Source organism: Panthera onca, chromosome F1 (genome assembly GCF_046562875.1).
Source record: "Panthera onca isolate mPanOnc1 chromosome F1, mPanOnc1 haplotype 2, whole genome shotgun sequence".
Taxonomy (NCBI): Eukaryota; Metazoa; Chordata; class Mammalia; order Carnivora; family Felidae; genus Panthera; species Panthera onca.
Genome location: NC_138355.1, coordinates 7,867,406 through 8,114,858, shown reverse-complemented (window position 1 = coordinate 8,114,858; position 247,453 = coordinate 7,867,406). Strand labels below are relative to the sequence as shown.

At 44.3% G+C, this 247,453-nt stretch overlaps 1 protein-coding gene, 4 long non-coding RNA genes and 1 other non-coding gene across 8 annotated transcripts; 3 read left to right on the top strand and 3 right to left on the bottom strand.

The window, feature by feature from the left end:
- The first annotated feature begins 12,753 nt into the window (after positions 1 to 12,753).
- LOC132685937 (uncharacterized) lies at positions 12,754 to 25,283 on the top strand. Of its 2 annotated transcripts, XR_009613356.3 has the most exons (3): positions 12,754 to 13,238; positions 16,632 to 16,731; positions 25,105 to 25,283. It is a non-coding gene; the product is annotated as an uncharacterized LOC132685937 (long non-coding RNA). The 2 variants fall into 2 exon arrangements; XR_014136410.1 differs by lacking the exon at positions 25,105 to 25,283 and having other exon boundaries at positions 16,632 to 16,811.
- Positions 25,284 to 44,335: 19,052 nt separating this feature from the next.
- LOC132685938 (uncharacterized) lies at positions 44,336 to 46,375 on the top strand. The gene is made up of 2 exons (XR_014136411.1): positions 44,336 to 44,582; positions 46,040 to 46,375. It is a non-coding gene; the product is annotated as an uncharacterized LOC132685938 (long non-coding RNA).
- Positions 46,376 to 65,516: 19,141 nt separating this feature from the next.
- On the bottom strand, positions 65,517 to 71,944 carry LOC132685934 (uncharacterized). Of its 2 annotated transcripts, XR_014136409.1 has the most exons (3): positions 71,834 to 71,944; positions 68,523 to 68,612; positions 65,517 to 67,342 (listed from the first exon to the last, which is right to left on the bottom strand). It is a non-coding gene; the product is annotated as an uncharacterized LOC132685934 (long non-coding RNA). The 2 variants fall into 2 exon arrangements; XR_009613352.3 differs by having other exon boundaries at positions 65,517 to 68,612.
- Positions 70,645 to 200,985, top strand: DRC8 (dynein regulatory complex subunit 8). The gene is made up of 7 exons (XM_078441057.2): positions 70,645 to 71,056; positions 132,450 to 132,534; positions 174,365 to 174,437; positions 194,578 to 194,657; positions 195,819 to 195,861; positions 195,960 to 196,026; positions 200,621 to 200,985. The coding sequence occupies exons 1-7, from the start codon at positions 71,026 to 71,028 to the stop codon at positions 200,734 to 200,736; spliced, it is 495 nt and encodes a 164-aa protein (XP_078297183.1). The 5' UTR covers positions 70,645 to 71,025; the 3' UTR covers positions 200,737 to 200,985.
- On the bottom strand, positions 167,757 to 186,832 carry LOC132685936 (uncharacterized). Its single transcript, XR_013553183.2, has 5 exons — positions 186,757 to 186,832; positions 176,348 to 176,399; positions 172,382 to 172,578; positions 171,555 to 171,681; positions 167,757 to 167,947 (listed from the first exon to the last, which is right to left on the bottom strand). It is a non-coding gene; the product is annotated as an uncharacterized LOC132685936 (long non-coding RNA).
- Positions 194,870 to 194,954, bottom strand: TRNAR-UCG (transfer RNA arginine (anticodon UCG)). Its single transcript is given in 2 exon segments — positions 194,870 to 194,906; positions 194,918 to 194,954. It is a non-coding gene; the product is annotated as a tRNA-Arg (tRNA).
- Positions 200,986 to 247,453: the final 46,468 nt, after the last annotated feature.

Sequence of the window (247,453 nt, the reverse complement as noted above, 5' to 3'; positions counted from 1 at the left end):
ATTCATAGAGTGCTTACTATGGGTAACATACAAAGGTGCTCTCTTGGACTTACGGAATAGTCTAAAAAATACACTCAACTTTCACACCCAGTTACCCTTCGTATGTAAATGTTTTATCTAGGTCTTCTTCATCTTTATATCCCAAGCCAACAGCACATAATATGTGTCCAACCTTCGTTTGCTAAATCAAAAATAGGACATTGGCAATAACCTAGTGTTTAAGTAGGACTTTCCCCATCACAAAATGCTTCCCAAACAATATCTCCCATCTTGTTCTTTCTCTTCCTTTCTCTTTCCTTCATGTTAACAGTCATCCCTTCCAGACTTTCCGTTGTCAGGCCCAACACAATTTCCTTAATTTTCTTATCCTTGCTTGACCAGCTAGTCATTCCCACGTGTCTAAGCAAATTTTCGAGGCCTTCGACAAAGTCCAAGTCCTGGAAAAGGGTTGCACTTGACTCTGATAAGGCCAGCTTAGCAGATAGGTTGAGCTATCCTCCCTACGACCCCAAGACCTCCCCCACCCCCACCCTCACCACCTGTCACAAAACCTTCTGGGCACCCTTGGGAGCCGGGAGGACACATCGCACCTCAAAAAGGAACCACACACCATTTGTCCACTGTCTATGGTCTGAACGATGGTCGGGTTTCCCAGTAGCTTTTCTTTATTTTCCACGGAATAAAGTTCAGTCTTTTTAGAATGTGAGGAGCTCGATAAGAAGAGATGGTATAATAAAACATTAGGCAGCATTGTAGAGAAGGAAATATCAAAGTATGAGGCTAATCAGGGTGATAACGAACATTCCGTTTTCAAGGCCCGTGTCAAACGGCGTTTGTCACCAGCGGGAGCAGTCTTCCGAGGAGCTTGGCTTTCCAAGGTAGACACCGTGGAAAGAAGTAGAGAGGTGACGACCTTTAGATCATGGTTTTGAGATCTCACTTGACTTCCATACATCTGATGTCTTGGACACAGGGGGTGAGTTCCCATCTAAACACCATCTTCCCAATGGGTGCCACACAGAAGAGCTTTTACGAACCCCGACCCGAGCCAGGCTGTGAGCAGTAGAGTCCATCCCCTGTACTTACTACCTTTGTGAACTGAGGCAAGTCTCCTGACCTTTCTGTGCCTCGGTTTCCCTCATCTGTAAAATGAGAATACCGAGGTACTTAGTCATCAAGTTGTTATGAGCGTTTGACCCACGAATACTCGCAAAGCACTTCAAACAATGCGAGGCTTGTACTAAGTATTATATCAACATTTGACAAGTGAATAAAATCCCAAGTATAGTTAATGCACATCTTACTACCCCCTGGTTTCCACAACAATTTCATGTGTGTCACCTCACCAAATCTTCCCAACTCTGGGGTAGGTAGGATTGCCTCCATTTCACGGATGGAGAAATAAGGTTTCCTAAGCGTTTTGCTAAGTTACTGGCTTTGAGGAAAGTTGATCAAAAAAACAAAAACACAAGCATTTAATATCTTTTATTTCTTATCCTTTCTCCAAGGGAAAGGATCAGCTCTCTTTTTTCCTATTTCCATAGCAAAGAGAATGGTGGGTAATCATTTAATTTTTATTTGATTGCATGGTAATAAGTAAACTAGTTACCGATGAAATAACATATAGTTTGGGGTACCTGGGTGGCTCCGTCGGTAGAGTGTCCGACTCTTGATTTCAGCTCAGGTCATGATCTCACGGTTCACAGGTTCGAGCCCCAGGTCGGGATGCTTAGGATTCTCTCTCTTCCTCTCTCTCTGTTCCTCACTCGCCCACATGCGCGCGCTCTCTCTCGCTGTCTCGAAATAAATAAATAAATAAACATTAAAAAAATAAATATAGTTTGTGTCTGTGTATTTACGATGTCTGACACATTGCATGTGTCTATTCTAAGACTATTTATTGATCTTTATTAGTAGTAGTGGTCTATTTATCCTCATTGTTCAAGAACCAATATTAATGTTAATTTCAAACATATTAGTCTCAGTAGTGTATGTTATACTTACACTCCAAAGCCTAGCTTGAAATTTAGGCTTTCAGCCTGTCGAGGGAAGCTCAGTGTAGACTTTGAATTGAGAGAAACTTCTCTTTCTTCTCCCACCACACACTCATACCTAAGGCTACATGAGAAGTTTTATTTTCTGCTCTGCAGTTATTGGCCTTTCCTTTTATTTACTTTTTTAAAAGTTTATTTACTTATTTTGAGACAGACAGCATGCAAATGGGGGAGGGCCAGGGGGAGGAGGACAGAAGATCGGAAGCAGGTTCTGTGCTGACAGGAGCGAGCCCGATGCCGGGCTCGAGCTCACGAACCATGAGATCATGACCTGAGCCAAAGTCGGCCGCTTAACAGACTGAGCCACCCAGGCGTCATGGCCTTTCCTATTTTAAATAGGATAGTATGCATGGGGCAAAGGTTCTCAGAGTAGCAGAAGGAACCAGAGAAGCAAGACTGCCTTCCTCCTCAGGCCCTATGTGCTTCTGGGCCCTGCAGAGTGGTATTAAGTATACAGTTTTGGGAGCTGGGAGCCAGTAGTAATAATGGTTTATGCTATATATAATATATACTATATTAGCATGTCTGGCATTAAATCCCAGCTCTCCCACGTTCTACCTGTGTGACTTCAGCCAAGACACTCGATTTCTGTCCATTTCCTCATTCACAACATGGCGGTAATGGTACTGGGCAGTTGGAAAGATTATGTGAGTTCATGAGTGTTAAGCTTTTAAAACGGGCACATTCCGCAAATGTTAGCTGTTAGCGCTATGTTCTGTTTTGCTCGACACTGTCATCAGCCTCTTCTCTAAGTCAATGGCTTTCAAACACTTTTGCCCATGACCTTCAGTGAGAAATACATCTTACAGCACCATCGAGTATGCTCACATATAAAAAAACTAAATCGAAATTTTGCAAATTCACTTCTCTGAGCACCTGCATTATCCTCTATTAGTTTCTGTTCCCCTTGAAAGGAAAATACCGGTACTTCCCTATTAAGTAGATTTCACAATCCCCTAATGGATTTGAAAAACTCTGTTCTTTGATACCTGTGATAAGCAGAATAACGTCTAACACATCCACGCCCTAATTCCTAGAGCCCGCCAACATGTTGCTTTAATTGGCAAAAGGAACTTTGCAGATGTGACTAAGGTTACAGACTCTGAGATGAGAATGTTAAACCGATGGTCCAGGTGGGCTCACTCTAATCACATGAGCCCTTAAAAAGCAGAAATCTTTTCCCGGCTGTGGTCAGAGAGAGATGTGACAACGGAAGGGTAGGAGATGGGAAGGGAGAAAGACTCTGCCGTTGCTAGATGTGGACATGGGGCAAGGTGGCCATGAGTCAAGGGAACTTGGCATCCTCCAGAAGCTGGACAAGGCAAGGAAATAGATTCTTCCTCAGAGCCTCCGGAAAGAAAAGCGGGCCCGCAACACCTTGATTTCGGTCCAGTGGGACCCGGGACAGGCTTCTGACCTCCAGGACTGTAAACGAATACATGTGTGCTGTTTGAGATACCTGATTTGTGATCTTTGTTACAGCAGCAATAGGAAACTAATACACCACGTAAGCTGGAAAACTTGACTTCGTCTTAGCTCTCTCTTCCTAGCCTCACACATTTCAGTGACTCCTCTATTCCTTCTGCCTAACCTTTGAGTACCTCTGGAATAATCCATATGCTTCCCAATTCGTTGCCCTCATTCTTGGGCCCATTGATCTCTCTCTTGAATGATAGAAACTCCTAACTGCCTTCTCTACTCCTGGTCCCCAATCTGCGCCCCCCCCCCTCCCCGATTTCTGGCTTTCAGAGTTAACTTTCTCAACCACCAATGCAATTACCTTTTGGTGCTTTTGAGGCCTCGTCATGCCTGTCCAATAAAATCTGAGGTCTTTGGAGAGATATTCCAAGTGCTTTGGATGACCTTTTCAAATCCCTAAGGACATGTTTCCCTACTGAAATTTTCACTGTTCTGGCTCCTTGGGATATTGTATTTATAGTCATTTTACCATCTCGCTTTATTATATACTTGGTAGTTTAATTTTTTTTTTCTTGTTGTTTTCAGACTTTAAAAAACTGCTTCCTGGGAATGAAAGAAGGCACATGGGGCACTTGGGTGGCTCAGTCGGTTAAGCGTCCAACTTCGGCTCAGGTCATGATCTCACATTTTGTGAGTTCAAGCCCCGCGTTGGACTTTGTACGGACAGCTCGGACCTGGAGCCTGCTTCGGATCCTGTGTCTCCCTCTCTCTCTGCCCCTCCCCAGCTTGCACTCTGTCTCTGTCTCTCTGTCTCTGTCTCTCTCTCAAAAATAAATAAATGTTTAAAAAAAAAACTTAGGAAGAGAGAAAGAAAGAAAAAAAGAAAGAAAGAAGGCACAAAGGCCAGTCAACCCACAAATTCTGTATCCCAACCAAGACCTCTGAGTGTGTAGTTTATATTATGGCTCTCCAAGCACGGTGGGTTTTGTTTTTTAATTAGCGCTTTAGTGGCATGGAGAACTCTCTTTACATGCTTGGGAAAAGTAAACAAATTTGCCAGGCAGTATATTATTTTCATCCTTTATTTTAACAAGCCTCGTTAAACATGTGGACCAACCTATGCATTTGAAAGCTCCCCAGGGGACCCAACCTCAAAATGCGGATGAGAAAGAAACGTGTGATGGTGCCCTCTCACACCTCTGCGGGCAGGAGTCCGAGGTACTTCCTCACGGTCCACATGTGAGAAGGAAGGTCACCCAGAACAACCAAAGTCCTCAGTCTCAACCTGCCCCCCAAGGTTTCCCCAGCATTGTGGTTTTTTCCTACATATCCCCTGTGGTTCAGCCAACCAACTCAGATAAACGCACAATTAAATTTCACCACAGCCAGAGGCAACTTCAGATCCCAAAATGCAAACGTTTATAAAACTTTGTATTAGTTCGCACCAGCTGCCGTAACAAAAGAGCACAGACTGCAGTGGCCTAAACAACTGAAATGTATTTTCTCACACTTCTGGAGGCTGGAAGTCCAAATTCAAGGTGCCTGTAGGATTGGTTTCTTCTGAGGCCTCTCTCCTTGGCTGGCAGACAGCCACCTTCTCGTTGTGTCCTCACATGGCTTTTATCTGTACACGCATCTTTTCGGTGTCTGTCCGTGTGGCCAAACTTTCTCTTCTTATAAGGACACCGTTTGGATTGGATAAGGCACACCCTAATGGACTTATTTTAATGGAATCACCTCCTTAAAGTCCCTATATCCAAATACAGTCAAATTTTGAGTTACTGGGGCTTTGGATTTCAACATGAATTTGGGGGTTGGGGTGGGACACAATTCAGCCCATAGAAAACAGTAAGGACGTTACCCCCTGATGCTCAGCCTTGCACACACTCGGACTTCTTCTTCTTTTTTTACAGTTTTTTAACGTTTTATTTTATTTTTTGAGAGACAGAGAGAGACGGAGAATGAGCAGGGAAGGGGCAGAGAGAGAGGGAGACACAGAATCTGAAGCAGGTCCCAGGCTCTGAGCTGTCAGCACAGAGCCCAACACGGGGCTCAAACCCACAAACCATGAGATCATGAAGTGAGCCGAAGTCAGACGCTCAACCAACTGAGCCACCCAGGTGCCCCACACACTTGGGCTTCTAACAAACTCCCCCTTATGTGCTGGTCAAAGCCCCCATTAAGGTCCTTCTGTCTGAGGATTATATTTCTATTTTCCAGCCTCCAGGCTGGTCTCTACCCCACAGCCCTAATGTGGTCTCTAGAGGAGGAATCATGACTTTTTGTCGGAGCCTCACACACCTACCCCACGTTCTTTGGTTATCATTTTCGCCTGTCACGGCGACCTCATCACTGACTCAGCTTGCCTACGCTGCCATAAGAACCCTGCTTTCTTTCCCTTCTTCCTGATGCTTTTGGCTGAGACTCTTTTGCAGCCTATCCTCAGCCCTTATATTTGTGGTGGAATTTCTGAGATACTGTGTTTCTCTCTGGCTTGCTTCCCCCTCCCCTGTGCCCTGTTTTCTTTAAAAGCAGTTTTGGGTATTACTCTACTCTTTGCTATATGTAGTCACTTAAATCCCACTCACCCCACACAGCTTGAATCCCAGATGCATTATCTTTCCAATCAGAAACTCATAAAGATCATTTTCAGTGATGCTTCTAACATTTCCACTATGTAATTTTGGGGGCCCTCCCACTCCTCCCAGCTTCCGTTCACAGCTCTCTCTCTCTCTCTCTTTTTTTTTAATGACATTCTTGCTTCATGGACCAGGCTCAGACCTGACCAGCAAACTCGGCCACCCGGGAGTGATGCCCCGGTCCTTGGCTGTGGTCTGGGAGCAGCGCTGCTCCTCAGGAGTGAGTCAGGAGCAGAGTGCGATGCCCAGCAGTGGCAGTGGATTTGGGGATGGACAGCTCATGCCCGGAGCAGTCACAGGTCCAAGGTCAATGTCCTCTCCTGGGAAATTTGGTGGTATGTGCAGGTAGATACTTGGAGAATGGACAAGGATAGCATGACTAATCTAGGCAGAGGCTTATTGAAAAGACTTTGGGGGGTGCCTGGGGGCTCGGTGGGTTAAGCATCCAACTTCGGCTCAGGGCGTGATCTCATGGTTCAGGGGTTCGAGCCCCACATCGGGCCCGCCGCTGTCAGCATGGAGCCTGCTTCGGATCCTCTGTCTGCCTCTTTTTCGGCCCCTCCCCCCACCTCAAAAAACCAAACAGACGTTAAAAAAATTAAATAAAAGGCTTTTGTTTTTTGTTTTCGTCTGGCAATTGTGTGTGTGAGGGTTACGTGGGTACTGAAGATTCCCAGCCTAACGCAGAGTCACCCTGGGGGACCCTAAGAGGAACTTCAGTTCCGGGGTCTACTATCTGGAAAACCAAATTTAATTCTCAGGCGCCTGAAGCATCATGTGAGTGTCAATGTCTTTGCTTTGATCTCGCTTAGCTGAGATCTGATTATCTGCGTTCAAAGTTTGCATTAATATTCAGGCTAACTAACAGGCAAGGCTGAAAACGCTGAGGTTGCTGGCCAGCCCACTTGTTAACTACTATAATTGAACTAGACTGTGGTCATTAATATAAATGACAGTGACTCTCCTTGGTCATCTGGTCAGCAGTAAAGAGCACCGAGCTAAGAGCAAAGGATCTGTTTCCAATCCTAAGCCCTCTCTCAAGCATTATTTGCACCTCTCTGAGACATTTCCCTCACCTGCTTAAAGAAGGAGATGAATATCCTGAATGCGTAACTTGCATTTGTGAAAATAACACGCACACATTGTTCAATGGTCAAATAATGCTACAAGGCTCATCGCAAAAAAAGAGCAGATTGTTTTTTATACAGATGGTCACAACAGTATCTCCCATCCTGCAGTGTTCTTCTGAGACCTTGACACCTTGGGAATGGGTGGGAGGGATTGGGGAGGGTCTATGTTTCCTCCCCCCTAATCAGAGTGACAGAGGAGTATGTATTGATCAGGGTTCTCCAGAGAGATAGATCAGTAGGATAGAGACAGAAAGACAGACAGGCACACAGACAGACAGAGACATTGATTTATTATAAGGTATTGGCTCCCCCAGTGATGGAGGCTGAGAAGTCCCACATCTGTCCTCTGCAAACTGGAGACCGAAGAAGGCCCGTGGGATGTAGTTGCAGTTCAAAGACCTGAGAGCCAGGAGCTCCAAGGGCGGAAGATGGATGTCTCAGCTCATGTGGTCAGACAGAGAGCAAGTCCGCCCTTCCTCAGTCTTTTCGTTCTATTCAGACATCCAAAGGACTGGGTGATACCCACCTGCGTAGGGAAGGCTGCTCTACTTTGCTCAGTCTACTGAATCAAATGCTGATCTCTTCCAGAAACCCCCTAACAGACGTGCACACAGACGACATTTAACCACGTATCCCCGGACATTCCGCGAGCCAACGAAACTGACATGGAAAATTAGCTCTCACAGATGCCACGTGACATCTTGTTCCCGTGGGATACTCACCTCTGGAACCCTGAGCTGCCATATGGAAAGAGCTCCCATTAGGCTACCTGGAGGGATCCCCTAGAGAAGCCCTGAGACTGCATGGGGAGAGAGAGAGAGAGAGAAAGAGGGAGAGGAAGAGAAAGAGAGAGGGAGACAGGGAGAGAGGCCAGGCTGGGCCCCTGTTGCTCCTGCCCCACTCCACATCCTTGAATCTGAGCACCAGCCGGAGAGCCCTGCGTCCCAAACTGCCCAGCAGAGCCCCTCCTGAAATCCTGAGCCTGGAGCCAGGGAGAGCCAATGCACACAGGGGCGGTTACTGTTGGAAGCCGCCAAGTTCCGGGCAATTTGTTACCCGACAGTGGGAACCAGAGCACTTCCCAACCCACCTCCTCATTCAGCATCTCTCTGCCGAGAGCTGCCTGCCTCCTTTCTTTTAGCAACGTCTCCTCCCTGCTCGTAACTCCAGGAGGATTACTTGGCTGATACGGCTATCCGTCTCAGACGTGTCACAATCTGACTCGCTCTTTTTGGAAGATGGGAGGTATCGTATTCTTCTCTCAGCCCTCCTTCCCATTTCTACCTTGTCCATCAGCCAAACATTGTCATATCGAAATCTTGGTTAAGCCAACACTGACTTTTTTCGCCTTATCGTTACTACCCACCGAGTACTGTCCACTGTTGAGCAATTGACCCGCGACCATTACGTCCCCTTTCTAATCTCTCCCTTGCCCACTCCTTTGGCGTCTCATGTCAGGACCGCTTCTTACTGCCACACTCCCCAACGGGATTGCGAAGGCCCCCAAAAAGATCTTCCTGCATGGTTAAACCCATCACACAGGGCCAGGGCGACAAGGCCACCTCTTCTGGTCAGCATTTCAGTGTTTTAGCCCAACGGTTTCTCCCAAGAGAGTCATCCTTCTGCCTGAGGATGGGCTGAGGCCAGGCCCAGCCTGGCCCAGGCAGCAGGTGCCGATTTATCCCAGCTGCGAGGCTTCCCTGGGTCTGCAGAGCCCGTCAGACCCTCCTCTGATCTGGTGCTTTTCCCTTTAAAAATTTTTTTAAAAAAATCATTTTATTTGTTTTTAATTCTCATCACGGTTAAGTATACTCTTTAATCCCCATCCCCTCATCCCCCATCCCACGACCTACCTCCCCTCTGGTAACCAGCAGTTTGTTCTCTGCCGTTAAGAGTCTGATTTTGGTTTTTCTCTCTCTCTCTCTCTCTCTTTTTCCTTTGCTTTTTATTTTGTTTCTTAAATTTAACATATGAGTGAGATCATAGGGTATTTGTCTTTGACTTATTTCGCTTAGCACAACACTCTCCAGCTCCATCCATGCCCTTGCAAATGGCAAGATTTCATTTTTTACGGCCAAATGATACTCCCTTGTCGATCTGTACCACATCTTTATCCATTCATCACTTGCTGGACACTTGGGCTGCTACCATAGTTTGGCTATTGTAAACAAACCTGCTCTAAATTTCAGGGTGCATGTATCCTTTTGATTTCGTGTTTGCGATTTTGGGGGGGGGGTAAATACCAGAGGTGGGATTATTGGATTATACAGTATCTCTACATTAATTTTGGGGGGAAACTCCATACTGTTTTCCAGAGTGGGGGCACCAGTTTGCATTCCCGCTGGCAGTGCAAGAAGGCTCCCCTTTCTCCACATCCTCGCCAACACTTGTTGTCGCTGTGTTTTTGATTTTAGCCATTCTGACAGGTGCGAGGTGGTATCTCATTGTGGTTTTGATTTACATTTCCCTGATGATGAGTGATGTTGAGCATCTTTTCATGTGTCGGTTGGCCATCTGGATGTCTTCTTGGGAGAGATGTCTGTTCGTGTCTTCTGCCCATTTTTTTTTTTTAAAGATTTTACTGTTTTTAAGGTTTTTTTTAAATTTATTTTGCGAGAGAGAGACAGAGACAGAGACAGAGACGGGGTAAGCATGAGTGGGGGAGGGGTAGAAAGAAGGAGAGAGAGAATCCCAAGCAGGCCTCAAGATGTCAGCCCAGAGCCTTATGTGCGGCTCGGTTTCACAAACGGTGAGATTGCAAGCTGAGTCAAAAAAGAAGAGTTGGACACTTAACCGACTGAGCCACTTAAGGGCCCCTAAAGATTTTATTTTTAAGTAACCTCTACACCCAATATGGGGCTTGAACCCACAACCCCGAGATCAAGAATCATACGCTCTAGCAGCTAAGCCCAGCCAGGTGCCCCATCTTCTGTCCATTTAAAAAACAATTTTTAAAAAAATCTTTATTTATTTTTGAGAGAGAGACAGAGCATGAGCAGGGGAGGGGCAGAGAGAGACACACACAGAATCCGAAGCAGGCTCCAGGCTCTGATCTGTCAACGCAGAGCCTGCCGCGGGGCTTGAACTCATGAACCGTGAGATCATGACCTGAGCTGAAGTCCGATGCTAAGCAGAATGAACCACCCAGGCGCCCCTCTTCTGTCCATTTTTAATTGAATTATTTGTACTGGGGATATTGAGTTGTATCAGTTCTTTATATATTTTGGATACTAACCCTTTATCTGATAGGGCATTTGCAAATATCTTCTCCCATTTAGTAGATTGCCTTTTAGTTTTGTTGATTATTTTCTTCAGTGCGTATAAACTTTTTATTTTGATATAGTCCCACTAGTTTATTTTGCTTTTATTTCCCTTGCCTCAGGATACCTATCTAGAGAAACGTTATTACAGCCGATGTCAGAGACCTTACTGTCTGTGCTCTCTTGAGCGATTTTTATAGTTCAGGGTCCTACATTTAGGTCTTTAATCCATTTTGCGTTTATTTTTGCGTATGGGTAAGAAAGTGGTCCAGTTTCCTTCTTTTGCAGGTGGCTGTCCAGTTTTCCTGACACCATTTGTTGAAGAGATTGTCTTTTTCCCATTGGATATTCATCCTCCTTTGTCGAAGATTAATTGACCATATAATTGTGGGTTTATTTCTGGGTTTTCTATTGCTTCTCCCTTTTTATGTGAGTCACCATGCTTCATCTGATTTCCCTATTCACAAAATGTATGATTACCTCTCATCCACCGTTACGTTCTCTTTTCTTCTCCCCGGCCCCACAGGTTTATTTTTACGTCATTTAGGAGAGTGTCGGCAGGCAACAGGGATGAGTACTTGTGTTGTCTGTGCCGTGTTTGAACAGCAATCTCCCCACCTACACTTTGAAAGATCACTCTCAGAACCAAACAGAACAATATATGCAAAAGTGCCTTGCAGACTCTCAGGTGCCAATCAAATGTGATTTACCATCATTTGGTCCCTTGGTGGATTTTCCTGTCTCACTACTTCTGCCAAAATGGACACTTCAGCAAAGGCAGTCATCCTTCTAACCATAATCCTTAAAAATCATCATTCATCTATGGGGCGCCTGAGCAGCTCAGTAGGTTGAGCGTCCAACTTCGGCTCAGGTCCTGATCTCACAGCTCGTGAGTTCAAGCCCCGCATCAGGCTCTGTGTTGACAGCTCGGAGCCTGGAGACTGCTTTGGATTCTGTGTCTCCCTCTCTCTCTGCCCCTGATCCCCTCGCATTCTGTCTCTGTCTCTCTCAAAAATAAACATTAAAAAAAAAAATCTTCCTTCATCTGTGTTTTATCTAAGAAGATTTGCTACCTTTATTGGCACATTGTTTTGAGATCAGATACCCCCAAATATAATTTTAAAATAGTTAAAAGCCCTTCAGGGGTGCCTGGCTGGCTCAGTTGGAAAAGCATGTGACTCGATTTCGAGATGGTGAGTTTAAGCCCCACGCTGGGTGCAGAGTTTACTTAAAAATAATAAAATCTTTAAAAAGCATTCCTCAAAGTGGTGAAACCATCATAGCTATAAAGTTGCAAAAATTAAATTCTTAGTAAGTTTAAGTGCATGAACTTAGAGTGTAATCAAATAACCAACCAGCCTTTTATTTTTTAAGTTTGTTTATGTATTTGGATGGTGAGCAGGGGTGGGGGCAGAGAGAGAGGGAGAGAGAGAGAATCCCAAGCAAGCTCGGTAGTCAGCCCAGAGTCAGACATGGGGCCTGAACTCATGAACTGGGAGATCATGACCAGAGCCAAAATCAAGAGTTGGATGATTTAACCACCCAGGTGCCCCCCACAACCAGCCTTTTAGATGCCAATTTAAAAGCTTAAAAAACGAAGGGACCCCAGAGTGGCTCAGTTGCCTGAGTGTCCAACTTGGGCTCAGGTTATGATCTCACAGTTGGTGAGTTCAAGCCGCACATCAGTCTCACTGCTGTCAGCACAAAGCCGCTTTGGATCTTCTTCCTCCCCCCCCTCCCCCCCCCCCCCCGGCCCCTCCCTTGCTCCTGCTCTCTCTCTCTCTCTGAAAATAAACAAACATGAAAAAAAAAAATAAAAGCTCAAAAAATAAGTTTAAAGTATCCAACGTGACCTTCATAAATTGGTTAACGTCTCAAGATGATTATGTGTGCTGTTCAAAGCAAGTTGCAGGGGCGCCTGGGGGGCTCAGTTGGTTAAGCGTCAGACTTCAGCTCAGGTCATGGTCCCCCAGTTTGTGGGTTCGAGCCCCGCGTCGGGCTCTGAGCTGACCGGGGGCCGGGGGGGGGGGGGGGGGGGGGGACTCTCCTCCTCTCCTCCCTGGAGCTCCGGGCCCCTCCTCACTCCCCTGAAGTTGCTTTTCCCCTTGATTTCAGCCTGGGGTGCCAACTGCCTCATTCATCCTCCAGCCGAAGCACCCAGCACGGGGCCGGGCCCGCGCGGTGCCCACGTGTCTGCTGAAGCGAAAACACTGCCGGCGGCCGCGTGCAACTACCACTGCGCCTTTTGGGGGGATACAGCCAAGGGAGTTGGGTGGAGACTCCGCTTGAGATTTTAAGGAGACAAAGATGAGGACGCCTTCCTCCCCCGTGGAGACAAAGTTGTGGAGCTGGCAGATTGCTTCGTCTTTTCACGCGACGGGGAACGAGGGGCAGAGAAGCAAAACCTCGGTTCTGGCAGCCGCCGAGCCCAACGCGGGAGGCGGCGTGGATCCTGGCAGCTCGCGTGTTCCATGAGAGACACCTGCTTTGCTGGCAGCCGGGAGAGAAAGGCTCGGAATAGCACAGGCGAACCCACTCACAAAAGCACAGAAGCTCCCCTGGACTGTAGGCAAGGGGTCGGGTCGGGGGAAGGCCAGGAGGAGGCCTGGGGGGGCTGACTTGGAGCATGTCCCAGCGCCGTCAGAGGGACTTGAATTTCCCCCGTGATGGGCCGGGAATGGAATCCAACGCCCGTCTGGTTCAGAGGCGGCGAGAGCCTGGCTCAGGGCTGGCAAGGTAGGTATGGCAGGCTGTGGCCGGGGGGGGGGGGGCAGGAGGCCATGGGGGGAGGGTCTCTGGGCCCCACTGCTGACAACCGGGCTGTCCCTCTGTTGGGGACGCGGTGAGCTCCCCGGCACTCTGAGTTCCGGGGGAGTGGGGATGGTAGTCCTGGAGACAGTGAGAACCGCAGCCCAAACAAGAAAGCAGGCGGTAGGGGACGCGAATCAGGGGCCGGGGGCCAGAGGCAAAGCCCCAGCCTGGGAGACCACGCTGTTAACCAGCCTGAGTGCCTCTCTCGGGCCTTCTGCATTGGTGTCCAAAATAGTCCCTTCAGAAGCTCCTTAAGGAAAGGGTCCTGGTGGGGGGGGGGGGGGGGGGGGAACCCCTGGGTGGCTCAGTCGGTTAAGTGCCTGGCTTCCGCTCAGGTCATGATCTCACAGTTGGTGGGTTCGAGCCCCGCGTCAGGCTCTGTGCTGACAGCTTGGAGCCTGGAGCCTGCCTCGGATTCTGTCTCCTTCTCTCTCTGTGTCTCCCCTGCTGGTGCTCTCTCTCTCTCTCTCTCTCTCTCAAGAATAAACATAAAAAAAAAAAAAAAAAAAAAAAAAAAGGAAAAGGTCCTGGGGTCACAGAAGTTTGGGAAACACAGCTACAGTAAACCCTCTTAGGGATTCACAACGAACAGTAGCCCCAAGGGGCTCTTCATGAAAGGAAAAATAGCAAAAACCAAACCCAAAAACGCTTTACTTTCTTTAACCCAGGCTTTCCTCAAACGCTTTTCTTCGCGTTAAGGCCTGTCAGCGTCCTGCAGAAAGAGTTCCATCAGCCGTAACACGGGGACTGCTGTTCCCCGGAGGCCTTGACCCTGGAATATTGCCTTTCTAACGATCTATAGTGAAAGATAGATTTAATTATAAATCTTGGCTGTGAGTTTTAATGTCTTCTTGTCTCAAATAACATGTCAGAGTTATGGAAAATTCACATGTCTTTTTTTGTTTTTCCAATTAGCTTTTCCAAAAAATATTTTATTTATTTTTCACAAGCGGGGGAGGGGCAGAGAGAGGGGGACAGAGGATCCGAAGCGGGTTCTGCACTGACAGCAGTGAGCCCCACTGGGGCTCGAACCCACGAACCCCGAGATCATGACCTGAGCCAGAGGTGGACGCTCAACGAACTGAGCCACCCAGGTGCCCCATTTCCAATTAGTTTTTTAAAGATGAACTTTATTTTTTTTAATTAAAATCAAAAAAAATTATTTTATTTTATTTTGAGAGAGAGAGAGAAGTATGCACAAGTAGGGTGGGGGGAGGCAGAGAGAGGGAGAGAGAGAATCTCAAGCAGGCTCCACACTCAGTGCGGAGCCCAATGCGGGACCCTGGGAGCATGACCTGAGCCGAAATCAAGAGTCCGACGCTTACCGACCGAGCCTCCCAGGTGCCCTCAACTTTAGTTTTTAGAGCAGTTTGGGGTTCACAAAAACTTCAGCCGCAGGTAGAGAGTTCCTGTATGTTCCCTGCCTCCACACAGGCACAGCGTCACTCACTATCAACGTCCCCCACAGGATGGGGCATTTGTTACCACTGATGAACCTACAGGGACACATCAATATCACATCAGTATCACCTAAAGTCCCTAGCGAACATTAGGGTTCACGCTTGGTGTTGTACAGTGAGTTTGAACAAATGCATAACGACACGTCTCCACTGTCATAGTGTCATACAGAGTGTTTTCAGTGCCCTCAACGCCGAAAGCGTCCTCTGTGCCCTGCGTATTCGCTCCTCCCTCCCCCCTACCCATGGCCACCACTGATTTTATTACAGTTACTGTCACCACACAAAGTTATTCCAATATTATTGGCTATCTTCCCTGTGCTGTCCTTCGTATCCCTTGACCTGTTTGTTTTATAACTGAAAGTTTGCACCTCTTAACCCACTTCACCTATTTCACCCAGCCCCCCCCCCCTTTCTGGAAACCACTAGTTTCTCTCTGTATTTATGAGTCTGTTTCTGATTTGTTTTGTTTTTAGATTCCACAAACACATGAGACCGTATGATATATGGCCTCCTCTGTCTAACTTGTTTCACTTACCATAATGCCCTCTAGGTCCACGAAGAGGATATTTTTAAGAGGGGAGGGAGAGATGGGGTGCCTGGGTGGCCCAGTCGGTTAAGCGTCTGACTTCGGCTCAGGTCATGATCTCGCGGTTCGTGGGTTGGAGCCCCGCATCGGGCTCTGTGCTGACAGCTCAGAGCCTGGAGCCTGCTTCCGTTCTGTGTCTCCCTCTCTCTCTCTGCCTTCCCTGCTGGCACTCTGTCTCTCTCTCTCTCTCCCTCTCAAAAATAAATAAACATTAAAAAATTAAAAAAGAAAAGAAAAGAAAACCACTGGCCTATGGGGAAACCCAGACTCCATCAGAAAATCTCAAAAAGCTTTTTTTATTCAGCCATTTACCACTGGTAAGCATTTGGTGACCTAAAAGGTTAGTAAGAAGACAGATATGAAGACCCAGGAGATACTAAAGAAATGGGCCAAGGACATGGCTTTTAATCTCACAAGACAAACCGCATCAGGCTTTGGCTGGGACAGGACATGCGTCGGTCAGGTCGCGAGGCCAAAGGAGAGAGAAGAGGTCGTTTGCTCCCGAAGCCTGTGAAAGGAGACCGTTGGAACCTTCGTTTGCAGGGTTATCTGCAAGTCTTTTCTTGATCTGAAAAGCCGTTTGGTTCTGTGCAACTGCCCTTTTGAATGTTCCTCGAGGGGAAATACTTGCTCTTTTTCGGAATCAAAAGCTAGGAGGGGCGCCTGGATGGTTCGGTCGGTTGAGCATCGACTCTTGATTTTGGCTCAGGTCATGATCTCCAGGTTCATGGGTTTGAGCCCCATGTTGGGATCTGCACTGACAGCACGGAGGCTGCTTGGGATTCTCTCTCTCGCTCTCTCTCTGCCCCCTCCCCGCTTGCGTGCTCTCTCTCTCTCTCTCTCAAAATAAATAAATAAACTTGAAAAAAAAGAGAGAACTAATAGCTAATACTTGTTGTAACCATCTTATTTTTTTTTATTCCTTTAAATGTTTGTTTATTTTTGAAGGAGAGAGAGACAGAGCGTGAGCAGGGGAGGGGCAGAGAGAGAGGAAGACACAGAATTTGAAGCAGGCTCCAGGCTCCCAGCTGGCAGCGCAGAGCCCGATGCGGGGCTCAAACCCACGAGCTGTGAGATCAGGACCTGAGCCGGGGTTGGACGCTGAACCGACTGAGCCACCCAGGCGCCTCTCTAGATTTCAGTTTAAATGTTGCTTCCCTGTCCCCAATGTCTGGGCAAGTCTGTTATATCCCTGGTCGCAGTACTTTGTGTACTGGTAATTAACCAGTCACTAGCAATAACTTCGTTTTTGTCTCCCTCGCTCGACTTTAGCACCTGTGTCTTTGCACACGTACGGTTGTGTGTTCCCAGCACCTACTGGCCCCTGATACATGGTGGGTGCTCCGGAGGCATCTGTCGAATGATGAGTGAGGTCACGCCCGTTTGGACTTCCAGTTTCAATGTTGGCTAAAAATGTCAAAAAAGTAGATTATTTTTGGGGTGCCTGGGCGACTCGGTCAGTTAAGCATCCGACTCTTGATTTTGGCTCAGGTCATGATCTTACAGTTTGTGAGTTGGAGCCCCGCATCAGGCTCTGTGCTGACGGTGGGAAGCCTGGTTTGGATTCTCTCTCTCTCTCCCTCCCTCTCTGCCCCTCCCCCGCTCTCTCTCTCTCAAAAGAAATAAATAAACTTAAAAAAAAAGATTATTTCCTATTAACTTGTGTCTGTTTAGCTTCTGACCTGAGAATCATAATTTGTCTTAATTTCCTTTCAACTTTTCCTAAGAACATTCCTTCAGATCAAGGGCTGTGACCCTGACCCAGTCTTTTAAAATATTTTTCTTTTTAATTTTTTTTTTTTTTACATTTATTTATTCTTTGGGAGACAGAGCACAATTTGGGGAGGGGCAGAAAGAAAAGGAGACACAGAATCCGAAGCAGGCTTCAGGCTCCAAGCTGTCAGCACGGAGCCTGACAGAGGGCTCGAACTCACAAACTGTGAGATCATAACCTGAGCCGAAGTCAGACGCTTGACTGAGCCACCCAGGCACCACTTAAAATACGTTTTCTATCAGTGCTTCTGAACAATTCATATCCTCGCTTTTGTATTCTCATTGGCAATGGTAGCATAGCATTTTACCATGTGGAGGGTTTATGTAACCATTTCCTATCGAGGGGGCATTTATGGTGTTTTTAGCTATATATTTTTTTAAGTTTATTTAATTATTTTGAGAGAAAGAGAGAAAGCACGAGTGGGGGAGGGGCAGAGAGAGGGGGAGAGAATCCCAAGTAGGCTCCACATTGTCAGCGTGGAGCCCAATGTGGGGCTCAAACTCACAAACCGTGAGATCATGACGTGAGCTGAAGTCAGATGCTTAACCGACTGAGCCACCCAAATGCCCCTCTCGTTTCTTTTTAATGTGTATTTATTTATTTTGAGAGAGTGAGAGAGAATGGGACAGGGGCAGAGAGAGGGAGAGAGAGAATCCCAAGCAGGCTCTGCACTGTCAGCACCGAGCCCGATGGAAGACTTGATCTCAAGACTGGTGAGATTGTGACACGAGCTGAAATCAAGAGTTGGATCTCAACCAACCGAGTCACCCAGGTGCCCCATTCAACTTTCTGATAATCGTAAAAAAAGGAAAAAAAAAAAAAGCCACATTAGGGGGGAGTGGCTGGCTCAGTTGGTAGAGCACATGACTCTTGATCTCAGGGTTGTAAGTTCGAGCCCCACATTAGGTGTAGAGATTACTTTTTTTTTTTAATTTAATTTTTTATCTTTTTAAATTTACATCCAAATTAGTTAGCATATAGTGCAGCAATGATTTCAGGAGTAGATTCCTTAGTGCCCCTGACCCATTTAGCCCATCCCCCCTCCCACAACCCCTCCAGCAACCCTCTGTTTGTTCTCCATATTTATGAGTCGCTTCTGTTTTGTCCCCCTCCCTGTTTTTATATTCTTTTTATTTCCCTTCCCTTATGTTCATCTGTTTTGTCTCTTAAAGTCCTCATATGAGTGAAGTCATAGGATTTTTGTCTTTCTCTGACTAATTTCACTTAGCATAATACCCTCCATTTCCATCCACGTAGTTGCAAATGGCAAGATTTCATTCTTTTTGATTGCCGAGTAATACTCCATTATATATATATACCACATCTTCTTTATCCATTCATCCATCGATGGACATTTGGGCTCTTTCCATACTTTGGCTCTTGTGGATAGTGCTGCTATAAACATGGGGGTGCCTGTGTCCCTTCGAAACAGCACCCCTGTGGATAGATGCCGAGTAGTGCAATTGCTGGGTTGTAGGGTAGTTCTGTTTTTAGTTTTTTGAGGAACCTCCATACTGTTTTCCAGAGTGGCTGCACCAGCTTGCATTCCCATAGGTGTAGAGACTACTTAAAAATAAAATCTTTTTTGGGGTGTTTGTGTGGCTCAGTCAATTAAGCGTCCAACTTCATTTCAGGTCAGGATCTCACAATTTGTGGGTTTGAGCCCCACATGTGGTTCTGTGCTGACAGCAAGGAGCCTGCTTTGGATCCTCTGTCTCCCTCTCTCTCTGCCCCTTTCCTGCTCGTGCTATCTCTCTCTCTCTCTCTCTCTCTCTCTCTCTCTCTCTCCAAAATAGATAAACATTTAAAAAATAAAAAGAGAATCTTTTTAAAAAATGCCATAATAAAGACCCTCATACATAAATGTTGCTACATACCCAATTATTTTCTCAGGATAAATTTCTAAAAATAGAACTAGTAAGTTAAAGGGTCTGAGCATTTTCTAAGACTAAAGACATATTTTGCCTGGTTTTGTTCCACTAGGGTTGAGCTTGCGTCTCAGACTTAACTCAGGATTCATGTGAGTTGCCTGCTGACTCTATACCCACCCCTTGCTTTTTCTGTGTCAGCGCCTACACCCGCTCTATCTCCTGTATTTCGTCCTGCTTCCCGACTGGCAACCACATTGCTTGATTTCCGTGTCTCATTACTCTCCCGACTGATTTGTTCGTTGAGTTAAATATTTACGGAGCTCCTACCGTGTGCCAGCAATGGTGCTCGGCAAAGCGAAGTAAACAGCTGTCCAAATGATAACCGAAGGTGGTAAGTGTTCTGAAGGGCGCCGACGGAATGCTAGAATGTAGTAAGAGAATAAATCTTCTCTCCTTCGAGGTACCACTTTGAAGCCGCTAAGATGGTTGTAATGAAAATAAACATGGGAACAGGTGGATGACAGGGAGAAATCAGAAACTTCAAACACTCCTTGTGGGAATGCAGAATGGTACAGCTGCTGCGGAAATGTTCCGGCATTTCCTCAAATGTCTGAACCTAGAGTCGCCACGTGACCCAGTAATTCAACTCGTAGGTATGTTATTAAAGAGAACTGAAGATGTGTGTTCACACAGAGCCCGCTCATGAATGTTCGTAGCAGCATTATTCCTAACAGCCAGAGATTCGAAACAACTCAAGCGTCCATGAAGAGGTGAATGGGGAAACCAAATGTGGTATATCCATTCAGAGGAATGTTATTCAGCCATAAAAAAGAATGGAGCACCTTGCTCTTCTACAATCCGCTCCCCAAAGGCAAATCATGTTATTATGACTCTTCCGGCGCTTTCTCGTCACACTTAGAATGAAATCCAAACTCCTCATCCGAGTTTACCAAGCACTGGATGATCTGGCTCCTACCCGCCTCTCAGACCTATTCTCCGATATGCATTCATTCCCCTGCCCACTTCTTTTTTTTCTGTACTTAAAACATTCCAAGTTCATCTATACTGTAGTGTTTCTTCTGCTTGAAATACTTTCTCTTCTGGTCTTTGACTGGCTCCATTTTGTCACGTGGATCTCATCTTAAATGCTCTCTCCTCAGAGCTGGCTTTCTCGGCCGCTCAGTGTAACAAGTCGTGTAGTCCCTTCTCTCCGGACATTCAGTGTCAGCTCTCTGCATGGCCTCAGTGCCATCTGATGTTGTTTCTTCTTTGTTTCTTGTCTGTCTTTCCCACAAAATCTAAGCTCAATGAAATGTAGGGACCTCATCACTTAGAACAGTGCTTGAACGGAGGGCACGTAGGTGGCTCAGTCGGTTAAGCGACTGACTCTCGGTTTCGGCACAAATCACCATCACACGGTTCGTGGGTTCAAGCCCCGTGTCAGGCACTTGGGTCTGCACAGGGCCTGCTTGGATTCTGTCTCTCCTTCTCTCTCTGCTCCTTTCCTCTCTCCCCCCAACAAAAAAATGGGTAAACTTAAAACGATTTTTTTTTACTTTTTTAGTGTTTATTTGTTTTAGAGAGAGAGTGTGAGCAGGGGAGGGGCAGAGAGGGAGAGAGAGAGGGAGACGCAGAATCCGAAGCAGGCTCCAGGCTCTGAGCTGTCAGCACAGAGCCCGACGCGGGGCTCAAACCCACAGACCGCCAGATCGTGACCCAAGCTGAAGTTGGACACTCAACCAACTGAGCCCCCCAGCCGCCCCCCAAAATCTTTAAAAATAAAGAACAGTGCTTGAATGAATGAATAAAAGCCTTTCCATGAAAAAGAAAAAAAGGAAGTGCTGACACAGGCCACAACATGGATGAAGCTTGCAAACATGATGCAAAGTGAAAAAAGCCAGATAGAAAAGGCTGTGGCCTGTTGTGATGCCATTTATATGAAATGTTCAGAAGAGGCAAATCCATAGATGAAGCATAGATTGGTGGTTGCCACGGGCTATGGGTGGGAGGATGGGGAATAACCACTTTTTTAAAGTTTATTTACTTATTTTGAGGCGGAGGAGGGGCAGAGGGAGGGAGACAGGGAATCCCTAGCAGGCTCCACACCGCCAGCAAGGAGCCCAGCGCGGGGCTTGGACTCACGAACTGTGAGACGATGACCTGAGCCAAAGTCCTACGCTCAACTACAGAGCCACCCAGGCACCCAGGGAATAATGACTTTTAACGGGTATGAGGGTTTGAGGGGAGGTGAGGAGGTTGTTCTGAAGTTAGATTGTGGTGATGATTGCACAACATTGTGAATACGCTTTAAAAAACACCAAATTGCAGGGTGCCGGGGGGGGGCTCAGTCGGTTGAGTGTCCGACTCTTGGTTTGGGCTCAGGTCACAATCTCAGGGTTTGTGATTTCGAGCCCTGCGTTGGGCTTTGTGCTGACGGCACAGAGCCTGCTTGGGATTCTCTCTCTCTCCCTCTCTCTTTGCCCCTCCCCGGCTTGCTCTCTCTCTTAAAAAAGAAATAAATAACTATGAAAAAATTATTTAAATGAAAAAACACTGCATTACACACTTTAAGACGATTAAAACAGGGGATTTTACGTTAATGGAATTACTTGCTTTTGAGGTGAAATTCACCTAACATAAAATCCACTATTTTAAAGTGTACAATTCAGTGGCATTTAACACATTCCCAAGGAAAGTGAAGGAAACAACACCCACGTGTCATGTCAGGAAAGGATGACTGTCTTCCCATTGCCATTTTACGATGCGCTTGTATTTTTTTTAGTTTATTTGTTTATTTTAAGAGAGAGGGGGCGTGCACACACAAGAGCGGCAGAGAGAGAGACAGAATCCCAAGCAGGCATCGTGCTGTCAGCGCAGAGCCCGATGTGGAGCTCGAACTCAGGAACCCTGAGATCATGACCTGAGCTGAAATCAAGAGTCGGACACTCACCTGACTGAGCCACCCAGGCGCCCCTACGACGCACTTTTTAAACAAAGTCTTCCAAGGAAAGATACTATGAAAGATTACCGTGAGGGGCTTCATTTTGCTGACACGTGGTACAAGTTGTAAAGTTATAATATGAGTCCCTTAGGAATTACTTTATGCTGCTATGAATGAAATAAACTTTGGGACACCAAAAGTGCAGGGAGCAATCAGAAACAATCAGTCGGGAATAGCACAGCAAATCCAGAAGGACAAGAGCTTTATTACCACGGCTGAGCTGAGCAGGGGTGAAGCAGGAGAGAGAGGCAAATGGAAGGAACAGGGTCAACCAAAGACCAGAAGGAGAGAGACAGAGACAGAGACAGAGCGTGAGCAGAGGAGGAGCAGAGAGAGAGAGGGAGACACAAAGCTGTCAGCACAGAGCCCGACCCGGGGCCCGAACCCACAAACCGAGAGATCGTAACCTGAGCCTAGGGAAGACACCCAACCGACCGAACCACCCAGGCGCTGTCCTTACTCTTTCTTAATATGATCGGCATTTCCGAGGCCACGCTTCCCGTTGCCGTCACCAAGTTACGTCAGCTCCTTTGCACTCAGAGACCACCCCTCTTGTATATTCTGATGACCGACCTTTTGCCCAGATCAGGAAAGCTCCATGAAGAATGAGGTTTGTCCGTTCATCCTTCCGTCCATGCAGGAAGGTATTATTGAGCAACAATCATATACAAGGCACATGTCACTTAATACACGGAAAACGGAAAAATGGCTAGGTTGATTGCTAGGGCAGAGGGTCACGGCAGCCTTTTCTGTGTGCATTTCCATCGATGGCTAGGCAGAAAGACTTCAAAAAGCAACCAGTTGCATGCAGGGGGCTCAGAGGCCTCCCCTATGAATTATTTGCAATGATCATTCTCTAGGACGGAAAAAGAAGCCTGGCAAGTTTTTATATTTGTCCTTTAATACCTCTAAGGTGGGGTGCCTGGGTGGTTGAGCATCCGACTTCGGCTTGGGACTGATGGGGTTGCTGAGAACAGGAGTTAATGCAGGTAAAAAGCTTCCACAGCAAGGGCTGGGACACAGTGAGTCCTTAAACATTATTTTGTAATTAAAAAAAAAATTTATTTATTTACTTTGAGAGAGAGCACAAGCAGGGGAGGGGCAGAGAGAAAGGGAGAGAAAGAGAATCCCAAGTGGGGATGCAGGGCTCGAACCCACAAACTGTGAGATCATGACCTGAGCCGAAACCAAGAGTTGGTTGCTCAACGTGCTGAGCCACCCAGGTGCCCCTTATTTTGTAATTCTTTAATGTTTATTTATTTTGAGAGAGAGAGAGAGAGAGAGAGCACGATCATGAGTGGGGGGAGGGGCAGAGAGAGAGGGTGAGAGAGAATCCCAAGCAGGCTCCGCACTGTCAGCACAGAGCCCCATGCAGGGCTCGAACCCACGGACCGTGAGATCATGACCCGAGTCGAAATCAAGAGTCGGACCCTTAACTGATTGTGCCACCCAGGCACCCTTATTATTGTTATTATTATTAAAATATATACAAATTGACACAGTTTAAATCCACCAGGAATATTTAGTGCTTTCGGCAATGCAGCGTTATTTAAAACTTTATTGTGTGAAGCTACACCACTTTTCTTGGCGATTACCAAGTTCTCTGGGGATAAAGAGAAACTTGTATATTTCACTGAGCTAGGTTTTCACGGTGACTGAAACAGGGGGGGAGTTCCAGTGACCACATACGAGTGAAGCGCACAGAATTCTCACGCGAATCATTGCTAATGGGAAAGTTGACTTTTCCTCTGGATTAAGGACAACACGACAGGTTCTAAGAACAGTGGTGGGTTTGCAGAGGATTGTAAGAGCAGGCTGCAGGGGTGCCTGGTGGCCCAGTCGGTTAAGCGTCCAACTCTTGATTTGGGCACAGGTTATGATCTCATGGTTTGTGGGTTCAAGCCCTGCATCGGGCTCTGCACTGAGAGCACAGAGCCTACTTGGGATTCTCTCTCTCTCTCCCTCTCTCTCTCTGCCCCTCCTATGCGTGCGAGCTCGCTCTCTCTCAAAATAAATATATAGACTTAAAAAATAAGAGAAGGCTGCAACCCGAGGGACCCAGAAACAACAGAGACTGGGACCTAAGTAACCACCACCAAAGAAACGGGGATCAAAGCTGTGCGTCATCAGAAGGAAATGGGTAATGGTGCTTGGGTGGGGCTTTATTCTTTCCAGGGGAGATTCAGGCTCAGAATCAGTAATTTGGTGAAATGAAAAGAAAACGTGAAGGGGACTGGATGGAGAGTTCTAGCACTAGAGACAGCACGGGTCACGTTGATGCAAGCATGGCACTCACAGGAGGAGGGCTCGGGGGAGATGGCCTTTTACCCGTTGGCCTTTCTGGGTCTCAGTTTCCCAGCCACGGAATGAAAATTCAATGGAGACCGTCTTCCTCCACAAAGTTAGAAAAGGAGTAAAGGTCAAAGTTCCTTAAAAGAGACATTCACTAGGGGCGTCTGGGTGGCTCAGTCGGTTAAGCGTTCGACTTCGGCTCAGGTCGTGATCTCGCGGTTCGTGAGTTCAAGCCCCGCGTCGGGCTCTGTGCTGACAGCTCAGAGCCTGGAGCCTGTTTCGGATTCTGTGTCTCCCTGTCTCTCTGACCCTCCCCCATTCATGCTCTGTCTCTCTCTGTCTCAAAAATAAATAAACGTTAAAAAAAAAAAGAGACATTCGCTAAATGTAATTATTGCGTGCGGATATTGTCATGTATTTACTCTTCCACATTAATTTTGGAATCACTTGGCTGATTTCTCGTGAAGTTCTTTTGGATTTTTTTTGTTGAAACTGAGTTAATGTGTACATCAATTTGGGAAGAATTGACAGAGTTTTAATATTACATATCTTCTTCTGGGGACAGGACATGCCTCTGCATTTATTCCAGTCTCCCTTTGTGTGCTCCAGGAAAGACTCTCAGGTTTTTGTGTAAAGGTTCCTTACATTTCTAATTTTGTTTATGACTAGACCCTTTACACTCTTTGGTTGCTATTTGAAATTGGATGTTTTCTCATTATATTTTGTATCTGGGTTATAGAAAAGCTATTTTTTAATATTGATTTTAGAACCAGTCACTTAATGAATTTCTCTTATTCTTTCCAACAGCATTTCGGTTGATTGCCATAGAGTTTCTGACTACACAGATAGAGGACCTAAAAAAGAGAGAGAGAAAAGGATAATTTCATCTCTTGGTTTCCAATAATTAAACTCATTTTTTCATTGTCTCTTTGGTTAAAAACTACCAGAACAACATTGAATAATACGGTGAGAGGGTACACATTTTACACGGTTGTTTCAGATGTTTAAAATTTTTTGATTTTATTTTTTCAAGTTTATGTATTTTGAGAGAGAGTGTGCATGCGTGCGCTCGTGAGAGAGACAGAGAGAGAGAGAGAGAGAGAGAGGGAGGGGGAGGGGCAGAGAGAGGGGAACAGAGCGAGAATCCCAAGCAAGCTCCACATTGTCTGCTCAGAGCCAGACGCGAGACTTGAACCCATGAGATCATGACCTGACCCCAAATCAAGAGTCAGATGCTTAACCGACTGAGCCACCCAGACTCTCCTATTTTTTTTTTTTTTTTTTTTAATTTTAGAGAGAGAAAGGAAGCAAGTGGGGGAGAGAGGCAGAGAGAGAGAGAGAATCTTAAGCAGTCTCCACCCTCAGTGAGGAGCCAGCCCAGGGCTCGATCCCGTGATCCTGGGATCCTGACCTGAGCCCAAACCAAGCGTGGGACACTCAACCGACTGAGCCACACAGGTGCCCCTGTTTCAGATTTTTGAATGAATGTCTGTAGAGGTAATGGGTATGATGTTTACTGTTGGTTTCAGAGAGAAAACTTCTAATACATGAAGGAAGGTTCCTTCTATTTTTTCTTTACTAGTGGGAAAAAGAAAACACGTGTTAGTTACTAGAGTTCCTGCTTGCAAAGAGTATTTCCCACAAGGCCCCGCATATCTCGTTTTGGTCAAAAGCCCTTACATCCACCCCAATTTAGCACACATCGTCGGATTTGTGAATCAGTGATAGTTTGCGTGATCATTAGGACCTGAATACACAAAGCGCCTTTTAAATAAACACGGCGAAAATTAAAGTAAATTCGGGAGAACAGGGATCCCGCGCAAGTGCCACATGTAAGGCATTTTGTCAGACGCTCCCAAGCAGTGTTTCTCAAAGAGGGGTCCACGGTTCACCTGAAGTGCTTACTGGAAGGTGTAGATTGACGACTGCATCCCAGAGCCACCGAAGGGGACGCTGGGGACGGAAGCTGGCGAGCCACCCTCGCAGCGCGCTCCCCCAGTGATGCTCGTGCACCTTGCGGTTTAAAACCCTGCCGCAAAGATCAGCAGAACTTGAACAAAAGGGAAGCTGAGTGTACTTAAACTTGTCATCACAGAGTGGCGTTAGCTTACCTGTCACGCCGCAGTGAGTCAACCAGTAGACGAAACAGCCTGCCTACAACTCACCCCGTCACCGCGGTCTGGGTGGAATCCTGACCATTTCTAGAAAGTTCTTTAAATGGCCGATTTTTCCAACAGTGCCACAGAGGCTCCAGTATGCCTCCAGAGGAGGCGGAGTTGCGGGAACTCTCTTTTTACAACGTCAAGCCTGGCGGGTCCAGTTCTATCTGTTTTAGCGCCCCGGGGAATATTCTAAGAATAAACGTTTGAAAATGACTGATCTACACCCATTAGCGACATCTTGATTTTACTGAAGATTTTGATCTTTTTATGTCGGTGCACGTGATTACAACAGTCTTGATTCGAACAAGGTGGACATAGTCCCTTTTGTGTGTTTCTTCCTTTAGATATTGGTCTCAAAAAGTGAAATCTCTTCTATGTCAGGAACCACGACTGCGCATGTCATGTCTAAAATGCTTCTATGAATCCCAGGACATTCTATAGCTGTTCATTATTGTTATTATTCAGAAATTCCCTAAAATTTTTATTTTAAAGGTTTTGAAAAGGGAGGGGGGGAACCCCAGTGAGATAAATATGGGATAATTAGGGGCACCTGGCTGGCTGGGTCGGTAGAGCATGTGACTCTTGATCTCGCGGTTGTAAGTTCAAGCCCCATGCTGGGTGTACAGATCACTCAAAAAAAAAAAAAAGAAAAAAGAAAGAAAAGAAAAAAGAAAAAGGTAATGAATGTAGGCTCTGGGCCCAGGACTAGGACAGGAGCCGGATCTCTGGCTAGAGCCTTCTGATCACCTTCTGTTTTTTTGGTGAATATCCTTATTCCCTTCTGGGTCTCAATTCCCTCTCTGTTAAATTGAAGATGCTGGAGCGTGAGATTTACAAGATTCCTTCCGGCTCTAAAAGTTGATGACTTATTTGCATGTCAAAGAATTCAACATAGCCTGCATATCGCAGTATGTCAGGCTCTAGTCACAAATAAGAATAATTTTCTGGTTAATCATCAGGTACAGAATAATGTCCTGTACCGCTAGAGATGAAGACTTATTACAAAATTAACTCAGCACAATTAGTGTTTACTTATGTGTAATTAAAAGCAAATTATTACTTTTTTAATGTTTATTTACTTTTGAGAGAGAGAGAGAAAGAGAGCACGAGCGGGAGAGGGGCAGAGCGAGGGAGACACAGACTCCGAAGCAGGCTCCAGGCTCTGAGCTGTCAGCACAGAGCCCGACGCGGGGCTCAAACTCACCAACCGTGAGATCATGACCTGAGCCGAAGTCGGACGGAAAAGCAAATTATTTTAAGGGACTCTAAGCTCATCATCATCATTATATTTTTTAAATTAACGCATGATACATTAACTTCCTGTGTTCCATTAAGATCACCAGCTCATTGTGGACAAGGATGCCACATTCAATCAGGCGCGGGATCTCATTTCTCCACTTCAGGTTTGGGCTCCCTTTCTATTTATTTTTCAGGGCAAGTTTTATTTTTTTCAGGTAGGTCCTTCCTCTCCTCCCACGACCTTAGCAGAGCTGACATTTTCGATGTGTTCTTTTGTACTCCATAATTTCTCACCGGTGCCCACCGCTTATAACAAAAAATGAGTTGAGTTATGAACCTTTCACCTCTTTAGCAAACACCGTCAGAGCACACCCTGAAGCCCTAGCAGGTGCTCTAGAGCATTGGAAGCAAAGAAGGAGAGGGGATGGCCGCGGTCCTGAGCAGTCACCAGCCTTCCTGATGTACCGGAGGAAGGGGAAACCATATCCAGCATCCCGATGTTGCGACAAGGCTGATCCTTGACCAATGCCCATTTTTCCCTTTGAAACAAAATTCCTTAGCAACAGTCTCTTGTGAAATATACATTTGACATTTTAACAATATGGTGTTCGTTGGACGCAGAGCCCTGGGAATATCTCCTTGCGGTTGTCAAAACAAATTCAATGACAAGATAAGGAGTGGGTTGAAGTAATTAATACTATTTTGGTGTAAGCATCACTAACAAAGTGGTAAAAGACAAGGGATGAAAACGACAGCCGCTTTATCTAATGATCATATTTCCCCTTCCCCTGCCCCAAATGCTATTCTACTGTTTTATAAAAGAGAGATAAGGGGTAAGGCATCTTAGCAGAAGAAAAAAGTAGGCAGATACAACCTACAGAAGGATTTATCTTCCCTTTGCTTCCATCCCAGTTTCTTCTTTGCCTAGAGATCGTAGCGTAGATGGTATTCCCAGGAGGTTGGGTTCCCCAGGGTTGGGTAAAGTAACATATCTTAAACAACTCTTCACAGCTGACTTCTCCTTTGCATTTGGATGTACCTCGCACTGCGTAAGCCCCTTATATATGGTTCTCTTTGCTTTGCTGGGTTTTTCCCCCCCCTTGTGTTAAAGAGACACTCGATAGCGTCCCACAGGGCTGTGTTTATTTTCACCTCACAGCTCCCCCACTTTTGCGAATGCAAATTAGACACTGCTGTAAGGTTTTTTTGTTTCCTGCTTTGTTGGAAAAGCTTTCACAGTGGCAATATCTGTGATCGCTGGTGTATTAAATGTCAGGCCTCGAATAATTACTCTGCCCTGAGCTGATGGTAAAACAGGGAACTAATTCTTTACTTCTCATCCCGGGCAAGAGAACTGCCCTTAGGATTCAACCCATACTGGTCAAACATGCTCAGACTCAGCCCCGTTGTGTATCTCATGCTACCTCCAAGAAAAAGAAAAGAAAAAAGGAGGAGAAGGAGGAAGAGGAGGAAGAGAGGAAGAAGAAGAAAGAAGGAAGAAAGATGAATTCACAGAACCTAGACTGACTACTACCATTAAGAGGAAATTACATTCACCATATTTCCATGAAATGGCAAAGAGAACCAAGATAAATGCCAGGATGCATCTTGGATCTTACCGATTTATTAGCTTGTGGCAGAATTTAGGAGAGCAGGAAAAGACGTGACTTGTACCCTTTGGGATCAAGTAAATTTTTTCCAAAATTATTTGTAAAATATTATTTGGCGATTTATTGTGTGCATTTGAAAATGAAAGTAAATTAAAGAATCAGTGGACGTTACATCTTTCTATACTTAAACAAATATTTTTAAGTTTATTTTGAGAGAGAGAGAGAGAGAGAGAGACAGCGCGCGTGCGCATGCACATGCACGAGTGGGAAAGCCGCAGCCAGAAAGGAGACTATCAAGCAGGCTCTGGGCCGTCAGTGCAGAGCTCGTTTCGGGGCTTGAACTCACCAACCTGAGCCGAGATCACTTTCAAGAGTCGGATGCCTAACCCACTGCGCCAATCAGCGCCCCCACCCCAACCTGTCTATACTTTTTTATAGTGTCTCTAGTGTAGGAACGTCGGGATCATTTGTGCATTATAATTTAATTCCTTCTAATTCAAGTGTTTTCGTGTGATCTTTGAAATAAATAACAAAGAGAAGTATCAGTGTTCTTAAGTGGGAAATGGAGTACCAAATACCTCCAATTAAATGTGCAATATGTCAGGAACTGCCAGCCGGCTGCTAACATTTGAGAATTGCGGTTTTCCAAATATATGTAGTTAAGTCGTCTGTTAAAAGGATACACGAACCTGCACGCTCTTAGGAATACAGATGTCGATACTGGACCATGGGAGGGAGGAAGCCTCTGGCGCCCGGACTTCTGGATCTAGGCTTATAAATATGGATGAACAAGGTCAAGGAAACGCAACAGCAGCACGCGGGGGGAGGGGCACCAGCCCACCACCTACCGCTCCGCGGGCAGCTCCCGCTGCACACCTGTGCCCACACCTGCACACACCACGGACACCCGCGTCCACGCCCATGTCCACACCTGCTTCCCCCCGCGTCTCACCCACCCACACCCACACCTGCTCCCACCCGCGCCCCACCCACCCACACGCACATCCACATCTGCACCCACCCCACACACCCACGTCCACGCCCGCATCCGACACCGGCCCACACCGCCTGCAACCGCGGAAACCCGCCCCAGGTGCGTGCGGGGCCTGGACTCCCCTTCTCTCCCCGCCGCAGGGATTCTTGCCGGGCGATCCTGCTGTCAGGCGCCCGGCCGCCTGCCTAACACCATTTTCTTGAACACAGTAAGAGTATATTGTGAAGGCGTAGCCTGTGTGAATGAATGGAAGTTCATGTCAGAGATTCGAGCAAAAGAAGACAGTCCGTGCGCGTCCAGAAGGCTAGAGCCCCGTCGGCTCAGCAATTTTCACTGGTCATGCGCAGGGCGGTTCTAAGCTTGGGAATGTAATGGTTTTACAATTGTGGGGCCTGCATTTACCCTGCATTCACTTACGGTTTACCGCACCCACCTTCAGGAAGTTTGACACACGCCTGATGATTTTTTGTTACTCATTTTAGAGAAAAAAGACGCAATGTTAATTTGGAAAAAAAAAAAAAAAAGACTACGAAAAGGACAAACTACCTTCAAACTCGCGATTACATACAAAGGCTTGATCAGATTCAGTTTCGATTTTTTGACGTAAATACGTCACAGGCTGATCATTTCGTACTGTGTCGCATCAAGGACACATGATACCCGGTGGCTTCTCTTTTGGTGATGACAGTATCTGTTGACAGATACTATCGACTTGATGCTTCATTGTAAAGTCCCCACCACACCCCACCCCCACCCCAGCTGTTCACCTATGGTTTCAGCAGGCCTGTGATGATCGTTTTCTAAATGCTCTATTCATTTGTGGTTGCAATTCATTTACGGTTGACGACATTTTCATTGTATCATCCCTTCTTCATTTATTAGCAGGATCTCTTCTCTTTGATTATTTGATGACCCTGAGATGCAATCCTTGCAAGAAAGGCAGAATAAATGCTTGCTTCTTTATTTTTACTCATTTATTTTCAGAACAAATGATTGTTTCCTTAACATCCTTGGAAGGCGACCAGCGAGTCCGTTTTTGGAGCATTACTAGGAACCTGTGGATATTATCACACTTGATGCATGTCACTCTGTTGCAGTATTTATTTACTTATTTCTTGGATTCTCAAAATATCCCACCTTTGGCCAGTGCCCCCGTGTCCTTCTGACGCAACCCCAGAAATCTTTGACAGCTCCCTTGCTTCTGCCACAACAAGATGTTCCAGAGGTCAAAGGAACATATTAAATGCCACTGGGGGAAAGCGATCAGCAAAATGTAGAATATGAGACACCGTGCAGGACAAATTATTCTGTTTCTGCAATAATAAATTGATTTGAGGGGGAACGAAGGAAGCGAGAGACCTCTAGATTGGAAAGTCATCAGTTAAATGCAATATCTGCACCTTGTTGGATCTTGACTTAAAAAGAAAAAAAAAAAGCTGTACAAAAGTAACACGTGAGATAACCAAAGACGTTCTTAGGCGGGCTGGCTTTTGGATGATACTAAGGACTCATCGCTAAAAATCTGAGGTATGGTACTATGACTGAAGTTATGTTAAGAGACTAAAAGACTAAAAAGAATTCTGTATTTTAGAGATCCGTTACTAAAGTGTTTCTGGATGAAAGTATACGATACCTGAAATTTGTGTCAAAATAATCTCGTTGAGGCGGAGAAAGTCGGTGAGATACAGACGGGGTGAGACGGGCCTTGCGTTGATGATGATTGAGGTTGGGTGATGGGTACGTGGGGGTTGCCTGTGTTATTCTCTCTGGTTTTATATCTGTTTGAAAATTGCATAATAAGGGGTTTGCGATTTATGTTAAAATAGAAATCACCCTAGAAGGAAGCCGAGGAGGAACCGATCGTGGCAGAACTACACCAGCTCCAGAAATAAAGTCTTGCCTAATCCAGAAATGTGCTAGCCACCTGCCAGCCGCAGTGGCAGGGCCAGAGGAAAGATCCGGTGACTAAGCCAGGAGAACGGTACTGCCTTCCTATTAGCACTGTGTTGCATGTTTCCTGAGGTGGGCCGCGGGCTTCTGCTGGGTGCTTTGCATGCATTTACCTCATGCAATCCTCACGCTAACTGGGTCAGAGGGGTACTGTGATACCCATTTTGCGAATGGGAAGGCTGAGGTCCAGAGGGCCCACTCACTTGCTGAGCAGCACCGACACGCCTCAGACGGCTCTGTCTGGCTGTGGAGCCCATGCTATGAATACAGCAGCCTGAACAGCTCTCGATAGACGCCAGTCCCGTTCGAAGCGCTTCACGTCTATTAATTCATTTAATATTTACGGCAATAACCCTTGGAGGGTGATGCTGCCGAGATTTCGCGGAGAGGAAGTTGCAAAGCAAGTGCGCCAGACCACACGCCTAGCAAGGGGCAGGGGCCAGACCTGTCTGCCCTTCTCGCACCGGTGGCCCCTCCGCTGCACCGACGGCTGTCCGCCCCGGGTCCTTCCTTCCTGGTTTGGCAAACATCTACTGAGCATGCGCAACAGGCAGTCCGTCTCCCGGGCGCCGGGCCGTGGTGATGAAGGAGTCGTTTTCCCGCCGTCCGGTGGCTAACAGGCCCCAGGTGCCTGCCTTCCCGGGAGCTACCGAGGAGATCATGAGGCGAAGACTCAGAAGCTCACGCTACCTTGTTGGCACTTCTTTGGTTGACGCCGAATTGGAAGGAGAACGGAAGCAGCAGCCCCGAGAAGGGTTCTCCTGGACCCTAGAGGGGAGCCTCTGGAGGAAGGGACCCGTGGATCCTCTTGTGTCGCACGATGATCGTCCACGGGGCCAGCTGGTTCCTGTCCCCCAGGACACCATGCCCATTCCTGCACCAGAATGTTCTCTCTCTCCGGCTGGGTTCTGTTCGTCCTTCACCTCCTTTCTGCCTTGGCTCTCAGGGGGCTCCCCTTCTCTGAAATCGTTTATTGGTCACGCTGATCCATTTACGACTTAATTCTGTACGAACCTCAATTGCTACTTACCGTTTCACTGTGTAGTATCTTGCCTATACGTTGAAATTGTAAACATTTTCAAGACAGAGACGAGGTCTTATACTTTCATGGATATTCCGCCAGCAAGCCCCAGACCATGGAGGGGGTGCTCACTAAATATTGTTTAAATGAAAAGAGTCTGTGCACGGCAGTGTTTGTTAGATGGCAATGCATAAAATGATTAAGATCACAAGCTTGCTTCCGAGTGATGTGCCTCAAACCAAATGATTTACATTCTGAATGTCTTCGTTTTTTTCTCTAGAATGGAGATGATGATTCCTTCTTTGTGCATGTAGATGCTCAGCACAGTGCCTGGCACAAAACAAAGATTCGATATTTGTCAGACCTAATATTTTTATTATTATTTTAAAAAATTTTAATGTTTATTTCTGGGGGGGGAGACACAGAATCCGAGCTGTCAGCACAGAGCCCGATGCGGGGCTTGAACCCACGAACCGTGAGATCGTGACTTGAGCCAAAGTCTGTCGCTTAACCATCTGAGCCACCCAGGTGCCCCTTTTATTATTATTATAATTGCCTAGCAAAGTAAGGTTTTATTAACTAACTATAGCATTTTTTTCCTACATGTGAAGTCAAATCAGAAAGTTGCTTGGTATGCATAGTTTAGTTGGCTGGGGAGGTTGGGGGGTATAGTGGAACAAGAACGGGCACCAAAGGGGTGCTGGGCCAGGGGCTCAGTCGGTTGAGCATCCGACTCTTGATTCCAGCTCAGGTCATGATCTCGGAGTTCATGAGTTCAAGCCCCACATCCGGCCCTGTGCTGACATCAAGGAACCTGCTTGGGATTCTCTCTCTCTCCCTCTCTGTCTGCCCTTCCCCACTGGCTCACTCGCTCTCTCTCTTTCTCTCTCTCTCTCTCAAATTAAATAAATAAACTTAAAAAAATATGTTTAAAAGGAATGGGCACGAAAGCTGGGCCAGAATTCACATCTCACCTTTAACACTGGCTGCGAGACCTTAATATTTATAAGCTTCCATTCGTTCCTTTGAAAGTTGGAAATAATAAAAGGAATCCCATCAGGTTGTTGTATGGTTTAGAAAACAAATACAAAGCACCTAGTCCAGAGTTTAACACAAGATAGATCTTAGGTAAACCATTGTGTTAATATCATCAAGCCTGTAGCGTCCCCTCTCTATGGAGACTATGTCTGTTAAGTAGAAGAGACATTTGTGGTTGTACATTGACCCCGCTTTTCTAGAAAGTTTTAGCCCTCTAGACTAATGGTAATACCTCCGTCCCTCTGAATTCTTGGTATTTAACAATACCACTTACTGTTACATACTCCCAGGACACTTGGTACATGATAGGCGCTTAATGACTTTACATTGAATGACTCGGTAATTTACTTTTTATAGACCCACAAAGATCATCCCCCTTGTGTTGACACATTTATCCTCAGCTCATCAACCCTTAATCTACCAATGACTGAACTCATCCATTACATTTTTGTGCTTCTTAATGTTGTTCTCAGGGGATAACCTTCATACCTGTACTCCTTTGTTCCATCCATTGGTAAGATTTTAGATCAGATAGGAGAGAGAGCATCCCAGGCTGGGTGAATGATGTTTTCGAGGGGGTCAGGGCGTCGAGGAAGACCAAGTGAATAGTGCTTGACTGGAATCAAGAGTGCCAGATGGAAAGAAATTTAGAGATAAGGTAAGATAAGGGAGGGTGGAGACAGATTGTGGAGAGACCTTATGGTCAGGCTGAAGAAGGCGACTTGACATTTTAGGCGATTGGAAAAGCCAGGGGATTGTCTCCATAAGTTACAATGATTTTTAAATTTGATTTTCTACATTACTTTAAAGAGTCAAAAGTGCTATTAGGCTTACCATGGAAATAGTAATCTCATGCCCTACCTCTTGCAACCCCCCGTTCCTCCCCCCAGAGGTAACCATGTTTGAGTCCTATACCTGTTTCTTTTGGTTATTTGAATTTATTTGGTTTTTTTTTGTATGAGAGACGATTCCCAGCCCTTGCTCCATCCCCTTCCCTCAGTCTTCCCAATATATTCACGTCATAATTTATGCTAAATCAATTTTTCCCTTTACATCATTCTGACTGTATACAGTTTGCAGCCAATTAAATTTTCTTTCCTGTACAGTTTTTTGTTTTTCCTAGTGTTAACGATTGCCTCACTGTTTCATTTCCTTAGTTTTCTGCGTACTTACCACTAAGTCAACCCCAAGTGCCCCAATCAAGATACGAATTGCTGAAATACATTCAATAATCTATTAAACTTTTTCTCAACCTGCCATGTGGAACTAAGATCACGGAAGTTCATGTTTTGTCATTTTTCTCCTACTATTCTGCCAAGGTTATCTTCTTCCAGTACTGAAAAAAACCAACCAATGAAACAAACAGGGGCAATGATTTAATGAACCAGTCACGAAGGGATATTGATTAGGGCAAATACTTTGCCCCTGAATAAAGAAGGTAGGATGGTGAATGTAGGAGCATACAGAAAGACATCAGGATGTTGTTGGCTGCTGAGGCTAACATTAATTTATGTTCCCCAAATAGGGTGGATTCATTTCTACAATATACCTGTTCTTATTCATCTCTTGCGTCCCAGCACATAGGCCATTGTTTGATTCTTAATTGACCATGGATAAACAGCCCTTGGCAATGTCCCTGACACAAAGCAACTCGTCAATATCACTTCTGTATTTGTGTAACACACATCATCTACTCAGAAACTTTGTTTTCATTTTAGCTTCTAGTGACCTTTGTTATGGAAAGCCTTTGTATGCAATTGCTAACTTTTCCAAATATTTTCACGTTCATGATTTTCATTCGATCCTCAGAGCGTCCAAAGAATTTGACTGATTTTGAAGCTTGCTGCGGTGCTTTCTAAGTGGTGTGTAAGTTACCTACTTTCTCATTTTTCTCAAAGAAACTGGGGATCACCTCATGGGACAGTTGTAAGAGTTAAATGAGATAATCTCATTTAGGCCTGGAAATGGCCTCAAAGATCATTTATTTAAGTGAACTGATCTTTCCGGTAGGGGAATCGAGGCCCAGGCACTTTTAAGTGAGCCATGGGCATGTTTTGTAGTTTTGTTTGGTTTCTTTGGGTCTGGACAATGCTTTTAAGCAAAAAAGGAGTAGTTGCCAAAACAGGTTTGGCCATGTATGAACAGAAAACCCAAATTAGTGGTTTAAATAGAATAAAGGTTTCTCTTCCATGAAAAAGAAAAACTGTGGCCCCTAGGTGGCTCAGTCGGTTAAGCATCTGACCCTTGATTTCGGCTCAGGTCATGATCTCATGAGTTCGAGCCCTGCGTTGGGCTCTGCTCTGAGGGTGCAGAGCCTGCTTGGGATTCTCTCTCTCCCTCATTCTGTCTCTGCCCTTCCCCAGCTCTCCCTCTGTCTCAAAATAAATAAATAAACTTAAAAAAAAAAAAGGGAAAAGAAAAACTAAAGATAGCAAATTCAAAGTGGTAACTCCAGAGGAAGCAGGAAGCTAGGTACCTATCGTTCTGCTCTACTCTTCCTAACACAGGGCTTCCATCCTCATTACTGTGTTAGGACACAAAGTGGCTGCTGGGGCTCCAGCCATTTGCATTCTGTCAGGAAGGAGGAAGCAGGGAGGGAAGAGGGGCACTTCCCAGCTCAGCTGTCCCAGGGGATCACCTGGACATCCCCATACGAATTCCCCTTTTATCTCATTATCCACCCGACGTGCAAAGGAGATTGGAAAATGTGTTCTTTTATCTGGGAAGCTTGCCGCCTGGGTTAAAGCAGGGTTCTGTTATAAAGAAAAAGGGGGGATGCATTGGGTAGGCAGTTTCTGTCCCAGTTGTCAACATTTTACAGATCAGAATATGTTATGCAGATTTTGGATTTCTCTTATAAAAATTGGAAGATAGAGCTGCGTTTGGGGCCAGGGAGAAGAAAAGTCTCAGCTGGATTGGAAGGGAGAGCCAGAGAGAGTGGGGGAGACCCGGGAAGGCTGGCTGAGGAGAAAGGAGGGAGTGGACGTCCTGAGACACGAGGAGTGATGTGGCATTCTGTTCTGATAACATTTGTGTTTTACAATCTAGTGACAGTGTGGAGGATGCGTTAAACAGAAGGAAAGCAGAAAGAACAGGAAGGAAGCTACTGTAGAGATCCAGGCATGAGGTGATGGGGTTCTAGACCAGCAACGGCAATAGAAATGTACTGTAAGCTCTACACGTGATGTTTAATTTCTTAGTAGCTGCATTTAAAAAGGGAAAGAGAATCAGGTGAAATTCACTTTCATAGTAAATTTCACTTTTCCTTCATTTGTTTTTAATTAAAAAAAAATTTAATTTTTAAAGTAAGCTCTACCCCCAATGTGGGGTTCAAACTTACAACCCCGAGATCAAGAGTCACATTCTCGGGGTGCGTGGGTGGCTCAGTCGGTTGAGCGTCTGGCTCTTGATTTCAGTTCAGGTCAGGATCCCATGGTTCTTGGGATTGAGACCCGGGTTGGCTTCCAAGCTAAGTGTGGATCCTGCTTGGGATTCTCCTCTCTCTCTCTCTCTCTCTCTCTCTCTCTCTCTCTCTCAATCTCTCTCTCCCTTTACCCCTCTCCTCTGCCCACTTGCTCTCTCTTTTTCTAAAAAACTAAAAATTAAAAAACCAATTCACATTGGGGCGCATGGGTGGCTCAGTCGGTTAAGCGTCCGACTTCGGCTCAGGTCATGATCTCACGATTTGTGGGTTTGAGCCCCGCGTCGGGCTCTGTACTGACAGCTCAGAGCCTGGGGCCTGTTTCAGATTCTGTGTCTCCCTCTCTCTCTGCCCCTCCCCCACTCGCACTCTGCCTCCGTCTCAAAAATAAATAAACATTTAAGACATTTGAAAAAACAAAACAAAACAAAAAAACCAAGTCACATTCTCCACCCACTGAGCCAGCCAGGTGCCCCTGGATTTCACTTCTCTGACATGTTTAAAATATTATTATCTGAATATGTAATTCATATCAAAATTATCCATAAGATAGTTCACATTCTTTTTGTACTAAGTCTTTGAAATCCAGTGTATATTTTGCCCTTCCAGCACATCTCAATTCAAACGCCAAATTTTCATCAGAAATACTTGGTGCAGGGGCACCTGGGTGGCTCAGTCAAGGTTAGGCGTCCAACTCCGCTCAGGTCATGATCTCACGGTTCGTGGGTTCGAGCCTCGCGTCGGGCTCTGTGCTGACAGCTCAGCCTGGAGCCTGCTTCGGATTCTGTGTCTCCCTCTCTCCCTGCCCCTCCCCTGCTCACATGCACCCTTTCTCCCTCAAAAATAAAAAAATAAACATTAAAAAAGTTATTATTTTTCCAACAACTGAATTGAGTGTTTTTAAATTTATGTTACCTAACATGAAATAAAGTTAAAAATTCACTTCTTGATCACACTTACCTCATTCCAAGTCCCAATAGCCACACGCAGCCAGGGGCTCCCTGCCCTGTTGGGACAGAAGGAAAGGACCCAGTTTGAGACGCATGGCTCATAAAAGGTGGTCATCAAGAGGAACGCTGCAGACCCCCATCGTCATCACCTCACAAAGCATTAGGCCAAGCATCGCCGTTTGGCACATTCCCTAGACTTGCCAGCTTCTTTGACCTCTCCTGCCCCTTCACCTACATTGCCCTCCCTTTCTTTTTTCACCCAGAAAATGTCTCCGTATCTTTTAAGCCTCCATTCAGAGGTCATCCTTGTGAAATCTACCCCAGGCCCCTCAGGCTTGGTAAGTTGCTCTATCCTATTTTCACACTTTTGTAGATCTGTATTGTTTCTGCGGCAGGGAACCGTGTCTTAATGGTCTTTGAGTCCCTACCACATGGCAGGTGCCTTATAGATTCTCAAGAAAGGTTACTGAGTGAAGAAAACCTTCCGTTTAACCTGCACCTTGTTTCCCTATGGGCACTTGCGTCTGACACATTTTTTAAAATTATTATTAAAAAATTATTAAATTATTAAATTTTAAATTACTTAATTATTTTAATTATTTTAAATAATTATATATTATTTTTATATTAAATAATTATTTAATTATTTAAGTTATTAATTATTAAGTATTAAATTATTAAAGAATTATCTCTCATTATTTTTGAGAGGGAAAGAGAGAGAGTGTATGTGAGCGGGGGAAGGGCAGAGAGAGAGGGAGACACAGAATCCGAAGCAGGCTCCAGGCTCTGAACTGTCCAAACAGAGCCCGCCGCGGGGCTCGAACTCACCAACCGTGAGATCATGACCAGAGCTGAAGTCGGACCCTTAACCGACTGAGCCAACTACTTAAAATTTTAAGTGCATATTCCCTTTGATCCTCCCAATTCTACTTTTAGGAATTTATTGTATAAGAATATTTGCATAAATACATAATCATGTGCGGAACGAGGGTGACCTTTGTATTGTTCATGGTTATTTTGAAAATTTGGAACAGCCCCCACATCCACTGGTATCAGATGATTAAATGAAATGTAATATGTCCATACTGTGGAGTACTATGCAGTTGTTGCAAAGAATAAAATTTCTCTCTGTAAATATAAATATATAGATATATCTTTCTATATATTTAAAAAAATTTTTTAATGTAAACTCCAAACTACACATGGGACTTGAACTCACAACCTCAAGATCAAGAGTTGTATGCTCTATGACTGAGCCAGCCAGGTACCCCCCACTCTGTTTTTTTTTTTTTTTAATTTTTTCTTTAACATTTATTCACTTTTGAGAGACAGAGCACAAGAGGGGGAGGGGCAGAGAGAGAGGGAGACACAGAATCCGAAGCAGGCTCCGAGTTCTGAGCTGTCAGCAGAGAGCCCGACGCGGGGCTCGAACTCACGGACCGCGAGATCATGACCTGAGCTGAGGTCGGATGCTTAATCAACTGAGCCACCCAGGTGCCCCTGTTTTTTGTTTTTTTGTTTTGTTTTTTTTTTAATGTGGAGAAATATCCATGCTTTATTGCTGAATAAAGAAAGCAAGTTAGAGATAATACTATATTAAAATAAATATGCAAGAATATTACAATGACACTTTTAACTGTGATTATATTTGGGGTATTAGAACTGGGGGCCGCATAGGTTTTCACTTACACCAACACGCGTTTCGTTATCGCTTGAGGTTCGTTCAGTGCTCACATATCATACTTATAATATTAAAAGATATTTTTAAATATATAAGGATACCGGGAAAGTAGAGAAACAAGAAAATGTGTCAACAGCAGAAAATCCAGGCTTCGTAGGAAGCAGTAACCCCAAGCCAGGCCTGCCAGAAAACAGTGACAGCTCTGATGGCCTGGTCGCCTCATTCTCTCCTCAGGAACAAAGGCCTTTTGCACCCTGCTTTGGCGACATGTCCATAACTACCAAACCATTTTCTTAGATTCTTTTTTTTTTTCTTTTAGAGAGGGAGCTTGCATGAGGGGAGGAGAGGGGCAGAGGGAGATGCTCTTAAGCAGGCTGCACACTCAGCTCGTAGCCCGTGACCCTGGGATCGTGACCTGAGCCAAAATCAAGAGTCAGACGCTCAACCAACTGAGTCACCCAGGTGCCCCCCTTGGACTCACTTTCTAATGCCTTCTCTCCAGTTTACATAACAAATTCCCCAAGAGAAAGGATCTGATTAGGTTGGCTGATCACGTTCACCTGGGTGACTCCTGTTGGGTGAGATTCTTTTGCCAGGCCACCTCCTGGTCCTGTATTCTCCCTTTATAGCTCACTGGCTTTGGCGAGAGCTGCCGCACAATCAGTCATGGCCAAGCTTGCAGAGCTATATGACACAAAGCAAGGCAACGTGCGTAAAGATCGCCCACATTTTAGAAGAAGAGTACGGGTAAGACAGAAGCAGCATCACACGGACCACCCACTGTCCTCTCCCTTTGGTCTGATGCAACCGAAGACAGAGAGGTTAAACAGAATCAATAGTCATCCGACAGCGTGTCACGTCGAGAAAACCAGCCAACAACCTGTTTTGAAGACGTCCTCGTCAGTGAGGAGGAAGCTCGTCTTCGTCGGATATTCCTGGTGGGTCAGTTTGTGTTCCCGGGACCATGAGTTTGCACTGCACGTGCTTACGATCAACAGATTCCAGAAGCAACCTTTCTGCACTACTTGAAGTTTTCTTTTTTTTTTTTTAATTTTTTAATGGTTATTCGTTTTTGAGAGAGAGAGCGTGCGCGCGAGTGGGGGAAGGGCAGAGAGAGAGAGAGGCCCAGAATCCGAAGCAGGCTTCAGGCTCTGAGCTGTCGGCACAGAGCCTAGCACGGGGCTTGAACTCACGGACCATGAGATCATGACCTGAGCCGAAGTCGGACGCTCAACCGACTGAGCCACCCAGGCGCCCCTGAAGTTTCCTTTTCATTCAAAGATTAATTGGTTGATGAAAGGTAAGCAAAGAAAGAAAAGGAAAGGAAAAGAAAAAAGAAAAGGAAACCCAAAAATCAGTGTTACTGCTTCTGAAGGAATGACAAAAGTCATGCTGTTTGCAGGGATGAAAATGCAGAATTTTATAGAATCTGGGATTCCTGTAATGCTGTATTCTTGAAATATTTCAAAGCCCAGTCTGAGCATCTATATTTAAACCTTAAAAGGCAGGTCATTCAAACCCTCCAGGATAAGGGAAAGAAGGCAAAAGAATAGATGTGTCCCAAAAGGCTGTAGGGACGAACACTTTCTTCATTATATTTCATCTAAAAGTAGACATCTTCAGGCTACTAGTATATTGTTAGTCTTTTCTTGCCGGCAAAAGGGCCATCTGTCTTTGAAAACCGATATAAAGTCTATTTGTATGTATGGTACTCGTGAGCGGGGTAAAAGCCATACGAAAGGCGACCTGCGACATCAGGTTTCTATGCCTCGAAGCAGGAAGACCAATTCACCAAGGTGTTTTCTGGTCCGACTGTTGGGTCAGTGAAGTTTTATTATTATACAATGTCTGTCGCATATTTTTCATCCCTCGTGTAGCCCTCACGGTGTCTAATGACGATTTCAATTTGTATTAAACAACCGAGTATGGAATGTCTGTCTTGTGCCAAACACAGTGGAAGGTGCTGGGATGCCAGAGTATGAAAGATCCGTTTGCTGGCCTGACGTTACTCCTATCTAGCAGGGAAAGCGCATAGCCAACTATAATGCAATAGAACGCGTGCTCGATGCAGAGGTCAACTGGTGGTGTCTTAAGTTTTTGTTTATTTATTTTGAGAGAGAGAGCACGCAGGGGAGGGGCAGAGAGGAAGGGAAAGAGAGAACCCCAAGCAGGCTCTCCACTGCCAGCGCGGAGCCTGATGCAGGGGTTGAACTCATGGACCTCGAGATCATGACCTGAGTCGAAATCAAGAGTCAGACCACCCAGGTGCCCCTACGTTGGTTGTGTGTTAGGGTCACATAGAAATGAGAGAGACGCTTAAGCTGGGTCTCTGAAGAATGAGTAGGGTTTTGTGCTAGGTGGAAAAGCAATGCAAGACAGTGGAAAAGCAACGCGTGACGGCAAAATCCACTGACTATAACCTTTTGAGTCAGGAGACCTGAGTCCTAACTTCAGAGACCCTGGGCCATTTCATAAGTAACAGCTGACCCTCATTTAGCAAGCGCTGTGTGTCTGGCAATGTTCCAAGGATTTTAAATAAGTGGGCTTCTTTAGTTCCCAAAACAAGCCTGGCAGATAAGACGCTATGATTATCTCCTTTTAAAAAATGAGGAACCTGTAGAAGTTAAATAAATTGCTCATAATTACACAGCAAAATAAGCGGCGAATTAAAACCCAGGAGACTGGCTACAGCTGTCCATCACTGACACAAAGGTCTCAAATGAGTTTTTGCCGGAATGTTGCACAAAGGTTCCTTATTATCTAATGCGAGGAAGAGGGCTTTTCAGGTGAAGGGGACACTAGGGGCAGAAGCCACAAGATTTTAAAGCGTTTAGGAATTCCTTTTGGCTGCAGATCTGGGTGGGGGGGGGGGGGAGAGGGCGGAGGCAGGCAGGCTGGGGGCTGCAATATCACCAGACGGGAAGCTAGAAGGTTATACTGATGTCAGAGTACAAAGTGCTTCATTGAGCTCTCGTCTCTTGGACTTCATCTCTAGACCACACAGCACTGGTAAATACTTTGGAGCAGGGGGGTGACTCAATCATGGCTGTGACTTAGGAAGATGACAGCCAGGAGTGGGAAGGCGCATTCGGGTGGAGCATGACGAAGGGCAGGGGCCCATCGGGAGGCTGACCGCTTGGTACAGGGACACAGCAGAGGCCTGTGGGCGGTAGTCATGGGAGGGCCCAGCACGGGTGGCCAGAAACGCATTTCGGAAGGAGATCCGAGCCCCGTCCCACAAAGGCAAGGGTAGCTCTCCTCAGACAGTCACGGAGGGCGGGTCAACCAGCCACCCCGGGGCTGCAGGACAGGGGTTTGGAATCCATGTACTTCCGGGTAAACCTGGCTTGTTTACCAGGATGTTTTGGGTTTTTTTTAACTTAAAATTTTTTTTTTGCTTTAATGTTTATTTGTTTATTTATCTATTTATTAAAATTTTTTCTTGGGGCGCCTGGGTGGCTCAGTCGGTTGAGCGTCCAACTTCAGCTCAGGTCAGGATCTCGCAGTTGGTGAGTTCAGGCCCCGCGTCGGGCTCTGTGCTGACAGCTCGGAGCCTGGAGCCTGCTTCGGAGTCTGCGTCTCCCTCTCTCTCTGCCCCTTCCCCGCTCACGCTCTGTCTCTCAAACATGAATAAACATTAAAAAAATTTTAAAAGAAAAATTGTTTTTCTTTAATATTTACTCATGTTTGAGAGACAAAGCGAGAGCAGGGGAAGGCAGAGAAAGAGAGGGAGACACAGAGTCCGAAGCAGGCTCCAGGCTCCGAGCTGTCAGCACAGAGCCCGACACGGGGCTCGAACTCACGGACAGTGAGATCCTGACCTGAGCCGAAGTCGGACGCCCAACTGACTGAGCCACCCAGGCGCCCCTCTACAGAGACTGTTGAAAGTTGGTTTTGGTTTCGTTTGGTTCTTAATCCAACACAGAACGTTGCTTTATTCGTGACCGTATGTTGCCTTGCGCCTTTCACAAGCCGGTGACAGTGCTTACGGTGAGCTCGTGGCTAGAGGCGGCCTGGAAGTGAGGAGAGGATTGGCCTGAGTCACGCACAGAGACCTCAATTTCCAGAGGAGTCTGGTGGGAAGAGAGTCCACTGATGGTCAAGGGTAATCGCGTGTCCGCTGTGCCCAGAATGCTAGAGAAGGGACCTACGCACTGAGGAACAAGGTCAGCTTCTTCGTCGGCCGACGGGTCGGAAAGGGACCACCGGGAAAAGTAGTGTAAGTAGCATATCAACCAATGGGATGAAAAAACGAGCACTGCAGTGCAGACTGGATGTAGGGAAGCAGCCGCGTCTGCCGCGTGTGGCCCCCGTACGTGCGCACTGGCCTATGCCGCACAGAGCTTGAGCGGCCTTGACGGAAGCGCCGGATATCCCAGGTGTGTTTGGCCTAGTTCTCATATTCCGAAAACACGGTGGCCGAAGAGAAAGAAAAAGTGTCACCCAGAAGCTCGGAATTTGGAGGGCACCTGGGTGGCTCAGTCAAGTGTCCAACTTCGGCTCAGGTTATGATCTCATGGATCGCGGGTTCGAGCCCCGCGTCGGGCTCTGTGCCGACGGCTCGGAGCCTGGAGCCGGCTTCGGATTCTGCGTCTCCCTCTCTCTCTGCCCCTGCCCTGCTCGTGCTCCGTCTCTCTCTCTGTCTCTCAAAAATAAATAAACACTGAAAAAAAATGTATTAACAAAAAAAAAAGAAGCTCTGAATTTGTGAAGGTCTCTCTACAGCCCTGTGATTCCATTCTGCCTCTCCAGGCGCCATGGCTGTTCCCTCACAGAGAGCTCTTCCTCCACCGTATGACCCCATGGGCAATGGGATAGTGTCATTCTGAGTGCGCTCATCCCTGGGATTGCCCCCATAAACCTAACGGAAGTTCTAGAGATGCCCCATCAGTGATGCGGCATTTGCCACCAGGGGAAGGGTGCCGGCCAGGCCAGGCAAGACCAGGACTCCAGGTAGCACTGGGCAGACTCCCAGGAAGGGAACTGACCCATCAACGCCCCAGGAAGCTGGGGCAGGCGGGTTCCCTCCCTCCACCCCACACCGTAATATTCCAAGTAGTTCTAAGGGCTTCCAGAAGCTGCCGGAGCAGAGTGGAGGGAGGGCCTGGCGTTTTCTGGGGAGGTTGGTTCGCTTTGAGTCAGAGCCATCCAATGGGAATATAGCACAAACCACGCAGGTGATTAACCAAAATTTAGCAGCCCCGTTATAAAAAGTGAAAAGAAACAGGTGAAAATATTACGTGGAATATTACATCTCGGCATGTAATCAATGTAAACGTGTATTAACGAGGTATTTTACACGGTTCCTTTGTATCTGTATTCAGATTCTGTATCTGTATCCTTTGTATCTGTATTCAGATTCCAGGGTGTATTTTCTGCTCACACCTCAGTTTGGAATGGCTGCATTTGAAATGTTCAATAGCCACGTGTGGACATGCACAGGTCTAGACACCTACACTTGGGGCAGCCAGCGTAAAGCACCAGAAGCGTTTTGTCTGGTTTCCCAGGGCCAGGGGCCGGACTCTTCTCTTCCCCATGTCTCACTCAGCTTAGGGGGTTTCTGTCCTGAGGACGGGACTGCCTCCCTGTCCGGTGGTTCCCTTCCACTCAGCATTTACCAAAGTCTGAAAACTTCCTTGAGAGACTGAGTGTGATTTTTTTTTTTTCCTTTTCCAGATTTAGGACATCCAGGCCCTTCGGCACGGAGGGCAAAGTAGGGGCCCTCTTGCTCTGGTCTGAGGCTGGTACTGGAGTGCGGTAACATTATTTCAACTCCTGGACCAAGCAAAGCCAAAACCCAGCTCTACCTATAGACATTTGAGTTATGTGTGTCCTCTCTTCTGCTTGAGGCTGTTTATGAAGGGTTTTCTGTCAAGCACAACTGAAAGAGTCCTAGCTGATATAAGGTTAACACTTCCTTTCAAATATCTGGAGCTGAATAATCCTCAAGGGACCCGTCAATGCCTCTCTGTTCTTGGGGCTGTGCAAACAAGTTACTCTCCAAAATGTCAACTGTCTTACGGGTTTCTCTAATTGCAGGTAAAGAGACAAGTTGGGCCACATCAGACAGGTGCTCCCAAGCTTGCTCAGCCTTTCAGGCAAACACATATGTTACTGACATTCTGATTTTCACAACATCCTTCGCTTATTTCAGAAGCATGGGAAGCCCATAAAATAATTCCTCAGAAGCATCGGCAAAAAAACCAAAATCTTAGCAATATGAGAATTCCTGAACAGAAGGGCATATTACTATTTTTTTAAAGTTTATTTATTTTGAGAGAGAGAAAGAAAAGAGAGCAAGTGTCGGGGGGGGGGGGGCAGAGAGAGAGAGAGAGAGAGAGAGAGAGAGAGAATCCCAAGCAGGCTCCATGCTGTCAGCACACAGCACACGGAACCCAACTTGGGGCTTGGTCCCATGAACTGTGAGATCATGACCTGAGCCACTATCAAGAGTTGGACCCTTCACCAACTTACACACTCAGGTGCCCCAGTATATTCGTATTATTTTTTTAATGGGATGTTTCTATACACTAACAATGAACAATCAAAAAAGGAAATGAAAAACAATCTATTTACAGTAGCCTCAAAAAGATTAAAATATTTAGGAGTATCACAGTGTTAAGATGTCAGTATTACCCAAAGAAATCTAGAGATTCAATGCAAATCCCACTCAAAATCTCAATGACTTTTTTTCCCAGAAATAGAGAAAATCCTAAAATTTGTATGGAATCCCAAGGGACTCTGAATAGTCCAAATAATTTTGAAAGAGAAGAACAAAATTTTGGAGGACTCAACTTCCTCATTTCAAAACATATTACAAAGCTACATAGTACACTTCAAAACAGTGCGGTACTGGCCTAAGGACAAACATAGAGGCCAACGGAATAGAACATAGAGCCCAGAAATAAATGCTTACATATATGGTCAAATGGGGAAAGGACATTCTCTTCAACAACTGGTGTTGGGAAACTTTGGGTGTCCATCGAGGAATGAATGAACTTGGAATCTTATCTCATTCTCCATACAGTAATTAAATAAAAATGGAATAAAGACCCCCAAACTAAACTCGACGAAGGCATTTGGGAAAACTTGAAGACACTAGGTTTGGCAATGATTTCTTGGATGACACAAGCAGAGGCCAACAATAGCACAAATTAACAAATTAGATGACATCAGACTTAAAAATTTCTGTGCATCAGAGGACAGAATCAATGGGGTGAAAAAGGCAGCCTACCGAATGGGAGAAAATACTTGCAAGTCATATATCAGATAAGGGGCTAATATTCAGAATATATGAAGGACTCCTACAACTCAACCACAAAAAAAATCGAGTAATTCGATTTAAAAATGGGCAATGGCAGGGTGCCTGGGTGGCTCAGCCAGTTAAGCGTCCCACTCTTGATTTTGTCTCATTCAGGTCACGATCTCACAGTTTGTGAGATTGAGCCCCTTGTCGGGCTCTGCGCTGCCAGCGAGTAACCTACTTGCGATTCTCTCTCTCCCTCTCTCTGCCCCCTTCCCTGCTTGCGTGCTCGCGCTCTCTGTCAAAATAAATAAAAAATGGGCAATAGGCTTGAATAGACATTTCTGCAAAGGTGATATACAACTAGCCAACAAGTACATGAGAAGGTGGTCAACACCACTAATCGTCAGAGAGTTGTAAGTCAAAACCACAATGAGATATCAACTCTACTCACTGTAATGGCTACCATCAAAAAATTAGAAAATTGTAAGCGTTGGGGGATATGGAAAATTGGATCCCTGTGCAGTGTTGGTGGGGTTGTGAACTGGTGCAACCAGCATGAAAGACAATACAACGGTTCTTTGAAAAATTACAAATAAAATGACCATATCCAGGAATCCCACTTCTAAGTATATATCCACAAGCCTCAAAAGCAGGGTCTCAAAGAAGTATTTCCACCCCACGTTCATAGCAGCATTATTCGCAACGGCCAAGAGGCGGAAGCAACCCAAATGTCCACTAATGGATGAACACACGAAATTAGCATATTATTTAGCCTGTAATGTAGGGGATTTAGCCTCAACATAGGGGATATTACTTAGCCTTAAAAAGGAGGGAAATCCCGTCACATGCTATAACATGGATAAACCTTGAGACATCATGCTAAGTGAAATAAGCCAGTCACACAATGACAAGTACTCTATGACTCCACTCGTATGAGGTGTCAAAAGTAGTCACACCCATGGGAACAGAAAGTGGAATGGTGGTTTCCAGGGGCTGGAGGGGGAGATGGTGGGGGGCGGGGGTCGGGGGGGGTGGAGAAGAGCAGTTGTTTCATGATTATAGAGTTTCATTTCTACAAGGTGCAGAAGTTCGGGAGATCTGTTGCACAATAATGCGAACATAACACTACTGAACTGCACACTTAAAGGTTAAGATGGTAAATTTTTTAAAAAAGAGATGTAGTCTGGCTCTCTTCCTATCTTAATGCACCTATGGTTGGTTCATTAATACACATATTCTTTTTTTTCAATTTTTTTAGTTTATTTATTTATTTTGAGAGAGAGAGAGAGAGAGTGAGCATGAGTGGGGGAGGGGCAGATAGAGAGGGAGAGAGAGAGAGCGAGAGAGAGAGAGAGAAAGAGAGAGAATCCCAAGCAGGCTCCGCGCTGTCAGCTCAGAGCCCGAAGCGGGCCTCAAACTCACCAACCATGAGATCATGACCTGACTGGAAACTTTTTAATATTTTTATCGTAAGTGTACTTAGAGGTACTTATAAGAAGACTTCTTATGTCCCAATTGGTTTGCTTGAACCAAACTCCAAGCAAGATGCACACATTACATCTGGGGGTTATAGCTCTTCAGTTTCTTTCGGTTAAGAGTGATCTCCTTCCTTCCTCCGTGACTCTTTTTTCAATGCCATTGACAGATGGAAGATGCTGGTCTAGTCCGTCTGGTACAACGTCCCACATTTGGGATTTGCCTGTTGGCTTCCTTCTCCTGGCATTTAACTCCTTGTCCCATTGCCTCTCCTGCTCTCTCCCTCCTCCCCCCCCCCCTTTCCTGTCAATGAAAGCTAGCTCTAGAAGCTTCATTAGATTCAGGTTCAGTTTCTTTGGCGAGATTTCATATTAGGGTGGTATAGCCATTGGTAATTTAATAAAAGTTCCTACAAAATCAAGCAATGTTGGCATCTCTCCTAAAGACACCCTGTCATGGGGCATAAAAACTCCAAAGTCCAGCCACTAGCTTCAACCATTTTTTCTGCTCTTGCTTGTGTTGGCCAGCATTGATTGCCTATTTTTGTCATTGTCTAAAGCAGAGAAAACAACCCAAGGGCCTCCCTGACTATGGAACGTGTTGGGAATGAGTAGGTACATACCCTTCGGGTTCTTGGTTGCAAGCCACAGAAATGAACTCTGCCCACCTTATGAAAAAAAGTATTGCGTTAGGGGCACCTGGGTGGCTCAGTTGGTTAAGCATCCAACTTCGGCTCAGGTCATGATCTCGCGGTTCGTGGGTTTAAGCCCCGTGTCGGGCTCTGTGCTGACAGCTCGGATCCTGGAGCCTCCTTCGGATTCTGGGTCTCCCTCTCTCTCTCTCTGCCCTTCTCCTGCTCACGCCGTCTCTCTCTCTCAAAAATAAATAAACATTAAAAATTTTTTTAAAAAGTACTGCATTAAAAGGATATAGGATGGATTATAGAATCTCTAGGTAAGCCAGAGAACCAGGCTCAGAAAAAGGATAGAAGTATCAGGAAGCTAGGCAGAAGCACCCATAACCAAAGTCACCCCATACGATCCTGTTGGATGGGAGGCCTACCACCAGCATCAGACGTTCCTGCCACCTTCTGTCCCTAGACCTTGCTCAATGGATGGTTCTCCACCATCTCTCTACCTTCGCGTCACTTGCTCAAGATTCAGAGTTCTGGGCGGGGGCAACTAATTTGCCATCTTGGTTCACACATCCACTTCCTGCTCTCAGAGTTTTGGAAGAGGGGGTATCTGGATGCTTCGGCATCTGTAGTGGAATCCCTGGTCTTCCCTTACCACTTACAAAATGGGAGATCAATCCTAATTGGAAACCGTGTAGCCAAAAACCCTAACAAATATCCATTGCCCAGAATGAATTGGATTACTGATGAGATCTGTTCAAAGGACAGGTGAATAGGAATCACACAGAGGAGAAGGAAGGTTTTCAAACATAACTGCAGTCAAGGGTTTCGGCCAAACAGCCACATCTGATGACCTGTGATGGTTGTCACCTTGTGGCATGTGGTCAGAATCACCTGGAGGGCTTGTTGAACCACGGAACGTGGGGCCCCACCTCCACAGTTTCTGATTCTGTAGATCTGGGAAGGGGTCCAAAAGCTTTCTATTTCTGGCAGGATTGTGGACAATGCTGGTGCTGCTGGGCTTGAGTCTATACCCTGAAAACCACTAGGTTAGGTTCCAGATCAATAACTCTATGTTACGTTCTCACTCAGATAATGTGTGTAAGTGATAATCTGTGATTCAAGCTTCAGAAGGATTCTTCACATTGTGACTCTGTGGTCCAGCATTAGCCTGTAAATCTGATTTCTTTCCCATACACTGTTCAGGTTCTCGAACTTGACTTCCCCGCATTATTTGTCTCTGGCCTAAAATCCCTGGTTCCATCACTATTCTTCATGTGTCACGGGCTTAATTCTTCTCAGCACCCTGGTCACCTTCCTATGGATTCTTTTCAGATCCCTACTGTTCCTGTTAACTTGAGGGACCCAGAGTTTGAAACCTATTCCAGATGGAGTTTGACTACTGTAGGGCAAACACAAGAAATACCCTCCCTTACATTGTTCCCTAATTGTCTATTAATTTCCTTCACAAGCTGAATCATATGATTAGCCTCATTTTGATAGTTTTAGCCATGAAAGTACAAGCCAAACTTCCTTCCTTCCTTCCTTTTCCTTCCTTCCTTCCTTCCTTCCTTCCTTCCTTCCTTCCTTCCTCCCTTCTCTTCTCCCCTCTCCTCCTCTCCTCTCTTCTCCTTTCCCCTCCCCTCCCCTCCTCTCCTCTCTTCTCCTCTTCTCTTCCTTCCTTCCTTCCACACTTCTTAATGCCCATATCCTCTCATTGTAAAATTGATCATGGAAGTCTGAGTCTAGGATTTAACATTCTTCCATATCAAATTTTATTGTTTGAGCCTTGACCTATCATATTTCCCTGTTATGATACTTTAATCTTAAATTACCAGGGCGTCTGGGTGGTTTAGTCGGTGAAGCGTCCGATTTCAGCTCAGGTCATGATCTTGAAGTTCATGGGTTCGAGCCCCATGGCAGTCTCTGTGCTGAGAGCTCGGAGCCTGGAGCCCGCTTCTGATTCTGTGTCTCCCTCTCTCTGCCCCTCCCCCGCTCATCTCTATCTCTTTCAAAAATAAACATTAAAAAAATTTAATCTGAAATTACCTGTTTGATATAATTATTGTGACTTGAAACTTTGTGACAGCTAAAGATATGATCAGCATAGTACAAATATTCATTCATTCATTTATTCAGTAGGTGTTTACACGTTCTATTATATTACCGTTGCCGCTCTCGTCCCAAGCATTAATAAGATGTTGATCGGAACAGGGCCAAGGATAGAGCTCTATTGCACATACTCCCAGGAATACATTGGCCGCTAATCCACCCTTTGAAGGTTACCGTGATTGTATCCATTATCACTTTACCTAAATCTATTTCCACCTAGTTTCCCCGACGATAATTTGTTTACGAATGTGTCTTCAGGTTTCTGGCACATACCTTGATGAAATGAGATCCATGCTGTCAAGCAAGGAGACTCGGAGACCAGGAGATTCTGTGTTTCGAACGATGTTGTGGTCCATGACTTGGGTCGTTAGAGCGAGGTGTGCGCCCCAGGTTTGCGCTTACTACGATGAATCGTTGGCAGGGTGCGCCGGTTCTCAGAGCCTCGGTTGCCTCATCTCAAAAAAGGGAAACAAAGCCAAACTTGCAAGGTTGTTATGAGGATGAGATATAATATATTGAAAGCATCTAGTACGCACTACTCTTTTGAATGTGGTGTGTGAAAAAAATCATAGGAAGAGAAGGATTTCCAGGGAGGGGAAATCCGATTTTTTTCAAATCCTATCTAAATTCAGGAAAAGGGGGCGCGTGGGTGGCTCAGTTGGTTAAGCATCCTACTTCGGCTCAGGTCATGATCTCATGGTTTGTGAGTTCGAGCCCTGCGTCGGGCTCTGTGATGACAGCTCAGAGTCTGAAGCCTGCTTTGGAATCTGTGTCTCCCTTTCTCTCCGCCCCTCCCCTGCTCGTGCTCCATCTGTCTGTCTGTCTCTCTCTCATACAAATAAATAAATATTAAAAAAATTTTTTTATCAGGAAAGCTTTGATTCAGGGATTTGTAAATCAGAGAATTAAGCAGCATAGACAAAAATGATTATCAAATAATTTTTAAAATTTTACTATGATCTTTAACTTCAGTGAACTGGTTTCCTACTTAGTTAAAATATACAATACGGTCATGTGGTTATTTCTCTCATAATCTGTGGCAAGGTTTGAACCACTATTATTTCTGTATTACTCTGCAGTAGAAGACCTTCCCAAGGCTCAGAGAGAAGAAGCAAATTTTATTTTCTCTGGGTTTCGCATGTAAAATAAGGACTTTGTATAGGATTTTGGAAGGATTATATGCCATGACATTTCCCTGGTTATTCTAAAAGGAAGGTAACAAGACATTAATTAAATAATACAAATATTTGCATGAGGCTTTGAAAAAGAACACAAACAAAAAAACCTGGTAACTATATCTAGAGAGGGATTTTAGGCTGGTGGAAGGCAGGGAGGAGGGAGACTTTCTTTTCATTATACAGTCTTTGTGTACCTTTTGAATTTTGTACTGCAGGCATATATTACTGATTCAAAAAAATAGTTAATCCTTTGTAAGTAGTGGAAAAAGAATTTTAAATAACCTTATCCTTTTCACTGAAAGCTTCTTTTTGTAAAATCTCAAAGCTTGATAACAAAGAAACCAAACTAAATTCCCTGAAAAGTCCCATTAAAGTCTGATAATGTATATGAGTTAAACCAGTTAAATGAACCACATTAAAATAGATTTACTTTATAACTTCTAAACACTGCCTCCCAGCCATTCCAATTAACAATAAATTGTCTCTAAAAAGATGCCTGACCCATTTGCAAAAACTTTACTGAAAACATCGAATTTTTAAATGCGGACAGCTTAAAAATTTTTTTTAATGTTTATTTTTGAGAGAGAAAGACAGACAGACAGAGTGTGAGCGAGGGAGGAGCAGAGAGGGAGACACAGAATCCAAAGCAGTTTCCGGGCTCTAAGCTGTCAGCACAGAGCCTGACACGGGGCTTGAACTCACGGACCTCAAGATCGATCATGACCTGGGCTGATGTCTGAAGCTCAACCGACTGAGCCACCCAGGTGCCCCTAAACACGGACACTTTTAAAGTATAAGGAACAGGATAGTATGCTCAATTTTGAGGTTGAAGTATCAAGATCTGTGTTTTCAAAATATTTTGGACAACTGTATAACTTTTATATAGAAGACATTTTTATGGTTATATATTTGATTTTTGCTAACAAGATTGTATTCTCTGAACAGTCAACAATTTGCATAAATCCTGACTGCCTGTTTGAGGCAAATAAAATAAGAGTTTTACAAAGAAAATTGTGCACAACAGAGAGAGATTAAAACCATCCCCGGGAGTCTGGCTAGCTCAGTCGGTGGGGCATACAATTCTTGGCCTTGTGGTTGTGAGTTTAAGCCCCACATTGGGTGTAGAGGTTACTTAAAAATAATATCTTGGGGTGCCTGGATGGCTCAGTCCGCTAAGCATCAGGCTTCGGCTCAGGTCATGATCTTGCGGTTTGTGGGTTCGAGCCCTGCGTCGGGCTCTGTGCTGACAGCTCGGAGCCTGGAGCCTGCTTCAGATTCTGTGTCTCCTCTCTCTCTGCCCCCCGCCTGCTCATGCTCTGTCTCTCAAAAATGAATAAATGTTAAAAATTAAAAAAAAAATTAAATCCGAAAAAAATCAACTATCTCCAAGGATGACTTAGATCATAGAGCTTTATAACACAAAATGAGAGCCCTTCGGTTTGTGAAATTTCATGCAAAAATACTTGTTTAGAAAATGTTTCCGTCTTTAGGTATGAGCCAGCAGCATGGAAATATTCTTTGCCTCAGCTACTGCTGTGATACAGACGCTCTGACAGAGCCCCGTATTAGCTGATTTGGCAAATGCCAGGAAAATGAAAACCCAAATCCTTGCGCTTAAGGAGTGAATAAATACCCAAGGATATAATAACTGCTTGAGAAACTCCGTAAAGACCTGCAAAGCACTAGGACCAAACAATCAAAATACATCCAGCAAGTATTCTTATAAGTACAGTGGATATTTAGTGTGAGAGGACTCATCATTTTTTCGGTTTGTTCAGATGACCAGAAGGAAATGCTTTGTTTCTTGAAATCATCATATAAGAGAGTCTACTTTTATTTTTATTTTATTTTTTAAAGATTTTATTATTCTATTAAACATTTTTAACATTTGTTTATTTTTGAGAGAGAGAGAGAGAAAGAGACAGAGCATGAGCGGGGGATGGGCAGAGAGAGAGGGAGACACGGAATCCGAAGCTGGCCCCGGGCTCCGAGCTGTCGGCCCAGAGCCCGACGCGGGGCTCGAACCCGCCAACCTTGAAATCACGCTCTGAGCCGGAGTCACATGCTTAACCAACCAGGCCACCTGGCGCCCCAAAGATTTTATTTTTAAGTAATCCCTACACCCAACTGGGTCTCAAACTCACAACCTGGAGCTCAAGAGTCCCATGTTCCACCGACTCAGCCAGCCAGGCGCCCCCAAAGAGTTTGCTTTTAAACTAATAGAGATTTAATGCTGAGCAAACAGAGCAGAAGGAAAATCTTCTTCCTCGTTTACCTGGTGTAATGGTATTATCTCCCTTGTGAAGTTCCTGGCACCGTGGTAGGTTCTTGGTACATGTAAGACCTCTTCCCTCCCTCCTGGTTAACCTCAGCAGCCGGGGTCTCCTAATTCCTCCCTCAAACTAGAGTGACTACGTCAGTGTCTCCTAACAGGCCAGTCCACTAGCAGACCGCACAGGAGGCCACTCGTAGGGAGTCCCTTGAACAGCAGTAGGCAGGCAGACCAAGGCTGTTATCTCTGCTGTCGTCGAGGGGGAACTCAGGGTCGCAGGGTGTGACCTCAGACCGCCCAGAAAAGCTCCACGGGCGCTCGATCCAGAGAGCACCCCGTCTCCCAGAGGACATGACAGGGATTCTGAAATCTTTGCCAAGAGGTTTTAACCCAGCTCCAGCGGGGTGTAGACGCAGGAGGCCAGGATTACCCCTGTAGGTGTAGGTATATGTCGCTGCTTCCTTATAAGCTGTACTGAGACCACGCAGGCTGGGACACACCCGCTCAAAGCTAATACTCTGTTAAACAGTTACCAGGACTCCTGAGGTTCCCAGCAGACGTCTGAGGACTCCCAGGGGCCAAAGGCCCCAACTGAAAGGTCTGGGGGTTGTTAAAATGCCAAGTGGGGTTGCTGTAGCACCTCCCAGCCACTCAGATTGCAACTGAGCCGCCCAGAGATCACTTAACTGATGTGTCTACCAAGCCCTTTGACCTTTTCCCTTCTGGGACAAGAAGAAACTCAGAATAATAAAGAAGAACGATAACCACCTTTTACTGTGCTGCCGTTTTGTGCCAGAAGCTATGGAAGTGCCCGAGCCACCACCACCGACCCGGTTTTTCTTCACAACAGCCTGCAGGGAAGTGGTGTTTTCTCATGTTGCAAATGAAAAAGCTGAGACTCAGGCTAGAGAATTTGCCCCGGTTCCCACAGCTAACAAGTGGCAAAGATAGGACCGGAACTCAGGACTGATCGGCATTAATACCCGTGCTTACCCTACTCGGTACGCAGCTTTATAGTGACACGTAGTGTTAACCATGTGCTTGGTAAGGCGAGAAGTCTCTAGCAACACAAGGATTTGTTTTTTGTTTTTTGTTTTTGAGTATTTGAAAGCGCACAACCTGTTGCCCGTCATGCGGCAGGAACTCAGTTAATTTTTTTTCTTTTAATCGTTGTCTGGCATCCTGGAACACGTGCAGTGCGGTGGGTAGGCACACAATGGTCTTCTGCAGGGCTTGATGGGTTCTAGGGACAACTATTATATATTTAAAAATAGCAGCACTCACATGCTTCCATAGTAAATCAGTTGGCCGCGTTAAAAATAGATTCTAAACATAGCAGGAGCAGAAATCCAATCTAATGCCACCAAGTCACCGAAAAGAGTGACGGCGGTTCAACAGGAAAGGAGACCTTGCATCAGTTGATTATGCGTTTGTCTGAAATCGTCCACCTCCGTTTCAGATTCGGTCTATCCCTCCTCTACAGCAGAAAATACACACACGTGCACAGGTGCACGTACATACACCTATGCAAGGAAACGAAGATGACACGTTCCCATTTATTTCTCTATAGTTGTGTCATTTACAAACCTGTTCATGTTGAGGCTTTGGTACTTAACAACACATACGAGATGAGCTACAACAGTATGCATTTCTATAAGATCTTTTTTTTAAGTTTATTTAATTTGAGAGAGAGAGAGAGTGGGGAGGGGAAGAGAGAGAGAGAGGGAGACAGAGAGAGGGAGAGAGGGAGGGAGACAGAGAGAGGGAGAGAGGGTAGGGGCACACGTGGCCAGACTGGTCAATATCTAGAAAGGATGGGACACAGAAGCCACGGTCAAAACGATTCCCTCTGTGTCCAGCAAATTTACAGTGGCAGACATAGAAAGTTGGGTTAATACTCTGTCACTGTCATTTGAAACCCCGGGAGGTGGCATGCCAGATAAAAATTCCAATTGCTGTGCCAAGGACTCCTTCCCCAGAACCACAAATGGCTTTCAGGAAAAGGCTGGAGTTTTGGTTCTCCTTTACTATTATTATTATTTCCTTTTATTTTAAAATTTATTTAAAAAAATATTTATTGTTGAGACAGAGCGAGGACATGAGCAGGGGAGGGGAGAGAGAGGGAGACCGAGGATCTGAAGCAGACTCCGGGCTCTGAGCTATCATCACAGAGCCCGATGCCGGGCTGGAATTCACGCATCGCGAGATCAAGACCTGAGCCAAGTCAGAGGCTCAACCAACTGAGCCACCCAGGCGTCCTGCTTCAATTCTCCTTTAGTCCCTACTTGAGAAGTGTTTAGAGCACACAATTCATTTTCTTTTAGTTGCTAGAGTGTCCCAGCTGTGTGCCTGATTATTTAGGGAAGAAGCCACAAACCATGTGTCCCTAAGTCACATAATCTTATTTCATGAACGGCAAAAAGAGAATGCCAGCTGGGTGTGTATTATAACTTGAAATAGAACGTCACATTGAGCAACCTGTACCATAAAAAATCAAACGTAAAGATACATTTGAGAGATGTCTTTTTGGGGGGGTACCATATAAAGAATGTAAAAAAATTTACAGAAGGACATATCATAATATTGATTTGTGAATTAAGGAACAATAACCGTTTTCCTTAAAAGAAGTCTGAAAGAAGTTTATTTGTAAAACATGATGCAAAAAAGGAGAACTGGGGACAAAAACATAGGAGAGTGGCTAATACTATAGGTTTCGGAGTCAGACTACCTGAGTTCGTAACTCACTTTGGTCAACTTTAGGTCTTTGGGTAAGGACTCTCACTTCTCCAGGTCACGGTTCCTTAGAGTGTCAAGAGGGAATAATCACAGTGTATACCTCATAGGGTCATTGTGAGGGTTAATGTCCTATATGTAATTTCAGGCTGAGCGCAGAGGACTTGCAATATTAGTTATTATTTTACAAAAAGTAACAGAGCAGATAGATATTACTAAGTACCGAAGATAAGCCGATTACTACAATCAAGGACGGATTTTTTTTTCCCCAAGAGCTAAAGGAAAAAAAAAAAGAAGATTTCACTTTTTGGCCTAAGAAGCGATAAACACTCATCAATAAAGACTATCCAAACTTGAATAGCACACAATTGAATGAAACTGGGAATACAGGACATTGCCTGAAATAGCAGATATCTTCAGTGGCAAGATTTTCACACCACAGAAACAGTTATTCAAATGAGATGCCTCCTGCCAGCTCTCTGAAGGGGCTACAGGCTACAGCACTGTCATGTAACTCCTGGTGGAGAAAAAAATTCTCTGCATTCTGATATATATGCGTAGGACATGGAAAATCTAAAAAAAAAAAAAAAAAAAAAAAAAAAAGAAACATGAAAACATTTGAAATGATTGTTATCTTCTTTAATTTTTTTAAATGTTTATTTATATTTGAGAGAGAGAGAGAGAGAGAGAGAGCGTGAGCAGGGAAGGGGCAGAGAGACAGAGACAGAATCTGAAGCGGGTTCCAGGCTCCGAGCTGTCAGCACAGAGCCCGACGTGGGGCTCCAACGCGTGAACTGTGAGATCGTGACCTGAGCCGAGGTTGGATGCTCAACCGACTGAGCTGCCCAGGCACCCTGAAATGATGCTATCTTCTTTAAAAAATGTTTATTGGGGCTCCTGGGTGGCTCAGTCTGTTAAGCATCGGACTTCGATTCAGGTCACCATCTCACAGTTCATGAGTTCGAGCCCCGTGTCGGCCTCTGTGCTGACAGCTCAGAGCCTGAAGCCTGCTTCAGATTCTGTCTCTCCCTCTCCCATTGCCCCTTCCCTTCTTGTGCTCTCTCTCAAAAATAAATAAACTTGTTTATTTCTGAGACAGAGTGTACGTGGGTGCACGAGCTGGGGAGGGGCAGAGAGAGAGAGGAGAAGAGAGGATCCCAAGCAGGCTCGAGCTTAGCATGGAGCCCGACATGGGGCTCGATCTCAAGACCATGAGATCATGACCTGAGCCAAAATCAAGAGTCAGACGCTTAACTGACTGAGCCACCCAGGGGCCCTGAAATGATTGGTGTCTTCAGTGTGCCCTTAGCAGAAGCAGATCTTGGTTTATTCATAACTTACCTAGATTCGTAACTAACCAGCAAGTATTTGTTTCAGACATTGGGCAAAGGTATGCGGGTTACAAAGATTAATAACATGCATTAGTCTTTTTGGACTTCTATGTTCCCCGTGTAGATTGAAGAAAGAGCCACATGATTTGGATGCTTGATGTGAGGAAAGAAAACTCCATGAAAAAATGACAGTCAAATGTCCCCTCTCCTTCCAAAGGGAAGACCAGTTCAGTCGGTGCCATGGGAGACGGCGCTGTTTGCCATTAGACCATGACAGCATTTTCCTTGAGAAAGCTATGCCTTAACTCAAACACCAGGATGGCTTTGTAGGTAATACACCAAATTACTTGCCGTATAATACGAGGAAATGGTTATGGCCTGAAAAACTTGAAGATAGGTTTAATCAGTCCTTCTCTCTATTCACAAACTCGCCCTGTAGACTTTGTCTAATTTCCAGAAATGTTGGAGGTGTTTTGGAATTACATTTAATTGCTCTGTTCAGTGCTCCCTCACCCCGGGGCATTTCTCTAATATAGTACCTTTCTTATTGCACTGTTTTCCCCCTGTTAGTTCTGAGCTACCTGTTCATTAATTGAGCCAAATTATCTAGAGGATACAAATTAAAAAGAAGAGTTCAGGGACAAGGCTGTGTTTGACACAGTTTTTTGAATGGATTAGTTCATTGATTAATCCAGCGTTCCCAAACTTTATTCAGTTACCTTTCACGTCTGGTTTTTGTCATATCCTTGTTACTTGTACAAGTAGATCATATTTTCTTTAACTTGACATACATTGAATAATTTTCAAAATGTAGTTTCATCTTAAGCAATATTTCTGAAATCATGGGTTTGAGGTACTAGATTTTATTTTGTTACTTTTATTTTTTAAATGTTTATTTATTTTTGAGACAGAGAGAGACAGAGCATGAATGGGGGAGGAGCAGAGAGAGAGAGGGAGACACAGAATCCGAACCAGGCTCCAGGCTCCGAGCTGTCAGCACAGGGCCCGACGCGGGGCTCGAACTCACGGACCATGAGATCGTGACCCGAGCCGAAGTCAGACACCCAACTGACTGAGCCACCCAGGGGCCCCTTACTTTTATTTTTTAATGTTTATATATATGTATATATTTTAAAATGTTTATTTATTTTTGAGAGAAAGAGAGAGACAGAGAATGAGGGGGGGTGGGCAGAGAGAGAGGGAGACACAGAATTGGAAGCAGGCTCCAGGTTCCAAGCTGTCAGCACAGAGCCCTACGCGGGGCTTGAACTCACAGACCGCGAGATCATGACCTGAGCCGAAGTCGGATGCTCAACTGACTGAGCCACCCAGGCGCCCCAATGTTTATATATTTATTTTTGAGAAAGAAGGAGTGTAAACATGGCGGGGTGGGTGGAGGGAGAGACAGAATCTAAAGTCAGGCTCTGCATTGTCAGCACAGAGCCCAATGAAGGGCTCGATCTCACGACATGGGGATCATGACCTGAGCTGAAATCAAGAGTCGGAGGCTTAATCAACAGAGCCACCCAGGTGCCCCGAGGCACTAGATTTTAAGTACACGTTTTAAAAACCCATCTATGTAAATTAAAAAAAAATTTTGAGCCACCTGAAATAGTCTACCACTCATTTGGGGAACAGGGGGTTAATAAATTAATGAAAAATTGAATTTGAAAGGCCTCTTTTGGCTTCTCTAATCCAACACAGTTCCACAGAGGTTAAGAGATTTGGCCAAGCCCACTGGCCCAGGGGAGGGTTAAGAATAGAACCTTGCTCTATACCTTAATGCTACAAGTTTAGTGCTTTCCTCATCATGTTTGTTTGCAAAGTATACCCCAACTAGCTGATTAGCTATTTAAATATGGGAATTTCTACCAAATAAAAGGATTTTCTTCTGGGTGTAAATGGTATGAAAGTACTTCCTCTGTCGGTAGCTAACAAGCAGTTAATAAGCCAATTGCTTTAGATCACAAGAATCCTTACGTTCTTATTTGCCAAAGCAATCATCGTCTCTAATTTTTAAAATATAATAAAATAAAAAGAATAGGATTACACGAATAGAAAATGTTAATAGTGAGGGAAATGGGGGCACCTGGCTGGCTCAGCTGGTTAAGTGACTGAGTCTTGATCTTGGCTAAGGTTATGATCTCATGGTTCGTGAGCTTGAACCTCCAATCGGACTCCATGATGAGTGTGGAGCCTGCTTGGGATTCTCTCTCCCCACTGCCCCTCCCCTGCTTGCCCTTGTGCTCTCGTGCACTCTCTCTCTGTCAAAATAAATACATATTAACAAAAATAATAATGGGGGAAATGGCGGAGGAGCCGAAAAGAGGTACAGTACATGGGAACTCTACTTTTTGCTTATTTTTTTTTTGCTCTAAAAAATAAAGTCTATTAATGAAAACAAATGAAGAATGCTACTGAGGTTTACTTAGTCCTATTTAAAACTGGGATTATATGTGGCTGATACTATTTTTGTCCACTATATTTTAGTAGTAGGGTTTTGCTATGGACGTTGAAGAAGCTTTCATTGCTAGGATAGCCAAAGGCTGGACGGACAAGAGTACAAACAGACTTCTATGGCATATAGATGTGTAGACCCTGGACTGGATATGAAATTTGCCTTTAACATTATCAGCGTCTGATCCTAAATTCTATCTGTGTTGTTACTAGGTAAGTGATTGTTTTTAATAAAAAATTGTTTAGTGTTTATTTTGAGAGAGAAAGGGAAAGAGAAAGAGATCGTGAACCAGTGAGAGTGGGGCAGGGGCAGGGAGAGAGGGAGACAGAATTCCAAGCAGGCTCTACACTGTCAGCTCAGAGCCCGACGACGCTGACCATGAGATCGGACCGTGAGATCGGAACTTGCCAACCATGAGATCATGACCTGAGCTGAAACCAAGAGTCGGATGCTTAACCGACTGAGCCACCCAGCTGTCCCTAGATAAGTGATTCTTAAAGGAAAAGATCATGGTTATCAGCCTAAGATTTCAAAGCATAAGTACAATCAAGTGGTAAAGACGTTATACCCATGTTAAAGATGTGGAGGCACAGAGGTCTAATAAATATTCCACAGCAACGCCAGCGGTAGAGATTTCTTTTTTTTTTCTTTTTTGTTTTTTTTAATGTTTATTTATTTTTGGGACAGAGAGAGACAGAGCATGAACGGGGGAGGGGCAGAGAGAGAGGGAGACACAGAATCGGAAGCAGGCTCCAGGCTCTGAGCCATCAGCCCAGAGCCCCACGCGGGGCTCGAACTCACGGACCGCGAGATCGCGACCCGAAGTCGGACGCTCAACCGACTGAGCCACCCAGGCGCCCCGAAGAGATTTCTAAATAACATCAGAGAAAAGGAGAAAGAAGATTCAGGATGATAGACCTTTGGTTCTCTCACTGTGCTGCTCATTGTTCAAGTGATCATTTAAAAAAAATAATTAACATAACGAAAGACAGGGTCCCAGCCTTTGGGCGCTCACATTTAAAAGAGAAGGGCATTAAAAAGAGATACACATAAGCCTTCATTCTGTACAGAGTTGCTTAGGATTCAGGGAGGGTTCTATGTTTGTGGACACTAATTTTAAAAGTATTTATTACATTCTTGGTTTTGCCTTTTTTTTTTTGCATTGTTTTATGATTAGATAGAACAAATATAACACAAAGCTCTCTCCCCTGTGAGAGAGCTATTTATGATTAGTATTAAGTTTCTAGTTAATATTCGGTTAAAGGTCAATGGATTCAAAGGCCTTAAAGACCCATTCAAGGCACTGAAATAAAACAATCTAGTAAACAGATTTAGTCAAGTTAAATTCACAATCTCTTGATCTTCACGTGGAGATATAACCTACCTCTTACCTCCTAGAGAAGGACACCGTTGGTCTAACCCAATGACATCTTTTTTTTCCTCTCTCTCCCCAATGACATACTTCTATGGTATTCTGGTTAACTGAGAACTGGTCACACGTTACAAATAAAAAACCACTACAGACATGGTAAGGTTATAGGGTGCACTATACATCATTTGAAGGGGAAAGCTGTTTTGTGGGTCACTAACGTAGGAAACGTGGGACCAAAACAAAAACAAAAACAGAAGACAAACAAAAAAACGCAAACCAAAAAAAAAAAAAAAAAGACCAGCTCAAAAGCTATCTCAGCAAAGAGAGAGCAGCTATCAGCTGTCATGTTTGTGAAATCCCTATGGTACCTAACAGACTGTCCTGCACACCTATATTTTCTATAGTGAGTGAATCTTCCTCCTGTAAGAACGGAGGGGGCGGGTAACATGCACAAGACAGTGCCTTCCTGCCACCCCATCTCCCCTCCAGGCATTGGGGTTGACTTCCTCTTCTGACTTGGTGAGGAAGGATTATGAGAATGTGAGAAGAAATGGGAGGTTCTAGGGAACTGGTCGACCCTTTCCAGGCGAGCAAGCCGTGCCCTGGCTGCACTGCCCCTGCCTCCACTCGCCCAGTTTTCGTTCCCACCCAAGCCTTCCTAAAAATAACTTCCTTCCTAACCTCTCTCCAGCTGCCACCACTCACTCTCAGTCTCACACCTTCCCTTACTTTCTTTTTTATTTTTTTAACGTTTACTTATTTTTTGAGCGACAGAGACAGAGCATTAGCAGGGGAGGGGCAGAGAGAGAGGAGTCATAGATTCCAAAGTGGGCTCCAGGCTCCGAGCTGTCAGCACAGAGCCCGATGCGGGGCTCGAACTCATGAACCGCGAGATCATGACCTGAGCTGAAGTCGGACGCTTAACCGACTGAGCCACCCAGGTGCCCCTTCCCTTACTTCCTTGAAAATAGAAAGGAGGAAAAAAGGAGAGTATAAAGAAAACCCCAGCAAAGCTGGAGATTCTTAGGTTTGTACCATTTTGCTTAGTGATATTCTCTGGTGGGGATGGGGTTGCAAATCCCTGTTCTGGGGGAGTTACTAGGTAATGTAGGATTGTATCAAGGAGTTAGCTTCCAATTCACAAGAATATTGAGTCTCAACTGATTGTTATTTGCAGGCATTTTACTAAGTGGCCATCATCACAGGCCAGGCCTATAGAGTCAACCAGGAGGCACAGCATGGAGCCACGTTTTCCAATTCTAAGGCTACAAATGGTATTGTAATTGTCTTTAATACAAGATAATAATACTGATGGGGTTTTGGGGTGTTGGTGGGGGTTCAGAGCCCACAGCCAAGAAAGAATTCTTCAAGACGTCTTTGGTGCAAAAAAAAGCGTGGGCAGGAGGAGCTGCCCTGGGGTTGTGCACAGTGACTGCTTATATACTGTGGAGGTGGGGGAGGTAAAGTCAAGAGGAAGTTTCTTAAAGGGATTTCCACATGCTAAAGAGGATTTACAGATTACTGGAGGCCTAGCTATTGTCAAGCTAAGGTTGTTTTTCCCTCTGGCAAAGCAGTAACAGTAAGACAGTAAGCAGTTCCTGGAGATTAGGCTATCGATGAGATATTTGTAAACTGATGGAGACTCTGTTTAACTATTTGTTTTCTGTCCTTTCCTTTGTTCTTGGGCAGCCAGGAGTGCCTGAGGAATCTCACAGATATCCCACGTGGGGTGGGGGTGGGGGGGGGGGGCGCGTGCGTTAGCTTGTCCTTGGCCTTCAGCTTCCCTTATGGTCCCTCATCAGTACTATACACAGCAATTAAAAAAATCCACATATACATAGATCTAGAACTATGCATTTATCCCTTAGGCTAGTTTTCTTTTGTCCTGTAAGAGCCATGTGGACTGTCATTAATCTGTGCAAACTCTGGGAAGGACATTTCATTAGGGTCGTGGTGGTATTGAAATGGTACAGTGAGGGGCGCCTGGGTGGCTCAGTCGGTTAAGCGTCCGACTTCAGCTCAGGTCACGATCTCGCGGTCTGTGAGTTCGAGCCCCGCGTCGGGCTCTGTGCTGACAGCTCAGAGCCTGGAGCCTGCTTCCGATTCTGTGTCTCCCTCTCTCTCTGCCCCTCCCCCTTTCATGCTCTGTCTCTCTCTGTCTCAAAAATAAATAAACATTAAAAAAAAAATTAAAAAAAAAAAAAAAAAAAAAAAAAAAGAAATGGTACAGTGAAGGAAGCGCTACATGGGCCAGGAACCACCCTCTTACCGTCTCAGAGAGAGTCAAGAACTTTACGAACCAGGAATCATGCCTCTAAAAAATTTCTAGGATTCCAGGATGTGTATAATAACCCCATTTGTTAATTTTATTATCCTATCTCTTTCCTCATACGTCAGCAGTGAAATTCTTGAAACTAAAAACAAACCCAGTTTACATGATTGTATTGAAGGGTAACAAGGAAGGTGGCATCAGAGAGATGGGGATGCTCCAGCCGCCTTCACAACACCTCTCCTCACCCCATGGGGGGACGGTGCCTCCTTCAAGAGGGAGGAGAGCAGGCCAGTCCTTGGGACACAGCAGAGGGAAGAAATGAAAAATCCAGAGTGAGATTCTGAGGCAGAACCTCAGGACAGCCTTTAGGGCTCAACTGTAGAAAAGCTACTTTTCCTCTTAGAAAAACCATTTGGGGATCTTCACTCTTGGTGGGTGTCGTCATCTTTAATATAGTAGCCATCTTTCAGGGATATTGTGATGCGAAGCAAGATAGTCCACGTGAACTGCTTGGCATAGGTCCTAGAACACAGTAAGTGAACCAAATAATCTCACAACTGGTCCTGGAGCCATTGAGGAGTCACATGGCCACAGCCTAAAGACATTAAATCAGGCCAGAAGTAAGGGAGCGGTATATGTGGCTTCATGTCCCAACTGGTCAACCCATCTCCTTATGTCCATCTAACCTCCACGTAACCTCAGGTGGGGGAAACTGAGGTTCCAGAGAAGAAATAACATGGCCAAAGTCATGTAGCTAAAGGGCAGTGGGTCCGTTTATCTCCTATTTGCTTGAATCTTCTATTCAGCATTATCTCCTTATGCGAATGCTAACACAAACGAAACTTAATTTTCAAAGATTTATTTTTGAAGCTGGAACTAAAAAAATCATTCCGAAGTCGATCACCAGCACAATTCTACACTTTTTCTCTATTTTCACACTTTGTGGGGGTGGGGGTTGGGGAGAGGTTATATGAGCGATCATAAAACATTTATCGAATCTCTGGGTCAGCTTCCCCCTTCACCTCTCAGGTCTGATTTTCGACGAAGAAAGACCAGAGACTCACCAAAAGTTACTTCATGCTGAGAGTCCCTGGAAAGTGCTACTTAGGGCAGGAAATGAATTAAACAGTGACTTGCTGTGTCAATGTGTGTTTTCAAGTGAAACAGAAAGAAACATGTGCTTTTGAGAAAAATACGGCCAGGAGTGTGATTTTTCTAGATGCTTCAAGAATTGCAGTTTCACGTAACATTTACTTTCAAGCTGCCCACAAGTGCAATAGTCCCGGCTTCCTGCCCTGGGTCTCCCTGAAAAGCCCGAAGGGGCTCTGGCACTGAAAACGGTCTTGTCCGGGGCCAAGAATTTAATGCAATCCTCCATTTTCCAGGGGCCTGAATCTCAATCTGCAGGAAGGTGGGGAGAAAAGAGGAGTCATGGGTGGGGAAGAGCGAATTTTCCCTCATCTCCTGCCCTCTGAAAGCTAAACTAAGACTTTTAAGTCTGTCCAGGCAAGCATGCCATTATCTGGTTCCCTTAGAGTCCCCAAGAGTCTCTGTCAGTTGCTTTGGTTGATGTTTTGAAGCGGTATTAAAAAAAAAAAAGTGGGGGAGGAAGGTGACTAATTCTGCCCAGAATATTTGCCCTTAACATTCTTCTCCAAATGCTCAGGTTACTAAACAGGATGTAACAGTAATACGTATTTAATTAAGAAGCAGAATAGCACAGGGGCTCTGGGATCACAACTAGATTCCTCTTACCGACTGAGACCCGAAGCAGGCCATTAATGTGAAGATGTGGCTTTCTCATCTGTACAACGGGGATGCCAGTATCAGCCTCATAAGGATTAAAAGAGATAATGTATACACAGTATTCAGAAGGGTTATTTTTATTGCCGTAACTGTAATGAAACCAAACCGTTATTCTGTTGTATTCTGATAAGGTTTTCATTTGGAGATACCAGGGGTAGGTAGGGAAGGTATCTTGAAGGGGCTGAGCTTTCTTCTGTCCTTTCTTTCTTTCCTTCCTCCCTGCCTCTTTTCCTTCCTTCCCTCCCTTCCTTCCTTCCTTCCTTCCTTTCTTCCTTCCACTAATCTCTACACCCCAACGTGGGGCTCGAACTCATGATCCCAAGATCAAGAGTCACACACTCTACCAACTGAGCCAGCCAGGTGGCCCAGGGAGAACATTCTTGATGTTAACCATCCACGGAAGGGTAATAACTTTAGGAAATGGGAATTAGACAACCCAGAGAAGTAACTGCCTCCCGGTCATTTCCTGGGTCTAGCGTTCAAGGCATCTGGATATGCTTAAAGCCACTTCTGCTTGGGAAGGTTTAAAAACGGCAGGGTGGAAATCAGGAAGGGGCCACAAACGGAAGATGCTAAGCTCTATCATGTAGACTGCAGACGGCATGCGGGGAGCAGTCACTATATACTCTAGTGAAGAGTGTGAGGCCTGCATCAGACCCCCTCCTGTTGAGTAGCTCCCACTGGAAAAGCAAACTCTCCCAGTGGAAGCTGAATCTCAGGAAAGAAGTTGGGAGTTTGACCTCAAAGCGTTCCTTCCCCCACGGAAGTGGGGGTTTATCTCGAAGAAAGTGGATTTCCTCGCAAGTTCTTAAGCTTTGGAAAGCTTTTGGTTACATCTGTTGGGTCTCATGAAAACTCCAAGATAGCGAGTTTGGACGTTGCCATTTCTACTTTTCTGAGTTAACGGAGTTTTAAAGAGATAAAAGAGGGGCGCCTGGGTAGCTCCATCGGTTGAGCATCCGACATCAGCTCAGATCATGATCTCATGGTTTGTGAGTGTGAGCCACGCATCAAGCTCTCTGCAGTCAGCATACAGCTCGCTTTAAATCCTCTGTTCCCCTCTTTCTCTGAAATAATAAAAAAAATACTTAGATGAAATAAATGACTTGCCTAGGATCGCGTCAGTCCACGGCAGTGCCCAAGGAAAATCCAGTTTTTGCTTTCTTAATGATTCCTAGTCCAAGAAGATTTCAATTATCCCCAGAATAGGAAAGGAGACATAGTGTGAAGATGTTATGACTATGATTTTGCATCACTCACACCACTTACGCTTTCCATTTCAGACACAACTCAGGTAACTGAGTCAATTGTGTTCAGAAGAAACATCTTCTTTGTCGCTCACTGGCATGGAATCAACGCCTGTGTAAACAGATTTAACTCACTATAAATTCAAACATGCAAAGGGACATAACCTGTACATACCCATCTGGCCCCACTGAATAATTAATCAACTGTCATTGTCTAGAACTGTGCCGTTGCTTTTTAACAGTCTGATAGTCTGATTTAGCCCTAAGATTGTATAATATCTGAGTGGGGCCAGAAATAGTTTTCCAATTAGGAATTTCAGAAAAACTCATGAAAAATCACGATGAGAATCTTAAGTGAAAGAATGCTCTAGCGACATACAGTATTATCACAAAGTTACTCAAAGTCATAGTTCAAAAACAAAATATATTCCGGGGGCGGGGGGGGGGGGGGGGGGGAAACCAGTTGTAGTTTGCCATTGTCCAAAGCAAGTTAATAACATTTTAAAAGAATTTAAAGTGTAATAAAATCAGAAGTCAGTTTTCCACAACCAAAGAAAAGTGGACAGTCAAGTAGCATCGTGAAGATAATTACTCACTGGCATTGTAGACCTCTATTTTGTCATTTGGATTACCATTTTTTTTTTTTTTTTCACTTTGTGGAGTTTTCCAAAATAATGATACTTTTACGTGTAATCAGCTAGTCAATTGAAAAGTATGTTTTGATCTCCTAGTATGTGTCCCAAATTAGGTGAGGTAGAGAAACTATGGGTATATAAAAGATGTATATGGTCAGGCTCTGTCTTCAAACCTAATTAATTGGAAGAGAGATATTAATTAATATGTTACTTCTTTATTCATCCAAATTTAGAGAAACCGTATTGCCTTAAATATGCTGTAGGAATTCAGGGAAGTAGAGATTAATGTGATTTGGACTATTCTAAATAATCAAAAGCTTTGGTTCTTAGTGAGTCACTGAAAGGACTAATTCCAGTCTTAATTTTGAATATATATGTTATTTCAGTCACAAAAATCGGCAAATTGTTCTAGGCACTGGGGACCAACATGTGGACCAATAAAGTGTTTCCTGTCCTCGAGAGCTCGCAGTACAAGTAAATATACAAAGTCATTGCAGATCAATGGACGAGGCTCTATGAGTCCTGGACCACAGAGGAAACTGCAAGGAGTTTGTGACCTTCAACGTCTGGACAACTGGGGGGGGGGGGGGGGGGGCGGGGAGGGGGGTAAATGTGCATTTGCAGGAGGGTGAATTTTGAGAGAAAGGCATTCCAGAAAAAAGAAACTGCAAACGGCCTGTGAAAAGGCATAGTGAAAAGGAAACCGGAGATCAAAGCTGAGGTTTTCTTTCCTACGTTTATTTCAAAGCCCTTCACTATCTGTATAGAGAGAGGGAGTCTTTAAAAACAAACTACTAGACTCTAACGACCATGAAATTTACATATATGTGAATGCTAATGGTTACTTCCCCATGTTTTGGGGTGTTCAGAATTTACTGTAAACAACTGTATCCATTTTATGTAAGTCCCTATCTTCTAATAGAAGCCATTTTGTGATGATTCGATAGTTTCTAATCAATTTCAAAGAGAATGCCGGTCGTGGCACCAAATGAATGTCTTCTATAACAAATACTTATCTTAATTAAGCCTAGTTTGCTTTAGGGTTCACTGAGAGAGTATAGGACCAGAATAAAAGGGGCATAAAAACTACGTTAAGAAAATCATTAGATACTAGCACCTTGTATTTTGAAAGCCTCAACATTTACTGTGAACAGTTCATACAGGTTTACATAACGTCACTCCAATTAGCACGCACTTAAAAATCATCCAAGATTAGCTTAAAAATCTCCTATTTGAACCAGATAATGCAAAAATCATTTTAAAAAGAAAACGTCCTCGTATAATGAGCTTATCCTTAAAAGGAGACAGAAATGTAACATCAGGCTACGGCATCAAAGTTTCAGAGCAGCGGCACTGAAAACTTTCCCGTGGCGATCTTAACTGGAGGTCACGTCACATTTCGCCAGCGAGGGCATTTTCACGTGCACGTCGAGGAGGAAGGCGGACACCACTCAGGGGGCCGGGACACCCTCCCGTTTGGGGTCGGAAGCTGCAGCCCCGACGGCGCCGAGTTTGCGCCCGCTGCCCCCCGCGCCCCGGCCTCTCCGCAGCCGGGAGGCCACGGCTCGGCCCCCGGCTCTCCGGCTGCCCGTTAACATCCGCAGGGAAAAGGCCGAGCGGCGCCACGTCGCGCAAACACTGGAGGGAGGGAGCCGCGTCTGCGAGGTCCCCACACGGGTCAGCAGGGAGCGAAGGGCTCGGGGCTCCCTCCCTCCCTCCCTCGTCCCCAGGGGGCGGGGAGAGGGGCGCGCGGGGGAGGGGGAGGGGCGCGCGCTCGGAGCCCCCCCCCCCCCCCCCCAGGGTCTGGACTCGCGCGGGGGCTGGTGGGGGCAAGGACGCCTCGACCTAGGGTGACGCCAGGCATCTCCCGGGCGACGGCTCCGCAACAAGATGGCGGACGATAAAGAAAGGGAAGGCCCAGGTAAGAGCCGCCCGCCGCGATCCCGGCCCGCACTGGGACGCTCCCGGCGGGGTGGGCCGCCCTCCACCGGAGCCTCCTCCGCCGGGAGAGAGCCGACAGGGGAGGGGGCCGCCGGCCCGCCCGCGGGGGAGGCCGCCTCCCGCGACACCCGCAGCCTCCCCGCCGGCGCCTCGGCCCCGCCCAGTCCCCTCCCCCGCTCCCCTCCCTTCTCCTCCCGCTCCCCTCCCCCTCCCGTCTCCCTTCTCCCCCCGCCGAGCTCCCGGCCGCGGCTCCGCCAGGCCGGGGCGATAATGGCGTCCTTGTTCGCGGCCGCCGGCATCCCGCCTCCACAGCCTCGTCCCGGCCTCGCTGCCGCGGACGCCACGCCGGCAGCTGCCGGGCTGCGGCCGTCTGGGGCGGCCCGGGCGACGACGGGCTCCGGCCGCCCGGATCCGGCGGCCTTTTCGGGCCGCGCCGAAGCCCCGCCCGGCGGGAACGCGCCCGCCGCCTCCATTTTGCAGCCTCAGTGGGGACGCGGGGGGGGGACGCGGGGGGACCGGCCTCGGGCTCACGGGCGGCCCCCCTCCGCGCCTCCAGTCCCCGGAACGCCCGCCCCGCCCGTCGGGGCCAGTCCGGGCACACGCGCCCCGCGGCCCTGGGAGGGAGAGCCTCGAGGAGAGAAGGCGGACGAGCCCGACTGCGCGGCGCGGGGTGGGGGTGGGGGGGGGGAACCCTCCCGGGTCTTTGAGGGGCGGGCGCCCCGGCGGAGCCCCGACCGTCCGCGCTGAGCTGCAAGACCTTGACGTTGTCTCAGCGCCGCCCCGATCCTCGGGCACCCTCCGCGGTTGCTCAGAAATAACAGCCTGTGTGCGCGCCAGCGGGCGCACTCGGGGCCACAGCCGCGGCCAAGAGCCGGGAGACCGGAGAGGCGAACCTCTTAAGAGATGAAAAGTATTCCAGCCCTGTTCCCCCTCTGGAGTGCTTGACACACCCCGTCACGTGTCCCCTGGCTCCGCCGGCGACCGAGTGCGTTTACAAGTGAAGAAACCAGTCTCGTTTGGGTGATCACAGAAAATCAGCGGAGAGACACGGGAAACCGTGCCAAAGGTCTACCTAGTGATAATAGGAATAGGATTTGATTTATTTATAGCACCGCTAGCCTGAAGAGTCGGAATGATGGTATTACAGATGTTACCGTTCCTAAGATGGCCTTCTAATATTACTGTGCCCCTTTAAAAGTGAAAGATCCAGGGGCGCCTGGGTGGCTCAGTCGGTTAAGCGTCCGACTTCGGCTCAGGTCATGATCTGGTGGTTCGTGAGTTCAAGCCCGGCTTCAGGCTCTGTGCTGATGGCTCAGAGTCTGGAGCCTCTTTCAGATTCTGTGTCTCCCTCTCTCTCTGACCCTCCCCCGTTCATGCTCTGTCTTTCTCTGTCTCAAAAATAAATAAACGTTAAAAAAAAAAATTAAAAAAAAAAATAAAAGTGAAAGATCCATCCGAAGGCAATGATTACTTTAAGACTCATGTTAAGGTGTTTTATTTTTTTAAGTTTGTTTATTTATTTATTTTAGTAATCTCTACACCCGATGTGGGGCTGGGAACTCACAACCTCAAGATCAAGAGTCCCATGCTCCTTGTACTGAGCCAACCAGGGGCCCCTTTAATTTTAAGACTTCCCCAGGAAACCAAATGAATTAGTTGTTTTGTTTAGTAAATTATTTACAAAAAAATGGAAAAATCATTAGGGGATAAATGAGCAAGTTAGCTATGGATATGTGTGTGTATATATATATACATATATATATATATATATATATTTTTTTTTAAGATTAATGAGCATGAGAAAATGCAGTGGATCGTGTTGCGAATACAATTCTTGACTTTTTAAAAAAATAGATTTTTCTGATATTTTAGTTTTCAGAAATACTTTTCTATGTAGAATAAATTCAGAGGAAGAAACAATTCTGTTCATCGCTACAGAAGTAATGACAAAAGCTGGATGTCATTCATTGAGCTGGCATGTATTTAATGCCTCTAGAAGGTGTTCTGATTCGGCTCAGATTTTGGAAGGTGCAAATATGAGGAAAAGCATCTTTTCCCCCAAGAGAAGTGAGATGAGAAAGGAGATAAGACATCCACAAAGGGGAGAGAACAGTTAGGTGGGCTCAGTGGCCTGTATGCCAGGTGTGTTTCTCGTCTCTGCCCTTGACCTGCTCAATCAGTCTGTATTTTAACAGATCTGTAGGTGACCCATAGGCATAGTAAACTTTGAGAAGCAGTGTTACATAGTATTTTTTATTCTTAACAATTTTATGAGTTAACTATAATAGCAGTTTAGAGGACCTGATGAAATAAAGGTCCATTGCCTGAAGGTAACCTAGCAACTCATTTGGCAGTATCTTTTTTTTTTTTTTTTTTTTTTTTTTTTAGTTTTTTAACGTTTATTTGTTATTGGGAGACAGAGACAGAGCATGAGCATGGGAGGGGCAGAGAGGGGGGAGACGCAGAATCCCAAGCAGGCTCCAGGCTCCAGGCTCCACGCTGTTAGCACAGAGCCCAACGCGGGCTCAAACTCACAAACCGTGAGATCATGACCTGAGCTCAAGTTGGCCACTTAACTGACTGAGCCACCCAGGTGCCCCGTATATACGTATCTTCTTTGTAGGGACATGATTCCTGTCCCGTATTTGATTCTGAGCTCTGAAGGTTGAGAAATTACATCTCCCCAATTAGTTGGAATTGATCAGCCTTTGGGGATTCACTCACGCCAACAACTAATGAATTATTTAAAATAAAATTTTTTTAAGTTTATTTAAGTAATCTCTGCAACCCAATGTGGGGCTCGAACTCATGACCCCAAGATCAAGGGTCTCCTGCTCTTCCAACTGAGCCAACCAGATGCCCCTGACAAATTAATTTTTCTTCTCCTCCCCCCACCTCCAGCTCCATGAATTATTAATTCATTAGGGGTAGGTTGATACTTTAACCAGAAAGCTGATCTCTTAAACTTTCGGGGAGGGTGAATTTATATTTCAGAAGTTCCTTGATGAACATGGAATCACACAGAAGAAAGGATAGTTTTGGAGGATATATCCATTACTCTGTAAGCTTCGAGAGGTAGGGGACTGTTTTCTGCTCTGTTAAACTCAGTGTCATGCAGAGTGCTCAGCATATGGTAGGAACTCAGTGCTTATTGAATTCAGATTATTTGAATTAAAGATATTTATGTTTCAGCTAAAACACTACTTGCTATTTCCTAAAAATCTATTGAGGTTTTTTTTTTTTTTTTTAATTATATTAAAGGAAGATTAATTTTCTAGATTTATGTTGTATCCAGCTCTTCAACATGTAGGGATTAATCTTGATAAACGTACCGACAACACTGGTAACAAAAATTGCCTATGATGGGTAATTATGTTTTATTTATAGCATTTTCTGTAAGACTATAGACATTGAAGTTCTATTCAGTTGTAGCATTTTTGTGGTTTAACATAATATATTTCGTCCTAGATCAAAATATGTATATAGTTATATTAGCTAAAAAAGAAAGGAATTTAAATTTTAGAATCAAGTTAATTCTAGAAATTACTTAATTTTGTTTTACTGAAAGAATGTTTGAAATGGGATAGCAAAATTTTACTATTTGTTAATTAATTAATTAATTAATTAATTTTTTTGCAGAGACAGTGAGTGAGGGAGAGGGGCAGTCGGAAGGGTGGGGGAGAGGAGAGAGAGAGACCGAGGGAGGGAGGGAGAGAGGATGAGTCTTAAGCAAGCTCAGCACAGAGCCCAACGTGGGGCTTGATCCCAGGACCCTGGGATCATGACCTGAGCAGAAATCAAAAGTTGAATGCTCAACTGACTGAGCCACCTAGGTGCCCTCAAAAACGGTTTTTGAAGTTCTGCTATTTCACTCAAGTTTTCTCAGCTAGAATATTTTTTTCCTTTTCTTTCTATTTTGTTTGTTTAAGTAGAGAACCAATGCAATTGTTGATTCTTTGAATCTTTAAATCCTTACTGTTTCTGTCTCCTAGAGAATTTTATATAGGACTGCAAGGAACTTCTGTTTGTAATTAGAATTGTATCTAGGAAACAAAGTGCTTAGGAGTAAAATTCTCTAACTTTTGGCAGGCTAGGGAGCTTTGGAAGGTATGTCAGTTTTTTTTAGTAAGCCTCAGATACTCAAAAGCTTGCTTTAGGATATACTATTTTTGTGGGGCTCACGGGTGGCTCAGTCAGTTAAGCGTACGACTTCGGCTCAGGTCATGATCTCACAGCTGGTGAGTTCAAGCCCCACGTCGGGCTCTGTGCTCACAGCTCAGAGCCTGGAGCCTGCTTCGGATTCTGTGTCTCCCTCTCTCTCTGCCCCTCCCCTGCTCGTGCTCTGTCTCTTTCTGTCTCAAAAATAAGTAAATGTTTTTTGGGTTTTTTTAATTTAGGATATACTATTTTTTTTACTAAAATCTTGCTCATTACTTTGCATTGCTCGGTAAAGTTCACTTCAACTATCAACTCCTAAATGGAAGAGGTTTTACAGGTTTTTGTTTGTTTCTTTCCTTGTATTGTGCTGTTCCTTTCAAAACCCAACATTTGGAAATCTAACGTAAAAAACAAACTACAATTGGACTTACTTTTTAAGAAAGGAACTGTTGAGGGGCGCCTGAGTGGCTCTGCCGGTTAAGTGTCCAACTTCGGCTCAGGTCATGATCTCTCGGTTTGTGAGTTCGAGCCCGGCATTGGGCTCTGGCTGACAGCTCAGAGCCTGGAACCTGCTTCCGATTCTGTGTCTCCCTCTGTCTGCCCCTCCGCTGCTTGCACTTTGTCTGTCGCATTGTCTCAAAAATAAACAAACATTAAGAAAAAAAAAAAAGGAACTGTTGATAGTACAGGGTATACTATGGAGTAGTAGAAAAAGTGAGCTTTGGAGTAAGACCTGAATTTTGAATTCCAGCTTCCCCAAGCTCTGTCTGATCTTAGCCAAGAGGCTAGACCTAAGGAGCCTCTGGTTCCTCAAATGTAAAGTGGGAATAATTATACCAATTTCATAACGTTATTAGGTTGGGGACAGTGTCTTCTTACTCATCTTCATATCCCCAGCACCCACCATGATGCCTGACAGTAGAGAAATGCTGAATAAATAGGAAGGAAAGTACTGGACACCCTCTAGGAAATATGTAGCTCTTAGTATATGTGCGGCATGGAATCCAGGAGGAAGGAAAACTTAAATCTAAGTCTTTCCAGTTGTCAATCACACATGATGCATTCATGCATATTTTGGGGGACCATTTAATAAGTTTTCTCCCCGTTTTAGGCAGATAACAATCTAGGTAGAGATGAATGGAAGGAGAAAATGAACTTACTGAAACTTGATATACTTCCTCTAGTTCATAATAAAATTTGGAGGAAAAACTGGGCTGAAATTGATGTTTGTGGTGACCGGTAAAAACTTGTCAAGAAAACGCATGCTGTAAAAAGCAAGTGGGCAATGAGACACCACTTCACACCCATTCGGACGCCTATGATAAACAATAGCTGTTGGTGACGGGGGGGGGGGGGGGGGGGGGGGGGGGGGGGTGGGAATTGCACCCCTTATGGGCTATGGATGGGCATGTAAAATGGTACCATTGCTGTGGGAAATAGTCTGGCAGTTCCTCAAAAATTCAGATATGAATTATTATATGATCCAACAACTCTGCCTCTGGGTTTACATTTTTTTTTAATGTTTATTTCTGAGAGAGAGAGCGCGCGCGCGCATGCGTGCACGTGGGAGGGGCAGAGAGCGAGGGAGAGAGAATCCTAGGCAGGTTCTGTGCCATTATCGCAGAGCCCGACGTGGGGCTTGAACTCACGAACCACGAGATCATGACCCCAGTCGAAGTCAGACACTCTACCGACTGAGCCACCCGGGCACCCCTCTGCATCTGGGTTTATACCCAAGATAATTGAAAGCAGGACCTCGAACAGGTATTTGTATGCCCGTGTTCATAGCGGCATTATTCACAATAGCCGAAAGGTGGAAGCGACTCAAACGTCCATCAGTGGGTGAATGGATACACAGAATGCTGTATATGCATATGATGAAATATTGTTCATCCTTAAAACAGGAGAGACATTGTGACTTCATGGTACCACAGGGATGAACCTTGAAGATATTCTGCTAAGTGGATTTAGCCAGTCACAAAAAGAGAAGTACTGTAGTATTCTCCTTATATGAGGTACCTAGAGTAGTCCGATTCATAGGAACAGCAAGTTGAACAGTGGTTGCCAGAGGTTAGAGAAAAGAGAAGTCGTTATTCCATGGGAAGAGAGGTTCAGGTTTTGCTAGATGAAGTGTGTTCTAGAGATTGGTTGCACAACCACATGAATGTACCTGGCACTATGAACTGTACACTTACGAGGGGTTAAGACGATTCATTTTTTATGTTTGTTTTACCACAATTTAAAATAGATCAAATGGAAATGTTGAGCACATCCAAAATGAAAAAAAAAAATGGTACTTTTTTGGGGGGAAGGCAATTTGGAAGTTCGTGTTAAAGAAAAAAATGATGTCCACAGGCTTTGATTCTTTAATATACTCCTGGGTATTTGTCCTTAGAAATATATTCTGGAAAAAAGTGAGAAGTAAACAAATAATGATTTTAAAGTTACTTATAAATTTGAAAATACACATAAGATCTACTTGTCCAACAAATGGGGGGTGTAAAGTAAGTTGTTATGTATTGACTTATTGAGCTTTAGCCATTTAAAACAACATATAAAAATTATATGCATAAATGGGTAAAGATTACAGGGGAACATAGGATGAGATCAGGTTGGATAGATTTTTAGGGGCATTCATTTTTAAAAGTCTCATTATTTTATTTTTTAAATGTTTATCCATTTTTGAAAGAGAGAGTGTGCGTGTGCGAGTGGGGAAAGGGCAGAGAGAGAGAGAGGGAGAGAGAGAATCCCAAGCAGGCCCCACACTGTCAGCACAGAGACTGATGCGGGGCTCAAACTCACAAACCACAAAATCATGACCTGAACTGAAGTCAGACACTTGACCAACTGAACGACCCAGGCTCCCCCAAAGTCTCATTTTATTTTATTTTTTAATTTTAATTTATTTTTTTTTTAATGTTTATTTATTTTTGAGAGAGAGGGAGAGACAGAGCATGAGCAGGTGAGGGGCAGAGAGAGGGAGACACAGAATCCGAAGCAGGCTCCAGGCTCCAAGCTGTCAGCACAGAGCCCGATGTGGGGCTCGAACTCACAAACTGCAAGATTGTGACCTGAGACAAAGTGGGACGCTCAGCCAACTGAGCCACCCAGGCGTCCTAAAAGTCTCATTATTTTTTATTTTTATTTATTTTTTAATTTTTAATGTTTATTTTTGAGAGACTGAGAGAGAGCATGAGCATCGGAGGGGCAGAGAGAAAAGGAGGCACAGAATCCAAAGCAGGCTCCAGGCTCCAAGCTGTCAGCACAGAGCCTGATGCGGGGCTTGAACTCACAAACCGTGAAATCATGACCTGAGCCGAAGTCGGACACTTAACCGACTGAGCCACCCAGGAGCCCCAAAAGTGTCATTATTTTAATGTCATTTATACAGAAGCTTTAAAATGCACTGAACTGTTTTTATACTTTAAAATCTGTATGCCAATTGTAAATTATTCTTATCCATTTGTGAAAATGTGTTTACCACACCCTGTACTTGACAATGCTTTTGTAAACCTCTAGTATGGATCTTATAGATATGAAGAGTGTAATAAAGTAATTTATTCTTTAAATGCAGCAATAAATTTGGAGTCTAAAGACCTGGCTTGAGTTTGGATACTGCTTTTTTTTTTTTCCTTTTTTTCCTTTTTTTTTTTACTTGGGCGTGTCACTTAATTTCTCTGAACTTCAGTTCAAAGAGTTCCCAGTCTAATGAGCACTTACTCTGAAGTGGGCCCTGGGCTAAATATTTTTACATCAGGTCGGTCATTTAATCCTTCCAACAAACCTATGTGATAGATGCCTCTGTTAACATCCTTTCTACAAATGAGGAAACAGAGGCTTAGGTCGGTAAAACACACTTCCAGTTTCAGCTCCGACAGATGAGAGCTTGGAAGTGATCAGTCCTGTCACTATAAATGGGAAGAAGCACTTGGTAATTTTGGCAAATTGCTGGAAGCTGCGTGAACCACCATAAGTGTGGGAAACTCCCTGAGATCCTGTGGTCCTAGGCAATCCCTCTCCCTTGGGTTTTGCTTCCAGGAACCCTACTGGGTCATCTGGTAAAGAGCCCAGAAAGACCCCATGTTGCTCCAGCAGGGGAGGGGGGAGAGTAAACATTTTGAAATCTCAGTGCATTCCTCATAACAAAGACCTGCTCTCCAGGGGAAAGAGACTTTACCAGTGGATCTGAGGGGGCCAGGAAAAGCCAAAAAACAGTCATGAAGGTCACAGCCATAGACGGGTCCACTAAAAGAATGAAGTCTAGTTATGAGATAGATGCTTCTCTTCACTTCCACCTTCCCACCACATCACACAGTTGTAGCACAATAATAGTGGATCACAGATGAAAGATGTGTGTGGTGAACACTGTTGAAGGAGGAGTCCTTAGAGGAATCTGGCACCCGGAGCAGCAGCAAATAGTAAACACAGCCCGATTCCTAGGTAGATGGACATAAAGCCTCTTGTTTGTCTGTCTTAGTTCCTATTACTTGATGGATCACGTCTGGCTTTCAACAAAAAATTACAAGGCATGCTAAAAGCAAAAACACAGTCTGAAGATAAAGCAAGAGTCAGAACTAAACTCAGATCTGTGATGCATATTTTGGAATGATCAGATGGAGAATTTAAAAAAGGGCTGTGATTAATGTGTTGAGGGCTCGAATGGAAAAAGTAGCAACATGCAAGAACAACGCGGGCAGTGTAAGCAGAGACATGGAAATGCTAAGAAAAAATCAAAAGGAAATGTTAGAAATCCAATGCAAGAGAACAGAAGAATATCTTTTATGGGTTCATCAGTAGACTCGACATGACTGAGGAAAGAACGATAGAACTTGAAGATGAGGTCAATAGAAACTTCGCAAACTGAACTGTAAAGAGAAAAAAGAATGAAAAAACAAACAACCCAGCATCCAAGCACTGTGGGACAATTTTAAAAGGTGTGAAACACACATAATTGGAATACCAGAAGGAAAAGAAAGAAAAGATAGAGCAGAAGAAATATTTGAAGTAGTAATGAAGCTTTTCCCCAAATGAATGACAGATGCCAAAACAGATCCAGGAAGTTAAGAGAACACCAAGCGTACCCTGTTTAAAACTGCAGAAAACCAAAGATGACAAGAGAATCTTGAAAGAAGCTAGAGGAAAACAAACCCCTTCCCTGGACTTTGTTGGAAACCATGTAAGCCAGGGGAGAGTGGAGTGAAATATCTGAAGTGGTGAAAAGTCGGAAAAGCAATGTAACCAAGGTCACTAGTGATGTAAACGAGGTGAAGCAAGGACTCCATTCAAGTCTGACTCCAAGGCCAATGTCTTCTGCCTCTATGCCTCACATAGAGAAGTCAAGTGGACATTTAAATAAGGAAGAAAATAAAAGTCACCCACCATCTCATTATCTAGAGTAGTGCTCAAACTTCAGTGAACATCAGAATCACCTGGAAGCCTTGTAAAAACATGGATCGCTGAGCCCCCAGCCCAGGATTTCTGAACCAGTGGGTCACACCAGGGGTGTGAGAATGTGCATTTCTATTAAGTTATGATGGGATGAGGATGCTGTTAAACAGCACTGATCTAGAATCAAGTTTGTCATTCTGATGTGTTTCTTTCCAGGTTTTTTTTTTCTTGGCAGATTTGTATTTTGTTGGTTTCATATAGTTGATATTGTAGATAGTTTTATCCCCAGCTTTTTCACTTACTCTTTTTTGTTTGTTTGTTTTTTGATTTATTTTTGAGAGACAGAGACAGAGCATGAGCGGGGGAGGGGCAAAGAGAGAGAGAGAGAGAGAGAGAGAGAGAGAGGGAAACAGAATCGGAAGCAGGCTCCAGGCTCCGAGCTGTCAGCACAGAGCCTGACGCGGGGCTTGAACTCATGAACAGTGAGATCATGACCTGAGCTGAAGTCAGATGCTTAACTGACTGAGCCACCCAGGCGCTCCTTCACTTACTCTTAATAAGCACTTTCCCATGTCCTAAGTGTTTCTCAAACACATCATTTAAAATAGCTGTATTCATCGTTATTTATGGCACATATTTATTTAAACCTTCCCTGACTGTTGGATATTTAGATTGTTTCCAAATTTTCTGTGCTATAAATAATGCTGCAATCAGTGTTCTTCCAAAAGGACCTTTTGACCCAGCTTTGATCCCCACCCTCTACCCCCTTTGAATCTCACCTCTGTTGGATCTTACTAGTTAATAACAGAGGGTAATCTAATTTCTAAATTCTAGGAGTACCTTGTGATCCTTTTATACTAATTACATTAATTCTTTTTTCAACTTCTAATAAAAAAAAAAAAAAACCTTTTTATTAACCACGTAGTGACCAGAGTTTATGATCAGTGTAAGATGCATATTTGCTTTTTGTTTGTCTGTTGTATTATAGCAGAAACTCCATGAAGTCAAGCGACTTGTTTCATTTACTGCTGAATCCCTGGAATTTAGGACAGGGTGGAGGAAGTAGCAGTCACTGTAAATATTTGTTTAATGAATGGATGAACCGGGAGTAACACATTGAGTAAAGAAATTTAATGTCACCCTTCATGATCTCATTATGGGTAAATGAATTTTTCTGCTAACCTTTAAAAATAAATGCTGAAAATAGCCCAGAGCTACCCCCATTACATTTGCAGAAGCACTGGGACTGGAAACACATATTTAATCTAACTTCACAGCAAGCTAGAATGCTACGTCCACTTCACCATGGTGATTGAGCACACATGTTTATTTTTACCATTCTTGAAACCCCACTAGCACGACAGGAAGGGAATTACAAAAAAGGCATAGACCTACAAGGGTAAAGAGAGTGGGAGAGGAGATAATAGCGGTTTCTAAAAAGACGTTAGGAGAAAAGAATAAAAAGATACTAGGAGAGGATGTAAGAAATTATTAAATGGATGGATGAGTGGCAACTAGCCTAGCAGAACCAAAGGAAAGAAACCCAAGTCTGTAGAGGAAGGAGCCCCAAAGAAACAAACCAAGGGGAGCCGTACTGCCCTGGGGACGCTCGGGATTGACAGCAGCAGCCATTGCTGAAGGCGTGTGTGTGCAGTGAGGCTAAATATGGGAGGTGTGGATTGAAGTCACGGCACGTGGTTGGATCTCCCGTCCCCTGGAATGACCAGGTGATCACTTCCCTTCCGTCCACGCGGGAGACTGGAGTTGTACTCTCTGATGACTTTAAATCAGAGAGACGGGATTTAGGGATACCAGCACAGTTGATGGTAGGAGATGTGCCACCATTTATTATTGTTACCATCTTTGACATAGTAGCTGAAATATTATTGCAATTTGTATGAAATTTAATTATTGTCACGTAGATTAAATATTCTGAGGACTCAAGATAATAAACCTGTAAAGAGGTAGTGTGTCTAACAGGATGTCAAAGAGATGGGGATTTGAAATTCTTTTCATTAGAAATGAGGAAGAGGCGCTGTGTGCCTCTCTAACCGATTACTGGATTCACACTGGTATATAAAGTAGTACACATACTAAAAACTTCAAAAGAAAAGTGAAAGGGCATCCAGAGATTCAAAGACTTGAGGTGAAATCCGTAAATACAATGAAATTTCATGTATTTATGCAATATATCATGTATCAACCGCAATATAAAAATGAGAGGGAAGCTGTCTCAAATATGGCCTCAATTTCGATGACCTTGATCTCAGCTACACTTCCATGGCCAAACAGGAGACTGCCATACTCTAGAATTGGGGCACCTCTGATAATCTCACATTGAGATATTTCATTCTTGGGCAATATTTTCTTCAATATTTTATGGGAAAAATAACTTTGTAAAACAATTTCTTGAAATAATTCACACTTTGTGGAATAATTTCAAATTCACAGGAAAAACTACAAGAATGGTACAGAGATTTCCCACATTCCCTTTGCCCCAATTCACTAATGTCGACATTTTGTCATATTTTCTAGGAACAAAGGTAGTCGTCTCTTATGTAAAATCTCTATGAAGTTTGAGTTCATCTAATTCTACAGTCCACATCTCGATTTTGTCAGTCGTCCCAGCTGTCAAAAATGCCTGCTCTCGCATTGCCCCACTAGGGCAGGTTCTGGTCCAGATCACGGACCGCGTTGAGTCTCTGGCCACTCGTCTGTCCTCTGGAGCAGCACCTCCATCTTTCTTTGTCCATCATGGCCGTGACTGCTTCAGAAAGGGCTTGGGTCATCTGCACGACTGCATCATCTCATCTCTCTACTCCCCTCCCCTCCTATTCACTCTGTATTCCTTTCCTTTCCTTTCCTTCCCTTTCCTCTCCTCACCTTTCCTGTTTATTTATTTATTTTGAGAGAGAGAGAGTATCCCAAGCAGGCTCCGAGCTGTCAGTGCAGAGCCCGACGCGGGGCTCAAACTCACCAACGGAGATCATGACCTGAGCAGAAGTTGGACGCTTAATGGATTGAGTCACCCAGGCGCTCCAACTCTTTCACTTCTTACGTGGCAGGGCATATACAAGCCATAAGATAGAAATTCTCCCAGTTTCTTGACACATACACATTTATCTGTATCTACCTACCGGATTATTGCAGAAGCCCCTTATGTGGTTTATTCGTTTTCATTTACCGTGTTGAGAATCTGGTTATCTGGTTATGAATTCTCTACCTAAAGCCCTTTAGCGTTTTCCCCTTGCATCAGTACAGGCTAAACTCTGTAACAGGACAGACTAGGATGTTTTGTTTTGCCAGGTCTTTTTCTGATCATGGGTCTGGCACCACCTCCGTGCCCTGGACATTTCATCCCGACGAACGGTGTATCCGTTGTTCCCGCGATGACAGCGGTAGGCCCGTGCACACATCGTTACCGCATGATGGGCTTCATTTAAGAAATTGTGTTGCTTGCTGGTAAAAACGGGAAGTCTATAGTAAATCCTTATGGATTCGTATTTCAGCTTTGCCACTTCAGAGCCGGGTGGCTTCGTAGGCACCACACCGTTCTACTTTCTTCACGTGTCAAACGGGTGTAGCAGAGCCAACCTCATATAGTAGCAAAACATGTAGTAGAGAGCTTCACACGTAGTAGGAACTCTGTACGTGTTCTCAGTCATCACCCTGTGCTCGACACTGTGGGAACGCTTAAAATTTCTTTTAACGTATATTTATTTACTTAGAGAGAGAGAGTGCAGGGGAGGGGCAGAGAGAGAGAGAGAGAGAGAGAGAGAGAGAGAATCTCAAGCAGGCTCCACACTTTCAGCTCAGACACTGACGCAGGGCTTGATCACATGAACCACGAGATCATGACCTGAGCTGAAATCAAGAGTCTGATTTGCTCAACTCACTGAGCCTCCCCCCGCCACCCCCCCCGCCACCCCCCCCGCCCAGGCACCCCTGGGGGAGCAGTTAGATGTGGGCCTTGCTCTCTTAGAGATGATACTACTGCAGAGGAGAGAACCATAGTTACAGAATTATTTAGCTACATTTGGGATAAGTAGTTCAAAGATCGGGGTTTCAGAAGAGGGACACTTAACTTTTTCTTCCTTCGGGGGCTTTGAGCGTGGCATTCCCTCTCGCTAGTTTTCAGCAGAAGGAAGTGTAAGTTTGAAAGGCCGAGGCAATAAAGAAGAGCGAGTGGCTTATTAGAGCATTGAATGAGTGCCCGTGTAGCAAGTGTTAAAGAGCGGTAGGAGCTGAGGTTTGTGGAGTAGACAGAGGCCGGGCCTATTTGATGACCAGGCTGGAGGGGGGGTGGATGCTGACCTCTTTTCAAGAGGAAAAGGAAGCCATCTTAGCTTTTTAATCAGGGAGAGAACACCGTTTATGTTTTCATTTCATTTCATTTCATTTCATTTCATTTCATTTCATTTCATTTCATTTTTTAAGTTTATTTATTTTGAGAGAGAGAGAGAGAGTGAGCAAGGGAGGGGCAGGAGGGAGAGAGAGAATCCCAAGCAGGCTCCCAGCTGTCGGCACAGAGCCCGACACAGGCTTGAACTCACGAACTGTGAGATCATGACTGGAGCCCAAGCCAAGAGTCGGACACTTAACCGACCCAGCCACCCAGGCACCCCTTAGTTTATGTTCTTAAAAGGTCACTTGCTGGGGTGCCTCGGTGGCTCAGTGGGTTAAGTGTCTGCCTTCAACTCGGATCATGATCTTGTGGTTCATGAGTTGGAGCCCCACGTTGGGCTCTGGGCTAACAGCTCAGAACCTGGAGCTTGCTTCAGATTGTGTCTCCCTCTCTCTCTGCCTCACCGCCTGCTCGCATTCTGTCTCTCTCTCTCGCTCTCAAAAATAAACATTAAAAAAATTATTAAGAAATAAAAGGTCACTTGGCTGTACTGTGGCAGATTGGAGCAGGGTGGGAGCAGAGGATGTTGGTGGTGTCTCAGACTACATGGCAACAGAACGAATGACCGAGAAGGTCTCAGAGTCTAGAGATTTAAAAAGAAAAAAATTATTTTTAATGTTTATCTCAGAGAGAGAAAGAGAGCATGAGCAGGGAAGGGGCAGAGGGAGAGGGAGACAGACTCCGAAGTAGGCTCCAGGCTCCGAGCTGTCAGCACAGAGCCCCACGCGGGGCTCGAACCCACAAACCGCGAGATCATGACCTGAACTGAAGTCGGATGCTCAACCGATGGTGGTTCCAGAGTCTAGAGATTTTTAATTCCTTTGTACTGGATGTTGGGACTTGGAGGACAGGGTTACTTACAGATGGATTAACACCATTTCGACTTCTGACTCCTCCTGGTCTCTGCCTAAATCCCTGCCTTAGACTGGATGCCACCCTTGTGGTCCCACAGTCCTGTCTATACGCTTCTGCTGAGTTTGAGCACATCCGCTGTTACAGTTTGCTGTGGCTGGTTTGTTTTTCCTTTAAACTGGAATGTATTTGTAGGTCAATAAGCACCTGACGCAGGAAAGCACAGATGAAAGCTAGATGATGAGTGAATACAGGATTTCATTTTTAAGCCAGGCATTTTAGTGCTACAGCACCTTTGGATCAAGTTGATTGTAAAATAAGAATTCATGGAGAACTAACCCTCCCCACCTCAAAAACAAAAAAACAAAAAAGACGAATTGGGTTCTTGGTTTGTTTTTGTTTTTGTTTTTTTAAAAAGCTTATCTCTGAAATAGGTACTGGCAGTCTTGAGACGAAGAGAATGATAATGTTATTTGTACCTTCTCGTTAATTAACCTTAAGGGCATTTCTTTACCTTCTTTGCTGTGTGTTTTAAACAGTTCTCATGGTAAAGATTCCTCTTGGGACTCATTATTTCATTTTAATTTCTGTAGGTGGGGTTTGGAGCAGCTAGTTAGATATTTAAATATGTATAAGACATCTTAGGTCTGGAGCACCTGGGTGGCTCAGTCGGTTAAGTGTCTGACTTCGGATCAGGTCACGATCTCATGGTTCGTGGGTTCAAGCCCTGCGTCAGGCTCTGTGCTGACAGATCAGAGCCTGGAGCCTGCTTCCGATTCTGTGTCTCCCTCTCTCTCTGACCCTCCCCCGTTCGTGCTCTGTCTCTATCTCAAAAATAAATAAGCGTTTAAAAAATATTAGAAAAAAAAGAGTCTCTTTCTTGGTTTGTGTCTCTCTTTTGTTTTTTCCTTTGCTCATTTGTTTCTTACATTCCACATACGAGTGAGATCAGAGGGTATTTGTTTTTCTCTGACTTATTCTGCTTAGCATTATAGTCTCTAGCTCCAGCTGTGTTGCAAATGGCAAGATTTCATTCTTTATTTGTGGCTGAATAATATTCCATTGTATATATATACACCACTTCCTCATCCATTCATCAGTCGATGGACACTTGGGCTGCTTCCATAGTTTGGCTATTGGAAATAGTGCTGCGTGCGGTAAGCATAAGGGTGCGTGTATCCCTCTGAATTAGTGTTTCTGTATTTTTTGGGTAAATACCCGGTAGTGGGATTACCGGGTCGTAGGGCGTTTCTATTTTTACCTTTTTGAAGACACGCCATAGTGTTTTGCAGAGCGGCTGAAGCAGTTCGCATTCCCACCCACAGTGCAAGAGGCTTCCTTTTTCTTCGCATCCTCACCAACACCTGTTGTTTCTTGTGTTGTTGATTTTAGCTATTCTGACAGCTGTGATATCTCATTGTAGTTTTGACTTGCATTTCCCTAATGATGAGTGATGTTGAGCATCTTTTCTTGTGTCTGTTAGCCATCTGCCTGTCTTTAGAGAGATGTGTTTGTTCATGTCTTCTGCCCATAGTCAATTGGATTATTTGGTTTTTGGGTGGTGAGTGGTATCAGTTCTATATATAGTTTGGATGCTAACCCTTTCTCACGTATATCATTTGCAAATATCTTCTTCCGTTCAGTAGGTTGTGTTTTGGTTTTGTTGATTGTTTCCTTCGCCCTGCAGAAGCTGTTTTATTTTAACGTAGTCCTAATAGTTTATTTTTGCTTTTATTTTCCTTACCTCAGGAGACCTATCGAGAAAAATGTTGCCACAGCTAATGTCAGAGAGATCACTGCCTATGCTTTCTTCTAGGATTTTTATGGTTTCAGGTCTCACGTTAGGTCCTTAATGTATTTTGAATTGATTATTGTGTATGGTATAAGAAGGTGGTCCAATTTCATTCTTTTGCATGTAGCTGTCCAGTTTTCCCAACACCATTTGTTGAAGAGACTGTCTTTCCCCATTGTGTATTCTCTCCTGCCTCATCAAAGATTAATTGACCATAAAATTGTGGGCTTATTTTTGAGCTCTCTATTTTATTCCTTCCATCTATGTGTCTGTTTTTGTGCCAGTACCGTACTGTTTTGGTTGCTACAGCTTTGTAGTATAACTTCTGGGATCACTGGGATTGTGAGATCTCCAGTTTTGTTTGTCTTTTTCAAGATTGCTTCGGCTATTTCGGGTCTTTTGTGGTTCCATACACATTTTAGGATTGTTTGTTCTAATTCTGTGAAAAATGCTGTTGGTATTTTGATAGGGATTGCATTCAATGTGTAGATTGCTTTGGGTAGTGTACTCATTTTAACAGTCTTTGTTTTAATCCATGAGCATGGAATGTCTCTCCATTTCTTTGTGTCCTCTTAAGTTTCTTCCATCAGTGTTTTATAGTTTTCAGAGAACGAGTCTTGGTTTATTCCTAGGTATCTTATAGGTTTTGGTACAATTGTAAATGGGATTGTTTTCTTATTTTCTTTTTCTGCTTCTTCATTATTAGTATAAAATGCAATGGATTTCTGCATATTGATTTCATATCCTGTGACTTTACTGAATTCATTTATTAGTTCTAGTAGTTTTTTGGTGGAGTCTTTAGGGTTTCCTATATATAGTATCATGTCATCTGTAATAGTGAAACTTTTATTTCTTTGTTACTAATTTGGTTGACTTTTATTTCTTTTTGTTAGTAGTGCCTAGTATGGAATTAAAGAGAAAAAGGAATTATTATATAATGATATAACTGGAATTTCACCTCTAACTTGAATTTCACCAACTAATATGCATTTTATATTATATTGATATATCAACTTAATTATATTTCTTTTATTTTTTGTTTTAAATTTAAACATTTTTTTAAGTTTTTTATTTAAAATTTTTTTTAATGTTTATTTATTTTTGAGAGAGAGACCACGAGCAGGGGAAGGACAGAGAGAGAGGGAGACACAGGGTCTGAAGCAGCTCCAGGCTCTGACAAGTTGAACTTTTGACATCCTTTGCCTGCCTCTATTGTGTTGACTTTCCAGAATGTCATAGTATTGGAATCCTACAGTATGTAGCCTTTTCAGACTGGCTGTTAGCAACATGCAGTGTTTCTACACATCTTTTCATGACTTGAAGGCTCTTCCTTTTTTTTTTTTTTTTTTTAAATCACTGAATAATAGAATGTATGGATGGGTCACAGTTTATCCATTTACCCACTGAAGGACCTCTTGATTCCTTCCAATTTTTGGTAATTATAAGTAAAACTTCTATAAACATTCAGGTGCAGGTTTTTGTGAGGATATAGGTTTTCAACTCATCTGGGTAAGCATCAAGGAGTGTGACTGATGGGTCACGTCTGGTAAGACTCTGTTGACCTTTGTAAGAAACTGCCGAACTATTTCCCAAAGTGGCTGTTCTACCGTTTTGCACTGTCACTAGCAATGATGGCATTTCCTGTCACTCTACTTCTTTGCCAACATTTGGTTTTGCCAGTTTTGTGGAGTATAGCTGTTGTAATGGGTGAGCGATGGCATCCCATTGTTGTTTTAATTTTCAGTTCCTTATGACATACGACGTTGAACATCTTTTCATATGTTTATCTGCCATCTTCTTTGGTGAGATATCTGTTCACAAGTTTTGCCCACTCCCCCTCACCCCTGCCCACCTTTATTGAGGTATAATTGACAAATAAAATGATACGATGATTTGCGTGTATGTGTATGTGTGTGTGTGTGTGTGTGTGTGTGTGTGTGTGTGTGTGTGTATATATTTAGACACAGAAAAATACATATTTTTCTCTAGTCAGTGAACACAGTCATCCCCTTATGTGTGTGTGTCTGTGTGTGTCTGTGTGTACATGTGGTGAGAATGCTTATTTTTTTTTAAGTTTACTTATTTTGAGAGACAGAGAGAGGGTGAGAGAGCATGAGCAGGGGAGGAGCAGAGAGAGAGAGAGAGGGAGAGAATCCCAAGGAAGCTCCATGCTGTCAGCACAGAGCCCGACATGGGGCTTGATCCCACGAACCATGAGATCGTGTCCTGAGCTAAAATCAAGAGTTGGAAGCTCAACCGGGTCGCCCAGGTACCCCAAGAATGCCTATTTGTAATTTTTTAAAAAACATTTATTTATTTTCGAGAGACACAGAGCACGAGTGGGGGAGGGGCAGGGAGAGAGAGGGAGACACAGAATCCAAAGAAAGCTCCAGGCTCTGAGCTGTCAGCACAGAGCCACCCAGGTGCCCCTATGGTAATCCTTTTATGTCCTTTTATCTTCATAACAACTCTAGGAGGTATTATTCTCACTTAACAGATAAAGAAATAGGCTAGTAGGAGGTAGGTCCTGTTTGATCAGCATTTAAACTTTTAATGTTCCACATTTCTGGAAAATTATGTAAACGTTTTATTTAAAATCAATAAATATTCATAAGGAAGCTATGTTTCTTCTTCACATTCAGTACCTTTCAAGTCATTTTCATGTGGTTTGTAGAAAAAAAAGGGAGATTTTTTTTTTCTGGTTTTCATGGTACAGAAAGTGAAGAAAGTTATTAAAATTGACTTTCTGGACTGATTAATTCAAGAAGAAAATCAGTTGGTTTTCATAGAAGGCCTCTTACATTTTGTGACTGTGTGTTTCAAACCACACCAAAAACAGAGATAAGAAAAGCTGATGGGAAGCTGAAAACCCTAAGAAGCTTTCTTCTAAGCCATAACATGTAGTTGACAGACATCTTTTTATAGACATGTCTGTGATTGCACAGTTTTTTTAGGCTTGACAATTTTTTCAGGGAGGAAAACCTTTCTGTAAAGTTTATAAAGGCTGTTTACAGTAAAATAGCAAACCATAACAAGTCAGAAACCTACCCAGCTCCCTTTGAAGCACTGTTGGACCGTGTTTCCATAAAAGTATAGACAACAATCGCAGTGGAACACAATTAAGTCTTTGTTTAATGAGGAGAAGTTGTTTTATACCACTTCCAAAATAATTTTTCAAGCCTTGAATTCTTTGTAAAATTGAGAAAGTGACAAATCCAGACGAGAGAGGAAGAAAAAGGAAAACGAATTTGATTTAGCAAAATTTGTTAGACAGCTAGGATTACAGAAAAAAAGGAATGAGTTTGACACAGTCCTTGTATGAGTTAACTGTTACTGTGCAACCGATTTCCCCCAAACCTAGAAGCTTAAATGACCGAACACTTATCATTTGATACAATTTCCAGATGTAGGTTTAGTGGGCGATTCTGGCTCAGATTTTCTTACAAGTCTGGAGCTCACTGACATGACTGTTGGCAGGAGGCCTCGGCTCCTTAATGGTTGTTGGCCAGAGGCCTCAATTTCTTGATACATGGAACTTTCCATAGGCCATCTGAGTGTCCTTACAATCTGGCATCTAGCATCTGCCAGACAGAATCATCCAAGAGACAGAGACAGAGATCAAGACAGAAGGTGCAATATCTTGTATAACCTAATCTCAGAAGTGACACCATTATTTGTGCCGTATTTTATTGGTGACCTAAACTAACACAAAACATTAAAGGTGACTACGCAACAGTGTGAATACCAAGAGGTTGGAGCCATTGGGAGCCATCTTGGAGACTAGCTAGCACAGTCTTCCATTTGGCTCCCAATGATCCAGATCCTTCCCACATGTACATTCACTCTCTTCCAAGGCCCACCGAAGTCTCATCCCATTTCAGCATCAGATTAAAGTCCAGAGTGCCATATCTAAATCAAGCCTAGGTGTGGATGAGGTTCCTTGGCTATGGCTACTTAAGTATAGCCTCTTGAGTAGTTTCTCTCCATCTGTAGACTGTGAACTAAAGAGACAAGCTGTTTTCCACTTAACCACCCAACATGTAATGGTGGAATAGGTAAAGGATAGCCTCCTTGGACTAGAAGGGAAAATAGGAGGCACACAGGAGTCGCTGGTGCATAAAATCCAGCTGGGCAAATGTTGGAAGGTCCTTGATTAGGACTCGGTTCTCTTTTATGAGAAATAGTACATGTTTTCAGCTAAGTGTTTTTCTAAGCCTGCTTCCGGCCAACAGAATTTCGGGGAGTCCAAAGACTTTTTCATTTTGTACTGTATTGTACTGTACTGATTGCATTGCAAACATAACAATCTTAGAATCTTCATGGGTCTCCTGTGAATCTTGTCCTTTAGACAAAAGCCATACCCAACTTTACTTGAGACAAGCCGTTGTCTACCTTGAGCTTCCTGAGCTGAGAGACATTAAGCTGCATTTGAAGCCCCACTGGTTGATCGCAATGATCTGTGGGACACACCCTCGAACGCTTGAAATGCTTTTTTGCTAGTTTGAATGGTGCCCTGAGACACTGTGTTTGATCTTTCGGAGGTCCTAACAAAGGATTTTATAGCCACATATTCTGTTTCATGTTTAGACTGTGTTTTCCTGGCAGTGCCCCAAATTTGATCTTTGCCCAGAAGCCATTTCTTATCTTAGCATCTATTGCCATCTGGAGAGGCAGGGAATTTTCACAACTAGCAATTCCTGGCTGCTTTTTACTTAACAGGCTTTCCTTTGGGTTATCTTTTTCCTCTTGCATTTTACTACGTGCAGCCAGAAAGAACCAGGGAGCACCGTCAATGCTTTTCCTAGAGGTACTTCTATCTAGACCACCAGGTTCATTCGGCATGTGTTCCACGTTAATATGAATTTTTCTGTGGTTCATAAAAGGGGGCCCCTTTGTGGTTTCCAGTGTGATTTCTGCACTTTCTTTTAAGCTCTAACAGCCTACTCAAAGGCCAGCACTACCTGACTCCAAAGCCCCTCCCGAATATTTAGGGGTTTTTTTTAGTAGCATCTCACTTTCAGGTACCAAAATTCTGTGTTATCTGTTACCATTATCTATTAATTATTCGAGTTGGAGATCGAGAAGAACAGAGAGAGACAGACAGTAAGACAAAAGCCTACCATTAAAAGTGACATGCCATTACTTCTGCCTTATTCTGTTGGTCACATGATTGGTCCCAGTAGAACGGGAAAGGTTTGCCACATCCCTGCCTGTAGGAATTCCATAGTTGAGTGGCTATTTATTAGTGCCTGAGCATTGTGTTAGACTCACATGTTGTTCATTTATATCCAACCCTGAAAGGAGTTGTTACCTCCAGCTGAAGCTTAAAGAGATAACTTGTTCAAGAGCTCACCAGAGAACATAGATTTGAACCTATGTTCAGGAAAGAAGACTTGGGAGCCCAGGCCTGAGGTAAAAGAGTGGATAGATATTCCATGGGATTGTTGCCTTTGTTTTTAGACCTGAATTTTCTTCAGCTTCTGTTACATATGTGGAAAGCTTTGGTCAATGATCTTTTCTTATAGTCCTTTCTCCGTATAGCTCTGACCTTTATCTGTCTTTTCCCATCCTTCTACGGATTTTCCTCTGGTCACTTTCCATGGAGTGCTTTGGGACTTCAGACTTATTCTAATGTAAATAAACTTCTATCCAAATACTCTTTCTAGAACATTTTCTCATCTGGTTTTCTTAATTAACCCTGGCTTTCCTTTTCGAACATCACGTCTCTTGGTGCCATCTTGATGGCTAACCATCTTGATGGTTATTCATTCTCCCATGTCTTTTATCTTGTAATAAGTTACATCAGCCCACTTCTACTTCCAAATGACTGCTCTTTCATTCTTATAGAAAAGTTCTTTTTCCTTTGAAATTTATCCCATCTTACTCACCCTCTGTTCGTCACTGTCATTTGAAGTACAGATTTCATAGCGGCTCGTAAGATTTAGCCAGGAGAACATGATGTTGAAAATGAGTGGAAGGAAGTTAAGGTCATTGAGGTTGCAAAGAACAAGGAATTATGAAACTTGTGTGTTGGGTGAGTGGTCTGCCTGGTCCCTGAACTCACCCAGGATGATGGTGGAATTTGAGATGAACAGAAAACTGACCAGGGAGACCGCTCATCTCTCTCTCTCTCTCTCTCTCTCTTTTTTTTTCCCATTGACTGACCACAATCTCCTAGATTTCAGTGGTACTCTGCTTTCTTACTTATAAAACACTTGCTGGTAGATCTTACCAAGACCTCTAGACTCCTTGATCCTTCTCGCCTCTTCCCCACTCCCAGTTTATCAAACAAAACTGATTCTAGCTAATGTAAGTAGAAAATGAATTTATTAGATGATAGCAGGGAGCTCTCCAAATAGTCAAGAACCAGGAGGGTCAGCATCCTATCACAGCTATGATGATATAAGGACAGTCTGGTTAATATGCCCCTGCTAGGACCACTGCCCCTGGACCACTGCTACCAAATTCTTGCTGTTACTGCTTCCACCAGCCCCATAGATCATTTAAAAATTGTCTCTCATTTTTGTATTACCTCCTTAAGATTAAAAATCCTGTACAAGAACATTTGATTGGCTAAGCCTAGTTCATTTGTCTGTTACATCAGAAGACTGGGAGGGGAAAGATCTATCCTTTTTGGCTTACTTAGTGAGAGAGCAGACATTGTATTCTGCCAACATACCCAATGGGGGTTCTATCCAAATGGGAAGAGTATTTGGATCCTAAGTGCCAAAAAAATGAAGAAGGAAAAGGAGAGGAAGGAGAAGAGGAAGAGGGGGAAAAAAAAGTGAAAGAAAGTGAAGAGGAGGAAGAAGAGGAAGGAGAGGCATCCAAGAAAGTCTCCTTTAACCCCCTGCTGGCTTGGGGATGGGGGGCTGTCTGCCATAAAGCTGTCTGGTCCAACATCAGCCTCCGTACGCTCAGTAGATGATCCTGCTTTGTATTTCAAAAATGGTAGCCATCAGGCTTGAACCCCCTCAACTTACTGCTTCTACCTTTAAACATATCTTCATCAACACTCTCCTTTCCTACTTTCCTTTAGTTATTTTAGTAAAAGAGCTGTTCCTTCTCTTGTTTGAGGCTAAGTTTCTCATTTGCATTCATAATCTCATCCACTCTGTCTTCTCCAGGACTTTTCTTCATTAACTAAGACTTCCTTCTCTTTGTTTTTGTTTTTATCTTATTTTACTTAGTTTTTAAAAGGAATCTCCATGCCAAACATGGGGCTTGAACCTATGACCCCATGATCAAGAGTCACATGATCCACTGACTGAGCCAGCCAGGCGCCCCCCCCTTCTCCTTGTTAAGAGTATTTAATAATATCTCTTTTATGCCAGACATTGTTGAATGCCAGAGGTGTACAGATGAATTTGATATAGTTTTGAAGGATTTAGTATTTGGCGGGGAAAAACAGACACCAATAGTTGGTTGTAGTGTAATTACTTACAATCAGGATTATTTATCACTATCTTATCCATTAGAATGTCAGCATATCTTTTTGTTCTCTGCTGTGTCTTCAGTGTCTGGTACACAGTTGGTGCTCAATAAATACTCTTGCATGAATGCTGAGAAGTAAGCACAGGGGGCTAGGAATCATGCAAGACAGTGGTTGGCCCAGCCTAGAGAATGGAAAAAGGAAGATGGAGGTGGGGGAGCTACAGAGGCTTGGTGGAGGAAATATCAAGAACAGCATTTTCAAGGTTTAAAGTCAGCAGGGAAAAAATGAGGCGAGAGTCCCAGGCAGAGAGGGGAGCATGAACGAAGGTGGGGAATGATGAAGACGCAGGTGGCTTGAGCAGGTAGGTGTTAAAGAGTTAATAACAGTTAACATTTATGAGTGTTTATGTACATAGTCTAAGTCTTATATATGTATTTTCTCACTTAATACTTACGGTGTTCTGTGAGTAAGGTGTTATTCCCGTTATAGAAAAGAAAAATATCTTCGATCCTTAGGGAAGCTAACTAACTTGCACAAGTCCACTTGGCCTCTAAATCTTAGAGAGCAGGGATTTATTTTGGCTTTTTTATGGCTGCAAAGCCTGGTGTTCCTTAAAGCGATCTTGTTATACTAACGAAGTGGTTCCCAAACTTGGCTGCGCATCAAATCCCCCATGGAACTTTGTAAAAATACAGATTCCTGGCTTGATCCAGGATCCTGAATCTAAACTTCCAGGGGCAGAATTTATGGGTGCATATTTCTTTTTTTTTTTTTTTTTTTTAATTTTTTTAATGTTTATTTTTGAGAGAGACAGAGCATGAGCGGGGGAGGGGCAGAGAGAGAGGGAGACACAGAATCCGAAGCAGGCTCCAGGCTCCAAGCTGTCAGCATAGAGCCTGACGCGGGACTCTAATTCACGAGCTGTGAGATCATGACCTGAGCCAAAGTCGGACGCTCTACCGACTGAGCCATCCAGGCGCCCCTGGATGCATATTTCTTAACAAGCTCTTGGCCGCTTCTCCTGCAACTGACCCCGTGTGGTTCTCTCATCCTTGAGAATCACCACAGCCAGTGTCAAGAACAAGGCAGGAGTCACTGATTAGACCCTAGAGATCTAGTATTCCTAAGGATCTGTGACTTTATCCTGTAGGTAATGGGGGGATTCCTGGAGGATTTTAGCTGGAAAGTGATGTCATCAGACATGCATTTTTGCCCACCACTTTGGCAACAATGGGAAGGATGAAGTTGGAGGTACAAACAATAAGAACGTTTATCTTTAGATTTCTGTCTTGACGGATTCCTTCCTTTTTGCCCACAAGCATTCTCAAATCTCCATACATTTTTTCTCATAATCTTGCTTGTCTTTTAGTTGTGTGAGTTTCCTCTCTCTCCTTGCTAAAATTCTTAAACAGTTATACTCAATGCCAGGTTTCAGTCAGGTCAGGAAATGCTGCTTCTCATTTTCCTCATGACTGCCTCACCCTTAAGAATCCAGCTTCCACCCCGTTATCCTATGTCTTCTCCAGCGTCATCTTTCGTTCAGTAGATTCTTACTGAATATTATTTGCAAGCATGGTCCTTTCTCAGATTTTGAGTTGACATGATAAAGACCTGGGATCGAAGAAAGGGATCTAAAGGAATAGAGATAATGGGCCAGTGGCAGAGTAATCAGTCAACAAACTCTTAACGTACCAGCCTGCTTCGGAACCAGGGGTGGGAGCAGGTGGCCTACAGGCAATTAGAAGTCAGAGGAACCTCCATCTGAAGATGGATGAAGGGTCTGATGGAAAATGACTTTGGTTTTGGATAGGCTTGAGTTTGAGGAAGTGAGATTTGTAGTAGAAATATAGGCCCATCACTTGGGTGAGAAAAGGCTTAAAGCTAGACAAATAGATTTGGTAGTTCACAGGTTGAAGTGGTAAGACGTGGACAGTGCATAATGCATTACATTCATGAATTTTTTAAAATATTTATTTATTAGAGAGAGAGAGAGCGTAGGGGAGGAGCATAGAGGGAGGGAGAGAGAAAGAGAACCCCAAGCAGGCTCTGCACTGTCAGCACAGAGCCCGATGTAGAGCTCGATCTCATGAACCACAAGATCACGACCTGAAGAGTTCTACGCTTAACTGAGCCACCCAGGCGCCCCAATCCGTGAAATGTTTTTATAATAATTTGTATCTTTGCATTTCTTGAAACAAATTCTTTTGCTTAAGGAATGGCAAATATATAATTTATCTTGATATACTAGAATTTAAAATGACACAAGGATTCAATTTGACTTTTGGATTTGGATCATAATCATTTGAGAACCTCCCAAAAGGCTGCATTTTCCTAAGAGAAAAGAGTGCTGTCTCTTTGATATATTTTATGTAGTCCTTCCCCTCATTTTCTATATGCTTTCTACTCAAGCTGTATGTCCTTCATTTTATTTTTTCTGTTCACGCTATTTTTCTTTTTATTGTTTTGTTCCCCACTAAGTTGTGTCTGTGAAGAATGAAAACCAACTTATTCTGTTTGTTAAAGTTTTGGATCAAACTTTTATTGCATTTTGTCTATTTGCATCTTTTATTTGCGTTATAAAATGTTTCTGGAAGCTGGGTGAGCGGAAATGTAGTAAGATTCATTTGCAAACCTTCATGTCTGGGTAGAACTCTTAAGTATCATTGCATGACCTATAATTTTTAAGACCCGGTGATGGGAACATATTGAAAATAGGCTATAAAACTGGCCATAGTTGGAGCAGTTATCTTCAGTAGGAAACAAAAACTTAGGATGCCCCAGTCCTGTTTTATTATGTGCCATATTTTTAACGTAAATTAAACAATTCTTTGTGCCTTTTTTACAACTATATGCAAGTATTATGAAACTTATATATATAAACATTTCAAAGATTCAAAGCTTTTTATAAATTATATATATATCAATCTTAAATGTTAAGTCTAGTATATGATAATATTTATAATCTAAGCAATTTCTTTTTTTTTTAATGTGTATTTATTTTGGAAGGAGAGAGAGAAAGAGACAGAGCATGAGCAGGAGGGGCAGAAGAGAGGAAGACACAGAATCTGAAGCTGTCAGCACAGAGCCCCATGTGGGGCTCAAACTCATGAGCCATGAGATAATGACCTGAGTTGAAGTCAGTTGCTTAACCAACTGAGCCACCCAGGTGCCCCTATAATCTAGGCAATTTCTTAAAAGCAATGAAAAGCAGTGTGATGTAGTGAAAAGAATAGAATCTTTGAAGCCATCCAGACTTGTGCTTGAATCTTCAATATCCTACTTCCTAGGTATTTGTCAAGTCACTTATTTAGTTTTCTAAGCCTCAACAACGTCATCTATTAGGTGAGGATATTCACAGCCAATCCTGCTGATTTTTTCCGAGAAATAGTAATAGTAACTCATGTCTAATGAACCTGTGTATGTGCCTGGGTCACTGCATACATCGTGTCTTTTAATCCTCACAGCAGCCTTGTAAGGTAGCTGCTATTATTATTGTTGTTGTTGTTCATATTATCCCAGCATTACAGATGAGACTACTGAGACTTAAGGAGATTTGGTAATTTGCCAAAGTTAGGAAGACTTTGGGGATGCCATCAGTTTTGTCTGACTTTAGACCGTTAGCTTTTTCTTTTTTTTTTTTGATTTAAATTTATTTTTTATTTTTAAAAATGTACATTCAAATTAGTATATAGTGAAGCAATGATTTCAGTAGATTCCTTAGTGCCCCTTACCCATTTAGCCCCTCCCCCTCCCACAACCCCTCCAGCAACCCTCAGTTTGTTCTTCATATTTGTGAGTCTCTTTTGTTTTGTCCCCCTCCCTGTTTTTATATTACTTTTGTTTCCCTTCCCTTATGTTTATCTGTTTTGTCTCTTAAAGTCCTCATATGAGTGAAGACATATGATTTTTGTCTTTCTATGACTAATTTCACTTAGCATAATACCCTCCAGTTCCAGCCACGTAGTTGCAAATGGCAAGATTTCATTCTTTTTGATTGCCGAGCAATACTCCATTGTACATATATACCACATTTTCTTTATCCATTCATCCATCGATGGACATTTGGGCTCTTTCCATACCTTGGCTATTGTTGATAGTGCTGCTATAAACATGGGGGTGCATGTGTCCCTTCGAAACAGCACACCTGTATCCCTTGGATAAATGCCTAGTAGTGCAATTGCTGGGTCGTAGGGTAGTTCTATTTTTAGTTTTTTGAGGAACCTCCATACTGTTTTCCAGAGTGGCTGCGCCAGCTTGCATTCCCACCAACAATGCAAAAGAGATCCTCTTTCTCCGCATCCTCGCCAATATCTGTTGTTGCCTGAGTTGTTCATGTTAGCCATTCTGACAGGTTCGTGAGGTGGTATCTCATTGTATTTCCCTGATGATGAGTGATGTTGAGCATTTTTTCATGAGTCGGTTGGCCATCTGGATGTCTTTGGATAAGTGTCTATTCATGTCTTTTGCCCATTTCATCACTGGATTATTTGTTTTTTGGGTGTTGAGTTTGATAAGTTCTTTGTAGATTTTGGATACTAATCACCCTTTATCTGATAATGTCATTTGCAAATATCTTCTCCCATTCTGTCGGTTGCCTTTTAGTTTTGCTGATTGTTTTCTTCGCTGTGCAGAAGGTTTTTATTTTGATGAGGTCCCAGTAGTTCATTTTTGCCCTTGCCTCCAGAGATGTGTTGAGTAAGAAATTGCTGCAGGCAAGATCAAAGAAGTTTTTGCCTGCTTTCTCCTCAAGGATTTTGATGGCTTCCTGTCTTACATTGAGGTCTTTCATCCACTTTGAGTTTATTTTTGTGTATGGTGTAAGAAAGTGGTGCAGGTTCATTCTTCTGCATGTCGCTGTCCAGTTTTCCCAGCACCACTTGCTGAAGAGACTTGTCTTTATTCCATTGGATATTCTTTCCTGCTTTGTCGAAGGTTAGTTGCCCATAAGTTTGTGGGTCCATTTCTGCGTTCTCTATTCTGTTCCCTTGATCTGAGTGTCTGTTTTTTGTGCCAGTACCATACTATCTTGATGGTTACAGCTTTGTAGTATAGCTTGAAGTCTGGGATTGTGATGCCTGCTGCTATGGTTTTCTTTTTCAAGATTGCTTTGGCTATTCGCGGTCTTTTCTGGTTCCATACAAATTTTAGGATTATTTGTTCTAGCTCTGTGAAGAATGCTGGTATTACTTTGATAGGGATCACATTGAATATGTAGATTGCTTTGGGTAGTATCGACATTTTAGCAGTATTTGTTCTTCCTATCCAGGAGCATGGAATCTTTTTCCATTTCTTTGTGTCTTCAGTTTCTTTCATTAGCTTTCTATAGTTTTCAGTGTATAGATTTTTCACCTCTTTGATTAGATTTATTTCTAGGTATTTTATGGTTTTTGGTGCAACTGTAAATGGGATCAATTCCTTGATTTCTCTTTATGTTGCTTCATTTTTGGTGTATAGGAATGCAACCAATTTCTGCGCATTGATTTTATATCCTGCAACTTTGCTGAATTCATGAATCAGTTATACCAGTTTTTTGGTGGAATCTTTTGGGTTTTCCATATAGAGTATCATGTCATCTGCGAAGAGTGAAAGTTTGACCTCCTCCTGGCCAATTTGGCCGTTTTATTTGTGTTGTCTGATTGCTGAGGCTAAGACTTCCAATATTATGTTGAATAACAGTGGCAAGAGTGGACATCCCTGTCTTGTTCCTGACCTTAGGGGGGAAAGCTCTCAGTTTTTCCCCATTGAGGATGATATTAGTGTTGGGTCTTTCATAATATGGCTTTTATGATCTCGAGGTATGATCCTTCTATCCCTACTTTCTTGAGGGTTTTTATCAAGAAAGGATGCTGTATTTTGTCAAATGCTTTCTCTGCATCTATTGAGAGGATCATGTGGTTCTTGTCCTTTCTTTTACTAATTTGATGTATCTCATTGATTATTTTGTGGATATTGAACTAGCCCTGCATCCCAGGTATAAATCCCACTTGGTCGTGGTGAATAATGTTTTTTGATGTATCGTTGGATCCAGTTGGCCAGTATTTTGTTGAGGATTTTTGCATCCATGTTCATCAGGGAAGTTGTTCTATAGTTTTCCTTTTTAGTAGGGTCTTTGGTTTTGGAATCAAGGTAGTGCTGGCTTTATAGAAAGAGTTTGGAAGTTTTCCTTCTGTTTCTATTTTTTTTGGAACAGCTTCATGAGAACAGGTGTTAACTCTTTCTTAAATGTTTGGTAGAATTCCCCCTGGAAAGCCATCTGACCCTGGGCTTGTTTTTTGGGAGATTTTTTATTACTGATCAATTTTCTTTACTGGTTATGGTTCTGTTCAAATTTTCTATTTCTTCCTGTTTCAGTTTTGGTATTGCAGATGTTTCTAGGAATTTGTCCATTTCTTCCAGATTGCCCATTTTGTTGGCATATAATTGCTCATAATATTCTCTTCTTATTGTTTTTATTTCTGTTGTGTTGGTTGTGATTTCTCCTCATTTTTGATTTTACTTATTTGGGTCCTTTTTCTTCTTGATCAAACTGGCTAGTGGTTTATCAATTTTGTTAATTCTTTCAAAGAACCAGCTTCTGGTTTCATTGATTTGTTCTAGTGTTTTTTTGGTTTCAATAGCATTAATTTCTGCTCTAATCTTTATTATTTCCTGTCTTCTGCTGGTTTTGGGTTTTATTTGCTGTTCTTTTTCCAGCTCCTTAAGGCGTAAGGTTAGGTTGTGTATCTGAGATCTTTCTTCCTTCTTTAGGAAGGCCTGGATTGCTATATACTTTCCTCTTATGACCGCCTTTGCTGCGTCCCAGAGGTTTTGGGTTGTGGTGTTATCATTTTCATTGACTTCCATATACTTTTTAATTTCTTCTTTAACTGCTTGGTTAGCCCATTCATTCTTTAGTAGGATGTTCTTCAGTCTCCCAAGTATTTGTTACCTTTCCAAATTTTCTTCTTGTGGTTGATTTCGAGTTTCATAGCATTGTGGTCTGAAAATATGCATGGTATGATCCCGATCTTTTTGTACTTACTTAGGGCTGATTTGTGTCCCAGTATATGGTCTATTCTGGAGAACATTCCGTGTGCACTGGAGAAGAATGTATATCCTGCTGCTTTAGGATGAGATGTTCTGAATATATCTGTTAAGTCCATCTGGTCCAATGTGTCATTCAAAGCCATTGTTTCCTTGTTGATTTTTTGATTAGATGATCTGTCCATTGCTGTGAGTGGGTGTTGAAGTCTCCTACTATTATGGTATTACTATCGATGAGTTTCTTGATGTTTGTGGTTAATCAATTTATATATTTGGGTGCTGCCACATTTGGCGCATAAATGTTTACAATTGTTAGGTCTTCTTGGTCTATAGACCCCTTGATAATGATATAATGCCCTTCTGCATCTCTTGATACAGTCTTTATTTTAAAGTCTAGATTGTCTGATATAAGTATGGCTACTCCGGCTTTCTTTTGTTGACCATTAGCATGATAGATGGTTCTCCATCCTCTTATTTTCAATCTGTAGGTGTCTTTAGGTCTAAAGTGGGTCTCTTGTAAACAGCATATAGATGGGTCTTGTTTTCTTATCCATTCTGTTACCCTGTGTCTTTTGATTGGAGCATTGAGTCCATTGACATTTAGAGTGAGGACTGAAAGATATGATTCTGATGTTGTTCCTTTTTAATGAGTCACTGATTTCTCTAATTCTTAAATCGTGCTCTTTTGCCTTAATCTCCCTCTTTTTCTCTGCTTCATTAGTCTCTATGAGTTTGTCCTCTATGTCGCTGATTCTCTGTTCTGTCTTGTCCATCCTTGCCGCCGCTGCATCCATCCATGATTGCAGCTCAGTTATAGCATTTTTAATTTCATTCTGGCTGTTTTTTACTTCTTTTATCTCTGCAGAAAGGGATTCTAATCTATTTTTGACTCCAGCTAGTATTCTTATTATCATGATTCTAAATTCTGGTTCAGACATCTTGCGTGTGTCTGTGTTGGCTAAATCCCTGGCTGTCGTTTCTTTGTGCTCTTTCTTTTGGGGTGAATTCCTTTGTTTTGTCATTTTGAGGGGAGAAATGGAATTAATGAAGTAGAAAAATTGAAATTAAAAAAATTTTTAAAAATATATTAAAATGAAAAACACACCCACACAAAAATCAAATAGATGATACTAGATCCTAGGTGTGTTTTGATCAGGGTGTAGAAAGTAGTTTGACAGATTAGAGAAACAAACAAACAAAAAAGGTGGGAGAGAGAAAAAAAAAAGGAAATCGTTTGAGAATTTGAAAAAATGAATACACTAAAGTAGACTAAAATACACAAAAGTAGAGAATATAGTAGGAAAAAATTATAGAAAAATATTTTTAATAAAAATTAAAAAGAAATATGAATTTTTTCATTTTATGAAAAAAGAAATGAAAAAGAGAAAAAAGATAAAAAAAGAAAGGAAAAGACAAAAAAAAAGAAATCGTTTGAAAATTTGAAAAAGTGAATGCACTGTAGTAGACTGAAATAAAATGATAGGAGTAAGATAGAATTTGAAAAAATTTACATAAAAGCAAAATATATAGCAATAAAAATTAAATAAAAATTTTTTAAAAGAAATTGAAAGTAAAAATGAAGTTTTTCTCTTTCTGCATTCAAAAAAAAGAAAAGAAATGAAAAAGAGAAAAAAGAAAAAAAAGGAAATTGTTTGAAAATTTGAAAAGGTGAGTACACTGAAGTAGACTAAAATAAAATGATGGAAGTAAAGTAGAATTTGAAAACATTACACAAAATAAAAAATATAGTAATAAAAATTAAAGAGATATTTTTAATAAAAATTGAAAATAAAAATGAGTTTTTCCTCTTTCTGTATTCAAGAAAAAGAAAAGAATTGTAAAAGTGAAAAAGGAAAAAGAGAAAAAAAATTGAATAGATGAACCTGCTAACAGATTGAAGTAGGACTTAAATTGCTTTGTTTTCCCCTAGAGGTCAGTCCATGTAGCTCTTTATAGTCCATAGCTTAAGCCGGTGGTGAGGTTTGTGTTCTTGAAGAGCAAAGTTGGCCCAGTTGGGTAGGGCTCAGTGTAACAGCTCTGCTCTCCCCTAGATGGCGCTGCTAGCCTACTGGGGTGGATTGTTGTGGTGCTCACAGGTGCGCGTGAGCCTGCACATGCGCAGGAGTGGTGAAAAATGGCGCCGCCCAGCCACCCAGTCTGTTCTCCCAGATCAGCAGTTGCCCACCGGTCCTTGGTCTTCAGCTCTCCTCCACTCCCCGCTTTTTCACTCTCCGTGACCAGGCCCCAGGCAGTACCTCTCTTCCAAGTTTTGTCTCAGATGCGGCTGTTTTCCCCGGCCCCTTACTTCCAAAGGACTGTGGCTTTGACCTGCTCCGCCCCTCTGCAGGAGGGTCTCACTGAGCAGTGGCCGAATGAGCAATGGCCGAGTGTTGGCTGCACCCAGGAACACCCACTGGACCCTGCTGTTGCTGGTGCCCCGAGACTGCAGCTGGGTGCCAGCCCGCCCCTCAAAAAATTTGCGAGACTGTACCCTCAGCATTTCAGGGACCATGGAAAATCGCAACACACATCTGACACCAGGCTTCACCCTCAACAACCTTGCCCCAGCACCAGCGAATGTGGCTGCCTTCCGGGGTCTGCTGAGACCAAGTGGCTTCAACAGTCTCTACCAAATGTCCTTCCAGCAGTGGAATTGCTTTTCCCTGTGTGGCCCGAGAACCTCCCGGACCCCACTCTGTTCTTGGGGATTCACCTTTCCCACCAGAGCACCGCCAGGTATCGAGCTGCGGAGCTGCAGCCTTTGCGCTCCCCTTGTTTACAGTCTTAATGGAATTGAAACCCTCTCCTTTCTCCTTTCTCCCCTTTTAGTTTAGTCCCTGAGGCTGTTTCCAATTTTCCACTTTCTCTCCAGCTGCTTTTGGGGAGGGGTGCTTTTCCCGTATTCTCCCCCGCTCCCCAGTCTCCATCCTGTCTCCGCCCGCAAAATGGGTTCCCTACCTTTCAGGGCTTCTTGCTCCCCAAGTTCAGCTCTTCATGTCATGTACCTGCTGAATTCTGTGGTTCAGGTTGTGCAGATTGTTGTGTTAATCTTCCAATCGGTTGTCAGGCGTGTAGGATGGTTTAGTGTTGGTCTGGCTGTATTTCATGGACGTGAGACACACAAAAAGCTTCCATGCTGTTCCGCCATCTTGGCTCCTCCCCCAGACCATTAGGTTTTAAATGAAATCATCCCAGATGTCACACTTAACCTTGTGTCTGGCACACAGTACAAGTATTGCATTCGTTTGTTCAGACCTGTTCCGCACGCCCATCCTGGAGATGAAGCGGATATGCCCATCTTTCATATTTTAGGATACAAAGTAAAGGCAATCTCCAAGTTACAAGTTCCCAATGTGACATAATGAAAATAGCTTATGTTTTTAAGTTATTGCCAAACGCTATGTGCCAAGCACTTTACATATAATATTCAGTGTGCACAGTGGCCCTATGGGATACAGGTAAACTGTCATTAGCTTCATTTGACAGATTGGAGACTCAGGCACAGAGAAATTAAGTCACTTACACAAGAGATTAAGTCACACCGCCTGGCAAAGCTTGGATCTGAGCAGTGAGTCCAGAGGATGTGGGCCACATTATTTACGTATGTCTCGCAGAGCACAGTGCCCAGCATATAGTAGCCGCTCCACAAAGATTTGCTCACTGGGTAAATGAATGAATGAACCGATGAGTGAAACAAACGACTTCTCCTTCCCCCTTCTCACTCCAGGCCTTCGGTTAGTAACCAACTTGCTCTGACATGATCTGAACTACTGTTCCTTCCCCATGACCGTCTTCCTTCTTTCCCCCCAAGAATTGTGTAATTGCTGTGTGTAAGTTCTCAAATCTGGCTAAATACAGTGGTGTGTGTCTGCTGTTCCGGGCTGTGGGAGAATGAGGCTGGAAACCCGCCCCGAGCCATTGTGGGCCATGCTTCGTGGGTGTTCACACTGCCGAGTGTTGTGTGGTTTATTCGTTTATTTTCCTATCATTTGATCATTCATAGAACAGATTTTATTGGGCACCAAGTATGCACTGTGTGTCTGCTCTGATGCTAAAGGCTTGGGAATACAAGAGTGTTGAGAACTGAGTCTCCTTACCATCTCTGCCTCCAGCTGAGTTACCCTCAGGGCCGCAAGAGTGATCCTCCTTGATTATAAATCTAGCTAGATGCTCTCTGCTTTATAAATCTTTAGTTGATATCTCTTGCCCTTAGGATAAAATCCAAATTCCTTTAATGTGTCCTTTAATGTGTAAAAGACTGTGTCCCTACCTTGCATTCTGTCTCATAGCTACTTCTCAATAGAAGGATGTTTAGGATCTAGAACTTTTCCTCATGTTTTTTGGTTTCTTTTTTGAGAGAGCATTGTAGTACAATTTTGCTGTTCATTATTTTAATTATTTTTTAAAGGAAGACAGAGTCTGGGATTGTGATGCCTCAATCCCAGACTTTGGTCTTCTTCAAAATTACTTTGGCTATTCGGGGTCTTTTGTGGTTCCATACAAATTTTAGGATTGCTTGTTCTAGTTTCGAGAAGAATGCTGGTGCAATTTTGATTGGGATTGCATTGAATGTGTAGATAGCTTTGGGTAGTATTGACATTTTAACAATATTTATTCTTCCAATCCATGAGCACAGAATGTTTTTCCATTTCTGTATGTCTTCTTCAATTTTCTTCATAAGCTTTCTATAGTTTTCAGCATACAGATCTTTTACATCTTTGGTTAGGTTTATTCCTAGGTATTTTATGCTTCTTGGTGCAGTTGTGAATGGGATCAGTTTCTTTATTTGTCTTTCTGTTGCTTCATTATGAGTGTATAAGAATGCAACTGATTTCTGTACATTGATTTTGTATCCTGCAACTTTGCTAAATTCATGTATCAGTTCTAGCAGACTTTTGGTGGAGTGGAGTGCTAATGCATAGGGGCAACTTGTACCCCAATGTTTATAGCAGCGCTTTCAACAATAGCCAAATTATGGAAAGAGCCTAAATGTCCATTAACTGATGAATGGATAAAGAAATTGTGGTTTATATACACATGGAATACTACGTGGCAATGAGAAAGAATGAAATATGGCCTTTTGTAGCAACGTGGATGGAACTGGAGAGTGTTATGCTAAGTGAAATAAGTCATACAGAGAAAGGCAGATACCATATGTTTTCACTCTTATGTGGATCCTGAGAAACTTAACTGAAGACCATGGGGGAGGGGAAGGGAAGATAAAAAAAGTTGGAGAGGGAGGGAGCCAAAACATAAGAGACTCTTCAAAACTGAGAACAAACTGAGGGTTGATGGGGGATGGGAGGAAGGGGAGAGTGGGTGATGGGCATTGAGGAGGGAACCTGTTGGGATGAGCACTGGGTGTTATATGGAAACCAATTTTACAATAAATTTCATATTTAAAAAAAAGGAAGACAAAAAAACCGGATATAAGGATATATCCGATATAAGGATATAATTTTTAAAAGAACACCTAAGAATTTGTATCTTGTAAGTACCTCCCCCCAAGAATGCTCAGGAAATGGGGGGCACACAGTAATCAAAAAGTGTTCCTGTTTTTTAACACTCTCAAAAAATAGTCTTAAGAAATTCTGATTTTATTAAAATAAGCTTTCAGTCAGTGTACAGTATGTTTTAAAACTTATAAGATCGTCTGAAATGAGGCATATATTGCATAGCTCTTTTATAAACATGTGCTTGTTAACTGGTATTTCTGGTATAATTTTACCATCTGACCATCTTATAAAAGTGCTTATTTCCACATATGGTCATTCCATTTTTTGCTAAATGGGCACTCTATAAAAAGTAACATTTTCTGGAACACCTGCTGAACATGACATTTCTGTGAAATTTAATATGTTTTTGCTAATATTTTCCCCCAAGCTTGGCAAAATTGCATATACCTTGCTGAAAACTTACGTATTCATTTTAGGTGTATTTAATTTTTGAGATAACACTTCTGATATTGAATTAGATGTAACCGTGAATTAAATAGACAGAATTACTTGGGCTATCAACCCATCGTTTTCTCATGTGTTAAGGTTTTGTACTTTAAACATGTTCTGTGGCAAGAAATTGATCCTTTCCAGAGCACACTTGTTAATTACAGCTTTATTTCTATTAACATGGCAAAGAGTTCAGTTTGAGTAAGACTGTGCCTAATGAAGAGGGGCTGAGTGTGGATTTTTAAAAATTGGTTAAGACTTCAGTAAACACATTTTCATTAATGGTGGTTATAGTCAATGCAGTGCTTCTTAACAAAAACAAAAACAAGTGATTAGTCTTTAGAGTAGAGAACAATAGACCAAACCCCAGTCCGTGACCACATAAGACTCTTTCAGGAGGGACCCTTTCATTGGTTGAAAGGGCTAAGTGACTATTAAAATCTCTTTCAGTTTAGATTCTGTGGTTTTCAGTTGATCTTTTTCTCTACTGGCCCAACTCTGTCATCAGCCAAACACTTCATGAAGTTTCTCAAAATTTGTATAAAATCTTAATCTGTTATGGGTTAATAACTAATGAAGACATAATGGGTCTCAGTTATTACCAACCTATAATAAATTACGTTTACACAAACATATAGAGAAAAGCACTTTGATTACCAAAATACTGTGAAAATTAGTGGTAACACATTTGATCACATTGTGTTTCATTCTACTTCTAGGTAAAAAATGTATTTCTTTAAATAGAATCATGCCTCAAGTACCTCATTTGTTATATTCTAATAATCCTCGAGATTTTTTCCTAGACAAAAATTATCTTTTCACAAAATATTTAAAAATCAGATGCATTTTAATTGTTATTTTGAAATGTTGCTGTGAGCAGTGTAAATTTTCAAATATATTTGCCAGCATTCACCTCCATTATTGCAAAGACATATTGTTATCCTTTAATTTGAATAGTTTATATCGTTTTCTGACAACAATAGAACTTTCTAAAGCTTTCATTAAACGTTGTTAACATGCAAATATTAATAGGTTAATATAACTTTCTGACATGTTGTCATGGTATTTCAGACAAATATGAGGAGACCTGGTCTTCTATTTTGGCAAGAATATACACGATCAGGCCTTTTTCTTTTTATGATGAAAAAAATGTAGTTAAATTAAACCAGGAATACTTAAAAAACAAAAACAGAAACGCTAACCAGGAAAGGGCAAAAAGGGGAAGGTAGTGCTTTAGTTTGCTTTTGACTTGCTGGTTGGCTTAACTACCTGGCCTGGAACCTTTTTCCTGTACTGAACCAATCTTGCCTTCCTGGGTTAATCCCATTTAGTCATAGTGTATAATCCCTTTAATATGTGGCTGGGTTTGGTATGTGCGAGTATTGTGTTGAAGCTTTTTGTGTTTACATTTATAAGGAATCTTGATCTGTAGTTTTCTTTTCTTCTGATGTCTTTGTTTTTTTTTTGGGGGGGGTGGTCAGGGCAATATTGACCTCACAGTAAGTTGGAAGTGTTTTTTCCTCCTCTTCATTTTTGGAAGAGTTTGTAAAGGATTCAGGTTAATTCGTTAATCTGTGCACATTAGATGTGGCCCCATATATATGTTTGCATCTTAAACTTATGATGTGGAAGCTTATGGCACAAAAATCTATTCTACGTGGTAAGGAGCACGATGGAGACATGGTCTCCAGTACGGTATGTGACTTTCTCTTTGAGTATTGGAAAGGCAGAGTAGAAATCCATGTAAAGAATTCCGATGAGATTGTTTCTGTCAATTTACTGGTTAAGCGCAGGATAGCTAAGAACCTCTTGTTCAGCCATCATGTAGCAGTTTTTATTTCAGAGCTTCTGTCTTTTGGCTACAGGTATATTAACAGATGATAGAAGAGTGTGAAATAATGGCAACATATTTCTCATGTGGCGTATTGGAAAACTTTTCTCTATCTCTTCTGTACTAAGGCTTTTGAGAATATTTCTACCACGAAATCACCACGAAATCCACACAGGTTTTTGGTCACTAGTCAAGTAATCTGGTTTTAGAAAGTTAAGATTGGGAAAGGGAATTATCATAGACAGGGTTGAGAAACCTTTGGCTATTATGAATACTTTAAAACAAACATTATATTGCTACAAAATTTCAAGCAAACATTTTCATATTGGAATCCCGTGCTAGGGTAGGAAGTGTCTGGAAATCTACCACTGAGCTGCTAAGATGTGCCAAATAAAATGTTTATTTTTCAGGGATGTGTTCGATTTAATGCCAGTATCTATATTGCCATAATAGAATGGACCGCTTGGCCATTCTGCCCTAACAACAGGCAAAAAGCTGAACACTTTGAACAATTACCAACTCTTCTTGGATCGGTAAGAGAGGAGAAGACACAGGACAGGCTGCTGCCCCCAATATTGTAAAGACAGGTGACTACAGGGAGTCACAGCGCAAGACTCCAGAGCAGAGACTCACAGACAGAAACAGCTGTGGGAACCGGTGCCAGGAGAGGAAAACGTGGACTGTCATCTATGAAGTACAAGGGTGACAGTTAAAAACTCCAGGGGGACCCAGTCATCGGGGGACCCCACACATTTATGAGTTTTACCTCCAGGAACTTGACCAGATTCCAGTAGTAAATGTCAGAGAAAAATCCCCTTGTGCTTTCAGTAAGAGGAGGGGAAAAAGGAACCATTTTGAAATACTCCAGAGAGGGGCGCGTGGGTGGCTCAGTCAGTTAAGTGTCCCAACTTTAGCTTAGGTCATGATCTCACGGTTCCTGAGTTTGAGCCTCGCGTTGAGCTCTCTGCTGTAGGGATAGAGCCCACTTCAGATCCTCTGTCCCCCTCTCTCTGCCCCTCCCCTGCTCATGTGCTCTCTCTGTCTCAAATAAATATAAAAAAAAAAAAAATCTTTGAAATACTCCAGAGCACTCTGTTTTTAACAAGAAGAAACGAGTTAATGAGAACCTAACCTGCTGGGATGTTATCAGAGCCTAAACTGACCTGGGGGGAGGGAAATAACCAACTCCAGCTCACTCTGGCCATCTCGTCCTACCATCCCACCTAACGGGAGAGGAAACGACAGAGAAACACTTGGGACACTCATAGTCCAAAGGCATGGGCTCACTGAGACCTAATCGCGGGACTTCTAGAACACTGTCCCCAGCTCCCACACCTCACCATTGCATTATAAAGGCCTTCCTTTTCCTTTCCCTGGCACATCATGCCCAGCTATAAAGAAAAATTACAATGCATACCAAAAGGCAAAAGAACACAACCTGAAGAGGCAGAGCAAACATCAGAACCAGACGCGGCAGGATGTTGGAATTATCATAGAGAATTAAGAAAGAAATTGTGATTAATATCCTAAGGGCTCTCATGGATGAACTAGACGGCATGCAAGGATAGGCAATATAAGCAGAGAGCTGGAAATCCTAAGTAAGAATCACAAAGAAATGCTAGAGATCAAAAACGGTAGTAGAAGTGAAGAATGACCTCAGTGGGCTTATCAGTAGACACGACTGAAGGAAGAATCTCTAAGCTTGAGGACATATCAAAAACTTAAAAAACTAAAAAAAAAAAAAAAAAAAAACGACTGAGAAAAAAACAGAACAGAATATCTAAGGACAGTGGGGCAAGTACAAAAGATGTAACATATACAAAATGGGAATTTCAGAAGAAGAAAGAGGGAAAGGAACAGAAAAAAAAAATTGAAACAATCATGACTATTTCCCCTAAATAATGTCAGGCACCAAACCGCAGATCCAGGGAACGGGGGAACACTGACAGGGACAAATGCCAAGAAACTACACCTAGGCATATAATTTTCCAACTACAGAAAAAAAAAAAAAAAAAAAATCCTGAAAGAAACCGGAGGTCAACAAACAAACAAACAAACACTTCACTATAGAGGAACACAGATAAGAATTACATACAACTTCTCCTCAGAAACCATGCAGGCAAGATGAGAGTTGAGTGAAATATTTAAAGTGTTCAGAGAAAACCCCCACCAGCCTAGAACTCTCTATCCTAAGAAATTATGCTCCAGATAAATGCAAGAGAAATAAAGACTTTCTCAGACAAACAAACATTGAAGGAATTTATTTTCGGTTGATCTGCCTTGCAAGAAATGTTCCAAGTTCTTGGGTAGCTCAGTCAGTTGAGGGTCCGACTTCGGCTCAGGTCATGATCTTACAGTGCATGGGTTGGAGCCCCACATCAGGCTCCCTGCTGTCAGTCTGTCAGCACGGAGCCTGCTTCAGATCCTCTGTCCCCCTCGCTTTCCCGAAAATAAATAAATATTTTTAAAAAAGTTCTTTAAAGAGGAGGAAAATGACATAGGTCAGGAACTGGGATCTCTATGAAAGGAAGAGCACTGAAGAAAAAAAAGTAGGTAAAATAAAACTTCCATTTTTCTTATTCTTTTTTTTTAACGTTTATTTATTTTTGAGACAGAGCATGAACGGGGGAGGGTCGCAGAGAGAGGGAAACACAGAATCTGAAACAGGCTCCAGGCTCTGAGCGGTCAGCACAGAGCCCGACGCGGGGCTCGAACCCACAGACCGTGAGATCATGACCTGAATTGAAGTCGGACGCTTAACCGACCAAGCCACCCAGGCGCCCCCATTTTTCTTATTCTTAATTGATTTTAATAGATATAATTTGTTCAAAATTACAATAACAACAATGTATTTGATTATGTATGCTTATGTATATGTCTATGTACATATACACATGTATGCTTATGTTTGCTTATATAAATGAATGACAGCAATGATGTAAGGGGTAGGAGGGAGGAATTAGGATTATTTTGTTATCGTAAGGTACTCACATGTGAAGTGGTATAGTATTTGAAAGTGGACTTGGATTAGTTGTAAATGTGTATTGCATACTCTAGGGCTACTACTAGAAAGGATTTAGGGGTGCCTGGCTGGCTCCGTTAGTTAAGCATCTGACTTTGGCTCAGGTCATGAGCTCATGGTTCGTGAGTTCCAGCCCTGCGTTGGGCTCTGCCCCTCCCCCACTCATTCTCTCTGTCTCTCTCTGTCTCTCTTGCAAAATAAATAAACTTAAAAAAAGAATTTTAAAAAAGACGTATAATGTATATGTTATGAAAGGACAGAACGTGGAATCATATAAAATGCTCAGTGAAAACCAGAAAAAGCAGAGAAAGAGTGGAAGACAAAAATAGGAACAAGGAATAAGGGCAACAAATAGAAAATAGCAGATATGGTATTTATTAACACAACTATATCAATAATCACTTTTTTTAAGGATTTTTTTTAAAGTTTATTTATTTTGAGAGAGAGAGCATACACAAACGGGGGGAAGGGCAGAGAGAGAGGGAGAGAGAATCCCAAGTAGGCTCTGAACTGTCAGTGGAAGCCCTACGTAGGGCTCAATTCTGCAAACTGCAAGATCATGGTCTGAGCGGAAACTGTTGGTTGCTTAACTGACTGAGCCTCCCAGGCACTCCTGTGTCAGTAATCACTTTGAACATAAGTGGTCTAAATGTACCAATTAAAAGACAGAGATTGTCAGAGAGGATCAAGAAACAAGACTCAACTATATGTTGTCTGCAAGAAACCCACTTTAAATATAAAGACACATATAGATTAGAAGTAAATAGATGGAAAAAAATACATCATGCTAATGGTAATCAAAAGAAATTGGGAGTGGCTATGTTAATTTCAGACAGAGGACACTGGAAAGCAAATACTCAGGGATAAAGAGGCATATCACATTAAGGATAAAGGGGTCAATTCTCCCAAGAAGACATAATAATCCTTAACATGTATGTGCCTAAAAAACAGAGTGTCAAAATGCATGAGGCAACAACTGTGAGGAGAAATAGATGAATCTATTAGTCATCACCCCTCAGCACCCCTCTATCTGAAATGGACAGATCCAGCAGACAGAAAATCAGTAAGTAAGGAGGTTCATTGAACTCAAAAACATCATCCGGCAACTGGATATAATTGATAGCTATATACTATTTCATCTAACAATAGCAGAATACACATTCTTCTGAAGCTCACATGGAACATGAATCAAGATAGACCATATCCTGGGCCATAAAACAAACCTTAACAAATGTAAGACTAGAAGTGTCCACTCTCATACTACAATGGAATTAAGCTAAAACTCAGTACCAGGAAGATGACTGGAAAATTCCCAAATATGTGGAGATTAAACATACTTCTGGGGCTTCTGGGTGGCTCAGTCAGTTGAGCGTCCAACTCTTGATATTGGTCATGATCTCAGGGTTGTGGGATCGAGCCCCAAGCTAGCTCCATGCTGAGTATGGAGCCTGCTTAAGATTTTCTCCCCATCTGCTCCTTCCCTCCTGCACACATGCATCTCTCTCTCTCTCTCTCTCTCTCAAGTTAAACAAAACAAAACAACCCTCCATACTTCTAAATAACACATGGGTCAAAGAAGCAATATAAAGTGAAATTTTAAAATAGTTTGCAATAAGTGAAACTAAATATACAGCGTATCAGAATACACACTTGTTAGAGATGCAGTGAAAGCAGCGCTTAGAAATGCATTGAATGCATAGATTAGAAAAGAAGAAAGATCTAAAGTCAGTCATTTAAGTTTCTATCTTAGGAAACTAGAAAAAGAATAGCATGTTAAATCCAAAGTAAGAAGAAGAAAAGAAATAATAAGAATTAAAGCAGAAATCAATGAAATAAAAAAATAGGAAATCAATAGAGCAAATCAATGAAACCAAAAGCTTGTTCTTTGAAAAGATTAATAAAATCAGTAAGTCTTTAGCCAGGCTAATTACAAAAGAAAAAATAGAAATTACAAAGATCAGAAATGAAAGAGGGGGCATCACAACAGATCCCATGGAAATTAAAAAGATAGTAAAAGAATAATGTAAACAGTTCAATGCCCACAAATTTAATAACTTAGATGAAATGGATTAATTCTCTGAAAGACCTAAGCTGCCAAAACTCACCCAACAACAACAACAACAACAAAACAGACAATCTGAGTAGGTCTGTATCTGTTAAAGAAACTGAATCAACAACAACTTTCCAAAACATAAAGTACCCAGATGAATTCTATCAAACATTTAAGGAAGAATTTATACCAATGCTCTCCAATCTCTTTCAGAGAATAGAAACAGAGGGAATACTTCCTAAGTCATTCTATGAGGCCAGCATTATCCTAAGACCAAAACCAGACAAAGACCATATAAGAGAAAAAATTACAGACCAACACCTCTGGTAAACATAGATGCAAAAACCTCAACAAAGTATTAGCAAATTAAATTCAACGATGTGCAAAGAGAATTATACACCATGACCCAGGTATGCAAAGCCAGTTCAGTATTCAAAAAGCAAGTAAGGTAATTCATCACATCAATAGGCTAAAAAAGAAAATTCACATGATCATATCAATAGATGCAGAAAGAGTGAGAAAATACAACACCTATTCCCTCAGTAAACTAGAAATAGAGGGAAATTTCTTCCACTTGATAAAGAATATTTGCCAAAATCTACAGCTAACATCATAGTTAATGGTGAGAAACTTGGGGCTTTCCTACTAAGATCAAGAACAAGGGAAGAGTGTCCCCTCTCACCACTCCTCTTCAATATGGTACTGTATGTACTAGTGTACCGTTTAAATGTTTGGGTCTCCCCAAAACTCATATTTGATATCCCAACCCCCAAAGCTGATGGTATTCGTAGATGGTGGGCCTTTAGTAAGTGACTGGGTCATGAGGGTGGAGGCCTAATGAATGGGATTATTGCTCTCTAACCCCTTCCACCATGTGAGGCTATAATGAGAAGTCCATAATCTGGAGGAGTGCCCTGGTCACCAGACCATGCTGGCCACGTGATCTCAAACTTCCTGCCCTGGAACTGTGAGAAATACATTTCTGTATTTGTTTATAAGCTACCCACTCTGTGGCATTTTGTTCACAGCCCAACAAGAAAAGAAAAATCAAAGGTATACAGATTGGAAAGGAAGAAATGAAATGGATTGGCTTTACACATAAAATGTATTTTTTGGATTCTTCTGAAAGAAAATTTGCATTAAGCAATTGGCATATTTTTATTTTTAATTTTTCAATAACTTTTTTTTACACACTTCTCATTAGAATAAGGGAAATGTTTACTTACATAATCATGTTCTCTGTGAGTATAAGAATTTTAACATCCCTCCCCTTTTCTTATAACAGCTTTATTGGTGTATAATTCATATACAGTTCATTTTTTGAAGTGTACATGCAGTGGTTTTTAGTATATTCATGGGTATGTGCAAGCTATCAGCACTGTCAATTTTAGAACAATTTTACTAGAATGGTTAATTAAACTTTCATTCTTATAACTTCTTTTAAACCATTTTAACTATTTTTAAATTTTTATTTACTTTGAAAGAGAGAGAGAGGGAGGGAGGGAAGGGCAGAGAGAGGGGGAGAGAGAATCCCAAGCAGGGATCGAGCAGGGCTTGATCTCACGAACCATGAGATCATGATCTGAGCCAAGATCAAGAGTCGGATGCTTAACCCAGTGAGCCACCCAGATGCCCCTTAACCATTTTCAAGTGTACAGTTCAATGGCATTAATTACATTCACGGTGCTGTGCAACCATCACCACTGTCTATCCTCTGAACTTTTCATCATCCCAAACAGAAACTACCCATTAGACAATAACTTCCCATTCTTCCCAGCTCCTGGCAACCACCATTCTACTTTCTGTCTCTATGAGTCTGACCATTCCGAGTACTTGATGGAAGTAGAATCATTATTTGTCCTTCTGTCTGGCTTATTTTCATTTAGCTTAATGCCTTTAAGATTCATCTCTTTTGTAGCATGTCAGTGTTTTCTTCCTTTTCAAGGCTCAGTAATATTCCACTGTGTGTGTGTGTGTGTGTGTGTGTGTGTGTGTGTGTCCCACATTTTGTTCATGTATCCATCTGTCAACAGACATTCGGGTTGTTTCTACCTTTGAACCATTGTGAATAATACTGCTATGAATATTGGTATAGAAATATCTGCTTGAGTTCTGCTTTCAGTTATTTTGGATGTGTACCCAGAAGTATAATTGCTGGGTCATGTGGTGATTTGATTTTTAATTTTGTGTGGAATTTCTGTACTATTTTCCACACTGGCTGTACGAGTATACATTTCCACCAATTATACACAAGGGCTCCGCATCCCCACCAATACTTGTTGTTTTTCATTTTTATGATAATAGTCATCCTAATGGGTGTGAAGTGGTATCTCATTGTGGTTTTGATTTGCTCATCTAGTGAGCATCTTTTCATGCACTTATGAGCCATTTGTATAACTTCTTTTGAGAAATGTCTATTCAACGTTTTTGCATGTTTTTAACTTGGGTTGTTTTAGTTGTTTAGTTGTACTTTATACAGTCTGGATGTTAATCTCTTGTTTTTTAAATTTTTTTAACGTTTATTTATTTTTGAGACAGAGAGAGACAGAGCATGAACGGGGGGCGGGGGCAGAGAGAGAGGGAGACACAGAATCGGAAGCAGGCTCCAGGCTCTGAGCCATCAGCCCAGAGCCCGACGTGGGGCTCGAACTCATGGACCGCGAGATCGTGACCTGAGCCGAAGTCGGATGCTTAACCGACTGAGCCACCCAGGTGCCCCATGGATGTTAATCTCTTATCAGATATATGGTTGGCGAACATTTTCTCCCATTCTGTGGGTTGTCTTTTACTTTCTTGATAGCATCTTTGATTCACAAAAGTTTTAACTTCAATGATGTCCAGTTTATGAATTTTTTTGGTCGTTTCCTCTGCCTTTGGGGTCATATCCGTGTAATCATTGCCAAATCCAATACAGATGAAGATTTTCCCCTGTTTTCATCTAAAGGTTTTTATAGTCTGAGCTCTTATATTTAGGTCTTTGATTCCTTTTGATTTAATTTTTGTGTATGGTACAAGATAAGGATCCAACTTCACTCTTGTACATGGATAGCTAGGTTTCCCAGTACTATTTGTTGAAAAGATTGTCCTTTCTGCATTCAGTGCCCTTGGCACCCTTGTCAAAAATCAGCTGACCATGTGTGAGGGTTTATTTCTGTGCTTTCCATTTTATTCCATCGGTCTGTCTGTTCCTATGTCAGTACCACAGTGTTTTGATTATGATAACTTTGTCATAAGTTTTGAATTCGGGAAGTATGAGTCCTGTAAGTTTGTTCTTTTTCAAGATTGTTTTGGCTATTCTGGGCCCTTTGAGATTCCACATGAATTTTAGGATGAGTTTTCTGTTTCTGCAAAAAAAACACCAGTGGAATCTTGGTAAGGATTAGATTAAAGGTGTACATCGCTTTGATACTAATTTGCTGGGGCTGTTGTAGCAAAATACCATAAACTGGATGACTTCAACAACAGAAATGTATTGTCTAACGGTTTCTGGAGGCTAGAAGTGTGACATCAAGATGTTGGCAGGATTGACTCCTTCTGAGGGTTGTGAAAGAGAATCATGCTTCTCTCTTATCTTATGGTGGGTTGTTGGCCAGTTTTGGTATTCCTTGGCTCCTGCTGCAATACTCTGATATCTGTATTTATCTCCAAATGGTGTTTATGCTCTGTGTGTATCTGTCTCTCTGTCCACATTTCCACTTTTTATAAGGACATTAGTCATACTGGATTAGTGGCTCACCCTACTCCCATATGACTTTATCAGGTTAGTCATTACAGTTGTAACAACCGTATTTCAAACAAGATCACATTCTGAGTTTAGGGGGTTAGGACTTCAATATACGAATGGTGGGGGGAGGGTACAATCCAAGCTATAATAGGTAGAATTATCACCTCAACAATAGTAAGTCTTCCAGTCCATGAACATGGGACATCTTTCCACTTATTTATGTCTTTAATTTCTTTCATCAGTGTTTTGTAGTTTTTAGCACACAGGTTTTTGCTTAAATATATTCCTAAGTATTTTATTCTTTTTGATGTTACTGTAAATGGAATTATTCTTAAAATTTTCTTTTCAGATTGTTCATTGTTATTGATAGAAATGCAACTGATTTTTGTGTGTTGATTTCGTATCCTGGACCATTGTTGATTTCCTTTATTAGCTTCTGACAGTTTTATTTGTGGTATTGTAGAGTTTTCTACATGTCATCATGTCATAGCAAACAGATAATTTTACTTCTTCCTTTCTAATTTGCATCTCTTTTATTTTTCTTGCCTAGATCCTCTGGCTGGAACAGCCAATCCTATGTTGAATACAGGTGGTAAAAGAGGGCATCCTTGTTTTGTTCCTGATCTTAGGGGAAAATCTTTGTCTTTCACCATTGAATATGATATTAGCTCTGGGTTTTCATACATGACCTTCATCACGTTGAGGACTTTTTCTTCTATTCTTAGTTTTCTGATTATTGATATTGTTACAGGATGTTGAATTTTACCCAATGCGTTTTCTGTTTCAGTTGTAATAATTACGTAGTCCTTTATCCCTTATTCTATTAATGTGATGTATAACTTTGTTTTTTGTTTTTCGGAGTTTTTTTGAGTATGTTGACACAAAATATTACATTAGTTTCAGGTGTACAACATAGTGATTCAGCAAGTCCACATATCATACTATGCTCATTCCAAGTGTAGCTACCATCTGTCACCATGCTATTACACTCCCATTGAGTATATTTCCTGTCCTGTACGTTTTGTTCCTGTGACTTATTTATTCCACACCTGGAAGCCTGTGTCTCCCACTTCCCTTCACCCATTTTACCCATCCCTCTCCTCCCCCGGCAACCATCAGTTTGCTCTCTGTATTTATAGGTCTAATTCTACTTTTTGTTTGTTTGTTTTGTTTTGTTTTTTAGAGTCCACATATAAGTGAAATTGCATGGTATTTGTCTTTCTCTGTCTGACTTACTTCACTTAGCATGATACCTTCTAGGTCTGTCCGTGTTGTTGCATATGGCAAGATCTTATCCTTTTTTATGGCTGAGTAATATTCCACTATGTGTGTGTCTACATATATTATATATATGTATCATGTGGATATATATTAAATATATACATATATATGTGTGTGTATGTGTGTGTGTGTATAATCTTTATCCATCTATCTATTGACGGAACTTGTGTTGAATTAGTATCTTTGTTTTCTTTGGGTAATACCCAATAGTGGAATTACTGCAATGATGTGGTGTATAACTTTGATTGATTTTTATATGTTGAACCAGTCTGGCACTCCTGGAATAAATCCCATTTGGTCATGATGTGTAATCCTTTTAATATGTTAATGAACTTGTTAACCACTACATTTTACTGTCTCTCATTTTCCTAAGTACCTTAATCCTTTCCTTGCCAATTTCTTAGCAAACAGACAATTCTCTTACGACACAAATTGTTCTATAATGTAGAAAACCACTAAGCATCACCCAGTTTCATTATAGGAAGGAAATAAATATAACTCTGTTAATAATACCCAACAAAACACCAAAAAAGGAAACTCTGGAATGTCCATATCCATATGAGATATGAATTATCTCCTATCTAATTATTAACTGTTTAGGAAGCATTTATTGAGCTTCTAGTATGTTTAAGTTGTTTGACTGTCAAAGTTATTCTGAAGGTGTTTACAAGTATGGAAAAGAAACAAATAAATAAGCTAAATAAATAAATAAATAAATAACTACCATAGAGCTCGATGTAATAATATGATAGATATGCCCGTCGATGCTACCTAATTACATCTAACTGAAAAAGAGGATGAGGTTAGCCTTCAAAAAGTGTGTTATTCTTAAACTGCCTTAAATGATGAGTAGAGTCAGCCAGGAAAAAGGAGAGGACCGTTCCACACAGAAGGACTATCAAGCACAATGGTGCTATGGAAAAGCATAATGATTGGGAAACCACAAAGATTTCCGAGATGGGAGATCTGTACAGGAAAGTGTTACAAAATGACATTTTTGAGATAGGTGGGGCCCAGTTCATAAAGGATTTCGTGGGCTTGATTAAGGGAGTCTGAATGGTTTGTTTTTTTTTAAGACCCCAGGAATCATTGAAAGATTTTAGAGTCATGTGAGCAAATTTTTATTTTAGAAAGATCATCCTAGCAAGGACTGTGGCTTGAAGGTTGGAATGGGAAGAGGGGGAAAGGAGACTGCAGGCAAAAAGACAGCAAATATTGATCCTGTATTAATCGAGGCCAGAAATGATGAGGGTCTGCACTTAAGCAGTGGCAGTGGGAATGGAAGAGGAGAGACAGATTTCAGAAGTGTTTCCTACGTACAATCAAAGGGTGCTGACGATCAGATAGGACTGTGAATATGGGGCCCTCTGAACTGGCTGGGGGGTGAAATTGGAAAGACAGTGATTAGGGGCACCTGGCTGGCTCAGTCGGAGGGAGCATGCCACTCTTGATCTTGGGGTCGTGGGTTCAAGCCCACATGAGGTGTAGAGATTACTTAAATAAATAAAACTAACAAAAAAGTGAAGGACAGTGATCAGAGAATCAACAGAAGGCAGCAACGAGAAGGAGGAGGAGTAGGTGACATGTCCTGAAGGAACAAAAAACTTAATGGAGTAGGAGTTTTTAACAGGATGAAGCAAGGACGCTCCCAGGCCACGCCGGGATGTAGGGCGCTTTGTAAGACACTGCGATGCTTGGTCTCTTCACCAAGCTGGTTTCATGGAGGGAGGGAGAGGAGACTGAGGAAGGATGGGGGAGTGTTTCAGTTTAGAAGAGGCCAAAATAAATAAATAAATAAGAACAAATGGAGCACACAAACTTTGACTAGAGTTTGGGTTGGAAAAACTAAGTGGCAATGATGATACAGCTGGAGAGATCTGAAAATTGAAATAGCTGTTAGATGATTTTAGTGAGTTCTTGCTCCTTTTTAAGAATGTCACAATTACATGGGGGTTATGTGGGAGAGTTGTCCTTATTTTTAGGAAATGCATGCTGAAGCATTTGGGGATGAGGTACTGTCATGTCTCAATGTATTTAGGGACAGGGACAGAAGGAGGAAGCCACACATGGAAAAATATTAGCCATCGTTCAACGCACGTGGCGGGTATAGAGTTGCTTACGGTGCTGAGCTCTCAGCTTTTCTTTCCTTTAAAGTTTTTATTTTAATTCCAGTTAGTTAAAATACAGTGTAATGTTAGTTTCAGGTGTACAGCATAGTGATCTATCACCTGATGCTCATCATAAGTGCCCTCCTGAATCCCCATCACCTGTTTCACCCATCCCCCACCCCCACCCTAAGCTTGCACCTTCTCTGTATGTTTGACATTTTTCTTAATCAAAGGAGTTGGACAAAACATGACGGGCTAGGAGCAAGGGGCTGTAAGCAGCAAGGGGAGAAAATATTGCTAATATTCCTTAAATCCCTGAGATAGTTGACCAGGAGAATGAGCGATACACTCTCAAAGGACTTAGGTGATTTACCTTAGGGGAGTGATTCCCAGCCTTTAACACTTACAAACATGAGCATGGAATATAATATTTGTATAGGCTACTGGGGTAAACAGCTAGGGGAAATTTGAGGCCTGATGAGCATGGGGCCTAGTGAAAAAAAAAATCATTGCCTTTCCTGTATTATTTTTATAAGAAAATGAAACACAGAGTATTAGGAAATTTGTAAATGATGAATTTATATATATAAATGTTCCAAATATATTTAAAAATTCTATTAAAAATTTTTTTTAAATGTTTATTTACTTTTTGAGAGAGACAGAGCACGAGTGGTGGAGGGGCAGAGAGAGGGGGAGACACAGAATCGGAAGCAGGCTCCAGGCTCTGAGCTGTTAGTACAGAGCCCGACGCAGGGCTCGAACTCACAGACCGGGAGATCATGACCTGAGCCGAAGTCGGATGCTCAACCAACTGAGCCACCCAGACGCCCTATATATTTAAAAATTTTAATGAAGAACTTCAGCTTGCTTCCCAGAATACTTTTTATTTCTTTATTTTTATTTTTTTTAAAGTAAGCTCTACACCCAAAGTGGGGCTTGAATTCAGGACCCTGAGATTGAGAGCTCCATGCCAACTGAGCCAGCCAGACACCTGCCCTCCAGAATACTTTTGAATATCAGATTTTATGCTTCAATTTTTGATAGTTTACCACCAATGAGAAAAAATGTAAAAGCATCTTTCTCAACCATTAAAAAATTCTAACAGCTGGGGACACCTGGGTGGCTCAGTCGGTTAAGCATCCAACTTCGGCTCAGGTCATGATCTTGTGGATTGTGGGTTCGAGCCCCGCGTCGGGCTCTGTACTGACAGTTCAGAGCCTGGAGCCTGCTTCCGATTCTGTGTCTCCCCCTCTCTCTGCCCCTCCCCTGCTCAGGCTCTGTCTTTCTCTGTTTCTCAATAATAAATTAATGTTAAAAAAATTAAAAAATATTCTAACAGATGAAATTATATTTATATAATCTAAAAATGTATCCTTTAATTGGCAGATATAATTTAGACAATTTTTTTAAATAATGCAAATTGTTTTTAATCCATTTGAGCATGCTTGTATCAATTATTTCAAAATAATGGTGAAGACATAATTTTTGTAACATGCATGTGTTGTTAGAACCATGTAGCAGACTGCTAGAAGGACACATCGGCTGCGGAGGGGCAGAAGTAGACGATTTATGGGAAGGTAGGGATCTGGGGCTGTTACCTAGACCCATGAATCCCCTCAGTCCCAGTGGATCACAGATTGGGTTGCACACGATGTCCTTGGACATCGGGAACATGGACTTCTCCAGCAACTCCTTGTGCTTCGTCCATGGTAGGCAGGGATGTACTTGGTATATAGGTTTTTTTTTAAATTTTTTTAAATGTTTGTTTTTTTTTGAGAGAGAGAGAGAGAGTGCAAGTGGGGGAGGGGCAGAGAGAGAGAGAGGGAGACCCAGAATCCGAAGCAGGCTCCGGGCTCCGAGCTGTCAGCACAGAGCCCGACGCCGGGCTGGAACCCACAAACGGTGAGATCACGACCTGAGCCGAAGTCAGACGCTTAACCGACTGAGCCACCCAGGCACCCCCGGTATATGGTTTCTGAAATGAGAGCCCATGTGGTAGATCACCTCCTTGGTGATGTGGGGCAGTGGGTGTCTGCTGGCATTTGTTGTGCTTGCCACCCGTGGGAAGGGACATGCCATCAGCTCCTGTGCTCCCCTGAACCTCCTTTGGGAAGCCCTGGAATAGAAAGATGTGCTCAGCTGCCGGCCTCATCTGGCCACAGTGAAGGACGAGAGGATCAGTATTTTTGGTGACCGTTATCCGTTCACATGTTGCCAGTGGCCAGTAGGTGAGGATTCCTGAGTTAGGGAAGTCCCAGAGTTCAATTCAGGCATTAATTATTCCCGACAGGTGATGATTGGAGAAAGGAGATTACGTGATCAGGTACTTTTGGAAAACGCTGCGTTAAGGTGAACAGGTTTCTTTGCTGTAGAACATCCTAAAGACTTTAATATAGTAACACGCATCACGTATTTCCAAGAGGAGACTGTAGTACTCAAAGGTTCCCGGAAATATTGATCACTGAAGTCATTTATTGAGAAGCATCTTGAGGAATGGGTGTGAAAAAGTGCGCTGCAGAAAATTTAGAAAATATTGAAAAGAAGGTGTTAAAGTTAGTACCCCCTTTTCTTTTTTTTTTTCAGTTTATTTATTTTGAGAGAGAGAGTGAGTGAGGCCGGGGCAGAGAGAGAGGGAGAGAGACAGAATCCTACGCAGGCTCCACGCTCTCAGTGCCGACCCCAACGCGGGGCTCGATCTTCCGAACCATGAGATCGTGACCTGGGTGGAAATCAAGGGTCAGGCGCTTAACTGACTGAGCCCCCAGGTGCCCCAGTGCCTGTTGTTTATATGTAAACTTAGAGAAATTGAGGAATGCTGCCTTCAGCTGTAGGTAACTCCTGTTTCAGGACACAAGTCAGCATGAACTTTGCTGGTCAAAGACTAGTGCTCGAATCTATTAAATAATAATATTGCTTCGGGGCGGCTGGGTGGCTCAGTCGGTTAAACATCTGACTTCGGCTCAGGTCATGATCTCACCGTTTGTGGGTTCAAGCCCCACATGGGGCTGTCTGTTGTCAGCACAGAGCCTGCTTGGGATTCTCTGTCTCCCTCCCTCTCTGCCCCTCCCCCACTTGCACGTGCCCGCGTGTGCCCTCTCTCTCTGTCTCTTTCTCTCTCAAAAATAAGTAAACTTAAAAACATAATTTTTTAAAAACCAAAAATCATCACTACCACTTGATGCACTGAAGTTGTTTTGGTAGCTGCTTAGTGCGATAAGTCATGAAGAGGAACTAAAAAGTATAAATTTTAGAAAGAAGAGACAAAATGTAAGATCAGAAAATATAACCAACTGGAAAGCGATTATAATTAATAAAAGTTTCAGGAAATAGACGCATATAACATAAGTAGCAGCAATAAGACACTCAACATTTACCTCAACTCCCCAAAATTACAGGGTTTTAAAAAATGATTCCCGCGTGGGGCGCCTGGGTGGCTCAGTCTGTTAAGCATCCGACTCTTGATTTCGGCTCAGGTCATTTTCTTCCAGTTCCTGGGATCAACCCCTGCATGGGACTCTGCCTGACAGTGCAGAGTCTGCTTAGGATTCTCTCTCTCCCTCTCTCTCTTCCCCTCCCCTGCTCACACTCTCCCTCTCCAAATAAATAAATTAATAAAAAAAAAATTCTCACTTGAAATCTTCAAAACCCATAAAAATACTCAGGCATAGTCTTCTTGGAGAATTGTATATGACTTATAGGAGGAAAACTATAATGTGCAATATTTAATTTAGAGATAGAAAAGGGATGTATAACTAATATATATCGCTTAGATGTGAAAACTACATACTTAAAAATCTTCATTCTTTCTCACTGTGTAGCTTCATTGCAATACAACTCCCAGTGGTATTTATTTGGCCTTTCTAAACTTTATTTGAATTTCTAAATTTCTTTTGGAAGAATAAACTGGTGAACATATCAATGAACATTCCTAAAAAGAAGACCGATACAGTGGCAATAAATAAATTAGTATGCTAATTGCATAAGACTAGACATACAAATCAGAATAGAGTCAGTAGAATACACAGTCAATAGAGGTAGTCTCCATCACATAGGACACTAGATCACATTGTGAAGTAGGAGGAAATAAATCAAATGCTTAGAAAATTAGAAATTACTAAACTAAGATTAGAAGCTAGTCTGTCACTTTGAATCAAGTCAAAATAAATGTCATATGTATGAAAGCGTAAAATGTATTTTTAAATTGTAGAAAAAAATTGAATTGAGTATTCATCAAATCTCCAGAACAAGGTGATTTTCTCCCTCCTTCTTGGTCCTTTCAAAGGATAAGTTCCTCCCCTCCCCTCCCCTCCCCTCCCCTTCCCATTGTAATTATTATAAGTTTTCTTCACACCCATTATTGTCTTGCATACACACTGGGGTGCATATATCCTTTATTTAGACATTGATTAAAAGTTAGAATAATTCCCCAACAAAGAATGTTTGGATAGTACGAAAATCATTTATACTTGGCTTAGGGATGTGACAGCAGTACACTATAAGACCAGATATCACAATAGAAGTGTCTGTCTGGCGTTGAGATAGGCTGCCTGTGGGGGGTTCTCTGTCTTGCAGAGCTCATCAGGCAAAGTCTGGAGAAGGGCACATTGTCCGTGTTGTAGGAAGTATTCACAACTCCAGTCAAGAGTTGGACTGAACCTCCAATATTCCTCCCGAGTTTCCAACCCAGGACCAGCCAGATAGGAGGGGCATAGGGTGAGGTATGAGGGCAAGTGTGTGGTGCTTCCGTGCCCTCCCCGGATTGGCCTCTCTCCCAGGACCTCCATATATGCACCAACCAGGAAGCTCCTCAGAGGATAAGTTTCAAAACTTTAAAGTAGAAAAAGAAAACTCATCTGCTGTGACTACCTAAGAATAAAAGATAATATAATTTTTCAGTGACCTTAAAGTTAATGTCATGATAAAAACACTCAATAGTAGGTTTAGAAGGAACATGACTCAACATCATAAAGGCTGTCTATGAAAAACTCAAAGCTAATATCATCCCCAATGGGGAAAAACTGAGCACTTTTCCTCTAGAGTCAGGGACAAGACAGGGGTGTCCACTTTCACTGCTGTTATTTAACATAGTGCTGGAAGACCTAGCCACTGTGATCAGACAACAAAAGAAATAAAAGGCATCTAAATCAGCAAGAAAGAAGTCAAACTTTCACTATTTGCAGATGACATGATACTCGATATAGAAAACCCTACAGACTGCATGAAAAAACTCCTGGAACTGGTAGCTGAATTCAGCAAATTTGCAGGCTACAAAATCAATGTACGGAAATCAGTGGCATTTCTATAAACCAATAATGAAATAGCAGAAAGAGAAATGAAGAAAGGAGGCCCATTTACAATTGCACCAAAACCAATAAGATACCTAGGAATAAATCCTAACCAAAGAGGTGAGACCCGGACTCCAAAAACTACAAAACATTGATGAAAGAAATTGAAGAGGACGCAAAGGAATGGAGAGACATTCCATGCTCATGGAAGAACAAATATGGCTACAATGTGGTTTTTTATGGAACCACAAAAGCCCCCAAATAGCCAGACCAACCTTGAAAAAGCAAAGCAAAGCTGGAGGCGTCACAAATCCAAACTTCAAGCTGTATTACAAAGCTGTAGTCATCAAAACAGTATGGTACTGGGACAGAAACAGACACATGAAACAGAGTAGAAAACCCAGAAACAACCCCGCAACTTTATGGTCAATTAATCTTCGATAAAGCAAGAGAATATCCAATGGGAAAACGACAGTCTCCTTCAACAAATGTTGGGAAAACTGGAAAGGAGCATGCAAAAGAATGAAACTGGACCACCTTCTTACACCATACACACAAATAAATTCAAAATGCATGAAAGACCTAAATGGGAGACTTGAAATCATAAACATTTTAGAGGAGAACACACTTAGTAGCCTCTTTGACATTGGCCATAGCAACTTCTTCTAAATACACCTCTTAAGGCAAGGGAAACAAAAGCAAAAATGAACTATTGTCAAGAGAAGAAGCTTCTGCACAGCAAAAGAAACAATCAACAAAACTAAAAGCAACCTGTGGAATGGGAGACGATATTTGCAAATGACATAGCTGATAAAGGGTTAGTACCTCAAAAATATACAGAACTTATAAAATTCAACACTCAAAAAATGAATAATCCAATTAAAAATGGACAAAAAACATGAACAGACATTTCTCCGAAGAAGACACGCAGATGGCCAACAGGCATTTGAAATGATGCTGCACATCACTCGTCACCAGGGGAATACAAGCCAGAAGTTCAATGAGGTATCACCTTACACCTGTCAGAATGGCTAAAATCAACAACCCAAGAAACAGCAGGTGTTGGAGAGGACGTGGAGAAAGGGGAACCCTCTGGACTGTTGATGGGAATGCAAACTGGTGCAACCACTGTGGGAAACATGGAGGTTTCTCAGAAAGTTAAAACCAGAACTGCGCTACGATCCAGCAATCGCACTGATAGATATTTACCCGAAGAATACAAAAATACTAATTCAAGGGGATACATGTACTCTGATTAATAGCAGTATTACCTATAACAGCCAAATTATGGAAACAGCCCAAGTGTCCATTGACTGGGGAATGGATAAGGAAGATGTGGTATATCTATACAATGGAATTTACTCAGACATAAAAAGAATGAAATCTTGCCATTTGCAATGACATGGATGGAGCTAGAGAGTTCTCTGCTAAGTGAAAGAAGTCAGAGAAAGACAAATACCCTATGATTTCATTCATATGTGGAATTCAAGAAACAAAACAAAGGAGCAAAGGGAGAAAAAAGAGAGGCAAACCAAGAAACAGACTCTTAGCTATAGAGAACAAATTGATGGTCCCCAGAAGGAAGTGGGCGGGGGATGGGTGAAATAAGTGATGGGGATTAAGTCATCACCTGTTGTGATGACCATGGGGTGATGTATGCAAGTGCCGAATCACTAAATTGTACGCCTGAAACTATATTACACTGTACGTTAACTAACTGGAATTTGAATAAGAACTTAAAAAAATTAATAACATGACCTTAAACTTAGAAAGCAGACATCAGTTTTCTGCACTGGCAGTGTTACAACCAGTGAGACTTTCCCAAGACATTATTATGACTAATTAGACCCTTCCCAGTGTCCCACACAAATTCAGCTGTTGCAACTCACTGTATTTCAGTGAGATAAGACAAACTCACAAAGATGAGATGGACAAAACCGTTCACCAAAGAATAACTGTAACAATGGAAAATTGGAAACAGCCGAAATGCCTACACTTAGAGGGTTGGTTAAATAAATTATGATAAATCTCTATAATGGTATACCAAGCAGTCACTAGAAATGATAATGTAATAAACATATTTCTGAAATGCAGGATGCTCACAATTTATTGTTGAGTGAAAGTTAGATTAGAGGACAACAAGAGAGTAGCTAACCCCACATGGTAGGATTCGAAGTGATTTTTACCTAATCTAAACTTTCTTCCGTATCCTTTTTTTCTTCCAATAATCTGGTATGCTATGGATGGTCAGCAAGGATGTGAAGCTCGTTCTATTTTAGAAAAACAAATGCAAACAACTGACCTGGAATTTTTTTTGCAGTAATTATGACACAAGGTTAAGTCTTCATTATTTAAAGAGCACCTACAAAAATTGCCAAGAAAAAACGGGAGATCCTAGAGGAGTGAGCAGACAGCAAGAACCGATCGTTCACAGCAGGTCCGCTTGTGATCAAAGGAGAGTAAATTTAAATAATCAGATGACATTTTTTTGTTTTTTGCTTGTGAAGTTAGCAAATGTGGCTCACTGCCATGTTTTTTTATAATAAAGAAAAATTAATACCAGTAAGTTGTGGCATATTCCTTTGGTACTGTTAAAAATGGAAGGTTAGGTAGGTTATGTTGTAGCCTGGAAAGGTATAGCATTTAAGTGAAGGAATTAAGAGTTACGGTTCTTAACTAAGGAGTACTAGCAATTAGAGTGTGGGAGAGAGCAACCCCTCTGAACTTTGGTGGATACCTTGCTGGTTATAAATGTGGATACAGCATCTGACGCAAACCTGGTACGTAGTGTTGTATTCAGTAAGTTTTCGTTGAGCGAAAGGATAGTGTATGAAATACAATATACTAAAGGTTGTGTGCGAAGAAAGATTGGATGAAAATCTGGCAAAGTGATTCGTGGTTATGTTAGGGTAAAGGGAATATGAGTAAATCCCCCCTTCCCCCCATTTTCTATAATTTGATGGTATTCTATTTATAATTAAAATAATTATATAAACTCAATCTCTCCCTTTCTAGGTGTCCTAGTTTTACTTAGTATCTATAAAATAAAATTTGAGACTTCACTGCATTTTCCCCCTTTAGGCTTCCACTCAGCCAGACACGTTGGAGTCAACCTCAATTCTTATCTTTTTCTCTGCACCTAACATAACACCAAACCTATCAGCGAGTCTTGTTTGCTGTGCCCTTTAGAATATATCCAGAATCCTGTCATTTCTCACCGTCTCCAACTGCTTCCATTTTTATCCCTGCCACCATCAGTCTCCCTCTAGAATATTGCAATAACCTCCTAAGTAGTCTCTCTTTCCACCCTTGTCCCTTTCCAGGACATCCTTTAAGGGGAGTCTGGGTGGCTCAGTTGGTTAAGCGTCTGACTTCAGCTCAGGTCAAGATCTCATGGTTCGTGACCTCGAACCCCACGTCGGGCTCTGTGCTGACAGCTCGGAGCCTGGAGCCTGCTTGGGATTCTGTGTCTCCTTCTCTCTCTGCCCCTCCCCCGTTCATGCTCTGTCTCTGTCTCTCAAAAATGAATAAACATTAAAAAAAATTTTTTTAATTAATTAATTTATTTTGAGAGAGAGAGTGATCAGGGAAGGGCAGAGAGAGAGGGACAGAGAGAATCCCAGGCAGGTTCTGCACTGTCAGCACATAGCCCAATGCAGGACTCAAACCTACAAACGGTGAGATCATGACCTGAGCTGAAACCAAGAATCAGACGCTTGACCGACTGAGCCACCCAGGTGTCCTTTTCCAGTATATTCTTTTATTATTATTATTATTATTATTATTATTATTATTTTTTAACATTTATTTATTTTTGAGAGACAGAGTGTGAGCAGGGGAGGGGCACAGAGAGAAGGAGACACAGAATCCGAAGCAGGCTCCAGGCTCTGAGCTGTCAGCACAGAGCCTGATGTGGGGCTTGAACCTACGAACTGTGAGATCATGACCTGAGCCGAAGTCAGATGCTTAACCGACTGGGCCACCCAGGCACCCCTTTCCAGTATATTCTTAACATCGTAGCTGAAGTGAATATAAGCCAGGCTATGTCACAGCACTGCTTAGAACCCTCCAGTGATTCATCATCTCATTTAAAGTAAAAAACAAAATCCTTAAAGCAGCATGCAGGTATAGAACCCGTCTTCTGCCCCCAAATCCCCGAATGCACACCTTCTGACCTTATTTCCTACCCTTCTGCCTCTGCTGTTCTCTTTGCCTAAAAACTCCTCCTGTGGATATTCACAAGGCTGCCTCTTCCCCCTCATCACTAAGGAGGCCTTCCCCCCACACCCCCCATCCTCCCCCACCCACACAGCCAGCACTCTTCATAGGCCTTCCCTGCTTTATGTTTTCCAGGCCCATTTGACCTACAGTGTATGTGTGAGCTTCTGTATCTCCTCCGGTACGCATAGCTCCATGAGGTAGGGACTTCTGTCCATTCTGCTCCTAGCTGTAACCTTAGCACTGACAGTTGTGTCCAGCACATAGTAGAGCCTCAATAAATACTTACCGAATAAATGACTTCCTAATTGCTCCAGAGAAATAATTCTTAGTCTCAAAACTCGTTTGGAAGCTCTTTGAGAGAATACCACACGTGGCCTTTGCAGGCCTTCCCAGCCCCCGGCTTCCGCCCTCCTCAGGCACAGGATAAAGCAGGGCAGGTGGGCATGCCGGTGACCTACAATCAGTATCTAGTGCTGGGTTCCTTCTGCCTCTTCGGCTGGGACTCTCTGCCCAGACGACTCGGGACAGCAGATACGCCGTGTTGGAAGCTTCCTGTGTCTCGATCGCGGTGGCCCCATGACCCTGTGCACGTGTAAACCCCGTGAGGCTGTGTACTCGAGAGGCGTAGGTACTCCGATAATGCGCCGTGTGTGTCTCGTGCCTCGGGAAACGAGAGTCCGTCCGTTCCCTGACTCCTCTAGAGGGAGGTAAGCACACTAACTGGTGCGTTAAGATGAGGAGAGTTGCGCGTGCTCTTCCTTATTGAGAAGTTCTAGCTGAGTGGCTGAAATTTCTGTTCGGAATCCAAAGGGAGCGTAATTAAAACAATTTTTATTTACTTTGTCTTTTGCAGACATAACCGTAGCAGAGTTCCACAAAAAAATCAAAGACGCCTTTGAAGTGTTTGACCACGAGGCGAATAATACGGTGGATGTGAGGTTTGGACGTGTCTTCTTTGTTCTGATTCTAAATGACGGACACAACTCCTAAAATAGAAGAGGGGTCTTGTCTTTTTCCAGGTCTTGGATTTCTTCTGCTGTTTAAAAGTGTTTATTTCCCTGTGCTCTGTGGAAGCCCTCTACTAGCTAGTGCTTTGGATCAATACTGTTTCCTGTTCTTTATAACCTGGTGAAAAGAATATCCACATTGCCCTCTGCAACCTCCAGACTGTAAATTCTGTGAGTGAGGTGACCCCTGCTGTAGCATGATTGCTGGGCACATAGTTGGCGCTCGGTAACTATTGGTTGAGTCGAGTGAACGGAATTTGCTTTTATTATTTTTTTTTAATTTTTTTTTAACATTTATTTATTTTTGAGACAGAGACAGAGCATGAACGGGGGAGGGTCACAGAGAGAAGGAGACACAGAATCTGAAACAGGCTCCAGGCTCTGAGCTGTCAGCACAGAGCCCGATGCGGGGCTCGAACCCACAGACCGTGAGATCATGACCTGAGCCGAAGTCGGACGCTTAACCGACTGAGCCACCCAGGCACCCCTGGAATTTGCTTTTAAAATAAGTAGGTTTTGTGGGGCGCCTGGGTGGCTCACTCGGTTGAGTGTCCGACTTTGGCTCAGGTCATGAGCTCACAGTTCGTGGGTTTGAGCCCCACGTCGGGCTCTGTGCTGACAGCTCGGAGCCTGGCACCTGCTTCGGATTCTGTGTCTCCCTCTCTCTCTGCCCCTTTTCCGCTCGTGCTCTGTCTCTCTCTGTCTCTCAAAAATGAATAAACATTAAAAAATTTTAAATAAAAAAATAAATAGGTTTTGTGTGATCGAGCCAGAAATTACAAAGAAAGATTAATAATGCTTGAACAGTGATATGCTCCCCAAGTCAAGTAACAAAAAGAACCCGAACAGAAGAACATACAAAGAGGAGAGAGAGACATGAATACTGCTAGATCGGGAATGGAGGACAGGAGACAATAGTTTGAGACCAGAAAGGAAACAAAGCAAAACAAAAACGCAGAAGAGACTGTCCACGAGAACAGCAGAGGCTGTGGGTTCCAGGCCACGGACATCCCAGAGAGGCCACGGACCTTCCTTCCAGGAGACCGAGCCGAACGAGGAACATGTGGGGGGATCACAGTCTCGAAACTCAGAAGCGAGGACACAGAGGCCAGCGAAGCAGTGGGAAGTGACAGAGGGGCTAGTCAGGGGACTCAGTGCTTTAAAGGAGCCACACCGGTGGAACCACTGCATGCGATTTTATTTTGTTGGCCACACATTGTAACTGTGTGTATTGTATAGTGTCTTCATCCCTGAAGGCACAGGTGTGACTGTAGGAGAGGAGACTGAGAAGGGGCGGTGCCGTTCATTACTTTATAAAGTTGAGTTTTCTCCCTCCACCGTGTTTCTGGGCCTTGAAGCAGGCGATAGATAAGGTTGGGAATTCCGTTCCAGAACCACCAGCGCAGTCGGCCTTGTGTGAGCCTTGGCCCAGCTGTTGCCGAGGATGTGTGTGGCTCACGTGCTGGGCTTCAGATGCTCTGGCCACAGCGCGGGCCACACGGGTGCCACTTGTGGGGGGCACTTTATCCTCAGGGTGGGTATATCATAGGAGGAAGACATCCGGTGGGGCAGTCGTGCCGGTGACAGGGTTTGGGATGAGGTGGGGAGCATGTGGCATGAACGACTCAATCCAAGGATGGCTCTTGCCTTCGCCTCAGACCTCTTGCTGAGGCTGGAAGGTTCCCCAGGGGGCAGGGGACAGAGGTAGTGTTAGAGAGGTCAGGGAGAGCCAGAGGAAGACCAGGGGAGCAGAGAAGAGAAACCAGCATTTGCTTGAGGCTTGTGTCTGACAGGTGACCTGTCGTTGGGTGTGGGGGGCTTCGGGGACCTTCCCTCATCTCAGTCTTTTTATTTGTGTGGCAAGAGTTGGCATCTGTAGGGGCGCCTGGGTGGCTCAGTCGTTTGAGCGTCCGACTTCGGCTCAGGTCATGATCTCGCGGTTTGTGAGTTCGAGCCCCGCGTCGGGCTCTGTGCTGACAGCTCGGAGCCTGGAGCCTGCTTCGGATTCTGTGTCTCCCTCTCTCTGCTCACACTCTGCTCCCCTCCCCTGCTCACCCTCTGTCTCTGTCTTTCAAAAAATGAATAAACGTTAAAAAAAAAAGTCGCATCTCTAGTTTCTGGAGACAAAAAGAAGGTAAACAGTTTGTTCAAGAAAATCTGCCAAATCTCGTAGAGCAATGATGCGGGCCCTTTTTCTGGTACAAGGGCTCGTTCAAGAGAAACAAACATGCTTCTGGGATGTTTATCTTTTTGTCATTCAAAATTTAAGATTTTTCCCGAGGCCCTGAGGGAGAGTGTCTATTTTTACAACCTAAATTGTCTACTTTATTACATGAAGAAGGCTCCTGAGAAAACGGACATTGTTTCACACAGTGAAGCATTAACGCTAAGCATATTCCAATAGTAGCAACAGGGATGAATGTGGCTTTCTAATCTTTATTCCTTCTGTTCATTTGCTTTTTTTTACATTCTTTTTAATGTTTTTATTTATTTTTGAGAGAGAGAGAGAGAGAGAGAGAGACAGAGCATGAGTGGGGAAGAGGCAGAGAGAGGGAGACACAGAATCCGAAGCAGGCTCCAGGCTCCGAGCTGTCAGCACAGAGCCCGATGCGGGGCTCGAACCCACAAACCGCGAGATCATGACCTGAGCCGGAGTCAGATGCTCAACTGACTGAGCCCCCAGGCGTCCCCTTCTGTTCTTCTGCAGTTCCTGTCACTCCCATCCACGCTTTATAGGACAGAGAAGCTAAGTGACTTGCCCAGGAGGGCACAAGTGGCCAGCAGCCGAGCTGGAACTCAAATTAGCTCCTTCTGTTTGGGCAGCCGAGCAGCGGCCCCAGCCCAGGCTCTGGAAACGCAGTGATGAACGTGAGCTGTCCTCCCTTTCACCTCGGAGGGCTCTCTGTTTAAAAGGTTAATCTAGCTAGAATTTAGGTTGGCATGTGATTAAAAATGAAGTCTAAACACAGACTTTTGTTTTTTTTCCAAATTGCTAAACCTGTATTGTTACACCTACTTTACAACATACTGCCTTTTCTATAATTGGGTCTGATTTGGGCTGTGTATTCTGATCTCCTGCTTTATCTTTCTGTCTTCCACTAGGTCAATCCGGTCCTAATTGCTGGAAATTTAATATATGTTTTAATATCTGATCGAACTAGTCTCTTTGCTGCTCTTCGTTTGCAACATTTTAATTAAGAATTGAAAAAAGAGGTGCCTGGGTGGCTCAGTCGGTTAAGTGTCAGACTCTTGATTTCGCTCAGGTCATGATCTCATGGTTTGTGAGTTTGAGCCCTGCGTTGGGCTCAGTGCTGATGCACGGAGTCTGCTTGGGATTGTCTGTCTCTGCCCCTCTTTCTCTGCCCCTCCCCTGTGCTCTCTCTCTCTCAAAATAAATAAATAAAAAAAAACCCAACATTGGGGCACCTGGGTGGCTGAGTTGGTTAAGCGTCTGACTTCGGCTCAGGTCATGATCTCGCGGTTTGTGAGTTCGAGCCCCGCATCGGGCTCTGTGCTGGCAGCTCAGAGCCTCGGGTCTGCTTTGGATTCTGTCTCCTTCCCTCTCTGCCCCTCCCCACGTCTGCTCTGTTTCTCAGTCTCTCAAAAGTAAACAAATGTAAAAAAATTAAAAAAAAAACCCAACATTAAACAATTACAAAAAAATAATTAAAAAAAAAAACAACACAACAAGACACGGAAACAACCTAAGTGTTCATCGATGGATGGAGGGATAAAGAAGTTGCGGTATAGATATACAATAGAATATTATTCGGCCATAAAAATGAGGAAATCCTGCTGTTGGTGACAGCATCATTGAATCCTGAGGGAATTATGCTCATGAGCTAAGTCAGGGAAAGACAAAGACCGTGTGATTTCATGTATAGGTGGGATCTAAAATGCGAACAAATAAAAAAACAAACTCAGGAAAGGAGACCAGGACACTGGTTACTGGACCAGTGGTTCCTGGACATGGGGATGGGGGAGGGGAGCTGGGGGAAGCTGGTCGCGAGGTGCAAACCTCTAGTTACGTGGTAAGCACCGGGGTGTGATGCATCACAGGATGAGTACAGCTAACGCTGCTGGGTGGTCTGTAGGGAAGAGGTGAGGAACGTCAATCCTGAGTTCCCATCACAAGGAGGCCTTTTCTTTCCTTTTCTGTTCTTTTCTTTCTACTGCGTCTGCATAAGAGGACGGATGTAGGTTGGACCTGTCGTGGTCACCGTGTCCCAACGTACGTAACTCGGACCGTCATGCTGCAGGCCTTACGCTTACACAGTGACATCTGTCCATTGTTCCTCAATAAAACTGGGGGAGAAAAGAATTGAAGGCAGAAGGCTATGTAAAGAATAGCGTAGGGAAGCATCTGACAGAGAGTCCAGAGATGTAGCTAAGGGCTCGGTTTGGGCGGGAGAGAGCTGTTGCTGGAGAGGCTCCCAGGACACTTAGCTGTGTCTCTCCTACAGTGTAAGTATGGTGCCATTTCCTTTGTAGGGCAGCCCTGGGCCCCCTTAGGATGAGTTTTGGGGCAATTACTCTCCTTTGTCCTCACCTCTGCTTTGCACGAATTGAGAGATTGAATTTGAAATTGTACCGCCGTGTAAAACATCATGAAATGGGCCTCTGCTGCTTTCCTCCCGGTCCGAGGGGCAACCCCAGGTCTGGAATCAGACTGCCGGGGCTCCACTGCCAGTCCTGTGACTGAGGAACTTACTTATTCTCTCTATTCACTTTGGCCTCAGAGGAAGGATCCTTTCAGGGGTCTGGGAGGTCTTAACTATCTTTGTAGTAACTTTAAGACAGTATTTGCTATTTTCATTCTCAATTTTTCACAAGTATATGTTGGAGGTTTTGAAAAGCTACATGATGTGTGATATTGCAACAGATTGAATGCAGAACCAGATATGAGAATCCAGCTGTCTTCTGTGAAGCCCGACAGCAGGGAGATTTGCAAACATGGAAAACGGTGCCGTTCTCCTAACTCAGTTTGTTCTTGTTTGGAAAATGCACTTATTTTTCATAAAATTACATACACTTGCAATGGATTTATTTATCATTATTTCTAAATGAATATTTTAAAATATTTAAGAAAGATTTCTAAGGGCGCCTGGGTGGCTCAGTCGGTTAAGCATCTGACTTCAGCTCAGCTCATGATCTCACGGTTCGTGAGTTCGAGCCCCGCGTCGGGCTCTGTGCTGACGGCTCGGAGTCTGGAGCCTGCTTCGGATGCTGTGTCTCCCTCTCTCTGTGCCTCTCCCCTGCTCACGCTCTGTCTCCCTCTCTCTTTCAAAAATAAATAAACATTAAATTTTTTTTAAATTATTAAAATAAAACAAAAAAGTAAACAAGATTTTTAAGTGAATATTTAAAATATTTTTTAAGTTATTTATTTTGAGAGAGAGCATGTGCAGGGGAGGGGCAGAGAGAGAGGGAGAGAGAGAATCCTAAGCAGGCTCCATGCTGTCAGTGCAGAGCCCGTTGCGGGGCTTGATCTCACGAACCGTGAGATCACGACCTGAGCTGAAATCAAGAGCTGATGCCTAACTGACTGAGCTCCCCAGGCACCCCTAAATTTTTTGAGGTTTAATTTCTAATATGGTAATAGAGATAAATATAACTCACATAAGGAAAAGCTCTCTGGGGATCTCTATAATTTTTAAGAATGCAAAACACATTTTGAAACCAAAAAATTTGAGAACCAATGTTGTCAGTGGTCATTTTTTAAAGCTCTTAGAACGATATTAGCTCAGAACAAACTAGCTATTATTAATAGTATTATATTATTAGTAGTAACTTTAGTAGTAGTATTATACTTTAGGACAATATAATTAGTAGTATTATACTTTGTATTATTGAAGTAAATAATTTAAAGCAGTTTTTCCTCTGTTTGCTCTGGATTAGCGATTATACATAACAAACCTCTCATAAGAATTGTTTTACTTATTTCTGTGCATTGTGTGTTGAGTTTTTAAGTTCTGAAGTTCATTTTCCTGATTAATTAGTTTTTGAAAGTTGGCACCTTGAAAACCATTGAGGCAGATTTTTAATATCATTAATTGGGACCATTTTAATTTTGCCTCATATAAAACATAGAGCGTGATACATTGTGACTTAAGTACATTTCCTGTTCTGTGTTCAGATTTCAATCAGTAAGACTGATTGAGAACCAAATTTTTGTATAGATGAGATACAGACAAGGGATAAAATTCAAAAGGTACAAAGAATAGTACAGGCACGTCTTTCTACCTCAAACTCCGGCTAACCAGTTCCTCTTTTTATTTATTTTGTTTTATTTTATTAAAAAAAGTTTTTTTAATGTTTATTTATTTTTGAGAGAGAGAGAGAGAGAGAGTGAGACAGAGTGTGAGCAGGGGAGGGGCAGAGAGAGAGGGAGACACAGAATCGGAAGCAGGCTCCAGGCTCCGAGCCATCAGCACAGAGCCCAATGCGGGGCCCAAACCACAAACGGTGAGATTGTGACCTGAGCCGAAGTCAGATGCTCAGCCGACTGAGCCACCCAAGTGCCCCATGTTTTATTTTATTTTTAAAGTTTATTTAACTATTTTGAGAGAGAGTGAGCAGGGGGAGCAGGGGACAGAGAGACAGGAAGAGAGAGAGAGAATCCCAAGCAGGCTCTGCACCATCAGTGCGGAGCCTGAGGAAGGGCTGGAAGTCAACCGTGAGATCATGACCTGAGCTGAAATCCAGAGCCAGACGCTCAACCCGTTGAGCCACCCAGGTGCCCCAGTTCCTCTTATTAAAGCAAGATTGTTACAAGGTTTTTTCCAGAGTCAGTCCATGCAAATACGTGTGTGTGTGTGTGTGTGTGTGTTTTAATGTGGTAAGTGTACATAACATGAAATTTAACATTTTAACCATTTTTAAGTACAATTTATTGGCTTTAAGTACATTCACATGCCTGCCACGCATCTCCAGAACCTTATCTTCTCAAACTGGAACTCTGTACCCCTTGAAACAATAACTCCGCACTCCCCCTCTCGCTAGCTCCCGGCGGCCACTCATCTACTTTCTGTCTCTATGAGCTTGACTGTTCTTGGGATGCCATATAAGCAAAGTCATACAACATTTGCCCTTTTGTGTCTGGTTTATTTCTTCTAGCATACCATCTTTGAGGTTTATCCTTGTGACGTGTCAGAATTTCATCACTTTTTTTTTTAATTTAAACATTTTTTTAACATTTATTCATTTTTTGAGAGTGAGAGAGACAGAGCATGAGAGGGGGAGGAGCAGAGAGAGAGGGAGACACAGAATCGGAAGCAGGCTCCAGGCTCTGAGTTGTCCGCACAGAGCCCGACGTGGGGCTTGAACCCACAGACTGCGAGATCATGACCTGAGCTGAAGTCCGATGCTCAACCGACTGAGCCACCCAGGCGCCCCAAATTTCATAACCTTTTTAAGGCTGAATAATACTCTCCTGTGCGTATACACCACGTTTTAGTTATCCATTCCTCTGTTCATAGACATTTGGGTTGTTTCCACCTTTTGGCTTTTTTGCTCAATGTTGCTATGAACATCGCTGAACAAATATTTGTTCAAGTCCCTGCTTTCAGTTCTTTTGGATGAACACCCAGCAGGAGAGTTGCTAGATGATGTAGTAATTCTATGTTTAATATTTTAGGAAACCACCACACCGATTTCCACAACAGCTGCATCATTTTACATTTCTACCAGCAAAGCACAAGGGTTCCAAGTTCTCTATGTCCTTGCCAACATTTGTTATTCTGTTTTTCCTTTTTATCACAATGGGTCTAAAGTGGTATCTTGTGATTTGGATTTGCATTTTCCTAATGATTAATGATGTTGAGCATATCTTCTTGTGCTCATTGGTTATTTGTACCTCTTCTCTGGAGAAATATCCATTTAAGCCCTTTGCCCATTTTTAAATCGTACTGTTTTTGTTTGTGTTTTTTTTTGATGTTGAGTTATAGGATGTGTATTTTTTTTTAAATGTTTGCTTATTTTGAGAGAGAGAGAGCAAGCCAATGGGGGAGGGGCAAAGAGAGAGGGAGAGAGAGAATCCCAAACAGGCTCCATGCTGTCAGCACAGAGCCCAGAGCTCAATGTGGGGCTTGAACCCATGAACCATGAGATCATGACTTGAGCCAAACAAGAGTCGGAAGCTTAACCGACTGAGCCCCCGGCGTCGCAGGATGTGTATTTTTAATGTAAGTGGTGAGAGACTAAAACTGTTCTGTACTTTGCTTTTTTCACTTATCATATCTTTGTGATTATTCTTATTAGTACGTAAGAGCTTCCTCATTTCGTTGTATGGATGAACCATAGTATACTGAATTAATTTCCTATCAGTGGTTATTTGGGTTGTTTCCAGGCTCTTGTTATTTTTTTTTTAAGCGTGTTTATTTATTTTTAATGAGAGAGAGAGAGAGAGACGCAGAGAGAGAGAGAGAGAGACAGCATATGTGCATGCACATGATCAGGGGAGGAGCAGAGAGAGAGAGAGAATCCCAAGCAGGCTTCTCACTGTCAGCATGGAGTCTGATGCAGGGCTCAAACTCATGAATTGTGAAATCATGATCTGAGCCAAAATCAAGAGTTGGACACTTCACTGACTGAGCCAGCCAGGCATCCTCAGACTCTTGTTATGGAGAATAGCTTACTTTGCATGTTATTTTGCAAAAGTGAGAATTTTTCTTTAGTTAAATTCTTGAAAATATATTAAAGTGCATGAATATTTTAAATTTTTTTTTTTTCAACGTTTTTTATTTATTTTTGGGACAGAGAGAGAGACAGAGCATGAACGGGGGAGGGGCAGAGAGAGAGGGAGACACAGAATCGGAAACAGGCTCCAGGCTCCGGGCCATCAGCCCAGAGCCCGACGCGGGGCTCGAACTCACGGACCGCGAGATCGTGACCTGGCTGAAGTCGGACGCCTAACCGACTGCGCCATCCAGGCGCCCCAAAGTGCATGAATATTTTTGCTAGCTGTTGCTATATTGACAATGTATTCTTTCACTTTATTTAAAACTTTTTTTAATGTTTATTTATTCTTGAGAGAGAGAGACAGAGTAATAGCAGGGGAGGGGCAGAGAGAGAGAGACAGAATCCGAAGCAGGCTCCAGGTTCCTAGCTGTCAGCACAGGGCCTGACGCAGGGCTCAAACTCATGAACTGCGAGATCATGACCTGAGCCGGTCGGACACTTAACTGACTGAGCCACTCAGGTGCCCCTTTTTCACTTTATTTTATGAGTATGCCTGTTTCCTTACTCTCTTAGACAAAGTTTAATCATCAGACTTTAGGATTTTTGCTAATGTGATACATAAAGGATAGAAACTCAGTGTTAATTTTCATTTCTCTAATTATGGACCTCTCTCTGTATGTCTAAAAGTGGTTTGTATTTCCTTTTGCTTGAACTGGCAGTTCATGTCATTTCCCATTTTTTTATTGAATTTTTTTTTTTTATATATATTAAAGATCCTAGCCATAGAGTGTGAACTGTATGCCATCTGTCTTTTGACTATTTTTACTTTCTGGTGTTCAGAAATTAAAAAAAAAAAAAGGTAAATTACACACCAGTATGGATTTGGTTTTTGGAAACAAACAGAAGTCATCAGAGTAGTCTTCATAGAATAAATTTAAGTTGGCCGGAACGAAGCTAGTATAGTAAAAAATAACATTCCACAAGGAATGCCTTTAAAGTAAAGAAGCTAATTAATTTTTCCATGTAGCTGATGAATTTAATTTGAATGTCATTCAAATCTGAATCACAAACAAATCTAGTTCTTTTGTAATCAGTTTTCTTTCATTTTTGAGTCTAACAGAATAAAGGTATACTACAAGTCAGTAGAGTCAGTTGCTGGCTGTATCATTGAATTTTTTTTTTTTAAGTTATTGTAATATTACTGACTATATTCCCAGTGCTATACCTTTCATCTCTTTGTACGTCTTAATCTCCTTCCTATTTTATCCACCCTCCCTCCCCACCTCCCTCTGGCAACCAGCAGTTTGTTCTCTGCATTTAAGAATCTGTTTGTGTTTTGTTGGTTGTTCATTTGTTTTGCTTTTTAGATTCCACATATAAGTGAAATCGTATGGTGTTTATCTTTCTCTGTCTGACTCACCTCACTTGGCATAATACCCTCCAGGTCCATCCATGTTGTTGCAAATGGCAAGATTTCATTCTTTTTTGTGGCTAAGAAATGTTCCTGTGTGTGTGTGTGTGTGTGTGTGTGTGTGTGTGTGTGTGACATCTTCTCTATCCATTCATCCATTGATGGACACTTGGGCTGCTTCTGTATCTTGGCTATTATAAGTAATGCTGCAATAAATATGGAGATGCATATATCTTTTTGAATTAGTATCTTTGTTTTCTTTGGATAAATACCCAGTAGTGAAATTGCTTTTTCATATGGCATTTCTGTTTTTAATTTTTTGAGGAACCTCCATTACTGTTTTCCACAGAGGTTGCACCAATTTACATTCCTACCAACAGTGCATGAGGGTTCTCTTTTATCCACTTCTTTGCCAACACTTGTCATTGTTTTGTCATTTTGAGACTAACTATTATAACAGGTGTGAGGTGATATCTCATCGTGGTTTTGATTTGCATGTCCCTGATGATAAGTGATGTTGGACACCTTTTCATGTGTCTGTTGGCCATCTGGATGTCTTTGGGAAAAGTGTCTATTCAGGTCCTCTGCCTGTTTTAAGTGGATTATCTTTTTTTTTTTTTTTGTGGTGTTGAGCTATATAAGTTCTTTATGTATTTTGGATACTAATCCCTCATAGGATATATCATTTGCAAATATCTTCTCCCATTTGGTATGTTGCCTTTCTGTTTTGTTGATGGTTTCCTTCACCATGCAAAAGCTTCTTATTTTGGTGTAGTCCCAGTAGTTAATAAGAATAAACTTTTGTTTTCCTTGCCAGAGGAGACATATCTAGAAGAATGTTAAGGGCAATGTCCAAGAGATTACTGCATGTTTTCCTCTGGGAGTTTTATGGTTTCAGATCTTACATTTAGATCCATTTTGAGGTGTTTTTTTTTTGTTTTGTTTTTTTGTTTGTTTGTTTGTTTTAGTGTAGAGTGTAAGAAAGTGGCCCAGTTTCATCTTTTTTGCATGTAGCTGTCTAGTTTTCTGAATGGAATTTATTGAAAAGACTGTCTTTTCTCCATTGTATATTCCTGTCTCTCTATCCTGTCCTATTGATCTCTGTGTTTGTTTTTGTGCCAGTATCATGGTTTTGATTACTATCATTGTTTTTTTATGTGCCACCCTCTTATTATTTATTTTCCTCATGCCTGTTTCACTTAAGCCCCGAGAGTGTTAAGAGTAACAAATGAAAAATCATGAATGAATTTTGAAAGGTGTTTAAGATCAGATCAAGTTATATATGTTTTTAACACTCCATTCTAACCAACTCCAGAGTGGTCTGATCCTGGAGAATTTGGTGCGCCAAGATGACAAGGGTCCAATCCTGGAATAAAAGTGCTGGTCGTCCCGCTTCCCAACCACACCCATCTGTGCCATTCCTATGTTTCTGTGCCTTTGCAGAGTGACATTATTGGTATTTGAGACTATTCTGTGTTTATTTTATTCCTGCTTCTTCTATAGGGGATTTTTCCTAATATTTTCTTGTTTTCGTAGTCTTTGGGCAAACTTTTTGTAGTCCAGCGGCCCCCCGGGTGTCCTCTTGCTAATGCACCGAGTCTCCTTTTTGGCGTTTCGATCCCAACTCAGCATGAGTCTCTGAGGCACACAACACCCAGTGTTCATCTGTTTCACTGATAAGGAGACTTGAGTTTCTTAAGCAGTTGGCAGGAACTTTGAGTGTATTAGAGCTTGTCTAAAATTCAATAAGAAGTAGGTAATAAGAATCTTTTTGTGATGGATTAGAGATAACTTTTCCTAAGAAGATTGGAGGTACCGTGAATATTATTTCTACTTCTTTGTATTTAATGCTATTTTTGAAGATAAGTTGATACAAGATTTCACAATACATTTAATCAGGTAGTAAAAAGGGTAGTAAAAAGGGTGAGCAATACAGAGAGATTGCAGGGACAGTTTCCCTAAACAATTATTATCTGAGAAAGCTTGAAACGACTCAAAGAGCTTTGGAGAAACTGCGCAGGTCAGTGGGCCTGTGTTTGTGCGATGGGAAAACACAGTATTAAAGAGGAATGGGATTGTTGGATCCATAATTTTAAAAACTGGGTCTGTTCTTGCATAGTCCACACACGTGAATGAAATGAGTGATGACCTAGACCACGTGGACAGCTTGGATCAATTTCAACAACGAATGTTGCGTCACAAAAATTACAAAAAGAAGCAAACCTGCTAACATACGTAAATGTTAAATATACAAAAGAACAGCAGCATCTGTGGTGTGTGAATACAATGCTGTGCATGGGAACGAGAAATATTATCCTCAGAATGGTGGTTGCATCTGAAGACAGAAGCGGAAGGGATGGAGAGCGGGACTTCAGCTGTTCCTGCCGTGTTTTATTGTTAGCGAAAAAATCGGAAGCAAATGTGGCAAAAGGTTAAATCTTGGTATTGGATGCATGGCTGTTATATTTTTGTGTGTCCTTTTTTCTGTAATATTTCACAATGTATTTCACAATAAAAACGCATATTTGTTTCAAGAGTGGTGTATACCTTGGCTTTTCACCATCTCACTTTCCGGTTGCTTTGTGAAATTTCGGTTTGCTTCTAATAGTCCTTTTGATGAACTGCGATTAAATAATCACTCGAAGTTTTAAAATCTCATCCCAGGGGTGCCTGAGTGGCTCAGTCGTTTAAACGTCCGGCTTTGTCTCAGATCACGATCTCTCAGTTTGTGGCTTTGAGCCCCACATCAGGCTCTGTGCTGACAGCTCGGAGCCTGGAGCCTGCTTTGGATTTTGTGTCTTCCTCTCTGTCTGCCCTCTCGCGCTCGTGCTCTCTCTCTCTCTCTCTCTGTCAAAAGTAAACATAAAAAAAAATTCCAAAAATAAAAAATTGGGGCATCTGGGTGGCTCAATCGGTTAAGTGCCTGACTTCGGCTCAGGTCATGATCTCACGGTTTGTGGGTCTGAGCCCTGCCTCGGGCTCTGTAGCTGACAGCTCAGAGCCTGGATCCTGCTTCGGATTCTGTGTCTGTCTCTCTCTCTGCCCCTCCTCCCTCTCATGCTCTCTCTCTCTCTCTCTCTCTCTCCCTCTCTCTCTCTCTCAAAAAAATTAAGTAAACATGAAAAATAATTTTTTTAATTAAAACAAATTTAAAAATCATCCCAAACCTTACCTCCCAAATAACAGTTGTTAATGTTAGACAAATGTAGCTCTAGACCTCTTTTTATTCATATAATAGGATAAATGGGGAGTTAATAAGAAAGGAAGTAGGAGGAATGGGAAGAAAGGAAAAAGAAAACGTATGGAAGAAAATAATCTAGAATCTAATCTCCATGAGGGCAGGACCTTCTCTGTCTGTTCTGTTCACTGATGTATTTCAGCACCTTGGACTGTGCTTGGCACATAGCAGTTGCCCAATATACATACATTTATTAAATACATGAGGGAAGAGACTAGCCTATAAAAATAAGATCATAATAACCATGCTTTTAAAAAACAAAAAGTATTAATTTAATTTTACTTGAATTAAGAAAGGAAAAAAATAAACTTAAATTGAAGAAGTTGTGGACTCTCAAATATTTGCTGGCCAGGAGAGACATTATTTATTTTCACTTCAGAGAAGATAATGAGGAAAACCTTAAGAGGGTATATGTGTTTTTAAAAAACTACTTATTTCACATACAGAGTGTCAGTTGACTCCCTCCTGTGGAGAATGTGGACGTTAGCACTTTTAAAATTTCTTCCATTTTTTCACCCTCAGTTCCCCGATTTATCTGCGGCATATTATTATGCTTACGCTGACAAGGTACAATATTCATACTTGGTTTTGTGTTAATTTTTTTAGTATATTTTTTCTCTATTTGAATGGAATTACTGCTGACCCCCATTTCCCTTCCCTTCTCATATTTGATTTATTTCTGTGGTCTGGGTTCTCTTGTCAGTTTCTTTTGCAAAAAGGGCTCTTGGGTATTTTTGCAAGTTCTTTAATGTTTATTTTTTAAAATGTTTAGAGAGAGAGAGAGCATGAGGTGGGGAGGGACAGACACGGGGAGGGGGGCAGGGGGGAAACAGAAGATCTGAAGCAGACTCTGCGGTGACAGCAGAGAGCTCCATGCAGGGCTCGAACTCTTGAGTCACAAGATCATGACCTGAGCTGAAGTTGGACGCTTAACCAACTGAGCGACCCAGGAGCCCCAGTTCTTTCATGTTTCAAATGTTTGCCTTATAGTCAAATACTTTGTACTTGAATGACATCTTAAAAGTTTATACCGTCATTGTTAAAAATGGCTTTAAGACAAACACCTTGGGATGTATAGCTGTATCATAATTTAATGTATCTCCTAATTTTGGAAACTTGGGTTGCTCATAATATGATGCTATTGTTGTGTCAGGGCTAAAATTATTGACGTGGAATTGTTCAAAGACTGTAGCCCTTTCCTGGAATGCCAAAAAGTAAATCCTGGAAGCCCGAGATCTTCTTTCTTACCTTTTCTGAAGAGGAAGACTTTGTTTTTTTTCTTGTTGGGAGATAAGGTGTCTCAATCTGCATAATTAAATTCTGATATTAGAATGGCAGGGGCCCGGGGGGATGAATAAAAAGTTGCTATGGTCTGGGGCGCCTGGGTGGCTCCGTCGGTTAAGCATCTGACTTCAGCTCAGGTCATGATCTCATGGTTTGTGGGTTTGAGCCCTGCGTCGGGCTCTGCGCTGACAGCTCGGAGCCTGGAGCCTGGAGCCTGCTTCAGATTCTGTGTCTCCCTCTCTCTCTGCCCCTCCACAACTGGTGCTCTCTCTCTTTCTCTGTCTTTCAAAAATAAATAAATGTTAAAAAAAAAAAATAGGAAAAAAAAAAAGAAACGGCTATGGTCTGAATCCCCCTATATCATATGTTGAAATCCTAACCCCCAGTGTGATAGTATTGGGAGTTGGCCTTTGAGAGATATTAGGTCATCAGGGTGGAGCCCTTGTGGGTGAGATTAACACGCTCACGAAAGAGACCAGGGAGCTAGCCCATCCCTTCTACCAAGTAAGTTTACAGCAAAAAAGACGCTATCTAGGGAGCAGGTTCTCACCACACCAAGTCTGCCTGCCCCAGGACCTTGGACTTGCCAGCCTCCAGAACTATGAGAAATAAATGTTTGTTGTTTATAAGCACTCAGTTGATGGCATTTTGTTTTGGCAGCCAGAACAGACTAAGAAGGCCACCCTCACTGTGACTGAAGAGGAGTTTGCCAAAGATTCAAAGATGTTAAGGGGGAAGAAAGATTTGAGAGAGAATAGTGGATCTTGGTGACAGGGTGTGAAGGGAGTAATCAGGAAGGGGGATTGAGATGAAAGATACATTTTTAAAATAATATATTTCCATGGCTCAAAATTCAAAGAGAACAACAGTCCAGAGAAAAGTCTGGCTAACTCCCTTCCACCAGCCGTCCAGGACCCCTCCAAAGTATTAGTGACAATTAGTGCTAATTTCTCGGGATCACTCCAGAAATATCCTATGGTACGTATACAAGGCTATGCATGTATGTTGTCTTATTACCCCCCCTTTTCACTCAAATGGTTGTGCACTTTCATAGGACGGTACAGTTCCCTTGGGATGGGACCAAGCCCATGATGAAGTTGATTTTTGTGGCCTGTCAGTAGCATTCAGGAATCCAGAATGGACGTAGCTTTCCAGTTTACTCTTAGTCTAAGTACACACATGTGCTAAGTTTTAGTCTATTGGATGGCATCAGAAAGGTGGGGGGGGGGGTCCTAGATGTCCTAGTAAACCATACCCCAGGCTTCATAGATGGGAGTTGATTAATAGAATACCACGTGACAGACGTATAGCTCTTAGATTGGGACTATCCTGTCCAGGGCACTTAATTTGCTGTTGTGATAAAGAACACCCTTTTCCTGTCTTTGGTAACTTTGGAGGCTGACTTTGGTTGACTCTGGATTATAGATATCTGTCTGTCGTATTTATTGTATTGTCTAGATCAGATGCGATTTTTTTCTTACAATTTTTTTTTAAATGTTTATTTTTGAGAACGAGTGAGCAGGGAAGGGGCAGTGAGAGTGGGGGACAGAGGACCCAAAGCAGGCTCCAGGCTCCGCGCTGACAGCACAGAGCCCAACGCGGGACTCGAACTCACGAACCGGGAAATCATGACGCGAGCCGAAGTCGGAGGCTCAACCGACTGAGCCACCCAGGAGCCCCAGATCAGGTGTGAATTTTGTTCACCTTAAAAATCAGGAGCTGGGGGCTGAGGATTGGTGGTCTCGGGGAGTGTACTTCCTGGGGCCTCTGGGTGTGTACCCTCTGTGGCTTCCAGCTTCATAGTCCTGCAGCCTCAACCTGTTCTCCTTCACATAGGAACTAAAATACGATAAGAGAAAAATAAAATAAAATAGTGATGGAGCGGGGCTCTGATGACAGACAGTGTCCTAGCGTTTCTGTTGGGGCCTGTGGAGAGATGCCGTATTTGGTTGTGTAGCCGTCTCTGGTGAAGGCAGCCGTGCCTCGCAAGGCGGGTCTAGGGGCACAAAGCGCCACTCCCTACACATGAGGGACCTCTCACCGGGACTGTGGATTACTCCCTATCCGGTAGAGCTCCCCCCCAACCCTGATGAGGTGGTAGAAACCTAAAATTGGGCCATTTCAACCCAATTCCAGGCCAGGAGTCCTCCCTAGTAATGCTAGCGATTTCCTGCCATGGTGCTTGACTGGTAGAGACTGGGCAGGCTAATTGTATTCCTGCCTTCCTGAGCACACAGCTAAGCTAGACTTCCCACCCTACTGGGAAGGTGGCGGGAGGCTCGGAAGTGCAGTCTAGGTAGACCGCCTGGCTGGGTTGCGGCCAGTGGAATGTACCGGAAGTTCTGCCTGATCTTTAAAAACCTCCCGTGCGTGGCCCTTCGTGTTTTCTCTCCTTCTGGCTTGATGCGTGCAATAGAGTGACATTGGAAGCCATGCGTTGAAGGTGATGGAGCCACAAGGTGGAAGCAGCAGCGTCCCTGAACGATTCTTTGGGGTAAAGCCGTTCTTCGATCAAGAAAACTCATTTTGGCTTTGGTATAAGCCACCTCCATAAGCGTTGTGTTAAGCCCCTGGATGGTGGAGTTGGTTGTAGGGGTGACTGTTATCCTCACAGAGTTGCCTTATGGAACTTTCTCCACAGGAACCCAAGGAAGGATTTGGGGCGCCTAGGTATCTTAGGGAGCTGTGTCCGAGGCTGAAGTTGGTTGAAGAGGCTGATGGGAAATAGAGGAAGAGCCCCCATTGTTTTGCTACCGCCGTCAGGCGTGACGTGAAAAATGTCCTCCTTCGCGACTTACCCTGCAAATCGCAGGCTGTGGCAATCAGATACATCTGTGGTTGCGTAAGAAAGTCTGGGAGTTGTTTGAAATGGCCCCAGATTGAGTGGGGAGGGGAGAGGAGCGAGAAGGGCAGGAGGCGATCAGTAGCCAGTGGTTCCGTATTGTACACAGGGCCAGTGACTCGGTGTCCACCATGGTCAATTGTGGCGGTGGGATTCCGTGTTCGACAAATTCTGGATGGAGAGAGTGGTGGAAACTTCATCCGTTTCATCTGTAGAGATAGTAAGAGGTGTCTAAATCTGTCCTTTCCCTGGGGGAGGTGAGAGAGACAGGACTGTGCCGGGTGCTATTCAAGTGGCTGTGAAAGGAGATTGGGTTACTTTAGCAGGGTCCCAAGGAGCATGGGAATTCATTGTTTGTGTCTTTGAAGGACTCAGAAACGAGCGTTTGGAAGTGTCACTGCATAATGCAGTGATGAAACCAGGCCAGGAGCCAGGCTGCAAGTGCTGTAATTCAAGTCAGCTTCTGGTTAATTTAAAGGCACGGTGGCTACCCCAGCTCCTGACCTGTAGCCTTCTTCGGTTTCATTTTCTGAATTACTGAGAAGTGATACCCAAATGTCTATTTTTTTTCCCCCTGAAAAGTACCAGTGCGTTTTGTGATAGTTTCCAGCCTTTCCCTGAGAGCTCATTTTGGCCATCTTTCCTTTGCTCTCCCAACTCTAAAAAGTATTTTTCTTTCTAACTAAGAGCTTCTATTTCTCATCTCTCCTATGTTTAAGAACTTACTGAAGGGGCGCCTGGGTGGCTCAGTCGGTTGAGCGTCCAACTTCGGCTCGGGTCATGATCTCACTGTCCGTGAGTTCGAGCCCTGCGTCGGGCTCTGTGCTGACAGCTCGGAGCCTGGAGCCTGCTTCTGATTCTGTGTCTCCCTCTCTCTCTGCCCCTCCCCTGCTCATGCTGTGTCTCTCCCTGTCTCAAAAATAAATAAAACCTTAAAAAAATTTTTTTAAATAAATAAAATAAAAATTTACTGAAGACAAAATGTATCTAACATTTGGGTTCTGCAATGTGTACAGCATTGTCTTTGGTCCATATACAGTGTCACTAATATTTTTCTTTTTTTTAAATGTTTTATTTTCTTTTTGAGAGAGCGCAAGCGGAGGACGGGCAGAGAGAGAGGGAGACAGAGGATCCAAAGTGGGCTCTGCTCTGACAGCGGCGAGCCCTATGTGGGGCTTGAACTCACAAATTGTGAGCTCATACCTGAGCTGAAGTTGGACAGTCAACCAACTGAGCCACCCAGGTGCCCCTACAGTGTCAGTCCTATTAGCAGTCCTATGACCAGAGGTACTGGTTCGTGGAGTTGTTAGGAAATAAATATTATAAAGGTGGATTGAGGCCATTCAGTGAATGGTCTTAATTGTGCCCTACGGAGCCTGGACTTTGTTATGTAGGCAGCAGAAATCCATAAATGCAGAGAAGTAACAGATTTGGGTTTTTAGAAAAAGAACTTGAGGATGGTAGATAGGTTGACATGTGGACTAGATCAGTGGTTTCTAGCTCTGGGTGCGCTAGACCTAGAATTACCTGGGAGCTTCTTAAAAAAAAAAAAAAAGCCCACACAGTGAAATGAGCAAAGACTTGAACAGGAACTTGAAGAACGTGGCATACATTCTTTCAGTAATAGGTACAAACAAGGATATGGGGCAAAAGGAATTCCCAAACCCGGCTCCCAGGAATCTTAACTACAGCTTGGGGGAAAAAATGGCTAACAGTGTGTGTGTGTGTGTGTGTGTGTGTGTGTATGTGGTGGTGGCCTTTACAGAGACGCCCCATAACCCAGATAGCCCAGGACTGCATACAGAAGAGCAGCATAGAGCTGACCTCGAGGGCTCTCCTACCTCACAAGACCCTTGGCTCTCCGGAACCCATAGCCTGATGCCAGGCAGAAACATGGAGGCCAGCACAGCAGCAGACATGGAGAGAATGAGGGCCTAGCCACACAGTCTCAAGTAATGAGCCCTTTGGATAAGTAACCTTTCCTTGGATTCACCCTGATCTCTATGTTGTGCTGAGTAATCTTTTCCCTGAGGCAGTGAACGTGGAATGTGCTAGCCGCCTTGGTTGGGGGAAGGGTGCCTTGAGTTGGATGGAAAGGCTTCAGTGCCATTCCAAAATATCCCACTCTAAAGATGCCTTTCCTATAAACCAAAACACAAATAGCGAACAACAAAAAACATTTCTACCCAATAAACCCCCAGCTAATGCCCTATCCTTGTCTTTCTCTTCACAGCTAAGAATCTTAATGAGAAAAAGGGTTTGCTTTCATTGATAACCTTCATCCTGTTCATTCTTCATGTACCCTTTGTAATTTGACTTCTATCCCCAAACCCATTCCCATTCAAACGGTGTCTCTTGAGGTCACTGGTTGTCTCTTCCCTTGTTTTCCCCAAGTTCACCTATTGTTTTTATCCAACACCTCCTATTCTTCCTTCTGAGCTCCTTTTAGGTCCATCCCCATCCCTCTTTTCCCTTTAGGTCATTTTCTGGAAAATCTCATCCCTATCCAAGTCTGGGGCTCAACCTGGAAAAATTGTTAAGAGCCTGTAACAACTCTTAGGTCAAAGGGGAAATTTTAGGACAATGACATCAAAAACTTCTGGAAAGTAACCATAATGGAAATGAGATAGGAAAATGGAAATGACATTAGAATCCATGAGGTACAACCAAATAAGAGCCCATGAATGCCTAGATCAAGGAAAATAAAAGCATAAGAAAATGGATAGAATATATGACTCAAAAAGCTAGGGGAAAAGTGCAAAATGAGAGAAAGCAGAAGGGAGGGCTTGGTGACGATAAAGCATGATGGGGCTGGAAAAGGGAAATGGTAGGAACTAATGAATAAAATGAAGGGCTGGTTCTTTGTAAAAGGTTAAAATAAGAAAAGTCCCCGGCGGTTTTTTGTTTGTTTGTTTTGAGAAAGCACAAAAAGGCACAAATGTCTGGGCTGAAATAACAATCGAAATGGGAAATTTAAAGATATCATGAGAGTCGTTTGTACAACTCTATCCAAGCAAATCTGAAAATCTAGCTGTAAAGGGCAACTTTCTAGTAGAATATCATTTGTTGGAACTTGTATACCTGGTTTGGACACACTTAACTATTGTTAAGCTGTCAATACTCCCCAAATCGATCAACTGATTCAATATAATCCCTATCAAAATCCCAGCTGCCTTTCATGTTTTTTTTCAGTAATCAACAAGCTGGTCCTAAAGTTTATATGGAATTGCCTCCCAAAAATAAATAAACATTAAAAAATAAAATAAAAAATATAGGGGCACCTGGGTGGCTCAATCGGTTGAGCGTACGACTTCAGCTCAAGTCATGATCTCGTGGTTCGTGAGTTCGAGCCCCGCGTCAGGCTCTGTGCTGACAGCTCAGAGCCTGGAGCCTGCTTCAGATTCTCTCTCTCTCTCTCTCTCTCTCTCTCTTTCTCTCTCTCTCCCTAACCCACTCATATTCTGTCTCTGTCTCTCTCAAAAATAAACATTAAAACAATTTTTTTAAGTTTATATGGAATTGCAAGGGACTTAGAATAGCCATAGATAATCTCAAAAAAGAAGAACAAAATTGAACTCACCCTTCCCAATTTCAAAATTTACACAAAGCTACAGTAATCAAGACCTGTGATACTGACATAATGGCGTGAGGCTACACATGTACATCAGTGGAATGGAGTTGAGGATTGGGGAATGAATCTTTACATTTATAGTCAATTGATCTTCTGCAAAGTTGGCAAGTCAATCCAATGGAGAAAGAATAGTCTTTGCAACAAATGGTGCTGGGACAACTGGATATTTCCATGCAAATAAGTGAAGTTTGGACCCTTGCCACGTACCATATATAAGAAATAACTCAAAGTAGATAAGAGACCTACACTGAGGACCTGAAACTGTAAAACTCTAGAAGAAAACATAGGTGTTAAGTCTTTGTGACCCAGGATGGGGCGGTGGCTTCTTAGATATGACACACAAAGCAAAGCAACAGAAGGAGGAAGATAAGTACATTGGACTAAATCAAAATTAGAAACTTTAGCGCTTCAATGGACACCATAATGAAAACAAAAAGTCTGCCACGGAAGGGGAGAAAATATGTGCAAATCATGTATCAGCATCCAGAATGTGCACAGAACTCTTACAACTCAATAATAAAAATACAAATAACCCAATGAAAAAGTGGGTAAAGGATTCGAATACACATTTCTCCAAAGAACATATTTAATGGCCACTACACACGTGAAAATATGCCACACATCATTCGTTGTTAAGGGGGAATACAAATCAAAACCGTAAAGAAATACTACTTCAGATCCACTAGGATGGCTATAATTCCCCTTCATGTAAAATAACGAATGTCAGTGAGGATGTGGAGAAATTAGAACCCCCATACTCTGCTGGTGGGAATGTGAAATGGTGCAGCCACGTCAGGGAACTTTTGTCGTTCCCCAAGAAGGTAAACACAGTTACCGTAGGACCCAGGCATTTCATCCCTAGGCATATACCCAAGAGAAATGAAAAAACACGTTCACAGAAAAGCTTGCACATGAATGTTAACAGCAGCATTACTCCTAATAGCCAAAAAGGAGAAACTCAGCTGTCCATCAAGCGATGAATGGATGAACAAAACGTGGTGGGTCCACACAATGGAATATTCTTCACCCACAACAAGGAATGAAGTACCGATACATGTGACAATGTGGGTTTCCCCGGGAGACATTACGCCAAGTGAAAGACAACTTGGGTAGTAGATAGTGATCACGAGGAGGTGAGGGGAGAGGGAATGAGAAGGGACCGCTGGCAGGTATGGGATCCTCTCTGGGAAATGGTCTAGGATTAGATAGTGGTAATGGCTGCTTACCATTGTGAATTTACTAAAAGCCACGTTCCAAAAAGTTAATGGACAAAAAAAAGTGAAGCAAAACAAATTAACAAAAAATGGCACCCAGTAAAGGTAAAAAATCTAAACATACCAATTTCTGTAGAATCAATAGGCAAGTTTTCAAAGCGCTCTCTCACCAAAAGGCTTCAATCCACATGCTTTCACGGGAGAATTCCATCCAACCTGAAAAACACTTTTGTACCAATGGTACTTAATTTCTTCCAGAAAATAAGAAAAGAAGGAAAACTTCCAAATTCTTTTTCTGAAGTAAGTATAATACTGATAGCAAAAACTTAATGAAAAATTCCTAGAGAACAATCTTATGAATATCTATACAAAGAGTATAAGGGAAATGCTAAGCAATGAAATGCACAATAAGGCAAAATGGGATTTATTCCAGGAGTGAAAGAATAGTATTATGTTCGGAAGTGTATTCATACATTTCATTATTTTTTAAAGTTTATTTATTTTGAGAGAGAGAGAGAGAGAGAGAGAGGCAGGCATGGGAGGGGCAGAGAGAAAGGGAGAGAGAGAGAATCCCAAATAGGTTCTGCACCATCAGCGCAGAGCCTGATGCGGGGCTTGAACTCATGAACCATGAGATCGTGACCCGAGCTGAAACCAAGAGACAGACGCTTAACCGACTGAGCCACCCAGGCACCCCTACATTTAATGATATTAATAGGTCTGAGAGGAAATATCACAGGATCATCTCTACAGACACATAAGAGGCATTGGGCAGAATTCTGCATGCTCATAATTTTAAAGATTCAATATGTCGGAGTTCCGCAGAGAAACAGAACAGGACATGTCTGTATCATCTATACCTACGTCTATATCTGTATATCTATATTTGTATGTAGAGCGGGGTGGGGGCGGGGAGGAGATTCATTACAGGTATTGGCTCATGTAATTACGGAGACCAGGAAGTCCTGTGACTATTGTATGTAAGTTGGAGAGTCAGGAAGGTCAGTGATGTGATTCCGTCTGAGTCCAAAGGCCAAGCAGCAAGAGCACCAGTGTCCAAGGGCGGGAGAGAGGGATATCTCAGTTCAAGGAAATATAGCAAATAGGCCCTTTTTCTGCCCTTTCTGCCTTCTCTTTCTACTCAGGCTCCCGACAGATTAGATGATGTCCGCCTACATTGGTGAGGGCAATCTTCTGTACTCAGTCTACCATTCAAATGCTAATCTCTTGGAGACAACCTTACAGACACAACCCAGAAATAATATTTTGCCGGCTATATGGGCATCCCTTAAGCCCAATCAGGTTGACACCTAAAATCACACTCAGTAAAGTCGATCCAGAAATCCGTGTATCGTAACATGAAATCTGTGTATCTCAGCCTAAAATCCAGTTTCTTTCTTAACGAGGGAGCACAATCAACATTTCTGTTAAGTCAGGAACAAAAACAAGAATATCCATATCTGCCATTATTATTTAACATTAGAGGCTTTAGCCAGCGCAATTAGGCAAGTTGTAATGGAAACATAAATATTGGACACGGAATGGTAGAAGGTGGGAAAGATAGAAGAGAGAAGAACTGTCTCTATTTGAGTCTATCTTTTCCTCACCTATTGGGGAAGTCACCCGTATCATAAATGAACTCTCTGTGAATATTTCTGGATTTTCTGTTCTATTTCATTGTCTGTTATGCCACACTCCATTCATTGTAAAGGACTTGTAATGTTTTACTATCAAATAAAGCTAAACTTTATTATGAAATATCTAGAAATTATGAACTATCTAGAAAACCCGAGAGAACCAGTGGAAAAACTACTATGGGAAAAAAAAAAAAAACTCCAATAAAGCAGTAGGAAATCAAACCAATACACAAAACTCCAGAGCCTTCAACTATACAACGACCAGTTAGGTGATACCATGGAAGATAAGACCCATCTACAAGAGCAACAAAAAAGCTGAAGTTTAGAGACATAACAAAAAAAATTAGAAATGCTACCTTTGGAAAACCTGAAAGATCTAAAAATAGACTTGAACAAATGGAAAGACGTACCATGTGTTTTGGATAGGAAGACTTGCACTCCTAAAGGTGAGTTCAACTTACAAATTCAACACAGCCACAGTTGAAATACCAATAGAACTTTTCTGGAGCTATGCAAGTGAATTTCATGTTCACATGGAAAACAAATAAGCAAGAGTAGCCAAGAAATTGCTGATAAAGAAGAGAATGGAGGTGAGTTTAGCTTTATTTGATAGTAAAACATTACAAGTCTTTTACAACGAGTGGAGTGTGGCATAACAGACAATGAAATAGAACAGGAAATCCGGAAATATTCATACAGAGAGTTCATTTATGATACGGGTGACTTCTCCAATAGGTGGGGAAATAGTGTAGACTCAACAACTATATAATAGCCATTCGAAACAGTATGAAATTAGATCTGTACTTCAAGTTGTATACCAAGATAAAGTCTATATGCAACAAAAATCCAAGCATAAAATGGAAGATCTTTTTAAGTGTTAAAAAAATGTATAGGTGAATTCCTTTATGAACTTGGAATTCTAAAGTGAAAAGATTGACATGCTCAGCCACAGCAGAAAAAAATTTCAAGAAAAAAAAATTTTAAAAATCAAGAGATAAACGACCGAGAAAATGTTACGTTGCAAATGGCTAATATCTCCGAGGTATAAAAGTGGTACCTCTTTAACAACATCTGATTTTTAAAAGAAATCTCCAGTTTTTAACCACAGAGAAAAAGGCATGTTATTATTTTAAAATAACTTTTCCAGGATCCGACACACAATCCTTGCACTTAGTTGTCTAGTGTCTTCAGTCCTGCAACCTGTGACAGTTCCCCCGCCTTTCTTGTTACTTTTGAAAAGTCCTGCTCAGTGATTTTGTAGAATGCTCCTCAGTTTGGGCTTGTCAGACGCTTTCTCCCCCCCGCACAGATCGAGGTAATGCGTTTTTCGGCAGGAATACCAGGGAGTGATTTTGTATTCTTCTCAGAGCATCACGGCAGCGGGTACTTGATGTGGCCGTGTCATTGCTGGTGATGCTCACCTTGTTCGCTTGCTTGAGGAAGTGTCTGCTAGGTTTACCACCGTGAAGTTATTATTTTTCCCTTTGGAACTCATAAATATCTTGGGGGAGAGACTTCAAAATATCCTTTCTCTTCAAACTTTGCCCACTAATTTTCACATTCATTGATTGATCTGACGTGTAACAAATGATTACCATCACATTTGCCGAATGGTGTCTCAGTGTTATTTTTTAAAAAGGAAACTCCAGGACAGTGAGCTTTTTGTCTGTTTTGTTTGGACGGCGAGCAACCATTTGGTCAGCGTTGATCTTGGGATCATTTAGATCTTTCACGGCAGTGGAAGATGTTTTAGTTAATTAATCTAGTAAAGGTTTATTAAGCCCTTGTTACAACCAAAACATCTATGAGAGATATGCAAAAGGCGCTGTGGTTCTGTTCCACTTCCGGGTCTTTTTCTCTACCACTATTTTTCACCTCAAATCGCATTAGCCACCGTGATTGGTTCTAAGAAAATGTTATTGTGCAGACTCCTGAGAGACAGAATCTCAGGAATCAGAGAATGGAACCAGCTTCCAATTTTGCTCCATACTAGTTATGTTCCTGGAGGGTGAGTCCTTATTTTTAAAATGGGGATTATAATATGGATTGAGGGGTGCCCGGATGGCTCAGTCGGTTGGGCGTCCAGCTCTTGATCTGCTCAGGTCCCGATCTCATGGTTCATGGATTTGAGCCCCGTGTTGGGCTCTGCACTGATAGCGTGGAGCCTGCTTGGGATTCTCCCATCTCTCTCTGTTCTTCCCCCACTGACATGAGCATGCTCTCTCAAATAAGTAAGCTTAAAAAAAAAATCCCATAATATAGATTGGTGGGAGAATTAGATGAATGAATAAATATGAAAGTTCTCTTTGATTGAAAGGTATTTTTCAAACTGTAAAGTGTTCTACAAATTCATGTACTATTTAACAGATATATACTGAGTCCTTGTTATGTGTGAGATCCTTCGAGGTATTGGGATGTAGCAGGGAGGGGCCTCTGCCCACACGGAGCTTACATTTTAGAGGAAGAGACAGAATATATAAGTAACAAGATTTCAGTAAAAAGTGCTATAAATATAGTACATAAAACAGGGTGATGTTACGAAATGCTCTAGGGAAGGTAAAAGAGGGTGATGTGTTAGCAAATGAGGGGTTAGTGAGGTGGGGTGAAACGGAAACAGTGTAGATCTCTGTCAGGGAAAATTTCTCTGGAGGTCATTTTCGAGTTAAGATCTTTAAGATTCGAGGGGCTTCTGGGTGGCTCTCGGTTGAGCATCCGACTTTGTCTCATGTCGTGATCTCACTGTTCATGAGTTTGAGCCCCACATCCGGCTTGCTGCTGTCAGTGCAGAGCCTGCTTCTGATCCTCTGTCCCCCTCTCTCTCTGCTCCTCCCCTACTGTCTTCCTCTGTCTCTCTCAAAAATAAAAATAAACATTAAAAAAAGGATATTTAAGATTCGAAGGAGCCAGCCATGTGAAAAACTGGGGGAGGGCAAATTAAAAGGTCCTCCGAAGGGGCAGGGGTCTAGTGTGTTAGAGAAAAACAGAGGACGGTGTGGCTGTGAGGCAGGCAGCTGGAGACCAGGGTGTGAGACCTGTCAGGGGGTGGCCAGGCCCCAATTATGCTGAGCCCTCACAGGCATTATCAGTGCAGTGGGAAGCTCCTGGGGATTTTAAGCAGGAGAACTGCGTGGTGTAATTTTCATATTTATTTATTAAAAATTTTTAATGTTTATTTTTGAGAGAGAGAGAGAGAGAGAGAGAGAGAGGCAGAGCATGAGTGGAGGAGGGGCAGAGAGAGAGGAGACACAGAATCCGAAGCAGGCTCTGGGCTCTGAAATGTCGGCACAGAGCCCGATGCGGGGCTCGAACTCATGAACGGTGAGATCGTGACCTGAGCCAGAGTCGGACGCTTAACCGACTCAGCCACCCAGGTGCCCCCAGTTTTCATTTTTAAAAGATTGTTCTGGTTGCTGAGAGAGTGGATGGAGGTGGCTGGTGAGAGCAGAGGCGGTGGCTAGATGAGGGCGACTGCCGTGGTCCCGGCAAGAGATGGCGGCCAGAAAAGGGTGGTTGGAGCGTAATAGTCGTTATTGTTATTGTCAGGGGCCAAGATGAGTCCCCCCAGCCAGAAGTCACATCCTCGATGCCCAGCATCTCAGAATGTAACCTTATTTGGAGATAATCACCTCTCTAAAGAGGTGCAGGAGATAAAATGAGTGCATGAGGGCAGGCCCAAATCTGACCGAGTCAGAAGAAGAAATTTGGGCCCACCGAGACACGAGGGATGCACGCACGCAAGAAGACAGTGTGAGGACACGGGGAGAAGGTGGCCGTCCACAAGCCGGGGAGAGAGGCCTCAGAAGAAACCCGCCGTGCCGCCGTCTTGATCCTGGGCTTCCTGTCTCTAGAGCTGTGAGCAAATAAAACACCTGGGGGGTGCTTAAGCCCCCCAGGCGTGGTGTTCTGTTATGGCCACCCCAGCCGGCTAATGCACTGAGGATAATAATGACAGAGGTGGTGATCCTTGTCTATCTGGTTCATGACAGTAACCACAGCACCCACGGTAAAAACAGAGGTGCCGTTGAGTCATTTATTATCTAGACCGTCCAATATTTGGTAGAGGTTTTTTTCTGTGATACACAGGGGACCCCGAGTCCTTCACTTGGGGGCTGGAACCTCTAGCACATAGAACTATACGAGAAATAATACTGTAACCGGTTAGAGCCCAGAGGTTTTTGGAAAGCACATTTTAGCAGTGGGAAAACGATCCTCACTTGACTAGAGGGGCCTCTGGAAAAGTAAGCCTTTTTTTTTTTTTTTTTTAATAGAGCAGTTGTGCTGAATAAGGAGGTTTAGCCATTATTTCGGTTTCATTTCACGGCTTTGCAAAAGAAGATCAATCTGTGAAAGACGCCCAGTGCGAGGGCAGGGTCTTCCTTCTACCGGCTGTTCTACCGAGAACAGTCCCTGGCACACAGTCGTGTTTGGCAAATATTTACGAAGTAAATGGAAATCATTTTCGAATCCCGCTCTGTTCCTTCTTAGAAATTTTTGAATCGCTTTCCGCATTCTCTTATACGTCGCCGAATATCCGCTATTCCGTACAGGAGGTAAAATATTTTGCTTATCTTTTGTCCCTTAGCATTGTGTCAATTGTCCCGAACAGGGTCTTCACTTTGAACGATTTTGACCTTAGCCTGCCCTTACGCGGAAGACTCGCCAAGGGCCTAGCTCCGTGGCACTGGCTCCACCTTGTGTCAGGAACGTGGTACTGCACCCACTGGACGCCTGCCAGGACCAGCCAGGCCCTGGTCACACAGGCTGTGTATAACCTAAACGGTGCCACTTTTGGGCAACGTTCCTGTGACTCGTATGTTCTGAAACGATTTTGTCCCCACGTCTACGCATTATATATAGTGCAAGTACAGAAACAAATTCGTAGTATTTAACCATAAAGGCTTCTGGAGTTGGTTCCTACTTCTTATCGACACACAACAATGTCTCCTCTGCCAAAGCGGATGAAATGGCCCTGCAGATTTTTAAAGACTTTATGTGAATGTTGATTTTCATTTTCTTGGAAAATGCTGCCAAAAGTCAGGGGTCCTCGATTAAGAAAAGGAAAACCCCACGAAATTGATTTAAAAGAAAGAAAAACATTTTCCAAAGGAAAAACAGATTTTTTTTTTTTTTTTTTTTTTTTTTTTTTTACAATAAACATACCGAATTTCTGTTTCAGAAACACGGTCGAACACTCAGTGAGGGGGCCCTCGTTCGTTCAGAGGATGAACCTGTCTAGAAACATCGGGTCCAGTGCTGACTCACAGAGATGATGGTTAGGTTTCCAGGAACCCTGCAAGGGCTGCTACACACTCATTTTGGAACAAGTCAATTACACAAACTTACAAGGAAATTATATTGAAAAAAATAAAGGTGCTCCCTGGGGCGGCACTGACACCCAGTTTGGAAAGGCGCGGAGATTAGCACGGCCCCTGCGTGAGGGCGTCACCCAGACTCGTCAAGCCCTGTGTACTTTTCCAGGCTGTTCTTATAAAATGCGAAAATGAAGGTGCTTATTAACAATGAAAAGGTAATAAAGACTCAAAAGTGGCCACTTCCTAATTGCAGTACCATCACATTTGACTCTTACTTACGCTTTTTTTTTTTTTTTTTTTCCCATTTTAAGTTAGTTAGCATACGGTGTAGTATTGGTTTCAGGAGTAGAACCCAGTGATTCATCGCTCACATACAACACCCAGTGCTCATCCCAACAAGTGCCCTCCTTAAGGCCCATCCCCCCACCCACCTCCCCTCCAGCATCTCCCAGTTTGTTCTCTGTATTTAGGAGTCTCGGATGGTTTGCCTCCCTGTCTGTTTTTATCTTATTTTTTCCTGCCCTTGCCCTATGTTCATCTGTTGTGTTTCTTAAATTCCACATGTGAGTGAAATCCTATGATATCTTTCTTTCTCTGATTGACTTATTTCGCCCAGCATAATACACTCTAGTTCCATCCACGTTGTTGCAAATCTGTCTCGTGTACGTGTGCTGGGGTGCCGTGCGGTGATGTGCTGGGGACACCGGGAACATCTCTTCCCACCTCCTCCCCCCCGGTGACTTCACTCTGGCAGCTCAAAATTGGCCCAGATGGCTGTGTTGACACCGTGGAAATGCAGATGCTTCCAGTCAGGGCTTTTCCCTCTTGAGGAACCAGTTGAAAACAGCACACTCCCCATTGTACGCAGATGCGTTTGCGCCGTTTCTCTGGACTCTCTTCTAAAAGCCTGACAAAAAGACTTTGGAAGAGATTATTAAAATTCAAAAACGATTTTAGGGGCGCCTGGGTGGCTCAGTCGGTTAAGCGTCCGACTCCAGCTCAGGTCACGATCTCGCGGTCAGTGAGTTCGAGCCCCGCGTCGGGCTCTGGGCTGATGGCTCAGAGCCTGGAGCCTGCTTCCGATTCTCTGTCTCCCTCTCTCTCTGCCCCTCCCCATTCATGCTCTGTCTCTATCTGTCTCAAAAATAAATAAAGGTTAAAAAAAATTAAAGAAAAAACAAAAAACAAAACGATTTTAGTTTTATTTTACTACATTGATTTCAGTAAGTTCCTAAATAGTTGCTTTAAAAGGTACTTTAATAACCGTAAAAGACTTTAACGATCGACTAATGTTACGAGTAGTCTTAAAAGATACTTTACAATAATTCTCAATCGTTTCGCTTGATTCACAGTCCCGGTTCGTGCAAGTAAAGTGGGTTGATCAGCCTTAATGTTGTATGTAACTGTACCACTTTATTTCACAGTTTTGCTCAACTTTCCAGTTGTCTGGTATCTTTGTCATTTCTTCTTTCTGAACTTCTGTCTTTCATTTTCGCCATTAAGCTTGGGAATTTCTGTTCCTTGTCTCCAAAAGCTATAATCTCATCTCCTTCAGTGTTTTCTTGCTCTTTCTTTTTCGGTTCTCCTCCTTTCTAGACCTCTGTCTCTTTCTCAGAAATTCATGGCCTGATGTTTCTCTGGCCTCTGCTCTTTTTTGCCCTTCTCTCTTTTTTTCCCCCGTTTTTCTTCACTCACCTTTAGGAGTCTCTCTGCTCCTGAGGCTGAACTGTGAGTTACATGGTTTCCTCCTTGATGGCCAGGACCCCAGCCTCCTCCCGGGCATCTGGGGTTCTGGAAGCCCACCTGACTGCTTTGGCTGCAATCCCGTGTTATTGGCAGCAGAATCGTTAAGTAAGAGGAGCTCTCGGGATCGTCCTGTCTTCTGTGCCTCTGGCCTTGTATTCCGGGACGAGTTAGAACAAGAGGCATCTTTGCCTCTCTATTTCCTGCTCCTCTCCTCCCCACCTCTCCCCTCCCCTCTCCTCTCAGGGAACGCGGGAGGCCTCTTGGAATAAATTCACCTAATGCATTGTCATTTGAAGAAAGAACACATCGGAGGAGAAAGGGTTAGTAGTACTTAAACACCCTCTGCCTTCCCCCTGCTGATCCAGGCTGGAGGGGCGCCCGTGCAGGGAGCTGCCTTCTTGGGCCAGAGTGGATCTGACTGTGGCTGGCAGGTGCTGTCCCATCTGTAGCGAGCCTGAGCCCTGTGCTCGGTGAAGAGTCCGGCAGAGAAACTGCTCTGGTCCTGTGCCCACAAGGAGCAGTTCACGGTGCTGCCTTCCTCACTGGGGGGCTCCGTCTTCTTCAGGTACTTTTACCTGCAAGGAACAGTAGACCGATAGCCAGCCTCTTGGCAACTTGTACTTTGTGAAACACAATGTCTTAGATCTATCCAGTGCTGCCAAGTTTTTGATTTGATTTTGATTTTGATTTGATTTGATTTTTTTAATATGAAATTTATTGTCAAATTGGTTTCCATACAACACCCAGTGCTCATCCCAACAGGTGCCCTCCTCAATACCCATCACCGACCCTCCTTTCCCTCCCACCCCCCATCAACCCTCAGCTTGTTCTCAGTTGTTTTTTTTTTTTCAATATATGAAGTTTATTGTCAAATTGGTTTCCATACAACACCCAGTGCTCATCCCAAAAGGTGTCCTCCTCACTACCCATCACCCACCCTCCCCTCCTTCCCACCCCCCATCAACCCTCAGTTTGTTCTCAGTTTTTAAGAGTGTCTTATGGTTTGGTTCCCTCCCTCTCTAACCTCTTTTTTTTTTTCCTTCCCCTCCCCCATAGGTTTCTGTTAAGTTTCTCAGGATCCACATAAGAGTGAAAACATACGGTATCTGTCTTTCTCTGTAGGACTTATTTCACTTAGCATAACACTCTCCAGTTCCATCCACGTTGCTACAAAAGGCCATATTTCATTCTTTCTCATCGCCACATAGTATTCCATTGTGTATATAAACCACAATTTCTTTACCCATTCGTCAGCTGATGGACATTTAGGCTCTTTCCATACTTTGGCTGTTGTTGAAAGTGCTGCTATAAACATTGGGGTACAAGTGCCCCCTATGCATCGGTACTCCTGTATCCCTTGGGTAAATTCCTAGCAGTGCTATTGCTGGGTCATAGGGTAGATCTATTTTTAATTTTTTGAGGAACCTCCACACTGTTTTCCAGAGTGGTTGCACCAGCTTGCATTCCCACCAGCAGTGCAAGAGGGTTCCCGTTTCTCCGCATCCTCGCCAGCATCTGTAGTCTCCTGATTTGTTCATTTTAGCCACCCTGACTGGTGTGAGGTGGTATCTGAGTGTGGTTTTGATTTGTATTTCCCTGATGAGGAGCGACGTTGAGCATCTTTTCATGTGCCTGTTGGCCATCTGGATGTCTTCTTTAGAGAAGTGTCTATTCATGTTTTCTGCCCATTTCTTCACTGGATTGTTTTTCGGGTGTGGAGTTTGATGAGTTCTTTATAGATTTTGGATACTAGCCCTTTGTCTGATATGTCATTTGCAAATATCTTTTCCCATTCCATTGGTTGCCTTTTAGTTTTGTTGCTTGTTTCCTTTGCAGTGCAGAAGCTTTTTATCTTCATGAGGTCCCAATAGTTCATTTTTGCTTTTAATTCCCTTGCCTTTGGAGATGTGTCATGTAAGAAATTGCTGCAGCTGAGGTCAGAGAGGTTTTTCCCTGCTTTCTCCTCTAGGGTTTTGATGGTTTCCTGTCTCACATTGAGGTCCTTTATCCATTTTGAGTTTATTTTTGTGAACGGCATAAGAAAGTGGTCTAGTTTCATCCTTCTGCATGTTGCTGTCCAGTTCTCCCAGCACCATTTGTTAACGAGACTGTCTTTTTTCTATTGGATATTCTTTCCTGCTTTGTCAGAGATTAGTTGGCCATACTTTTGTGGGTCCAATTCTGGAGTCTCTATTCTATTCCATTGGTCTATGTGTCTGTTTTTGTGCCAATACCATGCTGTCTTGATGATGACAGCTTTGTAGTAGAGGCTAAAGTCTGGGATTGTGATACCTCCCGCTTTGGTTTTCTTCTTCAATATTATTACTTTGGGGTCTTTTGTGGTTCCATAGGAATTTTAGGATTGCTTGTTCTAGCTTCGAGAAGAATGCTGGTGCAATTGATTGGGATTGCGTTGAATGTGTAGATAGCTTTGGGTAGTATTGACATTTTAACAAGATCTATTCTTCCAATCAATGAGCATGGAATGTTTTGCCATTTCTTTGTATCTTCTTCAATTTCCTTCATAAGCTTTCTATGGTTTTCAGCATACAGATCTGTTACATCTTTGGTTAGGTTTATTCCTAGGTATTTTATGCTTCCTGGTGCAATTGTGAATGGGATCAGTTTCTTTATTTGTCTTTCTGTTGCTTCATTATGAGTGTATAAGAATGCAACTGATTTCTGTACATTGATTTTGTATCCTGAGACTTTGCTAAATTCATGTATCAGTTCTAGTAGACTTTTGGTGGAGTCTATCGGGTTTTCCATTTTAAAGTAATCTGTACACCCAGCATGGGGCTTGAACGCAACCCTGAGATCACGAGTCACATGCTCTATGAAGTGAGCCAGGCAGGTGCCCCCAGGTTTTTTTTTAAATGCTTAAGTACTGAGTTAAGAATATTGTAACTGATTTTGTTGTGAAATTGAAGAATGTTGTCACTAATGTATTTTCTTGTAAACTAAGACATCGTTAGTGATCAACTTTTTAAAAAATTATTTATTTATTTTGAGAGAGAGAGAGAGGAAAGAATGCAAGCAGGGGAAGAGCAGAAAGAGAGACAATCCCAAGCAGGCTCTGCGCTGTCAGCACAGAACCTGACATGGGGCTTGATCTCATGAACGTGAGATCGTGACCTGAGCCAAGATCAAGAGTTAGACGCTTAACCGACTGAGCCGCCCAGGCGTCCCAATAATCAACTTCTTAAGCCAAACATGATAAATATAGTATAACACAAAAAAGTAAATTGTTTTGCAGATAGTTTATATGAGGCAGGATTTCTGTTGTTATTTCTTACTACTTTGGTTTTCCTGCCTGAGAATGAAAGGTCCTTATCTTGTGTTTCCTTTTTAAGTTTACTTTTTACTAATCTCCATGCCCGACGTGGGGCTCGAACTCACGACCCAAGATCAAGAGTGGAATGCTCCGACTGAGCCAGCCAGGCACCCACTTCTTGTTATTATTTTCTTTCACGAACACTTTTTATTTAAAAAATTTCACACGTCTAGACAAATAGTAAGAGTGGCGCATGGAAGGAATTCTTGTGTACGGTCCCCTAGATGCACCAATTATTAACATTCTGGCGCATTTGCTTTTGCCTGTGTTCCCTCTCTTTCATGATGTACACACACACTACATTTACACGATCTACGTATTTATACGTTTTATTATTTTATTTTGCTGGACTATTTGAGAGTGAGCTGTAGACGCTGTGACCTTTCCCCTGAAATCCTCCAGTGTGTATCTTCTAAGAGCAAGAATATTCACTTACATAAGCCACCGGTGTGTATGTGTGTGTGTGTGTGTGTGTGTGTGTGTGTGTGTGTGTAAGTATAATCTTAGAATCAGAGCCCCTGGGGAGAAAACTTTCAGAGGTCACTGGCTCATTCCCCCGCTTCTTGCAGGTAAATTCCTACCGTACAAAATTGCTATTTTCCAGGAGTGATAGACCCTGGTTCCCAAGGGACCAGGCCTGTGATGTGCATGTGCGAGGGACACAGTCTGGGGCACTCCTGAAGACACGGATGTTATGAACCAACACTGCGCTGAGCAAAACCTTATCTGAGGGCCAACTCTGTCCCTTGGGTCGTCTGTTTGGCACCCTGGATCTGTCTTCAAGGTTCCCGTGGGATGGAACCTCCACTCTTCTTTGGAGGCGCCTTGTCACAGTCCCCAGGTTCCCTCCGTCTCGTGACATACTGGATCAGGTTTATGAGAGGTGGCGGTGTGCAGGGCTGAGGCGTGTGGATTCCAGCCTGTGTGTGTCGGGATCCCAGCCACTACTTCCCAGGGTGCTGGGGAGGTTACCCAATCTTTCTGTGGCCTGGTTTTGGTGGGTCGTCCTCGCAGGGCTGCCGTGGGGAGGAAGCGGGTAAGAGGATTTAGAGCAGTTGACAACAGAGCCCGGCCCGCTGGTGAAACCCTGTGCGCGGTTACCACTCCCCTTGCAGCCCGCAGGTGGTGGAGGGGAGGGAGTGGGCTGCGGGGTCTCCTTCTCCAAGTCCCAGAGGAGGTGACGGCTCCCAGCCGGAAGGCTGGTCAGTCTCCTGTGTCGCTGTCCTGCCCCCTGGTTGGGCCCGCAGCCCCGGCCCCCTGCTCTGGGGGGGCGGGGGGCGGCTAGAATGCGCAGCTATTTGTGGCCCTGGTAAGTTATTGAACATCGGGATCATCTCGGGATGATCTCCTGGTCTGTGAAATGGAGAGGACAAGGCGCACACCCCATGGGACTGTCGCGGGGGGGTCAAGGCGTCCGTGGGGACCGCGGGACCGGCGGCTGCACTGAATTCAGCTTCTGGCCAGAAGCTGCGCGTGCCTCTCCAGAGCGGCCACCTTAACCCTGTGTTCCCCTTGCTTGCCACTCCAGTCCCCCACTGCTGCCGCCCTGCACGGGCTTTCTGTCCCTCTCTCCTTGCAGGTGCCGGTACTGTGATGACCGGTGGGCCTCTCTCCGGCCAGATCTGAGCGGCGGGCCTCTCTCCTGTCCAGATCTGAGCGGCGGGCCTCTCTCCTGTCCCCGATTGAGCCGTGGGCCTTTCTCTGTCCAGATCCAAGTGGCAGGCTTCTCTCTGCCCGGATCCGAGTGGTGGGTTTCTTCTCTTAGGCCCCTGTAACACTTTGAACAGTGAGGTCATCCTGCAACCAGGGGTCCAGGCAGGGGGCAGTTGAGGGACCATGGGAGGAAGAGAGGGGTGGAGAGGCTAAGACAGGACAGACTGAGCATGTGGCCAAGAGCTAGGCCGGCAGGTCCACAGTGAATGGTGGGTGGTGTCCTGACAGCTACAAGATGACTGATTCATTCATTGTAAGGTTTATTTATATATTTTAAAAGAGACAGAGAGAGAGAGTGTGCGGGAGAGCAAGGGAGAAGCAGAGGGAGGGAGGGAGGGAGAGAGAATCCCAAGCAGGCTCCACACTGTCAGTGCAGAACCCGATGCGGGGCTCCCGCTCACAAACCGTGAGATGGCGACCTGAGCCGAAAACAGAGTCAGATGCTTAACCCACTGAGCCACCCAGGCGCCCCCAAGATGAGCGACTTAGAACAAGGGCTGTGCTAGCAAAGGAAGCGGAGGGAGAGTAGTTGGAGGCGGTAAGGCACCTGTTAGAAGTGTCTTAAGAGAGGGAAGTTACGTGAATATCTCAGGGCAAAAGAGGAAGCCACTAGTAAAGGGCTGAATGAAGATGTTGAGCGGGAGGCAAGTGTGTCCAGAAAAAGAGCCGAGACCGACGGGGTTAAGACTACGCACACCGAGATAAGCACTGAATAATGTGTATACTTGCTGGGGGGAAAAAAAGGAGCCCAGCCTGGAACTCAGGAAAATGGAGAGGGGTGAGCTTTATTAAGGAAGGGCACTTTTAGTTCCTCGGAGGCTGAGAGGGAGAGGAGGGGAGGCTTGTACACACTTGGAAGGCGGTATAGGGGCCAGGCCTGTAGTGGGGGCGCCCACCATCGGTTGTGTGTCCCTCCCGAATTCATATGATGGAGCCTTGCCCCCCCCCCCCCCACCAACGTGATGGTGTTTGGAGGTGGTGGGCCTTTGGGAAGTGATTAAGTCTAGATGAGGTCACGGGGGTGGGGTCCCCGCGATGGATTGGGGCCCTTGAAAGAAGAGGGAGACCCAGAGCTCGCTCGCTGTCGGCCATGGGAGGATACGGAGAAAGGCGGTCATGCACAAGCCGGAAGCAGGGTTCTCACCAGGCCCGGAGTCTGACAGAGCCTTGGACTCTGCCGCCTTCAGAGCCGTGAGCTGCCTCTACCCAGGCTGCGGCGCGTAGCTGTGCGGCCTGGGCTGGCCGAGCGGGCAGTCGGCGGGTCAGCAGTGCCCGGTTCGCATGGGGGGGGACGCAGGTGACAGGCCTGTGGGGTCTTCCGCTGAGATTGGGCGTACCTGTGGTTTTGAGCGTGAGGCTGGAGATGATTCAGAATAGCTGTTCGGGGGGCAGTTTGCTAGGGAAGCAGCAGGAAGCGAAAGCAAGGGGGTTAGGCAGCATGCGGGACGCTGGATGTTGGACGGCGTGAATCTGCAGCAGCCCGTGATCTTTGTGTTAGGTCTTTTCTTCCCGCAGTGCTTTGCAGGAGTAGAGGAAGGAAACCGGGGAGTTGCTCAGGGTTAGGGATTAATAGAGCAGGCAGGATGGAAGGTTCAGGGGCCCAGAATCCAGGACAGGAAACGGCAGGTCTGACTGGTTGACGGCAGCAAAGGAGCACGAATGCTCGGTGAATTCGCCGCTGCCCACAGCTCGCGGGCCAGTTTGTAGGGCTTCGGGGTGAGTTCTTGAGTTGTATTGTTCTTCAGGCCGCTGTGGACTCATCGGCCCGAGAAGCTTTGCCCTTTCCCCTTAGCGGAGTCAGGCTCCGTGCTTCAGGGCCGGAGAAAAGTAGCGCCTGCATGGCTGGAGGGCATCAGACGAGCTGTTTTCCGTGGGCAAAGTGGGTCGTCCTGGCTGGATTCACTCAGAGGAGGAGACATGGTGATCGGTTCTTCAAAGGGGAGCCAGAGGGGTAGAGAAGACCTTTCCAGGCGGGAAGGAAGGACCTGCCCTTCTGACACGGAGCCTGCGGGTGGCGGGCCCCGGGCCAGCCGTGTGCCCCCTGAGTGCTCCCACCTCCCCAGGAGCACCCCCTCGCGAGCCCTGGTCTCTCCAGCCCTCTCCGCGCTGGCCCCTGCCCATCCGCGTTCGTGAGTGCCCACCTCCCTCCGGTCTTACGTTTCTTACAGAATCTTCCCTGGCCCCACGCCTCTGCCCCCCTCCCCAGACATCACTTCCTCCCCTTCGCTCCCCGGACCCATCCTCCTGGACGCCGTGCAGTCTGATTTCGACGGCGCCTTCCCTCCTCAAATATCACAACTGATCTTCCTTCCCTCAACCCATGCTCTCCGCAGCATGGGACACTGAGATGAGGCTCGCTTTCCCCACGTCTTTCCTCAGCTCCCTGGACGCGACCCTGTGCGGAGTTCGCGCCTCCCCTCTGGCTCCTCTCCTCCGTGGCTAACGCGGGCCTCTTCCTCGTACCGCTGGGTCAGCGCGGGCCCTCTAGAGAGTTCCTCCTGGACCCCTGGCTGGTGTCTTCCTGCCAGCACACTCCCGTCAGAGCCCACGGCTTCGCTGCCAGAGCTGTGTCTCCGGCCCACACCTTCCTCCCGCTCAGGCCCTCCTGTGCGTCGTGTCTGGGGCTGGATGCCGCCTGGCCCGCCACCTAATAGTCAGCCCTTCCTGTGTCGTGGGGGCTGGTAGCGACCAAGGGCTCGTTGCAACCTGGTTCAGGGGCACCTGGGGGGGCTCACTCGGTTAAGCGTCTGACTCTTGATTTTGGCTCAGGTCATGGTCTCACGGTTCGTGAGTTCGAGCCCCGCTCGGGCTCTCTGCAGACAGACTCAAAAAATAAATTAAAAAATTAAAAAACAAACAAACAAACACCTGGTTAACGTTTCTCAGAGAGGCACGAGGGAGAACAATTACCTTGCTGACACGGCGCAAGGTGATTCTCTCTCTCTTTCTGTGTACCTCTCAACGTCTGACTCGTGATGATGGCTCTTCCTAGCCGTTTCCAGAAATAGGGAGTATTGGACTGATAATTTAAAATGTTCTAGTAGCCACAAGGAAACAAAAGGCAAAAGAGAAACAGGTGAAATTAATTTTAGTAATAAGTGTTAGTCAACCCAATATGTCTAAAATATTGTCATTTCAACATGTGTCAATTTAAAAGTGATCGATGAGATATTTTACATTTTTTTGTGTGTGTGCTCAGTTTTTGAAATCTGTATTTTACACTTACAGCCTGTTTTTGTTTGGGCTAGCCACCTGCGCAGTGCTCAGTAGCCAGACGGACGAAAGGGCCGCTGTCCTACACGCCTGCCCGCAGGCGGTTCCAGGTCCCCTCTCCACCCCCTACCCCCACCCCTGCCTCTGGTGTAGGGTAACCAGCTTTTCTTCAGGTCCCTCTGATTCTGGAGTTTCTTCAGTTTTCTTTTCTTTTCTTTCTTTTTAATGTTTTATTTATTTATGTATTTTTAATTTTTTTTTTAATGTTTATTTCAGAGACAGAGCATAAGTGGGGGAAGGGCAGAGAGAGAGGGAGACAGAATCTGAAGTAGGCTTCAGGCTCTGAGCTGTCAGCACAGAGCCCGACGCGGGGCTCGAACTCACAAACCACGAGATCATGACCTGAGCTGAAGTCAGATGCTCAACCAACTGAGCCACCCAGGCGCCCCTGGAGTTTCGGTTTCCTGATGCACATAGCAAAAGGCCCGGAAGGTTATGGAAGGGCTAAATCTGTGAATACTTACCAAATCATGTTTTTGTCCCTGCCTCTCTTTGGTCTAATGTATACAGCAGCCAGTCTGATGTTACAACGATATGTTTACTAGTTCGGTGTTAGCCAGATTCACGGCACATCTTTAGGGACTTCTCGAAAGTATAGTCTTGTAAAATGCTTCAGTTTCTATGCACACCATCATGTTTAGATCCTGCCTTCACGAGGGACCTGGGCGGGAAAAGCAATGCAGAAGTTTACAGACTGAGGTACTCCGGCCGGTGTGAAACGTAGTCCACAGGAAGACGTGGCGTGTATAGTGGGCCGTGTTTGTTACAAAGGAAAATCAGTAAATGAAAATTAAGAATCCCGTCTTCCGCAGTTAAAGACTTTTGATTTTCCCTCGCTGCTCATCCCGCAGCCTCTGTAAGTGAAGAAGCCTAACATTCTAATTTAAACTGTTTTCTCAGGGGTGCCAGGGTGGCTCAGTCAGTTGAGCGTCCGACTTCAGCTCAGGTCACGACCTCACGGTCCGTGAGTTCAAGCCCCACGTCAGGCTCTGTGCTGACAGCTCAGAGCCTGGAGCCTGCTTCAGATTCTGGGTTTCCTTCTCTCTCTGCCCCTCCCCTGCTCATGTTCTGTCTCTCTCCATCTCAAAAATAAATAAAAACATTAAAAAAAATTTTTTTAATGTTTTCACAGGGCGTCTGGGGGACTCAGTCGGTTAAACATCCAACTCGTGGTTTTGGCTCAGGTCATGATCTAATGACCGCATGGGGCTCTCCACTGACAGTGGAGCCTGCTTGGGATTCTCTGCCCCTCCCTCTCTCCCTCCCTCCCTCTCTCTCTAAATAAATAAATAAACTTAAAAAAAAAGTTTTCTCAGTAAAATAGGGAGTAAGTATAACACCATTATTACCCAGAATGGTAAAAAAAATTAAATATTCTAGTCAAGTGGGGTGCCTAGGTGGCTCAGTTGGTTAAGCATCTGACTCTTGATTTGGGCTCAGGTCATGATCCCAGTGTCCTGGGATTGAGCCCCACATCAGGCTCTGTGCTGACAGCTCGGAGCCTGCTTGGGATTGTCTCTCCCTGCCTCTGTCCCTCTCCTTGCTCACGCTCTCCCTCTCTCACTCTCCTTCTCAAAATAAATAAATAAATATTTAAAAATTCTATTCAAGTGCATATTTGTGAAATTAAGTTAACATTCAAATATTGCATCTTTAATTTTAATAATTTTAAGTGGAAATCTTTAATAATCTATTCTAAATCCCCTCTCTTCACATCTAGGGAGTACCGAATAAAATTTATACTTTTCTTAGGTTATTTGCTGAATTGAATTACATCATTATGGGGAGGGCAGGGACATAACTAATATTTATTGAGTGTATGCTATTCAATAAATCTTGCATAGTATAAAGCAAGAACTATGCTTTATATTATGATAGTTCGTATTATTTTACTCTTAGGGTGTTCCCCGCCCCTTTCTAAGTATTTGCACGAAGTCACTAGGTTTTAACCACCAGGTAGGCTTCTAAACCCAGAGATTAACCTGTGCAGCCTAGCACGTGATAGAGCTCAGATCTGAACCCTGACAATCTGACACTAGGGGCCACGCTTTTCAGTATTTTGCCACTAATGTGGACTTTAACACAAACCTCTGAGCGAGATATTATTGTCCCCATTTTACAGATGCAGAAACTGAGGTTTGAAACAGCTAATTAACTTAAAATCAGCTAGTGAGTGCCTGACACTTCTTTTTCTTGCCCCCTCCCCTGTTTTCATTTTCTAGAATGTTCTGATTTGGGCTCGGGCTAATCCACGCAAACACTTCTTTCTTCTCCCTTTGGTTCATTTGTCTGCCTTTTCCTTCCCCCGGAAAAGTATCTGCTGTCGTCACGAGGTAGAACTTAATTGAGTGACCTCGGTGCTACATCTGCCCTGACCTTGTTTAGAGAAGCACAGCGCTTGCTTTCCAAAGTTTATGTTCTAAAACTGTTGACCACTTTTTCCGCAGAGAGATCGGAACAATTATCAGGTCGCTAGGGTGCTGCCCGAGCGAAGGAGAGCTCCATGACCTGATCGCGGAGGTAAGCAGACCTGGGGCAAGGCTGCGTGCCGCGGGCTCCCTGCTTCGTCCATTCCTGGTGCCTAAAAACCCTTCCCTGCAGCTAAGCGTGTTCTAAACTAATGAGGGTGCTTGGTGGAAACATTCGGGCAGCTTTACGGATCAGCCAGCCAACAGGGTCTGAACAAATTAATAGCAGATCTGGAACAAATGGCTTTGACTGAGTAACATGATGGCTCAAGTGAGGAGCCCACTTTATATTGTTTATACACTTTTTTTTTTAATGTTTATTTATTTATTTTTGAGACGGAGAGAGAGAGAGTGCACATGCACAAGCGGGCAGGGGCAGAGAGAGAGACACACACAGAATCTGAAGCAGGCTCCAGGCTCCGAGCCGTCAGCGCAGAGCCTGACTCGAGGCTCAAACCCACAAACTGGGAGATCATGACCTGAGCCGAAGTCAGATGCTTAACCAACTGAGCCCCCCAGGCGCCCCTTATTTATACTCTTTAAACTTAGTTGAAGAAAGGCCAGCAGACAGACACAGGGGACTGACTATATGCAGAGAGGATATTGGCACTGGAAAGGTAAATATACTGAATAATGTCACTTCAGAGGGGATAGAAGTGGAAACAGAGACTGGAAGAAATTTATATTTATTTGGGGGAAATAAAACCAACTTTCCGAGCAAGTAGTAAACACAATAATAAGAACTAACTTGACATTGACCAAAGAGTCTAAGAATTTGAAAAATGGTTATTTGCAACCGTGTAGATGAGTCCCTGGAGAGAGTTATCCCGTAAAGCAGTGGTGAGTGGCCCAAGACCAGAGAGCTTCCTGCCCTGTTTGGTTTTCCAGCAAAGGATCTGCTCTAACTTCCACATGCAGCTTTCAGTCCAACAAAGCAGGGGCCTGCGGGGAACCGAGCTCCCTGGGCCCCCACCACGAGAAGAACCTTTCCAGAACTGCTTTTGTGGGTGTGTGGGTCTCCAGGTAGGAGGAAACAGGAGACAGGCAAGGAAGCGTGATTTTGTTGATTTCCTTATTTCATGTGCCCAGCACAGCACCGGCCCCGGGCGCATCCCTTTCAGTTTGTCCATGATAATCGGTACTTCAAAGACAAATGAAATAACGCATTTGAATCCTAACGCACTATATAAAGTTAAGGAACGGAAGATCAGGAAGGTAACTCTGATACCCATCTCTTGGCATCTTGGTAACTAAAGGGCAGTACCAGTTTTTCATTAGCATTTAAAAATATTCAGTACAGCACAAAATCTTTACGCTGGTTTTCCATTTGGGGACCCGGTGAAACTATTTACTCAGAGGAAAAAAAAAAAACAACTTATTTTTCCCAAGTGGGTACTCATTTTTAAAAATAAGGTGTTGATCGCTGCTTGACAGTGTTTATCGACAAAGCGAGAATCTGTGCTAGGGAAAGGAAAGTTGGCATTGTGGAGCAGAGAGGGACTGGAGGATGAATTTACAGTGAAATCGTAATGATTGCGTACAATTCAGTAGAGTAAGCACAGCGGTAATGAAAAATGGCCCTGGAAAGACAGAAAAGCGGAACCTTTAGAGCCTGATTCCTTGATGGTTGGTTTGTACGTTTCAATCTGTAGCGGGGGTCCGCCAATCCCAACCCCTGGGCCAAATCCAGCCCACCTCCTCTTATTGTAAATGAAGTTTTATCGGGACACAGCTAAACTCGTTTATTTACATATTGTCTGTGGCTGTTTTCTCACTGCAAGAGTGGAGGTTCAGTCCTCGCGACAGAGACCATATGGTTTGCAGAGCTTAAAATATTTACTGTCGGGCCCTTTCCAGGGAAAGTTTGCCAACTCTTGATCTGTAAGTTTTTCTGGCAAAGTGGAACAGACACCACGAATAGTGTCAGGAAGTCTACTTGCAAACCCCAGAGCTACCACTTACAGCTGTGTGGCCTTGGCTGAGCAGCGTCCTCTTTCCAAGCCTGGTCCCACATCTGCGAAAAGAACGCAACAATAGCCAAGTGTCTTTATGAGGATTCATTCTGATCGCTGCAAGGAATCAGCTGTTCCCTGGTGGGCACTCAGTGTATATTTGGGTTGGCTTGCTCTGTAGGTGGCTCTCTACCGAAATGACCCCGTGGGTTTCACAGTTAATCACAGTAGATGCTCAGGCCCCAGCATTTTCTTTTGTATTTGTCCTTTGCTTAGGTACATTGACACAGCCTTTGAAAATTACACGTTTCGAACAGTTGGACCAAGAGGGATCACTGTGCGATCTAAGCCCTACATATGTTTTTCTGTATTTGTGTGCAACAGTTTGTTCAGATTAAATTATAGCAAGATGCTTAAGAAGCTTAAGAATTATAGCAATATGCTATCTAAGCCCTACATATGTTTTTCTGTATTTGTGCGCAACAGTTTGTTCAGATTAAATTATAGCAAGATGCTTAAGAAGCTTTGGGTGTGACTACCCTTTTTGAAGTTTCCCAAATAAGTGAGGGGGAAAAAAAAGCACATAGATATTTGTAGGTATCAAATACATTAAAAAAAAAAAACAAAGCTCCAAATAGTAGGTGAATAAGGATGGATGAATGTTGTATTGATAAATGCTCTGTAATGGTTTCAGAAACTAAACTATATCTGCTTCATTTGCTTTAAAATGCAATAATGTAAAAAAATACAATCATGTGACAATGCTCTAAAATTCTACACATCGAAGGGCACCTGGGTGGCTCAGTTGGTTAAGCATCTGCCTCTTGACTTTGGCTCAGGTCATGATCTCATGGTCTTCAGATCGAGCCCTGCATTAGGCTGCATGCTAGGCGTGGAGCCTGCGTGGGGTTCTCCCTCTCGCTCTTCCCCTCCCCCCGCTTGTCCCTCCCTCCCTCCCTTCCTCTCTCTCTCAAAAACAAACAAAAACCCGCAACAAAATCTATGTTCAGTTCTCTAGCTGCCATTTACTTAAATTTCAGTGTAGATACATACTCTCAGCCCCTCACTTCCTGAGGAGCGATAGGAGAGCTAATGTCTCTCTTGAAATAGATCATTTAAAAATCACTCAGCATTGATCCCTCTACTTCATATTCTACAATTAGCAACTTGCCCCAAATAATCTGTACCCGCTTGGAATATCACAAAACCCAACAGCCGTAAGAAGGGTTAATATAAATTTTATTGACATACAGGTTATTAAACCATTCTTCCTTTACTATGGAGTTAGAGGCTTCCAGGCTCTTCTGTGTGAGAGCTGGGGCCGGGGGTGGGGGTTGGGGGGGACATGGTGGCCTCTCAATACCAGCGGGAAGGGCGTGGAGAGGTCTACAGCCTTCAAAGTTCAAACTCAAGTGGAATTGTGGAGAATTTAAAGTAATTAGAAGGGAGAACTACGAGATGTTTGGAAAATAACACCTATGTTGATAAGATTATTACACTGTACAGTGATTTTTTCTAAAAGGTCAATTCGTCAGGAAGGTATTAAAAATCATAAATGTCTGTGTTCCATAGATGGAGATTTTAACAAGCTTCTCAAGTAATTGATAGAGCAACTACATAAAATATCAGCAAAGATGGAGATAATCTCAACACCACCATTAACCACTCTGGCCTAACTGATATTTATAGGACACTACACCTACAATACATGTTCTTTCCAAGTGGCCATGGAATGTTCAATAGGATGTATTAAGTGCTGGACCATAAAACAAACCTCAGTACATTTTAAAAAATCGAAATCATACAGGATATGTTCTCTGATTTAAAAAATGGAATGAAGCCAGAGATCAATTGAGAATAAGATAACTAGGAAGTCCTCAAATATTTGAAATGAAGCAACATACTTCTAAAACGATTCATGAATCAAAGAAGAAATCACAAGGGGAGTGAGAAAGCATTTTGCCCTGAACGTTGATGAAAATGCAACACGTCAAACGTTGTGGGATTCAGGGAAAGTAGTGCTTGGAGGCCAGTTTACAACTCTAAATGTTCACATTGGAAAAGTAAAAAGACCTAAAATTAATGATCTAAATTCTCATCTTAGGAAGCTAGGAAAAGAAGAGCAACATAAACCCAATATATAGAGAAGGAGAAAAATTGTGAAGAGCAGAAATCCGTGTACTAGAAAATGGACAGAGAAAATCCCTGAACGCAAAATACTAGTCTTTTCAAATAAAACTGATAAACTTGTAGCTCAGACAATCAAGACAAATTACCAACATCTAGATTAAAGGAGGGTTTTTCATTATCCTTCAGGCATTTGAAAACGTTAATAAGAGACAGCCTTATGCCACTAAATGCAGCAACTTAGATGAAATTGACATGCTCACCAAGAGACACAAATGACCAACACTGACCCAAGAAAAAGCGGAGAATTTGGGTAGCCCCCTATCAGTTATGAAAATTAAATTTATAATTAAAAACTTTCCCATAAAGAAAACTAGAAGTTCAGATGGCTTCTCTAGTGAATTTTTTTTCAAACATTTATGGAAGAAATAGTACCAATTCTACTCAAAATTCTTTCTGAAAACATTACAGGAGGTAACACTTTCCAGGCTAGTATTACTGTGATATTCAAACCAGACAATTGTATTACAAAAAAAAAGGAAAACTACAGATCTTGTTAACATAGATGTAAAAAGTCCTTACTATGATTTTACCAAGTCAATTTCAACAATATCGTATAAAGGATAATACATCATGAGCAGGTGGAGTTTATCTCAGGAATTTAAGGTTGGCTTAACATGAATCAATGTAATCTACTACGTTAAGAGAACAAAGTCGATAAATCATATGATCATTTCAATAAATATATAAAAAGCATTTGAAAAAATTCGATACCCACTGAAGATAACAATACTCAGCAAACTAAGAATAAAAGGAAACTTGTCAATCTGGCCAAGGGCAGCTGTGAAAACTCAAGGCTAAGATGACACTCAGTGTTTTCTACCTAAAATCGTGAACAAGGCATGGATGCCTGTGTTTATCACTCCTATTCATCATTGTACTTGAAGTCCTAGCTAGTGCAACAAGGTAAGAAGAAATAATAAAAGACTATTTTATATTTATATTATTTTCTATATTTATATATTTTTATAATATTTAATATAGTATATTTAATATTATTATAAAAATAATAGAAGTGAAACTATTTCTATGTCAGACAACATGATTTTTCATGGAGAAAATCCTAAGAGAGTTACCAAAAAGCCACTAGAATGTGTGACTTTAGCCAGATCATAAGCTACATGGTCAACATGAAAAATTAATTGTATTTCTTTTTTTTTCCAGATGTCTTCTTTATTTATTTTATTTTATTTTTTTTAAATTTACATCCAAATTAGTTAGCATATAGTGCAACAATGATTTCAGGAGTAGATTCCTTAATGCCCCTTACCCATTTAGCCCATTCCCCCCTCCCACAACCCCTCCAGTAACCCTCTCTCTGTTTTCCATATTTAAGAGTCTCTTATGTTTTATCCCCCTCCCTGTTTTTATATTATTTTTGTTTCCCTTCCCTTATGTTCATCTATTTTGTCTCTTAAAGTCCTCATATGAGTGAAGTCATATGATATTTGCCTTTCTCTGACTAATTTCACTTAGCTTAATACCCTCCAGTTCCATCCACGTAGTTGCAAATGGCAAGATTTCATTCTTTTTGATTGCCGAGTAATACTCCATTATATATATATACCACCTCTTCCTTATCCATTCATCCATCGATGGACATTTGGGCTCTTTCTATACTTTGGCTGTTGTCGATAGTGCTGCTATAAACATGGGGGTGCATGTGTCCCTTCGAAACAGCACACCTGTATCCTGTGGATAAATGCGTAGTAGTGCAATTGCTGGGTCATAGGGTACTTCTATTTTTAATTTTTTTAGGAAGCTCCATACTGTTTTCCAGAGAGGCTACACCAGCTTGCATTCCCATAATTGTATAATTAGAAATCAATGGTAAGAAAAATGAAATCAAGTAAACAACTCCATTTAAAAAAGCATTAGAATAGAAGAGTCAATACATCTAACAAAATATAGGCAAGACTTATACACTAAAAACAGCAAACACTATAAAGAGAAATTAACTAAGATTTAAAAGGATACATATACATGTTCATGGATTGCAAAACAACATCGTTAAGATGGCAGTTCTTTGATGAATTCAGTATGTGTTCAAAATCATAGCAGGCTTTTGTTTTTAAAGACATTTATAAGTTGATTCTGAAATTTGAATGGAAAAGCAAAGGACCTAGAATAAACAAAATAATTTAGAAAGTGTAGGGCAAGGGTGGGTGGACTTTCACTACCTGATTGCAAGATTCACTGCAAAACTACAGTAATCATGACAGTGTGATATTTGTGGACTGAAAGACATATAGACCAATGGGACAAACCAGAGGATCCAGAAATAGAACTATACATCTCTGACAAAGGTGCCAAAGTAATTCCATGAAGAAAGGATGATCACTTCAATAAATAGTGCAGGAGCAAATGGGTATCTGAATAGAAAGAACACAAAGTTTGTCACTCTTTTTACTCCATACAAAGGTTAACTTGAAGTGGATCATAGACCTGAATAGATGAGCTAAAACTATACATTGCTAGAAGAAGAGAGAAAACCCTGTGATATTGGGTTAGCCAAACATTTCTTAGATAAGACATAAAAAGCATGAACCACACAAAAAAACAAACAAACACAATAAACAATGATTATCTTAATATTAAAAGGATTTGCCCAATCAGGGGGTGCCTGGGTGGCTCAGTCACTTACGCATCTGACTCTTGGTTTTGGCTCAGGTCACGAGTTTGCGCCCTGCATCAGGCTCCACACTGTTAGTGTGTGAATCCCACTGCTTGGGATTCTCTCTTTCTCCTTCTCTCTGCCCCTCCCCTGCTTGCACATGCTCTCTCTCTCTCTAAATAAATAAAATAAAATCGAATCGAATCAAATTGAATAAAATAAAATAAAAAAATAAAAATCATAACGATACTCACTGAACTTGAAGAAAGAGTGGAGGACCTCAGTGAGACCCTCAAGGAAGAGATAGAAAACATAAAAAAGAACCAATCAGGGACGAATAACTCAATGAATGAAATGAAAAATACACCCACAAGAGAGGATAGTAGACTAGAGAAAACAGAAGAATGGATCTGTGACCTGTAGGACAGAGTAATGGACAGCAATCAAGCTGAACAGGAGAGAGAAGGACAAATGCAAAATGAAAATAGACTAAGTGAACTCAGTGACACCATCAAGTGTAGTAACATTGACATTGTAGGGATCCCAGAAGGAGGAGAGAGAAAAAGGAATAGAAAATTTATTTGAAGAAATAATAGCTGAAAACTTCCTGAATCTAGAGAAGGAAAGAGAAATCCAGATCCAGGAACCATAGAGAACCCCCAACAAAGTCAACCCAAAGATGTCCATACCAAAATACATAGTAATTAAGATGGCAAAAAGTAGTGATCAAGATAAAAATTTAAAAGCAGCAAGAGAAAAGAATGCAGTAACATACAGGGGAAACCTCATAAGGTTATTAGCTGATTTTTCAGCAGAAACTTTGCAGGCCGGAAGGGAGTGTCATGATATATCCAAAGTGCTGAAAGAAAAAAAATTCTGCAGCCAAGAATACTCTATTCAGCAATGCTCTCATTCAGAATAGAAGAAGAGATTAAGAGTTTCCCAGACAAACAAAAGTTAAAGAAATTCATGTCCATTAAGTCAGCCTGATAAGAAATTTAAAAGGGACTTTTTGAGTGGAAAGGGAAGACCATAAGTAGGAATAAGAAAGGTAGGAAGCACAAAAGCAGTAACATTAAATGTATCTGTAAAAGTCAGTCAAGCGATTCACAAAATAAAAGATGTAAGGTATGACACCATATGCATAAAATGTGGAGTGGGGGGAGAAGAGTGAAGAATGGGTTCAAACTTAAGTGACCATCAACTTAATATAGACTGCTATATATAATACTAATGGCAACCACAAATCAAAAACCTGTAATAGATATGCAAAAAATAAAGAGAAAGAAATCTAAGTATATCACTAAAGAAAGCCAGCAAACCATGAGAGAAGAAAGGAACAGAGATGAACTACAAAAACAACCAGAAAACAAGTAACAAAATGGCAATAAATACATACCTATCAATAATTACTTTGAACGTAAATGGACTAAATGCCCCAATCAAAAGACATAGGGTGAAGGAATGGGTAAAAAAACATGACTTATCTATATGCTGTCTACAAGTGACCCATTTCAGACCTAAAGACACCTGCAGATTTAAAGGAAAGGGAAAAACATTTATCACGCAAATGGAAGTGAAAAGAAAGCCAGGGTAGCAATAGTTATATAAAGGACAAAATCGACTTTAAAACAAAGACTGTAACAAGGGACAAAGAAGGACACCATATAATCATAAAGGAGACAATCCAACAAGAAGGTCTAACAATTGTAAATATTTACGCACCAACATGGAAGCACCCAAATACATAAAGCAGCTACTAACAGAAAGGAACTAATCAATGGTAATACAACAATAGTAGGGGACTTTAATGCACTGTTTACATCAATGGACAGATCATCCAAACAGAAATCAATAAGGAGACAGTGACTTTGAATGACACATCGGAGCAGATGGATTTAACAGATATTTTGAGAATATTCCATTTTCATTTCTTTGATGTGTCTGTTGACCTTCTGGATGTCTTCTTTGGAAAAATGTCTGTTCATGTCTGCTGCCCATTTTTAAACTGGATTATTGTATTACTATCAAGGAAATGCAAATCCAAACAATGAGATATCACCTCACACATGTCAGGATAGCTAAAATCAAAAACAAAAGAAACAACAAGTTTGGTGAGGATGTGGAGAAGAAACCCTCGTTCACTGTTGGTGGGAATGCAAGCTGGTGCAATCACAGGGGAGAACAGTACGGAGGTTCCTCAAAAAATTAAAAATAAAACTACCATATGATCCATTAATTCCACTACTGGGTATTTAGCCAAAGAATATGAAAACATTTATTCAAAAAGGCATATGCACCTCTATGTTTATTGCAGCATTACTTAACAATAGCCAAATTATGGCAACAACCCAAGTGTCCATTGATAGATAAATGGATAAAGAAGCTGTGGTATGTATATAATGGAATACTACTCAGCCATAAAAAGAATGTAATCTTGCCATTTGCAACAACATGGATGTATCTAGAGAATATAATGCTAAGTGAAATAGGTCAATCGGAGAAATACAAATAAATACCACATGATTTCACTCTGATGTGGAATTTAAGAAACAAAACAGAAGAACAAAGAAAAAAAGAGACAGACCAAAAAAGAGTCTTAACTATAGAGAACAAAGAGGTGGTTACCAGAGAGGAGGTGGGGGGGGGGGGGGAATGGGTGAAATAGATAATGGAGATTAAGAGTACATTTATCATGATGAGCACTGAGTGACATATAGAACTGTTGAATCGCTATATTGTACACCTGAAACTAATATAACATTGTATGTCGACTGTACTGGAATTAAAAAAAAAAAATCTCCCTCCCGTGTACCCCTGTGTTTTTCAAACTGCTGCTTCTATGGTGTATGTCAGAGGAGCTGTTTGTTGTGGTGTCTCCTTAAGGGGGAAGACCCAGCTTCCTCTTGCCCTCTGGCTCTCCTAGAGCCAAGCCTGCTGATTTTTAAAGTTCCAGGTATTAAGTCCCACTGATTGTAAGAACTTTCGAAGTTAGGCCTCTCTGGCTTTCAAAGCCAGATATTGTTGGGGGGTCGGGTGGGGGTGGGGGAGGGGTTGTCTTCCCTGTGTGAGTCCCTTGTGCCTGGGCAGGTGGCATGGGGTCTTCTCCTCTTCCCTCTCTGTGTCTCCAGCATCCCTCCCTCCCCTGGACAGTCTCGGACAGTCCTGCATGTCTGTTAGGCTCCCAGCTGTATCTCTGCCCCTTCCTCCCTTCTTTGATGTAGCCTTTTTTCTACATTTAGCTGTGGAGAATCTGTGCTGCCAGTGTTTGAGTCATTTTCTGGATTATATACAACTGACGTGGGTGTTACCAATTTGTATCCATGGGATGCGAGGTGAGCCCAGGATTCTCATACCAAAATCTTCTGCCTTAACTCCGCTCTTTGAGAATTCTTGGCCTACTGCTGGAGTTCAGTTTTCTGGGTCTGTTAGGTCATGGTTACTCGTCCATCTGCTTTCCAGCTTCCAAAATTTTATTGCTGTTGTATGCTCTCCTAGTCTACCTGTCTAAGGTTTGTGATTGTTTAAAAAATATATTCCTTTACTGCAATTTTAACGAGGTTCGAGAGGGACTGAAGTTACATGCGTGTGTGCACTCTGCCTTCTTAACCCAGACTTCCACTGATATTTGATTAGTCATTCAGCAGAAAGCAGCAGTAATAATCCAGAGAAAATGAAAATAAATCTAAATGAGATATCCTTAAATAATCTTTGAAAAAGAGGTTTGCTAAATGTGAGAATTAGAACACTGAGCAATTATAGCATGTATGATATAATACACACTTTAGATTGTGTTAAGGAAGCGTGTTTAAATATTAAAGGTAACTACAAAAAGAATAGAAGTTGAACGTATCACTTCCCAATTGATAAAGAGGATAAACGAATTCAAGGGCGTTTCAGTCAGTCCAAAGAATGTGGAAAATAACTAAAAAAGAAGCATAGAAAAATCAGGGTGCATAGAAAGCACAAGATAAGGATATTAGCAATTATAATGAATGCAGCTGGACGAAACTCACAAGGTAGAAAACAGAGATTGTGAAATTAGACTTTAAAGGTTTGGTTTTTTTTTGAAATTAGACTTTACAAAGATCCACCTTACACTGTACCAACAAATTCTGCCTTCAGATGATACACTGACCCCTTCTTACCACTTCTATACCCATCACCTTGGTCCAAGCCACTGTCCCAATCTCCCTGAACAACCATGGCGGCCTTTGAACTCTCTGCTCCCGCGCTTGGTCCCCTGCTGTCTACTCTTCACACTACAGTCAAGAAGGATGATGTGAACAAGGTTAGGTCAGTCAGAGTGCTCCACTCCTCTGCTCAGAACCCCTCTTCTGAGGTCCCCAGGTCACTTAGGAAAAAAGTCCAAAGTACTTTTCTTTTTTTAAAAACAAATTTTTTTTTCTTCAACGTTTTTGAATTTATTTTTGGGACAGAGAGAGACAGAGCATGAACGGGGGAGGGGCAGAGAGAGAGGGAGACACAGAATCGGAAACAGGCTCCAGGCTCCGAGCCATCAGCCCAGAGCCTGACGCGGGGCTCGAACTCACGGACCGCGAGATCGTGACCTGGCTGAAGTCGGACGCTTAACCGACTGCGCCACCCAGGTGCCCCCCCAAAGTACTTTTCTTAGCACAGCTTACAAGGCCCTAAGGGATCAGGTCTGTCACTTCCTGCCATTGCCCTTGGTCACATGCTGGCTTCCTTGCTGTTTTCGACTATGTCCTACATGCTTCTATTCAAGGTCTTTGTTCTTGCTCTCACCCCTGCTCTGGGGTGCTCTTCTTCCAAATACCCACAGCACTTAGAGATCTTATGTTTTAGATCTGGACCAGAGTGAGTCCTAATGTGGCAAGAAAGAAAGCATCTCGCAGATGATGCTGCCATCCTGAACTGCCCCATGTTTTACCTGTGCCTTGTGAATCTCTGTCCTTGGAAGTTTGATACTAGGTAAGATCTCGGATTCTGGTGAATCTCACTTGATGATACAAGCCTTTGTGTTTTGTCAGTAGTATTCGACACGATCTGAAGTTCTCTATTTATGTGTCTGTCTCTTGCTTTTGTGATAGAAACTCCTTGAAGGCGCAAAGCTTATGCCTCATACACCATTGCATCCTTAGCATGTAGAACAAAGCCCGACGTGTACTGGTTCAAGAAACTGCTCTCCTGTTTGCTGTGGGCCTGAGCAATAGTCTGGTTATAATTGTGTTTCTGACACCTTCTCTTCTGCCTCTAATACTTTCCGGACTCTACTTGTAAGACCTATTATCAGAATAGTAGCAAATGTGGAAATTAGGCTTACAAAGCACCGCAGAGATACTTACTATAGGTCTGATTCATGTGCTCAAAAATTCCAAGTTTACGGGAAGTAAAAGTAATGAAAAACTCCTATGAACGGGTCATCGTTCATTCGACAAATAATTATCAAGCATTTACTACGTGCCGGGTGTCAGGCATACAGAGACACAAGACAACTGAAGAAACCCCATCCTAATTGGGCTCGGGATAGTTTCAAACCATTTAAATTTGTGAACATCGAAAATGTAAATACATAGGCATTAAAATATTCGAGATTGTACTCAGTCCTCTTCATTTTGCTAAATGAAGAAACTCACCCATAAATGAACGTTCAGTGCATTTTCTGTGGTCAGTGATTTAATGTTAAATTAATAGTGGTGAGAAGCCTTTATGATGTCAATGTGTCAAATATTCCCTAGTAACCAGTTACAACAATGTAATGATTCTACTGAGTCATTTCCTGCATTTTTCATCTTGGCCGAAAAATACCTTACCGTACCAGACGTACCACAAGCCCCAGAGGTCCCAAATCACAGTTTCTCATTATTTTTAATTGGTTAAGTATCCTCAGAAATATTTTCTTTGAAACTTCAGAAATGGCTGTCTCGTTAGTAGAGTAAAATCTGCATAATCCACAAAAATTCCAGTGGGGATTTCCATCAGCCTGGACCTTAACTACATCATTCTCGTTTCCAGATGAGCCCTGAGATGTCACATCGTTCGGAATCCAACTGTGTCAGAGATTGGGAACGGGTGGGAATAATTATGTTCTGATTTTGAAGTAGCTGGTGACGTGAAATATTGTTATCTGTTATTTTTCCTCAACACCTTGGCATTGGAGGAGGTGGGAGAAGGAAGTAGATCTGCTCTAATTTGTGCTAATGTTAGATGCCGGAGGTAAAGATTTGTAGACCGAGAGGTACTTCGGAGATTATCTAGAAATGGCTACCAGCCATGATTTCTGAATGAAAATAGGTAAATGGCGGTGGGGGAGGGGAGTGGGGTGTTGAGAGGATTGTGTTGCACAAAGAATACACTGAGATTATCACTTATCTGTAGCTAGAAGAACAACAGTAAATGGTATGAAAGCAGCGGTCAACAGAAGAAAAAAAACCCAGAGAAATCAGTCAGTAAGTGTCGTTTTCCGTCTCTTACACAAATATGTAATATAAATAAATAATTTCATAATTTTATATAAACCAACCATAACAAGAGACTAATAAAAGTTTTTATTTCAATGTTTATTGTGATAAAATAAGTAATACATTGTAGAAAATTTTTAAAGAAATAGAGAAAAATCCTTTCCAATAATCCATCACCGTAATATAATCATTGTAATATCGTAGTGCACTTCCTTCCATATTATTTTCGTATGCCTGTTTTTAACATGACTGTATTCTTGTAGTACTGTTAGTTTAGCTGGAACCCCTTCACACCTCCCCCCTACAAGAGGATAAAATGGGGAAATTGATAGCCACTGATGCCTGCATAACCTCAAGTTCTAGAAACACTCAGTTGGAAGGGAACGTAATGATCTGGCTTAGCTACCTGACGATTCTTAGCATCTCTGATGGTTGGTTCATTCCAACTTTTTTTGGATACTTACCTTAATAAATAATTTATAACCCAAACACATATCCTGATTTTTGTACAATAGTCTCTGGACTGTTTTGGAGTAAATAAATTTTCTTAAGTAGGTGGCTTTTTATTATATTTTTTTAAATGTTTATTTTTGAGAGAGAGACAGAGACAGAGAATGAGCAGGGGAAGGGCAAAGAGAGAGGGAGACAAAGAATCTGAAGCAGGCTCCAGGCTCTGAGCTGTCAGCACAGAGTGAGACATGAGATTCAAATTCGTGAGCCGCGAGATCATGACCTGAGCCGAAGTCGAACGCTCAACCGACTGAGCCACCCAGGAGCCCCTAAAGTAGGTGGCTTTAAGATTTTTCATTCATAAAGATTTTTTTTGGCAAATGCCAATGAATTTTTGTTAATAAAATATTCCGTCCAAGGTAGAGAAATACTTTCTAAATTGTACTTTTTTCTTTTTTTGCTTTGAGTCATGATTTGTATCAGAATTTGGATATGTGATATTTGGAGCCTAACTTGAAATATCTCATGGTTTTTGTTTTTATTTTTTAACCATAAAGAGTTAAAAAATGGTACATATATCTTCTTTGGTGACCTGGAACTAGGTGAAATGTAGGTGCTTTATAAACCATATTAACTACTGATATTATCTTGCTTTTGTGAAGCATGAAATCGTTCAATTTATTGACTGAGTGTTGTGTCACTGGGGAGAAATGAATTTTCACTGTGTGTTTTATTGCACCTACTCAGTGAGTTCAGCATTAAAATAAATAATGCTTTAATGAGAAAAGGGATGGCCTGATGATTTCACTGTGGGAATAAAGATGATTTCACTCCGGGGGCAGAGAACTCTGGGCTGTGGTCCCATCAAAGCACCTGACCGAATTATGGACAAGGTGGGCACTTCACCTCCCTGTGTCCGGCTTTCTGCAGGAGCGAAATACATGAAGACAATTGACTTTGGCCAAAGTGGAGTGAGAAACCGTATTTGCCTCATTCTTCGAGACTGAGATACATGGCGATGTTTATAAAAATCCCACACCATCCATATTTACTGAGACTTCTTCATGCCGGGGAGAGGGTGCAGAGAGACTGGGGTGTCTGCAGGTGTGGTGGTAGTGGGGGGATCTTCCTACAAAGGGGTTTATTACGTCTTCATTCACAAATGCTGCCCAGGCCGCTTGCCGGTTGTGACCTCCTTTTCCGTACGTTAGCCCTCCTCGTGGCTGAAACAAACCAGATTGTACCGGACTTTGCCTCATCCCTGTCGGTGGTAACATGATGTATTTGTTTGCTTTCTTTTTGTCTTTTGAAGAGGAGGGACGTGTTTGGTGGCTGGCTGTTACTCTCCCCCTGTCCTGCCAGTCAGCCCACAGAGGCACAGAGGGAGACAGCAGAGGGGGAACGCACTCCCTGTCCTCTAGGCGGGGGCCGGGGCCGGGCACAAGGCACTAGGTATGCCTAGCAATGGAGTACGTTCTCACCACACACCCTGTGGCATCTACAGGTGGAAGGCAGGACCAAACTCCCATATGAACAAGTTAGGTCTGTTTAGTGGGGCCGGGAGGGGGTGCTTGAGATTTCAGCACCAGACATGGATTCTTTTAGAAGATGTCATTGCACGATACAGAACCAGATGTGCGTGCCCTCTTGATAGAAATCATCATACTCATAACAAGAGACTCACGGTTGGGGCGCCTGGGTGGCTCAGTCGGTTGGGTGTCCGACTCTTGGTTTCGGCTCAGGTCACGATCTCCTGGTTCGTGGGTTCGAGCCCTGCATTGGGCTCTGCACTGACCTTGCAGAGCCTGCTTGGGATTCTCTCTCTCTCCCTCTCTCTCTGCCCCCCCCCTCAATAAATAAATTAATTTAATTAAATTGAAAAAAAAGAGAGGTTCACAGTTTACAGAACACCTCATATCATCTCATGTAAACTTCACAGCAACTGTGTGAGATAAACCGGCCACTTGCCCTGTTACAGGTGAGGACGTGAAGGGGTGTGTTGGTCAGAATATTTTAAACTATCCTTGGTCTAACATGGTGAATATGTTGATATTTTTCCGTGAGAAAGGCAACATCTATTTTTTTAAAGAAACTTCCCAATACAAAGAGAAGTGTTTTCCCAGTATGACTTTGGTTGAATGAAGAAATGGCAATGAATTCCTAGTTTTTCCCAACATGTCAGCTCTAACATGGGAGTCCTTCTTGAGTTCACTCCATTATAAGTCAGGTAATTGATTTAAATTTTTTTATGTTTATTTATTTCTGAGACAGAGACAGAGCATGAGCAGGGAAGGGGCAGAGAGAGAGGGAGACACAGAATCCGAAGCAGGCTCCAGGCTCTGAGCTGTCAGCACAGAGCCCCAAGCAGGGCTGGAACTCAAGGACTGTGAGATCATGACCTGAGCCAAAGTCAGATGCTTCACTGCCTGAGCCACCTGGGGGCCCCATAAGTCAGTTAATTGAGTTTTCTCTTGGAGAAAGTAGGTCTGGGCTGTGTTATTTTCTCCATATCAGCTCTGTAAAATCAGTTCTGAATTTCGAATATCTGCTTTGTTAATTTCCAGTTGGTAAGTATAGGAACTTAAGCTTGATAGGGATTCAAAGTCTTTGGGTTACAATGTATCATGCATACTTAGAATGTGTGTGTGTGTGTGTGTGTGTGTGTGTGTGTGTGTGTGTGTTTGGTAGGGTTACTGTGATAGAGTACCACAAACAGTAACTTAGACAACAGGAATTTATTATCTGACAGTCCTGCGGGCTAGACGTACAAAGTCAAGGCATGGGCTGGGTTGTTTCCTTCTGGTCTGTGAGGGAAGGATCTATTCCAGGCCTTTCTCTGTGGCTTGGAGATAGCGGTCTTCAGGTTCACATGGCATTCTCCCTGTGTGCATGTTTTTCTGTTTAAAGTTCCCCTTTTTATAAGGACACCGGTCATTTTAACTTGATCACCTCTGTAAATACCCTCTCTCCACATAAATCACATTCTGAGGTATGGGCATTAGGACTCCAACATAGGAATTTGGGGAGGACACAACTCAACCCACAAGTCATTCTCTCCGTCTCTCTCTATATCTGTGGATATATCCTCCTTCTACACCTCCCCCCACACGTATATAATTCGATATTTGATATATTTCTATTAAATCTTTTTTTAATGTTTTTATTTATTTTTCAGAGAGAGAGACAGACAGAGCATGAGCAGGGGAGGGGCAGAGAGAGAGGGAGACACAGAATCTAAAGCAGGCTCCGGGCTCTGAGCTGTCAGCACAGAGCCTGACGCAGGGCTTGAAACACAAACTGTGAGATCATGACCTGAGCCGAAGTTGGATGCTTAACCAACTGAGCCACCCAAGCACCCCTATTTCTATTAAATCTTAATGACATTTTAGTATGTGGGTCTAAATAACCATTGAGCCATTATCGCATAACATTTCTAGAACATAGTATTTTTGTCCTATCTTACTTGTGGCCTCATAACATTAACTAGCTTGTCCTACACCAGAAATAACAGAACCACATCTTAGCCTTCCCTCTCCCCGTTCGTATTTCCAGATTCCTCCCTTCTCTTCTGGTTTCTTCTTTATGATAGAAAAATATACCATATTTTCAAAATGACTTTTAGGAGCACCTGGGGTGGCTCCGTCGGTTGAGCATCCAACTTTGGCTCAGGTCATGATCTCACGGTTCGTGAGTTCGAGCCCCATCCCCTTCTCTCTTCGCCCCTCCCCCACTCATGCTCTCTCTCTCTCTCTCTCTCTCTCTCTCTCTCTGTCTCAAAAATAAATACACATTTAAAAAATTAAAAACAAATAAAAATGACTTATAGAAAAATGAATGGAATCCAAATAAAGCATAGAGTTTACTGAATACTGATGTATTAATATCACTTCATTAATTGTGACAATGAGCCAACTAGCATTGTGCCATGGAAATGGAAGGATTAACAATAGGGGGAAATGGGTGGGGGTATATGGGAACCGTGTACTATCTTCACAGCTTTGCTCTAAATCTAAAACTATTCTAAAATAAAAAAGTTGTTTTAAATGCTAAAAAACCTTCTCTAATACAAAATAGTTTTTAGTCCAAAACAGTTTATTAATACTATTCATTTAGAATTATCATATAATTGGGGCACCCAAGTGGCTCAGTCAGTTGAGCGTCTGACTTCGGCTCAGGTCATGATCCCCCTGTTCGTGGGTTCGAGCCCCGCGTCGGGCTCTGTGCTGGCAGCTCGGAGCCTGGAGCCCGCTTCGGATTCTGTGTCTCCCCCTCTCTTCACCCCTCCCTTGCTTGTGCTCTGTCTCTTTCTCTCAAAAATAAATAAAACATTAAAAAAAAGAATTATTATTTAATTGCATCGTTTTTATGCCATTGCTTCTGCATCTTTGTGTACAAAAGAATGGATGAGATGTGGCCTCTAGAGGACAGTGTTGGGTCATAGAAAGATTTTCACATTCTGCCCAAGTTGAAGGTGGACTTCTTTATTTTTCTTCTTACTTTGTAACCATAAGTCCTCTGTTTATTCATCATCCGTCTTAAAAGAAAAAATGTATGCATCTCCTGCCATCCTGGTTCGCTGGAGATCTGCTTTAACTTGCTGTTTTTGTGCAGTTTTGGCTCTCACAGATAGATCGGACCAGAATGATTGCAGTTTTCGCCCCAGCGTTGCGAGCCCCCAGGGGGATCATGGAAATCGTGTGGGAGCCAGGAGAGCCTTACGGGGCACATGCTATGTGTTGTGAATTCTCACGTGGTGGACAGAGTGAGCTATAGAGCTGAGCTTTGGAGAACCTACAGACCATTTGTAGATTGATGAGGATGCTCATAAAATATAGAGGAGTTTTGATCTTTCAAGGTCGAGACTGTTTGCTCTACGGTGATTTATTTGTGGGGGATGCGGAGAGAGGGAGGCAAGCCATTGATCGCCCCGGCTTCTGGAGCAAATTGGTAAAGTGATCAGCATAGAAACTCACCATTTTAATTTAAAAATTATCCCTCCAAAGGTAGTCTCATGAGATCGACATTTGATTTTTAAGAGGCTCCCGGGGTGGGGAGTCACAGTGCTACTCAAGCACATCGGAGCCAGATGAACATTAATTTGCAAAATCTCACCTTGTACCGAGAGGCAGCTGCTGAGACAATTGTTCGCGTATTGACGGGCTCAGAGAGTCCGGAGTATCATTGTGTCATGAGATGGGTGACGTTTTCTGTTGATAGTGGAGTCCGAGGGCTCCGCTCATACCAGGTGAGCCTCTGAGCTTCTAGTATAAACATTAAAAAATAGTTGTCATCGGGACCACAGTGTGTTCCACTTAGCAGCAACCTATAGATTTCTTATTTTTTGTTCAAAGAATGAATCTGTTAAAAGGTCCTGTGTTGAATTGGGATCTATGAGCCTTTTAATAGGACTTTTGAAAAGGAGTGGAAAATTTACAGCTCCTCGTAAATAACCTGACATGAAAGTTAAGATCAATAGTGTTTTGTTGGGCCACACCGTTGACGTTGAACCTATGAGTGGGAGTCACTCATTCTCATTTAACAGTGCCAGGTACCCAAATTTCTCTTCCTCGGGTGTAGTGTTTTATTTAGCAGTGGTATAACAAAGTGCCATTAACCATGTGGGTATTTAGTAAATATTATGGTGATTTGATATGTACTCTGGTCCTTGAGACATGATTGGTCCCCTAATCGGGGCCCTTCTCCGGTGTTCCTCATCACAGGGGAGAGCATCACTGCATCCCGTCTCTGCAAGTCAGAGTCCTTGACTCCTCTCTTGGTTCTCATCTCTGCCCATAATAGACGCAGCTCTGCCCTATTGCTTTTACTTCTTAAATCTTTCTTGAAACCATCCACTTCTTTGTCATGGCCACCACCCTATTCCAAGCTCTGTCACAGCTGCTGAGCCCACGGCAGAAGCCGCCTTGCCCCCAACCAGTGTGATCATTCACACACACACACATCTACGAGGCCTTCGGGGATCTCCCGTTGGTCTTAGGATGACAACCAGAGTCACTTTCATGGACGATAAGACCCAGCAAGCTCCGGTTCCTGTCTCTTCCTCTTGCTCCTCCATCTTGCTCCCGAGCACCCCCCCTTCAGCCTCCTGGCTTCCACGGGGTCTTAGTGCATCCTGTTTCCTCTACGTGGAGTCTCATCTCTGCTGGCTTTGTCTAAGTACCTTCTACTCACCCTTTATAAGTCCGCTCCAGTGTGATTTCCTCGTGAGTGCCTTTCCTGATCTGACCTACAACTGCCCTTTGCTCTATGCTCTAATAGACCCATTCTCCTTCACTTCATTATGTTTATAATTAGACACTCAGCTCTGTTGTTTTTTGATTAATATGGGTCTCCACTAATGAATGTAAGCTCTACGAGCAGGGACCATACCCAAGTATGCTCATTATCAAATCCCTAGCACTTGGCACAGTGCTTGGAAAAGGAGTTGCTCAGTACACTTGCTGAAGTAATACATGGCTATTATTTTTTCTTTTCTTTTCTTTTCTTTTTTTTTTTTTTTTACATGGCTATTCATTATGGAATGTTTAGGTAGAGGAAGAAGAACCCACTGGATACATTCGATTTGAAAAATTTCTTCCAGTGATGACTGAAGTACTCTTGGAAAGAAGGTAAGAAGGTACATGCAGTTGTGGAGGTAGTGATTAGAATTATCTTAATTTAAAAACACTTGGCTTTTTCACTTTGTATATTCTTTTAAAAAAATTTTTTTTATATTTATTTTTGAGAAACAGAGACAAAGCGTGAGCGGGGGAGGGGCAGAGAGGGAAGGAGACACAGAATCTGAAGCAGGCTCCAGGCTCTGAGCAAGAGGTCAACACAGAGCCCGAGGCGGGGCTCGAACCCACGAACTGTACGATCATGACCTGAGCCGAAGTCGGACGCTCAACCGACTGAGCCACCCAGGCGCCCCTCATTTTGTATATTTTATTCAACCAACCAGTGTTTATCCTGGGATAGCTTCCTTCTGACTTTTCACTATAATTTTTTTTTAATTAAATTATTTTTTTTAAGTTAATTTATTTATTTTGAGAGAGAAAGAAAAAGGTGGGGGGGGGGGAGGGGAGAGAGAGAGAGAGAGAGAGAGAGAGAGAGAGAGACAAGTAGGGGAGGACCAGAGAGAGAGGGAGGGAGATTGAATCCCAAGCAGGCTCGGCACTGACAGCATGGAGCCCGATGCAGGCCTCGAACTCACAAACCGTGAGATCATGACCTGAGCCGAAACCAAGAGCTGGACACTTGACTCCACTTGAGTGGACACTTGAGTGGACACTTGATCCATCCAGGCACCCCAGTCACTGCATTCTGAACGGCCATTTGGCATATGCTTAGAAATATCAACGATGTTTGTGCTAATCTGATAAGCAAAGTGTAATTACAGAGGCAAAAGGCTACCAAAAGCATAAACCAACAACAGATTTATTATCTTCTGTTTTGAATCATCACTGAGACTTAACCCTAATTACTCTTCTAAAGACCGTGTAGCGTTAGCTGACCACAGTTGGTTTACTGTAGAAAGTTTATTTCCCGAGAAGTGGATTTTTATCATGATGAAAAAGATGAATAGATAACATCACGTGATTTTGAACTAAATATTTTCTTTGGGTGTGAAGCGCTTTCGACTTTCATATCTCGAAATCCAAAACTGTTCCAGTGAGGGAAGTACTATTATCCTTGTATATGAGCAGCTTTTATTTTGTTCTATGTGATCGTTTATTGTGTAGAGACTGAGCTAAATACTGTGACATTTGCTCCCTTTACTGCATAATTAGATACAGACCAATTCCAGAGGATATCCTTCTTCGAGCGTTTGAGGTGTGTAAGCTCCAGGTTTTATATGTATTTATGTGAAAAATTCATCATATAGAATTTATTCACCAAACCAAACATACAATATCCACCTTTTCTTTTAGGTATTAGATCCATCTAAACGTGGGTTTCTTTTGAAGGAAGAACTGATCAAATATATGACTGAAGAAGGTAAGAGTGATTTATTACTTCTTTTTAAACTGTGACTTATTTAAGTGATTAATAATTTAACAACAATTATGGAAAAATTCTAGGGGATGCTTTTATTATTAAAAATTTTTTAATGTTTATTTTTGAGAGAGAGAGAGAGAGAGAGAGAGAGAGAGAATGTGTGAGCAGGGGAGGGGCAGAGAGAGAGGGAGACCCAGAATCCGAAGCAGGCTCCAAGCTCTGAGCTGTCAGCACAGAGCCCGACGCGGGGCTTGAACCCACGAACTGCGAGATCACGACCTGAGCCAAAGTCGGATGCTCAACTGACTGAGTCATCCAGGCGCCCCTAGGAGATGCTTGTAAATCAATCATTCTGGTTCAAAGAGTTATTGACTACTCCTGTTATTTTGGTTTTGGAATGGGTTCTGTTTTGTGGGGGTAAGAGGACGAAGGGTGGGTTAAGGGGAGAGTGATAGTTGCTGTATAGGATTTTGTAACGTATAATGAAACTTCTACAAATTGAAGGCACTCTATTCACTTAAAGTATTTTCAGAATAAAAGCTATGCCCTTGGAAAACATGAACTATCAACCACTATAAATCAGTGCCTGTGACTAGATTGAAGATTTGAATTAGGTTATGGTAAAATTCCTTTTCAAAGAGCTTTTTAGTTGATGAACTTATAGATAATACAGACTCAGTTGAACAGAATTCACACGGAAACTTCCAGTTCTTTATGCTGGCGGCGTTCTGTATTTGCTTTGACCTTGACCTACACATGCCCGGTTATCCATAACACTGTTTTCTTGAGGCACTCTCTCTGCTCAGGCGGATGTGTAAGTTCGTCTTCCTTGGACTTCTGTGGCCTGATGGTCACTCTCCTGAAACCGTGCCCATCTGGGTCACGTTCCTTCCCCCCATATGAGGTTAGGGTTCTGTCTCCTTTGTTCCGTGCGCTGGTTTGCGGGTTGAGTCCCGCATGATGCACAGTTGCCATCACTAGAGACAGAACCAAAAGTGCAAGTGACTGTGAGGACTGGAGACCAAGATTGTCCACCGGCACAGCTGGTTGGGCCACGCTGACCTGACCCACCACGAGGTGAGGCTACGGGCAACGAGGACAAGAATGACTTGGCTGTCACGGCTGCCACCAAGCACTCTTGTGACACTGTAACAAATATCTTCAAAAAAATTTTTTTTAAATGTTTATCTATCTTTGAGAGAGAGAGAGAGAGACAGAGCACGAGCGGGGGAGAGGCAGGGAGAGAGGCAGACACGGAATCTGAAGCAGGTTCCAGGCCCTGAGCCGTCAGCACAGAGCCCGACTCGGGGCTCAAACTCACAAACTGGGAGATCTGAGCCAAGGTCAGATGCTCAACAGACTGAGCCACCCAGGTGCCCTGAGAGCAAAAGTAAAGTCTTATGCGTTACAGCCACCCCCCCACCCCCCCACCCCCCTGCCCCACCACAGTAAGTCTCAACAAATGTGGGTTGAATTATTAAAGGAATGAGCAGGGGCGCCTGGGTGGCTCAGTGGGTTAAGCAACTGACTTGGGCTCGGGTCATGATCTCACGGTTGGTGAGTTCGAGCCCCTCGTCGGGCTCTGTGCGGACGGCTTGGAGCCTGGAGCCCGCTTCGGATTCTGTGTCTCCCCCTCTCTCTACCCCTCCCCTGCTCATGCTCTGTGTCTCTCTGTCTCTCCATAATAAATAAACATTTAAAAAAAATAAAAAATAAATGAATGAGCCAATGAAAGAAGGATTCGTGAAGGGGCCCAATGGAGAGAGATAGGTACTGACAACATAGTGTGAACAGAGGTGGGGAGGCAGAAGTGAGCGTGATATCTCCGTATCACAGAGACTGTGAGGGGAGAGCGCCTGGGGGCCTTGCTGGCCAACAGCAGGAGACAAGCCTGGGTAGATCTGTGGGCTAGCCTGTTGAGGCCTGGGCTCAGGGCTCGGGACTCACCCTGTGGGCACCACAGGAGCATCGTGGGGTGTTGAGCAGATGGTCCTTACGGGGCAGGAGGGATTGTTGGAAGGCCAGTCTGGTGCTGGCGGTTTGTTGGACGAGTAAGAGACCGGTCAGGAGGCTACTGCGGCTTTGGGAAGGTGCCCTAGCGAGGTTAGTCTGGAGCCAGCAGGTGGAATGGAAAGGAGAGATGGGTACAGGGGGCCCCCCGGGTGGCTCAGTCGGTTAAGAGTCCGACTTCCGCTCAGGTCATGATCTCACGGTTCTTGAGTTCGAGCCCCGCGTTGGGTTCTGTGCTGTCATCACAGAGCCTGCTTCGGATCTTCTGTGTCGTCTCTCTGCCCCTCCCCCACTCACGGGCACACTCTCTCTCTCTCTCTCTCTCTCTCTCTCTCAAAAATAAATAAACTGAAAAAAAAAAGAGAGAGAGGTACAGTAGGCCTGTTTACAGCAGGATCCGTGGGTCTCGATGAGTAACAGCACGTAGGGAACAAAGGTGGGAGCTGAGGCAGGAGTAACAGGGCCTTGACTCGGATGATGGGTGTCACGGGAATGCTGTTGACTGACACCGAGATATCAGAAGCAGACTGCCTCGGACACAGAGATAAGGGGATGTTTCACAACATCCACAGACTATTAGGTTGGGAAGCTGCATTCTGGCTGCCCGGGATGTCATATGAAACACATGATAAGCCACAGCGAACCAAATTCCTGAAAGACGTCCAGGCATGTGATGGTGTCAGACAGTATTTAGCAGCAGGGAAGGTCTCCAAAACTTTGTTTCAACAAATACATGTTGCCACCTGTGTGCCAGAATGTTCTAAGTGTTAGTTAGATAATAACATGTTGAGTCCTCATAACAACCGCATTAGATGGCTGCCGTGATTATCTTCTCCATTTCGCAGGGAGGAAAACTGAGACACAGAGAGCTTAAGTGATTTGCCCAGGATCTTAAAGTTAATGAGACAGCTAAGCATTTGAACCCAGGTAGTCTGCCTCCCAAGATTGTGCTTTAAAAAAAAAATGTTTATTTATTCATTGAGAGACAGAGAGAGAGAGAGAGAGAGAGAGAGAGAGAGAGAGAGAGAGAATCCCAAGCAGGCTGCACGCTGTCAGCATAGAGCCTGATGCAGGGCATGATCTCACATGAGATCATGACCTGAACTGAAATCAAGAGTCAGACGCTTAACCGACTGAGCCACCCAGGCGCCCCCACAAGATTGTGCTTTTAATCATTAAGCTATTCCGTTCCTATCCTTAATCAAACACTGTGTACCTCCTTCCTTGCCCACGGAAGCGGTGTGACTGCCTTCTGGATTGTACTGTGAACAGCGTCGTGTTCTGAGCGGTCGAGTGTAGCCCTCGGGGTCATGGACCTTGAGCTGGACTACGGCATCCAGATCCCAGCTCTGCCACTCATTGGCCGGGGCGGTGGCCTCGCGTCTCTGCGTGCCGGTTCCTCTTCTGTAAGTGGGGCAGCCATCCTTTCGTCTTGTGAGGCGCTTGGGAGGTTAACTTCGTGCGTGTCAACACGTGGTTGTCACCAGTGCTCTGTGCAGGACCTCCACGGTGCCCATCGGAGTTCGTTGGCAGTGGAGTTTCCATTTAATCAGGTGTAAGAAAGATGTTAGGCTGTATAAGCGTTCTGTCTTTTCTCAGGATGTAAGTACGGTTTCGAGAACTCGACACATTGCCCTTGTTCGATAGTCTGTTATCATTGTCCTCACGATCCCCACTTGAGTGATTTCTGTGGTTTTAGCTGAATTCCGACCTGGAAAACATCGTGTGTCGTGGCAGGTGAAAAACTCGGAAGATAAGTGATCCACAGGCCTTAGTAACTCACCGGCTCAGAGAAGCGTCTTTTGGGGGGAAAGTGGCGATTTGGATGTTTCTGTATTTTTGCTTAATATCAGGACAAAGTTCTTTCTTAAGTAGTTGGCAACCTTTCCGGCGTTCCTCCTGAGTTTGCTTCTCATCTTGGTGGCATCAGGGTCCAAGATGACCCTCAGCTGTTACCTGGATCCAGCAAAATCCGCAGATTCTCTGTGCAACTTTTGGTTTCGTATGACAGCAACGCTGGGCCAGACTATAACAGAGAGGACCGTTTTGACCCGGAGGATGAGTGGCATCTGTCCGTGGGTTCAGCTGGCATCACGAAGCTGGCCGAGCTGGTCAGGGAGTATTCAGAGACTTCACGTCTCTGTCAGCGGCTCTTCAGCAACTTTGCATCGCGACCGTTTAATCCCTTCGTCACAGCCTTGCTCAATATAATGATTAGACTCCCTAGAAAAGTGAGCCTTCGGGTGAAGGCAATTCCAATAGTTTTAATTTAAATAAATAAGCAACCTTATTCAGGGGGGTCTTAATGTTCTCCTGCTGTTCTGGCTGGAGTGATCGATGTTATAGGTCGCTTGAGCTATGATGTCTGCAAGGCAGACTAAGTCCCAAGTCGGCCAGGGGTACAACTGCCTGCTCTTTGAGCGTCTGGACGGTCGTGATGTGCTGGCTCCGGGGCCCCAGGGAGAGGAACCAGCGACACGGCGGGGACCTGGGGAGCTCCGTGGCAATTAAGCTCGTCGGCGGAAAGAGAAAGCAAAAGATCAGAGGATCGTAAATGATGAATTTCCCTTCTTGTCCTTCCCAGGTGAGCCTTTCTCTCAGGAGGAAATGGAAGAAATGTTGTCTGCTGCAATTGATCCAGAATCGAATTCAGTTCATTACAAGGACTATATAGCAATGATGGTGATAGATGAAAGTTAAGTGCCTTGAAGACTTAATTTCTAACTGAGAGGCTGATTTTAAACATGGCTTGTCCTTGTGAATTTTGCGTTTTATCTTATAATTCCTGTATACGCTAATTAATGCCCAGTAACAACTATTTCAAGACACTTTGTTCTTTAAAGATGATCATTACGCTGTAAAACACAGATTTATTTGGTGTGGTCTAGCCTTATGGAATGGCAAATTGCTAATTATTTTAAAGCTTGTTCTTAAAACGTTTTAACATTATCCGTGGATTGTTGTTAATTTCCCGCAATAAAACTCAGGTGACCTTCAAATTAATTAAGCTGAAAAAATGAAGAATGACCAGAATGACCCCAGGTTTGGCATAGAAGGATCTTGGAATGGGGCAGAATGAGCACAAACTGAAAATGAGTAGTAGCATGGGGAAAGCCACAAACGACTAATGCTTCGGCATCTGAACGTGGAAGGGGCGTGATTGAAATAAATATTGATAATTAATTGCTTATGAGTGTCGATTATAAGTCTCATTTGAGATGATATTAACCCAGCTAAAGGAGTTGAGGTAATTGAATGTAGAGAGGAGAAAACTGAATGGAGGGGCGCCTGGGTGGCTCAGTCGGTTAAACGTCCCACTTCGGCTCAGGTCATGATTTTGAGGCTCGCAGGTTCAAGCCCCGTGTCGGGCTCTGTGCGGACAGCTCGAAGCCTGGAGCCTGCTTCGGATTCTGTGTCTCCCTCGCTTTCTGCCCCTCCCCACTCTCACTCTGTCTCTCTCTCTCCCCCTCCCCTGCTCATGCTTTCTCTGTCTCTCAAAAATGAATAAATGTTAAAAAAAAATTAAAAAAAGAAGACTGAATGGAAATTGATAATGCAACGAAGTGGCAATTCTCTTCTGTCTTTAGAGTTCTTACCTGTTCACAATAGCTGCCGTGAGAGTATTGTCCTGACTACTGAGTGAGAATATTGAGAAATTCTGTGGTGTGCAGGAGGTATAGCTGTTGAAAGAGCAGAATAAAGTTATCTGAACACAAGGAATCATGATGGAGAAAGGCCCAGGAACTTACAAGCAAAGGGGGAAATAAGGTTAAGGAAAATGAATAGTCTCCCATAACCTGTCTAGCCTTTCATGTGCATGCATTACACACACAGGGATCTCTCTGTATTTTTTTATTTTTTTATTTTTAAAATTTTTATTATTATTTAAAACATGTTTATTATTATTTTAAAAATGTTTATAATTTTTTAAATTTACATCCAAATTAGTTAGCATATAGTGCAACAGTGATTTCAGGAGTAGATTCCTTAGTGCCCCTGACCCATTTAGCCCAGCCCCCCTCCCACAACCCCTCCAGCAACCCTCAGTTTGTTCTCCATATTTAAGAGTCTCTTATGTTTTGTCCCCCTCCCTGTTTTTATATTATTTTTGCTTCCCTTCCCTTATGTTCATCTGTTTTGTCTCTTAAAGTCCTCAAATGAGTGAAGTCATATGGTATTTGTTTTTCTCTAATTTCGCTTAGCATAATACCCTCTAGTTCCATCCATGCAAATTTTTGTTTTTTTAATGTTTATTTTTGAGAGAGAGAGAGAGAGAGAGAGAGAGAGAGAGAGAGGCAGAGAGAAAGGGAGACACGGAATCCGAAGCAGGTTCCAGGCTCTGAGCTGTCCACATAGAGCCTGATGCGGGGCTCAAACCGAGATCATGACCTGAGCTGAAGTCAGATGCTTAACTGACCAAGCCGCCCAGGCGCCCCTATTTTTTATTTTTTAATTAATGTTTCTTATCTATTTTTGAGAGAGAGTGCGAGCGGGGGAGGGGCGGAGAGAGAGGGAGACAGAGGATCCAAAGCGGGCTCTGCACTGAGTTCGAACCCACGAACCATGAGATCATGACCTGAGCCAAAGTCGGATGCTCAACCGACTGGGCCACTCAGGCGCCCCCACAGTGATCTCTATTTAAAGATGCTTCACCCCTACGTGTGTGTATACACACACACACACACATAAACATTTGATGTTGCTTATGATTCTTCCTCTTAGGCATGCAAGAGAGGGGCTGCTACCCAAGAAACTGTCACTATTTGTCCATTCATTCATGAAACATTTACTGAGTATTCTTGGTGTGTTAGGAACTAGAGGGGCAAGGTGGCGCTGTCCCTAACTAATCGAGGTTCCCCAACCGATCGAGGTCCCCAACTAATCGAGGTTCCCAACTGATCGAGGTCCCTGTTTAGTGAAGGAGATCTGCAAGTCAGTCAACAACCACATTTCAGGCTGGGGCACATTCAGGGGGCTATGGAAGTGTAAAAGAGGGGTAGCTCACTCAGCCTGGCGGGTGAGTTTCCGGGAGAGGAGAGGGTCTGGTGAGCAGAGAAGGCGTCCCAGAGTAGGTAACACCTACGGTAAAGACAAGTGGTTTACTGAGCTGGTGGCAGGACACGGGGTATTTCCAGAGGGGACCAGTGAGTGCAAAAACCCTGGGGGTGTCATGAAACATGAAGCAATCTGGGAACTTAAGGTGGTGTAGTGTGTTTGGCGTGGATTTGGGGGAACATGATGAGAGATGAAGTTGGGGCGGTAGACGGGGGCTGTATCCTTAAGGATATCGGGTTAGGCGTGCAGTTAGAGTTTTAGTGTTAGAATTTCGACTTTTTCTGATGATCATCGAGAAAGAGCATTTGTAAATAGCGTGGAAAATAGATCCGGGGGAGTCGAGACTAGAAAGAAGCAGAGAGACCAGCTGGTAAACGACGTGGCTGGTGGAAGGACATAGGTTGGGAAAAGTCTGGCCGGAGTCCCAGGTTTCTGACTTGGACAGCGGGCAGATAGTAGAGCCACGAATTCAGCCAGGAAATCCAGGAAGCAAGTCAGGGTTGGTGGGCAAAATGGCGAGTTTGGCGGTGGACGTCTAGGGCTTGAGGAGGGAGTACATCCAACAACCAGTTGGATCAGTAAGAGGAAAATCTGGCAAGAGACTTGGATTTCGGAAGGGAAGAGGGTCAAAGCCCAAGGGGAAGGTCAGCACTTAAGGGAGGGCAGGGGAGGAGGGGCCCACGAGAGACTGGGCAGGAGAAGCCTGAGGGGGGAAAGCAGGACAGAAGCGTCAGGAAGCCAAGTGGGAGAGGATGGCAAGGATCTCAAGGCTGTAGCGAGGGCAGGGAAGTTAAAGATGGAGGATGCAGGGGTGCCTGCGCGGCTCAGTCGGTTAAGCTCTGACTTCGGCCCGGGTCAGGACCTCACAGTTCGTGAGTTTGAGCCCCGCATTGGGCTCTCTGCTGTCAGCGCAGAGCCTGCTTCAGATCCTCTGTCCCCCGCCCCCCGCCCCTCCCTGCTGGTTCTCTCTCTCTCAAAATAAAAAATAAACTGAAAAAAAAAAAAAATAAAGATGGAAAAATGTGTACCAGTGGTAGCAACAGCGTTCGCGGGTGGCCTCTGCGGGAGCAGATTTGGCGAAGTGACAGGGGCAGCGTCGGGTGGGTTGGGGACCAGAGGGCTGTGAGAAGGTAGAGCGTGAGGACGGGGCAGGAGAAGGAGAGCAGGTTGAGGGAGTTATTTTCGGAAGAGGGGACACATGCAGGCGTGTGTGTACTCAAAGGGCTGAGGATAGGAGAGAAGTCAAAGACCCTAAGGAAGTAGGCGGATCCAGGTTCCAGAGCAAGAAAAAAAAAAAAAAAAAAAGATTGTTTTGGGGTGGGTTGGAACAAGGAACCGGCATAGACAGTTCCTACCCAATGGCCTCTGTTTCATTCTTACTTTTTTTTTTTTAATATTTATTTTATTTTTGAGAGAGAGAGCATGAGCTCCAAGGGGCTCATGAGGGGTAGAGAGAATCCGCAGCAGGCTCCAGGCTCCTGTCCGAGCTGTCAGCACGGAGCCCTACGTGGGGCTCGAACTCATCAACCGCGAGATCATGACCTGAGCGGAAGTTGGATGCTTAACCGCGGGAGCCACCCAGGAAGGCCTGTTTCATTCTTGAATGGAGAGGAAGGTAGTAGGTTAGGAGCTTGCGTTGACAGAGAGGCCAGGTGAGGATTTTCAGGAAATCCTGGAGGATTGTGTTCAGTGACCCGGGCTCAGGAGCAGAAATGGTGGGTTGCTCGGCTGACTCAGGGTTAAGGTCCTGTCATCCGAGATGGAAGGAACCAAAGGGCAAGGCAGTGGGGGACTCCGCAGGAAAGCAGGCATGGGGATGGTCTGTGGAGTCCACGTGTTCGGCACAGATACGGGAGCGGCTAACAGACTGCGGCAGAGGGGCAGGGCCCCCGAACCTCTACAGGGCAGCACGAGTGTGGCCGGAGGGAGGGGGGACTGGCTTTCCTGCCCTTTCCCAGTCGTAATCCAGTCTGCTTGACATTGAACTCCAGTGCGTTCTTAGGGCGTTCGTCTGCTCTCCGCGTTTTTCCAGCTAACATCTGTGCACTATTCACCGTGCCCTCCACCTATCAGCTCCCCTGACCCGCGCATCCCCCGCGGATAAGGGGTACTGTTGCGTTACCCCCATTTCACAGCGGTGGTAACAAGGCTACACAGCTCTGAGGGTTGTATTCGTCAGTGTTCGCCACATTGTGTTGTGGTAACAAATAACCCGAAAACCTCGGGGCTTTCTACCATGAGCTGTTACTTGTTCGTGTTTTTTTGTCACGTGACCTCTTCGTTCCAACCGTGTCTTTGACGGGAGGGTGGCCGTCTGTCCTGGTTCACCCCGGGGGGGTTCCCACCGGTCCCTGTTGTACGGACATAACTGTTACTAGAGCCCCCTCTTAGCAACATGCCAGTTGAGACCATCGAAATGTGGTTATCCTGTTCACAAATAGCGCATCAGGGGCGCCTGGTGGCTCCCTCCGTTAAGCATCTGACTCTTGATCCCGGCTCAGGTCACGATCTCACGGTTCGCGAGATCGAGCCCCACGTCGGGCTCTGCCCCGCCAGTGCCGAGCCTGCTTGGGATTCTCTCTCTCCCTTTCTCTCTGCTCCTCACCTGCTCACACGTGCGCGCTCTCTCGCGCTCTCTCAAAATAAACCTAAAAACAATAGCACATGAAAATGATGGTGAGGAATCCTTCCTGCTGGAAGGTTTTGGGAACGATAACCACCGAGGCGTGCTAACGGCCGGGGCAACACCCGAGTGGGGAACGGATGTGGCGCTCGCTTTGCGGTGCGTGTGAGAATCACCACCCGGAGAGGAGGACGAGCCTCGTGCCCGTGGGCCAGGGCGGGGCCGCGTGAGGGAGGGGGGGGCGGTGGCCCCGAGAGCGTCAACCCCCAGGCTGCCCGCGATGGCGACACGATGTGGCCGCGCCGCGGGGTGGCAGGGGCGTGAAATGCCCTGTAAGGAGGAAGTGCACCCAGGGCCACATCATTCGGCGGCAGCGGCCCGCGCCAGCGTGTCGCGTTCAAGCGTGTCCTGGTGCCCAGCGCGGGGGCCCAGGCAGGGACTTGTCCGGAGCGCGCAGGCAGCTCAGCCTTCTCTTCCAGGAGCCTGTGGCCCCGGGCGACCCCGGTACCACAGAAGCACAGTTTGGTGAGTTCGCCCCGATGCTGTTCATGAGCAGACGGTGCCACGTTGTCCTCTTGGGGAGGCGCGCTCCCTCCCGGAAGCTCCCTCGGGGCTGGGGACCCCCTTCTGGAATTCCTTCGGAAGTTCTGACTGGCGGCCAACTTCCCACCCCATCTCGAGGAGATTCGGTCCCTTGGGGAGTCACAAGAGTTGGCCCTGGGGAATGCGGTCCATTTATCTTTAGCACAGACGTTGTTTTTCGGAGGCCCCCGTAGAGCGCAACCCAGAAATCCGGTTTCGTCTTCTAGTTGTGGCATCAGTGTGGCCTGTTTACAAAGGGGAGGGTTGTCTTCGTCCGCAGGCACCTCTCTCACCCCCGTGGCCCTCGGCCTCCGGTGTGAACCACAAAGAAAGAGCCCGATTCTGCTTCCCCTGGCTTCCCAGGCATCCAAGTGCCTGGAGGATTCTTTTTCATGGAGGGGGGGGGGGGGGGTCCGTGTAGATCTTTCTCCCTTCCGGCTTCCGGGGAAGCGCACGCCTCGCCCATATAGCCACTTCCTTGTGGAAGATGAGCGTCACTGCCTTGTGTCCTCTGGGCACGTTAACAAGCAGACGGCCTCCTGGTCATGTGAGCCCCACCTCGTGCCGGGCGCGGTAGCTTCGTGTTTCCACAAGTGTGGTCCGCGATCGCCTGCATCGGGACACCTGGGAGGGGTGCCCGGTAGACATTCGGGCTCCCGAGCCCCACTCCAGAGCCCGAGAACGGAATCTCGGCGTGCTGTGGTGCAGGGGTGGGGCTTGGAGGGGGCTCTGCCTCTGACTGATTAGGCAGCGGGTGCAGACGTTCAATACCGCTGAGTCTCTGCGTCTTAATTGGTAAGGTGGAAAGAACCCCTACCTTATGGGGCTGGTGGGAAAATCAAATGAGATAGCGAAAGAAAATTCTTTAAGGGGTGTGAGGTGTGACACAAATCTTATTTATAGGAAACCAGCCAGGGAGGGAGGAAGGGAAGGAGGAAAATAGGAGAAGGGAGAAGGAGGACGGGAGAGGTGGGGAGGGAGAAGGGGAGAAGGGGGAGAGGAAGGGGGAAGGAAGGGATCAGAGAGGGGAGAGGGGGGAAGAGAGGCCAGCTGCCTGGGTAGGGACAATCAGAGAGGGTGGGAAAGTCATAGGTGATAATGTATTTAATCTGGGGGCTAAAGGCAGTGATCCATCTCAGGTACTACTGGTAGAAGGAGATCAGGAGGTTTGCTATCTTGGTGCTATTGATTACAAGCTCTTAAGTGTAGATCGAGAAATCAGGAGGGTTTTTAAAAACGTTTTATGTATTTATTTTTGAGAGACAGCGCACATGCACGGGAGTGAGGGAGGGGCGGAGAGAGAGGGAGACAGAGAATCCCAAGCAGGCTCCGTGATGACAGCTCGGAGCCTATAACTCGGGGCTCAAACCCACGAGCCATGAGACCATGACCTGAGCTGAAATCAGGAGCCGGATGCTTAACCGCCTGAGCCCCCCAGGCGCCCCGAATTGGAGGTTTTAGGCAGTGCTTTATCTTTTTTTTTAAAAAAAACTGCAGTAAAATAAAAAAACAGTATAAAATTTGCCATCTTAACCGTTGTCAAATGTACAGTTCAATAGTGAGTATATTTATGTTCTTGTGAATTAGATCTTCAGAACTTTTTCATCTTGCACATCTGAAATGTTGTACCCATGAAACAACTCCCCTCTCCCCCCCCCCCCCCCCCGCCATGAATACCATTCTACTTTGTTTCTGTGAGGTTGACTACTGTGAGTTAAATACTGCGTGTAAGTCAAATTGTACTGTATTTGTCTTTTTGTGACTGGGATGTTTCACTTGGCATAGTGTCCTCAAGGTTCATCCACGTTGTCGCAGGGGTGAGGATTTCCTTTCTTTTAAAGGCCGAATAATACTCCATCGTAGATACTGACCACATTTTGTGTATCCATTCGTCCATTGGTGGGTGTTTGGGTCGCTTTCACGTCTTGGCTACTGTAAATCATGCTGCCATGAATGAATCCGGGTAAATACCCAGAAGTGGGATTGCTGGATCTTTCTCCTTTTTTGCAAAATTGCTCTCAGTCACAGTGCTTTTAAAGTGGCATAAATTATTCACCTCACTTACTGGAGAAAGCTCTCTAATTCACTTGAGGAAACAATGTTTTATTGTTATTTAAAAAATTGATGCGGTGGAACATTTGAGGCCAATTCTAGTTCTTTGGAGAAGGAGGTAAGATAAAATAGCCCTCTGTGAAAATCCAGACACAGTTTTATATGAGCGGCTGTGCAGAGTGGCAGATAGATCCGGGTACTTCCTTGTTAGTCTTTAGCTACTCAGTAAGAAATCTTGAAAGCCACTTTGAGCCATTTATGACTATGTTTATGAAATTTATGGAAGTATGGATCGAGTATTACCTGACTTAAGGTATGGCTAAAAAAAAAGTCAGGATTTTGTGTGTGTGTGTGTGTGTGTGTGTGTGTGTGTGTGTGTTCTGAATGCTTAGGTTTTAAATATCTTGCCAGCTGTGGTGACTCCATTCGGAACCCAGTTACCAGTTCAAGGCATGATGTTCACAGGGGCAGAGTTCATTGTTAGGGAGAGTAGAGATGACTCGATTTGCCAACTAGTCTTCTTGGTAATTTCCAGTATTTTTTAGTTACTCTTCACGAAATCGGAGGAGACCTTGTAAGTCAGCTGACCAAGAGCTCCGCCATTTTCTTGACGCTCGCTTCCCTTCCGCTTGCAGTGCCAGTGCTGTATTCAATTCCCGGTCACTTTGTGGGAAACTTTTTAAGCCTCTTATCAGTTTAAGGAGGCTAGTTTTGTTAAAACCAGATAACATCTGTGAATCCCCCACTTGACTGGGCACCCACGTGCTTAGTAAAGGGTGAGAGTGTGTATGGGGGCCAAGGCACCCCCGTGCTACCCTTAGGACACCTGCCTTCCTTCCTGACACGTGACTCCTGACATGTGGACCCCGTGACCATGCTAGTGTCCATCCATATTGTGCATGGTCAGAGCTAATTCTAATTTTGAGAATCTCCAGAGGAAAGGGTAAACAAAGTAAAACGTAAAATGCTCTGAAAGTTGTCCGAGTATTTCTAAAGCAGTGCATGGCTAGTAAAAAGAAATCGGAAAATACGAGTACGCAAAAAAGAAGAGAAAGCCCAAGACTATGTATCTTTATGTAACATCTTCAGAACGTCACTATGGAGTCGATTGGTCAGGGTCCTAGACTGTGAGGACAGAAACAAGGCTGCTTCACTGAAGTGAAAGGGGATTCACAGGAAGGCAGAGGTGGTCATAGTGTCCACAGACCGTGAGATCATGACCTGAGCCAAAGTCGGACGCTTAACCGACTGAGCCACCCAGGCACCCCTGTAATCTGCACTTTAATACACGGTGAACAATTTTGCTGTTAGTGTGTATTTACCTAAAATAGAAATTTAATCATTGAGTAGTATGTCATTGTTGGGATCTATTGTAATGTATTTAACTAGTTTCTTATTCCTGGTCATTTAAATAATTTTCAGTTTTGCTCTATCATGATAAATTGTTATGAATATCCGGGTAGTTAAATCTTAATTATTTGCTTAGAATACATTCCTAGAAGCAGAATGGTTGAGTCAACTTTATTTTTTTATTTTTTATTTTTCAAATTAATCAATTAATTATTTATTTATTTTAAAAAATTATTTTTAATGTTTATTTATCTTTGGGACAGAGAGAGACAGAGCATGAACATGGGAGGGTCAGAGAGAGAGGGAGACACAGACTCTGAAGCAGGCTCCGGGCTCTGAGCTGTCAGCACAGAGCCCGACGCGGGGCTTGAACTCACAAACTGTGAGATCATGACCTGAGCTGAAGTCAGAAGCTCAACCGACTGAGCCACCCAGGCGCCCCTTTATTTTTTATTTTTTGATGTTTCTTTATTTTAGAGACAGAGTACCAGTGGGGGGAGGGGCAGAGAGAGAGAGAGAGAGAGAGACACAGAGAGAGAAGGAGACAGAGAATCTGAAGCAGGCTCCAGGCTCTGAGATGTCATCACAGAGCCCGACCCGACGCGGGGCTCAAATCCACAAACTATGGGATCGTGACCTGAGCCAAAGTTGGATGCTTAGCCGACTGAGCCACCCAGGCGCCCCTGGTTGAGTCAACTTTAAAGAGCTGGGGACTTATTTATAAGCCTATTGTTAATAATGTGTTTTCAAGCTATTCTAGAGAAACCCTCAGCTTTTTTAACTTTGCCAATTTGATAGGCAAAAAATGGCATCTCTTGATTTTTTAAGTATTTGCATTCCATTGATTACTTGAACTTTCTAAAGGCCCGGGACAATGTATATTGGAGGATTCCGTTGGATTAGCTCCAGGAGGCACCAAATCGGAGCCCTCACAGACTGTTTCCTGTCAGACAGAAACGACAATCCTGCTGCCTGCTGTGAAATAGAGCCCACGGCAGAGTCCGGATTCCAGAGGTACGCTTTCCCTCTAGACGCTCATCGCGTGGAGGAGGTGATGAGTGAGAACGAGCCACCGTCACACAGAACAGTTGGCCGGAAGTGTCACAACTACCCAAGGAAACAAATAGGAGCCTGGGGAATAAACATGCAAATAAGAAGTGAAGAGTGATCACCAAAGCCAGAGCGAGTTCTTGAGATGTAAACGCGTTTCCCAGTGCAGTTCGTTTGCTCGCGCGGTCAACATCGACTGAATCCCCAGTACATGCCAGACTCCATTCTGGGCACCAGTGATGCCGAAATGAATGAGACCCAGTCCTTGCCTTCGACAGAGCTCAGTCTTATGGGAGAGATGTCACGACAAGCCATTACACCACGCAGTAGGTGTTTAGCAGCGATAGCAAGGTGTTTGGGGATCCAAGCAGAAAGCAGCCAGCTCTGCCTGGGGGACTCACAGAGGGCTTCATAGAGGAAGTGACAGGATGAACCACAAGAGGTTTCTGTGCCCCTGTTAGTGGTGTTGCTGCCAGTACTGGGTGGGGGAGAATGTTCTGGAAAGAGATGGCTTGAAGCACATGCTAAAATAGCTATACAGCATGGCTTGGGAGAAAGAATGGATCTGCTTTGGGGATGCCACCTGTGCCAGGTGCAGAATACGTGACCTGGGAGAGGTCATTTGATATGTCTCTACCTCGGTTGCACAGCTATAAAATGGCGGTCTTCACATCTATCTTGTAGGGTTGCTCTGAGCATTAAGGGGTGCCCACGCAGGACTTGATAAGCGGTATCTGTCACTACAAAGTGCTCAGTAAACATCTGTTGAGTGATGAATACAAATGTTTTCTTATATAGTAGATCTTTTAGAACTATATGATGAAGTTGAGTTCTGATGAATACAAATGTTTTCTTATATAGTAGATCTTTTAGAACTATATGATGAAGTTGAGTTCAGATGCTTGTAGGGTTTCCGGGCATAAGGAAGGCTATTTTCCTCAACGAGTGACCTCACGAATTTTATGAAAAAAGGGCATACATGTTTTAACTTCATTCAACAAACATTTATTTAGTGCCACTCTGTGCTTGGAACTGCCCCGGTGAACAAAACCAAGTCCCTGCCCTTTCGGAACTTGGCTTCTCGTTGCGGAGACAGCAATGAGTCAATAGATGTATATGTCACACGGGGAAAAGCCCCGTGGAGAAGAAGCAAGATAAGGGTAATTAAGAGAGTGTTGGGACACCATTCCAGCCAGGGTGATACGGGATGTCTTCTCCAAGGAGGTGACATTGGAACAGTGACCTGAAAGAAATGAGGGAGCATCGGGGAAGAGCATTCCCCGCAGAGAGGACAGCAGGTTCCCAGGGTTTGGCGGCCTGGAGAAGCAGCCGCTGAGGCCGTGGTAGCCTGGGCAAAGAGAAGGAAGCAGGAGTTGGGGATGGGGAGGTAGGCAGGTCCAGAACACGAAGGGCTGTGTAGCCTGGGAAGGGACTTCGGTTATTTGCTAAATGCGAAGAGAAGCCACGGAATGGCGTAGAACCGATCAGTGGCCTGTTGCATGGAGTATGGCCTCTCAGACCAGGGTGACAGTGGCAGATGGGGTGAGAAGTGGTTGGCATCCATCCTTGTGGAACGTGAACCAAAAGGACTTCCTGAAGGATTAGATGTGAATGGAGAAGGAGAGAGATGGCGAGGAATGGAGAGTGTGGTGGGGGACAATGGCAACACGGAGAAGCCAACTAAACACCCGGGTTGGCTGTCCAAGCCCAGAGCCCACGGCAGGATCTGGGAGTGGAATGGTCAGTGTTCTGGTGACAGTCAAAGCCGTGGCATTGGGTGGGACCACCTAAAGAGGGCGATGGGTAGAGAAGAGGAGAAAGACACACAGAGGAAACATGGTAGCGGGAAGATCCCGGATCCTGCTGTGTCCCCACTCACCAAGTACCACTGAGGGCCTCTGTCTGTCTAGACCCTCACCCAGTTCTTTCTAGTCAATGGCCTTTCAGATTCCCAGAGACAATTTGGACCCCCCCCCCCCCCCGGCTTAGAAAACACCGCAGGTGTTGGAGACAGCTCCAAACTTTTTACTGCGTGTGCAATCCAAGAATATCCCCTCTGACCACATTGCAAGGGACCTGTCACGATGCCCATGATTTCCCAATTTTCTTTTAAACTCTCATGATCTTCAGCCCTGAGTGGAAGGGAGTCAAGATTAATCAGGGCCTACCTAGCCCTGTCGGGGGCTTTGTTAGAACGTATAGGGGCTCAATCTAGAAAACTGAAAACATGCCCAAAATGCTAATAATTTTTTTAAATGTTTATTTACTTTTGAGAGAGAGAGAGAGAGAGAGCATGTGCAGGGGAGGGGTAGAGAGAGAAGGAGACAGAATCTGAAGCAGGCTCCGGGCTCACAGCACGGAGCCCAACGCGGGGCTCGAACTCACAAACCGTGAGATCATGACCTGAGACGAAGTTGGCTGCTCAACCGACTGAGCCACCCAGGCGCCCCATGACTTTGTTTTTCTAAATCGAGTCTGCCCTCAAGCCCCTCCTGTCCGATCATGTTACGAAGAGCTCTCGGTTTACTAGTTTACCCACTAGCCGGGAGCAGAGACCCCACCCCACTCACCCCTGATGTTAGAAGCAGGCCCTTCTCTGCGGGGGGGCCACAGGTGTGGCTCCCCTGCCTTCCCACTGCCCAGGCCCAGGGACCCCACCTGCTCTCACCGGACACTTCAGCTCTTTGCTTGTTTGTGGGAAGGCTTTTGAAAGCAAAGGCATTTTGCTTCTGCCCTGTTTGCAAAGGAAGCCCCGGTTCTCTGGGACTCAAAGCCCAGCGTGCCCCCCATGAAGGGGTGGGTGGTGAGGAGGAGAGACGGAATTACTTTTTAAGTTTTTCTCTTTCAACAGCAGGAAGAATAATAAGAATAAGAATAGCACAGTAATAACTCTATAAGTTATTCTGCCGGGCTACAATATATATGTTTTTGTAAAATGCTTTATTATGAAGAGTTAGTGGGCAAAGTACAGTGAACCACCCCCCCCCACACACACACACACCTCCTTCCTCAGCAGCTGTCAACTCAGGTCCCATCCCATCTGTCTTCAGGTACACCTCTCCCTCGTTATTCTCAGACAACTCCAAGACACCATTTCATCTCATCCATGATATTTTCAGCATATTTAAAAGACAAAGATTCTGGGGCGCCTGGGTGGCTCAGTCTGCTCGGGTCATGATCTCCAGTCCGTGAGTTTGAGCCCCGTGTCAGGCTCTAGGCTGATAGCTCGGAGCCTGGAGCCTGCTTGGGATTCTGTGTCTCCCTCTCTCGCTCGCTCTCAAAAATAAACATTAAAAAAATAAAGATAAAGATTCTTATTGAAAAACATAACCATAATATGATGAAAATAATAATTGCTTAATGTTACCCTATATCCGGCCAATGTTCAGATGATCAATTTTCCCATAAATGTAATGAGAGGCTTTAAAAAAAACACAGTTTGAGTTAGAAGTCCAATATGATTGGTTGTAGTGTGTGCGATTAGTTGATTTTTTTTTTAAGTTCCCTTTAACATATGATTTTTGTCTCCAACCTTTCTTCCCCCCGCCCCGCCCTGACACATAATTATTGAAGAAACGGCGTCGTTTGTCCGATAGACTTTCCCACGGGCTGGATTTCGCTGGCCGCATCCCCATGAGATATGAGCGTGTCCCTCTGTCCTCTCTGACCCATAATTTGGCAGTTGGATCTAGGCTTGATCAAATTTGGGTTTGATTTTCTGGGTGGTGCAAGATGACTTTATAAGCGTTGTGTCCTTTCATTGGGGAATGTGTGATACCTGGTTGTCCGTCTGGACGTCAGTGCTGTTGGCGTTGAGCGCTAAGTTTATCCGTACACGAGGGGTTGCAAAATGGTGAATCCGCTTCTATCCTTGCGTTCTCTAATGGTGACCAATGAGTTTTTGTTTGCTTTTTAGCATTGTCAGAAACTTCCGTGTGTTTGGTATGTTTCCATCCGTCGTCGTTACTCGTACTGATGCTCCAGTACCCCATCTTTGCTTAGTGGGAGTCTCTTCAGGTTGGCTTCTGAGAGCTTCCTGGGTACGGGGGATGAGATGTTTTAGGCTCGTTTCATACAGTATTTGGTTTTTAATGATGTGTTGTCCATCCTTGGTGACCTGAGATCGGGGCCAACACTGGGTCTTTCCTTGTGCTGTGTGATTAGGCAGAAAGAAGCGCAAGAAAGGTTTGGTTGGTGTTAGAGATTTGTGGGTCCAGATACCTGCTTTCCATCGTGGTTCTACACAGTAGTGCACAGACACAAACCCTCTGGTGAAATGGGGATCAGAGAACCTTCAGGATGGTTTGTGAGCAGCTTAGTTAATCTCCTGACGCTAGAAGCTGGATCGGAGAACGCCACTGGGACGTGAGGCCCAAGCGTGGGCCTCTGATTTCTCAAATCCAGACAGGATTCTCTGGGAGGCCGTGTATGTAGAACCTCTGAACACATCGTTATAATCAATATAGTAACTGACTTCTATTTTTTTATTTTTATTTATTTTTAATAGTTTTTTTAAGTTTATTTATTTCTGAGAGAGAGAGAGTGCACGAGCAGGACAGGGGCAGAGAGAGAGGGGGACAGAAGATCCGAAGCAGGCTCCACTCTGACAGCACAGAGCCCAACGCGGGGCTCGAACTCACAAACCACGAGATTGTGACCTGAGCTGAAGGTGGACGCTTAACTGACTGAGCCACCCAGGCGCCGCAGTAACTGACTTTTAAATCCCAGTGGCAAGAGGATTTATTACTTGTCTTGATTTCCCGCTTGTTGGTACAACAACGCTAACAAAAATATAGGAGAGGCAGGCCCCATACAGACTTTTTAAAACAGGGGTAAAAAGTGATAAGAGCCAAGCTCAACACCTTTCCCCTTGTGTGGCCGGTCAGATTCACCTTCCCTGCAGGGGAAGGACCCGGTGGGCACTTGGAGAGAGCTGGAATTGCTATTCTTGCACTCTGTCTAGAATGTGAGGGGGCTCGTGGGTGTCGTTCCCTGTAGTTCAGGGGGTGGGGCCCGAGTCAGGAGGTCTCTGAACAGGACTCAGCTCGCAGCAAGCTGTGCCAGAGCTGGATCCGTGGAAGAAAAAGTGGGACGAGGACAAGGGGCTGCTTTTGGAAGCCAGAAAGAAGGTAATGAAAGAAGCACATCCCTGTCTGAATTCTATAAACATGGACTTAAGAGGGAATGTGGGGGGCGGGGTGCGCCTGGGTGGCTCAGTTGGTTGAGCGTCCGACTTTGGCTCAGGTCATGATCTCGCGGTCTGTGAGTTTGAGCCCCGCGTCAGGCTCTGGGCTGACAGCCCGGAGCCTGGAGCCTGCTTCGGATTCTGTGTCTCCCTGTCTCTCTGTCCCTCCCCTGCTCACTGTGTCTCTCTGTTTCAAAAATAAATTTAAAAAATTTTTTAAATTTTAAAAATTAAAAAAAAAGAGGGAGGGTGGTTCGGGGATAGGACAGGGTAAAGGGCAGGAGAGGCAGGAGACTGAATATGCAGAACCAGGGACAATGACCAACTGACTCAGTCTTTTGGGGGACATTGGAAATGAGAGGGGTGTTTTGATGGGGAGGGTGACCAGAAGAACTAACAGCTGGAGAACAGCCAAGCTTACATTATTCTGGAGCTGCCTTTGCAAGGCACTGATCACCTCTTTGGGTGATCTATTTATTTATTTTACGGTTTATTTTATTTATTTTGAGAGAGCATGTGCGTGAGTGGGGGAGGGACAGAGAGAGGGAGACAGAATCCCAAGCAGGCTCCAAGCTGCCAGCACGATGCAGGGCTCGAACCCATGAATGGGGGTGGGGATCATGACCTGAGCAGAAGTCAAGGATCAGGCGCTCAACCAACTGAGCCACCCAGGTGCCCTACCCCTTTGGGTGATTTAAAAAGGACTTTCTATTAAGAAATTTCAACACTAGGGGCGCCTGGGTGGCTCAGTCGGTTGGGCATCCGATTTCGGCTCGGGTCATGATCTTGCGGTTCGCGAGTTCGAGCCCCATGTCAGGCTCTGGGCTGACAGCTTGGAGCCTGGAGTCTGCTTCAGATTCTATGTCTCCCTCCCCTGCTCACGCTGGGTCTCTCTCTCTCAAAAATAAAGTAAAAAATAAACATTAAAAAAAATTAAAAAAAAAAAAGAAATTTCAACACTAAAAGAATAGGACAGATGTACTCCCATGTATCCGTCAGCCAGTAACACGTTCCCAGTCTTGCCCTGTCTATGCCACCTGTACCCTCACCCCTGCTAGACCATCTCAGAGCCAATTGGAGACATATGTCATTTCATCTCTAAGGGCTTTGATATTATCTTTGACAGACATGGATGCCCTTCCCTTTTTTCCGCACAACCACGAAACTGTTATTATAACATAAAAAAATTAACAAGGATTCCTTAATATTGTCTGATATGCAATCATTGTTTAAGTTTTCACACTTGTCTCATAAATGTCTTTTTACCATTGGTTTATTCCAATCAGGATCCAAACAGTGTCCACACGCTACATTTGGTTGATGCATCTTTCCATCTCTCCCGCTCCCCTCCCCTTTTGTTCTTGCCATTTATTTGTGAAAAGCCTGGCCACTGGTTCTATAGAATAGTCCATGTTTTGGATTTGTCTGATCGCATTTCTGTGGTAGTGTTTGACGTGGTTTTCTATTCTCCATACATCCTGTAGACCCATCGTTAAAACTAGAGGCTTGATCAAATTTCGAGATCAGTTATGTTTTTGTTTGTGCTTTTTTGCAACTTCATTGAAGGTGGTATATATATATTTTTAAAAGTTTACTTATTTCTTTTGAGAGAGAAAAAAAGCACAAGTCAGGGAGGGGCAGAGAGAGAGAGAGTGAGAGAGAATCCCAAACAGGCTCCACACTGTCAGCAACAGAGCCTTGATGTGGGGCTCCAACTCATGAACCATGAGATCATGACCCGAGCCGGAGTTGGACGCTTAATTGACTGAGCTGTCCAGGTGCCCCTAACTGGTGATTTTTTAAAAAATTCTGTTATTCCTTCTGTATTTATGTGCTGGGATTCCTCTGTTAAGAATAATTTTCCTTCATGGACTGTTAGGCTCCTTTGAAATGTTGTCTGTACAGCAAGGGTATCGTGGTTTGCTTGGTTCCTTACTTTAATTTTTCAAAAGAAATGTTTCTTGATTTCTTAAAAAATTAAAAAAAATATATATATATTTTAAGAGAGAGACAGAGCATGATCAGGGGAGGGGCAGAGAGAGAGGGAGACACAGAATCTGAAGCAGGCTCCAGGTTCTGAGCTGTGTCAGCACAGAGCCCGACACGGGGCTTGAACTCATGAACCAAAAGATCATGACCTGAGCCAAAGTCAGACGCTTAACCGACTGAACCACCCAGGCGCCCCTCTTCATTTCTTTTAAAAACATGCATTTTATTTTTATTGATTGTGTGTGTTACAGGTGGGGTCTGAAATTGCCTGGGACCTTATGGGAGGTGTGGCCCCCACTTGGGTGCCAGCCAAAGCCGGAGTGGGTAACATGCGAGTAACCTAATTATTTTCTGGTGATTTCTAGTGTTTGCATTAGCAGTTACTCGCTATTTTTGTCACAGTGAATCTGTCTTTTTTCATGTGGGTGGAAGTGAAGTGTTTGGACTTGATTTGATGTAATAAAGCTGTTGCAGATTGATAAACAGGTTTCAAATGTTGTAAGGTTATAAAGAAAAAGATGATTCAGAGTATTTATGTAAATGATAAATAGTGCAGCAAGAATTCATAAGAAATCTGAATGTAATTCTTCCCTAAATGAACACATATAAACGACCAACTAACACACACACATATATTTTAGTATGCTTTGCTATTGAACATATTTAAATTATATATTTAAAACAACGTTCATGTTAAAGTTTATTTATTCTGAGATTATGTGTGCGTGAGCGGGCGAGGGACAGAGAGAGAGGGAGAGAGAATCCCAAGCAGACACCGTGCTGTCGGCTCAGAGCCCAAGCTGGGGCTCCGTCCCAAGAACTGTGAGCTCACGACCTGAGCCAAAATCCAGAATTGGACGCTTAGCTGACTGAGCCACCCGGGTGCCCCAGATAATCCAAAGCAACCCCACCCACACAACTGGGATTTGCATCTTTTTGTGTCTGTTTCTTCCATTTTAAATTTGGTCATTCAAGAACACACATTGGTTACCAGGGAATTTGGAGGCAGTTGTAAGCCAGATAGAAATTTAGTTAAATTTCTGCAAAGATCAGATAGTTTCAAAATGCTCTTAAGAGGGGAATCGGGAATTCATATGGCGTGGGAGATAGAATTTTTCCAAACAGTTGGAACCTCACTCCAGGGAAAGGCTGCGTGTCTAAATCCCTGATGGACGTGCCTGGGGCGCACGGCTGACGCCGGGGGCTCGGGTCCTGAGGGCGGTGCAGCAATAGTGAGGTTGAGCGGGCAGGTACGAGGCTCACAGAAGTGTAACCCGTGGGCCCAGAGGGTGCACCCGGGGCCCAGTCAGCCGTGGTTGAAAACTGTTCCGGACCTGGAGGTGTGGACCGAGGGGGCCCACGCGCCTCCACACTGTCCCCTCCTAGTGCGTGCGCCCCTTGGTTCCCGGCCCTGGGCTCCCGGGCAGGTCCAGAGGGACCCCCAAGTCGGGACCCCCACCCCCACCAACCCTCTGCCAGCGCCGACTCCCCGCTGTGCCCCTTGGTCTCTGAGCTGATCCTCCCTGCCCCCGCCCTACCCATCGTCTCCGTGTTCGTTCTTCTTCCTTTTCTCTTTATCCACCTGTCGATTTCTCTCCGATCCTGATCCTACTCAGGTCTACTCCTCTTGTAAAAGACACTTTCCGGGGCGTCTGGGTGGCTCAGTCGGTGACGCGTCCCATTTCCGCTCAGAGCATGATCTCGGGGTCTGTGAGTTCGAGCCCCGCGTCCGGCTCTGTGCTGACAGCTCAGAGCCTGGAGCCTGTTTCAGATTCTGTGTCTCCCTCTCTCTCTGACCCTCCCCTGTTCATGCTCTGTCTCTCTCTGTCTCAAAAATAAATAAACATTAAAAAACAAAGTTAAAAGACACTTCCTTTCCTTAGGACGCATTCCCCGCATCCCTGGTCTCTCCCTGCCCTTCACCACTGGCCCGGGGAGAGAGTGCTGGCCTCTCCAGTCCACTTCTGTCCTCCCTCCGACCCTCAGACCCTCCACCCTGCCTTCTCTGGGGCACCTGGCCTGCCTCCCGCCCCCCGCCCTCTCTGCGGCCACTCACCAGCCTACCACCCAAATCCCAGCTGCCACTTCCGGTCCTTGACCTGTGTGAGTTCACTGTCGCTGCAGCGTTCCCAACTTGCGGGATTCAAAAGCATGCTCTTTCCAGATCCCCCTCCCTCTCTCATCCCCTTAAATATTAATGTCCCTTAATGACATTCATGAAATGAAATTAATGAAATTAATGACACCTTAAATATTAATGTCCCCGGGATTCAAGCCTTAGCTTTCCTTTAAACAACAACTCCCCCTTCCCCCTGCCCAGCCCCTGGTAACCACCTTTCTGCTTTCTGTTTCTATACACTCGGCTACTCTAGGACGCTCATGTGAGTGGAATCAGGCACTCTTTGTATTTTTGTGACTGGCTTATTTCACTTAGCGTCATGTCTCTGCGTGTGACAAGATTTCTTTCCTTTTTAAGGCTAAATAATATTTCATCGCACATGTAGAACACATTTTGTTTATCTGCTCATCTGTTGATGGGCACTGGGCTCCTTCCACCGTCTGGCTCGTGCAGATAGCACTGCTTTGAAGGTGGGTATGCAAATGTTTCTTCCAGATCCTGCTTTCAGTTCTGTTGGCTGTATGCGCAGAACTCTATCGGATCTTACCGTAGTTCTGTGTATAATTTTCTGAGGAACCACGGTACCGTTCTCCATAATGGTTACACCATTTTACGATCCCGCCGACACTGGTCGAGGTTTCCAGTTTTTCTGTGTTTTTGCCAACGCTTGTTATTTTCTGGGGTTTTTTGATAGCTGTCATCCTACCAGTGTTTTGATTTGCATTTCTCTGATGACTGGTCGCATTGACCATTTTTTCATATGCCTGTTTTGCCATTTGTATGTCATCTTTTGCAGGAATGTCTGTTCTAGTCCTTTGCCCATCTTTAAGTTGGGTTATTTGATTTTGTTGTTGTTGCTGTTGTTGACTTGGAGGTCTTTATAGTGTCTGGATATTAACGCCTTATCAGGTATGAGGTGTGCAAATATTTCTTCCTATTTTGTAGGTTGCCTTTTTCACTCTGTTGATTTTGTTGCCCAGAAGTTTTCAAGCTGGGTGTAGTCCCGCTTGTCTGTTTTTGCTTTTGTTGCTTGTGCTTGGCATGTTTCTAGAACCCGTTTGAGTCCTACAACTCAGTGGCTCACGGCCATGGAAGGGCGATAAGAGGAAGTGCCACCATCTTTGTTCCTTCAAAGGCTCCTGAACTGAGGTTTGCTGGGTTTCAGTGGGGACTTACCCATGCTATAATTTGAGGGAGAAAAAGCGTCTTACTGGGCAGAAGCTTCTGTCAGGTCCTCTGTTATAGACCAGCTTACAGATGGTTGAGAAAAAATGCTTTTCCTTTTTAATAAAAACAACGGCAAATAGCTACACGTTCAAACTTGTAAAAACCTGTCAACATAGAGTACTAAGCCTGCTAATGAATATACCCTAGGAGAGCAAAGACCAAAAAAACCCAAAAAACAACAAAAAAAAAACCCCACAAACGCATGCTTTGCTGCTAAAAATTAGCTTTATAATATACTTTTTGGCAAAAGGGGAGAATGAAAAAGAGCCACAAAGACATAAAAAAGGCAGCAGGGAGACAGCCCCTCCCCTTCGTCTTCACCCTGGTCCTGGGTGTTTGGCGCTCACAGGCACTGAGTTGAGACCACCGGGTGCGTAAGGTGCTGAGAACGAAGGGTGACCTCGACAGGACAGAGGCGCCCAAGTGTCTCCCCCCCACCCCCGCTGACCACGGGGAGAAGCGTTTGTGAAAGAAAAGTATGGCTTACCACCCCCTCAATTCTCCGCAAGCATCTGCAGGAGAGAGGGAGCTCAGATCTGTGTCTTTACTGTGCATGTGGCATTTCCAGGGGTGCAAACTTTAATCGACCAATGAAGGCCACATGAGTGTCTTTTAGTTTCATGGTACCTGCGGATTTGGGCTCTTTCTTACCTCTCGAAATATTTCCAGTGCCTACTTTGTCTCTCTTCTCTTGCACGAAAGACAGCTTTTTCCTTCTGACTTTGAAATTCCTTGCGTCAACAACAATAACACCTTTTGTACTTGAGTCTGTCCAAGGGAACACAGCACAGGGGTTTTCTTGAAAACCCTCTGGTGGCCGTCAGCTAATCTGAAAGACATCATTACTGTTGTTTTCTAGGAAGAATCCTATTACTTTAATTATTTCCTTTAAGCTCACCTTTAACATTATTGGAGTTTCAAAGAGGTATCTGTAGCTGAGTAAGAGAAAGTGACTGAGAATTTTACTATATTTGTGTGTTCCTATGTTTAGAGATATGTGTGAAAGCATGTGGTTTTATTTTATTTTTATTTATTTATTTTTTAAGTTTATTTATTTTGAGGGAGAGAGAGAGAGCAGGGGTGGGGGCAGAGAGAGAGGGAGCTAAGCAGGCTCAGCGCTGTCAGCACAGAGCCTGACACGGGGCTTGAACTCACAAACTGTGAGATCATGACCTGGGCCGAAATCAAGAGTCGGACACTTAAGCGACGGAACCACCCAGGCGCCCCATAAATACACGATTTTAAACTTAAAAAAAAAAAACTAGAAGCTTCTGCCCTCTGTTCCCTCTTTATACTGTTTTGAGAATGGGTTTTATAATAAAAAGCTTATACTTTGAAAAACAGGATGGGGCTCCTGGGTGGCTCCGTCAGTTAAGTGTCTGATTCTTGATTTCAGCTCAGGTCATAATCCCACGGTTCGTGGGTTCGAGCCCCGCATCAGGCCCTGCGCTGACAGCGCGGAACCTGCTTGGGATTCTCTCTCTTCCTCTCTCTCTGCCCCTTCCCCACTTGTACTCTCTCTCTCTAAATAAATGAATAAACTTTAAAAAAAAAAAACCAGAAAAACAGGATATATTTTACCTCGATCTTTAAATAATGTTTTCTCATTCTGCTCTGCTTTCAAGATTATTTTTTCTGTGAAGGTTTTCCCCCCCAAAAGCTCATTACAGTGTCTTACAACTGAGTCAGCCAAATGAGACACAGTCGAAATGCCAATTTAATGAGGTTTCCAGGTGTTCTTCTATGAGGATTCAGAGAAAGCTAGTAAGGATTTATCTAGAGTTACTCTCGGTGATCTTAACCCAGTCAGTGTTGAGGTTGGTCACAGATTTTGTCCACTGTGTGGACTGTATCCTTGTATTACTTTGTTGCCTTTTCATGTACATTTTTCCCCTTTCTTTTAGGGATAAGATCTATTGCTTGTACTTTCTAAAAGAATTTTAATTCCAGTGTAGTGAACATGCAGTGTTACATTATTATTATATTATTTCAGGTGTACAATATGGTGACTCAACAGTTCTATATTTTACTCAGTGCTCATCAAGATAAGTGTATTCTTTTTTTTATAATTTTTTTAATGTCTATTTATTTTTGAGAGAGACAGAGTATAAGCGTGGGAGGGGCACAGAGAGGGAGACACGGAATCCGAAGGAGGCTCTAGGCTCCGAGCCATCAGCACAGAGCCCAGTGCGGGGCTCGACTCACGAACCATGAGATTGTGACCTGAGCTGAAGTCACACGCTTAACTGACTGAGCCCCTCAGGCGCCCCAAGATAAGCGTATTCTTAGTGTTTTCATGTTTTTATGTTTGTTTCAGTACCATTTATAAGGCCCATTATTTGGACTGTGCTGGACACCATGGAGAATATAAAAGTTGAAAATGTGATTCATCTGTTGGAACAATATTGTGGTTCCTGGGGGAAAATGCAGTAGGACGAGGACATTCCAGTCCTCATTATCTCATGTAATCCTCCCAAAACTCTACCGTTCGTGAGTGACTGTGATTATCCCCATTGTAGAGCAGAAAGAGCTGACCCACACAGAGATGAAGGGCACGGTGCTGGGAGGTGAGGAAATGCAGATCCCAGCCCAGATCTGCCTGAGTCCAGGCACCAAGTTTGACACTCACCGCTACCGTTAGGACACCCGTTGGTATACCATTACGTCACTCAGAATGTCTGGTCTGGAAAATAAAAGAGAGTTGATCTTGCGCTGTCACCTTTCGGTTTTCACTGAAGTGACAATGAAAAGGGAGGGGCGCCCGGGTGGCTCAGTCGGTTAAGCGTCCGACTCTCGATTTCACCTTGGGTGTTGATCTCACAGTTCGTGAGTTCGAGCCCCGCATCAGGCCCTGCGCTGAGAGTGTGGAACCTGCTTGGGATTCCCTCTCTCCTTCTCTCTCTGCTCCTACCCTGCTTGCTCTTCTCTCAAAACAAATAAACTTAAAAAAATTTTTTTTAAAGAGAAAATGAAAAGGGAGCATTTATGAGAAGACCGTCTGAGTTTCATAATGGTCTCTCGTGCCACGTCCAGCATTGGTTTGCAGGGTTCCTTCCGAAAAAGCCTTGCTGGGCCGTTTCCAGACCCTTCCGTGTATGCCTTTCCTGTGGAGACCGCCAGACAAAGCTCAGTGCTTGGCCAGAGGCCTGTTTCTGCCATTCTTCAATGTCAGGCTGAAGACTTGCTCAAGAGGAGATCCAGCCATGCTTGAAGAGCCTGCCTGATTGATTGGATGGTCAGGGTTTTCATTTCTTAAAAGTGTATTGAAGGGAGATGCTATCAATCAGCTGATTTAAATTATTATTTTCTTAAAAAAAAATCATTGCCCCCTCTTGAGCTATGAGGAAGGAGAGTTACTTCCCAGATCCTCCGCGTGGCTTATGCCTGGGGAGACAGGTCCCCGCAGAAATACGGGGAGGCGGGGCAGGGGGGAACGTGCTCTCAAGACCGGAAGTGTGCAGTTACACAACCTGGTAACAACTGATTCACGTCTCCCTGTCTGCTGTCCGCCCCCGCTGATGGGTGCGTCTCATGTACTCTTTCGCTCACGCGTTCATTTGTTCATCAGTATTTAACGTTCTTGAGCGAGGCGCACCTGCCCCTGTAGCAGGGCCGGGGGAATGGTCCTCAGAGCCCACCCTCGGGGGGTCTGCTGTCCCCAAGGGGCATAGACAGGTGAATGGGCGAGTCACCCCACCAGTGGCCAGTGTGCTCCTGGAGCTCAGAAGGCGAGCCACCTTGGTGACATCTGAGCTATGTCTTAAAGGGTGAATAGGAAGTTTCCAGACACGTGGGGGGGAGGGAGGTCATTTCAGACAGTGACAGCCGCTTCAAGGGCACAGCACCTCTGGATCGGCTAGCCTAGGCCTCCATCCAGCAGAGGCAGTCGCTGAAAACGAGGAATCCTCCGGGAACCGGAAGAAAGGGCCTGCGTTTCTTGTTTATATTTATTTAATATTATTATCATTTTCTTCTCTTATATAATCCTTACTTATATTCGTCTAAAGCTTTCAGCCACTTTGACTATCTGGCTAAAACCTCTCTTTGTCTTAAACTATGGATGTAAAGATTCATACTGCCAAAGCGGCACAGAAGCTGGTCTTGTGAAAACTGTTTTATCAACCACATACACACAAGAGCCAGACAATAAAATCCTGGCTCCCTAGCTCCTTATCGTGTACTGTGTGGTACAAAGTATTTTGTTTTTATCTCCCTCCTTGTGGCTGATACTCAAAACGCCAGCTATGATTTTATCTGACATTCAGAAATATCAGCGTGAGAGCCTCTAAGCCCTGTAAAGAAAATTACTGTTTTTCTTCATTTTTTCCCCCCCACCAATATCGAGAAGCTCCCAGCTTATTGTCATTGCATCTGGCTTCCTTCTATCAGCAGAGGACAATGGCAAAAGGAAAGCATATCCCCTTAGTTTTAAATATGCCTCAAATGGGAAATCCTGGCTGCTGGGGCGAGGGCAGCTATCGTGTCTGAGACTCACGGTGCATGAAAACTCTGAATCTTTTTGAAACTATGGGAAGGGGCTCTCCGAAATACCCTGGAGTCCAGGACATTCCTGTGCTGCCGTGAGAAATAGATGAGAAGGGAATTCGAAAGAACGATGGCACCTACGATGCATCTTTTGAGGTTGAAACTGCAGACCGGTCTCTTCTGGGAAGCCATGAATAAATCTCGAAGAAAAGGACCCGGAGACGATGCGGGCTGGGCTGGTGAGGAAGCCAGGGGAGGTTGGTCGTGAGGTTTCCAGAGTGTTCTTGAGGTTCCTGTGCAGGGTGGGGGGATGCCTGGTTATCACCTTCTAGGGCTCTTTGGGAACTAAGGAGAAACCCTTCATTGGCAGACGCCGTGTGCTGTGAGATAGCAGTAATGATGCTGGGGTGCTTTGATTTCTAGCAGATATGATATAAAGAGAAGATTGTGTCTGCACGAGGATGGCTCGCAAGGTCGTCGGCTTAGACGCAGGGCGTGACCCCCCCACTGGATGAGGAGCTGGGCAGAGGTGGCGGCGAACCAGCTGTGCTCAGGTTACAGGTGGCTGTGAGATTTTGTTAGAGCACAATGCGTGCCTCTGGCTATTTTGTGGAGGTGGGAGAATTCCAGTTTGCTAGAAGCCTTGATATTCCAATGATGTATTGGTTACGAACAGAAATTATGGATAGGTTTACAGTTAGGAAAAATGAACAAATGGATGAATGACCGAGTAATTGACAGATAGGAGAATTAACACATAGGAAATTAACAGAGAGGAGAAATGAACAAAGAAATCAATGAACGAGCAGCTAAACAGTGTGAATTCTTGACTGAGGCGTCATCATGATTCTTTGGTAAGATAATTTCTCAGCTCTGATGTGTTTAATGCTTGTAACCAACCACAAATTTAAATGTAACAGGATGGGCTTATTAGCCCAAACATCCTCTGTCAGAAGACAACATACAAGAAATTGAAGAGCCGATTTCTTTTCCATAATAAAAGTGATCATAAATGAGTAAGGAACTGATCCTAGTGTGCATGTCAGAGACTCCGAGAGAGGCTGGTGGCCATTTAGTTAAAGAAATAAGGATGATCATGAATGTCAAACTAAGAAATTACCTGACCCACCTTTTGAGTGAATAAGAATGTGCTTGGCACAAAACTTTAAAGGTGTAAAGGCTCATAGCACAAAGATGAATTATTCTTTATAAGCCTGTCCCTCAGCCACTCAGTTCCCTCCCCGCTGAGTTCACCGGTTCTGTGGAGTTCTCTGGAAGCGTGTGGGTGGGAGCATACTTTATGCAACTGTATGCATCACACTTTTCCACTAAACAGCAGATCCTGTACACCCACTTCATAAATATCCTAAGTATCTACCTCGTTCAATACCTGCCTAGCATTCTATGGCGTGAATACACCACATTTTATTTAACTAGTCCCCTTTTAAGGAACATTGAGGTTTTTTTTCAATCTTTCAGTAAATCTGAATTCTGTTGCAGTGGATGTTCTGGCCCACGTAGAAATAGACCCATTCTTTTTCCTTGATTGCATTTGCCGACTGGGTTTTTGCTCATCCTTTAATTTTCAACGTTTTTCAAGCATGTGGCGAGGGGGCGTTTCTCTTGTATACTCAGGTGGTGATGGGGACATTTCCAGCAATTGCTCTAAGTTCCGTGTTAGGTACGGCGTCACCTGTCACTTGGCACGTCGGGTGAGATGTTCTGAGCTAGTTTCTTAGGTGGGAAGTTGCCTAGCGGTTTGATACATACGCCGTGTGGAACAACGCAGTTGGGTGCATTCCAAGTTAAGGGTGATGTTAGACTTGGTCCACCAAACCGAAAACCAATGTGGTGCCCAGCCTTCTACAAAACCCGAGTCGTGTATGTGTTGATACGTGTGGTGTTAATCCAGCTCTAATCTGGGGTTGTCAAGCCTGGACTTCTGTTTTCTAAATACTTAGGGCAAATACAAATCAGAATGAATTTTGTCAACTACACTTTTCTTTAGTTTTGAAAACTTTTCTAAAAATTTTTTTAACGTTGATTTATTTTTGAGAAACAGACAGAGCGTGAGTGGGGGAGGGGCAGAGAGAGAGGAGGCACAGAATTCGAAGCAGGCTCCAGGCTCCGAGCGGTCAGCAAAGAGCCAGATGCGGGGCTCGAACTCACGAACCGGGAGATCATGACCTGAGCCGAAGTTGGACGCTTAGGGGACTGAGCCACCCAGGTGCCCCTGGCTTTGAAAACTTTATAGATTCTTTTTTTTATTATTGTCATGAAATCCACACAAATGTTTCATAAGTAGAATTTTCAGGAAGTTTTATGCCCCTACATAGAAACCTCTAACAAAAAACAAGTAACCCAATAAGGAAGTAGCCAGGTGTATTTTTGCATGATGCATATACTCTGAAATATTAACACCTAACGCGAGATGTGATCTTTGTTGTTCCAAGAAACAGAAAACTCAGCTCCAAAGGAGGAATTAATCGGCTCATATACAGAGCAGTCTAATAGTAGCCCCAGCTTAGACGCGGCTCCATCCAGGGCTCACACATCGCCCTTAGCACCTAAGTCTCGGTTCTGTGTCTTTGGGTTGGTCCCACCTTCGGACAAGCTCTTCCCTCAAATTCCCAAGATGGCTGAACGCAGTTCCTGGACGTTCCCTGGCAGAGATGTATCACCAGGAACCAGGGTTTCTATCCCTAGTCATGGGACAAGAGTCTTGGACTTCATTCTGACTGACAAAGCCCATCTTGGAACCATCGCTGATTAGCTCAGGCCTGAGGCCATCCCTACCCCTACAGCCAAAGGCAGAGCCTGACTTCCATGAAGTATCTGGGCTGGGGCGGGGGGAGGTGCTCATCTGCACAAAATGAGAGACTGCAGGCCAGGGAGGGAGAAAGGAGCAAACGTCTCTCTCGTCCCCATGCCTTTGCCAGGAGGACACCAGCACCCCCTGCCACAAATACCCCAGGAGCCTGGCAGGTCTTAGGCTTCTAACTGTTTCCTGATCTAATTTTCTGCTTTCTCAGTTCTCGATGGCCTCCCTGCATCTCACCTCGTGTGACCATCTGCTTTTCTCCCTGTCCACCCAGACACAGAGCATCACCCTTTGCCCTCAGTTTGCTTCAAAGGTACTCTAGGGGAGCCTGGGTGGCTCAGTCGGTTAAGCTCTTGGTTTGGGCTCAGGTCATGATCTCAGGGTTCGTGAGTTCGAGCCTGCGATGGGCTCTGTGCTGACAGTGCAGAGCCTGCTTGAGATCCTCTCTCTGTCCTTCCCCTGCAGCTCTCTCTGTCTTTCTCAAAATAAACTTAGGTTTTTTTTTTTTTTAAGTACTCTCACAGGAGGCAAACTGCTCAAGCCCCGCTGTCCTTGACCAAAGGTTGGCGGCGTGGGGAGAGGGAGTTCCTGAGGGGCACGTTAGCAGCACACGATTTAAAACTTAAAACCAGCCCATGAAAAGCCCAGCTTTAAAGATGCAGTTTGCATCCTGTAGAATTCGCCCTTACAAAGTGTGCATTTCAATGGCTTTCAGGAGTTTCACGGAGTTGTTCTGACGTGACATTTTTCAGCCTCCCAGAAAGAAACCCCCATCAGCTCTCCGCCCCCCCCTCCGCCTCCCTCCTCCCCCGGCCCCGCCCCTGGCAGCCAATCCTCTATTTCCTGCCTTTGTGGATTTACTGCTTCTGGATATTTCATATCAAGGAATCGAGTAATATGCGGCCTTTTGTCTCTGGCTTCTTTTACTTAGCGTGATGTTTTCAGGGTTCGTCCACGTAACAGGTGTCAGCTTCATTCCTAACGTGGCGAATAACAGTCCCTGTGTGGATGTGGCCCATTTGGTTTATGCAGCGGCCAGCTGATGCCCATCTGTGTTGCTCCCACGTTTGGGGCCCCTGAATAAGGCTGCGGGAACATCGGCGACGTCAGCCTGTTTTAAAGAATGCCTTCACCGCGGCTGCCGTGGGGGATTTCTCACTGGCCCTGTCTCCCCTCTGCACCCCAGCGGCCCCCCCGGGTGGTATGCACGTGACTGTATCACAGAAGTGCCATCGGCAGAGACGACCGGGGCTGCAGAGGGGGAACATCTCTCCCTCCGATCAGGGGGACTTGGTGCAGGGGTGTGCTGAGCTCGAGATGTCCATTAGACATCCCGGTGGAAGCTTCCAGAAGAGAGATGAGCCTCTGCGGTTGGGGGCAGGGACGAGGTCAGGGCTGGAGATGGGAGTCTGGGAGTCCTCAGGAGATGGACCCCACCAGAGTCGGAACCTGGTGCGAGCACTGAGATGGTGGGGGAGGCTGCGGGGGGGGGGGGGACGGAAAAGAGGACTGAGGCCCAGCCCTGGGTGCTCGGCCTTGGGGAGCGAGCCACCCGTGAGGGGGTGCCCGGAGCGCGGGGCAGAGTGGAGCGCAGGGTGCTGGGCCCCCAGCCAGAGCTCCCACGTCTGCAGGGACCTTGTTGCTGTCCGCAACAGGTGCTGGGAGGAAGGGACGGGGCAGGGGGTGATAGAGCTGACGCCTCCCCACGATGCGGCGAGGAGCCCACGGAAAGGAGAAATCCGGAAATGGCAGAGATCGCCGCAGAAAGCACATTGAGCAAAACGGAGGTGGAGACGTCAAGGGGTTCCAGATGGTTGCAGGGGAGGAGAGGGCGCGGGGGCGGGGAGGGGTGCGGCCGCGCAGGCTCGAGAAAGGAGCCTTTGGGTGTCATGCGCTTCACCCTGTCGAGCTGGATTTGATGGATAATGAACTTTCGGAGGACAGAAACAGCGGGCATTTGTGCACGCGCCAGCCCGCACACACGCGCACACGCCCCACACCCTACACACACACGCACGCACCACAGAGGCCCGTGGTGATTCCTGAAAGGTGTGTGGGGGTGAAGGCCTGCTGTCGTAGTGGGGCCGGCAGGGGAGTAATCTGCCTCCACCCGAGGACCCCTCACTTGGTGACATCCCACATGCACGGCTGGGACATTTGACCCTTTATTCACGATGCTCTTTCCCGGCTCCGTGAAAGAAAACCAGAGCCCAGGGAGGGTAGTAGGATCGACCGGGAGAGGACAGGGAAGGAAGTCAGCGCAAGTCTCTTCCTTCTCCCGGGTTCCACGCCTCCATGTGCTCCCTTCCGCCGTAGGGAGCACCGGGGTCACCCTCCCGCCCTCCTGTCCCTGTCACGCGGTGACCTCCCCACCACGTCCCCCCCCCCCGCACCACCCAGGCTCGTGAAAGACCATGTGGTCTTTCTAGTTTGGAGAACGGGAATTCTAGAAGAACAGCAGAAACGCATGTAGAAAATTCCTGAAATCCCTGGGTATCAGGAGACGATGACCTGAAAGAAACAGAAGATGTGGGGAGGGGGCAGGAGGTGGCCACGGGCGAAGATTCTGTGATGACACGATGTTTGGCTATTTGCTTATTGCTTGTGGCTTTTGCTCCTGACGAGAGGGTCGGGCTGTCACAGTGAAGCGTGTGGTGTCACCCCGCTTTCATCGTGGGGGCTCTGGGGGTTGTGTGGGCCCTGGGGGTGTGGGGGGAGTAGGGGCTCTGGGGGGGTGGGCCAGGGCTTTCACTGGCTTGAGGAAGAGAACTTGGGGATAGTGGCACCTGAACCAGAAAGAAGCAGCCAGATACCAGGAAGGGGACTGCCTCGGGCTGAACGTTTGCGTGCCCGCCAGCTTGGAGGTTCAAAACTAATGCACCACATGATGGTGTAAGGAGTGGGGGCCCTGGGGAGGTGAGTCGTCCCGAGGGTGGAGCCCTCACCAACACAACTATGCCCTTGCCAGAAGATCCCCCACGTGAGGGACCTCCAGCTTCCAGGCCGTGAGAAATAGATGTGTGCTGTTTAAAAGTCTCTTTTTTTCTCAAATATTTATTTTGAGAGAGAGAGAGAGAGAGAGAGAGAGAGAATATCCCAAGCAGGTTCCACGCTGTCAGCGCAGAGCCTGACCTAGGCCTCGAACCCAGAACCCACGAACCGTGAGATCATGACCTGAGCCGAGATCGAGTCCCACGCTTAACCGACTGAGCCACTCAGATGCCCCTAAACATTTGCTGTTTAAGCCCCCTGGTCTGTGTCGTTTGTTATGACAGACCGCGCTGAGATGGGGACGGAAAAATAGGAGGTGCTGAGGGGACAGTCAAGGGAGAGGAGACAAAGATTTAAAAAGCAGGTGGGGAGGGGACGGGCCTCAGAGGAAGAGGGGAGGCTGGTCCCAGAACTGGGTTTGGGTGTTGTTTTCTGGTCTGACACAGTGAATGAATATGTTCCTTTCCTGGGCTGACATAACACGTTGTCACAAACTGGGTGGCTTGCAATAGCAGAAATGAATTCTCTTGTAGTTCCAGAGGCCTGAAGTTCAGAGTCAAGGTGTTGACAAGGCCATGCTCCCTCCAGAGTTCTAGGCGGCTCCTGCCTGCCTCTTCCAGTGCCCGGTGGCCCCAGGAACTTCTTGGTTTGTGCGGCATCGCCCCAGTCTCTGTCCCTGCCTTCCTGTGGCCTGTCCCCCGTGTCCCCCTGTGTGTGGGGAGTCTCAGCTCTTCCCTTCTCATCTAAGGACACCAAACACTGGATTTAGGGCTCACCCCTCGGCGAACATGATCTCATCTCCAGATCCTTAATTACATCCTCAAAAACCCTATTTCCAAATCAGGTCACATTCGCAGATGGGGGGACATTAGCACTTGGACATATCTCTTTGGGCACCACAGTTCAGCCCACGGCAATTATTTCCATCGTTTTCACTTATGTTCATGGTATTCTCTAGTAGGAGATACTCTTAGGTGTATTGGACAAAATTTAAAGTTCTTTTTTGTTTTTCATTTCGTTTTGCAAAAAAAAAAAAAAAAAAAAAAAAAAGTAAAATGAATGGGTCCATAGAAGATATTAAAAATCTGGAGTATGACTGAGAAAACAGAGACCAGTTGAAACCCTGAAAGTGAGTACAAATCTCTGATAGAAGTTTCCCTGTGATCTCACTGGATTCCGTGTGGGATGATGTCCAGCAACACATCGCAAGGAAACACATACGATGGTGACATTTTCAGGAATCCCTGCGCTCGGCGAGTTTTCTAGTTGTATATTTGACTCAAAAAAATGACTGTCCCAGCCGTTCATCGATTGAATGAACTCTGAACCCTGCAAGACACGGGTCAGATCCTGTGAGGGGAACCAACCGGAATGTGGCTGAATGTGTCCCGGGAAAGTTCACGATCTGATAGGAGAGGAGGACCTTGTCACTGGAGCCCACGCGGGACAGCCACGGGCATTTGGGGAAGAAGACCGCGCATCCTGTTGGAGAGATTCGCGAAGGGCTTCCTGGAGGGGGTGGCGGGGGGGTTGGGCTTTGCAGGAAGGAAGACTGAGCAGGCGGTCATGGGAGGCAGGCCATTCCAGGCAAAGGCAGAAACAGAGCCTTGAGTGAGAGGTGTCGCGGTGCGCGTGGGGGACCAGGGGTGGTTCGTTTTGGCTGGCGTTGGAGTCTGTGGGAGAACATAGCGGGGATGGAGTGTAGCGAGGTCAAGGGGGGGCCAGCTCATGGAGGGTGTCCAGGGCCACGCAAAGGAGTCTGTTGTGCAGACACATCCTTCTCAGGAGGGCAGTTTGAGGGTTTCCAGTTGGAGAGAGCGGGAGATAGTTGGAAAAAGCACCTCCAAAGGGAGCGTGCCTGCTCCCCAGGGTCCGAGGGCCTGCACGGCGGGAACCGTGCCAGCTCTGGGCAGGGCACGATTCGTGTAAGACTTAGAGGGTGGGGTGAGGCCAGAGGCCGAGTCCCCTTGGGGACGCTCCCGCCATCACCCAGCTACGAGCGAACGGGCACGGATGGAGGGGAATAGCCACAGGGAGAGAAAACAGCAGAGCAGCTCCCTCTGAGATCTGATGTGTGAAGCGTGGGCTGAACTCCCGGCTCCAGGGGGCCGGGTTGGGCGGATTTCGAGCTGGACGCCCACTCCTTGTGTAGGTTAAGACAACGCGGGCAATGGTTCTCTCGGCCTCTCCTCTGACAGTGTCTCCCTTGATGAGTTGCTGATTCTGAGGGTGATTCTGATCGTGGGCGACACACGGGCTGAGGTAAGGCACAGACCCCTCCGCCCACCCGGGGCTGGGGTAGGGGTGAGGGTGGGGAGGGGATGGGAGGCCACACTGGAAGTCAGACGGCCCCGTGGACTGATGTGTGAGCTCAACTTCCCTAAGACCTTGGACTTAGCCTTGCTTCCTCTCCTTCTCTCTCGATTCTCATGTTCAACGAGTTCAGAGTTTCAGTTCAGGAAGATGGAATGTTCTGGAGACGGATGGTGGTGATGGTCGCACAACAGTGTGAATGTGCTTACGGCCACGGAGCTGTACACTTAAAAATGGCTAAGTTGGTAAATTTTAGGTTATGTGTGGTTTACCGCAATTAAAAAAATATGGACCGACATGTGGATGCTAAAAGGGCCCACAAACATGGCCAGCACTGACCACGTCCATGGTTACCAGCCTGGGCCAGGCTGCCTTTATCTCCCATGTGGACTGTTATAATGGCATCTGCCTGGTTTTTGCTTCTGCCCTGGCCGCCGTCTTTCTATTCCAAACATCATCTGCTCAAAAACCTCTAAGCACCTCCTTCTGTCACTTGGAGTAAAAGCCGAAGCCTCTACGTGGCCCACACGGCCCCTGGTGGCCCTCTGAGGCCACCTCTGACTCTTCTCCCTCCCCTACAGTGACTTCTTGACTTTGCAGTTCCCCAGATGGGCCAAGCACACTCCTGCCCCAGGGCCTTTGTACCTGCCATTTCCTCTGCCGGAAGTACTCTTCCCCACAGCTGCGTGCCTTAGCCCTTCACTTCCTTCACCTTTCTTCAGGTTTCAGCTCAAATGGCACCCTAGCAAGGAGCCTTCCCCGACTACCCTGCCCCTTGTCTCCCCCACACCATCCATCTTCCTTGCCTTCACACCAATCAACCCCTGCCATATTTGTTTATTCATTTATTCCCAGTTTGCTGCTCCCACTAAAATGTAAGTTCCAGGAGGGCAGGTCTTCCTCTGTTTGGTTTGCTGTTGTATTCCTAACACCCAAGAACAGTGCCTTGCTTGTCTTCAGAGCTGAATAAATAATTATTTAAGGGATGAGTGGGTTGAGACTTCTCACTTCTTAGACAGTGGATTAGCCAGGGGAACACAAACCGCTCCAGATATCTCCAGCAAGAAGAGATTTAAGTCGAGGAATAAGGGTCTTGCAAAATCACCAGAAGGGTGGGGGTGCAAAGGTAAGGGGAAACCATCATAGCCCTGGGAGGTTTCAGACCCTCAGGGACCATTGCCAGGGTCACATCTGCTGCAGCACCAAGGCACAAATTCCCTGGGAAATGAGGCCCTAGCAAAAGTCCTGTCTGCCATGTTTGCCTCCTCCTGAAGCGGGAGCCACATCTTCTATGTGGCTTCTAGACAGCCACATCTATCTCTCCCATCTTCCTGATGTCACTTGAGTGCTCTCATTGGCACAGTCTTAACCTGGAATCCTCCTGGTTGGTATTCTGGGAAGTGTAGTTCTCAGGCTTCCTCCTGGTTGGCATGCTGGGAAATGTAGTTCTCAGGCTTCCTCCTGGTTGGCATGCTGGGAAATGTAGTTCTCAGGCCTGCAGTGCCTGCCATTAAGGGGGAGTATTCAAGAGTAGAGAACAGGGCTGACATCCCATGGAAGGCAGAGAATGTCTACCCTCTTTGTTCTTCCTGCTTTATTCCCTTTGATGAAAGAGTGATCTCACAGATTGGGGTCTGTCAGACTTTGTTGTCCCACGTCCCATGTGGTAGGAATGTTCTGCCTCTCATTTTCAGAAGGTAATGATTATGAGCTAGAGTTTACGGAGCTCTGTGTCAAGCACTGTACTAAGCCTCTCACAGAAATTACCCAATTTAGTCCCCGGGAGGTGAGAATTATTACCCACCCTCATTCTGTAGGTGAGGAAAGAGGCAATGGAGGCTGAGTAACTTGTCCAAGTTTGCCTAGCTAGAATTTGACGGTGGAGTTTGAGTTTTTAACCCTCAGATCACACTGCCCTACACGAAAGGTACATACCAGTTCTGGAGAGTTCGGGCACGTGAAGGTGCAGAAGGAGGGAAGGGTTTTGCGAGTCTGGGTGAATTTGTCAATAACATAAAAACAAAGACTACCTGCACGACGTCCTCAGAAGCTTGAAAACACACTTCAGGAGTGGTTCTCAAGAAGCACGTCCGTGGGCTCCAGGAATCCCCCAATAGCCACGCCCCTTGCTCACTGTCGCAAAGAAAGCGGAAGTAGAAAAAAACCAACTTGTGATTTGGCATTCGAATCCTTTCCTCGCCGTTTTAGCTCCCTTCATGATGGTGAGCATATCGTTCAGCCTTCTTGTGTTTTGGGCACCTCATCCGTGTAAATGGAATAAGTATGTTAGGCTTCCCCAATGAAGAATGAGGGGAGGGGGGTTGGACTCACTTACCATAAATTACTCTGAAAATCCAACTGTTGAAGAGTCCTGCTCTGTGCAGGCAGAGATCGCACATTGGACTAGAGGATCACCGAGGTGTCATTTAAAATTCATCAGTGACGGGCTTGCAGAGGAAGACAGTCACACAGTCCACTTGATTTTGCAGTCGTTATTTTTACGGTGAAAGCTTGCCTACACTTCCTTAACTTTAAATCCATCACTCTCCCTTTTAATCTCCTAGAACTTGATGTGTTCCTGTCTTTGTTCTCACCCCTAGAAATGGACTCCCTGACACCGGCCTTGTCTTACCGTGGTTATTTTTAGACTTTATACATATTCTAGCTGCTGCTGCAGCCTTCACTGCTACCCGATTTCTCCTAGATTCCTTAATTACTTGTGATCGGACACTACATTTGTCTTTGGGGCTAGAAGACACAGAACAGAGCGCAGTGCTTGACGTGAAGTTTGAAGCGAGTTATTTCACAGGAAAAGGAAAGCACTTGGATACCGATATGCATTCATTTCCATCACCAACGTGCGTTATTAAGAGCCACACCCAGTGCTGTCCTGAATGTTAGGGATGTAAAGATTAAGGACATGGCCACTGGCCTCCAGGAGCTCACAGTGGGTATCATGCACATAATTTTGAACACTTTCATGCACATTTCAAATCTTAAGTTGGACCGTCTTAGCAACCACCGCATGCCTTAGCTTTGCACCGTGGCTATAGAACCCTAGGCTTACTAGGGACAAAGACAAATGGAAGCAGACGTGGGAACAGCTTCCACCCAGCGTTGTTGTTATGCAGCTGGATGCTGGATGCTCGGTGATGAGGGATGGCAGGGGAGATAAGACGCAAGAGCGAAAGTTTATTATTAATTTTGAGCCAAATCTCTCTCATTCGTCTTGTAGGGAAAATTGCTTTCTGGTTGTCAAGCACTCCGAGTCTGGCATTCCAAGTCCACCCCCTTGGTGTCAGAAGTGTGATGCTTTGGCTTGCTCCGTGCTTTTTGTTTTCTCACACTTCTGAGACCCCGTATCTTGACACATTCTTTCAGTTCCTTCAGGAGCTTTGGCAACACCTCTCCATGTAGCGCAGCTCAGCATTTCATTTGTTGCTGCAGATTCCTCCTTAAAGATTGTGCATGAGGATGACGGCTAAGGCGAGAGCCAACACTTGGTCCCGGGCCTCCCTCCCTGCCTGGGGACCCGGGGAGGGGAGTCACACATCACAGTTTGTGGCCTCAGGTCTCGGGTTGTGCTTTCAATCCACGCCCCCGGCCGTGTTCATCCGAGAGATGAGATTGTAAGATTTGCTACGGGAAAAGCTTTGCTGTAATAAATATCTGGCATCTCTAGTGGGGTCTCTTCACCCACCAAGTAAGGGCAACTCTCCAAAGGCCATCTTGTACCCCAGGCACGGCTTCTGTTCTGTGAAACCTGGGTGTTCGCTGTTCCTCCTCCTTCTGAACCTCCTTCTCACTGGAGGGAGTTTTTCTTTCTCTTTCTATGCATTTTTGGTCCTGGGCCAGTATGGAGGCCAGTTGACCCAAAGCAACACAGGGTTTCTTCCACTCGGGATAACAGCCTCTGTTTTTTGTTATTGCTTCTTTAGCTGCCTGTGACTCAGTCTTCAGGGGAAGGGGTCTCACCCACAGGACCTAGCGCACAATGGGCACTTAATGATCGTCAGTTTTATTCGTGTGCTCTGGGAAGCCCTGCCCCTGACATTGCACCCGGCTGCCTGTTATCGAGCGGAGAGTCAGATCAGCCAACAGGCCGTGGGCCGGGATTTCTCTGGGCGCATCCTCATTCTCCTGGGACTTGGTTTCCTCATTCTTGATGTGGGAGTGAGAAGGCTGCCTCCCTCACAGGTGGCTGCAAGGAATTATAAACCAATAAAGTGATTGCTTGGCATATGACTGAATGTCAAGGGCAATATAAATGCTTAATCTCATTTATTCAGTAGTAGTTGGGCGGCCACGTGAATGTTGCTGTGGAAACCATAACTCCTGAATTCCCTGATACTGGTCGATGTTGTTGTTTTTAAATGAGGCTTTAAATTTAAATCCTGTGACTTAAATATATATATTAGAAAAGTAACAAGAAGGATCATGCTTGATCTCAATCACAGCCTTTTTATAAGAAACAGTGTGAGCGGCCGTGGTCTCCCCCACCCAGGAGCATCTGGCCTCCGGCTATTCTCACCAGATCTCTCTTTTTGTTCAAGGTCATGGCTCTATTCATTCATGCATCCACGCACCCACGCACCAACCCATCCATCCACCCACCCACCCCCACACTCCCCCACCCACACACCCACCCATCTACCCACTCACATCCCCACCCGCAGCCCCACCACCCCACACCCAGCCATTCATCCACCCATCCACCCACCCACCTATGCCCCCTCCCACATACCAACCCCTCTATCCATCTACCCACCCATCCATCCACCTGCCCACCCACCCATCTATCCATCCATCTACCCACCCACCCACTCATACACAACCCCCTACCAACATCCCCCCCCCAACCATACACCTACCCATCCCTTCACCCACCCACCCACCTTCCCGTCTATCCATCCACCCACCCACCCACCCACCCACCCACCCACTCTCTGAGCATCAGTCAGCATACCAATCCACCCATCCATCCACTGATCCATTCATCCAGAAACACTGCATTGCCAGCTCATGAGTTAGAAATGGGACCAAGCGTGAATGACTCAGAACCGGTGGTTTCACAGCGAAGTCGCAGCCCGGAGAGAATGTCTGGGGCGGCGGGAACACGCGATGCCAGAATGTGTGCAGCCGGTGCGAACAAAGGCAGAGGCCACAACAAAAGGAGTGGTTGCTGATGTGAGAGCGCAGGCTTCAGCAGTTCAGAGCAGGACCAGGGGCTCCTCCCGATGGTACCCCGGGCTCAGGCAGCACCCGGCTGGGAGATGCCCACGGAAGGTGCGCTGGTTGGAAACATTGGTCCTGATTTGAAGCCCTCATTGGAGGAACTCCGGGAATCCCACCCCTCCCGTTTGCTCTCCTCTGAAAACAGGGTCTTCACCTGGCTACCCCCCTCCCCCGAGGTCTTTGAAGCTCTTCCCTGAGCTGTGTGTGCCTTTCGGCCCCTTGCCTCCTCGTGGCTGGCTGATGGCTCCCAGTGACTCCCGGTTGCTCCCATGGCTGAGCAGACAGCCCGCTCCTCCTTGCTCTGGCGGTTCCACACCGAGATCCTACTATCACCACTTTTGTTTAAAGCACCCGTTCCCAGTTTGGTTTCCGAGTCCTCAGTTCCCATCAGCAGTCAGCCAGTATCGCCTGGTGCCCTCCCTGTTGGGGACCCCTGTTGGGGTCCGCTCTGGTTGATGTGACGATGCCCGCCGTGCTGGGGTTCCTGAAGTGGCACACAGGTGAACCTTCTTCCTGGGGATTCTAGTTCAGAGGGTCGTTGTGGCCGTATCCCTTCAAAATCAAACACCCCCCCCCCCCCCTCCTCCCGTGTGCCTTGGGTTGAAAACACTATTTCCACGTGGTTCTTGTCCCACTCACAGGTCTGCAAGCCAGCCTCGACACCTCCTCCTTCCCCCACAGGCCTCCACGTCTCCACGTCGAGCTGGCTGAGTGCTGATGGTCCAGAACAGATTCCTCGTTCCCACTCCATTTTGCCTTTCCTGCCACTTTTTGTTTATTTATTTTTAATTTTCCTTAATGTTTATTTATTATTGAGAGACAGAGAGAGACAGAGCATGAGCAGAGGAGGGGCAGAGAGAGAGGGAGACACAGAATCCGAAGCAGGCCCCAGGCTCCGAGCTGTCAGCACAGAGCCCGATGCGGGGCTCGAACTCACAAACCGCGAGATCGTGACCTGGGCCAAAGTCGGACGCTCGACCGACTGAGCCACCCAGGCGTCCCTCCTGCCGCTTTTTAAAAACAGCTTTCTTGAGATACATTTTACACATAAGAAAAGTCACCCTGCTCGCATGCACCCTTGTGTTTTTGTTTTCGTAGATGTGCAGGCGGCTGACATCATAAGGCAGTTTCCAACAGCCTGTGAGCTCCCTCGGGCCAGCTAATCCCTGCCCCTCCCTGAGGCCCAGCAACTGCTGACCTGCTTTCTGTCTCCACTGTTTGCCTTTTCTGAGCATTTCCTATGAATACAATCCTACAGTGGTGTGGTCTCTCGTGTGCTTTCTTTCACTCAGCCCAAGGCTCGTGAGGTGCATCTAGGGGCCAGACTGCGTCAGAACTGCTGGTATTGTTACCGCTCCGTATTATTCCGTCGTATGGAGATAGCACGTTCTGTGCAACTGACTGTAGACGTTTGGTCGTTTCCGCTTTGGGGCTATGACGAATGATGCTGCTGTGAACTTTCATGTGCAAGTTTTTGTGCGGACATATATATATATATATTTTTCTTCTCTTGGGTCGATACTTAGGAGTAAGAAATAATGGGTAGGACAGGAATTTTATATTGAACTTTTTGAGAAATTGCCAGACTGTTTTCCAAAGTGGGCACACCGTTTTACGTTTCCACCAGCAATGCACGGGAGTTCCCATTTGTCCATATCCTCAACGATAGTAGTTACTGTGTCCTTTTTCATTTCATTATAGCTGTTCCAGTGGCACCTCATTATGGCTTTTCATTTCCATTTCCATGATGACTAATGGTGTTGACCATTATTTCGTGTGCTTATTAGCTATTTGTGCACATTACAAAAAAATTTTTTTAATGTTTATTTATTTTTGAGAGAGAGAGAGGGAGACAGAGCATGAGCAGGGGAGGGGCAGAGAGGGAGGGAGACACAGAATGCGAAGCAGGCTCCGGGCTCCGAGCTGTCAGCACAGAGCCCGACGCGGGGCTCGAACTCACAAACCATGAGATCATGACCTGAGCCGAAGTCAGACGCTTAATTGAGCCACCCAGGCGCCCCTATGAAGGCATTTTTAGTGGCTGCATGGTACACCATGGTCTGATGACAGCGTAAGGTATTAAACCCATCCCCTACAGATGCATGTGTAGGTTATTTCTCTTCCTTCATAATTATAAACAGTGATTCATGGGATGCCGTGATCCCTTGTGATAAATGGCGGCATGGTCCGTGGTCGTCACATCTGGTGCCCAGTGTCAGCGGGCTGAGCACTCATTGTCTGATCCTCCTCTCTGACTTTAGTAACTGGCCTTTCCCCCCCCCATCCTGAATGCAAAATGAAAATAACGATAAAACATCTATCACTCCAGCCCCACAAATTCACACCCGTTCTCTTTCTCTGCCCTTATCCACTTCGGACTGAAATCACACTTGGAATTTAGCCCCAAGGATGAAATGATCAGCGATTGAAGTGATCGTCTGAGAGCGGAGAACCTTCTTCCTTAGCTTGCAGGGTAACCACGCTCCTCTGACACTGTCGTAGTGGCCAAGCAGGCCCGTGAAAGTTACCAGCTTGCTGATGACTCCTTGGCAGCGCACACGTGATCATATGGCCCCCGGGACACCAGTAGATCAAATGCAAATATTGTTTGCATATTCATCAAGATACCACATGGACAGTGCAAGCTGCTTCAATTTATCTTTCAAGGAGAAACTCAGCTGCCTCTGGCACGTGCACGGCCCTGGCTCCACTGGCATGTCTGTGCCTGAACCGATATGGAAGTTATGTCGAAAGAAAAATATTAAAGAGGAGTGGACTCTGTTACCTGTCGCCCTCTGCTTAGCATTTAGAAGTTGCCAGCCTGATTGTGTTTTTCTTTTTCTCTTTTTTTTTAAAACATTTACTTATTTTTGAATAAGTCTTTTTGAAAGACAGAGAGACAGAGCATGGGCAGGGGAGGGGCAGAGAGAGAGGGAGACACAGAATCCGAAGCGGGCTCCAGGCTCCGAGCCGTCAGCACAGAGCCCGACGCGGGGCTCGAACTCACCGACCGTGAGTTCATGACCTGAGCCGAAGTCAGACGCTTAACCGACTGAGCCACCCAGGAGCCCCTATGTTTTTCTATTTTTGATTTATTCTTTCCGACTTTCAAAAATACAGTGACGTCATATATTTTAGCTATAAAACCTATGAGCTACTTGTCCCCGAGGTGTAAATAATGAGAAAACTAAATTTTCTGGCAATATACAAGTCCGTGAAACATTCCCAAAGAAGTTACATCCATTTAATAAGTAAGTAACGAAGAATATGGCATAAGAATTTCATTCTTTTTTAATGTTTATTTATTTATTAGAGAGGGAGAGCACACACAAGTAGGGTAGGGGTATAAAGAGAAGGAGAGAGAGAATTCCAAGCCGGTTCCACACTATTGGCACACGACCTGATGTGGGGCTCGATCTCATGAACTGTGAGATCGTGACCTGAGCTGAAATCAAGAGTTGGAGGCTTGGGGTGACTGGGTGGCTCAGTCAGTTAAATGTCCAACTTTGGCTCAGGTCATGATCTCATGGTTCGTGGGTTTGAGCCCCACTATGGGCTCTGTGCTGACAGCTAGGAGCCTGGAGCCTGCTTCGGATTCTGTGTCTCCCTCTCTCTCTGCCCCTCCCCTGCTCACCTCTGTCTCTCTCTGTCTTGCAAAAATAAATAAAATGTTGAAAAAAACCCCAAAGATTTGGAGGCTTAACTAGCTGAGTCACCCAGGCACCCCAAATTTCATTCATAGCCAAGTAATAGACCTTGCAAATTTTTTTTTTTTTCACTTTGTACTTACAGATATAACAGGGAGATACTGTTTCACTTGGGGAATCAATGGAATAAATACATTGGTGTTTATAGAAGCTCTTGGCTTTCAAAAGTCAGTATGTGATATTTTCATTCATAAAATAAGGTGTGTGTGTGTGTGTGTGTGTGTGTGTGTTGAAGTAATGCTATTAAAGTCCTTGAATGTATATATATTTACATAGATTTTTCTATCAGTGAAGGGTTTGGTTGCATCATTAGAATCCTTCAGTCCAACAGAAAATAAAGTTATAGTTAGACTGTTTACACTTGATCTTAGCCAAAAGATTGAGAAATGATATATAGTTAGACTCTTTAGAGACTAACTTTTTTAAATTTATTTAAAATTTTTTTTAATGTTTATTACTTTTGAGAGAGAGGGAGAGGGAGAGAGAGCAAGCAGGGGAGGGGCAGAGAGAGAGGGAGACACAGAATCCGAAGCAGCTCCAGGCTTCGAGCTGTCAGCACAGAGCCCAACACGGGGCTCGAATCCACAGACCGCGAGATCATGACCTGAGTGCAAGTCAGATGTTCAACTGACTGAGTCACCCAGGCGCCCCTTTAGAGACTAACTTTTTAGACTTCTTACAGAATAAAATCCCTCAAAACCACAAGAATTCTAAAAACCTAAGGTAGACTTGAGAAAGCCACCATTAAAACAAACATCGGGGAGTACTTTATATATGATTGAATTTCCCAAAGAAAACAATTACAATTTGGATAACAGCAACAAAGAGCCTATTTATTTATTATTTATTTTTTTTTTAATGTTTAGTTTTGAGACAGAGAGAGATAGAGCATGAGCAGGGGAGGGGCAGAGAGAGAGGGAGGCACAGAAGCTGAAGCAGGCTCCAGGCTCTGAGCCGTCAGCACAGAGCCCGATACGGGGCTCGAACTCACGAACTGTGAGATCATGACCTGAGCTGAAGTCGGACGCTCAACCGACTGAGCCACCCAGGCGCCCCAACAAAGAGCCTATTTAAAGGCACAGGAGAGTGGCCAGAAGTAGGCAGCCGCCAGTGGGGAGTCAAGGGTTCAGTACCTGAAAGAAAGGTTCTATGGGTCTGGCCCAGTCTGCTGGCCACAGTGGCCATATCACTCCAGGAGAAAGCCAGTCTTGCTGGTGTGAGGCCTGGCCTGGTGGAGTTAAGGGCTGTTGCTAGAAAGGGAGAAGGAAAATCTTGGAAAGGAGAGAGGCAGCCCTAAAACCTGCAATTTCCCCAAGTCCTTAGCTTGTGAATTCTGTATGCATGGGCGAGCTATCCAGGGGAAAACAGCATCTGGAAGCTGAAAGGATTGATTTCACCGTAGGGGAGCAGATCTTGGAACGTAAATCCCAAGTTAGAGGGTCTGGCAAACACTTTGGGCTTTTTGCAGAAACCCCAGAAGTGCCACACTTAAATTTTTTTTTTAATGTTTATATTAGAGAGAGAGAGAGAGAGAGACAGGGGAGGGACAGAGAGAGGGAGACACAGAAGCCGAAGCAGGCCCCAGGCCCTGAGCAGTCAGCACAGAGCCCGGTGAGGGGCTCGAACTCACGAACTGTGAGACCATGACCTGAGCTGAAGTTGGATGCTTAACGGACTGAGCCCCCCAGGTGCCCCAGAAGTGCCACACTTTAGAGGTAAGGAACAAGTCTCAGGACCAAGGAATTTTTCTTAGATATAAGGGCATAACCGACATAGAACCAGTCTAACAAAACATAAAGCCAGGTTGCTACAAGTTTAAGGTGATCCATCACTAGAGGAATTGCCTGCTGCTTGAACAAAATCAATACTCTCCAAAGGAAAAGAACAGAATCTAGCATTTTTACAATGTGATGTCCACCATATTGGGCATGTAGTTAAAATTTACTGGATATTGGATATGAAAAGAAACAGGAAGATGTGGTTCAGAGTCAAGAGAAAAACCAGGCAATAGAAACTGACCCCCCAAATGAGCCAGATGTTGGAATCAACAGACAAGAAACTCAAAGCTGCTATTCGAACTATGTTCAAGGATTTGAAAGAAAAAGAAGCAGGTAAATGGAAATTATATTACATATGTATGTAGGTATTACAAAGTACAATATGTGAAAGGAAGAATTTACTGGATAGCCCTAACAGAGAGTGCTTAAGCAGAAGCAATCGTTGGTGCAATTAATACAGGATGGACAAAAATTCCAGAGAGTAAGTTATAAAGAATGGCTGAAATTACCCCAGATTTGGTGAAAAACTTCTATATCAACTTATAGGTCCTAGCAATTCAGCAAAGCTTAACCAGGATAAGTACAGAGAGAGCCACATGTAGGAGCATCATCGCCAAATTGTTGAAAATCAGTGGTAAAGAGGAAATGTCCAGAGCATCCATAGAAAAAGGACATATTACACACAGGGGAAATTCCTATAGAATTACTGCTGATCTCCAGTAAGAAGCAAAAAAGGCTTGAAAGCAATGAACGACATCTTTAAAGGACTGCAAACAAACAAACAACAACAACAAAAACACAAAAAAGTTATCAACCAAGAATTCTATGTCCAGTTAAACTATGCTTCAAACACAAAACATGAAAAAACGACATTTTTGGATAAGCAGAAGCCGAGAGAATTTGTCGCCAGGAGACTCTCAATACAAGAAATGCTACAGGAAATTCTTTAGTCTTAAGGGAAATGATCCAGTTGAAAAGTTGGCTGTGCAGGAAAAAATGAAGAGTCCCAGAAATGGTAAAACTGGGTAAATAGAAAAAAAATTGAGTTTCACGAAAAAATTAGAGGTTGTTTAAAATAAAATCGATAAGATTATATTGCGGGTTTTATAATGTATGTAGATATAGAATACTGTAAACCCTTGGTGTGCGAGCATAATTCATTCCAGAAACATGCTTGTAATCCAAAGCACTTGTATATCAAAGTGAATTTCAAGAACCATTGGCTCATCTGTGATCACGTGACGTTGAGCATCACATATTACTCATATTGCAAGACATTGCTCATTTATTAAGTTAAAATTTATTAGAAATGTTTGCTGATCTTGAAGAACACTCACGGAACAAGTTACTCGCAATCCAAGGTTTTAGTGTATCTCAAAACAGCACAAAAGAGGGAGGTAAAATGGAATTTACTCTTGCAAATATCTTCCATATTAAGTAGAGTGGCACGATGTTAACTCTCAGTACCCCGTGATAAAGATTCACACTATAATCATTAGAGCTAAAAAAAAAAAAAAAAAAAGGCCAAGAGAGAGATGAAAGTGGAATGTTAAAAAATATTCAATTAACAAAGAGAAGGCAGGAGAGGCAGAGGAATGAAAAACAGAGTACAGACCCGTACCCGACAACATGAAGCTCAAAAACTTTTACTCAGCGACAAAAGCCAAATACAAAAGAGTAAATATCCCCTGGATTCTATGAACACAAAGTTCAAGATCAGGCAAAGCTAATCTATGGTGATGGCAATCTCTGCAGTGGCTGTATATGAGGGGTGGGAACGGCCTGGGGAGAGGCAGGGGAGAACTTTGTGGAGTAACAGAAGTTCATACCTTGATCGAGGTGGTGGCTTCTCTGGGAGTATATATTTACCAAAGTTCCCAGAATCGTACACTTAAGATTTGTGTATGATTTCAAGAAGATTTCACTGTATGTAAAAGCCTGGAACCAAACTCTCTTTTTTTTTAAAAGCCTGGAACCCTTTTTTAAAGCCTGGAACCAAACTCTCCTGCCGGGGCCTCCCGTTGTCAACTGTGATCAACAGAGGGCGCTCTGAGCTCACCAAACACGCTTTGGGGACCCGGCTACTTGGGGATGCAAATCAGACCAGCTCTGGTCTCCTCCGTCTTCAAGGTGGATCTCGCAGCTCCCCAACAGTTCTGCCTCGACACCCCACCTCCCCAGCACCCCCACCCCCCGCCACCGCGGCCTCACGGGCTGGTCCATTTCACCTGGCCGCACGCTGCTGTTCCACTGGTGGCGCAGCGCGTAGCTAGCTAATGGCGATGCCGTTTCCCGCGGCACCTCCGCGGAATACAGATGTGCCTGGGAGCTGGCGTGTGCCGCCTGGAGGCGTACCTGCCCCCCTAAGGTCCTCTCTCGATGTGATCGCTTTTAAATTGGAAGCAGGAACGTAATGGAAACTTCCACACGGTTCTCGACATCTTCATTTTGACCTTACCTCGCTTTGGTGGCTGTGAAATCTTCCCACGCCAGGGCTGGGGCGGGAGGGGGCGGGTGGGTGGATGGCAGCGGGAGCGAGGCACAGAAGGAATTTTCCCCCAGGAAGGCGGGAGGGGCGTTGCACCCCAGGAGGTTGTCTTCCTTGCCCCCTCCCTGTCTCAGAAGGAAGCCAGCGACTGGAAAGCCCCAAACGTCCTTTGCGCCCTCGCCCACCCCCAGGCCGGTGTCTTTGGGCGCGGAGATGCCATTACACCTCACGTGATCCCCGCACTGGGCCGGTCCCTCTCGAGGCGTCTCGCGGGGTGTTAATTAAAGGTCACAACAAAACAGACCTGCCGGCTCACCGGGAGAAATGTCCTCCCGGGAAATGAAAAATGACACCCTGGAGCAGCCAC

Bases quoted from the DNA above. Each gene is read 5' to 3' on its own strand.
- DRC8 (XM_078441057.2), top strand. From the start codon at position 71,026: ATGGCGGACGATAAAGAAAGGGAAGGCCCAG. The intron at 71,057-132,449 runs GTAAGAGCCGCC...TGTCTTTTGCAG, and splicing joins TAAAGAAAGGGAAGGCCCAG to ACATAACCGTAGCAGAGTTC. The intron at 195,862-195,959 runs GTGTGTAAGCTC...CTTTTCTTTTAG, and splicing joins TCCTTCTTCGAGCGTTTGAG to GTATTAGATCCATCTAAACG.